General features: G+C 41.1%; 17 protein-coding genes across 27 annotated transcripts; 8 read left to right on the top strand and 9 right to left on the bottom strand.

The window, feature by feature from the left end:
- Window positions 1-1,681: 1,681 nt before the first annotated feature.
- trim37 (tripartite motif containing 37) lies at window positions 1,682-24,747 on the top strand. The gene is made up of 25 exons (XM_084374038.1): window positions 1,682-1,928; window positions 3,032-3,106; window positions 4,057-4,158; window positions 4,678-4,718; window positions 4,910-5,026; window positions 6,423-6,510; window positions 6,661-6,783; window positions 7,290-7,413; window positions 8,739-8,806; window positions 10,164-10,288; window positions 10,778-10,828; window positions 11,475-11,556; window positions 11,989-12,065; window positions 12,834-13,013; window positions 13,153-13,267; window positions 14,502-14,693; window positions 15,066-15,199; window positions 15,294-15,376; window positions 17,282-17,506; window positions 19,515-19,823; window positions 20,580-20,732; window positions 22,577-22,784; window positions 22,895-22,986; window positions 23,789-23,899; window positions 23,991-24,747. Exons 2-25 carry the CDS (start codon window positions 3,086-3,088, stop codon window positions 24,035-24,037), a joined length of 2,868 nt encoding a protein of 955 aa, XP_084230164.1. The 5' UTR covers window positions 1,682-1,928; window positions 3,032-3,085; the 3' UTR covers window positions 24,038-24,747.
- Window positions 24,748-30,714: 5,967 nt separating this feature from the next.
- ppm1e (protein phosphatase, Mg2+/Mn2+ dependent, 1E) lies at window positions 30,715-74,511 on the bottom strand. Of its 3 annotated transcripts, none has more exons than XM_084373942.1 (8): window positions 74,399-74,511; window positions 73,261-73,504; window positions 44,874-44,995; window positions 41,554-41,753; window positions 40,851-41,039; window positions 40,023-40,166; window positions 38,730-38,823; window positions 30,715-38,584 (listed from the first exon to the last, which is right to left on the bottom strand). In XM_084373942.1, the coding sequence occupies exons 2-8, from the start codon at window positions 73,443-73,445 to the stop codon at window positions 37,641-37,643; spliced, it is 1,878 nt and encodes a 625-aa protein (XP_084230068.1). In that variant the 5' UTR covers window positions 73,446-73,504; window positions 74,399-74,511; the 3' UTR covers window positions 30,715-37,640. The 3 variants fall into 3 exon arrangements, with proteins under 3 accessions (XP_084230068.1, XP_084230069.1, XP_084230067.1); XM_084373943.1 differs by having other exon boundaries at window positions 73,261-73,454; XM_084373941.1 differs by lacking the exon at window positions 74,399-74,511 and adding an exon at window positions 73,572-73,819 and having other exon boundaries at window positions 73,261-73,454.
- A 5,604-nt stretch (window positions 74,512-80,115) lies between these two features.
- Window positions 80,116-86,820, top strand: smg8 (SMG8 nonsense mediated mRNA decay factor). Its single transcript, XM_084374063.1, has 5 exons — window positions 80,116-80,814; window positions 81,265-82,165; window positions 82,452-82,597; window positions 83,445-84,332; window positions 85,558-86,820. Exons 1-5 carry the CDS (start codon window positions 80,188-80,190, stop codon window positions 85,768-85,770), a joined length of 2,775 nt encoding a protein of 924 aa, XP_084230189.1. The 5' UTR covers window positions 80,116-80,187; the 3' UTR covers window positions 85,771-86,820.
- Window positions 86,821-89,394: 2,574 nt separating this feature from the next.
- Window positions 89,395-92,059, top strand: kcnj15 (potassium inwardly rectifying channel subfamily J member 15). Its single transcript, XM_084372846.1, has 2 exons — window positions 89,395-89,489; window positions 90,827-92,059. The coding sequence occupies exon 2, from the start codon at window positions 90,896-90,898 to the stop codon at window positions 91,916-91,918; it is 1,023 nt and encodes a 340-aa protein (XP_084228972.1). The 5' UTR covers window positions 89,395-89,489; window positions 90,827-90,895; the 3' UTR covers window positions 91,919-92,059.
- Window positions 92,060-93,598: 1,539 nt separating this feature from the next.
- vps26c (VPS26 endosomal protein sorting factor C) lies at window positions 93,599-97,337 on the top strand. Its single transcript, XM_084373269.1, has 8 exons — window positions 93,599-93,811; window positions 95,021-95,164; window positions 95,493-95,642; window positions 96,026-96,106; window positions 96,290-96,364; window positions 96,448-96,598; window positions 96,676-96,828; window positions 96,915-97,337. Exons 1-8 carry the CDS (start codon window positions 93,755-93,757, stop codon window positions 96,995-96,997), a joined length of 894 nt encoding a protein of 297 aa, XP_084229395.1. The 5' UTR covers window positions 93,599-93,754; the 3' UTR covers window positions 96,998-97,337.
- A 1,338-nt stretch (window positions 97,338-98,675) lies between these two features.
- Window positions 98,676-120,099, bottom strand: ttc3 (tetratricopeptide repeat domain 3). 2 transcript variants are annotated; one of them, XM_084373264.1, is made up of 46 exons: window positions 119,978-120,097; window positions 117,899-117,963; window positions 117,766-117,817; window positions 116,165-116,324; window positions 115,963-116,038; window positions 115,253-115,306; window positions 114,881-115,019; window positions 114,558-114,643; window positions 113,289-113,383; window positions 112,883-112,945; window positions 112,267-112,321; window positions 111,933-112,095; window positions 111,502-111,526; window positions 110,947-111,046; window positions 110,207-110,237; window positions 109,930-109,990; window positions 109,730-109,814; window positions 109,402-109,545; window positions 108,958-109,038; window positions 108,614-108,723; window positions 108,391-108,517; window positions 108,118-108,240; window positions 107,924-108,025; window positions 107,718-107,810; window positions 107,554-107,618; window positions 107,323-107,459; window positions 106,196-106,516; window positions 105,714-105,989; window positions 105,567-105,610; window positions 105,221-105,271; window positions 105,049-105,128; window positions 104,806-104,961; window positions 104,098-104,710; window positions 103,920-103,988; window positions 102,924-103,073; window positions 102,696-102,835; window positions 102,494-102,562; window positions 102,311-102,407; window positions 101,357-101,460; window positions 101,190-101,274; window positions 100,873-100,974; window positions 100,382-100,590; window positions 99,827-99,941; window positions 99,548-99,673; window positions 99,086-99,178; window positions 98,676-98,951 (listed from the first exon to the last, which is right to left on the bottom strand). In XM_084373264.1, the coding sequence occupies exons 2-46, from the start codon at window positions 117,950-117,952 to the stop codon at window positions 98,841-98,843; spliced, it is 5,292 nt and encodes a 1,763-aa protein (XP_084229390.1). In that variant the 5' UTR covers window positions 117,953-117,963; window positions 119,978-120,097; the 3' UTR covers window positions 98,676-98,840. The 2 variants fall into 2 exon arrangements, with proteins under 2 accessions (XP_084229390.1, XP_084229391.1); XM_084373265.1 differs by lacking the exon at window positions 117,899-117,963 and having other exon boundaries at window positions 119,978-120,099.
- A 1,032-nt stretch (window positions 120,100-121,131) lies between these two features.
- On the bottom strand, window positions 121,132-124,483 carry LOC311269231 (uncharacterized protein). Its single transcript, XM_084373268.1, has 4 exons — window positions 124,459-124,483; window positions 122,555-122,829; window positions 122,169-122,471; window positions 121,132-122,016 (listed from the first exon to the last, which is right to left on the bottom strand). The coding sequence occupies exons 2-4, from the start codon at window positions 122,687-122,689 to the stop codon at window positions 121,372-121,374; spliced, it is 1,083 nt and encodes a 360-aa protein (XP_084229394.1). The 5' UTR covers window positions 122,690-122,829; window positions 124,459-124,483; the 3' UTR covers window positions 121,132-121,371.
- Window positions 124,484-124,664: 181 nt separating this feature from the next.
- Window positions 124,665-132,796, top strand: rabgef1 (RAB guanine nucleotide exchange factor (GEF) 1). The gene is made up of 9 exons (XM_084373266.1): window positions 124,665-124,826; window positions 127,251-127,442; window positions 127,629-127,840; window positions 128,224-128,390; window positions 128,485-128,566; window positions 129,038-129,170; window positions 129,495-129,586; window positions 129,786-130,042; window positions 130,168-132,796. Exons 2-9 carry the CDS (start codon window positions 127,264-127,266, stop codon window positions 130,579-130,581), a joined length of 1,536 nt encoding a protein of 511 aa, XP_084229392.1. The 5' UTR covers window positions 124,665-124,826; window positions 127,251-127,263; the 3' UTR covers window positions 130,582-132,796.
- A 472-nt stretch (window positions 132,797-133,268) lies between these two features.
- Window positions 133,269-148,816, bottom strand: kcnj6 (potassium inwardly rectifying channel subfamily J member 6). The gene is made up of 3 exons (XM_084373267.1): window positions 148,590-148,816; window positions 137,607-138,527; window positions 133,269-134,470 (listed from the first exon to the last, which is right to left on the bottom strand). The coding sequence occupies exons 2-3, from the start codon at window positions 138,502-138,504 to the stop codon at window positions 134,118-134,120; spliced, it is 1,251 nt and encodes a 416-aa protein (XP_084229393.1). The 5' UTR covers window positions 138,505-138,527; window positions 148,590-148,816; the 3' UTR covers window positions 133,269-134,117.
- Window positions 148,817-150,570: 1,754 nt separating this feature from the next.
- Window positions 150,571-160,146, bottom strand: kctd7 (potassium channel tetramerization domain containing 7). Of its 2 annotated transcripts, none has more exons than XM_084373346.1 (4): window positions 159,483-160,146; window positions 156,944-157,113; window positions 154,117-154,316; window positions 150,571-153,483 (listed from the first exon to the last, which is right to left on the bottom strand). In XM_084373346.1, the coding sequence occupies exons 1-4, from the start codon at window positions 159,789-159,791 to the stop codon at window positions 153,107-153,109; spliced, it is 1,056 nt and encodes a 351-aa protein (XP_084229472.1). In that variant the 5' UTR covers window positions 159,792-160,146; the 3' UTR covers window positions 150,571-153,106. The 2 variants fall into 2 exon arrangements, with proteins under 2 accessions (XP_084229472.1, XP_084229473.1); XM_084373347.1 differs by having other exon boundaries at window positions 154,117-154,295; window positions 159,483-160,144.
- A 1,909-nt stretch (window positions 160,147-162,055) lies between these two features.
- On the top strand, window positions 162,056-165,898 carry myl10 (myosin, light chain 10, regulatory). Its single transcript, XM_084372947.1, has 7 exons — window positions 162,056-162,119; window positions 163,149-163,238; window positions 163,734-163,809; window positions 164,020-164,124; window positions 164,213-164,291; window positions 164,725-164,773; window positions 165,678-165,898. The coding sequence occupies exons 1-7, from the start codon at window positions 162,117-162,119 to the stop codon at window positions 165,780-165,782; spliced, it is 507 nt and encodes a 168-aa protein (XP_084229073.1). The 5' UTR covers window positions 162,056-162,116; the 3' UTR covers window positions 165,783-165,898.
- A 1,419-nt stretch (window positions 165,899-167,317) lies between these two features.
- Window positions 167,318-175,501, top strand: LOC311269304 (uncharacterized protein). Of its 2 annotated transcripts, none has more exons than XM_084373378.1 (12): window positions 167,318-167,464; window positions 170,248-170,352; window positions 171,010-171,052; window positions 171,909-171,952; window positions 172,057-172,090; window positions 173,246-173,271; window positions 174,032-174,070; window positions 174,193-174,223; window positions 174,381-174,439; window positions 174,541-174,588; window positions 174,706-174,750; window positions 174,996-175,501. In XM_084373378.1, exons 2-12 carry the CDS (start codon window positions 170,250-170,252, stop codon window positions 175,031-175,033), a joined length of 510 nt encoding a protein of 169 aa, XP_084229504.1. In that variant the 5' UTR covers window positions 167,318-167,464; window positions 170,248-170,249; the 3' UTR covers window positions 175,034-175,501. The 2 variants fall into 2 exon arrangements, with proteins under 2 accessions (XP_084229504.1, XP_084229505.1); XM_084373379.1 differs by lacking the exon at window positions 167,318-167,464 and adding an exon at window positions 170,025-170,105.
- A 244-nt stretch (window positions 175,502-175,745) lies between these two features.
- On the bottom strand, window positions 175,746-188,257 carry pgk1 (phosphoglycerate kinase 1). Its single transcript, XM_084374231.1, has 11 exons — window positions 188,098-188,257; window positions 185,177-185,227; window positions 184,838-184,993; window positions 184,388-184,532; window positions 183,047-183,150; window positions 182,778-182,897; window positions 180,412-180,526; window positions 178,064-178,243; window positions 177,780-177,957; window positions 176,547-176,645; window positions 175,746-176,445 (listed from the first exon to the last, which is right to left on the bottom strand). The coding sequence occupies exons 1-11, from the start codon at window positions 188,160-188,162 to the stop codon at window positions 176,405-176,407; spliced, it is 1,254 nt and encodes a 417-aa protein (XP_084230357.1). The 5' UTR covers window positions 188,163-188,257; the 3' UTR covers window positions 175,746-176,404.
- Window positions 188,258-189,002: 745 nt separating this feature from the next.
- cox7b (cytochrome c oxidase subunit 7B) lies at window positions 189,003-191,187 on the bottom strand. The gene is made up of 3 exons (XM_084372800.1): window positions 191,064-191,187; window positions 189,893-190,008; window positions 189,003-189,239 (listed from the first exon to the last, which is right to left on the bottom strand). Exons 1-3 carry the CDS (start codon window positions 191,098-191,100, stop codon window positions 189,150-189,152), a joined length of 243 nt encoding a protein of 80 aa, XP_084228926.1. The 5' UTR covers window positions 191,101-191,187; the 3' UTR covers window positions 189,003-189,149.
- A 1,492-nt stretch (window positions 191,188-192,679) lies between these two features.
- Window positions 192,680-197,783, bottom strand: pgrmc1 (progesterone receptor membrane component 1). Its single transcript, XM_084373834.1, has 3 exons — window positions 197,454-197,783; window positions 194,641-194,796; window positions 192,680-194,393 (listed from the first exon to the last, which is right to left on the bottom strand). Exons 1-3 carry the CDS (start codon window positions 197,746-197,748, stop codon window positions 194,299-194,301), a joined length of 546 nt encoding a protein of 181 aa, XP_084229960.1. The 5' UTR covers window positions 197,749-197,783; the 3' UTR covers window positions 192,680-194,298.
- Window positions 197,784-199,270: 1,487 nt separating this feature from the next.
- Window positions 199,271-210,188, top strand: rab24 (RAB24, member RAS oncogene family). Of its 2 annotated transcripts, none has more exons than XM_084374027.1 (9): window positions 199,271-199,679; window positions 201,030-201,233; window positions 201,830-201,898; window positions 202,325-202,403; window positions 204,362-204,429; window positions 204,892-204,991; window positions 206,274-206,324; window positions 207,589-207,648; window positions 207,754-210,188. In XM_084374027.1, the coding sequence occupies exons 2-9, from the start codon at window positions 201,117-201,119 to the stop codon at window positions 207,819-207,821; spliced, it is 612 nt and encodes a 203-aa protein (XP_084230153.1). In that variant the 5' UTR covers window positions 199,271-199,679; window positions 201,030-201,116; the 3' UTR covers window positions 207,822-210,188. The 2 variants fall into 2 exon arrangements, with proteins under 2 accessions (XP_084230153.1, XP_084230152.1); XM_084374026.1 differs by having other exon boundaries at window positions 207,751-210,188.
- Window positions 210,189-211,506: 1,318 nt separating this feature from the next.
- Window positions 211,507-236,076, bottom strand: nsd1b (nuclear receptor binding SET domain protein 1b). 5 transcript variants are annotated; one of them, XM_084374024.1, is made up of 24 exons: window positions 235,972-236,076; window positions 233,053-233,933; window positions 229,866-230,004; window positions 228,650-228,822; window positions 225,351-228,402; window positions 222,959-223,071; window positions 222,572-222,827; window positions 222,093-222,193; window positions 221,837-221,879; window positions 221,290-221,549; window positions 220,226-220,363; window positions 219,725-219,848; window positions 219,253-219,453; window positions 218,979-219,158; window positions 218,745-218,901; window positions 218,344-218,549; window positions 217,423-217,535; window positions 217,037-217,183; window positions 216,813-216,935; window positions 216,608-216,724; window positions 215,424-215,565; window positions 215,204-215,310; window positions 214,908-215,109; window positions 211,507-214,716 (listed from the first exon to the last, which is right to left on the bottom strand). In XM_084374024.1, exons 2-24 carry the CDS (start codon window positions 233,914-233,916, stop codon window positions 213,995-213,997), a joined length of 7,680 nt encoding a protein of 2,559 aa, XP_084230150.1. In that variant the 5' UTR covers window positions 233,917-233,933; window positions 235,972-236,076; the 3' UTR covers window positions 211,507-213,994. The 5 variants fall into 5 exon arrangements, with proteins under 5 accessions (XP_084230150.1, XP_084230148.1, XP_084230147.1 ...); XM_084374022.1 differs by lacking the exon at window positions 235,972-236,076 and adding an exon at window positions 234,954-235,070; XM_084374021.1 differs by lacking the exon at window positions 235,972-236,076 and adding an exon at window positions 234,730-234,777.
- Window positions 236,077-254,615: the final 18,539 nt, after the last annotated feature.

The raw sequence follows: 254,615 nt of genomic DNA, 5'->3' as shown, positions 1-254,615 counted from the left end.
TTCTGAGTAAATAAGCCTAAATCTGTCATAAATCTACATTTTGACTTTCTAGCTTGAATTCTTTGAACTACTACCTCATAATTAAGACTTATTTTTATCATTTGTTTATTGACCATACAGCATTATTACAGGTTCATGAAGATGATCAGTAAAAACACTGAATTATTTTGCTGTCACGCTTAAACACCTTGACAAATTGACCACAGAATTTAAAATAGCCAAAAATAAATTCAAACACAGCAAACTTTTAAAATCAATAATAATATCTCAAATCACAAATCTGAAATCTGATATCATTTAAAAGTCTGCATTTATAGGGGTTGGTGATCCTCCTGTATGTCTCAGTTAGACTTCTTTAGATGGTCAGTTTGTTTGAGTTCCTTGTCTGATGACCTGTGAGCTCGCCCCTGAGGGCAGGTAGCCAGTTGGCTATCTACGGAAGCCCTAATGGGCCATGCATTCATACATTTTATCTCCTCCGTTTTCCTGTGATAACGAGTTAATTTCATTTGTTTTCTCGGGATCTCGAGTTATTATCTCGAAATAACAACTGCCATTTTCCCGAGATAATTAATTCGAGATCTCGAGATAATGACTGTGATATGATAGGCCTGAGATTATGGAGACACACTAATGTGTATATCATCTGTAATAGCAAGGCATAATGCTATTTCAGCCTGTGCCAGGCCTTGATCGAAAAGATATGTGACACAGTGATCGATATGCTCCTGCTCCTCTGACATTGCTACACTGAATGATGTTTCCTGCAATGATTTAATATATTACACTCTTGTTTTGTTTTCTCAAGATCTCAAATTAATTATCCCGTTATCTTGGGAAAACGGCAGTTGTTATTTCTTATTATAGCATATATCTTACTTTTTACTCGACTACATTAATTTAACAGTTGTAGTTACTAGCTACTTATTATTCAGCAGCCCTCACTGGGTCAGATGCTTGGTACACAGACACAAAAGTTGAAATACTACAATGTAGAATACCCTGTTACAAGAAGTCTTGCATTCAGAAATTAAATAAAAGTACAGAAGTATTATCAGTTAAAGTATAACAGATAATAGCAGTCATTATGCAGAATGATCCCACTGCAGGGCAGCTTAAGAAAATCTGGGAAAATGAGGATCTTCTGCTCATTTTATCATTCACATTGGGCATTGGGCCTGTTTTTTAAAGTAGTTTAAAGCAAATTATCAAATTCTATGTACTATTCTCCATATTGACATACTGTCATCAAGGTAATATAGAGGGTGTGACTGGCAAACTAACCTATTCTTCTGTAGGCCTATAACTTTTTTTTAATCTCATTATCATGATTGTTTCTTATATTCTTGTATTTTACTATTTTTTCTTGTACTTATCTGATTTTATTGATCTTAAAGGCATCAATCACTGTATTTTATTGTTTATTTTTGTGTAAAGTGTGTCAGAAATGCAGCAAAGCACAATAATAAATCTTGATCCATTCACTACATTCATATTTATTCCATTATTTAATCATTTATGTCCCTAGAAGACTGCAACAACAGCAGCTTTAGCGGTCTGTGATTCTATGACCAGTCCGGTAGGTGGCGGTAACGACCCTTAAACTATCTGACACACGCGAAACAATAAAATCAAGCGAAGAAGAAAAAGGAGCCATCTGATTGGTTATTGCTAGGGGACAGCCAGCCTCAGAACAAGCGCTACTGCTACATCTTCAATTTAGGGCAAAAAAGCGGCCGTTTTCATCCCTTTTGGGAATTAACGTAACTTCTGTCTTTACACACCTGCAGCTGGACGTATTTTGGCATTTAATGGCAGTCAGACCAGCGGAGACGAGGCCTGCCGCGCGCTAGAATAGATGATGTAGTTTAACGTTTTTCCAGCCGTTTGTTTATCAGGTGTGACAGACGAAGCCGAGTCTCTGGAAGGTAAGTGAGCCACCCTGCTAATACCAGCAAGCTAGCTAGCTTCACAGTTCTGAATGAATATTATCTGTTTTCCGGTTGGGACCGCTAATGTGTGCTAATAGGCGTAGTCTCACCACTAAAGTTAGCTCTTGTCTGGCTGCCACCGGACAGGTTAGCTGTCAGTGTGTCTGCTGATGCTGGGCCTGTTATGGTGGTTGGTAGTGTGGCACTGACTACAAGCTAGCCGTGATGGCAACACCTTTTGAGGAGGAACTCTGTATTTTGTAGCTCTTGTGTAGCTTTATCTATGCTTTACTTGAAGGATAGGCCAACATATTAATGACTTTTTACAACAAATGATGCATAACGTTACTTCCCATGACTGTCTGTCAGCCTTATTTCTGAGCATGCTACATTATTGTGTTGGGGCTGATAATAATTTCATTTGTACAGTACTTTTAGTTAGAGTTATCAATATACTTGAAGGTCCACTATGTAGCTAAGAGAAAAATCTTCTAAGTAGCCACCTTTCAAGCTTCAAACAGCTTCAAGGGACGGCTTGTTCATGTGGAAATATATCAAATGACTATTCCTAAGTCTGTATTACCTCTTTAACATTGTAAATATTAACCTTGTAAGTTTTAAGTGATCATCATATGGAAATTAGGGCTGCACAATATGGTACAATATAAGATTTGTATTGCGATTATTTTGACAGATATTGCAATCTACTTTACAATTGGTAGAAATAATCATTTCTGCACAGTCTTCATTTTTTGTGAACAAACCGTTGAAGTCATGGTAATGTGACACTTTTTTGGAGTATGTCTATTGTTTATTGTTTATTAAGGATCCCCATTAGCCGACACACAAACGCCAGGCTAGTCTTCCTGGGGTCCTTAAATGTACAAAACAAAGATGTTTTCTTACTTCTGGAGAACAAAATTGGTTTTGTCACACATTTTTCCTTTATCAAAAAATTGCAGCTTCCTGAGATTTGGATAATATTTTGATAAATTGTGCAGCCATAACAGAAATGCTGCAGAGTGAGGATTGATTTGAAACATCTGCATTATTAAAGCACAATTTTAGGCAGATACTTTAACATTCCTTTTTCTTCTCAGACTCGTGGCTACGACTTGATTTGTTCCTGACGTCTAGCACTCAAACTGGCTGACATGGATGAACAAAGTGTTGAGGTTTGTATCACACACGTCAGACTACTGAAGATGAAGCTGAAAATGCTTTATCACTCACCCTCACTTACCTCACCTCGTTTACCACAAATGCAGCTGGAAGGTGGGGCAGTGTATCAGGTTGAAAACAGTGAGTCAGTTGGGCCCATGGAGCAGGCAAACAGCAGGATGTGTGATGGAGTGCTGTGTCTACTGTAGAGGCAGGAACAGAGATAATGGTACTGAAAAGTAAAGTAATTCATGATGATAAATCTGACACTGATTGTCTTTTGTGATTATTTATGAGTGAGTTGTCCATTGACAATCCCATGATGCCTCAGGCCGAGTCTGTTGACTAATCAGATGCTGCGTATCTGACTGTGTGGCAGCTCTGATCTCACTGCACTGTGTATAGGCAGGAGTTGGAGGAGCTCAGCTTGTCAAAAATAGAGCTTCTTGAGGCTGTTGCTTGTAAAATACACACACATAGCGAGTCGCAGGTTATCAGTGAAAACAGTTTCAAAAAGAAAATTAATATGATAGTAGCCAGCTGGATTTTAATGAGTAGTCTCCGGTTATGGAGTGCACAGATTATATGTACAGATGGATGATTTAAGATAGAATTATGAGTTCTTGAGAAATAATACACACTTTTTCTTATGAACATTCAGTGGAGATGTCTGAAGATTGTTAAAGGCAGAATGTAATCTGGAAATGGCTTATGTTGGAAAAGAGTCATGTTCATGCAAAATCGTATCTTATGCATAAAATGTGACATTATGGGTCTGTTTACTCTAAACTTACTAAGTGCAAATAAACAATACAGTCCAGTAAAACAGTTTTACAATAAACCTGCTAACCTTTGTAAGAACATATGATGCTCAGTTTTTGTTGACACTGTTTGATTTAACTCTGAGGCGATTCTTGTGGCTGTAGTTCGTGTCAAACTAACTCTCTCTTCTGTCCCTGTGCAGAGCATCGCTGAGGTGTTTCGCTGCTTCATCTGCATGGAGAAACTGAGGGATGCTCGTCTCTGCCCGCACTGCTCCAAGCTCTGCTGCTTCAGCTGCATACGAGTAAGTCTGTTTGCTCCAGGCAGGGACCACAAAATGTTCACCTCCCTGCGTCACTCTGTTTTCAGCTGTTAGAGGTAAAGTCTGGTATTGTGCACAGAAAATGGTTTAATTATGCATACATTTTGATGGCCTGTATTTCTCAATTTCTCAAAGAATAGAGTAAGTTTGAAAGGTTAAAGGAAAGTTGCATGCACAGTTGTGTAGCCTGAACAGGAGCCAAAGTCATTATTATAGAGGTTTGTTAAAGAGAAAAGAATAGTATGGTAAAATATTTAGTCTGTACTGTGAGGTAAGCTCCAAAAACACTGTATTCTACATTTCCCATAATGCAGCACAACAGTGTTGTTTCATTAGACTCTTTTATATGTTACTCAAACAGGGTGAACAGAGCATTTACTAGGGACTATTTTCAGCAGTGGATTAGTACAGATCTAATGCTTGAGTAAGCTATGGAAACATGTTTGCACTGGTTGTAATTGAGATGCAATTATCATTAAACTGGAATCTCTTGTTTGACAGCGGTGGTTGACGGAGCAGAGAGCCCAGTGTCCGCACTGTCGGTAAGCACCTGCTAATACACATCTGCAACCCTTCATACTGTCAAAATGTGCAACTTTAAACAAAACACGACACCTTTAAATCATTTTCATGTGTCCCATCACATTCAGTTGAATCTTTCTAGATGCAACACTTCATAGCCATTTCATCATATTTAATAAGGATTTGTGTGTGTGTGTTCTTCAATGCACAGGGCTCCACTCCAGCTGAGGGAGCTGGTCAACTGTCGCTGGGCAGAGGAGGTCACCCAGCAGCTGGACACCCTGCAGCTCTGCAGCCTCACCAAGCATGAGGACAATGACAAGGACAAGTGAGAACTCCCTGTTGCTCTTCTACTCCCTGTCCTGTTCTCATTAGTATTAGTAATAATAGTATTATCACAGAACTTGCTGCTTAAAAGTAAATCAGATCATAACCAGATTTCAATCTCCAATTTAATCATTTACAGTTTTGTTTAAATGGACATTTCAAACTGCATTAGTTAAATTGTACAGCAAATGTTCTCAGAATCAGGTTTATTTTCAAGTAGGTGTCCACATACAAGGAATTTGCTTCTGTGTTTTGGTGCATAAAAACAAACATAGCGAGGAAAAAAATACATGGAAAGATAAAAAGCAAGTCATGAAGTATAACTGGGGGAAAAAAACCTGGCAATTAAATAAGAGCAAAATTATGAGAAGAATTGTGAAAGAAAAACACTCAAAAGACAAAACTCAGAATGCATAAAAGGTTTTTGGAAAAATTATGAAAATTGTGGCTTTTGCATGCCCTGCATCTTTTATGGAACCATCTCTGTTCCTAATGTAGAAACAGGCAACTTTGCAAATTTCCCTCCTTCTAGCGCTTCCCTGTGGGTGCTGTTGTCAGCTGTTAGCAACCTGGTTAAGCAAAACCATAAGAATCCCAATTTGGCTTAGACCTAGTGAAATTGAGTTGTATAGGGAGGCAATTTATACACAGATGGTGACATTTTTCTACATTGTGCAGTCAGTATTTTCTTGACAATAATAATTCAGTGCAACAAAGTTGTCTTTTTTTGCCTGTTTAAAGATAAGTCTGCAGAGATAAGTCTGACGTCCAGATGTTGTTCTGTATAATCTGTATAGCCTTTAATTAAGGATTGGCTTTCTTGCTTACTTTTATTTGGCATGAGATCTGTTTTGGTTATGTAAGATCTTGAAAAGTGTTAAAGTTGGCAGTCTTCAAGACAATATTTGAACACACAGCTGGTCTATAAGCTGCACACTAAACCTGCAGCTCAAAAGATGATCTAGTTAAGGAACCAAAACTAATTTTGAAGTTGCATCTATCTACAGGATGACAGAGAAGGCGTCTTTATTTCAGTACATTGTCCTCAGTACGCAAACACACATACGCATACTAAAAAAGCCTGGCTTCCTGCGGGAAAAGGCAGATTTTGGCAAATTTCACAGGAAATACCAGGATCCCAATTCCCACTACTCAACCATAGTGTCATGCTGCTTGTTTGTGTCCTGCATCTCCTCCACATGTTCTTCTTAATCCTGCGTTTTCATTATCTTCTGTCTCCTGTGTTTATAAACTTTGTGAGTTTCCATAAACTTTTGACCAACACTGAAGTAAAACAGGCTGACATTTTTGAGTGATGATGAGTTTAGAAGTTTCCAAAAAAAACTTTTTCTCTCTGTGACCTGTTGGTTTCCTGTCATTCGTTTGTTCCTTTTCAGATGTGAGAACCACCATGAGAAGCTGAGTGTTTTCTGTTGGACCTGTAAGAAATGCATCTGTCACCAGTGTGCTCTGTGGGGAGGCATGGTAATGTATCACAGTACTTTTGTTACGCAAGCTTTCTTTGTCTGACCAACAATCCAAAACCACAAAATATTAAACTCATATGGCGCATATTGAAGAAACTGGAATTAGAAATTGGAACCAGTGAAAGATTGTTGTTTTTGTTGTGTCCAGCATGGCGGCCACACCTTCAAGCCTCTGGTGGAGATCTACGAGCAGCATGTGACCAAAGTGAAGGAGGAGGTTGCCAAGCTGCGCCGCCGCCTCATGGAGCTCATCAGTCTGGTGCAGGAAGTGGTGAGGAATGCTTGTCACTTTTATACAAGAAATACCAAAATCTAAAGGACCTCTTAGAGGCTGAAACCTATGGATTTTGGACACTGTAAGCTTTTTTGTAGCGTCACCCTCTAGCCAAATTGCAGAAACTGGTCGTAAATTGCATATTTTAACTCACTGAGTTACCTTTCTTTTCTGATTTAAAACATGTTTGTAGTCTGTAAAGAAGAAAATGTATTTAAAAAAAGTCAGGAAAAGAAAAACCCAGAGAAACCTCTGTGAAGAGCTTAAAGTACAGTCGATGCTGACGACTGACAGTCATTCAACTACCACTTCAGCATAAAAATGAACTTTAAGATATTAATTCTATAGAAATATTGTACAGAAATGTGTAAAGTTCTGCTGACATCCACTAGATGGCACTAACATGTTGATATTTAAGCTAAGAACTAACGTCTGTTAGAAGAAACTGTATTGAAATGGCACCTGTTGGTCAGCTTGTGTGCGTGTTTGATGTGATGGGTCAGGAGAGGAATGTGGAGGCTGTCAGGGGAGCGAAGGACGAGAGGGTCAGAGAGATCCGAAACGCTGTGGAAATGATGATCGCCCGTCTCGACAACCAGCTGAAAAACAAACTCATCACCCTGATGGGTAAGACTCCTGAACACATCACGGTCACAATACAGCTGTGTTGATTCTGGGCTCATGAGACACTCCGAAAAGCTGGAAAGTGTCTTACATGCAGTGATCGTTTTATTCAGCAGTAATTTTTCTGCCAGTGATAAATGATTTGGCCCTCTGCGCTAAATTTTAATACATTGTTGTGATTCTTCTCATCCGAGAAACTGAAAGGATGATTTGCAACATGTATTCATTTAAATAATTGTTGCAGAATGTTTACAGTAATCAAATTACCGTCAAGAAATATTTTTTTACCCTCACCATGAATCTTTCATTCTCAAAAAAATGAATATCTCAGCTAGTCGTTACTTTCTTGCAACCAAATTTTGATTCTGTGTAGCATTAATATAGTTCTGTATTATAGTAATATAATTTTTTTAATAGTTTTTCAGAAAAACTGTTGTCCTGTAAACGGGGCCTTACAGGTTGGTCTCATGTCTGAACAAGTGTCTGTAATTTCTGAACATAGCACCGGTCTGAATTGAAGGCTGCAGCAGCTTAACAAACAGAGACAATAACTCTGCATCTTATTAGATCAATGGCAATCAATGTAATGAATTTCTCACGTTGAGTATCATCTCTTATGCTCAAGGATAATAATATCAGTTTGTTAAACGAGGTAACACTGCGAGACATTTTACAGTTGATGTCACTGTGTGGGCAAAAAAAGGTTGCATCCATGCCAGTTGCATGTAAAATGCTTTATATACAGCATGGGAGTGAATTAGGTTTACAAAGTCCTGTATTAAAGTCTTCTCACTGTTTTCCTTTGCTCTGTTAATCTTTAAAAAATAGACAGAATTCTTTACCCAATAAATGATGAAATGCTTATAAATTAAGGCTTTAACTGAAATGTAGGTTTGGAAATGTATCCCAGTTGCCACATATTGTGTAAATGCATTGCTGCTTTTTAATGATGTCATGTTTGAATAAAGCAAAAGAGACATTCATGTAAAAGTCACCTATGTGTGAATAACAAAAAGCCGTCCCTTTAACAGCAATGTTACATAATCCGTGTCCGGAAAGCCCTCGTTAATGCACCCTAACCGGAACTACAATGTGTCTAAAGGTTGAGACATTAACCTAACAAAATATACAGACTCCCTGCTGAAAGAGGCACTTTTTATAGCCACGGGTAATACACATATGAAATATTTATCTGGACTGAGTGGATGGATGCATTCAGCGCCCACTTACACAACCTGCACAGGCAGCCACTCACCCTCTGCAGCCTCCATCAGGGCTGACATTCAGCACAAGTACACTGAAAATAGAAATGTGCTCCTCCCCACCAGGCCAGAAGACGTCCTTGACCCAGGAGACGGAGCTGCTGGAGTCTCTCCTGCAGGAAGTGGAGCACCAGGTTGGTCGCCTACAGCAATTCAAGGCCTCCATTCATTTAACTGTACTGCATACTGTTGTGTTGTTAGTGGTGTGAAACCGTGGTGAATTTTCAGGCTGCAGTGTGATGCGCTGCAGTGGATTGTAAAGGTGTATCTTAAATCCCCTCCCATTATCAAAAAAAAAAAAACGATCAACATAGTCTATATTTTAATATTTAAACTGCTGTGTTGTGACTATTTAAATGTTTATGGGATCAGAAGAAGCACAATCTCAGCACAAAGTCAAGAGTTTTGAAAGTTTGAGGTGCCAAGGGGCTGGATTTTTACATTCCCTCTAGGATTTTTTCAAATGTATTTTGCATTGTTTATTAATTTTCACAATTGAAAAAGAAACATTATAAATACAAAAGTGCAGCGGGAACAAAATGCACCTTTTCAATAGAAGTAGGTTGCCTGCCAGCCTGGATTAAAGCTTTTTTAATGAAATACTTATTTTTGTGCTTTGCAACAGACATAATTAACAAATGGACTAATTAGCCTATTAACAAAATGATCAAAGGTCGGAATGAGGTTATTAAAGGGCCGCTAGATGAAGAGGTCTGGATTCAGCGCTGAAATATTAGCTACTTATCAAGTTGACATTGCTCATATATTAGCAAACAGCTGCTTGACATCCAGCAGACATGGATTATCATTCCTTTAAGCTCATGTTTGTGTCCAGCTGATTCATTTAAGTCCAATATCAACTTATCTTTTAGCCTTGCTTTGCATCCTGCTTCGGTGCAGGTTTGATTGTGTACAGTGGTATTATCACAGCTTGTTTGCCAACAGCTGCCTGCTACTGTGCAATTAATAACGGTAATGAGCCATAAACTAAAGCTGTAAGCTGTGAGATAGAAAAAAATGAGAAGAGTTGTGTTGCGCTGCAGAGTTGGTGAGAGCTCTTTGTAGGTTCTTCATTAGAGCTGTACTGATCAATCGGCCAGTATTCAGCACAACTGGCCCAAAATGAATAAGAGTAAATACATATATTTGCTCCTGTTTGTGTAAAGTTTGCTCAAAACTATGGTGACCAGCTGGAATCATTACCTTCGCCGAGAAGGTTATGTGTTTACCCTCGTTTTTTGTTTGTATGTAAGTTGGTTTGTTTGTTGGTTGGTTCGTCGGCAGGATTACACAAAAACTTGCAGATGCAGAAAAAGGAATGGATCCAAGACTTTTAAACAAGATGTTAACACTGATTTGTTTCCTCCATTACCGGAGTAGCTAAACCTGCAGCTGGGATTTTATAAACAAAAAAGATTCCTTCCTTCACCCAGATCAAAAACAACGCGCCTTGATTGATGTTTTGTTTTGCTGTTTGTGTGTGTTGTACAGCTTCACTCGTGCAGTAAGAGTGAACTGATCTCCAAGAGCCCAGAAATCCTACTCATGTTCCAGCAGGTCCATCGAAAACCCATGCAGTCCTTCGTCACCACGCCGGTCCCTCCGGACTTCACCAGGTAATCCGCTGAGCTGTAGGAAAGGTTGTGTTAAGTCTCTTGGCCCAACAGGAGTCCAACAGAATATCATGGCTACGGCTGAGGCAGTTAATCTTTCGCTTTTATTTATTTAATGAATAATTTAGACTATATTATCTTATAAAATAGCTAAAAATGCTAATTATTCCAAAACCCAAAGATATTTACACACATGAAGGCAGCATACGTCCACATTTGAATTTGTGTGCATTTTGGATGAGGTTGAAAACTGATTGATATCAAAACCATCCTATCAAAGGATGCATCTGTATCCCACAAACGAGCTGCATTCAGATGCATTTTGAAGTGAATTTTACAGTGAACATAACTAAATCCATTTCTTTCATATAGAAGTTTTATACTTCATGTTGAATTTATTTAAGTATGTGTGTCTATGGAGGACTGACAGTGCCAATGTAAACTAGAGCTTTATTCAGTGTGTGTAATCAGCCTTCCTCTGTGTGCTTTCAGTGAGCTGGTTCCTGCCTACGACTCCAGCACTTTTGTTCTGGTCAACTTCAGGTAACTTCATCTCTTTGGTCTGAATTGTCCTAAAGTCACGTCAGTCATATCAACAGTTTTATCAGCTGTGTGTGTAAAATAATCAAAAATAAGGTTTTTTCTGTTGCAGCCAATTTGATTGAAATTTTGCAGATAATATTCTTCCACACTGCTCCATTAGCTGAACCTTGCATTACTAATTTAACAGCATCGCTTGCCGTTAGTTTGCCACACAGAGTAGCCAGCGGCGGCTTTACTTACTGTGGCTGTTTACATTCAAAACTTTTGCAGGTTAAACAAATCTTTTTATTCAAAGCTCTGTATCCGAATTGAACAAACTCAATCACTGGAGAAATAACTGTGAGTAAAGTCAGTGGGGTTTTGGTGGTTGTTGACAAAGAGGATGAGGAGAGCTTTGAAGCAGCTCCACCCACAGCTGAATGCATTTTTAAGAGCTTTTTCCACTTGAAATTTGACTTAAACCTGGAGGGCCACAGCAGTGCCCCAAAATGAGCAATATCACCGGAGAGAGACGATATAACTAACAGACAGCTTCAAATAGAAATACGCTGTCATGGCAGCCTGATGTTGATACAGTTGCTAAGTTGTCTCCGCAAGGTTCGATATGAGTGTGTTTTGATATATGTGAGCTTTTGTGTGTTTATAGCACCCTGAGGCAGCGGGCTGACCCGGTCTACAGCCCGCCTCTGCAGATATCTGGTCTCTGCTGGAGACTCAAAGTCTACCCAGTGAGTGTGATTTTACTGATGCTTTCCATTAAAGCCTGGCTACACTGCTCAGAATGAGCTCTAGCTTTGGTCATAATTCATTTCTGTAGTCCAAATGAGTTTAATGCGTTTCAGGCAATACTTGAGTTTGAAAACACATTTTCTGTCTTACTAGAATGCTCCTCGGTTGTGATCACCATGTGGTCATGGCATTTTATGTTTTGTCTTATAACTCATGAATCATTGGGAGCAGTAGAACGATTTTTGAACAGTGTGTTTCTTGGATCAAACTGATTAGACTGATATAGGCCACGTCCATTTGGACATGGACATTTTCTGCCTTTATTTACGCATATTTCATCCAATCTTCGCCAAATTTGGTACTTACCATATTTAGATCATGCATTTGGTGCATGTGTCTCTGTTAGTGAGTCTTGTAATGTGTTTCCTCAGGATGGTAACGGTGTGGTCCGTGGAAACTACCTGTCTGTCTTCTTGGAGCTGTCTGCTGGACTCCCCGAAACATCAAAGTATGAATAGTTTCTTAATAATCCTCCTTTCTTTCTCTAAAAACATTTTCTTTACGTTCAGGCTTTAGGTGAGGTCAGATTTAAAATCTCTTAACTGTGGCTTTCACAGTTTGAGCCTTTTCCATAACAGTAAATATATTTTAATTATTGTGAAGAAATTTCATGAAACAACCACATTTAACAGCTGAGCCGACTATCAAGTGTTGTCTGTGTGTATATGTTTAATCATTACCATGAAAGCTCATTCTGTAGTTACTGCTGAAAATACTTCAGAGAGCATCAAATGTGTATTAATCCGCAGCTGAAAATAGTCCCAACAAATTGGCTATTTACTCCTGTTTGAGTGACGTGTGTTTAAAAACTGCAGTGACCAGCAGTTTCAGTTAATTATTAGCCTTTTTAAAAAAATGAAAGTTACATATTGGGACTGAAAGCCACAGACAGACTATAGAAATTATGAGAAAAGGACAAACATGTTGTTGTTTTGGCCTTTCTAAGATTTAAGATGCAGCATGTCTTGCCTGCGTTTAAGGTGACATAGAAGTAGGAAAATATTTGTAACCCTCAAGAAAGGTTCAGTTACATCTATGGACAGGAATTCATCTTTTTTTAGTTGATCCTTGCTTTAGTTGAACTGTGCTTTCACAGGCTTGTCCCTCTGGGAGAACTCAAACATGAACAGTTCGCTGTTTGTTGTTATTCACACTCCTCTTCTCACTTCCTGTCTTGTATTTCCCTCTGTAGTAATGCTGTCTTGGTTCTGTGTAGGTATGAGTACCGTGTGGAGATGGTCCATCAGGCCTCCAGTGACCCGACCAAAAACATCATTCGGGAGTTTGCCTCTGACTTTGAGGTTGGGGAATGTTGGGGCTACAACCGCTTCTTCAGACTGGATCTTCTGGCCAGCGAGGGCTACCTGAACATGCAGACCGACACACTGGTCCTCCGGTGGGCTCACACACACACACACACACACACATCATTCTATAGAGCATTGTCACCTGCACTACTTTGATATTAGATAAAGAGGCAGTAAAGCAGCTGTGTTGTCACTGGCTAACAGTGTTTTCATGTGTGTGCTGCACAGCTACCAGGTTCGCTCACCTACCTTCTTCCAGAAGTGCAGAGATCAGTACTGGTACATCAGCCAGCTGGAGTCGGCCCAGAGCGGCTACATCCAGCAGATCAACAACCTCAAAGAGGTACTCTGTGTGTGTCAGTGTGTGTTATTGTGTTTTTGTTTTTGTTAGAATCCATTTGAGTTTTAAGATCTTCAAAGTCTGCGCAGCTTTGTGAATGTGGCGCATCTGGATTGGTTGTTAAATCTCTGAAACCTCTCTGACCTGCTGGTGCATCTGTCATTTCAAACTGTTGTTGTGCAACCAAACATTGTTCAAACACCATAATGTTAGTTTGTTTCAGGATAAAAAAAGTTGATTGTGTGCTTTTGTATAAAGAGCAGATCACATAGGGCTGCATTATTTTCTTTTTTAATTAAACAAAGGGATATTTTTTAAATTAATGTTTGGGATGGGCCTTCCTTTTTTTTGCAATTTTCTGATGAAGGTTAGATGCAGATGATGTTTCACACAGTCCAAGGTGACATCTTTACGCCTTGTTTTGACCAATCAACAGTCTAAATCCCAAAGAAATACAATTTAATTACATTTAAGACAAACAACAACTTGTCACATTTGAGAAGCTAGAGCTAGAAATGACAATTAATTGATCATGAAAATAGTTGACTGCCAGTTGATTAATTGATTAACTAATTGATGCATCTGTAAAACAAGATTTTTTATAAGATTACTTGTGAGACAACAAAGTGCTACACTGAGGCTTGTAAAGGAGAGGCAGGAGGAGCAGACGGAAAGCATGCAGGGAGAGATCAGGTTTTGTTTAGACTTTTATTGATCCTGTTAAAAGCTTTATCAGCTGCTGAAAAAAACATTAGGGCAGATTCAATCACAAACACTAACATTCGATTACCTGCACCGTTTCCAGTGAATCCCTAGTGTGTTCGTGAAGGCAATTTGAATCTTGTTCGGGAAACTAAATTCAAAAATATAAAATACGTAAATTCATTAAATTGCCTGAGAAATGCTGACTGTAAATTTGACTTAAGTTTGATTAGATGAAAATGTTATGGATTATAACATTAAAGGTGATCCTAGAAGTGTAGGTAGAAGAAGGTAATGCGTGTAAGTCAACAAAAGAACAGCAAGATTGGTGTAGTTTTTTATTTTTCATTTTACTTTACTTATTTTTCGAGTGCAACATATTTGTAAGAAGCTTATGAATGAATAAGGATAATTCCTTTTTAAAAACGTTTGGGATTGTTGGCGTTGGTGGTTTTGCTCATTATGATTATTAAACTAACATCCAGCTGTGACATCTCGATCAATCTCCTGGACTGATCCATATTTTTCATCTCAGAGGTTGGCCATCGAGCTGTTTCGCCGTCAGACGTCGCGCAGCTCCTCGCCCCCCGACCTGAGGCTCGCTGCAGGCACCACGACCTCTGAAAGAGACCCCCGCTCGGTGAAGAGTGACGACGACATCCAGACCACTTTGAGCAACACTAAAAAATGTGAAGAAGAAGAGAGGACCCAGCACGATGACTCTAATGTAAGGGTGGGATTTATTGTGCCAGACTGAGGAAGCAGCTACTGTTATTTGACTGGGACTGCCTGGTTGACTGAAGTTGTGCCTATGGGGCAGGCAAAGAAGAAAACATGAATTATTCTGTCTTATTCATATTCTGCCTAGAGACAAAGTGGTTATCAGAACTTGCCCTCTGACCACAGCCACAGCTACCTGGTCTGTTGTAATTGTAAGCACTCCTAACTGTGATGTAGGTTGACGCTACATCACTGCTGCACAGGTTGTGGAAAGCCTGTTGCATTATAAGCCTGGGTGAAGTTACTCTAGAAGAAATGAGGATATCATTACCACACAGCAGAGATCTTGGTGTGATCATGTTGTCACTGTGTTGTTCAGGAGCTGTCAGACGGTGACTTGGAGGTTGACTGTCTGACAGAGGAGGAGGTGAACCCGCTGGACGGCAGCAGCACCTCAGGGAGCTCAACAGCCACCAGCAACACCGAGGAGAACGACATCGATGAGGAAACCATGTGAGGGGAATATCACATAATGTAATAATAAAACTCAAACTCCTTAGTTTCCTGCTTTTACTGAATACATTACTGTTTGTGTATATTTATACAGGTCTGGAGAGAATGATGTAGACTTCATTGGGAATCTGGAGACAGAAGAAGGAGAGCTTCCTGATGACTTGGCTGGAGCCACAGGTAGAATTCAGACACCAATATAAAGTTATTTTTTAATTATATATGAAAGCAGTGGGTTTTGTTGCTTACCCCCTGCAGAGGAGATCTGTCTTTTCTGTTCTGTACCTCAAACTTGTCAACAGAATTCAGTGAAACTTGGTAAAAAGTTAATCTATGGGTCAAGGAATAAAGTCCACATTATACTTCCCATATCCGCACGTACATTTTGTATTCCTAGACAGTCCGCAGACTCTGAACGCCTGAAAATTTATGATCTCATTGTGACTGCACACGCGCGAACACATTGGCCTGGAGTGGAGTATAAACAGAAGTCTGTCTGTGTCCGCTGTTCTCGTCCTTGTCCTGAAGTATATCAGGTGTTAATTGAACTGTTTTGGTGCCAACATGTGATGATTTATTAAGAGAGCTCCACGTTGTGGTTTATTAATCTTGAAAAATCTTGTGAAAGCAGAATTATTGTTTCGTGGATCCCAAAGTTCAAGCAGATTTACAGCATGCACTTGTTTTTTTCCAACTATTTTGATAATCAGTTAATCAGTTTAAGGTATTTTGTACATAAAAAGGTCAACCCTTTTTGATTCCAACTTCTTTAATGGGAATACTTTGTTTTCTTTACTCCTCTGTGACGGTAAACTACATATATTTGGGTTTTTGACAAAACAAGGACGTCAGGAGTTGTGCAAGTGAGGTGACCTAGAGAGGAGGGAGGGATTACTAACTGCAGAACGGACAGGAAGTTAGCTAAAATGACACAGCAGCATTAGAGATTTTTATACTGTTTAATCTGCTGATAAATAATTTGGTCTATAAAATCAGAAAATGTTAAAACGAAACATCCATCAACATTTCAGCCCAAGGTGACTTCTTCTAAAGATGTTGCAACATCCAAAGACATCCAGACTACGACGGGCAACCAATCTTTACATTTATGCGGCCATAACCATAAAATATTAAATGTCCTGCCTCATATCAAGGCTTGCTTTCTCTTCAGCTGAGGCAAATAAAAGCTTCAGCAACTATCTGAGAATTTAAAAAATCAAATGGACTTGTGGTGTTTGACACTACACAGGCAGAACATAGTGATACAATGGTGGGCCTCAAAGCAGCTCCTTCAGTGTGTTTGACTGTGTTGGTGTTGAAGAGGATGATTCACTGTTAGTTCACTGTACCCCTTGTAGTGTGCCGATATAGAAACACTCGGTGTCTGTATGTGTACATGTGTGGGGGTTGTGTGTGTATGAGATTTCAGAGTCGAGCTCAGCAAAATATTGCTGCACATTCTAGGAGTATTTTCTTTGTATATAATTAAGTTTTTCTGTGGGTAAAACCAGACAAATAAAAAAATATATCTCTATAATTTTTCTTTTCCGTTAATATTGATATTAACATCATATCATTCATATTTCTGTTATGCTGAAATATTCTATATATATAATATAACTTGAAGCTGTGATGAGTGTGTCATTGTTAGCGATCCCCTCCCTCCTGTGTCACCACACTTGCGTACGACACCTTTCTTTCGTTGCAAGGCAGCTCTCTTTGCCTCTTTCTTTTCTTTCTACTTCTCAAACTAATGTGGACAGGATTAAAATTAAGTCTGGTGGGAAAAGAAACTACAATGATATCTGAAAAAGAGTGAAAGTACCACAAAATCGTTCAAAAATCAGTGATCTAAAAATAAATCAAGTTTTAAGAACATTGGCCGAGAGAGAATTGAAAACATTTCTCAGAAAAGAGGAAATGGAGCAGTAATTATCAGTGGATACCATACGTGATGAAGTTTGTTTTTATCAAACAATAATGTACTGAATGAAATATAACATTAGTCAAAGCCATAACACTGGCTGCTCTTAAAGTACAACCTTATGTGAACCATATAACATCAGTCTTCTGCCTGTTCTGCAGGTGGATCCAGTGTGCGTTCCTTACATCGCAGTACTGCTGTTGGTCGCAGTGTCAGTGGTAGCGGAGCTGCTGCTACTGGTGGTGCTGTTGGTCCGGGCAACAACAGCCTCCTGGAGATCGACCCGGTCATCCTGATCCAGCTGCTGGATCTGAAGGAGCGCAGCAGCGTGGAGTCTCTGTGGGGTCTTCAGCCTCGGCCTCCGGTGTCTCTCCTGCACAGCCAAGGTCTGTTAACACACTCAACCCACTAACAACAAATCGTTGCAGCTAACCTGAGAATCAATACTCAAACTCACACACAGGGTTCATCCAAAACAAAAATCCTTTTGGATACAGCAGCTATAGTTGACAGAGGTTTGTCTTTTTAAGGGACACATTGACAATGAGAGAAAACTACTTGCATTAAATATTTCTCCAGTGACTGAGACAGTCTCTGATATCAGTGATATTATTTGATCCTCCCTAAACCACGAGCAGCTAGGGAGGGTTTATTTGAATATGAGGACTAGTGTTGCAGAGATGGAGCTACAGCTTCAGTGTGGACAGGACCAACATAACACATAAAACAAAAATGGATGGTAACAAATGTGACAAAATCAAACAAGCCAAAGTACAGTAACTTGCCTCTCTAATTAAAATCAACTGAGGAAACAATATTAAAATTACTTTCCTGGGCACCGTGGAGACATGTTTTTATTCAAGAGTCCCAGTTTTGTTTGTGGCTCATGCACGTGCACGTGGGCGACACGGTACACATTCCTGCCAAAATCTCCACACTGATCAACAAGTGGTGGTAATACACAGAGGAACTCAGCAATGTGCTTACAAAGAGCAGGACCCCGCCTATAAGAGGGGAAAAGGGCAACGTTTTCTGCAGTCCATGGAGACCAGTAATAATCATGTTCATCCTAAATATAAGCAACGATCCTTAAGAACCAAAAACTCACTAATGAAACAACAAAATAAAACAGTTTATTAATTGTTGTATTAGTAAAATATCAAGAAGCCTCTTTCACAATGAAAACCCACTCATGAAAATGGTGTGAGTCATTTATTTTGTACGCAAGGTCAAAACATCAAAAGTACACCGTAGGCGGCTGGCCACATGATCTGAAAGATTTGCTAATCTAAACTAACTACTAGCTAATGTTGGAGTGAATTTTCTTGCCATGCCAGGACCTGCACATATTTCAGGATGCCAGAAAAGAAAGGAGATGAAAAAGATGGAGCTGGGAAGGCAATGACTAATTTATTTTCAGTCAGCTCAGAAAGCTGTTCCCAGCCAGGCTGAAGAGGCAAACGATAGTCGGGAGGCTAACGTAACTAGCCAAGAGCTAGCTAGTGTCTGTGCAGGAGCCACCACCACCTGTGAAAGAGAGGACCATGTTGATATTTAACGAAGACGCTGGGATGTGTTCATATGGGAGAGAGGGCCCAGTCGATGTAGGTTTAAAAATTAAAAAAGGATTCGGCCTCAAGGATAAATGAATGACTGTTGAGTAACACTGAGTGTGAGCAGAAAATGTGTTTGTTTGCAATAAAACTCCACGGGGTACCTTTAACATACCGGGCAGCCAAATGATATCATTATCAGCATGGCAGAGTGAATGTTGTACAAATCACAATACACACAATGAGAAATGTTCATATTCAGTGAATGCTGTCATCAGGCAGGAGTAATTCACCTGCTGTGCAACTCAGAATATATGAATGGGGAGTTATTGAGGCTTGAACTAAAGGTGCATGTTGATAAGGGTTGTGGTGGACAGAGCTGCAACGATTAGTTGAGTAAAAACATTAGTTGACAACTATTTTGATGATAATCAATTCATTGTTTCGGTCATTTTTCAAGCAAAACGTTAAACATTTGCTTCCTAAATTTAAGTATTTGCTGCTTTTCTTGATAAATGAAGAGTCTTTGGGCTTTAGATTGCTGGTTGGGCTAAAGAAGCAATTTGAAGAGGCTCTGGGAAATGGTGATGAGCATTATACATATAAAGTATGTTTATGTAATCTTGATCATACTGTAGCTGTGAGGCAGCATGATTCAGTCGTTAGAGAATCTATTTTGTAACCAAATGCTGACAGATTGGATCTTCGCCTTTTATGACATTTGATGTACTTTGAGCTAAATTTATAAACCAAATGTCTCCAGGCAGTTTAACTGAGAATGAATGGGAGAGAGGTCTTGAAAGGTTTTATTTTCTTCTGTTTCACTCCTCGTCTCCTCCAGCTCATCCTCACTCCAGGAAAGAACGAGAGCGGCGGCCTCAGGTGGTGCGACGATCAGCTCCAGACTCGGGGGTCCTGATCCGCCTCAAGGCACAGATGGCAGAGGTCCGCAGCAAGATGTCTGATGTGAAGAGTCAAGTGATGGAGGCCCGGGGGACTGGAGAGCCCAGGCCTGGCCCATCGGGGAGCTTCAGCGTGGAGGAGGTGCCCTCTCACCACACTGACTCAGAGCTGTCAGCTTGTCGTAAGCCCGGCGAGCTGGACCTGCTGGGGAGAGCAGCTGCGGCTCGGTCCAGGCCCTGCCGCCCTGGTGAGGACTGCTACTGTGTTCAGTGTTACTCAATGAAGTGAATATAGATTGGAAACTAGTAGTAGTGTCTTAAATTCTCATAATCTAAAGCTAAAAGACCATCTACCCTTTCTTGTGGACTCTCTGGTACGACCACTCCTTCAGAAATCTACAAAAAGTCACTTTAACTTGTAGTCAGCCGCATAGTCGTGTGTCAGAAGTCACTAAAATCAAACTCAACACTAAGTGAAAATTAACGCTTGTTGCACCTGAAGTGAGGTAATTGCCAGATCTTCTGTTCCTACATAATGAGTATCTTTTACATCAAAGCAGACAGTTAAGTTTTTCTTGCTCCAACCAACCTGACACCGTTACCATCAGCCGCGTATGAGAAGGCAGCTCTCAGTTAAATTCCTGAATATTGCTCTAATTATCATAATCATCGTCATAATCATCATTATCCACGTATGATTTTCTGCTGCCACTTTGGATCGTCAGTGGAAGATTTCCAGAGTCATTTCTCACCGTGTGGAAATGAGCCTACAGTGGCTGCTGAGGCTTGTTTAGAGCACTTCATCTATTCTGTACTTGGGTTTAAGTGATACAGATTAGTGTTTTTGGCATAGCTTCACCCGGAGTTATCTCAATGAGTCTGAGGTACTAAAGCAGTGACTGGCTGTATTTAGACTAAAAACAACCTGTGTGAGTGTAGTTCTAAATGTCTTGGGCCCACAGATCTGAGATAATCTTGCATTTGTGTTTGTTTTTTTTGTGCAGCAAGGAAATCTCTGTCCCCGGTCCTGGACAGTAGCGGCTCTCTGGTGATGAAGAGAAGGAGTCCAGAGGAGATGGAGAAGGACCTGAGAGGAGCAGACGTGGTCTCAGAGATCAGCCTGCCTCATCTTAAAGAGGGGCTGGGATGTGCAGAGGGTCAGTGGTTTTTCTAACTTTACACATTTTTATATTTCTATGTGGTTAGAAAACAGTTTCCTATTGACTCATCCTACCAATCCACAGCTGCTCTAGCTTTCATTTGGAGTTGTGTTGCTGAGGGAATCATCTAGCTCCTTTTCTCACTATGTTCATTAGTTGGTTGCTAAATGTTTAAATCACCAGTTTCATCTCAGTTTGGTTGAATCTTCGGACAACGATGCAAACAATGCTGTTAAGACTTTCTCCGAAATCCAAAATATTCCTGCACTGCTGGTTTATTCCTGAGAAGGGAGTAAATATCCATCCTCATTGTATTTTTCCTGGCTGCTTGCCATTGTCTGCCTGGCACCAGCACTGTTTGAAGGGGGAAGGTTCAGTAAGGCAGTGAGCTTGAACAGAAAAGGTGATATAGATCAATGTTTTCACTTCACATCGATGATATTGGATTGAAGTGTCTGTCTGCTGTTTGGTGCTGAGACGGTCGTGTCTGGTTCGTTTTTAAGAGCTGTCTTTTTTGCTGAAAACTCGCAATGCTGATAAGAGTGTTGAGGGTGAACCAGAGCAATTAAGTTTGGGGGGGATTAAAAATAAAACAAAGAGCTTCAACAAGTTAAAAAAAGCCCTGGAGAGTTGAAGAGAACTGCAGAGTTGTGATATCTTTAAGATAAAAATATTGATTATTAGAGCAGCCTTAATAGACGGTTCCTTATATTGTGTGTCCTTGAAAAGTTTTAAAATTTCTAAAATCCAATTATCTGAATTGGTGGCGTCAATGTTATTTTTATCTGACATGAGTTAGTGCAAGTTCAGTGAGATCTGGCTGAGAACAGTGCAGTTAGTGCTTGATTAAATCCTGTTGAAAATAACTCATTTAAAGCTGCTGCACCTGTGCAAGAAAGCATTCAAATTAGAAACTTTGGCTATCAAGCATAGAGTGTCATGGGAACTAGGACAAACACAAGGCCACCAGCAAACACCTGCCATCTCCAAATAGTGTTCTGTATTCACATCGGGAGTCTCGCCAAAGTCAAGTCCTGCAACTCTGGTGACCTCTGGTGAGGGTTAGGGCTTCATTTTTCCCAGGATGTTCTTGAAAATACAAAACATAACGGTCTTAAAATAGTCTTAAACCTTCAGAAACCCTGCACCCAGTGTTGCAAAACATCCACCATGAGCATGGTGGACGTTTTGGTGCTGAGTGACCTGACTTAACTCGGGTATCGAGGTTGATGAATCTTGAAGTATCTCCTTGGTGGAGTTGAAAATATACTCGTCCAAATACTCTCTGCTCTCTCTGCTTTACCTGCTCTCACTCTCCTCTGCTTCAGGAACTTAAAATAGTTCTGGTGGCTGATCTCTGATAAACTGTCGGATGTTTTAGCACTCCATACTCCTCCTCACTAAAATTTTAGTGTGTCAATATTTCAAACAGTGTTTACACTGTTCCAGACATCGACTGTCCCGGTGAACAAACACTGACTGACTGAAAGGTTTCTTATCATTGACTGCTAGCTGCAAACATCCAAACAATTGTATCTATGTCCTCAATAAAGTCCAGTTTTCTGAGTAGCTAACTGGAAACTTTACAGCTGTCCCTTTTTCTTGATGGTCGTGCTCTAAAGAAAGTTTTACAATGTGTTTGTTAAGATTTGACCAACTTCTCTGAGTCTGATAAGCCTTCAGACTCGTGGTTCTACAGCATTACCCCACCTGGCCTCAGTGGATTGGATTTCATCATCTCACCAAGTTGAACTAATTTGCCTGGATTGAACTGAAAAATTTAAAACAAAACAATAACTATGTTTTTCCATCGTGTTGCTTTGCTCCTGTTTTCGCTCCAGGAGTGCTGAAGGCTGATGGTACCCAGAGCCCCCTCGTGTCTCTCAGCAGCTCCTCATCTGAGCACGCCTCCACCTCCAAGCAGCAGTACTCAGTGGTGGAGCAGCAGCAGCAGCTGTATGGGGCCTCAGGGTCCAGGGACGACATCTTCTCCTTGGGAGGACCAAGCTATATGACTGCAAGCAAGAACTGTGGCAGCAGGAGCCTAGGGTGCGACACTCATTTAGCCATTTAGCTACCACAGATTGTGTTACTGATACTCCAACAGTAAACTCTTCTTGCCTGCCTCTCACAAACACTTCCATTTCTTCCTACTGCAGGTCAGCCATGTTGGACTGTGAATCTGAGAGCTCAGGAAACTCCCATCAGTCCTTGCTGGATGGATCCTCTGCACAGCCACAGTCAAATGAAGGTTGGTTCACCCTCTGGAGTTCAGGGTGGGGTGAGCCATTCTTGAAAAAAATAATTGATTGCCGAGTTTCATTTACAGATCGTCAAATGCTTACTGGCAACCAGGGAACGAGACTCGGCAATCAATAATTTCTCTCTAGAGTCGCTCAGCCCAATTTAAACGGCTGTTTAGTTAGCTTATCATACACAGTGGACACATCGGGGAAACAGCACTTGTAAATCAGGTGTTAAGTGCTGGACTATTTCTTGGCTGGGACCAGAAACATCCTGGAGTCTCTGCAGGAAATATCCCTGCACAGATTCAACAAATAAATATGTGTTAATTAGTGAGCTTTATACGCACCTACCTCTATCCTTCATGCTAAGCTAAGTTAATCAGCTGCTTGCTGTGGTGTAATGGACAGGCATGAGGGAGGTGTTGATCTTCTCATCAAACAATGCGCTTCATCAGCTCTTCCTGCTCTACAGACGTTCCTAACAACTAATTTCCCTGATGTTTAATTGGTAGTTTAATCTACTAATAATTTAATTTAGTCAACTCGTCTAAAAGCAATAAAACACTTCATCAGACAAAGTATACACTTGATATGTTTTTAATAGGGTAAAATTATAAAAGTTGAAGGTTCAGTTTGGGTCCAGTGAGGGCGCTGCCAAACCGTTTTTTATCTAAAGTTATTTTGATTGTAAATCCGTGCTTTATTTTCTTTTGTCCTTTAAACTTTCATCGCCAAATAAAGTTCATTGAAAAAAATGTTTGTAGAGGTCTGACGGTCTCATCCAGTCTTGTGTTGTCCCGTCTGTAGATCAGTCGCCATGTGTTCTGGTGGCAGCAACAAGCAGCGACAGCGACACCGAGGACGAGGCTCTGCAGAGCAACAACTCTCGCTACGACAACCAGACTCCTCCCTGCGCAGGTACACAATACGCACAGTGTCTACGATGACACGCACACACAAGGAAGGAACATGGCTGCGGATGAGTTATTTCTCCTCTTCCTTCTTCCAGGAGAGCAGCTTCTGTCTGATGACATGAGTCTACCCGCTGACAGGTGATTCCCTCCGAGTCTGACAAAACCCGGAAAAACCCTCTGCTTTAATCCTCAACGGCCACACAGCGATGCAATAACGGCCGGAGACGACGCACACGCTAGTTACACAGATCTGTAGATTAGAAACTGCCTGTTATGCATGAAATGAAGATGATGTAACAGCTGCTCACCTGCTTGTCCAGAAACATTTCTCTTGGTGTCCTTACAGAAATAAGGATAATGACAGCCGGTTGGTCAGGTGGTCGTGGGTGGAGTTCAGGGAAATAAAACCTTATGAGATGACCACATGATATAAATATAAACTGCCCCTTTAAAAGAATCAACGTTTTAATATTTTCCAGTCTTTGACATGTTTTAAAACTGGACTTTCACCACTAACGTCCTCAGCAGGTTCAAGTCTTTACCCAGTCGGTTGTCATTTAACAGGGATTGACATACTTCCAGTTCTCTCATGGTCAGTTCAGTCAATGCACCCGGGGAAAACATGACGACCTCAGCGATGTTTAGGGCATAAAAACCTGTTGGCGGCATTACATTTCCTCTGGACTGCAGGGCATTTAGTCACTTTAATTAACTTTAAGTACAAAATGTGTTACCCTCTCAGTGTATAAACGCTTTTGTAAATCTGCCAAGTCTACAGCGTGTTTGCAAGAGTCTGAGGATAAACTGTACATAATCTGTAGCCTGTCAATAAGAGCTGAGTGTTTTATAATGGCTTGCTGTTGGTGTTTAATTCAGCCTGTCTGGGCTTTAGTCTCCACACCTACTCGACTTCCTTCACCCTGCAACTCCCAGCGTTGGTGCTAAAAAGACTTAATTCACTCCTCAAATGTTCAGTTTTAGTGACACTGCAGCTTGTTGCATAAAAGCAGTGCTTTTCTTCCTCGAGTTGAACATGTAGTGCTCAATTAACTTTTCTGGTAACTTTTATGTAAATGTCTTCGCTCTTAATGCCAGCAGCAGCAGCAGCAGCAGCCACCACAGTGTCTGTCTTTATGTGACATTTGAAAAGGCTAAATGATCACTGACTCACACGGATTATAAAACTGCTGCTGCACTGATGTCTGTGGGCTGAAACTTTGACGCATGCTGCAGACCTGACTTCCCCTCACAATGTCCGAGCTGGTGACATGCTTTGACACATGCGCGGATGTCACCCACTGCAGTTTTGCTTTCTGGTGGAGAGTAAAGCTCCGACCTACAGCTGGTCTGCTTAGCCTAGCTTAGCATAAAGACTGGAAACAGTGGGGAACGGCTAGCAAAGTTAACAAAAAGTTCCTCTGCTGACTTGTGCTGCTCTCGATGGGTGGAAACTCTGAGCTGTATTAGTGACATCACGGCAGCTGTTTCCCATCAGCTGTCAACACAAAATACCTGAAATAGACCCTCTTTTCCACAGCAGACATTTTGACTTATCATAGCAGGAAAGGCACAGGTGTTATTAATAGCATTAGCGATGGCTCTGTTCTGTTCAAGTGTCCCAGTAAGCCACGACTGAGCCATCACCAAACCGAAGCAGCTAAATGGAATGCAGCCTTAATACATACTATCAGTCACACCAGTGCTTTTCCTGCAGCGGCAACTCAAAATATCTGCCGTGTAACGAAGTAGATGCCTGAAACAAGTGTTTTTTCACACAAATTACAAAAGAAAATCTCAGTTCTCTATACTTCCATGTATTTGTGCTGCTAATTTTGTTTCATTTATGCACACCAGTAAAATAGACAGTATTTACACGGCGGCCATTTTCCTGTGAGGTCACGCTCAAGCTTAATCGCTTATATAGTCGGGAACATGGCAAATTTTTACCACTGCTTCCTGATCGATCGGCAACTGAAAGGATGATGGATAGTGAAAATCTGGAGGGGCATGGGGCCGTATTTCAAGGTTTAACTACGTATTTGTTAACTCATTAGCTAACGTTAGCATTCAGCCGCTATCCATGATCTTTTTAGTTGGTGATCTGTCAGGAGAAGGTGAAATGTCAACAATTTGTCAGATTTTTTCTTTAAAGGACTTGCAACCTGGAACACAGTCAGAGGAAGATGGCCGCCATGTAAATATTGTCTATAGAGGTGAATGCAGAGCTCAGCTGAGGATTGTTTTCATAGTTGATTTACCAGTTTTCTAAATGAATCGTTCGGTGTTCAAAATGTCAGCAAAGAATGAAAACTGTCCTTCACAATTTTCCGGAAACCCCAGCTGACATTTTCAAAATGTTTTGTTTGTGTTGTTTTTTGTCCAACCAGCTGTTTAAAATTCATAGGTACTTATTTAAATATCACAGAAAGGCAAGAAAACAGGAAAGTATTAATTTTTCAAATATGCTTTCCTACGCTGTGAGCTTTGATTGTATCGGCAAGCACGCAGACGTTTCTCCAAACCCGGACAAATAAAACAATAACTATCTGCAGGGTTATAAAGAGGAAAGTGAGAGATTTTGTTTTCTGTAATTTGGTTGAATGGACTCGTCAGGTTGAAATTGTGCTGCGTTGAGGGATCTCTTTAATTTTAATGTAACGTGACAGCAACGGTTTAAAAAAAATCTATGTAATTATGTAACATGTGCTCCGTGCTGCTCTGTTGGCTCGCTGCTTCACTGGCTTTTCTTCATGGATATCTTATTATTCACCTCACTACTCTTAACAAACATGGCAAACTCGTGTCAAAGGCTGCTGCGAAATGGTGCCCATTATTGGGAGAAACGCCACGTTCCCCTGCTGTGTTAAAAGCCGGCGAGGTTGAGAACAGAAGTACAACACAGTTTTTAGTTTAACAGACTTTTCTGCACTTTGACTCTGAAGCGGACCTTTTCCTCTTCATCGAGCCACGACTTAGACTGAAGGCCACTTAATCTTCGGATCGACTTCTTGAGTCGTTAGTTTACATTGTAAATATTTTGGCGCATATACAGTCGTGTCGCTTGCTGTACATGTGCCTGGAAGTGCATGGCTTTACTGGCAGGATTAGAGGAGAAGGGACGTCTTGTTTGCACCAAGTCGGACTGAAATCATCCACTATAGTGAAGTTATTTTTGAAATGTAGTCTCCTCGACAGCTGCGGTCCACTTCAACAAGCGAGTTTTCACTTTTCTTTTGTTACAGCTGCTTCACATGTTCACGTACATGACCGAGGTGCAGCCAGACTCACACCATTTATTAACATTTTCTCTTATTTGTGCTTGTTGTGTCAAAAGCTGCTTTTCTTTTGAATGTTCCCAGAATGCACTGCGCATTATTTGATGTGTACATTTCATTAATATGTAATAAATAAAATGTTTTAAGATCCAGGAAACGTTCTCGTGTCTTCTGTCTCTCATTACTTTGCATTTGGATCACAGATGATGCAGCATCACAGCGAGGTTATAACATTTGTACCTTTTAAAGATTAAAAGATAATTCTAGTTCATGTCAGGTAGTTTCTATTATACTCTCAGTAATGGATATTGACAAAGGTCATTTTGGAAATTAATGCATCCTGGAGATTTGGTTCAGACCTGATCATCTGACAGCTTCCTGCCCCATTAGATAATTTTTTTTTAATGTTGCTTCATTTCCCAGATCCCAGAATTTTAAAGTTGTGTCCTCATGAATCGACAACGAGCTGAAACAAGTGACGACTTATTTCAATATTACTATAAAATGTCCTTTTAATCCCGTTACCCTTGTTTATTATCCCCCTAGACCAGATAATCAGTCAGTTCGATCGTATATCCTGTCATTCGAGTTCTGAAAAGATTTGGAGATTCTTGTAATTGCTTACAAGGAATTACTGACCCTTTACACCACTGAACGGTCTCTTAGGTCGTCCAACCAGAACCAGAACTCTTGGTTATTCCACAATTTGATCTTAAAACCAAAGGCGACTGATCTTTTGTGGTCCTGGCACTCTGGACTCTTGAACGATCTCCCACCTCCAAACAGATCAGCTGTGGACTGTGGCTCTTCTCTTAAAGCAACAATGTGTCAATTTCTAAAGGAAGAGAGTTGATTGTTGAGGTGTGGGTCGTTGGCCCGGGTCAGATGCCAATCATGCCGACTTCATGCAGCGATTTTAGTTTGCTGTATTTACAGGCTCACCACAGTAGCCCAGACGTCCCAGGCCCTCGTCACATCCTTCAGCTCGTCTTGAAGAATCCCAAGATTTTACCTTGGGTATGTAATCCTTCCAGCATGATGTTAGTCTAACTCGGGGAGCTTTACCTACTTCCTCATTTGGTCCGGACTTTCGGACTTTTCAGTTCGATCCAAACCAAATGAACAGGTTTGAAACCTCACCTTGACCACAGTCCGTGCCAATCAGCCGAACCTGACTCGACTGAAAGGGGGATGGTCTCAATCCAAATCAAACTGAACTACAGTTTGTTACGTTTCTAGTGTGAAAACATTATTTTGGAAGGTTTAAACTTTCGGACCAATTACAGGCAGTTATGACGGTTTAAGGGAAAAACAAAGGACTCAAACAAAATGAGCTGTGGGAGCACATGGGGAGAGCATTTGACATTTGGTCCTAATTTCAAGTGTGAAAGTATCCTAATGTCTCCTTTCAGGAGGAATTAACCCTGCAAATCCCCTCAAAGGAGTTGTAGTTTTTTACTCCACGGTCCCTCTGGATGTCTGAGTTATTCACTCTGTCACTCTGTCTAGTTTTTGCAGTCTCAGTGGCGTCACTGAGGGGGAAGACGCTGTGCTAATGTAGAACCAAACCCCAGTAAGTCTCCAGAGGCTTGATGTCACCCAGCATTTACTATTCAGGAAGAAGCAAGATCGTCTGCGTCAGACTGTGAATAAGTCTGATAATAATTCAGGCTATTTGAGGAGGAAGCCTCATGTTCCCCCCCCTTCTTTCTGGATTTCATCCTCAAAGCCCAAACTGCCGGGATGGAGAGAATAAAGCCAGATTACGAGTGGGGTGAACTGATGAGTCTTTTTATAGAAAGAATGTGGAGGACTGCTCACTTTTGAAAAGCTGTTTATGTAACAGCAGACAGCACTGTTCCACATGAAAGCCCTGTTACAGCATCACATCGCTCCTCGCACTGTGTGGCTTCTGACATTTCACTCCGCTACATGAAAACAATTTGTTCAGGTTTCACATTATTCACTGCAAGCGGCTACGCTAAAAATGACTCGCTCTTGACCCTTCTAATGTGTGATTTTGATAACCCAGGAGGATTAATGGGTTTTAGCAGGCTAACCTTTGCTTCCTATTTCAGTTTCACACAGATGGCTCGCTCTTTTTTTGTTTTTTTTAACGACTGTAAGAAAAGCAAAGATGGAGCGTCTTTGACGTCACCCGCAGCTGTCTGAAGGGATGTTTTGACTGTTGCTGTTTGTCAGCTACTGAAGCCAGAAAATCTCAATTCGCTGCGGCTCAGAAGGGTGCCCAGTCAAATCTGAGAAGTTGTGAGATGAGTCATGTGAGAGGAAACTGTGTTAGTTATTTAAATAATTTCTCCTAGGCTTTGCTTTTTGTGAAATGTATTACAATTTCACCTCTTTGGGTGTTGAACGGTTATTTAAATCACATTTTTGAGACATTTGGACAGAAAAAACATCTGAAAGCAGTGAGAAAACGCTCCATATGGACACTGTTTAGAGGTTTAGAGACGTATGTGTGTAACCTCATCATGTCTTTTAATGTACAGTCTTAATTTAAAAAGTAACTAGGATTGGGTGCCGACCTTGGCAAGGAGGTACGATGGTACTACTGAGTACTGGTTCATGTTTAATCAGCTTGTGTCCGGTTATAGTACCTGGACGTACATCTAGATCTATAAGTATCTATATGTTGGGGTGCCACGGTAGCTCAGGTAGAGCGTGTCCTCCATGTACAGAGGCTGCGTCCTTGCTGCAGCAGCCCAGGGTTCAAGTCCGACCTGTGGCCCTTCGCTGCATGTCATCCCGCCTCTCTCTCATCATGTTTCCTGTCATATCTCAAGCTGTCCTATCAAATAAGGCTAAAAACTGGGCTTCTTCCACTTTCTTGCGTTACATTAGCTTTTTACTAGCGTTAACCAAACACATTTTAACAACGCTGGCTGAATCCGGAAAGTTTGGACTCACTTTTTACAACTTGCATGACCATTTTTGTTATTACAGCAAGTAAAACAACAAAAAAGTTTTGTTTCAAGCGTGAACAGCAACCAACCCTACTGGCAGCCTGACTGTCAGATAACTGCAGTGGCATAAAAAGTACAATATTTCTCTTTGAGATGTACTGGAGTAGCAATAAAAGTACGATAAAATGTAAATCCTGAAGTAAATAAGTATCTTAAAATGTGCTCGGCCAACTTGCTAGTTATCTACCAACCTCCAAACATGGATCAGTCAGGCTTATAAATGAATTCACTTGAGGCGGTAATAACAGTCTGGTTACCTTTTAAACCTTTTATTCTGTTAATGGGGAGATTTTATCTTTGTTTAAACAAAATTACTTACAAGGCATTCGTCACACAACTAGGACACGCTACAGAGATGGCACCTGGGAAACGTAGTCCCATAACATGTAAAGGTGTCAGGATAAAGTAACCGTTGACTTAATTTCCCAAAGCCCCACTTAGTTTAGTATTAGACCCGGTGTTGCGTTGACATCAGGGGCAGACGAGAGGCCACAGCCGTCCACATGAGGAGCAGAGACTTCAGACAATCACTCTTCAATAAAGAAAAGCCACCAGCCAAGTACTTGATCTAATCTTTATATACATGATAATTAGTCACCAGTTACAATACACATATTTATATACTACAGGAACATAGATAATACAGGTACTCAACATGTGTTTTACTGTTTTTTTATTATTTTTTTAACCTAACCTGCATGTTGAAGAAGAGCCAATCATGGGGTTTGTCTTCAAGCCTGGAGGACAAGAAGGACAGGGCTGCTGGTCTGGACCAATCACAGCCCTCAGTGATCTTACCCCCCCTCTCTCATTCAAAATGTACGCAAACTGCTGAGGAATGCCGATACAACAGAAATGTCCTGCCTCCTTTATCAACTTGTTTTTTTTAAAAGAAGAAAACTTCACAGTCATTTTTCCGTGGACATGCAGCTCATTTAACTTCAAGCACTTGAACTCAAAACTAGCTGTCTGCGGACGTCTTACAGGAGGTGTAGGAGTGTGTTAAGTGAGGCAGCAAATTATGACTCATAATCCTAATTCTCTACGGGGGAAAAATGAATGAGAAATTGACTTCAGGAACTCAGCATTTATGCTCCGTGACCTCTCGAGTATGGCTGACAGAACTACTATTTTGTTGCACCCTTCAGCAGAAGACAAACCCTCAGAGAGCCTTTTAATGCAACGTCATTATTGCTTACAGAGAAAAAAGAAAAAAGCTTTTTTTTGTGTACATAGACACACAGTGCAGATTCATGGAGGGCCCTATCATTAGACAGTGATTATGGGAGAGCAGAGCTGAACCTCTGCTTGCTTTCATCGTCAGGGGAGGGAAACATCCGACTCAGAGGAACCTTTAGTGCAAGCAGAGCATGAGTGAGGGAGGAAGTGTGGGTTTCTCCGGCGTAAGTAAGAGGATTCACCACAAGGAATCATGGCAAATGTTTTTATTGCTCATACAGTGATAACTTAATTTGCAATACGATGAGTAACACTGTATGACTCAGGGTTCTGGTGAACGCAACCGACGGATCCTCGTCACTGAACGCAGTTGTGATGCGTCTCTCCCTCCAGAGTGTGCAGAGCTTCGCATCAAAACACTCGACACCTGCAGTGAAGCTCCACCAGTGATTTTTTCAAAAAAATCGACAGTTTCAATCAACGTCACAGGAGGAAGACGACGACTACTGCTGCACTGCACAGCTGCTCTGAGGCGCGGCCACGAGTACAACTTGCTTTAGTCTGAACAGAGACGCACAGAAAAGGTCTTGTTATAATGACAAAGCATCTCGTCTTAAGAAAAAACAAAAAATCAACTGAGAAAGTTTTGTAACGACGTTATCTCCCACACAGGATGAATCACTTTGGGGACCCCCTGACTTTTTTCCTTTAGTGCTTCCATGAGGTTTGGATCTGTGGTTTTGAGTCAAGTTTCTATTAAAATTCATGTTCCCGTCAGGATGACTCAACTCTACCTAATGTTTTGTCCTCTTTAGCGAATGCTAACACATTTACGAGCTAACCCAGAGCCACAATAGTGCCATAAAGAGACCCGTTACGCAGGCTTTGCTTTATTTACACTACAGTGTCGGCGTCTAGTGTGGCCCCAGTCAAGCCAGCTCATCTTATTTTACACGTATATCAGACTCAGTTACTGCTGGATTAAGGGTTAAAAAAAAAAGGCTGTTAGGTGGTGACCCCTAGTGGCTGTAGTAATTATTACGGCAGCAAAGGAGAATGTCAGGTCCAACATTGCCACCTTGAAAAAGGGCTAAAGATGGTGCCACGGGAAAAGATCTTCTGGAATAAGTTTAAAGATGTTTTTATTTCGACTTGAGAAAACTTCGTCATTATAACAAGACCCTGAGAAAATCTGTCTCACTGTGGCAGTTCCGAGTTCACTGCCCTGTGTGACCCTGTAAAAGATCAGATCTGTTATCTAAGAGGTGCACAACATAGTGGATCTAAGTGAGGTCCAAACACCATTTTACCTAAACACCACAGCAGCTCAGTTCACTCAGGTGTTCCTCATCTCTAATCAACACCATGCTAATCATCTAACACCTGCAGAATCGGAATGAAAACCTACGAACTACTGATATAATCTGATTGGCAAGATGTTTCTTTTTTAAGGCTGGCACTGATAGACATTTTAAATCCAAGCTGCAGATTGGAGATAAAAGTATTTTAAGCCGATAATTTAGATCTTCATGTACGTTTTCCCCGGATTTTTTATTCTCGTCAGGGTAAGAAAGCAGGGTGAAACAGCAACTAGGCCACGATAGGACACTACAACTCTCCAGTGAAAGCCAGACTGGTTCAACACCTTTTATACTTCAGCGGCTTTTTGAAGGCAGAGGCAGGGTTTATCGAGTGTTGCCTCTCAAGCAGTTTAGTAACATCACATCCTCACCTCCACCTTCGTCTGGTGGTGGGAGATTTGGGGACGGGTAACCCAACAGTGGGGCCTCGTGAAGCATGGATTTAAACCACTGATTTACAAGACAGAATTATTGTATGTACACTCCTCCAGCACTTGCTCAACTCAACAGTTAGTACTTATAATATACACACGCATCAGTGCCTAGGTGAATTTTTAAAATGACCGTGATTTCCATTGTTTTTCCGTTTTCTTCACCCATTTTGTTCAGGTATCGACCAAACGCTTCTTCTGGAGACTGTAGTGATACTTCCAAGACGGGATCCAGTGGCTTCAGTTTGTTGAGTGTCTCGACAGTACATTCCTCATAGATAAGATAGATAGATTGCCCCCGGAAAGAAGAATCTCCCCAAAGAAACACCACCTCATGTTGACCCACTTCACTTCGAGTCTTTGAGGACGTTCTTGGACATGAGGTACATTCTGCTCCGCTGACAGTCCGATGCTCTTCGCTAGTCAGTCCACGGGATGGCGACAGGAGAGTGAAATGAAACAACGGAGCACTCAATTTAAACGAGAGTCCCCATCTACCAAAAAAAAACAAGACCACAAATGGGGAGGTGATGGCCCTCTGTGTGGAGGATGTTGTCTGCCAGGAAAATAGTGATGACCAGGTTCTGTAGATTGTTTCTCTAACATCCTGACGTTCTTAAATTCACTGCATCGACTAAACAATGGGGAATGACAATGTTACAATGTTGGGAATGTTAGGTAATGATAATTGATGTGTCCAAATGACTATTAGCTAAACCCCAACCCCAACAGCCACATGGACATCGAATCACGGTCCATGTGGTCGTATTAAGAGCGTACTTGGTGTATGTTTTGTTTTGTTTTTGTTTTATAGCCTTTACGAATCTATTCAGTGGTGTTTGCATGTGTGTGCCCTAACTAGCAAATTAACCTACTATCTTCGATAATAACGTTGACACAGCTTTACTTCCAAAGCTAACCATTAGCTATCTGCATTAGCCATCCCATACAGCTGCTAACGATAAGTTTAACGTTAGCTGCTAATGTTAAGTTTAACATTGGCAGCTCTGCTCTGATTTACTTCGAGGTTTACACTTTAAACTTTTTTTTTTTTTTTTTACCTAAAATAGTGTTATCAGTTGGTCCTCATCCTTAAACTTTTTTCCTTTGTAACATTAAAAATGACAACATGCTATGTGAAAAAAACACAGCAGTAGTCCAAAAACCCTCCGATCAAGCTAGCTAAGCTAAGCAGCCAGACTGGGTCACGTCAGAACAAAATTATTGTCTGATCTTACGTCTTCCGTTATCACATTGTTCTGTATGTAAAACTGTGTACAACAGGCTTTACGCTCAGGATAGGGTTAGGGTTAGCAGTCTTCTACGTTAGCTAAAGCTAATCATCAGCAGGTGAGGATGCTAACTTTTCCTGTAGAACTTGTAGCTTTAGCCACAGTCATTTAGCAATTATGTCACATACAGTACCTAGCCATCAAGGGGGGTTTCTAAATCAACTGGACAGCTAGCTCGGGGCGGGACTTAGAGAACAGTCATTTGGTGCCAAGGCAAATTAAATATGTAGCAGAAAGAGGCAACCAAAGTAGTTCAAGTGTGTTGACGTTGGGGTAATGTGAGTGAGGGCTAACCTATGATTTCATAGTTTAAATAGCAATTGTTTGATATGGTTAGTTCATAATCAGCAAGTTTGGTTAGATACAAGTGTTTTCGAAAGAAAGTTGCAAACTCTTTCCACAGATCGGTCTCACCAAGTTAACCGGGTATCGGGTGCTAATATATTTTCTCGTATAAATCAGCAGGATTAATATTTAATGATTACATAGTTGTTTGTTAATTACGATTATGAATTATCATTAAATAGGACCTCTACAGAATTGACTACCTACCATATTCGGTGTCAGATATATGAAAACAATGCATGTAGATGGAGTTTGAACATTCGTTTGACTTGCTAACATGACTAAAGTGCAGCACTGTCAGCAGAGTGTTAGACAGCAGAGAGGGGTCACTCTATTGAGGAATCTAGATCAGATCAGAGAAAAAGATCCAATTATAAAGGCGCTATGGGGCCATGGGAGCCAGCCTCAGTGCATTACACCGGCAGTGGGAGCTATCACGCAGTTGGTGATGAAGACTATGATGTTGCAGAGGGGCTGTTAACACCAAACTTTATTTAAAGATGGAAAACTATCTTACCTCAAGCTACTGAGGCACACACGTGCAGATTTGAAGGACTATAAATCGTAAGAGGACATTTTGGGAAATGTGCTTCCTGACTTTCTTCATGAAAAGTTTTACAACACTCTCATGTCTGTGTGATGAATATGAAGCTAGTGTACAGCCTTCAGCCGGTTAGCTTAGCTTAGCTTAGCTTAGCATAAAGGTCAGAAAGTTCAGTCTAAAGCTCATAATGAACAAAGCATATGTTGTTTGTTAAATTCACAGCCAACCAGAAAAGTATTAACTATAAATTGTTTTTACTTTTGGACAGAGCCAAGCTAGCAGTTTCACCCCCCTGCTCCAGTCTTTATGCTACGCTAGGCTAATCAGCTGCTGGCTGTAGCTTCATCTTACAGTTTAGTTTTTTTCAGTTTCTAAAATGTCGAACTAACCCTTTATAGTGGCACATAATATGTCACAAGAGTGCTGCAGGGAAAAAGGTTGGCATTTTTGCGCCTCTGGTACCCTCATCTCGAAGGCAACTGTTTTTTTATTTTAATGGATTTTGGGTTGAATGCCTGAAATAAGGTCCGTGGTTAACACAAGCTTAAGATATATTTTAAGTTAAGTTAATACCCCACATTTGAGGTTTAAAACGTTTACGTGTCTTGGAAAAAGCTGTTGCTAACAAGTGGCTAAATGATGTTAGCTTTTTTTCCTTCAGGCAATTGTATTTACACCTCAAAAATCAGAAAGTTATTATTATCGTCCTGAAAAAAACGCGCAAGTATGAAAAACTTGATTAAAAAAATCCAATAGGCTTTTTGTCGAGGGAACCAGGGGTGATGCTAACTTCCGTGTTAGCCTCCAAAAATACGTCCCTGCAGCGCTCTATGACACTATATGATACTTTACTGAAAGTGAAAGCCAGACTGGTTCTTGATGCTGATATTAACACATGAACTTTAGTAAATAATGAATACGTGTGTGAAGGGAATAGGCTTTAATACACACATGGAAGGCACGTGTTCTGCAGCTTTCAACTATCCTGGCCCGACATTAAATGGTTTGCACTTATCAAGCGTGCTGGAAAATACTTCTGTTCAATGGGTTTCAAGAGAAAACACGTCAATAGCTATGTGGCCCAACAACAACTACAACAAAACAAAAAAATACATTTTTTAAATAACCCCCCCCTCCCCTAAAAACAGCATTATCCAAGGAGTATATCCCCATCTGGAATACCGGACTACATGAAGCATTTATTCAGGTAAGTGACTGCTAATCTTTTATAATCCAGTGTTAAGTGCTTTTCTCTGGAGACAAATTGTGGCTGTATAATGACTGGGTCACTGACTGTATGGGAGGGGAAAGAACAGCATGTGCCTTCAGTCCGAGAGACCTGGAGCGACAATCGTTCCTGCCTCCGCTGTGAACTTTATTCATTTGCCACCAAAAGGATTGCTGAGGGGGACAGAGACTCCAGCTAGGCCATTAAAGCTCGATCTAATGCTCGGGTCGCTTGACGTTCTCGACAGCGAGACAAAAGATGATATGTCACCTGAAACCTGCATTTACACGCAACATTTAAGAGATGGAAAGAAAACGATGAGGCCGAGTGATGCCACAGTCAACCTCGTTCACTTAGCTTGTATGTGGTGTTGTCCTTTTGTCTTTGATGCACGGAAAAATGGAAGTGGAGGTAATGATACACAAAAGTATATTGGGCTGTTTTGTCCGGGCCCTTTAGTTCAGATGAAGTGGACTCTTAGTGCTACTGCGACACTAAAAATGAACTTTTATGTTTGTTGTGGTATATTGCTGTATTTCCTGTCCAAAATACATCATTTCTGTCTTAAGACGCTGTCGAGAGTGTTGAGCGGGAAAGCATATGAATTAAACTTAAACGTGTGTTTCGACTGAATGCAAGTCAACTGCGCTGAAGAGCTTTTTGTAGTCCAAAGCCGACTGAAGCTGATTTAGACACTGATTTCAAAATGTACCTGAAACCCTCTCCCTCATTATCCCTAAGATTCATTTCACATTCAGTCTGACCATATCTTATCAACCTGTATTTTCAGCTCTGGCTTCATGTTGACTGATCAATGGTCACTATGTAGAGGATACAGTTTTGCGCTTTACCTACAGCATTAAGGAGCAGGGCTTGTGTTTACTGGGCCAGCTTACATGTGGAAACATTTCGGCTTAGGACAGAGAGCACCACTCCTCCGACAGAGATTCAATAATCACGCAACGACTGCAGGAGCCACGACTACCTACTATCAAAGAAAGACTTGTTGTTGAAGGCAAAGATGGGTGGGTAGGTTGGTGGGTGGGCTTAGGGGCAGGGGGCAGGACTGAATAAATGAAGGGGATGGTTTGGTTTGGGTCATCTCTTCAGATGGTGGTACCGTGGGGCAGATGAGGCACTGCCACTCCAGGCCTCCGGTTGGAGTAGCTCTCCATGTGTGGCAACAAGTGGCCAGAGGGCATCAGGCCTAGCAGCTGCTTGGATGTGCCCGGCCACCTTCGGACCCACCGGCGACTACCATAACCGAGCCTGCGGCTTCGGCTCACTGCCTGGCCTAACAGCATGGCTGTCTGGGGCCACAGTGGGTCCGTGAAGCTAGAGATGCTGGGCTCCTGAAAGGGGATACTGGACCTGCGCCTCAGACGGCGTTCTTCTCGATAGATGTGGGCGGTTGTGAAGAGGTCAGGGCTAAAGTCGGAGCGGGGCTGCCATGAGCCCTGGGTCAGAGAGATACGGCCCTCCAGCGAAGGCCCCAGCAGGCTGAGGCTAGTTCTGTCCGTCAACGAGTCCGTTCGGTCTTCATAGCTGAGATCAGCGGGAGCTGAGCACTGTTGCAGGGGCCATCCTCCACGACTCTTGCCCCCTATGTCCGCAGTGCTGCCTCCCTCACCACCTTCTCGCTCTACCCTGACTGACTCATCTTCCTCCTCGTCCTCCTCTTCTTGTTGTTCCTCTTCCTCTTCCACCTCCGCTACCTCCCCCTCCTCAACCTCTCCCTCCACCACACCCTCCTCGTCCTCCTCTGCGCTGTTGGGCGGTGGGGAGCGTGGGTCCCGCAAGAAGACCACTATGACAGTGATGTTATCGCTAGACCCCGCGTCACGGGCTGAGGCCACCAGCTTGTGGGCTACCATGGTGGTGTCTCCAGTGTTCTCCTGGAGGTGGTCGCTGACAACCCGCACCGCCTCATCCGGACCTACTGTGTCCCAGAAGCCATCACAGGCCAGAATCAGGTAGTCTTCTGTGCCGTCCAATGGGAAGATACTATGGTCTGCATCACCACAGATGTAGGGCTTATGCTCCGAGTCGCCTGTCAACAAAGGGGCAGGTTATTCTGTTAGGGCTGCTCATACCAGTATCCCAGCAAATATCCCTCCCTATTTAACTGGTTTGAATGGAACAAGTAGATTCTTTTGGTTTAACAGCAATACATACTTATAATAGCTGATAGTTACCTATTGCTCTGGATACAGACAAACTGCCATTAACCCTCCATGTGCCAAACCAGATCACACAGCCTCCCAGAGCCTCGATCCTCTGCTTCTCATCCTGCAGAAAACACATGAAGCACAGTTGGCTTGAGGCGCAGTCGTAACGGTGACGACTGTCGCACGGCACATGGCAATCTCATCCTGCCATTCCCCCGCAGGAAATGACTCCGTGCAGTGCATTACCTGCCTCTGATGTGCACTTAAACATCCCACTCTTGGACAGCACAGACATCAGTACAGACTTTTGACAGAAAATGTACAGAGAGCACTGTGACGAAACATGAAGTGAAAAATAATGTTATCAAACACAAGTGTATAGATGAATATTTCTTGGAATAACTGAAACTTAACTGAAACAAGAACGCAGCAATAACAACAACAACAAGATATTTAAGGGCGTATGGTGATTAATTGTGGACATTAATGTCTGTACGCTTCAAATCAACAGCAACATTTTAGGAAATATTGCTCAGTCTTGTTCTGGCAGAGCCGGTTAGCTTAACTTCATATAAAAACTGTAAACAGCAGGAAATAGCCGGCCTGGCCCTGTCCAATCTACCAGCATCTCTTAAGATCACTAATTAACACATCTATCTAATTCCTAAGTGTAAATAAAGATAATTTGCCATTTTTATGATGACTTCTGAGTCAGACTGTTTTCTTGGCGGGGACCGGTAACTTCCTGGTTGAGCCGCTGGTTGCTTGGCAACTGCTCAGAGTGAAGAAACATTCAGGCATCAAATAAAACGGTGAATTGTGTTTTCTGCTTTGGTTTTTGTGCAGATTAAACAAGATATGACACGTTAGTTATTGTGATTAGGCGCTTTAGATGAGCTGGATTTTGTTACTTTTGTATAAAGCCATGTTAGCTGTTTCCTCTTGTTTCTATACTTTTTGGTTTTTGCCTTAAATGCATCATATCACTGATTTATCAGTGTTTGTTTGTCTTTTCTCTGATTCTAGTATTGTTGACAACAGTTTCTAAAAAATGTGTGATTATCTTGTCACTCACAAATTAGATTGCTGCTTGTGGATGAGGAAACTTTTCAATACCCAAAAATGATGAACAAACTGTGTGTGACACTAAAACAAGCATTTTTTGCTAATGCATGTTGTACATTTTGTAAATACGTGAATTAAGGACGGGACATACAGTTCAAGTTTGCAAACAGTGGAAGTGACAGATGTGCCCGATGGTGCGCGAGGATGTGTGTGAGGATGTGTGTGAGGATGTGTGTGCATCTGTGAGTGTTTTACCTCTCTGTCTGGTTTATGTGGCTTCATCAGCTCCACAACCTGTCCTCTCCTGACCAGAATCACCTGGGAGTCTCCCAGCCAGGCCACGTACAACGTCGAACCCCGCAGGAACGTCACCACGCCCGTTGTGCCACACCGCAGGTGCTGCCAAACACAGACACATGTTACAGTATTCAGCAACAGCACCACTAACTTCTTACAATAACTGCGTTCCCTGTTTTACACAATCAAGGTCACCAGATTACTAAATGGTCTTTTATCAAGACTAGCAAGAAAAATCCATATTTGTGTTTAGGAGTAAAATAAATGCACATGATTGCAACTTGGTGCAAGACTGATTAAAAGCATGTTTTATTTTTAGTTTTTAACAACAACCAATAGAATACCAGCTGTAGGCTGCAAAAGTGTGAATGGAAAAAAAGTAGAAAGAAAAAAGAAACACTCACATGCACTATATACAGTATATACTAAATATTTGGGACAGTAATATTATGATTGTAGTCGTGAAGCAGTGAAAACTGTTGTATGTGTGGTTGAATGTGCTGTGTTTGTAGTAACAGCGGCAGCAGTAAGAGTGGCAGTGGGAACATCAGGAGAAGCAGTAGTAGCTGTTACAGCAGGAAGAGTAGCAGTAGCTATAATAGTCGCAGTAATAGTAGCATTAGGTGTACTATGTATTACTGTGTACTATGTAGTGACGTAGCAGTATTAGCAGGAGTAGTAGTGGTAGTCGTAGCTGTAATCGTGGTGTTAGTAGCACTAGCTGTGGTCCTGCTGTGTGCTGTGTAGTGTACTGTACAGGATTAAAGTGGCAGTGGATGTGTTTACCTCTCGTCTCGCCTTCTTCACGAAGCCCTCATCAGTGACTTTGAAGGCTCTGCAGAGCGCGTCGATGGGGTCCTGGCCGAACGATTCCTGGTGAAATAAGTTGACGTGCAGGTGGTTGGCGGCGTAAATGGCAGCGTCCACGCCGCCGTGACCGTCAAACACGGCAAAGTAGGCCTGTTCTTCCTGATCCTAAGAGACAATACCAGTCATACAACACCATTAAGACTACTGGTTCAAAGGGTCAATAATAAATATGATGATGATATGATGGTCTTAAATGACAGAATTAAAGCTTTAGGCTAAATTTCTTTTGGCTTTAAATTCAATTGTTGTTACTCAGACTTAGACACTTTTTCTTCGCCCCCATGGTGTCCAACTCAAAAGAAAAACATCCTCACGATCAGAAAATTAGCAAAAATGTGAAATATCAAAAGCTGCAACAAATTTGGTGTCAATTTATTGGTGAGTGAATCAATTGGTAAAGCTGGAGTGTTTGACTACATCAAAGCTTTTGCAAAAACAAGTTCACACAATGCTGATTAAGCCTATCACCTCAATGCTTAATCATTATAGTGTGAACTCATCTGAATGTAACAGAGGTTCATTTATATGTAAAAGTCCGGGACTCCAGCTTTAATCACCAATACATTGTTCTAATGCCACCAGTAAAGTCTGCGATCATCACTGTGGAGGTTTTATTTACCTGAACATTGAAGAGTGAGTTGAAGTCGGGGATGATGACGTGCTTGTCCTCCATCTTGCGCCTCATGTTCTTGATGGCGTGGATGGAGGTTTCGTAGTACGGCTGTGGGCGACGGCGGTAGGGCAGCTCCTTCATCCAGAGGCAGCACATCTCAAACAGTCTATTAAACACCAGCCGGGCCAGCTTCACGGCCTCGATCTCTAACACACACACACACACAGACACACACACAGACACACAAATGTAATCAGTCAAAGAGCTTCTGTGTTATGTAGCTGGAGTCTGTTTGGATTCACATCAACGTCACAAACAATTTCATGTTCCTGTTCTATATCGACCAATTAAATAATGAATCAATAAAAAAAATTGTAACGGCAAAAAAAAAAAATTCAGGGAAACATTCATCACAGTTTCTCAGTGTCCGAGGTGACGTGTTCAAATGTGTCCGAGATGTGACGTATCAGATATATTCAGTTAAGTTATATAAATCAAAGAAAAATTGCAAATCCTCACATTTGAGGCTGAAATCAGAAAACGTTTGAATTTTTTGCTGAATTAATTACTTAAATTTTGTCTCGTTCACTGACTTCCCTGTCGTGGAAGTAATAGCGCCGACTTATTGAAACACACCATTAACTTGAGTGAACTCGTGGATATTTCGTTTGAACATCATTGGAACACAACTCAACAAAATATACAACAAAGGTCGAGTGGTTTTTAGACATTTCAATGCAGAATTCTTACATATTGTACTTGTAAGTGATCAAAACAGTTCCAGCCGATTGACTATTATTCAACTAATCGTTGCAGCTTTATGTTTTTCAAATGTCAATTACATGTATGTAGTTAACTCTTATTTAAAAGATCTTAATAGATACATTCAGACCTACTACTCTTTGATAAATGTAACATTTGCATCTATACTACAAAGAACACTTTTCTTTACTGCTTTGTCTTTGATTGATGTTGAATTCAGTAAAACATGAAGGGGAAGTGGAAGTTTTGGAAACTTTTGTCAGGCCTGATCACTGCCTGCAGATCTTCCCCCCTGACCAACAACCACTGATACGTACAGGCAGCCTGCATGACAGGTGAACAACTCTATGTACTCGCTGCTCCTGGGAAAGCTTAACTGCTGTGAGGTATAATAATTCAAGGTGACTGTCTTCGTTCATCTGGATTGTAGCAACCAGACAATCGGATGACGCTGTTTAGAGAGATTTTAGGGGGTAAATTAAGCTTTCTACGGTGTCAGAAAATAGAGTTTAGAGAACTCCCCATCCCCAGTAAAAATACATCTTCATGTCATTGAGGGATTGCACTGAGTTACAGATGTAAGTGGAGCAGAGGCAAGCCCACCATGGCTTCAGCTCTCTGTAATAACCAAAACAGGCTGTGTGTGTGCATGACCTACTAATGTTAGCTGCAGGTATAATAGTCTATCCCGTCTTTGCCATCGTCCTCTCTCGCTCTGCTCCATTAAATATGTTTTCAGTGAGATGGAGAGACAGTGAGAGAGGAAGAGAGAGAGAGACCAGCCCACACTGTGTCCCATTTCCTCCCTTCACCCTCACCCCCCTCCGCCTTCTGAAAGTACACGCATGTCAAACTGTGCCGCGATGCTAAACTTCACTTTGTGCTCAGCCCCTACCCTCCTCCTTCTCCTCCTCCTCCTCCACCACCAAATGAAGATGTCTCAGCACTGTGTCTGGCATCAAGGCTACACATAACACCTTGCAAACAGCTGAAGAAGGAAAAAAAAAGAAAAGTAGAGTGCAGCGAAGCAACATCAAACAGGACGTGATGGGCTGTTACACAACACAAGAAGCTCTTACTTTGAGAGACGACCACAGCAAGGTGCAGAACAGTTTGAGCTTTATTCACCGAGTGTTTTTGGCTATCTCTGCCCTGATTAAGGCGAGATAACAAGAAGTGTTTGGTGAAGAAAAAGAAGGACTGGCTCAATACTTTGTGACTTTGAAGCCCCTTTTCTGCCACATTATCTCTGGTTCTTGAACTGGTTCTGTTCAAGATTCTTGGAACGTTGGTGCTATCTGGCGAACCAGCCGGTACTTTTTCACCAGTTTTGAGCGTAGCCATTGTCATCAAGGGTGTGTCATCAACAGAGGGCGCTGCACAATGCACAACGGCCTGTCTAATATGCATTTTTGTATGTATTTGTATGTATGTGACAAAACAAGGCACAAAAACTTTTGTAAAAAATAAATAAATAAAAAGGCAATTTTCCTAAAACAGCTTGTCACTGTTGTTTTTAGAGGAAATGGTGCATTTGTTGGGGACTATTTTTAGCAGTGGATTAATACACATTTGGGAATATTTCCATCAGCAGGAATATGTAAGTGGGATTTACTGGTAATAAATTAGAGCTCATCACTATGAGTGACTATGAGTTTGATAAATTGTTAAAGGTGCACTGTGTACGTTTTGGAGATTTTTTTTATGCCTAAACAAACTAAATAGATAAACTATTTGTTTTCATGACTGAATAAACTCAATAAACAAACTGACCTTAAAGGAAAAAAATGTCATACTGTTTTACTTTGTTTATATGTGGCGGACCCTGCCACCTTTCTGGACCTTATTTTCCTCTGAGAACAGCTTGTTTATTCAGTTATGGAAAAGATAAATATTTCTGAGTTTGTATTTTTTACCTCATTTATATTGTAAATATTAAAATTCAGATTTTGAATTTCTTCTCCAAAACTACATAGTGTCCCTTAATATAAAAATGCTGATTAGTGAAGCTTATGTGTTGTTGAATAAGTACCTGTTTTGGACCCTCAGCATAGATGTTGAGTTTAAGATGCTTCCATCAGGGTGGAGCTTTAACAGCACCAACAGACACAGATTGACCTTTGCTCCATCTACTATTGGCTTTTTAAACAAACTATAACCTTCGTGACCTCTGGTGGATCAGTGTGGGTGACTTGGATCTTGTGCTGTGTTTGCGTATGACGATGTGTTTGTGTTTGACTACCGTCCACACAGGGACATTACAGTTTCACTCCACTCAATTTGCATTTTGTATGTTCTCTAATAAAAGCTGCAAATTCAATATTATCTAAGCCTCAAGTCTATACGCTCAAACTGAATCAGTCGACCCATGTCGGCTTGGAGTCGACTTTCTGCCCTCTAGTGGTCAAATACCACTTAATGCAGCTTTGCGAGGGAGAATTGGGACAAAGCCCTGGTGGTTACATGCCAGTGTATGTGTGTGGGATGAAGTGAGAGAGAGACCTAATTTGTCTGAGAGACAGAGAGAGAGAGAGAGCAGTCTCGTGGGCTCCCCAGGGACTCACGTGGTAATGGGTCAGCTCCATCTTCTACAGTCTTATTGAGGTGGTGGATGGAGAGGTCAGTCTGCAGGAGGCTGTCTGCTGTGGCTCTGGCCAGGGCTGCAGCCAGGGAGCACGGACAGTTACTGTGGAGACGAGAGGAGAGACACAGTTATGAATCGGTCAGGATCGCAATAATGCTCTTCTATCATTTTTAGCCAGTTTGACTGACAGTAAAATATTAAGTTTAATATATGTATGTATGGATATACAAGAGAGACACGGTGCACGGAGCAAACAGCCTCCTGATGGTTTTGTTATTCTTAGAGCCTTAACAGATGTAGCTTTTTCTTTCCAATACAGAACAGACTGAGACGTTGACATGACAGATATCATCAGCTGATTCTAGCTCATCACTGATATTGTTATCAGCACATACATCTGCTGATAAGTAATTAGTGTTGCACAATACCTTTGAAATTAAACCATGATTTATGATTAAATCGATTTATTGATACTCTTACTTACTTTTCAAATAATCTGAATCAATATGTATCTATCTGAGCATGTGAGTGGAGCCAACAGGGAATGCAAGCGGGAGGATTTTGGATGGAGTGCAGAGCGTCTTGGAAAAAAACACACAAAAAAACTGGGGTGTCGCCTTATCTTTAGCTCAATCCCGCTCCAATTACGCTCCAGTACCGTTCAAGCATGCCGAAGCATGCCCGACCCAGAATGCATCTTAAGTGTATGTCTCATCATGCCTGTTTGGAAAATGTGGTTTTGGACTCTCAGTTATTTTGGATGCCAGGCTACAGTTGAAGCTAAAACTGAAATACAACGCTGATTTTTCTTTCTTTCTTTGGCGCACGCGATTTGATTGTCTGGAAGCCATTAAATCGTGCACAAAATTCTGAGACATTTCAATGAATAAGTGGAAACTCTGACCAGCTGTTGGTCCTAAATAAAAAAATCAGAGGATCCTCAAAGTTAGTGGGCTTCATTTTCTGCCTAGACCAAATTTCATGACAACCGATAGAAAACGTTTCAGTCTGGATCAAAGTGGCGGATTGACATTTTTAACAGAAAAACCTTCAAGACTGATATAAAATGCGCCGGATCCATCAAGTAAAGAACACTGAATGATGAAACATTCAAAATAAGCTCTCTAATCACTGAATATCACATTTTCAAGGTTTTTAATTTAGTCAGCTGGAGCGAGCTGGTGCCAGTAAAACGCTACAATGATATAACAGCTCTGTTTGAGTGCAGCGGTACATCACTACAGCTGGCCAGAGCTGTGCTGGAGGAGGAGGAGGTGCGTCTATTCTCGAGGTTAACGAGAGTGTTGGGGAGGAGGAGGAGGAAGAAGAAGAGAAGAAGAAGAAGGGGTCGTTTGAAGGACTGAGGGCTTGCTGAACATGAGTCACCAAGATAACTAGGTCACCTCCAGATGCAGGTAACCATGCCAACCCAACTTCTGGATGCTCTTCCTCACGCTCAAATTGAGGTGAAATTAAACCTGAGCTGAACTGATGTTAGCTTCCTGATGAAGGGGCGGGGGCCACAGCTCGTTGTGAGAGAGTGTTATTAACTGTAAGATGATTTCTTCATGTCTGCACTGAGCCTGAGCAGGTCATACTCAAGTTTCAAAATCAGGAGAGAACACCTGAGTGTGACCTTTTTATGTATCAATTTGCGGGTATGTCTTGATTGGTTAATTAGGACAACAGCTTCCTTAAAGAGTAACTTCACTGCACCCAGAGTGCATCCCAAGATTTACCCACTGAGCACAACACTAGTGTTTTCTTATGCGGGTTCATATTAGGTTGAAATGTAGCAGCTGTGTGGCAGCTGAATCCTCAAATCTACAGTATACTCAACGACAGCTAGTCTGATGTTGCATACTTGAAACCGCACTGTATTTAATTTACTCAAACAAATTAACTGCGGCTGGCTGAGTACAACACAGGGACAGTATCTACAATTAAATGCTGTGAATTAAGTGGGAAAGGGCCTCTGTGGCTCTTTCGTAATATGCCATGGGTTTAATCAATGAAGCCCGAAGCCGACAGGAGCCAGCTTCAACATCTTTAATGAATTCAGCTCTGCTCTCGCTAACTAAGACGGCTACGAGGGGTCGTTTTCTTGGATGATTCAAATTCTAGTTTCACGTTTGATTCTGCAACGTTATGATCAGATCTCAATATGCAAAGCAGGCAGACTTGTCAGAAAACACGGGACAGGTCGAGGGAAGCGATCCAGAAACTCTCGAGGGGCCACTACGACGTGCAAGGTGATGGTCATCTGACAGACTGACACGGTCTCGGTTGGCGGCGCCTGAGTGCCGGTTCAGTTCACAAGAACTGGCATCCTGTCACGTCTGCAGCCTTGTATTCCGCATGCATAGAGATGTGTAGTACCACTGGAGGCCTCAACAACCACTTCACCTTAAACACCTGCAGTTTTGCAGAGATTAATCTTACTGCAGGCGCTACAGCCACTGCCCTTCATCAGGTTTGTCAATCATCATTCTGTGCCGTGTGGTGTAGCCTGTTGGATATCTGCTGCAAAGTAGCTCTACAGTTAGAAAAACAGGGATGATCCTGTATATTGTTCAATATATTGTGGTTATTCTTGTTAAAAGTGTCAGAAATGGCATCAGAAAAAGGTCATCTGGACCAGAGGTATGTGTATTCAGTCTTGTAATTCCTCTCCTCCCTTAGAAACTTATTATTCATCAGGTCCTTGATTTTGTTCTCAAACTAGGTCAAGGGCTAGAAACTCCAGGAACAGAGGAAAGCATGCCCCCTTAAGGCTATAACCACTGAAAGCTCGTGGGGAAACCTCTCCTTGAAAATGTAAATGTGGCAGCTGGATTGGTGACATATGCTGTGCTCCTTCTTATCATTCTGGAGTAAATACTGATTGCACAGTGTAATGGCTATAGAAAAAGGACACCATCCACATATAGATTGGTTCCCTTTAAAACCTTGCTTTCATTACGCTGGCCCGCCTGCAACTGGGCTCGAGTTTTCCTAGAAATATTAAGCACAAATGAGGGCACAAAGGAAGCGTGTGTGCCATTGAGCAATGAAAACAGGAAGAGGCATTGTTTTCACCAGTGGACGGTGGAACAACTGGAATAACTGTGCAGACGACTCTGTTCCCCTGCTGGTACCGTATGTGTTCCTCTTCACCAACAGGGCCTCAGACAATTTCATACCAGCATTCGTTCTACTTAGTGGAATCTTTTCTGCTTTTATTTTGAAGTTTTAAGAAGATTTTGGATCATTATCAGGATAATGTCACAAATCATAGTCAATCGTCAAATAATATGAAAAATAATATATCGATTCTGAATATTTGAAATGGTTTCAATACTCATTTTCTGCAGCGTCGATACACCTGTACCATCCGCTCTTTCTGCCAACACACATTATTTTCGAAGGCTACAGAAAAAAATAAACGTTTCTAAAAAAAAAGTGTAATATTTGATGTTGATATTGCAGTTTTTCTGCCGTTCTCTGCTACTAGCCAAGATAAAATTATAATATTTGCAATGACCAGCCTTGTTATATTTATGTTTACATAGAAATCTAAAATGTTATGCCTTCAGTGTTGTGTCAATTTCCCTGTGGTATCAAAAGGGTATCGAATATCTATATTTTTCAAGTATTGAAAGTAGAATTTCCAGTATTGTGACAACACTAGTAAATATTCTCCTCAATCCCATTTGAACATTTCTTTAGGTACTCGAAAAAAATGTATGCCGTGACCTCTGCAGTAGTCTAGTCAGAATAAGCAGTATAAGAGTGAGAGTGCAGTCCATCAAAGAGGATGTAAAGTTAGATTTAAAGGAGACCGAGAGATGAGGGGCGGGGAGGGGCGAACTCTCAGTATTTGGGTTTGCTCATCACAAGTGTCCTCTCCTCCATGTTTCCATTCATAGAAACATTCTCCTCTCTCTCTCTCTCCCGCTCCTCTCCTCCTCACTCGTTCCACCACTGGCTGCCCTGTGGGGGTGGATGCTGAGCCGAGGAGCTCTGATTGGCTGCAGGTCACACAGGAGAACACTTGGTGCACCAATGACAGTTCCCTGTGGCTCGTGCATCACAGTGAGGTCATGTGGAGCGGAGGAGGATTAAAGGGAAGCTTAATCTCAGTTCACACCATCACGCTGCAACAACACGACTGACTAGATAAAAGACCAGCACTGGTTCATTTGGTCATCAAAACATACATTCGTCTTCCTGCCTCTACAATTTGTTCTAAAGGCTTTTTCTTCTGGCTGTCTAGAAATGTGAGCCGTGTTTCAACGTGAGCATTTGAACACAAAGAACACATATGGTGAAGACGCATGCACACCCATAAACACAGCTCGCATAATCCAATACAGCAAAACAACAAGAGGAGACTATTGTCTGACAATGTCAACAGAAACGGAGCAATAATGGCTCCGATAGTGTAAAATTCACCTTGAGGCTACTGCTTTGGACTGGAGTGTCTCGCACAGGTGTTCCTGTTATTGTGTCCATCCCTGTATGCTTTATACAATTTGTAAAGGACTGGTTTTATATGCTGTATGCACTAGGCTATATAAAGGGGATGCCACCCCCCTTGTAAGCAAAAAGCAAAATGACGTAAATGCAAAGAAGCAGACGGATTTGTAATTGAGCGTTTTTACTGTCAGTCCCGTCCTACTGCAGGTTGTCTTGGATCAGTCATATCCTTTATACAGTATACTACTTACAAATACTCAGTTCTTTAAAATATTGTAGCTTTTATACTCTACAGAGTAGTTTCACCTTCATGATCAAAGTGGAAAGTAGCAACGTGCGGTCGCAGAAGAGCGAGAGGATCATAGAGACGCACTGCCGCCTGTAGTTTTTCTGTAATATTTCAATGATCGTACAGTCGCGTCAGTGGAGGATCATAGAGACACACTGCCGCCTGTGGTGTTCCTAGAATAATACGATAATATTTCTATGATCATTCAGTCTATGCTGCTTAAAATACACCCCAAGACCATGGCCCGTCTGTAACGACATAATTCAGAAGAGACATGACAAGAACATGAACATGAACAAGTGCTGAGTATTATAGCAACATCTACAGGCTGAAGAAGTATCAGCTTCTGCAGTTTTCTGTCAGTTTCATCTGGATTCTAGATTCTAGATTCTAACTATTTACTAAAAATACTTTATTCTATACTAAATTGTAAACCTTCATGACAACTAGCAACATTCAGTCGCAGAAGAGGAGGATCATAGAGACACACTGCTGCCTGTAGTGTTCCCATAATATTCCTATTATATTTCTATCATCATGTTTGGACACTGCAAGTATTACGTGTTAAACATGCAGTTCTCTTTATGTTCAATACTTGACATTTTACACCTGTGATGTAAAAGTTTGGTCAACTGGAGCTTTCGTTCTGCCGAGGGTCACTGTGTGTCCTCCTGTTTACTCTTGCGAGGAGACCAGATGCTTCCTGACTAGATTTTATTCGGCCAAAATAAAATAAGAAAAAAGAAAATGAGAATTTGTTGTTTTATTCTCTAGTTAAAATGCCAGACTGCCCACTCATCAGTACGAAACAAACAAGATACTGAAAGAGTCTTTTGCATCTCTTAGGAGGTAGTGGTGCGGGCCATGGACTATTCAAATTGAACAGTATATGTTTAGCCAGTATTTGACTTCACACCTTTCGTTTCATGGAGTCAGATCAGAGAGAAGGGAGACGAGGGGCAGAGAATCAACCTGCTAAGAATAACTGCTCAGTACTTGTAACTGCCTCGACTGCAACTAATGATTAACGTCATTATCCATTAATCTGCCAGTAATTTTCTTGATTGACGGACTCATTGTTAATGAAAAATGAACCAAAAGATGTTCAGTTTCCAACAGAACATCCTCACATTGGAGAAACTGACACCAGAGGATAATTGGCTTATTTGCTTAAAAACTGTGTTGTTTTTTTTTGTAAATAATGAGAAAAGCTGATGATTTATTTCCTTGATTAATCGACCACTTGTTACATTTTCCTTTTATTCTCACAACACAACCCCCCACACCCACACAGTTTTACATTTTCCCTGGCTTCAGCGTTTGACGGTCGATAACATTCGGAGTTGAATATAGCGATACGCTTGAGTCAGAGGTGATTACTGTCTTCTCCCGTGGTCTTTACCACAGTCTGGTGTTGCTTTTGTTCTCTCGTGTGGTCTCTGCGGCGGCTGTGTTTAGCTACAATCGTGCAGGGAGCTCTGACAGGCTGCTCGCAGTGAGAAAACTGGAGAGCTCTGAGTGTATGTGTTAGCAGATGACTCATGCATGCAGCCATGTTTTTTTTTTTTTTTGTTGTTTGTTTTTTTTCTTCATACCGTTCCTTTCTACAAGCTCCTTCCTTTCTACAGAATTAGCCCCGGAGTGGAGCAACAAGGTTGTTTCCACAGCAACACTGAGAGCGAGTGACTGACAGCCAATGGTGTCAGTCGTCCTGTTGCCAAACCCACAGATCGAGCTCCCACTTCATTATTCTAAATATTGAGGCTTTTCTGTGCCAAGTGGAGGTGAGAGTGTAGATCCACTGGAACTCACACAGCACTATTGATATGTTGTGGTTTTTGGGCAGCGATCCCTTCTACCAGGCATTCCTCATATTAACACAGCAGAGCCTTTTTTCTCCGAGCAGAGTAGAGAGAAAATCCTCTGGCTATTTCCAGCTTTGCATTTATTGGTGGTCAAAGGAAAACATTTGAATTCAGTGTGTTTCTAGCAACTACTGTTATGTGAACACAGTATTCTCAAGAGGGCATAACAGGATTACATAACGCAAAGAGCGCCAGTAACCCTTAAATCATAGCGTTTTTACTGCCGCTTCTCCCTCAAGATGGCTTTCAAGTGACTTTGATGAATTAATTTGTCTCCTCTGTCCACACACACCATGTGGCGCTTTAGTCTGTCGCTTGGCTCTCTGGCATCTCATGGTGAGTGGCAGGGATTCACCGATGCTGCGTCTAAACTGCCGGAAATCCAAAAACGTGTCTTTATTACATCTTTAGGGAAAAATCCTGCAGTCCTTTCTTTTCCATTCAGGCTTTTTTGTGCATTAAAATAAAATTCCTGTGGATAAAAATGTATTGAACCTTCAGCTGCTGCCCCACAGTAATGTTTTAAGGCACAATAATTATATTTTCATCCACATTTTCCTTCTGTAAACCTACATTTTACTCAAAACAGCCATTCAGTTTTTAGACTTCAACCATATCGACATATAACTAAATGTTAAAGCCATTTTACAATATTTTCGCTACTGTTTGAAGGATAAATCTGTTGTTATTATATATTTGTCTAAATAAATCCTTTAAAAACAACTATAACAAGCCCACTGGTTCCTCCTGAAGATATAAATCTACAGGCAGAGTTCATTTTTACGAGATGCTACATAATTTCCTAAAACAACCGGGCTTAGATAATGCTGCGTTTATGAGGACTATTTCCAGCAGGGGATTAAGGAGCATTTTGTGCTCTAGTAACGAGTATTTACAGCTGCATAGCCGAGGCATGATCTATTACAATACGTACATACATAAACGTGCACCTCACACATACTTCAGACCGGTACACACATGCTTTTTCTGGAGCAATCCAAGGGCGATACGAGGGTAATAATATGTGTTTGCTGATCTGCGTCACAAATAGCAGGATGACATTCTTTCAACAGAAATAAATCAGTGTTATGATGTGACAACACTCTGGTTTAGGGGGGTTCAGTAAGGAGACTCGCTTTGGAGCAACTTTCACAAGCTTATTTAAAAAAGATTTGTATAAATCCTAATAGAAAAGATGGTCGGGGCAGATAAGTCTGGAACAAAACTAAATATATGTTGTCTTTCTATTTGCAGGTCAACGACTCGTTCGAGCGGTACAGAAGTAAGACAGGTAAGAGAAATTATGGTGTGGTGTTTATAAGGAGTGGTTCGTCCGAGTTAGACTGAGATGTTCAGTAACAAAAGGCCCAGACATTTCTACAATACATGTCATATCACGTCCACGTTACACGTTTATGACCTGATTTTCGTATCAGGAGGTGGAGGGGATGTTGGTGTTGTTACAGGCGAGAAGGCTGCCAAGCCAGCGACTGCAGTTTGAAACCTTGTTTCAACATTTTTAATGTGAAAACTCTCAATATTTTTGAGGAGGGACCACAGCATTTGAAAATCTGTTGGCATGACACCATCAGACAATTTAAGGATACCGCTGGAAAATTTCCAGCCATGTTTGTGGCGACCAAAACAGGTATTTTGAGACGAAACATGATGTTTTCCTGACCCTAACCGAGTCGTTTTTGTGCCTAATCCTAACCAGATCATAAGCGCAACATAACATAGAAAATTGAAGCTAAGGAAACATAGTTACAACATAAAGAAATGAAAAAAATCAACATATATGTTTTATATTCTATATAGCCTCAATTCTGTAACATCAACAGTCTAATTGAGCATCAAAAAAGAGGCGTAGACTCTGGTCATCAATAAGAAAAACACAGATTATCATGAGACTTTAATAACAACACCTCTACTGTAGCCTCAGTAGAGATGCTATCAAAATGACCGTTGTTATATAAACACTACAACACTGTACTTGAGCATGAAATAAGCCATGACTTGTATTGCATGACTGTGAAACAAACAGCACAGATGTGTTGTCTCACTGACCATATCGTACGAAGAGCCCGTCCACAGTAAACAGTGAAAATCTGCAGAGCGCGGTGAGCCGACAGCTGAAGACAACAGCAGCTGTCAACAGAAAGTGTGTGCGGTGGTTCGCCCTCTCAGCAGTTCCACCTCATAACCTAAGTACACCTCTGGATGTTTCCTCTGCTGATGTGACACACTTCAAACAGTGTGGAAATGATGGAGCGCCTGTGACTGCGGACGTCACTGCAGAGTGCTGCTCCGTGCATTCGCGATGCCATGTTCCACTTACGATGAAGTGCACAATGTCGGCTGCAGGGAGGCGTGTCTAATCCGTCATAAAATTAGAAAAAAACCCTCCACAGCCTGCGAAACTCCCGTAACAACCTTCCGTACAGCTGGGACTGTTGTGTAGGCAGCGAATGTGCTACTCAAACAAGACACGACAGTAAGTGGAGAGGTGACACGCGGCAGGGAGAATGAGGCGTAAAGCTCTGCATGTGTCATGTATTTGAAATGGTTGTGTGTCGCTAAGTGAAGTCAGTTTCCAGATAAGCCTCCGGCCTCCGCTCGGGCCTCCACAGATAGAGTGAGGAACTTGCATGTTATTCCCTGTGAGGTTTTTGAGCAGGCCCAGTGCTGCTCTGCACAAAGCCTTAAGGCAGTATTATGTAATCTACCAGCTGGATCATTGGTGGATTGGTGAGAGCCTATAGGGGAGCCACATCATGTCCTGACCTGAACTGTCTCTGGAGGCTCCTTTAATTCAGCCAGTTTCACACAAACAATAGTGTCGTCTGTGAGGCGGGGAGACATGAGTGTGCTGACTGCCATAAAAACTATCCCTTCACACAAAATAAAATCTAATTAAGGAATAAAGGAATCTATAATAAATAGAAGATGTTGATAAATATTGATGATGCACTCATTTATGTATGTATGTATGTGTACTGCTAATATCTGTCTTATGGTTCTTGTATAGTCTCTATTTTATTCTGTTATTATTTCATACACATTTAAAGGTGCACCGCGTAGTTTTGGGGAAGAAATTGTAATCAGAAGAGAAAGATCTTCATTGACTTGATTTTTTCTAAACAAACTAAATAAACAAACTCTCTTCGTTTTCATGACTGAATAAACTAAAGAAACAAGGACAACACAATTTCATACTGTTTTACTTTGTTTATATCTGGCGGACCCTGCCACCTTTCTAGCTTCAAATAGTGTTCTGGACCTTATTTTCCTCTGAGAACAGCTTGTTCTTGAGTTTGTCTTATAACCTGATTAATGTTTTCTTTTCCAAAACAACAGATTAAGTGTATTATTTTTCTCATTAGTTAGTGAGTTGTAGCATTGTTATTGTTATTATTATTAAGTTATGACCACAACTCTTAATGTGAAACTAATAATAAACATTCCTGGCAAATAAATGCTATGTTAAGGTTGAACAGCTTGTTTATTCAGTTATGGAAAGTTTGAATTTCTTCCCCAAAACTGCACAGTGCCCCTTTAATTTTTCTCCTTAACTTTATTTGTTCATGTATTTGTCATACCCTCCTATAACTGGGAGAGTTTAGGCTTGTTTGCACTGGGAGAATGTACTGTAGGTAAGTAAAGACTCCAGTCCATCACATTTCAGAGTCTCCTGTTCACCACAGCTGTGGGAGGAAGGCAGAGCACCCAGAAGGAAACCATGCAAATACAGGGAGAACATGCAAACTCCACACAGACATGACTTCAAACTAGAGCCCTGTTTTCATAGTACAAACCATTATCCTGCTTCAATAAGTTGAATGTAACACATCTTACAGCTCAAAGGGATTTAACATCACGAGCTGCCTGTTAAAACATTTTTGTAATGTGTTCTCTGGCTCGGGACGAGCTTCGTCAAGTCTGACAAAATAAATGTCAGCAGGGTTGTCTTGTAGCGGGAGAGATTTTTAACAGGAAATCTGTGAGAGAGCTCTCTGTTCTGCTACCTTCTGTAACTCAATCTGAAGTGGTGAAGCATGTTTCTGGGGTTTACTTCTCTCTAGTTTACAGTGTTGGTTCGTGGTCTGTAACTCCGTCACACCGGGCTGTAAAGAATCGAGAATCACCAGTCTTTCCAGCAGTGGCTCACACTGATGTCTCTAAAACAGGCGCCTTAATTAATGTCAGCTCTGGAGAGGCCCCATTTTTGGAAGTGCAATGACCTTCAAAAGTGTGCAGTGTCCTCCTTTCCCTCCTACAGCATCACAGATAGACACTTCTGCTGAAGCTTTTCCAGCCTGCTGCTGCTGCTGCGCCACAGCGCCGGGCTTTCGTTGTTCACACAAGGTGCCCATAATTCAAATGATGAGTCATATGTTTGTGGCAGATGAACTGAATGCAAAGCAGTTCAGCTCACGTTATACTCCACAATCCTACACCACCGTGTGACCTTGAAAAAAATGTATCTGAAAGCCGCTGAAGAGGGGAGAGAGAAGCAAGTTGAGCCTTTGGGTGACACAGAATAATTAATTTATCTCAACCTAAATGAGCACCTGGAGAGAAGGACAACACAACAAGGTCAAAAAGAGCGATTATACTGGAGGATTTCATCACGATGAAGACTTTATGTTTATCTGACTGGATTTAAATGCATTTTGGGCTTCATTGTATATTTATGTGAGGCTGTGTAAGGAAGAATATTAAAGGTGCACTACGTAGTTTTGGGGAAGACATTTTAATCAGAAGAGAGAGATCTTCAATGACCGATTTTTTAAGCCTAAACAAACTAAATAAACAAACTCTCTTCGTTTTCATGGCTTAAACTGAATAGTGCCCCTTTAATGTCATAAATGCCGTTGGAGCTAAACTGCTGTGAATGATCATATCAGCCCACCATTTTATCAAAATAATGGCTGTGCAGTTAAGTGTTGCTGTCTCCTGGGGTTTGTTGTGCAAATACAAACCTCACATATTTTCAATTTTTCTTTTAGGTGACAAAATTAACAACATACTGATGACTGATGAGTTAAATCTGTCGTGTCGTAGAGGTACAACTCGTGATTATATTTATTTTCAGTTATACCCCTTGTTACACTGGGCAAAACATCCACTAATACCCACTTTACATGATGAAAAAACCCAAATATAAGCACTAACTTTGTGTAAAATGATAATAACCTGACAAATATTGTTGCTTTTAATAAATGTTTGGTTTGGTTTTTGAGTTATCAGAGCCAAAGATGGTATTTTGACCTGAGCGGGGCATAAGAGGAAGGCATATATCCTCTGGTGAGCATTCATTTACATTTAATAGTCATCTGTGTTTGATATCACATGTATTCAAGTGGGAATTTTGGGCAGATGACGCCACCAAATACGTGAGGATTGATTCATTGTGGACTGTGAACTGAGATGGAAAATGAGACTTAAACGTCCACTGATGAAAACTAGACTGAAACTAACAGTGATCAAATAACTAAAATGAGTAAAAGAGTAAACTAAATCAAAATCAACACCAATCCGAGGCTTCTAAAATTCAGCATCTTGATATTTTTGTTCTGAAGCTGCTTCAGTGCTGTGCTTCTCTAAAATCCTGAAAACACTGCACCAGAAATGAGCTGCTTACAATTTTCTATCATTTGAATTACAAAGTAGGGATTTAAATTTAAGTTGAGTTTTTTTTTTTTAAGTATTAGGGGGTCGTGGAGGTCGCTTTTATTTAGGAGGCGTTTCACAACAGCTGTTTTCTGAGCCGTGACGGGACTCAGGGAGCGCTTCACAATCACCGGCATTTCATCCTCAAAGCAGTTTAATACTCTGTTAAAACAGATGTTGACGAGTAGGATCGAGACAGCACGTTGAGGCTTGAAGTGCCATTTCTTTTTGCAATAAAGAGCTACCTTTTGACAGCCTTGAAGGAAACCTTGAGTGCTCGGTGTTGTCATTGATGCCAAGGTGTAATAAATGATGAATGAGGCAATTACAGAGAAAATGGCGGAACGTTTTTCCAACATGGCGGCAGCGGAGAGGATGAACAGGCCGAGCGAGCGCCGGAGAAATTCCTGTTGTTTGTTCCTCGGATGTACTTCGTCGTAGATCTCCATATACCATTCTGCTGTCATAACTAAAAATATGAGTGCATCAAATCTCCGCTGAAAATAGTCCCCAACAAAAACACCTCCCCTGGTACTGGACATAAAAATCACATTAATTCTTCCCACCACAGACAATGTACGGTGACTCACAGTCGGAGTTATGAATAAATAACTCGTCCCTGCTCTGCGTCATTGCTGGTAGTATATCTGGACAATGTATTTGTTCTCCATCAGCTTGAGTTTGCTCGTTCACTGTATGTTGAGAGGAGCCAAACACCCGACACTCGAAGACTCAATCCCATTTCCAATTTTCTACCGCTGCCCCTCGTTTTCAAGTGTCACCTCGCCCCTCAGACCAGAGTTAGTCTTTGAAATCAAAGAAACAACCCTTCAAGACCCTCAGATCATGTCATCAGTTGTTGCTGATGCCGTTTATCTAAACAGACACGACACGAATATTGCTAGCTATACTCGTACTTCTGTACTTTTGGGTCTCGTCCTCAGTGAGTGAGAGACGGACAGGGTACTGGAGACGAGAAAGACGTTTCCCATTTCTCACAGGAAGTTTTAAAGGAAAGGGTCGCGCATTTTATAAAATCTTCCGCGTTGATTTTTCTGTCGATCACGAGTGTCGCAATAACGTCAATCACCATCGAGAGGCTGATAAAAACAGTGGCGTCGACATACTCTGGAGGGAAAAAAACAGATTCACTCAAGTTGATGCCAGAGGGGTGAATTATTAGCATATTCTGCATAATTCAAAGTAAAAAAAAAATAAAAAATTAAATGCTGTCGCAGTGTACTTATTTATATATATTTTTTGGTTATTCTCATTGTTTATAAGTTGACTTTAAATTAACTAATCAAGTATTCATATTAGTACATACATAGCAGTATACTTAGAGTTTAAAAAGTATACTTGACGTTCCACCTTAGCACGTAAAAGTACACTACATACACTTCAAATTGTGTCTTTCTACAATTTAATTACAACTAAAAAATACTAAGTACAAAATTAGTCGTTCTAAAATAACAACCTTTAAGGTAACTAATCATCAGCATACTTGTTGTGATGAGTTGTCAGTAGTCAAATATGCTCAGCCTTGCTAGTATTTAGTATATTTATACATTTATATTTTGAGAGCCACGTGAAGTAATTCATCCAATCATGGCAATGTAGTTGACTACATCAGTCTTTTGGTGCATGTAGCACAGAGCTGCTAGTCAAAGAGGGAGAAGTAAGAGGACATTGAGGACGCCCTCATGATCTCCAGTCGTCAAGGTAATATTAGCAATTAAGGACAGTTATATGTGTTGTCCTTCATTACAGTTAGCCTGACTGCTACTACTACTTCATAAATAAAATCAACATAATCTTCTGACATCAAGAGAAAACTAGTTCTATTATTCTGATGGTTTCAAAGCACATGACAAAGTGTTCATCGCTGTGGGGCAAGGTCACATTATTACATACTGTTTACCATAACTGTTTCATGCATGTACACATTGGTGACTGTTGTGTAAATCAAATACTGCAGGCTCAACAATTGCCAGTGGTGGTGGAGGGCAGTAACTGAGGCTTGCACTCGGTGGTAATCCCAGCGAGACACTCTGATTAAAGGATTACTGCTGAAACTAATTTCAAAGGCTGGGATAGCCCAGACTGGAGCTAGGAGGCGAAAAGAGGAGAGGAAGTCGAAGTGGATGACTGGACTGAGAAAAAGCTGCCAAAACAAGCAGGAGGATGGATGGAGTTAAAACACAGAAAACGTGTTGACGATGAGCACTGATCAGTCTCACAATGAGTCCGGCACTGATTTTCTTTTATATGCATTACAAGGCCAATTTTATTTTTAAAGACAGGATGCCTCAAAGTCACAGAAAAACCCCTTTAGAAAGGAACAAACGGAGGCTCAGACAGCTTCAGTATTCAGAGGTGCTCTAGAAAGCCTTACAGTTACTTCCCAGAAGCCTCAGAGGATGTATATCTCCCGGGGGGGACCAAATCTCCTGGCTTCATATTGCTCTGATTAAACAGTGAAAAGCCAGTGGACAGACAGATGGTAGCGTGGAAAACTGGGACTTTCAAAAAACTCCATGTTCCGCGTTGGACCGTATGTTGACTTTCATTTAAAGCTCAGAGACAGTGATGCTTTCTCACAGGAAGAGGCAGCGATCAGACGAGTGGCGGACGTGTCTGATGTTGTTTTATATACACTGAGTGTGATGAGGGCTGTGTTCATCGTCTCCTCTGAAACTAGTTCAGTGCAAAAAGGAGGTCACTTAATTCTGAGACAGTACATGTGGGACTTCAGTGGATGGTCTGATTTGTCTGCTGTGAAGTGACAGAAGTGTCTAATGTTTGCTCGCTGCAGATAAATCCACTTTGAGCTCTGGACTGCAGCTTTATTCTGAATCTATGAGTGAATTCCTCCACAGCATGGTAATACACATGATACGTTCCTCTATGGCGGTGCAGTACCTTACCATTGAGGCATCTGCTGTGTCCGGTCTAGCAGTGACCTTTTGATCTTCTAATTAAAGCAGAAAAGGAGAACATAATGTCGGAAATGCTCAAGAGCTTGCTCCATGAATACAGCTTCATTCTGCTGGTTGACGGCTAATGGACCTCTTTCAATAAATGAAAAGCTCGGGGGGCGACCTACTATTAACTACGATGTTAGAGACACTTCACTGCACGTCGTTCCCTCTGTCATGTTTCCACTGGGAATGCAAGAAAAACGTTCAACATTCAGGATTGAATTTTTTTTCCATTGCAAGTCATTTTCTCTTCTCTTTGGGAAGATCCCTGAAAGTCACACTACACACCTTCAGCAGTCTTCCTATTAGCAACTTTCCCAACTGACAAGATGATTTGTGATCAATTTCACTTCAGTGTTCTCCCGTATAAGTCCGTTTGTTGTCGCAACAGAATCATAAATAATGACAGAGTGGTGCCGAAGTCCGACATTGGACAAGATTAATATTCAAAGGAGATGCGAGCGTAGAAACTTGTTCCTCTGTAGCTATAAGGCAAGTTAGCTGGCTCCAAATTACAGAGATGGTTCAGTCCCCAGCCGACTACTGTATGTTTATTCTTTTACTACAAAGCCTGCCTGCCTTGACGTAACCTTAATTATTGCAGAGCAAATACCAACAAGTGTGCTAAATAAAACGGTAGGTATTTCTGGCTGTGATTATGGGGCAGAAGGACAAGTGGAGGATTAAAATCACTACGTGGTGCACATACAATGGTAAAATCATGGAGAAATAAATCCCTATCATCCTTATTCATTTTCCATCCATGATTATGTATTTCATCATTAAATCAGCATCAGCTTCGTACAGAATGTTCTTGTTTGTCACCAGATTTAATGCTATTTTAAGTGCTCTAAAATGTATTAAATGCTCCTTAATTTGTCTGTATTGTGCACAGATTGCTGTGTGGTACTACAGATGAAATGGTCACTCGTTCTGAAATGCACCAGCTCCGTGTGAACACAGCCCCTGGAGTGTAGGAGTGATAAGAGTGTGTGGGCAGGTGGATATTAATGCTGCTACACACTCCTGTATTGGCAGTATTTCCTCTCTCTACTGTGCAGCATCCTACTTCTGCTCGATGGCCTGAGGGAAGTCCTCATTAATAAAGCCCTAGAGGGGTTTTGCTTGTTCCAAACAAAACGAGCCCGACCTTGAACTGGAGGACATGACTAATAATGTGGTTGATCATCTTAGTAAAGACAGTGCAGCAGCAGGGTGAAGTTGGGGAGGTTTACACAGCTGAACGGGTGCTTAAAGTGCCACTAAAAATCACAAAAATCACCTGTTTATGCAGTCAAACATGCGTGTCATGGTGAAGCTACTACACTTCACACCTGGGCACCACTTGTATACAGTAATGTAATAACTGTACAATGTGTTGAGGCCTACCTGCTGTTTCCAACCAGTTCCATTGAAAAGACACTGCTAAATTTCCTCTCAAAACTCAATACATTTTTAGAGATATCACTGTCTCAATAGCTACTGTAAACTAATTTAGGGACGATATACAATTCCTAAAAAATAACACCGCGACCATAAGGCCATCGTGGTTATTTACGCCAGCAAAGACAAACTAGTATCGACAGTGCTACAGCTAAAGATGGCTGCCTCTAAATAATCAGCTTTCAGTGTCCGGCAACCCTAACATTAGCTATGGTTGGGCCAATGGACGATGTTATCGCCCAGTCGATGGCTGACAGTCGTTCCACAGAGCCCTGACAGTCACAACATCACGATTTTGTGGGAGAGAAAAGTTTGTTCCAGCTCAATGCATGAATATTGGTCTCCATGTCCTGTTTATTAATTTCTTATTGAAGCAACCTTCCTTAGTATAACTAGCCAACTAACTTTGTTTCAAGCTTCTGAGGCTGGACACAAGTTGCAGACATGTGGTGCAAAGACGGTGAACTTTTCAAACCCAGCATGAGGATGTCTGTCCTTGTTGACAGGAGACAGTTTTCTTGGCCGAGCTAGAGGAGGAAGTCTTTGTCCGGATATCCGTCATCTGTTATCTGAATATCCACTGGCTAGAACTGCAACCCCTGAAATGTTGGCTGGTGCCCCCAAAGACTTAATCTTTGTCGGACGATGGTTGATCCGTTCCAAGACTGTAACGCTAATTAGCAACAGGATACAGTGTACAATCTGCTGATACTTGGAACTGTAAAAAATTAGACACCTTAACGTTACCCTCTTTGAAAGCAGCAACAACAATATATTGAATATAACATTTACCTGAACATAAAATACTCTGTAGAGCTTCAACTAACTTGATTTACTATGAATTATTTATTCAATTATTATATATAAACTACCTCCTGTAACAGGTGTTGTTTTTGTGCTACGTCTGTCATGTTGTCATACTGTACTGTACGTGTTCACAGCACTCCATCAGTACAACAACAGTCTGTGGTTTATCCTTTAATAAATCCGTCACCAGCAGCTCCACTAACACCACCTACTCTTCTAATTGTGTGTGTGTGTGTGTGTGTGTGTGTGTGTGTGTGTGTGTGTGTGTGTGTGTGTGTGTACATACTTGAGTGTGTCATGTGTGCCGGAGGAAGCCGGATCTACCCCCTAGTTCTTTACAGCTGCGGGAGACATTTCTGTTTAATGAGGTCTAGAAAGGCTCTCCCTTCAATTACTATCTATCAGCTCTCAGTGTGTGTGTGTTTGTGTGTGTGTGTGTGTGTGTGTGTGTGTGTGTGTGTCATGGGTCATTTAACTCCCCCTCTTACTCCTCTTCAAGTCATCATCAATTCATCAGCAGTCAGTACAAACAGACAGTGACGTCAGAGTGCCGAGAGGTTTTTTTAAAATTCTGGATGGACAAAACTGTGCATCAGATTAGTATAGTATAGTATATTTAATTTTAATTCAATACAATAAAGAATTAGGAGATCAGTCTATTGGGGGCTGATACTGATCGCCAATTAAATGTCATGGCTCACCTAAAGCCAATTGAATTTAGACTTAAACAAGGGTCGTTACAATTAAATGGTCAAGCATGTCATACCTCTACACCACCAGGACACCTGCTGTTACATAAACTTAAAGTTTTATTCAGTCGGTGGTAGTAATGAACACGAGGGAGCTGTTTGACGAAGAGCTGCTCCTCCAACTTCTCAATGAGCTAACCAACTCCTTTTCCCTCCCTTTGCATTGGGTTCAAATCCCAAAATACTGCCAAAAAGGGGAAACTTTTACACCTTAAATAGGTGCAGGGACAACAAATCCTCCACCATCATCTCGTCAGTTTAAGGTCAGTAATCCTTACATTATAAGGGAAATGTGACTCCTGTGACTCTGCTGCTGGCCCCGCTGCTGCACTTAGCAGACCTATGCAACATTTTGTAATTGTAGCGTCCATCTTCTGACTAAATATTGATTCTTTAAATAAAGAAAATGAGGAAAGGGGCTGTGGGCAAGTAATGTAATCGGTGTAAACTCGCTTTTACCTTCATTGTACACAAAAAACCATTGGGAAATCAGTTTTGTCTCAAAAGAGTCTGAAGGAAAATAAAAGCAGCACAACACAATTTCTTTAACTTCAGTGTAACCATGCAGAGGCCATGGGTAACATTGTATTTCTTGTCATTGAAGGTAAAGTGCATTGATGAAAAATAACGTTTAGTATCTTTTAAAAAGTACCCCAGATTTTTCCCTTGGTAACATCTAATAGAATCTAAACCACTGTTGTGCTAATTTATCAGCGCTAAAAGCTCCTGACGGAAAGAAATTCAGCCTTAAAACAACAATAAAAAACCCACAAGGCCTTTTGCACACAGTAGGTTTGCCAGCTAAAAAAGAACAATTACTTCTAATTGTCCTCTGGGCCTTTTAGAGGTGTTAAGAAATTTTGAAATGACTTCAAAGCGAAAGCCAGTTTTACCCTCTCAAGCTCTGCACCGAGTGGTACTCAACACCGACAGTGAAAACAGAAATGTTGGGGTAATAATGGTCAGCAGTCCAACACATGAACGTAGTCTGTGTCAGTGTGGAGGTTATTCAATCTCAAAGCACTAATCTGAAACTGGTTGATGTATGTAACCAACAGTTTAAGCGAGATGCAAACACAGGACAAGAGGAAGAAGTTGTAAAAATGGCAGAACTTTTTGAGGAGAGGTTATGCGAGTTAGTGGGAAGTTTTAAACATCTGCATGATGTTACCTTACCCAGGCACAGAGACTAACAGTTACTACAGAACAGGTGGGAGGAGTTTGGACGCTGGCGAAGGAAAAGTGGAGGTACGTGCGAGACCGATTTGACTCTGAGCAGCGCCCTCTATTCTTTAATTGTTTGAGATTCAGAGCCAACGAGAAGGACGCCTGGAAGTATGAAGCCAGTGACGGTTATAGGGTTTTAATCTATTTTCGTATGTAAAAGGAGCATAAAGGAGCCTTAAGCATGGCTTGTCGACTCCTGCCTACAACCCGCATTCATCTATACTTGTTCTATTCACACAGCGGCATGATTTAAGTCACACTTGAAGCAAACCCTCCACACACACACACTCCAAATCAGTGTTCAGAGGGAGTACACTGCATCCTCTTCTTTTCAGATGTGACTCCCAGCTGCCTGGAGGAAAAACGGATTAAAACCTAACTAGCGTCACTTTAACGCACACATACACACTCATTCCACACCCCCAGACTCGTTCTAGCACACCAAGTGCTTCACCCGCCCCTTATTAACACACACACTCTCACACAGAGGGGATCTCTCTTCTTGCAGAAGTCTATTATTAGCTGTTCAACCCAGAGACAAACTAATGACACGTTGGGATGAATCACCAGAGCTGCTGCCTCCAACTATCATTACACTCACGGCGCGGCTACAGTAGACAGCCATGTAGGATGCTGGACACGCCACACAAACACATGCACACACTCATCATGCCATCAGTCTCCTTGAGAACTGCAGAGAAAGTTCTCGTCGTGAACCCAAAGGGCCCACGTGTCTGAGGGGTTTCATTCCAACACGAACAGCACCTGCTTCACAGAACACCCCTCAGCACCAGGATAAAATGTTGGCAGTTAACGTTTCTGCAAACGACTGGTACATTTGTATGTGTCACGGGCCTACGAATCATTTCGACGTTTCTACAAAACCTGTCCTATCACAATAAAAGTAAATGTTTATGACCGGGGTTTCATATCAGGAGGTGGATGTGATGATGGTGGAGCTACAGACGGGAAGGCTGCCAAGCTAGTGACAACAGTTCAGCCCTTTGTCTCAACATTTGTCAGCGGGCAACCACAGGATATTTTTAAGGAGACTTCAGGACAATTTCAAGCTCCCGTTCATGGCAACAAAACCGGGTATTTTAAGCCAAGATGATGTTTTCCAGAACCTGACCAAGCGATTTTTGTGCCTAAACTTAATAACCAGAGGATAAGCACAGCGTTGTCACAGGATAAATTCGAGAACTGAACCTAAAGAGATGTAACCTTTATCTGACAACCAGAAATCCCAAAGTCTGTCAACATCAGTGTATTGAGTGAGGATTTAACATCAATACTTTATTGTCACTGGATATCGGGTCAGATGCATTAGCTTGTTTACTCAGTCTTTGCTCTGATGGCTGCACAAATAATTGTTTTTATATTAACATGTGAAAGCTATTGCTGACAGAGACTCTGCGATTCCCATCAGCTTTACAGTCGCTCATTCAGCTCATTGTTTTGGTTTTGCTTGCTCGGTTGTTTTGCTTTTGTCTCACTCATCAACCCCGTTTCCAGCGGGGGATGCATCTTCCTGACCTTGTTTAGAGGATCAGGTATCATCCAGATAGGAACATTCCACACTCAGTATACAAATACTTTGTTGATGTTATTATAAAAATCAGTGTTTCGGCTTTCAGTTACATTCATTTCAGTCACAGCAGGCCTCAATTACCTAAAATGGTCCCAGTTAGCTCCAGGAAGAGAGGTTACACACAGGAAAAGACACCAGTAGTTTCAGTACTCTTTATTAGCAGATAACACAAGTGAAACAGCTCTAAACTGACCCACACAGTTTATAACTCACTGCAACTAAACATAGTGGAGCATTTAGCAGCTGAGGAGCCAGATGTTTCCCTCAGGAGTTGGTAGAGACGGAGTTGATATTGGTTGGCCACAGATATATCGGTATCTGTGTCTATGTTGTCCGATATGTGCAGATATGAAAACTATAAAGTTAATTGTTAAACTGTAAATATATGTTCGTTATGTATGTATTCATTCTAAATAGGAATATGGGCCAATGCATCATTATTGAAATGTTTTTACTCCCCGATAATGATTTCGGCACAGGCCCAGAAAGTCTATTATCCGTCGAGCTCTAGTAAATAAGCAACTATTTGATTACGTATAATATGTTAATGTAGCACTCCTGTCCAAGAGTGACCAAATATCTATTTACTACTTTGAGTCAATTGTTTTGCCAGATTTGACATTTTTTATTTAATTTTCAGTCTCTTTCAGCTCATTGTTTTGGTCTTCCGACCTGAAATATTACTGTTTTGGCTCACTCACGATATAGTCAGGCATTCATGTGGGTCATTAGTGCTCGGTAGGTCCAGGTGTGACTGGTTGTTGAGCTGTCTGGGGAGGGAACTGCAGGTGGTTGATAAGTAGTGTCGTAGGCCACCTCCTCTGTTTAACGACAGTCTTTCCAGTTTGACGTAGATGGATTCTTTCACGCCTCTTTCAAACCACCTGTCTTCTCTGGGCCAAGATGTGTACAGCACTGTCCTCAAAGGACGGCAATTAAAGAGGTGTGAAAGGATCCAACTGAAACAAGTCCAGTTGTCTACAATTTAGCACTCATAATTACCATGACTGACAATCTTCACCAGCACGTCCTCAATGTTGTGTCAAAATTTCCCTATGGTATCGCACATGGTATCGATTGTGAATATTTTTCAAGGTATTGTCTGGAAGTAAGAAATGCTAGTATCGTGACAAGACTAACAGCCACAGCACAGCAGGCAGCTGGAAAAAAAGCCCGGATAAACGTTGTAAGGCTTTAAATCCGGCAGGTGACCTTTGCTGCATGTCACTCCCTGTCATCTCTCCACTGTGTCTCTCCAACAAAGACAAAAAAAAGGGGGGTGGTGGTTGCTTGTTTGCTTATTTTTTTAAGGAAGGTATCAAAAAAGGTCCGCACCGAAATGTGGATATCACATCTGCACTAATATTTTAACATTTTTAATGATACCCAGCCAAATGTTTGACACGAGTCCTTCACAAACCTAAGAAGACATTAAAGGAATATTTACAACAGTATAAACAGTAGGGCAAAATATCTAATACACATTTAAACAATCTCACAGCACTTATTGCCACATTTCCCAACTGTATTAAGCAGAAGTAGGAAGCAAAATAACACGTAAAACCCAAAGAACTTGGTGTTCTGCTTGCGTTCGCTCTGCTGCTGTCTAAAGCACTGTTATCAAACTGCCAGTCGGACTGAAACATGGCTAGCCTGCTGCCTGCTGTATTCACACTGACTACAAAACACCATTATTACTCTGTGCAAGGACGCCCGGGTTGTTGTTACTATGACAACTGACGTATATGATGCAAATGAACGCCAGCTCAGACCTTGTCACATGTACATTTCACTGCAGACTGTGAGCACAGAGAGCAGCTTTAACTGGCAGCAGGCGACGTTAATGGGAGCATAAGTGATACATTAGATCGAGTGTCGGCTCTGAATGAGAGCTGATACATGATCTGTGTTCCCTGTAGCTCCTGTATCAGGCGAGGAGTCTGCACGTTTGACTCCGACCACAACAATGTAGTGGCTCGTTTTACTCATTAAAACACTTTAGCGATGAAATCTGTGAGATCAGGAGCTGAAGCGATGGAAACAAATCCTGCTGCAAGTGTGTGTTTGTGGGTTCAATTTTGAAGTCCAGTGTAAGGTATCTCCACCAGATTGGCCAGACATGACTTGAGATGTGTTGTAAAAATTCCAACCTGTCCAATTTTCAGTCTTAGCTCCGTTTTTGGTCTCTACCAACTCCTGAAGGAAATATCTGTCTCTTCGGCTGCTAAACGCTCCACTATGTTCACCAGCTCGTTGCTAACTCTGTCTACTGTTTGATGTGGAGTTTTTAGAGCCTCTTCACTGAAAACAGCTGCCTGCTGCGGCCAGAAATGACAATGTGTGGGTTGTGTTAAAATATCGATATATCGTTTATGAATATTTGAATCTTTTTCAGTACTCATTTTCTGCAGCATACATAACCCATTACCAACTGTGCCTTCCTATCCTCTCCTTTCTCTGACATGTTGTCCCCTTAAAGGCATTATCCTGCATCTTTGACCTGACTTTTGTTCATTATCTATATTATTTTGTCTTGTATTATTTCTGTTTTTTCAAGGCAGCAACTGTTAAAAACAAAAGCCAACAAAGAAATGTTGTGGGGAAGAAAAAACAATAAAAGCTCTAATTAAAAATGCTCTTGTGATTTCATACATACGTAGTGTTGTGAAACAAACTGATGCATTATAACGTGAATCAATAACAAAGTGAAACTGGGAATTTCTGTCCACTATAATCGTACCTTTTTATATTAATGACTGTTAAGGTTCGCTAACAGTCGTAGTCAAGATAAAATAAGCCAACGTTGATGAACTGCGATCCTTTGTGTTAAAGTAAGACGCTTTGTTAACCGGCCTATTCACCCCCGACCTCTCCACACATCCAACCCTCTGCAGACTCTAATAATGTCACACTACTTCCTCCTTTGCTCCCGACAGACAAGAGTCATAATTACAACGGCTGTGTCGTTTTTGGCCATTTGCTGAAATGACTGACGCTTTTTCTGGGTTTCTGGGACAGTGTGGGATATTCATGATCCTCAGAAGATGATTCCTCATGATTTTTGTGGACGTCTGACCAGCCCTGTCGCAAAACCTCTGGCAGCTGTGCTCATAAAACAGAAAAAACGAGTGTCCCTCTTGACCTTGTGAGCAGCTGGAAGAGCTGGCTTCTGGAAGGGTCTCTTCAGATAAAATGTTTGATGGAGAGACGCCAAAGAGTGATTCATAGAGTCCAACGAGCCAACTTTACTGTATAAGATGAAAGCTCGGCCAGAGAAGAGAGACAGAAGTCTTTTTCACAAAGCGAGTTAGGCGGTGAGCTGCAGTTATTTTTGCTAATAACCGTTTCACAAAGCCAGATTGGAGAGACTCCATTTAAATGAGTGTGCACACTGCAGCTTTCAGCCAAACGCTGACATTAGGGATCACACACCGATCTCATTCGTGTGCTTTGGAGAGCTGTGCACTAAAAAAATTACAACAGCCAGTCATCATGTAATCACATGTTGCTGCCTTGTTTCTGCTTTTGTTCGACATCAAAAGGCTTGTAGTTGTCAGGAAGCCCAGAGAGTTGTTAAAAAACCTATTTTTGATTTATTTTTTTCTAGTAGTGAAACAAGAACTCAGAACCTTTAATTAAGTGAAAGTAGAAATGCAGCAATGTAAAATATACTCCATTACAAGTAAAAGTACTGCATAAAATGTGAATGTGTTATCAGCAAAATGTATTGAAAGTATCAAAAATTATATATTTAAAATATTTTCTTGATGGATTTTTATTTTATCCATTAATAAACATGTTAAATAAACAAATGTAGAGGAGTAAAAGTACAATATTTGACTCAAAAATATGGAGTGTCAGTTTGATATAGCAGAAAATGTAAATACTCAAGTAAAATACAAGTATGTCACTATTGTACTTAAATACAGTACTTGAGTAAATCTACTTAGTTACATTCCATCACTCTTTTATTATTTTTTTTTTTTTCATAAAAGGTACAATATGTAGGAATTGGCCACCTCTTGAATTCATACTCCAAACAAATAAGGGTTAGCATATCACTAGAGTCACTGCTTATTGCTGCTAACTGTAGCTGCCATTAGCTAGTTAGCTTTGTTAGCAGTGCAGCTAGCAGTCAGGACTGGGAGTTTGGTGAACCGGAGGAGTATTGGTGCACAGAAGCTTTAGACTGGGATGGGATGTGGCTAGTCTGTTAGCATGCTACCTTCGCTATATACCATTACAACACAGTATGTAGAAGTCATAACATCAGAACTGTTAATCACTTTTTGTTGATTATTTTATTTAATTTTTTAATGTTTTCGGCTAAAATTCCTACATATTGCACCTTTAATCTAAATGTGAGCAGCTCCTCTTTAATATTCAATAACTAAAGCTCCCATGTCTTAAAGGGGAGGCTGGGGCTAGCTGCCTCGCATGCTAACTTCAGTATATATCTCTGCAATACAATACATAGATATAATGTCAAAACTGTTCATTTTTATATTTTTTAACTAAAATTCCTGCACACTGCACCTTTAATGAATACTGTTTTATTGTAAATGTATTTAGTCAGAACTATTTGCACAGTACAGGGAGGAAAAAGGATGAAATCTTCTATGACAAACAGTCGTTTATATCATGATAGCCTTTTCTGGAAACAGATTATAGATAAAATAACCACTGGAAAATGTCTGTTTTGGCTTCTGCTGCGAGTCAAACGCCTGACATATCTGCCTAATAGATCCAAAGATATACAAATGCTGTAGAAAATGTCATCTCACAGTAAAAATCATTGTGTAGGCTCAAGATTCAAACTCTTGGATTGGTTCTTCACTTTCTGCTTTCCTCGATTAGTCCACGGCAAGAGGCGCCAGGTGGTGAGGGGGGGACACTCACACTCACCCAGCTGACTAAAGCTTAAACAAATTTCTAACTCGCACTTCTCTGTGAGAGTGGGCGGAAGATTGAATCCAGTCTGTGCTTGAAGTACAGACTGGATTCAGGTCGTGTTTGGATGTGGCGGGCGGGTTAGCCCTGCTTCCTGTGACTTTAGGGGGATAAGCAGCTAGACTGGCTGTGTCTGCTTCCTTGGCAGAAAGAAACAGCCGGGTGCAGTGACTGTGTGACAGCTTTCTGAAATGTTGTGGTTGCCAGGTTTGAGAGACGTATACAAATTTATCTGGCAACCTGCACTATAGCCCAAGACACGGAAGTACTGCGCTGATTTACTAACTGGTGTTTGTCAGGAAACAGTAGCAGTCTTTTTTTTGTCTGTACATTTTTCTTTGTGTACTGATTAAAGGAACAGTTCACAGGGAAAAAAGAAAAGCTGTTTCACCCTGTCTTCATGCTAAGCTAAGCTAACCGTGGAATATTTTCACTTATTTAATGAAATAAGGATTAATTTCGACCTGAAATGTGACCTGATTTTCGGAAAAACTTTGTACGGTAGTGAACGGAGAGAGATAAATCATGTTTTGATCCCGCTTGAGTTGTGCCGTGAATTATACGTATGATATTTGACAATTAAAAAGATCATTTTTCAATTTGAGAAAGTCGCTGTTTGTCTTAAACTAATGAAATATGACATTATGAAGACTATACAGCCAACAGTCGCGTTAGTGACATCATCTCGTTGAACGGTCACCAAAACCCGTAACCTCAGTTGTCAGTATGAGCAGATTTATTGTGTTTTTTAGTACCTTTTCTGTGCCGAGCTGGCGGCCATGTTGGTGTTGGTGACGTGTGTTGAGCAAGACGAGTTCACAGAGCGGTTTAACACAAAACTTGATTGATATTTTACTTTATTTACCACAAACTGTGACTTTCTTGTCTTGGAAAATTCATTTTTTTAAATCCCCAAACATCATATGTGTGGGTCATGGCACAATTCAAAACAGACAAACAAATTATTTGTCTCTCTCGATTCACTAACGTACAGATTCTTATTAAAATAAGGTCCCATATGCTCCACCAGAAGCTGGCGTGACTTCAGCTCTCCATCTAAAACATTAATTTAAACAAAGATGGATGCACCAAACCAAATCTATTCAAATTTCTCCATCAATAGTCGGCAGACATGTGTGTGAGCATGCTGTCAGACGAGGATGGGGGGGGAAGGGATGGGAGAGTAAAGCTGTGCAAGATGTCGAGTGCTGATCTTATATTCTATCAAGCCTGGACATGAATGTGTAGCTCTGCTCCGACAGGTTCAAACACGTGAACCGCCCTCCAGTGGAAACACCTGACAGCTCTCTCTACTGTCTGCATGTGATCCCTCCTGCCACCAACATATGCTCTCCATCTCCATCGCTGCTGGAGATAATGTGCCTATAGAGAGGGTCTGCCTGCAAAAGTCTTTTTTTTTCTTTCTGAGACATACATGCAGGCAGCAGCAGCAGCAGCAGTCCCCTTGCTACTCGTTGCCCTAGATGAGTCCGTCCACCCTGTTTCTCCCCAGCACAGTTTTTGCACCTATTTTGGATTCAAAACCAGGCCAGGCAGCAGAGTCTCGGGGCAGAGCGCTCCTCTCTTCAGTCTGACTCATTTTTTTTTATCAAGTTATCAAGCTGTCAAATTTTAAACCTCTCAGAGACATGTCATATTTCACCTTCACATTTAGGATGCAAAAAAAAACACAAAAAAAACCGCTTAAAAATGTCATGAAGCAAGCTTTTTAAATGGTTTCCCCTCCAGTCTGCGTCTGGGTAACGATCAGACTAACGACTGAGGCTAATAACGTAACCGGTGGGGTTATTTTTAGCCTGCACGAAGATGCGCTCAGCAGTGATGGCGATGGCTTCCTCCACCACCACCCCCCCCTCCTACACCATGATGACGTCGAGCTGTTACGCAAATCCAGGGGTTCACCTTTTGTGGACCTTCCAGCAGCTCTGGCGTCAATGTGTGCAATTAGGAGGCGCATATTTAAAAAAAACAACACAAAAAAAAAACGAGCCTGCAGAGAGTTAAAGCACGACACCGTGTGAGGCAGTGGCGAGGTTTTAACTTCTGCTTTAGCTGTAATTCCTCTCGTCCTCTCAGTAAACACACTTGTCTAAACTTGGCGTCGGACACACCCAGCAGCACGGCGGGTAGCCTGGCATCCTTTTGCGAGAGGCATCCCGGCTTGTCTGTGACCCAAGCCGGGGGGTCCGCTCACCTCCTCCTCCTCCTCCACCACATAATGTCAAAACACGGATATTTAGCAGCTACACACATACACACGGAAATAAAAAATAAAAAAAACAACATGCCATGACAGAAAAGTGGACACTTAACTATTTGTAGAGGTGTTGGAGACACAGGTCGAGGCATTCCCCCTCCACCTCGTCCTCAGTCACCAGGTCCGACAAGGGGCGCATCGGCACCGGGTCGCTCTCCTGCAGAGGCATTCTCATCTCCCGAAGAAAGAGCTCCAGGAACCGTCGGAAGGTTTTCTCCTCTGCTGCAGAGCCGGCCATCATTTCTCATTCCTGGGACAGACAGAGACAGCTCCGCCCGTCAGAACACTTCACTCGCCGGGCTGAAGAAGAGAAGAGTCAGTACACTAGCCGAACTAGTTGGGACTGTCAGTGCGCGGGTTGGACTACCTGAAGAAATGACTGTGTGGTACCGGAGGAGCAGAGCCGTTGACTACCGGTGTGTGTGTGTGTGTGCGTGTGTGTGTGTGCGTGTATGTGTGTGTGTGTAAAAACAGCGGACCGGACCGGACGAGCAGGACCGCGGCGTCTACGATTAAAAGCTACTACTGGACTGGCTGTCAGAAGCTGGACTGAGCCCCCATTCAGAGGTGCGAGCGTGAGCGCGCGTCGCGTTATCGGGGATTTCGGTTAGCGGAGGGCGGTGACGTCAGAGAGACGCAACGGTTTACGAATGGGACGTGAACGCGCACGCAGTGGTGACGTCTGAGACCTTTTTGGAAACGTTACAGAGAAGGTGGCCTGTTTACTGATGTCACATAATAACTGTCCTATATGATGTTTTTATTGTGTTTCATCAGCAACATGTCACACTGACAAAAGAATAATTTATAACAAAAAACTTTATTTAAAAACAACAACAACAACAACAACAACAACAGTACAATGTTGGAATGTAACCAGGTACTTTTACTTTAGTAATGTACTTCATCTTAACCCCTTTTGTCTTATAGCTTGTATAATGTTTTTATTTTATTTTATTAGCAACTTGTCACATTGACAAAAGAATAATGTATAACAAAAAACTTTATTTAAAAACAACAACAACAACAACAACAACAGTACAATGTTGGAATGTACCTACATTTACTCTAGTAATGTACTTTATCTTAACTCCTTTTGAACACACACATATATATACAGTATAATATAGCTATATAATGTACATTAAAGGATAAGTTCACCCAAAAATGACAGTTCAGTCAGTATCTACTCACCCCATGCTGATGGAAAGTCGAGTAAAGTTTCTCAGTGTGCAGAACATTTCTGGAGCTTCACAACAAAACATGTCAAATGTTTGAGTTACAGTTTTATATCAAAAGTGACATTTACACTGCATCATACATTTAATTCCCATGAAATTATATTTTATTTAAAAAGTAAATATATTTAATTGTTCACAATAAGTTTAGAGTCCCCATCTACTGCAGTTGTTTAGAAGAATGCTGCAACACTGTTTTGTTATGAAGCGAAATGTTTTGTGAGCTAGGAAACTTCAACCGAGATTCTACCGACATGGGGGTGAGTAGATAATGACTGAACTTTTAATTTTTAGGTGAACTCGTCCCTTAAGTAGGCCTACAATTTCAAGGTAAATCAGCATTTCCAAAAGTCCAAAGTGATGTCTTTAAATGTCTTGTTTTGTCGAGAAAAGCAACAAATCCTCACATTTGAGAAGCTGGAACCATATACATTTTGGTATTTTTCCTTGATAAATGAATTAAATGATTATTAAAAAGAATAAATTGTTTTCTCTCACTTGATTAACATGCAATGTTTCAACATTACTGCACAGTGAAGGTCAAACATCAAAGTACGTTAACAATAAGCAGAACATATCTTTGAGTGAAGGAAGACAACAGAAATAGACATGTATGTGTCAGAGTGAAGAAAAGGCACAGACATCCAAACATTTTCCAGACGTGTGAGCAGACAAGTGGAAAATAAATAAATAAAAATACAGCAGCAAGTCCACCACATCCACATTCTACATGAGACATTTCATCAAGCCGTCGTGCTCTTCATTAGTTATTCAAGACCTTCAATGCTGCAGCTAAAAGCCTTTGAGACAGGTCACATGATCACTTACAGTCCTATATATATCAGCCTGCTATAATGACGGAAACTCATTTGTTAAAACCCAGAATCCACCTGGAGGCTTCAAACACTGGCTAGTCATAGCTCCAGTTTACAACAGAATTTTGACTGATATTGTAAAATAATCAAGAATCCTAAAACGTCATGAATTAAATATACTATATCTATATTAGTAGCTATATTAACAGCAAAGTCTTTTGTTTTGTTTTGGAGGAACCATGTATCTCCAAAAAGTCAACTTTTCATGAGATCAGAAAAACAGCCTGTTTTCAGCCTACTGAGAAGAGGGTTTCAATTAAAAGAAAAAGATTGATGCATTAATTGTTAATGAAAATAATCCCTAGCTGAAGCCCTAATGTCGCAGAATTCAACTCAAGTCTTTTTTATAGCAGTATTTGTGACATCACAACTATTTTGGAGACCCCTGAATGCAAAGTGTAGACGTCACTTTAGGTTTATAGATTCAATCAATCAATCAATCAACTTTATTTATATGGCACTTTTCATACTGTACGGTAACACAAAGTGCCTCACAGAGGTTAAAAACAAAACAGAACAAAACAGAACAAAACAATACAAAACACCATGAAGACCACAAACCTCCCACCCCCACAAACATACACACAGATACACATTTACATACACACTCACACACATACACAGACATATGGACAGACATACACACCCACACACAAACATACACACACCCACACACATACACTAGCTGTTGCTAAGGAGACATGGCTGGGCACCGAAATCACAGGTGAGGAAGAAGCTACCTTTGGGGGCCATGCACACCGAGAGGAATCATGGTCCATGACTGCAGGGGCGCCACCACATAGACCCCCCGAGCCCAGGCAGACAGGAGGCTCCACACCAAGGTGTAGAGCTCTCTAGCCACCCGGGCCAGGGCCATCCACGGGACAGCACCCCCATCGGTGGACCAGAAGCAACTCCCGGTGTGGTAGGCCCCCAGGAGGAAACACTGGAAGATCGAGGGGCTAAAACAGTAAAATAAGATAAAAGGTATAGGAGCTAAAACTGAGGGAATAAAACAATAGAATGTATAAAATAGACCATAAGTAACGACTAAAACATTGAAATAAAACATTGAAGTAAAACAATAAAGTAATGAAACAGGATAAACTAAGCTAAAAATAAAAATATAATAATAATAATAATAATAATAATAATAATAATAATAAATAAATATGTAAATAAATAAATAAATAATAATAAATAAATAAGGATAGTAATAAATAATAATAAAAAATGTAAGAACTTAGAAAGTTAAATGAGTTTAGTTAAAAGCCTGATTAAAAAGATGGGTCTTGAGCCTCTTTTTAAAAACATCAACATTCTCTGCGGCCCTGAGGTTCTCTGGGAGGCTGTTCCACAATCGGGGGCCATAATAACTGAATGCCGCCTCCCCGTGTGTTCTAGTTCTAACTTGTGGTATCGTTAAAAGGCCAGCACCAGAGGACCTCAGGGTCCGCAAGGGTTGATAGGGTAAAAGTAATGCAGATAGATAAGAAGGACCAAGACCGTTAAGACACTTAAAAACTAGTAGAAGAACCTTAAAATCAATCCTGAAGCGCACAGGGAGCCAATGCAGCGATTTTAAAACAGGTGTAATATGCTCCCGCCCTCTGGTCCTCGTCAGCACTCGTGCAGCTGAGTTTTGTAATAATTGTAAGTTATGCATGCTCTTTTTGGGAAGACCAGAGAGCAGGGCATTACAATAATCTAAACGACAAGAGATAAAAGCATGCATCAGCACCTCCGTGCTGGCCTGAGAGAGAAACGGGCGGACTCTGGCTATATTCTTAAGATGGTAAAAACCTATCTTTGTTATGTTTTTGATGTGTGGAATAAAAGTGAGCTCAGAGTCAAAAATCACGCCGAGATTTTTAACTGATTTTGAGGGTTTAAAATCCTGTAACTTTGGTAAAAGTTTCTCTCTCTGGCCTTCAGGACCAATGACTAAAACCTCTGTTTTGTCCTGGTTGAGCTGTAGGAAGTTTGCTGCCATCCATGACTTAATGTCTAAAATACAGTTAAAAAGGACATCAATTGGCCCTGTGTCATCAGGCGACACGGCGATGTACAGTTGCGTATCGTCAGCGTAGCTATGAAAGCTGATGCCATGCCTCCTGATGACGTCCCCAAGGGGCAGCATGTAAAGATTAAAAAGAGTTGGACCTAAAATTGACCCTTGGGGAACCCCACACTTTATCTTATGGGTTCCTGAGGAACATGTATCCATACTTACAAAGAAACTTCGATCAGTGAGGTAGGATGTGAACCAGTTAAAAACAGTACCAGAGAGGCCGACCAGGTTCCTCAGTCTATTTAATAAAATGTGATGGTCTACTGTATCGAAGGCGGCGGTTAGATCCAGTAGTACCAAGACGGTGAGTTTGTTGTTATCCAAATTATACCTGATGTCATTTAAAATCTTTAAGAGTGCTGTCTCTGTACTGTGGTTCATCCTAAAACCAGACTGGTGAGTCTCTAAAATATGTTTTGAGTTTAAAAATTCGTTTACTTGATTAAAAACAAGTTTTTCTAAAATTTTACTTAAAAATGTTAAGTTGGATACAGGCCGGTAGTTATTTAAAACATGTGGGTCTAAATCACTCTTCTTCAGAAGGGGCTTCACCACCGCTGTTTTAAAGGAGGTGGGGAAGACACCCGTCTGAAGAGAGCAATTCACCAAATACAGCAGCTGTTCCTCAAAGAATCCATAGAGTGTTTTAAAAAACGGTGTGGGAATGGGATCTAAAAGGCAGGTTGTGGGTTTTACCTGGGTGAAAACTCGACCAAGTGTCCTCGCATCAACCAGGGCAAAACTCTCCAGTGTTTCCTCGGGTAAAAGCAATGATCCAGGTGTTAAAAGCTGTTGGGATAAAAGACTTGATCTGATGTCATTGATTTTTCTTCTGAAGTGGTCTGCAAAATCCTCGCAAAGGGCGTTATCTGGTGTCTTGGAGGATTTTTTAAAATTTTTGTTTGTTAAAAGATCGATTGTGGAGAATAAGAATTTGGGGTTGTTTTTATGGTCATGGATTAGGTTTTGGAAGTGGGAGATTCTTGCCTGTTTGACTGTGTTATTGTAAATTTTGAGGTGTTGACGTAGTATGTCATGGTGAACTGTCAACTTTGATTTTCTCCATCTCCTTTCAGCACTCCTGCATTCCCTTTTGAGTTTTTTAATTTCCTCAGTTCTCCACGGGGGTGTAGGTCTTGTTTTAATCGTTTTGATAAGAAGTGGAGCCACTGAGTCGAGTGTTGACTTTATTTTATTGTTAAAGTTGTCAGTAATAAAATCGCAGGGTGCTGGTAGAATTTCGGCAGGAGTGCTCTGTAAGATCTGGATAAAATTTGCAGCCACTTCAGAAGTTAGGTAGCGTTTCCTCACTGTTCTCACAGGGGCCTCCCGCTGATTAAAACTGGTGATTGTAAAAAACACACAAAAGTGGTCAGACACAGCCAGGTCCACAACAGAGGGCGCACCAACGGACAGACCATAAGATATAACCAGGTCCAAGGTGCGTCCCCTGCTGTGGGTCGGCTGCGTGACGTGCTGCTTAAAATCGAGGCAGTGTAAAAGGTTTAAAAATTCTCTGGACATGAAGTCTGAGGAGATGTCGACGTGTAAATTAAAATCACCGGTTATTAAAATTCTGTTAAAAGAGGTATGAATAATTGTAGATTGAATTATCAATCATGAAAATATTGCAGATTAATACAAACATCATAAAAACATATGAAACACAAATAAGCATTCAATTAATGAATTATTTATAAACCATAAAACACGTCTGGGTGAGCTCTTTAACTAAATTTGCCTTTTTATTAAAGGTTTGTCAGGTGTATGTGGCCAGAAGAGATCCTGTGACTATATTATGTGTGTGTACTTTACTTTCTTCAGGAACTTGGAGCTTTTGGAGGTGACACTGCCCCGATTCCTTCAGTTCATCTTATCTAACCTGGTTTTTTGTTTTCTGCTGCCAAAAACTAAACTGAGTTATACTTCAAGGTACTGTATGTTTTATTCTCTGTATAAGGAGGCTCCTGGGTTCTGAGACCCCAACGTGTTAAAGCACTATAAATAAAGAAAGAAGACATTATATAAATGATGAATAACATAACAATAACAATGACATTTTGGCCTTTCAAACCAAAGGCAGCAGCTAAACACATAACTCGTTTCACCTCGTTTCCTGTGATTAGACAGATCAAGATCCAAGATGTTGTGATGAAAAACTGTTCTGAAAGAAATGTAGTTTCAATAATGTGGATGGCATGTAATACTGTGGGTCTCTGTGTGTGTGTGTGTGTGTGTGTGTGTGTGTGTGTGTGTGTGTGTAGGAGTGCATGTGAAGTGTATGTTAAAGTTGGGCTAATGATGCAAATGATTTAACATGATGAGCTAAAACAATAGAATTACTTTATTGATCCCAGACTGGGAAATTATTTAAAAACATGATACATTGTTATGAATAATATTTTCCAGCAGTATATACATTTCTTAAAATTAGCTCCACATTGACACATTGAACAACTAGAAGTAAAATGATATTACCTTTGACTGCATCACAATAAAAAACAATAATAATCAAATAGAATATATATTATAGTTTAATACTGAGTCCTTTACTTTTTATACTTAGGCTACATTTAGCTAATAATACTGATCATGCTTAATGCGGGACATAGCCTTGTAATTTGGCATTTCTACAAAGTGTAATTATTCCACTTAATTTACTAAATATACTTATTTCACCAGGAAAAACACATGCGGACAAAAGAGGAACGGTTCAGCAAGTGTTGTACCTACTCGGACATTTTAGTTTACGAACCCGGAAATGAGTGCGTCGTTGTTTTCATACCCCCGAGTTCCAGCATGAAGGAAGCAAACATGTCGCTCCCTGTGAGTATGGGGTCTCTGCTTCAGGCAGCCCTGGAGGAGGACGCTGCTCACCGGGACGACGGCCTGTGTGTCGTCGGTATTTTCGGTAAAAGCAACATGCAGTCCGGCCCGCCGAAAGAGTCTCTCATCAACACTCTGGCGGACAAACACATCTTCTCTCTGTTCGGCGTACCGGAGGACGACGGCGGCGCCGCGGACAGCCACATCCAGGCTTTCTACAACCAGGAGAGCCGGGTGCTGTACCTGCTGCTCTCCTCCGTGTCCGACAGCCGGCAGCTTCTGCGGGCGTGCCAGTCTCTGAGCGCCGGTATCGGCCACTCAGACGCCCACGACTTCTGGAAAGGCCTGGACAGACAGCACTGCCTCCACCTGCTCTACATGTTCTCCGTGTGCCACGTCCTCCTGCTCGTCCACCCGAACCAGACCTTCGACGTGTCCTACGACCGGCTCTTCAGAGCCCTGGACGCCCTGCGGCAGAAGGTCCTGCCTCTGATCCGGGCTGCCATCAAAGACTGTCCGGTGTCCAAAGAGTGGAAGGTGAACTGTCGGCCCTGCCCTCCGCGCCTGCTCTTCGTCTTCCAGATGAACGGCTCTCTCAAGGTCTGCTGTCTGATAAAGTCCTTTTTACTGACAGGCACGCTGCTCATAAACTTCACTAAAACGTTTGATTTGTTTAAGATGGTCTCCCTTTATTCTTGTATAATAACCTGATGAAATTGCGCAGGAGTTTTATGTTCTGGTTTGAGATTCAAATGTGATTTTTTTTTTCTTTCTTGGTGTTTTGGTGATAGTAAACTGAATATGTTATGGGATTAAGACAGTCAGGCCTATTTGGACAAAACAAGCAATTTAAAGTAAAGTTTATATTTGAATTTATTTCTCTTGCTTGACATATAATAATGTAAATTATAAAATGTATAAGAAAATCTGCAAGAAAGTGAGCAAGCATATTTCCCAAAATGTCAAACTACGTTTATTAAAGTTTGTTGAACTCTAGTGAGCTATTAAACCCCAAGAGTTTTTAATGAATTACATTTTTTTTTTACAAAGGTCTCTGCAAACGGTTCAGAGTCTGGAAACCCTGACAAGCCCAAGAAGCACTCTCCCCGGAGGAGGCTGCAACACGCCCTGGAGGACCAAATTTATCGCATCTTCCGTAAAAGCAGAGTCCTGACCAATCAGAGCAGCAACTGCTTGTTCACTGTGCCCGCCAACCAGGCGTTTGTGTACGTGATACCGACAGTAGAAGAAGACCCTGTGGGCGCCCTGCTGGGTCAGCTGCGCTCCAGCTGCATCTTGTGTGAACAAGACTCCACCCCTTTGGTGTCGGGCCCGAGGCGCTACCAGCAGATGAGACGTTCAGTTCGGCAGCCTGGCTTTGGCGGAGACTCGTGCGGCATGTCGATGGGCGGTCAGCCGGTGGACTGCAGCTTAAAGGAGTTCCTGTGGCAGCACGTAGAGCTGGTGCTGACCAAGAAGGGCTTTGACGACAGCGTTGGCCGCAACCCGCAGCCTTCACACTTTGAGCTGCCCACCTACTCCAAGTGGATCCAGGTCGCCTCCAGACTCCACCAGGTCCTTATAAGCAACACAGAGGAAGAAACAGCTGAACTAGCCACAAAAGTGCAAGGCCAGCTGAAGGTTTTGGAGGGTTTCCTCGATGCTGACACAAAGTTCTCTGAGAACAGATGTCAGAAAGCTCTGCCGCTCGCTCACAGCGCGTACCAGTCCAACCTGCCCCATAACTACACCACCACGGTGCACAAGAACCAGCTGGCTCAGGCTCTGCGGGTGTACAGCCAGCATGCCCGAGGCGTGGCTTTCCAGCGCTACGCTCTGCAGCTTCACGAGGACTGCTACAAGTTCTGGAGCAACGGCCACCAGCTGTGTGAGGAGCGAAGCCTGACAGACCAACACTGTGTTCACAAGTTCCACCTGCTGCCTCAGCCAGGTGAACACTCTACTCTCTCTACCTCTGCTGTGCTGCGTCAGGGCTAATGAGGACAGAAACCTGCTGAATGTAGCGTACCGGGTGTATAATATAGCACACTGAAGCCTTTCATGTAGTTTTTATTAACAGGAACATTTCAATAAGCCTCAAACAAACATGTACTGAGTGTAAGAATTAGTAGTGGAAGACATAAAACATTTTAAACACTTAGGAAAGAAGATCTAAATGTATTCATGAACATGCATGTTTAAGATTTAACCACTTAATCTGACATTAACCTCTGTAGGAGAGAAGCCGGACATGGACCGCAACCCACCCATCCTGAACCACAACAGCCGGGGCCGCTCCACCAGCTCCTGTAACTGTGGCAGGAAACAGGCTCCTCGTGAGGATCCGTTTGACATCCAGGCTGCTAATTATGACTTCTACCAGGTCAGGAGTCACACTTCACTCCTTCACAGCAGCACACACAGCTCTGACAGTGATAGTACGACACTCATCATCTAGTCTGTGGGCATTTTTTGGTGCCACGTTCTGAATGTTTGTGGAGGTGGCACTTTTTTCTTTGTCTTTCAAGAGCCAGCACGTTTTAATTCCACAAATAAATCTAAAAGATCCAGATTTGTATCTTGCTCCGTGTCAAATTGTTCTCACTCATCGTTGCCGGGCATCTAAATAAGTCTGACTTTTTTAACCGAGATCGATGCATCCATACAACATCTGGGCTGAGACCCATCCTCCAAATCCATGCAGTTTTTGTGTAATCCTGCTGACAAACAAACGGACATGGGTGAAAACATAACCTCCTTGGTGAAGGAGAAGTATCTGACTCATAGGTGCTAAATACTCTAAACTATGTTCTATGTTATGAACTATGTTCACCAGCTGGTTGTTAACTTTGTGTGTCTGGTGTTTGGTGATATTCTGTAAGTGGAAAGTGGGTTTATGAGAGCTACCTGTCTAAAAACAGCTGCCTGCTGTGGCCGGAAACTACTATGAGAGCAGAGAGAGTGCACCAAAACAGTAAAGTAGTGAGCCGGGCAGCTGAGCGATGAGCTGAAATGCACTGTAAAGCTCTGTAAGGTGAAGGGAAGCTGCAGATTTAGATGATAATTGACTGTGGGAACCTACAGAGAATTTTTCATTTGATACATTGCTATTATAGGACCATTAATTATAGCTGCTTTAAATAAAATCTGAAACATTGTCCAACTCTGCCTCAAATCCAAGTTTTTCCTCGTCTCTGTTGCACCTCAGTAACGTTGCTCTTCCTGAATAGATGCTGGACGAGAAATGCTGCGGGAAGCTGGAGAGGATCGACTTTCCCGTGTTCCAGCCCAGCACTCCTGACCCTGCACCAGCCAGCAACCAGCCTGCTCAGAGAGTCCCGTGTGAGGCCTCAGCGTCTGGTGAAGCAGAGAGGCTGAAGGAGACGACCACAGCGCAGAGCCACACACCTGGAGATACCAGCCTGAGCCTGGCTCTCAGTCTGGGCCAGTCCACGGACAGTCTGGGGCCTTACGCGGACGGAGAAGGAACCGAAACCCAAGTTCAGCAAAAGAGGCCGAGCCTTGTTGACCGCCAGCCCTCCACTGTGGAGTACCTCCCGGGTATGATGCACTCTGGCTGCCCCAAAGGTCTGCTGCCCAAGTTCTCCAGCTGGTCGCTGGTCAAACTGGGACCAGCCAAGTCATACAACTGCCACACCGGTCTGGAACAGCCAGGCTTCCTCCCCGGCTCTTCCTTCCTGTTGCCGTGGGACTTGGTGATTCGCTCACGGTCGGAGGAGGACGCAGGACTGACGGAGCCTTTGGATGGAAACACCTCCTCGTGGCCAGCCCCCAACAAGACCCTGGTGGGGAAGCGAGGGAGCACCGGAGGGCTCGGTAGGAGTCGCAGGAGGGACGATATGGCTCGTGTCTTTGTGGGCTTTGAGTATGAAGACAGCAGGGGGAGGCGCTTCATCAGCTGCGGGCCTGATAAAATAGTGAAGGTTCTGGGGCCAGGGGGCGCCAAAGATCCCGCCACCAGGGTGCTAAACACCGACATGCCGCTGTACATCCCATCACCTTCACAGGGCCGCGGCCTGAAGCCTCACTTCGCCCAGCTGGCTCGCCTTTATATTGTGGTACCTGACGCCCCGCTGGAGGTGACACTCAACCCACAGGTAAACTGTTTAAACCACTAATAAACGGTAGATTAATCGTTAGTGAAAAGAAACTTGCAGCACCAGTGATATCAAAAGGGTTTTTTAAACGTCCCAAATTTAACTTGAACCTGCAGAAACCCTGGATTTAACTGAGCTGTCAAAACGTCGTGGGAACATTTATTTTGCGTCCGTCTTCAGTGCTTCGTGCTACTTTTCTCAGTACGACACTTTCCAAAGATCACTGTTCGGTCAAACGCAGATCTTTTATAAACACTCCTCCAGCTCAGGCTTTTGGCTCAGGTCTGGGGATTTAAACGCACTTGTTTGTTAGAGACAGAGATGCTGTGGGCCACTTCCATCATTAAAAATCATCACATTTTCTGGAAGCCGAGCGCAGTTTGGAAGCTCAGTTGTTTACTGTCACCAAAACAAAGAAGTGGCACATTTCAGATTTAGGTGTTAAAGTCGCTAGATTTATAGTTTATCTAACAAATTAGTCTTAATATTTATTCTTCATATATATCTTAACTAACCCAGTCTAGTACTGTGGTATCTTTACAATAGATAGATGTGTTAATTTTGGATGAAGAAGCTGATACAGTGAAGTGTTTCTCCAAATTTTAGCTCTGTAGAGGACCGTCTCTTCAAAATATTGGTTTTTCACTGCCTGTGCTTCATACTTGGGTCTTTTCCTTGTATCAAACAAATATTTCTTAGCTCAAGTTTGGCTTCTTCCAAGTCCAATAATCATTATTACTGTTATGTAATCGAGAGGTGAAAAGACTTGAAGCTTGGAAATCATAGGAAAAGAGAGTCTCCTTATAATAGCAGAACTTGCTTGAAATTATAGCGTTTTTAAGTTTTCTTCAGTATCAAAGTGATCCAGTATTAGCTGTCTGTACATACAGGGGTACAGTGCAGACACAAAGTGCTATAGGCTAATTTGGCGTGCTTTTATTTGTGTTAATTAACAAAATGTAAACAAATATAGGCTAAATGAACAAGGCTCATGTTGTAGCTCATTGCAGGAGGAGGCAGTGAGTTTGCTAAGTTATACTTCCTCGCTCTGGGGAGGCACAGTTTGATCTAATCGATTGGAGAAAAAGATATTTACACTTGAGGGTAATTGTTCAGATGTCTGATAACAAAACATGTAGTTTTAATAGAGATGTATGAAAGTATTTTTTAATTCAAATATGACATTAATCCTGACAATACTGTGTTTTTTCCGATGTGTTTCCAGGTGCAGCCCGGTCCTCCTCCCTGCCCAGTTTTCCATCCAGAGCAGACAGATTTAGTGTTGCCGCCTGACGGTCTCTGGGTCTTGCGGTTCCCTTATTCCTTCTCGACAGAACGCGGCCCCTGTTACCCCCCGAAAGAGAACCAACCGCTCAACAACTACAAGGTGCTGCGAGGCATCCTGAAGGCCACCACTGCTAACCCTCCACCACAGTGAACTTTGTGAACAACTTCACCTTCCTTGACCCAGTTTTATTTATTTACATCTCTCTCAGGTCAAAATCTGGCCATGACGAACACTTTGGTTGACAAGGGTGTTGGGTTTTCCAAGAAATGTGCTGTTGATATTCACACCCCATAGATTGAATCCTATTGATTTAGATTTTTGCTTTAAAGCACAATTTAAATAAATGTTGGGACACTTTCAGGCTCCAAAGAGGAAGAAGCCTCTCTGTAGTGCTATCCAAACATTGAACTTTCCATTTTTAGCTCTTTAAATAATCAGTAATGCACTTGCTCTAACACTTTTGGGGGTATTGCAGCCTCTATCAGCCAGAAACAGGGCTTTCATCTGTCAGTATGCTTCATTATCAGTGCTTCTCGGATGGTCGAACAGCTTCGGATACCCCCCCTCTCCCTACACCTTTCTGATGACGGATTGAAGTGTCGCTATATCCGACAGTTTCTTTAACTTTCTGGTCTATAACCAAAACCAAAAAACTGACATTCACACTCTTCACGCCGTGATTGGCCAGCTGTGCGGAGGCGAGAAAAACAAGCAGGATGTAAACTACGACTATTTCTGTCACTTTTCATTGGAACAAACAAGTAAAACACTGTGGACGTCTTCCCAGAGACTGTCTGGAAATGTGTCCTGATCATAATAACAAGACTGAACTGATGTTTATTAAGCAGCAAACTACTTTCCTCCGATTAAGCATTTATAAGCAGTATGCAAACATTTCATAAATGGTCCAGAACACACTATAATGTCGTTAATTCCTCCTGTATGCACCCATAAGTGGTGATAATATAAATTATGTTTTAAAAAAAGTTTAAAATAAACAAATAAATATCTGCATACAACTACACATAAAGTGTGTTATAAGCCTTTAATTAAATGTTTGATTGCTGCGCAGAAATGCAAAATATGAGGACTTACAGTAAAATGTAAACCTACCGAGACAAACATGCCTCATAGACCAGGAACTGGGGAGGAAGATGTTCATGTTTTTCTGTAAATAAAAATAACTGTTATTCTGTGTCAGATGTCTTTGACAAGGCAACTTTATTTGTGTGGAACAAAGTCATAAAGAAATACAGTAAAGGTAAAAGATTTACAATAAAAGTGCAAACGTACAGACATAATATAAAACACTGGAAAAACATAAACAGTTAGAATGAAGGCTAATTTAAAGCTACGCTGCAAAAAGCTAGTAATTAAAACATTAATTTCCAACGAAGACTAACGGCAGCATAGAAGAGAAAATCCTCCAGGCAGGTTTTTAAGTCATATGCATTACACTGTTTGTCCACTGGAGGGAGGTAGACTCCTTTTATCTCTGTTAAACCACCTCAACATCCATTGGTGGAGACAAATTCCTTCTTTTAAAGCGTCTACCAAAATTAAATTAATAAATAGATGTCCCTTGTTGGACTGTTTTATAGCCCGATACATGTTTTTACATCAAACTACAGAACTGTTCTGCTGTTATAAAAATAAAACTCAACAGTGTTTTCATATAATCTTGGTGCTGGCTTCATTACACTGACTTCCTGCCAGATTTAGGATTTAAATCAGAATCCTTCAAATTAATCTAATGGCTTAAATTAATTTGGCTTAATGTCTGAAAGCTCCCTCCAGAGCCCCAGAAGACTTTATACAGCTGTGTGAGCAGTTCAGGCCTGTCAAGTGATAATATAAGTTTACACACCGCTGCTGTCATCTGTCTTATATTATTTGTTTTAAGCAGTTAACCAAATTGTCGACCAAAAGCATAAAGGGCTGGAACGAGATCAGATAAGACAGATATTTATGTACACTTCATTACACGGGAGTCAAAGAAAAAACAACTGTAATCAGTGTTTATTTCCTGTAAGCAGATCTCCAATTTCATCCAGTAATTTTTCACACCTCTATTTCTGTAGACGGAGAGCTGAGAGTCATCTTGATAGTCGACAGAGCCCATAAAAAGGAAACCAAAAAAAACCTACAGCAGGTAGATATCAGTGTCACGAAAGCTTTAAATAAAACATGAAATGTATAAGATGCAAATAGAATAAATGATGAGGCCACTGCCATCTTCGCAGTGCCTTCAGTCCCAGAAAGAAACGGAAGCTTCTGCATCCAGTTTGGTAAAACTCACCTTCTTCTGGTGCTTCATTTTGTCATTTGTGATGTGGAGATAACTTTACTGCTTGAAAACTACAGGAAGGAAGGAAGAAGGACACGAGTGACTACATACCTTACGCTCACAGACGAGCTTCAGGAATGTGGGTAATAACAATTAGGTTAATAACAAAGCCAACAAGTGTTATTCTCCGTCATAAAAGTTGAGCAACCGCCGGTTCAAGATTTAAAGAAACATTCAGCGTAAACTGTGATAGTTAAAAGTTGTTCGCTGTGGGACTCTGACACAGTTTCAGTGACAGTTACAGACACACTGCTGCTTGCTACGGTGGCCCTGAGGGTCAAAACACAACATGTCTTTGTGTTTTCTAAAAACGTTGTCATCTGTTGTGAAATGTTGTGTTTTGACCCCCCCGGGCCACCGTAGGCTTTCAGCTCTCACCCTTCATCTGACCTTTCACAGCACTTGCACTTCAGTCAACACTTCAACTCCTTTCACTACATCTTGAAATAACGTGTATGTTTTTTTTTTTTTATGATTTTTATATTTATTGTTGTGATGTGTTCTTTTTCAGAAAGAAACTGACAGATTTACTTCAAGTGACACTTCACCTGCTTTCAGTGTTTACACGTATTTACTCTTTTCAAGACTTCAGTTCAACAGACATCTTCAGCTCCTTTTACACTTCGACTGACATTACGTCTGTCAGTGTTTGAACTTCAACTAACTCGTCAACTTCACTGTGATCTTACTTATTTAAACTAATAAATAAAAGCCAATCGGTACAAAAACAACCAGAGACAGACATTAATTGTCTCCATACATCCTGTTCAGTATAATCCAATTCTCTGTAGCCCCTTGAGACCCCAAAATTGATTGAGAATACATTACTTATTTATTTATTTACACAATTTATAAGCCACTTAACTTGTTTCTGCGATTTTTGTTGTTTTGTGGGCTACGAAACTTTACTCGACAAAGACTGAACTTTCATTTTTGGGTGAACTTACCCTTTAAACTAATGTATAAATGTCTTTCGGCACATACTTCTACGTAATACTTTTAATAAAGTACGTCAACTTCTCTCAGCGCCTCTTTGTTTTAACTATCACCTCAACTTCTTTTCAGTTTTTCACTTTGACTCCACCTGTTGTCGCTGTCACACAGACACATTTCCATCGTCAGACCACTTTTTTTTTATTTGTATTGACACCAAGAGTTTCCCAACAACTCATAATGCCCTTCAGAGAACAATCAGGTACTGGAAGCAGTAAATCTGGGTGTGTGTGTGTAGAGCAAAACAACCATAAAAGACGCAAAACAAACCCGAGGTGTTCAGTGTCTCACCTGTGGACAGGTAAGGGGAGGCGGAGGAACAACAGCCAACCCACATGCAGATCTGAGTTTACAGCTCGGCTTTGTGTCTCATTTCTGTTCCAGCCTGAAACGACTGTGCCAAAGTTCAGCGCTCGCAGCTCGGGACAATAGGAGAAAGAAGACACTGGACTAGATGTTCTCTGTGTGACCCTGAAGACAAGTGACAGCAAAACACCTGAGACTATTCAACGAGGCAGCGCAGCAGGATGTGAGTATACTACACATTGTCAGATTTATCAGGTAATCAATGATTATTTAACGGTACGGTAAAGTGTCCCCGGGGCTCCTGTAATGGTTCACTAGGAGGTTAACTTATAACGTTGTTTAAACCGAGAGAGGAAGCAGCAGTTTGTCCTGTAGACAGTCTGGTTTATGGTGCGTTTGAAAGATTTTATCAATTAAATCTCATTTTGTTGTGTTGAATCGTCCGCTGTGACTTTGTCCCCTTCAGAGGACAAATGTTGATCAACTTTAGAGGAACGTACCAAAGTTTTTTGCCTCATGAGAATAACAGTGCAGTACTTTAGTATTTTAATTTGTACATTAAAGATGTTTTTACTTGTTACTCTGTAAGGACAATCCCACCTCCAGTTAGTTAGAGCTGAAGAAGCCTCTTGGATCGGAGGTGAAACGTCCTCAAGAAACTGAAACAAGTCCAGTTGGCTACAATACAGCACTTAATATTACCACGACCTTGCTGACTGAGAACCGTCATCAACATGTTACTCTGTATTTAACAGCTGTTGAAACAAAATTTTAGTTTTTACATTCGATGTGACACAAAAAACACCTTTGTTTTTCTTTTCTGATGATGGATGATCTATCTTTCACAATGATTACTGCTAAAATCTGTGAACATTCGATTGTTAATACTTCACGAAAGGAAAAGCAGCGTTGTAAAAACTGCCCAAAAGTCATAAAGTGAATAAAAGTAAAATGTTAATTTTGGTAAAAATGAAAATGTAGCAAAATGTAGCACAGTTGAAGTATAAAGTAGCAGAAAATGGAAATACTCTGAATTTATCATACTCGATAAAGTAGAAGTACCCTTAAAAACTGTACTCTGTATTTTCCAGTACTGGTATTTAGCTTTTTCTACCTTCCAGGCAGCCACTGGTGTTCAATTTATTTTCATGGTTTAACAAACAACTTTTGGAGACTTGAAATTTAGGTTCAGTTTAGACGATCAATCACAGTTAACATCAGTATCTGTTATTTTGTTATCTACTTTCCTCAGCACTGTCACCACTACTAAAGATGAAACATTTACACTGTGTTGAATAATTTGCCCAAAGGAAGTTTTAATATCTTAATCTAAGTCTGTTTTCTTAGACAAATGAGATTAATCTAAAGAACTGGACGTCCAGGAGGCAAGAAAATCTAAAACATCTGCTTTTTGTTTATCCGCCCCGAACAGCCAATGTCCAGTCGTTTCGACTGGACAGACATTAGCTTTAAGCTAGCTGGCATTAAATGATATCTTGGTGATATGATATGCTTAATGTTGAGATATTACTCATATATTTCTTGGTTTTCTTTGGTCAGTCCTTCGACTGGGATTGCTGAACTGAAACCTGAGGAGTCACCATCAGTTTTAATTGACCCTCGAGCATCATGGCCGCCAGGAAGGCCGAGGTCCAGCGAAGGATCGTGTCCAAGGACGGCCACAACAACGTGCGGATCGACAACGTGGAGGGCATGGTCAAACTGTACCTGCACGACATCTGGACCACTGTGGTGGACATGAAATGGCGCTACAAACTCACTCTGTTTGCCTCCACCTTCGTCATGACCTGGTTCATCTTCGGGGTCATCTTTTACTTCATCGGCATGGGCAACGGAGACTTCGAGGCTGGTTTGAGTTCAAACCACACGCGGTGCGTGATCAACGTGGAGACGCTCACCGGAGCCTTCCTGTTCTCTCTGGAGTCACAGACCACCATCGGCTACGGTTTTCGTTATATCTCGGAGGAATGTCCTCTGGCTATCTTCACTCTGGTGGCTCAGCTTGTCATCACCGGCCTGGCCGAGATCTTCGTCACCGGCGCCTTTCTCGCCAAACTGGCTCGACCCAAGAAGCGAGCGGAGACCATCAAGTTCAGCCAGTCGGCGGTAGTGTGCCGCCGCCAGGGAAAGCTGTGTCTGATGGTGAGAGTGGCGAACATGAGAAAGAGTCTTCTGATCCAGTGTCAGCTCACAGGAAAGCTCCTCCACTCCAACGTGACGGAGGAGGGCGAGAAGACACAAATCCACCAGAGCGCTGTGGAGTTCAACATGGACTCCAGTAGCGAGTGCCCCTTCCTCATCCTCCCGCTCACCTTCTACCACGTTCTGGACGAGCACAGCCCGCTGGCAGGACTCAACGCTGAAAACCTGCGCACTCGTGACTTCGAGCTGCTGATCACCCTCAACGCCACCATGGAGTCGACGGCGGCCACGTGCCAGAGTCGCACCTCCTACGTTCCTCAGGAGATCCTCTGGGGCTACGAGTTCAAGCCGGTGCTGTTCAGCACCACAGGTGGACGCTATGTGGCAGATTTCAACTTTTTTGACAAGGTGCAAGCGAGCAACGATGCAGCTTTCATCAGTAACAACACGGAGAAGCTCAAACTGGAGGAGGATTATAAGAGAGAATAGAGGACACACGTCGTCTCTACTGATGTAACTGTGATATGTTAGTAAAGCCTCAACGTGTTTGTATAATATTGTATAAAAAGTGATTTGGTCCAAGTTTTCATTAAAAAGGACTCTTAGATGTTCCAGATTGGAAAATCTGACATGCAATGAAATTACATTTTTTTCCCTGCATTTTATTTATTAGCCTAGTTAAATCATCATAATCATCATTTATATTTAATTAATATAAATTCTCAAGTTTTAATTCACCTGTACCTGAATGCTTCTCAGTAGAGTTGATAACCCCAAATTAAATGCATTAGTCTGGGTTTCAGTTGAGAGCTTTAGCGTCCACAAATGTTAAATGCTTTTAAGGCATTTGAAGAAGAATTTATGTTTTTTTTAGATCCCTCAGTTTGACATTGTGATAGTCCTTTTTTTGATAGATCTCATTTAAGCTAAAAATGAAGCTAAAGCTAACAGACAATTGGTTTGCTAAAAACTAGCAACACCTAGCCTGGCTGTGTTAGAAGAAAACCAACTCTGCCAAGCATAACAGCCTAACCGCTAACATGTTGTGGCCTATCTTGTTTGATTAATTTGCCAAAAAAAAAAGGTAAAAAAAAAAAATAGATACAAATTAGAGGTTATGGTTTTCGAAGTAAGCTAGCTAGGATGAGTCAACAGGTTTAGCCTAAGATAGCTTAGCAGGACAAGACAGAAGCAGGACTTTTGATGATGCTAGCGGTCACTTTCTTCAGTGGATGTTGGTCAAGAAACATTTAAATAACAAAGATTTATTTGTTATAAATCAGACAACTTTGAAGTTAATGGATGGAAGTTGATGTTGATGTTTGACAGCTAGCAGTTTCCCTCTGTTCCCAGTCTGTGTGCTAAGCTAAGCTAACACATACTATCTCTGGTCTGAACAGAAATTCACATGACGTGATTCACAGACACAAATGTCAGCTATGTTTGTTTTATTATTAGGATAGACAAATAAATTATGAGCTATAATAATACTCTGGTTGGTACAAAAGATTATATGATGTAGACTTGAACAAATTGTTTTGTAAATAGAGGCTTCTTTATTAGTAAAAATAAAATGAAATGTCTTGTTAATTTTGTGCAAATAGATGATTAATACCCCCCAGTGCATGTTGGGATAGTCTCCAGTTACCAATGACCCTGAATAGAAATAAGTGCTAATAGAGAATGAATGGAAAGATAATTGGATGAAGCTGTTTGAAGGACAGAACTGGTTCAGCCACCAGCTCCAGTTTGTCTTTTGTTGTGGCAACACTGAAGAGCAGCCAGAACGAGCTACGAGTTGTATCTGGTCCAAACAACCTTACAGTCCAAAACACAACTGATCTTTTACTGTCGGAGAGGAAACATTTTGATCAACAAGATTGTCTATAAAGGTTATCGTCAGGCAGATTTCATTCAAGTGAGAACTATTCACAGTGAGGTCTGTGGAAAAGGGGGACTCATTTTCCTGTTAAAAAAAGTCAATATATTTTAATGCTTTGCAAACTATACATTAATTTCTATAGATTGGAAATCTCAAGAACAGAGGAAACACAAAACTACAACTATTTTTATGTCCAGACTCCATCACGCTTTTACTTTGAAGGACACAGGCAGGGGGAAGCCTTTTCGAGGAACACACCGCTGAGACGCTGGTTTTATTCTGAAGGATGTGAACCGGAAGTTGAATTGTTGTCGCAGCAGAGCGGAAGTCAAACTAGAAGAGGAGCTACATGTAGATAAAAACAACACAAAGTGTGTTTTTTATAACAATAAATAGCCATTAATCAGTTCATTAAATGTGTGTCTGACGTCTGATTGTCAGAGATGAGCGTCACTTTGGATATACGACTGAAAAGAGCCAACAAAGTTTACCATGAAGGGGTGAGTACGTTAACCAGCTAACAAGCTGCTCTGTGGCTGGTTTAGCTAACTTATATCTGTCTGTCTTGGTGTTTAACTGAGCTGTAACTCTCAGTGACATACCGGTAGTATATTTTATAAACACATGAGCTAGCTAGCTAGCTAGCTGGGAGGCGTTGTCCTCACATGACCAGCAGCTGATTAGCGGGGGGTGTTACGACAACATCTGTCACCCTGTCAGATTCTGTGCGGGGGAAACACATGTGAAGTATTACTGCAGTACAGACAGACCTCAACACTGCTGGCTACCAGGTACTGATACTACTATCAAGATGTCAGTCTATCAGAAATCTATCAAAACTAATGATGCTTCTTCCATAACAACAACAACAACAACAACAACAACAACAACTGCTTTAACTGATACTGATAATATGATTTGTCAAAACAGTATTTAGATTTCAGAAATAAGGTTGTCAGGTTCATAACCTGTAAACACTGAATAATCTGACTCTGCAAAGTAACTAGTAACTAAAAGTATCTAATAAATGTAGTTGCAGAAAATATAAAGTACCTCAAAGAGTGTACTTAACAACAGTACTTGATCAAATTGTACTTAATTTCATCAGTGGTTGTTTTAAATTTTGACACAAAGATTAAAAGTTTTACTGCAAATGAATATCGGTTCCAAAAAACAGTTTTTAGATTGATTGATTGATTGATTTCTAACCATCGGTATCGGCCCTGAAAAAGCCCTATCGGTCGAGCCCCACTAAGAAAACATATCACATGATCATGATGTCATTGTTTTCTTCTGTGAAAATAAAAAATTGTACTGAAAATGTAATCATCAGTAATCATGTCTCAATATCTGTCAAAATAATCCTGCAGCCTTGTCTGTATGTTATTGAAAACATAACAAAAAAAGCTGAGCACAGAAATGTAAAACTAGTTTAAAAAGAACGATTCAGTGAAAATATAATTTGAATTTCTGATTGGGTCACAGAATCTGGTGTATACCGGTACAGATGCTGGTGCAGGTGTGGTGTTTTAATTGCAGACTGTGCTCTGATCAATACGGGGCGACAATAAGTGTGACACATTATTTGGTCATGTCTAATCCTGCAGCTAAGATCAGAGATGAAGATATTAAAATGGACTTTTCACTATCAAAGTCTTCAAAGCAGTAAGACGGTGGTCAGGACCTCTGTGGTGTTGTTCTGTGTGCAGGAAGTGGTGGCAGGCGTCATTCTGCTGGTGTGTAAGGAGGCGCTGCAGCACCACGGCATCTCCTTGAACATGGAGGGGCTGGTGAACCTGCAGCTGAGCTCCAAGAGCGTCGGCGTCTTCGAGGCTTTCTACAACTCTGTCAAGGTGAAGTATGAGCTGAATCATTTAAATCAGCCAAACTGCCGCTAGTCAGACAAAAGCCTGGTAAAAAAAAGAGTCCCTCCTCAACTTGGATGCTTATGTGATCATGATAATGCTATTTGATCTCATAGACTCAACAATTGAGGCAAGATAGCCTTTGAAGTTTGAAAACCTGTCATTTAAATAGTCAGACAGTCTAAAATGATGCCTAATGATCAGATCAAACCTCACGGATCTCACATAGAAACTAGATTAATCAGTATAAAGACAAAATAGCAAATCAAAAGTTCTCTGTTTTCAACTTCTCTAATGTGATGGTTTGATGTCGCAGCCCATCCAGCTGATCAGCAGCAATGTCGAGGTGGCCAAGGCGGGAAAAGTCCCGGCAGGAAAGACCGAGATCCCCTTCGAGTTTCCTCTGAACACGAAAGGCAACAAAGTTTTGTACGAGACCTACCACGGTGTCTTCGTCAACATTCAGGTGAGTCAGAGACACAAAGCTGCGTTCAAACTGTAGCAGCTGCAGCTTCATATCTGTGATGTTGACATTTGGCGTGGAGGTGAAGTGTTTTGAGGTCGGGTGCTTATGAAAGTGTGGACGGCTGCTCGTACGCGGTCGCAGCTATTGTGAATTCGTACTCGTTTATTTGTTTGCACATTGAAAATGACATTATGACCTGAACACAAAGACACTTAGACAGTATACAAACACATCTTTACCTACATACACTGAATAAAGATCTAAAGTTAACAAGGAGAAGTAGGACAGTGACAGTTTACGCAAAGACGTCGTCTAAAAATGCTCGGAAAGACAAACAAATGACAGAATTTTAAATTCAGTTCGTCCTGTTGTCTCCTCCTCAGTACACCCTCCGCTGTGACATGAAGCGCTCCCTGCTGGCCAAAGACCTGAGCAGGAACTGTGAGTTCATTGTGCACTGTCAGGTGAGTGAACAATACACAACATTTAGATAAACTATTGTGATGATGAGGATTTGGGGAATATATACAGCTGTGATCACACCTCATCCCACACTGTCACAGGGTTTAATGCAGTGAAGTCAAACAGTCAGATTGAAAAATGTTATCATTATTTTTACTCATTCTGTGAATCTGTTTGACTTCCAGCCCCAGAAAGCGAAAGTCGTCCCGACTCCGGTGAACTTCACCATCACTCCAGACACCCTGCAGAACACCCGCGAGGTGAGAAACACCAGAGATTCACTTCATTGCTTCTGTTTAAATTAAAGCTGTGCTGACAGGAGGAACTTCCTTTCTGTCTCCAGAGGACGTCACTGCCAAAGTTTCTAATCAGAGGCCATTTAGACGCCACCAACTGCGTCATCAGCCAGCCGCTGACCGGAGAGGTGGTGGTGGAGAACTCGGACGTTCCCATAAAGAGTATCGAACTGCAGCTCGTGCGAGTAGAAACCTGTGGTGAGTACGAGCTGTGAAATGATGATCAGATGAATATTTTCTGAGTTGCTGTCTTTCTAAACGTCTGCTGTGTTCAGGTTGCGCTGAAGGTTACGCCAGAGACGCCACAGAGATCCAGAACATCCAGATAGCTGAAGGTGACGTCTGCCACAGCCTCTCCATTCCCATCTACATGGTGTTCCCCCGGCTGTTCACCTGCCCCACGCTGGAGACCACCAACTTTAAAGTCGGTCAGTAAATCCCTCCACGCCGTCCGATGTTCTTCTGAAGCGCTTCTGTTCTCCTGATGTGACGATGTTGTTTTCCGTCTTTGTAGAGTTTGAAGTCAACATCGTCATCGTGCTTCACGACGATCATCTGATCACAGAGAACTTCCCTCTGAAGCTGTGCAGAGTCTGAACCCTGAGGTCACAGTTCACTGCGGACCTTCTGGACTCCCTGATGCTCCCTTCAACACAGAGCTGTGCTTCGTCAAACCAGAGTGGACATGATGATCCTGCTCCCTGTGCCGTGTCCTTGTGGAGATCTCAACTGATTTTCTGAATAATGCAACAGTTGCTCTTAAACTGGGGAAAAAAACATAAAACTCACTAACCCCCAGTGGCTCCAGGCTTACTTGCCTTAAACTAAACCTGATTTTCTTTCATAAACAGATGAATGTGACCAAAAGTGTTTCAATAATGATTTTTTTTAATTATTATTATTTCAGTTTAATAAATGTCTAATTACTGAAAGTGAACTTTGGCATTTTTATTTTTGCAGAGAATGATTATGAGGTCATTATCTGACATTCAAAAAACAAATCTTCAAACCAAACTATGAATATCCCTGTTGTCACTCCCATTCAGGCACTTTGACAAAACATTTGCAAAGTATACTTTAAAGCTCTTTTCCTCTTTCAGGTAATAATCCCACAATGCAATGCTGCGTTTAATAGATGCGAGTTTGTTGATGAAAATGTTGTGTCCAGAATCAGTCTCTAGTGTCCAAATAAGTGAATGAGTCGGTGATTTCAGACACATCCGGTCTTCATCAGCAGATGGAGTCTGCTCAGTTGTCATGGAGATAAAATGATGAAAGTAAAATGGCCAGTTTGCATGTTTCATCTTTGAAATGACTGCAGACTCAATCAGCTGATGGAAAATGTGTGATCCAGCTGAAAGCACCGGGAAGTTAGGATCGTTTTCTTCAACTATTTCCTCCAACTTAAGGTTAAAAATTAACTTTAATGCTTCAAGGAAAAGTTTGTGATCTGAAAGTTAGATTATTAGATTGATACTGGCCTATGTAAATTTTGCATAGTGATAAATAGAAAATTGGATTCAATGTTCTGAAATTATATTTATCATTCATCAGATCACTGTGTGTATAATGAAACATTAGGAGTCTGATTTTTTTATTTGAACTGATGAGCGTTACATGGACTGATAACACTTTGACGAATATGTACAAATACAAGGCTACAGCTGCCAGCAGCCTGTTAGCTTAGCATAAAGACTGGAAGCACAAGGAAACAGCTAGCTCACCTGTCCAAAAATGACATAATCCACCTACTAATTAGCATGTTGTGTCTTGTTTATTGTGTCGAAAAACAAAAGAGTAAAAACTACTTTTATTTGGCCGGTTGAAATTGCTCACTCGCTCACTCAGGAAGCTAAGAGACGATCGGAAAGCTAATGATTCTCCCAGAAGAGAAACTCCCAGGAGTCTTGTCACGGTTGAGACTCCATGAAGTGGCCGGGAAGCGTATTTTCCGAAATCAATGACAAACTATCCCTTTAATTAAACTTTGCCCTTTAATTTGAGCATTTACTATCACCTCGGGCAGCTGTGGGTGTTGCAATTTATAAAATGCAGAAAAAACACGTTAATCATTAGTAATTAGGCAGAAATGATTTGCTGATACACTACAAAGTTTAATGAGCAGTAGGGTAAATTATTAATTCTATTACACTAAAAGCATCATGTTTTGTAGACTGTATGCAGCCATATAAGTTAAAACCGTTAACACTTTATGGCATTAAGAGCCGCGTTTGCCTTCAGAAACTCCGACAGATAAACATCCAACAGAGACGAGTTCAAACACAACTAATTTGTTTATTCAGAGTACAAACTGGTCTCTGTGCATGCCTCAACATTTAAATGATATAAAACACTCCATGCTCTTTTGAGATTTTAATGAAACAAAGCCGTAAAAAATAAAAGGATAAAAGAAATGTGTTAATGAAGGGTCTTGTTAACATCACGGGGCTTGGCGCCTCCTCCCAGACAGCACGGGGAAGTCGTCAGGCAGCAGAGCGTGATCTCTGCAGGTGGGACAGGTACTCTGCTCCCTCAGCCACGACCTGATACACTGAACACAATCAAAACAGAGACTCGACATTAAAACTGGAAACAAGTCGGAGGAGATTGATCCAACCAGACCTCACACTAAAAAAACAGTGGGATCTTGCGTCCATTTCTTTGACAAACAGCAGTATGGCTCACCTCTTTATGGAAGCTGTGTCTGCACTCCAGCACGCAGATGTCGTCCGGAGTCATGTCATCGTGACAGATGATGCACGGATCCTCAACATTCAGCTGCAATCCAGACAAAGACACAGTCAGCAACTGACAGTGTGGTCGAACACTTCTGTTCCCCTCAGGGTGATTTGGAGTAACTGTAGTGATCTGCTAACTTCTCATCTAACAGCATGACATTAAAACGGTCATTTGTCCACCCACCCAGTTGTTGTTTGTTTTATTCTGCATATTATTATTCTTTTTGTCGTTGCCCTGTTTCTTGTGTTTAATGTCTAAACGCACTGTTCTCTGATATTATTAAGGTGGACTGTTGAAACATTTTTCTTCTTCTCTATAAAATCTGTGAAGCAACATTTCTGCTGCTTCAAGTCAAACTCTTGGACTAATGTGAGAGCAGTTCACACGACGGGATGATTCTGGACTTACTGCGTTTGAGTGTGTGGCTCTCTGTGGTCCAAGTGACTGCCAGACTGGGGGCACCAGAGGGGGAGTAGCACTCTTAGCTGGACTCCCACGTCCCATGGCGTTCATCTTGGCAGCATTAAGCTTCTCCTGAGAAGAAAATTGATGTCACATGAGAAATAAGAAATACCCAGCAATCGATGGGAATGTAGTATAGGCATACTGTTGACTTTGTTTACACTGTCTTTAATGTGTATATTTATTGTATTATGTGATGAATACTACTACTAATCCGATCACTACCTGATGGTCCAGGATCAGCTGGGTCACTCCACCGACCATGTCCTGCAGCGCCATGCTGTTCAGGCTTCCACCGCTGGTTGAACGCAACTCACGAACGAACCTCATCAAGTCCGGCCTGAACACACGCAAACAAAGTAAATGTATTAATATTGCCTACATTTGAAGATTAAATGTATGTATCATTATACAACACAGGATTAAAAACAGAATTCCCAGATTATATTGAATTAAAGGATTTTATATGATTTCAAGCATTTCCTAACCGTGAAAACAGTTCAAATTTTACATTTTGCAAACTTCCAAGATTTAATGAGCCCTGTACACAGACACCAATATCTCTTTGATTAGCTAATGTTAGCCAATTTAGCTGTAATAGAGTGGACTAAAATCTATAAACACAAAGCCGACCATCTGACAGGCTGAACTGCCAAGACGGCAGCCATCTGTTAATAATCTGGTTACAAAATATGGGAAAGAAAAAGAAAATAAATTAACGTGATTCAGAGTTCACTTGCGTGCAATGGAAAGGAGTATACAAGTTGGTATCAGCGTTACCTTGTGTAGTCGGGGAACATGGTGGCCAGGCGCTCCATGCCTTTATCAAACACACACTGTGTGTGTGGAGGCTCCACAATCCTGGCTGGAGGTTTGTGCAGCGTCTGAGGCGGAGCAGCCGGCGCCTCAGCTGCAGGCTGCGGGAGGAGCGGAGGAGAGCTGTGGGAGGCTGCAGACGCAGGGACAAACTCTTTGGCTGCTCCAGACAGCTGCAACATCAACAGAACACAGGAGAGAGTTTATATTTTTCAGTCATTCATTACTCGTAGATTACAATTGGTTTTGCTACTGTATATAATTTCTGATGGACATATTCTACTATTAGAGATACACAAGGTATTCCTGTGCCTATTTGTGTGGAAGGTTTTTGTTTTTTTAACCATTTATCTCTAGATGGATATCTTCCAAATATATCTAGTAATGGAATTCAAAAATGAAAAACGGTATTTAATAAATTGTACTGGTTTGGTTGAGCTGGTGAAATGTCTTACTGGTGCCGCTGGGGGTTCAGGATGGTTGTTGATGTTGACTGAAAGCAGCTCGCTGACTCTTCTGCCGTTCTTCACTTGATCCATCTGCTCCTGGAACTGTGTCTGAGCAACATACAGAGACGAGTCTTAGTAAACAACACACATCATGAGTCATCCAACCCAACATGGATCTTTATCACTGCGAGTCCTGGACACCAGCGATGCTAGATTCTCGATTAAACAATACATTTCTTTTGGAAAATAGTGAAAACTGCCTCTTAAGTTGATTAATTCAAATATCTTGTCGTCTTTTGCTTTCCAACGGTTTCATCCTTTACCTCTGCAGTGGAGATTTTCTTCTCAATCTCTTGAATGCTGGTTCTCACGCCGTTTCTGGTGATATCCAGGTCTGGGTTATGGAATCTGGAAAAGATGAAGGTCATCAGACTTAAAACTGACTCAGGCTGTTCTCTTTAGATTAAAGCTGTGCTTTCACTCCTCTTACCTGTGTGCTGTTTCGTCCAGTTTGGTCAGCAGAGCTTTGGCGCTTGCCTGCTCTCTGTGGAGGTCGTATAAGCCCTGATCGCGGTTGCTCTCCACCACCCACAACTGGAGGAGAAAAACAACTCATTAACTGAAGCGGACAGTGATTGTTTTAACAATTTGCACACAGAAAAGCTGAAAAGAAGAGTGAAACAAGTGAATCTTAATGATCAGATCCATTGTAGCCTTTTAGTCTGCTTTCCAGTTCACACCGGGACCGGGAGGACATTTAATTGTTTCCAACACTTAAAGTCTACTTGGGTGGTCTACCCAGGTATATTAATGGCAGCCCAAGTATATTTGGTGACGCATTTTATATTCAAATATTTTTTTCATCCGTCCAAGAGAACGCCGCCATCTGCGTCGATTTACCAATAGACAATCTGCCCTTGCTCTTCCCCCTCCCGTCTAATCACACCTGCTCTGCAGGCAGTGTGAGAGAGACGCTCTGTGGTTTTACTTCCCTCCTGTAACCACATCGACTCTGATGCAACCTCTCCTATTTAAAGTAGGCCTATGTCGTTGTTTTGTACAGACATGTAGCCTGAGTGCACCTGGTTGTTGTGATGTCGCTCTGTGTTCACGTTGGGTTTGATCGGCTGAATAATTAACAACAAGCTTCATCCACACGCGGCTCACCTGCTGTTATTACAACGGAATCGCAGGTAAAAAAAAAATCCATAAAAGTTTCCTTTGTGGGAGAACAGTTGTATTGGATTGCATTAGATCGTAGATGTGTACCTAAAAAAGAAGCCACAGTCTGAATGCCACTAATTATGGAGCATGTGTCATTTCCTGTTTCCTTCCTCTTTCTTCTCATCTTTAAAAATAAACTGGCACTCTGCTTTTCTGGTGTTTTCCTGGACCAACTCACTCAATTTAAATTGTCTGATTAGGGTTTAAGATTTGGACCAACCTGTGCCGTGTTAGACCTCCTGGTGGCCACGGTAAACGAGACCTTACAGCGCTTGATCTCATCCTCCAGACTCATCTTCTCAGCTGCTGACTGATTGCTGAAGGAACAGGAAGAAAAGAGTTTTAAAAAAAAGAAAATCAGAGGATTTTTTAGTTTAATCTTCACCTGTCGCTCATCACTCACCTCAACTCGAGGAAATCACTCAACTTTGCGTCATAGTCGGCTCTCTTTTCGCGGATGGTTCTGGCGAGTCTTTGCATTGGAAAAAAAACAACACAAATGTACAAAAATAATCAGTCATCACATCATCAGTAATCATATGGCGTACATTAATAAGAGATATAATTCATGCAGTACTGATCCAGCTGATCGTATTCAGTCTTACCTGTTGTGTTCCTCCACAATCTCTTCTGTCTCCACTTTGAGGGACCTCAGTGTTTCCTGGTTGGCTTTCTTCTCCTTCTGGTCCTTCTTCACCTCCTCTTCCAGCTTCTGCTGGAACAGTGCCAGCTCTTTATTGGTCACCTACACAAGAGAAAACAACCAAAAATAGACAGTTTAGTCATTCAGATGCAGCTCATCACTTATAAAATCAACGGGTATTGGGACGTACTTGTATATTGACAGTGATCTTCTGTACTTCTTCCTCCAGGTGAGCAACGTCTTCTTTGTGCCTGAGGTTGACTTTGTCACAGCTGTTCGCCATTTTCTTGATCTGCTCCTCCAAGTCCTTGTTACTCTTTAGCTTTTTGTTGATGTCACCCTGGAAGAAGAAAGAAGGCAACAACAAAACTCAGATAACAACTAAAGCGATTAGTCAGCCAAGAGGATGTTGGCCAATGTTTGGTATCTGTGTATATGTCGGCCAATGAGCGACAAGGAATTGCAGGACTGAAATGCTCAACTCGGTTTGAGGTAATCTGGAAACAACAGACAAGTTTCTGTCTAAATTCAGCACAAATTTTCAAGTTTACAGAAAATCAGCACCAGAAAATGTAAACTAATGCACCAACTGATGTTAGTTCATTGAGGTTAACAGCTGGTAATGCTAATTTCCTGGCCTGGTGGCATTTCATCATTGAATAAGAAGAAGAAGCACGCTTTCTGTTTACCTCAGAGTAGCAACTACTAACAACTCAGGACAATATGTGAGTTTAGTCATTCAGTCTATAATAAAGACATGAAAGCAGATAGAAATTGTGCCAGCCCGACTGGATCGCAGGTCAGTCCTCATTTTCCCGGGAGATTTCGGGCTCAGTGGCAAACTGAATTGCAAAATTGTAAAGCGGGTAGCCTTTACAGAGTGCCCTCAATTTACTTAATAACAATGTGTTCAAGCAAAAGTTGTCTAGTGGCAGTTTAAAGGGGCACTATGTAGTTTTGCAGAAGAAATTCAAACTCAGAATTGTAGTATTTACCATATTAATGAGGCAATAATACAAACTGAATAAACAAGCTGTTCCTCAGAGGAAAATAAGGTCCCCAGGACACTGTTTGAAGCTAGAAAAGGTGGCAGTTTGTCGACTCTGTTACTACTCTCTTGGATTCACTTGGGTTTGGATAGTTGCACTCTTTTTACAGATAATGCGGTGAGCTACATGTAACTCACCGGGCTGGTCTCGAAACACTCATGAGGCTCAGTGTTCACTGCTACACTCCTCATGGTCTCCTGACACGTCTAAGAAAAAGATAAAAAAAGAGCATTTCTCACACAATTCAACCTGCATTTATGTATTTACATATTCCACATAGGTTATTTAAAAAGCAGGTGAGAAGTTGGTTTTAACCTGTGATGCTGCATGTTTCTTCAAAAGGCTTTCTTCTGTCATCACGGGAGCGCCTCCGTCTGATGAATGATCAGTCTCTGAAAGTCCACCATCAGCTTCACTGGAATAGAGATCCAGCTCCGGGTAGAAAAAGTTAGGGGCTTCATATTGACTGTCACCACTAGCCCAGTGTGAGTTGGGATCAATCCCAGGGAAAGTGACTTCATGAGCCAACAGTGGAGGAGGAGGAACAAAGCCAAAAACATAAGGATTTGGGAGGTGGGGACAGACATCAGGCTGTGCAGATGAATAACTGTCCACATAGTTTGTGAAAGCAGGGTCATGCAAATCAAGAAGTTGAGAGTCTGTGTCAGAATCCACGATTATGTCCAGGTCGTCCAGGTCATCCAGGCTGGCTCCGTTTCTGGCCTGCTGCAGGGAGACGGCGTGCTTCGCCAGGCCGATAGACCTCCCCATCTTTATGAAGCGAAGAGACTCCAGCAGGAAGTGCTCGAAGCCGCCCGCCTCCTGGATCTTCAGCTGAGCTACAGGAGGGAAATTTTCCAGTTCTCCCACCAGCAGAGGGTCCTCAGCAACCAGGGGACCGTGCTCCTCCAAGATCTGAGCAAAGTAGCTGCAGGAGAACAGAAACATCAAAATATTCAAATCAGAAGGAACAATATACATGAAGAATATCATATCTACAAGGTATTGAATCATTTCACTTACTCATACAAACTCTCTTTGGTTGGGTCGGGGTTGTTGTCCAAAATCTTTTTATAGTGACTTGTGTGTCTGGTGCAGTTGTACTGGTCCTCGAAATTGGCCACTTGCTCTCGAAGATGACTGGGTACACTGAACGGATCACCGGGGTCAAGGAATGATCTGTTGACAGAAAAGTCTCAACGTCAAAAACACTTATAATCACAGTTACAACACAACACTGTGGTCCAAGTGGATTGTCCAACTTACAATGACTCATCTTCAAAAAAGTCTTGGTCCCACTCGTCTCTTGAAGTTACGCCTCTCGTCCCAGGCCAAACAATAACACCCTGAGAGGAAGATGAGAGGAAACACTTCAGAACGATGCCTACGCAGCCAGATTATCATCGTGAGAAAACAAACTACCAATCAGACGTCTGACCTTCGGCTCTTTCTGTTTCTTTTTCCGGCCTCGAGTCTTCATAGGAGAATTCTGAAATGAGAAGATAATGAATAAGAATTAAACTTTAAAACAAATTTATGACATCTGCTGAATGCTTTGTTGAATGCTAGCCATTTCTATTAGTTTCCAGTCTTTACGCTAAGCTACGCTAACTGCCTGTCAGCGGAAGCTTTATATTTACAGTACAGACCTGGTGTACATCTTCTAACTCTCAGCAAGAAAACAAATACGTATATTTCCCAAAACGTAAAGCTATTTGTTCCAGTTTTTTCAGTTAATCATCGATCCAGGAAGACAGACAGCTATTAAGTTTTTAAAGACTTACATTTTGATTTTCATCAGACTTTTTTAGGACTGAACAATGGCCATCTGAAAAACAAAGAATGGAAGTTACATCGTGGTGTTGGAGGAGAAGACAGCAACAAATGAACAAGTCTTCAAATCAAATGTTAGTCAAGTTAAATTTACGTACCCATCATATCAAAATATTCATCCAGTATAGTGTGGCAGGAGACATACTCATCTCTATGCTCCTCCAGAGTCCAGATAAAGAGTCTCATGTCATGTGGTGGGGCCTGTTTTAGGTATTCAGTCACAGTCAGGCCAATGCTCGAAAACAGCTCCGGTCTAGTACCGAGCTTTTCTATAATCACCTCCTGCAGGGGAGCAAAGTTGAGCAAAAAAGCCAAATCAAGCTCCTCCAAGTGTCCTGAGTAGCGCTCGATGAAGGATTTCGCAGCATTCAGACCTTAAGGAAGCAGAAAGTAGTTGGTCAGATAAATTGGTACTGATGTCCACCATTTTTACATGACTTCTGTATGCAAACTAATTTGTTTCACTGCCGTCCCAAGAAATGTTGTTTATTCTTTATCATCTATCATTCATTACCATCTAAAAAGGTAAGCGTTCAAAGTATTTTCACCTCCAAACTGTACTTAAGTCTATTTTATCTACCTGCATTGTTGAGCTGGCACGCCCAGTTGTTGAGTTTAGGATTTATATCCAGACAGCTGCTGAGTAGTTGGACGAGGACACGAGCCCAAACCCGGTTCTTCCTCTCCAGCAGCAGCTCAATAACCTGACCAAGAGTCTCCAGCTGCTCCTGCTGCCAGTTCAGTATCCTCCCAGCGATCTGGTTCCCCTTCGACGAGTCCAGCTCCAGCCAGGGCTTCAGACTGCTCATCACGTCCGACACCTGCAGGCCTTTCTCCTCTCTCAGAAGCTCCAGGTTCTGGCTGATCTGCAGAAGTACTCGATCTCTGTAAAACAGCCAGGCTGAAAACAAGGTGGAAACATGACAGAAAGTGAGTCATCAACACTTGTTTGTTTGACTTAAACTAAGATAAAAGCAGCTTTGATAAGCGTAGCTGCCTGTGTCCAAATGTGTTGCCCAAGAGCTGGTTCAGCAAATTTAAAAGCAAGAGGAAGTTAATTAAAAAAAGGAAGAAAAAGCCAAATTGTAAGATAAACTTTCCTAGAACAAAAGTCTGACAAGCCTTCGAGTTTAAATGATTCAGCTGGGAAAACATAGGATGCATCGGCACGGCTGATATTATTTGTTCACTTCAGCTTTTCACAGATATTTGTTGGCTAAGTAAAAAGAAACTGCAGTACAGAAAACGCTGAAGATAATTTATCAACTGCAAAATGTCCCACTTTGTACAAGTCTTGGTCACAATTCCTTAATAACAAAATTAAAAATCTTCTGCATATTACAGACTTGGGTACTTGTGAGTTGTATGAATGTGGACTGCTGAGACGTCTCTTTCTTGCGTTTTGCTTTTTCTCTTTAACGTATGAATTATAGCCTGTTTCATAGTAGTCGATGATAACGTTTTTCTTAACCGTAAAAAAAGGGACCCTTGTCTAAAAAGTTCAGTATTGAGTATCTCTGAATTCTGCAAACTTATCACAAATATCTATTATGAACACAATATATGTATTAAATCAGAAATATCATACTTTAGGTTCTCCTGACAGTACACAGAAGGTTGAGCAGTGCAATTATAAAAATGACCTCTTCAATAATGAGTGCAGTCAGTGAAACAGTTCAGACATTGTGATGATTTCAGCAGTAGTACCTTTCTGTTGAATCTGTGTCGCTGAGTCCTCTTTCTTCTGCAGAATCTCATCGTTGATCGCCTGCTTTTCTTGAAATGACTGCTTATGCTGCTTCCTCTTGAGCCGGCGCTCTTCCTTTGATTTTAATTTCTTCAGACTGAAAAGTAAAAAAAAGGGCAAAATTGGTTTGTTAGAAACCACTGGAGCTACACTCAGTCAGCAGTATGATCTGTACTTGGCTGCAGCCTCACCTTGTACATTTCTGATTCACTTTCAGCTTCTTTGCCGTATACAGTTTCGGGATGGTGGCTTCGAACTGCAGAGAGAAGGAAATCAGATTAAAGTCACACTCATCCCTTAACTCATGAGCACAGCGACTCTAAAATCTCACTCCACCTGCAGAGCATCAGCTTACCTTACACTTCACCAGGCCTGTTGGACCAAAGATTTTGATACTACAGATTCGCCCGACACAGTCTGGAGTCATACAGGGCTCTTGCAGGAAGTCCTGCAACACAACAATGGACTTAGACTTGAAACCGGTAGACTTAAAATCTTAAAAGACTTAAAAACGGTCGGCAAAATGTTCAAAAGAAATGCTGCTCTGAAATCTAAATGTACCTTTTCATTCTTTTCAGAGAAGGATGACGCTTTGAGGGTCTTCCAACAGGTCATGTGATATTCAATGATGCAGCTCTGACAGCAGCAAATCTGAATGAAGCCCTACATGAAGCATATACATTTAAAGTTGATCAGTTCTTTTTATTTTTGAATTAAAAAAAACTGTCTGGCTGTGTTTTATGGCTGACATCTACCTTAAAATCCGGGTCTGTGAAGTAGATTTCAGCTTTCAAATGGCCATTGCACTTCTCGAGTCGACAAATGGCATCAGGAATAGGAGGAAATTTGCACAAGTCAATAGCACTGTCCAGAATTTCCTAAAAAGAGAAAATACAAGTAAGATGAGCCCAGTGTGTAAACAAAATATGTATTGTTTGGCACACAAAATATGAAGTGAAATGAAATTACGTAATATATTTATTTAAAACAGTTTGTCACATATAAACAAACCTTCAATGACAACATACCTTGAAATAGTCTGGCTGCGTTTCTTTGACAATCTCTTTTGTTAAAGGCCAGGTGAGTTTACCCGGAGTTATTTGATTCTTGACCATCTGCAGGGAGTCTGAAAACTGCTGCAGAGCAACTGCAAACCTGTCCAAAGAAAACACGCATGTTGTAGTTAGAAACAGCAAAAAGGACAAAAAAAACAAACAAACAAAAAACTGGTTCGATCAGAAGCTTCTGTACCTGTTCTCTCTGACATACACCCTGCCGATTGCATAGAAAACCAGACACTGAAACGTCCTCTCCTCAAATGATTTGATCTTCTCCAGAAGTCTTTGTGCTTCTCCGAGTTCCTGTATTTAACAAAGCAAACGCACATAATGTCACGTATAATTTCAATCCTCAAATTATCCTGGCCATGCAAATCCACCTCGACTTGAAGCTGGAAAAACTTTCAATTTTATGAAATATATCAGGCTTATTAAGCTTCAGGGAAAGCACAATGCGGAGCTGGATCTCACAGAAATGGCCACATATTTAATGAGTGAGGACATTGTTTACAACATAATCTAGTAAACTACACCAACCTCAGGCTGGCCGATCTCGGTCAGGGCTGATGCTCGGCCAAACAGCAACAACAGCAAATCCAGCGTGGAAAGTCCAAGTTCCTGAGAAAGAAAAAGGAAAATCAGTCTATCATCATGTAAAATTAAATGTACAGGTTTTGGACATTTGTTTGCCTGTATTTAACTGTCGACGGTGGAGACTGACAGGAAACACTGGGAGAGAGGGCATGACTTGCAACAAATACTTTTGTTGTCTGGATGGTGCAGAGCAGCCAGACTTAAAGACGCAGCAACAAAAATACTGCAGTTAAAGATAGACTGATTTGCTCTTAAAGCTCAACTTCATTGCACAAACTACCAAAAGTAAGTACCGTCATGTCCTGTGCACACACTATACAGCATTTTTTTTTTTTGCAACAGTGTTAAGAGCTACAATTCTGGTTTGCAAATCTGTAATATGATCACCTTGGGTGTGCTGGTTTCCAGTAAGGCCAGTGCCTGGCTGAAGGCCTGCTCTGCATTGCGGCTGCGGAGGTCGGCCAGAGCAGTGTGGGCATCCTGCACCATAGATCTCAACTCTTTAACCACACTGTCATCCATCTTCAGGGTCTGAAACGCAAACACATAACAGCAGGTCAGAAGTTTCGATTAATGAGACTTGTATGACTAAAAAGCTTAAGTTAAGATGCTACACTGTACTGGAAAAGCTTTACAAGTCTCATAACTGAAGATACATCTCCACATGGTTAAATTACAGTTGTCTTACATGCAAAGTAAGTAAGAACAGCTTTACCTGCTCTTCAGATGGACTTTTGCTCTTTGGTTTCTTCTTTGCTTCAGTGTTGGACTCCGCTTTCACATCCTTTGAAGAAATCTCACTGGAAGCACATCATTTTCAGTCAGTCTGAATCACAACAACACCATATTCTGCTGCACCACAATAATGTAACTGATAACATCAGCATTAATATCAGTCTAAGAACTTCCATTAACCTTTTTGATGTTTTGGAGTCTTTAGTGCTGCCCTGTGCCTGTGCCGTCTTTTCATTTTTCCCTGGAGAGAGAAAAATCAGTCATGAAGTCATTAAATGCCATCGGAACGGAGATTATTCTCTCTTGATATGATCAAATTAGATATTTGTGTAAAATTAGCGTATGATTGCTTGAGTTCTGACGATCAACAAATCACTTAATTGTTTCAGCTTCACAAATATTAAGAGAAACCGTTGATGGAAATACTTTCTTGTCGTCAGGTGTGCCAGTGACTCACCTGGCTTCTTGTCCATTTTATTCTGTGAGACCTGTCGACACACGAGTCATTGATTAACACTGAACGACAAAGACACTGTACAGACAATTGTGCTTGCTGCCTTCAACATCCCGGTTATATTCTAAAAGCTGGCTGACAAAACTACAGGTGCAACTCACAATGTTTTTTGTTATCAATTAATATGCATAATGTTCTTGATTTAAGCAACATCATGTAAATTTGTAACCTTTAAACAACAGCTTCAACATCATTTTGATGGTACAGTGTCTTGTAATAGGGTGAATGGTGTCTGTCACAGCGACTCCGCCCTGCATCACTTGTTTCTGCACTTTGTAACAGGCTGGCCACACTGGTTGTGTGAGCCGTGCATGGCACAGCGTCTTGCTTTTCATTTCAGCGTCCATGTAAAACAGGTTAGTATGGCCACAATTACTGCGCGAGTCGCGCTTCTCACATGTGTGTCAAACAAGGCTGCAGTGATGAGTCATCTAGAGATTCTGAGTTTGGCCTATTTTTCTCAGCTAAAATAAGCCTTCTTTTAACGGTCACCTGTTTCACACAGACCAGCTTCCCTAATTGAACTGTCTCACGTTGAGCATAAATCTTTAATACTGACCTCACCTGATTACATATCACTTATCTTTCTTTCACTGACCAATTTCTTTTTATGTTGGCAAACATATGGTAGGGACGGTTTGGGTGTAAACACAATAATATCCATTTATCCAAGATTGACTCACCTTACTCTGCAGAGCAGCGTTTGTTGCTGGATCAGTCTTAACAGCTTTAACAGTCTGTGGTCGCGTGTCCAGTACATGTGCTCGGTTAGTGCTGTCCGGTCTGTAGGGAAAAAAACCCAAGAAATACAACCGATTGCCCATAAGTGATAGGGGAGATTCTGAAGACCCAGGAATCAAGAGATACACAGAAATTGACCGACACTTAATTACTGTCAATACTAGGTGTTTCAGCGCTGGGAGACACAACACAACCTGCTGATTGCAGTCTCTCTCAGAGAGGTCCAGATGAAGACTATAGAGAGATTTGTAACCAAAGGAACATCTGGAGAAGATTAACTGGCTAGTTCAGGCCCCCCCGCTCTGAGCCTATAACACCGGTCACTATGTTGTCTATTTTCAACCCTCCATACATTAACAGAAATGTAAAACAGACAGTTGCTACATACCAAGAAAGAAATACAATCCAACAATAACATAAGATAGCAGAACAGATGATCTATTCCATCAATAAGTAATCATGTTTGATCAATGTGTTTAAAGGTGGTACACACATACCTTTTACTTTTCTTCATCTTGAAAACTGAAAGCAAAGTACAGAAACAGTTTCAGTTATAAATGTCAGTTTCAATTAAAAAATGTCAAAACTCTTGAATCGCAATTTCCTCTCTTAATTAACCTCTCTCTTTTTTTTTTTAAATACAGTCCGGAAGAATTTTGTTCATAACTCAAAAAACATATTTACAACACTAACTGTAAAGTTTCTTGTTAGTTTTCTGCTCTTGAGTCTTGACCTTACATTTTTGAGCTGTGTATAAAAGTAAAGTACAGATACTGTTTGCTGTCACCAGTGTTAATCTGTCTGGGTTGAGGCATTTCTCTACGAGGAAATCTTGACTTCCACTCTGTTTCAGAAAGATTTTTTAAAAAAAGCAAATATGATCTAAAATGCTGCTGTGACCAACATCACATCAGAACAGTGAAAATACATTTGGGTTCTGGCATTTCAGTGATGAATTTCAGGTGTTGTTGTTCCAGGTCCTTGATCCCCTCTTGGTCATCTTTACACAGACTCCGGGCTGAATTGTTGGCTTCGATGGCCATATCGATCTCTCCCATGGAGTACAAAGCCTCACAGTACCGGTAGTGACCCTGTGTTTAGAGTAAATGTTAGCAAGGATGGTGGGAAAGACAGTTTTCTAAGTACGAAGCACAAAAAGGGTGTTTGAATGACATTTAAATTTTAGTCTCCTAGAAACTCATTAAGCCTCTGTTGCTTGTCTGCACAACATTACTGTGACAAATCGTAAAAGACAGAAGTACCTTTGCCCAGAGCGGTTTTATCAGAGTAGCACGTTTTCCATCACCGACAGCTTTTCTGTAAAATAATAAATTCATGTTTGGGTAAAAACATTTCTTAAGCCTTGTTAATACACTGTTAAAATTAGTTAGAGTTACATAGTGTCTCCATCTTTGTCTGGACAGGTAAACAGCTTTTGACCGCTGAAGCAGCTTGTTGTTGCAAATCTCGCTCGTGTTCTTGATCTTGGACTTTGACTCATCAGACATGGTAAAGTTTATCAGCACGTCAGTTAGGTCAATCCTGACGCATTGCCTCAGGGGCTTCATGTATTGGCTTAGCCTCTACATATATGATTATGAAAGCTGATAAGAAAGCCTTTATTTCCCGTCCTAAAAGTGGGACCAAAACTGCATCACTGAGGAATTTCGGCCAGTTAGAAATTATTTCCTACTTTGAGCCACTTGATGAATAAGAGGATAATTTCATATATGAAAATATGACATAAGCTCGCTTCTTCCTTTTTTCCCCCCCTACCTCCAAATATTAAACCAACTCATAACTTCTGATCTGAATGGGTCAAACAACTTTCCTACCGATACTTCAAATGAAAAGTGCTCTGGAAGAAGTGATACTTACAGATATTTCTCACTTCGGATATAGCACAGGGCTCTGTTTCCATAAATTATGTGGTTGTCAGGACTGGATGGAGAAAAAATACATTTCCATTACAAAATTATCAAAATAACAGTTATACCCAAACAATATATATCCCATCTTTGTGAAACTTGTGTACAAATATTTGTTGACAGAGTCAGAGAGGTGTTCAATCTGCCCTCTTTAGACGTAATTTGATGTGTCTTGTATTACACTGTCCCCTCTAAAAGGTTCACAACGATGAGGATAACTTGCAGGACTATTACATGTTATTGTATTATTGTAAATGTGTATCAAATATATATATTTAAATACCAATACAATACAGATTAATGTTTCATGTCAGCAAAAGAGACACTTTTCAAGATAATATAAAATAACTACTTACAAATATTTGATGGCTTTGGAATAAAACTGCACAGCGTCTTCATACTGCTTTTTCTGAAAGTTCTCATTTCCTTTCTTCTTCATTTCTTCACTTTTCTGGATGAGGAACATAAAAACACAAAGGATAGTCATGGTTATGACTGCCACTTTTTATTTGACGTGTAATCCGTCATTCGAACATGGGATGAAATGAATAAAACATTCAACCTGTAATAATGTGTCAGCAGTGTGAGAGCGCCACAGGGCGTGACTTCTACTCCGACTTGTTAAAATGTGTGTCACCGATCGACTGCACGCTCTGTTGCATGTTATACGAAGCTATTGTTGTTGTTGTTATATGAAAAACTGAGAAATTGGACACTGGCTAGCTGTACTCAACAGGTAATCATGACACCAAAGCATCTAGGAAACACTGTGAGGAAACATTTAGAATATGACACCACAGATGAAAAAAATTAAATAAAAGGTGAGGCTGTTCACCGCCTTTAAAAAATGCATTATTATTGTAACTGTCATAAATCTGTGATACCACTATGAAGAGCTTCCCAGCTTGGAAATTATGATGGTCTTTAAATTCACTGCAGTATTTTTTACATCGTTAAAGACGCAGTAAAATAAAAAGTATACATTTCCCAGGTTCTAGTCTTGTATCCCCGTGTTAAAGGTGCATGAAGGAACATTTTTTTTCGGTCTGTAACAGACAGAGCTCTAAATGCAAGGAACAGCACCTTGTAAGAGCTGACATGAGTTAAAGAAGTAGGCTTGAAACTTCCAAAGAAGGTAGTTGAGGTATTTAATTTCATCGTTATCCTCCTCCTGATCCAAAATGGTGAGTGGAGGCCAACAGTCTCAGTATTTCACTACAACTCTGCATTACAATCCAATCAGAGTCCAATCAAATCTGATGGATATAACTTGAATATACTTCACATAACTGAAGCTGAAGACATTCTGCCATTTTACTGTGTCTTCAAGTATCATTGCATTTAGAGACGTAAGATGTTATGTATACCACTTGAGGTACAGCAAATCTAAAATTAAAGTAGGTGTGTTGTTACAAGCTAATGGGAATCTACAGAGTAACGTAACACTTAATTACTTTATTTTCAAACCACCTGCAGTTACTCTCTCAATAAGGCTGCTCAGGTTATTTCGTAGTAAACATGGAGTAGTGTCTGAACTCAAACACAAGTACAAGTTTCAGAAAGGACAACCAGGTGCCTGTTAAAGCAAACAGAGACAGCCTGCAGATCGTGTTGTCTCGTCTTACCTCCAGTTGGTAGTCCGATGGTCGAGCCATCAGTGACCTCATCGTTTTCTCCTTGTTTCTACCCATGTCCTGAATATACTTGGCAACTGAAAGCAAAAAGAGGAGTGTGTGTATGTGTTAACGAACTACATACAGGTCGTCCAGACTAAAGTGTTTGCACAGTTTGGAAAAAGACAACACACTGAATTCCAGCAACTGCCCGAGCTAGTAAGGTTTTCCTCTTTAAATGAATCACCAGAAATGTCTTGTGACCAAGTTGTGTAAATGTCAGCGGTGCGTTACTGGATGTTTTTGTAGCAGAGCTGTCTGTGAATGTGTCTTACACTCTGTGAAGATTAGATGCAGGGCTGTGAAGCAGGTATTTATATGGCCGAGATCCAATATGCGATGGCGAATACCAGGTTCTCCTGTTCGCTCCAACCAGTGAAAAGCTTCATCCACAACCTCTACAGACCTGCCAACCTTGAAGAAATGGTATGAGTAAAATTGTATGAGTACATTTTCTCTCCTGATACCTTATCTCTATCCTGGCTTTTATTATATTTGACTACAAGTTTGATTTCGTGTTATTTAATCTTATTTTATGCTTTACTTACTAAAATTCTACTTCACTCAAAGTTAGACAGGGCAGCTACACTTCACACCAATTAATAATCTTACACATTCAATGCACACGATAACTTTTTCAGACTTACCCGGTTGAACATGTTGCTTATCCAGAAAACATGCTTTGTTTCGTCCTTTCTCAACTGGAACAGAGAACAAATAAGCAGTTTAAATCAAAAGCTTTTTGTTAAAACTTTTACGCATTCGCACTGAAAGAAAGACATGTTTTAAGCTGTGAGGGAAAGGGGCTTTATAGGCCGTTTCCACCACAGGAACTTTCCACAGAAACCAGGTTCCAAAATTAGCACCAGCTACTCAAATACAGATAAAAATCTAGGTTGACGAATTAAATAAATGAGGTCAGCTGACATTAGTTGGTGGCTGAAATAGGCCTTTCTTCACTTTCAGCTCTCATCACTGCAACACATTGATTGGCCAGATTTGTTTTGCGACTCCTACACAGTCTTTGTTTTGTCCAACAAATGGTACAACACTCAAAAATTAAGAATAAATGAGCAAATCCTCACATTTGTGAAGTAAATCATTTCAGTTTACTAGTCAGATGGACCAAAAAGTTCATTTTGGACCCTGCCAGGAACCAAGAAGCTTTTTATGAACTCAGGAACTACATTTGCATTTTAACTTGAGGATCCAGACAATAAAGTTGGGTCCAGTTCGATAGATCGATGTGCTAAAAAGAGCCCTACTCCAGGCAGTCTTAATGTTTAAGTTTATTTGGTTCCATAGTTCCTGTTTGAGGAAAAAGAGCTCTTACTTAACTACTACATAGTGAACTTACAGTCCCATTCTCCAAGGCTCTGAGGACCGCTTCCAGCGTTTCTATCTTGCGAATTTGCCTCAGACTCAGATCCTCACTATAACAAGAAGGAGGACAGTTAAACACTCACAAGACAAACAGACTGACTATTACAGATCAAAAGTGTTATCATTTGGTGGTTTACATTTTGTTTTTTGCAGATACCATTCATAATTGTACTTACTTTAAGTCAATTAGACCGATTTGTAAAGCCCAGGTGAGAGTCGGGCTGGACTCATCACGCTGCAGCAAAATGGGAAGCCAGAAGGCACAAAGTTTCATCTTTTCTGTAGAGGCCCTTCTTGTATCAGGAGGAAGATGACTCCATTTCTCAAGAATCTCATCTAAAAACAAAAAACATGCCAACTTAGTTCCACCTAGTGAAGAACAGCATAGAGAATTTACCTATCTATGTTAGTTTTGAGATAATAAACAGCAAGATGCTCTACATTCAGGGCCCATTATTTTCTCCTTATATTCTTCAAAAGGTGTAGGTAAAAACTATTTACTGGATTTTGATGTGAAATCTAGTCCTGGCTTTACAACACTTGTCACATTCACCCATTCAGACACCGATGACAGAGGCAATGTGCCAACTGCTCATCAGGAGCAGTTTGGGGTTCAGTATCTTGCTTAAGCATACTTCGACATGCAGCTGGGGGGGCCGTGGAGATCCGAACCAGCGACCTTCAGATTACAAGACGACCCGCTCTACCTCGACCTCCTGAGCTACAGTTGCCCCATGTGCTATCATAATCAAGTCCATGTCAAATAAAACAGCTTTACCAATTTACATCAGCAACTCTGAAAAGAATACCAAAACTTAATGACATATTATCATCATCATCTCTGGGCATGAAATGGCATTTTGAAATATGTAAAAAAAATAATAAAAAAAACTGAGGCCACAGTGACTAACAATAACATGTACTGCGCACAGAAGAAGTCATAACTTCAACTTGAGTCATCGAACTTCATGAAAACATTTCTATGTTCACAAGAAGTGTGTGTTTATACAACTTCATGTTCACCTTATTATTGTGAAGTAGCTACAGAAGTAAAGTCTCAAGTTATGGTCAAACCACATTCCCTGTAAATGAACATTCGCTCCGTCTATCATTCCTTTCATTCAGGGACAATGCACATTGATTAACGTCACTACAAATGCACCAGTGTTAGCCAAAAGCCATATTTTCAAGTGTTGTCCCTTGTCCAGGTCTGTTGAAGCCAAAACAGATAGATTCAAGCATATGTCTCCAGCAGGCTCTGACAGAGCTCAGGTCAGAGTTCACCTCTGTTAAACTCTAGGCAGATGTGCCAATACAGAAAACAGGAACACTGCTGCACTGCCTTTAGTACATTATCACTCTATCAGACTACTGAGTGTAGCAGCACTCTCACACACTTAACAGTTTATGATTGCTCTTTTTTTAGGGTGAAGTGTAGGAAAAGTTTGTTGAAAATATAATCTGTTTGTTTAGTCTTCAAAGAAGCTGATTATCTCTGTCCATCTTAGACATAGACAATTTTCTAAGCTTTAACTGTCAGCAGATCTGGAAAATATGCAAACATATGGAAAACTGAACCGCCAAGTAAACAAATGTGCAGATATTTGAAGTTACACATTCTGCATTGAGCTCAGTAAATACTTCATTCAATACTTGAGTAAAAACTTACATGATAGGAGATGCACATCATCCAGACATGTCTTAAAATGACTGAGCTACAGCACTGTAGCCCAGAATATTAACAGTAATGGTGTAATAAGACTTCAATGTCCCTTACCTGATGGATTGAGGGTTATCATTAAATTATTTCTTTGAGCAGCCATGAGTTTCTGAAGGGGAAAAAACAAACAAACAGTTTTTCATTGACATACAAAATACAACACTTTGGTTGAATGCGGTTAACAACTCACAGCCATCTCTCTGATGTCTTCACCAAAGTCCGAATCAGAGTCTGAATCCGACATTTTGTACAATGCTGTAAGAAGATTTGCATAAATCATTCAAATCCACTGAATGAAAATCAACATGCACATTTTCACTGTGGCAGATTTCCTGACAAACAGGTTTCAAGTCTCTACAAGTTCATATTTCAACTGGAAAGAAACTGAAAAAGTGGCCTCCTGAAAGCTTAACAAAACACATACAGACTCCGGCATATTTTTATCAGCATTAGACAAGACTAGTTAATGTTGTTTTTTTCTATTTATTTTCTATTTAACTTTATGCATATTTTTCTGATTCTTTTCCCTGTACTGTTGCATCTCGAGCTGTAGAAACAAGTGAATTTCCCCATTGTGGGATAAATAAAGCCAATCTTAATCTTAATCTATCCTATTACTCAATTAACTGATGGAATAATGAGTAGACTACTTGATTACGAAAATAAACGACAGCTGCGGCCTTATTTTACATCATTTTGAGCTGAATATCGTTGGGAACTATTGGTCGGACAGAACAAGCATCATGAAGGTGTCATCTTGGGCCCTGTAAAATTGTGATGGGCACATTTTCACTTTTTTGGACATTTTGTTTTTTGACATTAAATAATGATTCAAGAAAATAACACAATGAATAGGTTGTAAAAAATAATAGACGTAGCTGAACTTATAACACACCAAAACTCTTAAGTGGTTTGTTAAACTATGAGTCAGGATTTCACAAGAAATGAAACTTATCATGGCATTTAAATGATTGCAAAGTAAACAACAGAAATACAGCATGCTTGTTTTGAAATAGTAACGCACAGGCAAAGTTACAAAACTAAAACACTACTTTTGCATGACTTTAGCTGTTGATATGGTGAGATCTGTTGTGATTTTGACCTTTTTTTTCATACTTTTTCTGTGCCGGTGACGCCGAAAGGGGCAGGACTTCCCCTCTTTTCATACAACAGGAATATGAGCCCTGTCATGCCCACAAAAGGCCTCAATGTAATGAATCTGGCTGCTTTTCCACACAGTACTAACATCTGTCTGATCACCGCCTGAGAGCAGGGTCAAACTAATCTCCATCTCCACCCTCAACTAAGCTGTTGGAAGCCACATAGACCATTTGTTGAGCAGTAATTGTCCTCTTCCCACCATGGGCCAGATGTATACCATGTGTATGCAGCATAAACATGAAAACACCCATAAAAGCCAACATTTATTTGAATGTTTATAACAAAATGGGCACTGAAAATATAGTTATTCATACGTCTGGGCCAGAGGTGACACCCCGTTATAAATCAGGTCCATGGGCATCTGTGCACCTCTCTGTTAAAGCTGGTCAACGAGATGTAAACAAGAAGATGAGTGATGACATTTGGCAGGATGAAAAGTGTGTGGTGGGAATAAAGGGGAAATTAAACTGTAACATTAACCAACTATGTGTGGGCGTGGTTAATTTGAAACGCCTACAGCCAGTTTGACTTCATTTAAGAGCTATTACTCATGTTTCTGTGTTGGGCAGCGTTAGCTAACATGTACCTGAGAGTCATCTAATGTGTTGTTAGCTACCTACCACCTAGCTGTAATATGATAACATCAGTCAATTGTGAAGGACCGTGCCATCAAACATCGTACATTTTGGTATAACTTGGTGTAGTCACACAACAAAAAGCCGAGAAAAAACGAAGCCCGTCAAATCAAAAATCTCTCGAAAAATGAGCTAACTTTGCTAACGCCCCTCCTGACTCCTCATCATGGTGTTAGCATTTTAGCATATGGCTAACCTACGTAGTAGTTAATTCCGGTCGGTAATTCGCTTACAATGCGAAGTTGACCGCTGGATAAACATATTAAAGCGTTATATTGTTAATTGAGCGGCCTAAACACAGCCATCTTCTCATGACGTGGTTTGACGCCAACATTATTAACGCCACGACACTTTTTTTCCTAGTTTGTTTCAGCGTGACGAGCCGTGAACCAAACAAGGACGTGTTTAGCTCGTAAGTTGAGCTACGAAGATTTACACTGAGTTCATTAAGCTATTAACCTGAAAACTCTTACCTTAAGATAAGTATTGAGTGGACGCCTAACAGCAGTCTCAGCTCGTCCTGTTCATGTTATTGTGCGGAAGTTAAAACTGTGGCGCTGTCACGCAGCGCCGCGTGTCGTCAACACGGTGGTTCAAAACTCCGTCTTCTTCTACGGCTGAATTTGTGGCGGCGCGTTGGCGCGGTGCACCCACATCCGGTACATCTCGTGCAGCGTTTCCGGTCCAATTTAAAGTCCCTCCGCCAACTATTTAAAGGGTATTATTTAAAGTTGTACCACACAAAGCAGCATTTTGTGTGTTTGACGGTAATGTAGACGAGATTTAAAATGCCACACAGAAACTGTGTAAAGAGGCATTTGGGTTCGTACTTGAATATTTATGTTTTATAGAGTTTTCTGCACATTTCTGCACTTCCGGTTCTCTCCTCTCAAAGTCAGCTGTTTTTTTAATGGGTTTTCGGTTATATGCCAAAAAAAGGTCTGGCTTGAGATATTTACGTTTTGTTATATGACATAAAAAAACCTTGTTAAATGTCCTCTAATTGAATTACAAAGCGCTTACTTGTCTTAAAAACAGCGGTTGCCTACAAGAGGCTAATTGAGACTACAGAGTTGTCAGGAACATCTTAATTTGCAAACTCTTCCAACTTTAACTTTACAACTTATTGATTGATCAATATTATATACTGACTCTGATAGTGGAAACACTTCCAACTTATCCACAGGGGCCTCCAAAATCAACACAATATCAAAGTTCCCTGTAGTAGCTTTAAATATTTCTATTTTTCTACTTTCTACTACTTTAAGTACAAGTGGTTGAAATTAGCTCCACCTCAATTAGCTAAAGCTTGCTCTGAGTATTTTGCCAAAAGCACTGCACTTACGTAAAATTTTAAATGTATGACTTGTATGCAGGTTGTTGTGAAGTATTTCTAAACTGAGACATTTCAGGGATTGAAAACTGATAGTAGATCTACAGTGTACGTAGGGCATTTACATATGACTGCTACACTTTTTCTACCACTAGATGGTGATGTTTTGTCAAAGAGACAAGAACAAGGGAACTACTCATCAATATTTATTACATTTTAAGTGAGATATTAAACATCGAGATGTCAAACATTTTTTTAATTAAAAATGTAAAGAAAATCGAATATTTAAAGACAATGGTATGCTGTATTTGTTATAACATTCATTAAAATAAATCCTTACATTTTCTATGAGATATTATTCTGCACAAATCTACTTGATTCGTTTCTGCTAACACCTCAACATTTTATAAAGAAAGATGAATAAAGTGACTGATGGTATGATAGTTTCTTGAGGAGAACCTCACAAAGTTAAGGTTCATTTGAGGGACTGTACATGATCAATTAATTATTTAATCTCACACCATTCATATCTGTCTAATTTATCTTCAGCTCAAAGCCGTCCCTCTGTCTTACAAAGCTGCGAAAGATTCTGTCCTGGTACCGGAAAAAGTTTCTGTTCCTCTCCAGGTCCTGAGCATCCATAATACGAGTCACTAAAGCTTGCTGTATGGCCAAGGACTGACAGGGGTGATGCTGCACACTGTGGCTCACATTCCTCAATGGCTCGATAACTAACAGACCCAGAACTTCCTCATCCCGTTTAAATCCAGAAGAATTGTTTCTGTTTTCCATGCCTACAGTGGTTTCATCACTTCTGATTGGCACATTGAGTCCAAAGTCTTCACTGGATCCGTTTGTTCTACAAATCCTGTTAATGTCAGCAGTTGCATTGGGTGTGGACGTCCCATTGAATTTACCAGATGAGATAGTTGGACTAACCTGGCTGTCATTAAAAAGGTGATTACCCGAGCAGATCATATTAGTTATGCTCAATGTGTTAGTTTGTCTTGGTCTTCCCCTGGTTCTGTGTTTTCGTGGTCCTTGAGTTCCTGATGGTCCAGTCTCCTGAATATTTCTGCGTAGATAGGCTGTGTAGTCCTGATGCAGGCGACCTAACCCTGACTTATAAGCCCGACGCAGTGACTCAACTGTTCCTAAAGGCACCGAGTTCAGACGAACCTGTTGGAACAAGAACAAAGGAGATTTCATGTCAGCCCAGCACAGTCACCAGGATAAAACACTGGATCAGCACTAGATACAACTAAATCCTTCACAACGAGACCTTTTCACTATCATACAATTGGCTACTGATTGGTTGATTGTGTCATGACCTGGTGAATTCTCATGTGTAGATGAAATGCAGCTCCCACCAACCACTGCTGCATGGACACTGAACTCATTCTCTTCTTCGTGGTCATCCTCTCATAATGGTCAAGCAGCTCAAGTTTCAGCAAGTTGTCATAGATCTCTGTAGTCTCTGCCATCTTCTCCTGGTTGTTGGCAATGCCGGGGATCAGGCCGAGGTAGCTGTAGATAATCCAGCCGATTCTTGAAGAACTGCTGATGCCAAAAATCCTCTTATCCCCGGATCCCTGAGTAGATAAGTCCCCTTCTGTTGATCCTTGTGCTCGGACCTGGTGAGATGACAGAAAATCTGTAATTCTGAATTTTAATTCTGTTTTAGCATCTTGCATTGTGAAGAAAAAGCTTTACCCACTTGTTGGGCAACCTGGTCAAAAAGCATGGACAGAGCCAGAGCAACGACCCCTACTCCTCCATAGGTGACCCTGCTGACACCTCCCAGCTCTCCAGTCAGGTTGAGGCTGAAAGCAGACTGCTGCTCCCTGCTCATGCCCCTCTGTAAGAAGGTATACTGATGCTGCAGCGCTGCTGAGGAGTCCAGCGAAAGAAAGGTGGTGAGCACAGGATCCAGGGAGATATCCGGGATGATGTTGGCATCTCGAGCCACAAAAAACAGCTCCTGGACGGTGGCTGGAGAGGGAAGACACAAACTGCGACCCGTCAGGATCATGGCTATATCTGTCTGTCTAGACAGTGCGTGTTGGTATGACTGCTTGTTATCTGTGTGTCTGACCCTCGGTGTGTTTATTCACCCCAGTCAGGATGATGTTATCAGCATGACCCGTCCACAAAAGCACTCGTGAGCAAAAATACAACTTCATTAACCAGTTGCTCAACTAAAACAAGGCTTATAGTCACATATGCAGTAGTTACAGGAATATCAACCTTATTTTCTTCCTATTATGGTCCTCCTCATTCTCTGCTTGTGCCAACGGTTGGCACAGCTGAGACTGGTGGTGGTGGTGCAGTGCAACTTTGGTGCCTTTAAAGAGGAACTGTGTGTTTCACTTCCGTCTCTGATTAAAGCCTGTTTCACTTCAGATGTACTTCAGATGCTCTGTTGCATCTGTAACCACACCTAAAGCTTAATGTATATATAATACTTTTCCATGTGTGCAGGGTGCATTAATTGCTCTAATGTCCCAAGATCTAATCTACAGAGTGAAACAAGACCCTTTACAGAGACTTATCTCTCTCCGTCTGTCGCACGCTTTCTTTGTCATTCTCATCACATTTCTGTATCTCCTGCTAAAGGTTGAAAGTGCAGGATTTATCTGTGTGTGTTGTTCATCAGCATAAAATGCTGTCCCATGAAAAAGTGTGACAGTGTTCCTCTTGATGTTTTGAAAGCTTTTGAAATGTTAAATTAATGTCGCTACCAGACCAAGCTTGCAACAGCCATCTGTTTCAGAATCAGCATAGCAGATACAGGAAACTGAAATTACAGAATTGTTTGCAATCAGATTGGCATTCAGACCGAACCGCTGAACATTAACCTTTAAGTCAACAAGGAAGCAGTCAGCTAGCTGTGACTTCAGCTCAAGTAAGAGCCAAAAAAGGTATTTAGATGTTAGGTGATGTTCACAGATACCTTTAGAGCCTCTGGCTGTCTACAGATCAACTGTAGCTCCCTTTTTTAACCACACGTTTGTACAGATGTGTTATTGTTACATGTTAATGACTGAGGTTTAGATGTGCTGGTGGTTGGAGCCAGGCTAGCTGTTCCCCCTTGTTAACAATCTTTATGCTAAGCTAGGCTAACAGTCTCCTGGCACCTGCATCATAGCCTATTTAACAGGAAAATGTGAGAGTGTTATCAATCCTCTCATCTGAGAAAGAAAATAAAACGATTCCCCAGATTTCAAACTATTTTCCTGAATAAACATTCGCTAATAGCTGTTGCTCCTCCGGGTCACTGGGAGTTAGGAAAGGTTGTAGGAATAAAGAGGCAGAAAAAGTTAGCTAGACTTTAGCTAGAGTGTTGGATTTATTGTTCGGTGTTAGCCAACCTTTAGCTTTTTTAAGCCCTCGCAGATGAAAACTAGAAAATGTAAAATTGTAGCCCTACATAATAAAATTTAATAAACTACAGATTATAGATAATATAATGTGATTTTATGACCCCTTAGTCAATAATAACAACAATAATAAAAATAATAATAATAATAATAAGTATAATAATAATGTCAGTGGATAGTTTTACGATTAATTAATAAATAAATAAATAAATAAATAAATAAATAAATAAATGCTCCCCACCTTGCTCGCTCGTCGTGTCACATGACGCTCGCCTTTACATGTCCGGTTACACGTGACGTCACGTACCAATCCTTGAAGATTTGTCCCTGATGCGGAAGTAAATAGACTACTCAATTGAACTAGCTATTCGTGGACAAAACGATCACGTACGTTTGAAATAGCGGTGGAAACAACTACTCTGGTCCCACGTTGAGATAATAAATCAGAGACATGTTTCTAATCTCAGTAAAGTCACGTCGTCGCTGGACTTCCGTGAAGGTCGTGGATGAAACGTCACTGTCTCGACCCTGCGGACTGTGGTCGCCTCACACCGCGGCGACGAAGAGGAGGAGGTCTGCTGCTGCTTGTGATCGCTGAAAACATTACGGGTGAGTACCAACGCAGCGCAGCGAGTACGAGACGTGGTTAAAGTTAAACATAACCGATAAGACTTTGTGAATACTTGACTCGGCTAACTTCATCTGTGTGCTAGCTAAGTACAACACTGCAACATGTTTAGCTAACTGACCAACAGACGTGTGACAAATTAAAGGAAACCCCTGAAAAATGAGTGGGGACACAACCAAAGGTGCTTTCAGGGTCAGATGCCTTCAGACAGAGCAGAAGGACTAACTGAGTAGTATGATTATTAAATGAATTATTGGCTATGCATAGGCCTTCACAGGCACCAGATCAAAACTAGCCTACCTTGAACAACCTATGGTAGATGTTTGGCTCCTCATCACCAGCATCAACACACAAAATGAGGGATTATCTTCTGTTTATCCTTCCAGTGGAGATTTTAGAGACTTAACAAGGAGATTAAGGTGCAAGAACAGCTTACTAACTACATCCTTACTAACACACTTCATGGTCTATAAACTATCCTGTCCAGGGCGCCAGATGAGGTACCTGGAAGTCATTAACAGGCTCTAACAGAGTCACTGTCAATCAAGGCTGGACCAGATCCACTCACACCTGTCTGTTTGGCATTTATATTACTAGTTAATTACTTGTTTGGTAATAACTCAGAGGTAGACCAATTATCAGGGCCGATATTCAGCACTTTTCCATTTATCCTCATCTGTCAGGTTGCTGATAAATCTCCACCCTCAGGACTTGCGGACTCGGCCCCTCTTGAGTCATACGTACCATGACGTGTTCACTGTCAAGTCTGCGAGTGCGTGAGACCGCAAGGCAAATATAAGTCGCTGATAGACAGCCGTAAAGACTACAGTAATAAAATAAATTGGACTACAGCTAGAACTTTTACTTGCATATTTCTGTATCACGATGTGGTTATTGAAGTAACGTTTCAACCTCACGTCTGTATCGCCGTGAATTGTGGATAAGTAAATCAGTGAAGTTCGGTGAAGTCTCTCTTGAGAGCCCTTGTGGACTGGAAACATTGTGTGTTTGGACAGCCCTTAAAACTCATTGACTTCCCGCAAACGCACCCAAAAAATGAAGTCCAGGTATTTGGATGCAGCCTAACTAAATGTATCAAATAACTGCAGTGGAGAGGAAGAAGAAGTAGCAGAAAATGCCATTACTCAAGTAGAAGAGTACTTGAGTAAATTGTACTTTACTGTCACTGGTTGTTCGAAATTTTGACACAAAGATTCGGTCCCAAATATCAGTCGACCCCTAGTAATTAACTACTGAGGTGGCTACTTCCTAGTATTGACACACTGCGTTATAGGGGGTCGCTATGTGAACATGTGGTTTAACCACCTTAAACCTGCAATAACTGAGTTATTTGTGAACACACCACTGACGTATCATCAACTTGTGAGGTGATATGTTGAACTTAACAGATTAACATCACATTTTGTTTGGAGTCGTGTTTTCTGGCCACCTGGTGAATGTCAGTTCAATGTTTACTCTCTTTTAGCTTGATTATGGATCCGCCAACTGGAGATTTATTACATTTCTGTACATGTATAGATAGATATCTACACATTCACCTTATCCCTGCTGTCTTATATTTTTATTATATTTTAAATCTTCTATTTATTTATTATTGTATTATTATGATATACATTTTATTTCCTAGTTACTATTTACCATTTCTGCAGTGGAGTCTCTAAGCAAAAGATTTTCACACGAGTGTACCGGTACAATCTGGATGACAATAAACATCTTACTTTTTTTTTGCTGAATATCAGTGGTTATAAACCAATTTCACTTCACTGGCACACTATTTGATAAGGTTAGATAAACTGGCCAATAATATCATCAGACAGGCACTAATACCTTGTGTTTTCTTTTTGTATAGACAGGATACTGACTTGAGACTTGGACTAAAATGACCTCAGTCACATGTCTGCCACCAACTCAGAAATATCTGTCTCTTTAGCTGCTAAATGTGTTCACTAGCTCGTTGCTAACTTTGTCTGTGAGCTGTTTGGTGCTGAGCAGGTGGTGTATATGAGGTCTTTTAGAGCTTCTTCACTGAAATCAGCCGCCTGCTGCTGCTGAAAATAATCTCACCGTTGAGAGTGAGCCAAAATCAAAAAGGCTGCGAGCCAGACGGTAAAATAATGAGCTGAGACTCAACTTTAAGGAGTAACTGTGACTAACATGTTTGCAAAAGCTTCGTTTCCTGCAAACATTTTAGCATTCACCTGGTGCTGCGTGTCTTAATACCTGATCAACATGATTGGCTATGCTGTTTTTGTACAAAGTGTGAGCCCTGTGCCTCAGACACAGTGTCTATAAACTGTAATAATCTGAGATTGTGTCATAAACACACGATGCAGGCAGCACAAACAACTCCACCAATAAATTACATTATGAATTTCTCACTCCAGGTCGTCCAGCATCATGAGTCAGCGGACGGAGCGACGAGGGATCCATGTGGACCAGTCGGACCTGCTGTGCAAGAAAGGATGTGGTTACTATGGTAACGCAGCATGGCAGGGCCTGTGCTCCAAGTGCTGGCGGGAGGAGTACCAGCGGGTACGGCAAAAACAGATCCAGGACGACTGGGCCTTGGCAGAAAAGTAAGACGTTGCGCTGCATCGTGACCAACACCTTCGCTTCAAATCACCCTTGTTGTGTATCGCAGTATGTTAATTAGATTGGAAGTTTTCCTCTGTCAAATAAGTGCAGCTTGTTATGTTACTCCAGATCATCATAATTTCGCTCTGATTACTGGCATTTGCTCTGTCAAACGTCCCTGGCAACAGGCTGCAGCGGGAGGAGGAGGCAGCGTATGCCAGCAGTCATGGAGCGCAGACACAGTCCCACTCCCAGTCCACAGCGCCACAGCCTCACCCGGGACACGCCTCTCTGGGACCCTTCTCCAAGTTTGAGGAGAAGAAGACCAACGAGAAGACACGGAAAGTGACCACCGTGAAGAAGTTCTTCAGCCCTTCCTCACGCACTGCTCCCAAGAAAGGTATGACATTAAAGGGCAAATTTACAAAGCACTATGGACCATTTCAAGGTCCAATTCATGAAAGATAACGTGCTAGTGATACGACAGCTCGGACACGCTCACAAACAACGGGCAACACAAGCTGCACTAAATGCTTCTGATATTTGTTATCTTGTGGACATTTATTTAGTTTTCTTGTGTAGAGTTTAATTTGTTTTCATGCCAATAAAGCTTATTTTGAAATCTTGATTAACTACCACCAACTGCTGAGGCTCACTAATTAACATTTTACATCTTGTCTTGTTGTCTGGCAAAGTTGGCTCCGTGTAGAAGCAGATTGCGGAGGAGGAAAGGCAGGCAGCCAAAAGTATGGCTTTTTATAAATGTGGCTTCTTCCTCACCAGAAACCCAAGAGGGTAAGACCCCCAGTCCGTCCATCAGCCGCCACGCCAGCTTCGAAACAGACCAGGTGTCCAAGGACTTTGTGGACTTCTTGAAAAACCTCCAGAAGCCCGGACGGGAGATCCATAAGCAGTGCCGAGCCTTCATTGTCAACATGTCGAGCAAAAAGGTCTGATTTGACGTCTAGTGTAGCCTTTATAATACAAAAGTGTGTGCTGATGCTCTGATCGGCGCTGTGAGCTTCTAACTTCTGTTCGTTTCAGGACCTGAGTGCTGACGAGCTGTCGGAGTGCGTTCAGGATTTCTACCAGAACATGGCTGACCGCTTGATGAGTCACTTTAAAGGTTGGTTCTGCAATCATTCAACAATCACTTCCATTAAAGGGGAATTCCGGTATTTTTATATATTTATCGGGTTGTTATGACATTTTATATCCAAAAGTCAGAGATCAGCTTCACTGTGACATCATAATATTCTGGGAAAAATTTTCTGGCCACCACAGCTTAGAAATAACAACTCGACCGGTGCGTGGAGGCAAAAAACTACGAGCAAGTAACTCTAATTAAACCGATGGCCAATGTTTACATGTTGGGGTGCCATCAGCTGGCGTCAACCAGCTCATTCCAAAACCTTTGGTAAGTTTGAATCATTTACAAACCCAAACATGTAAATATGGTGCCCAGGTTTTAAAAATACCTGAACTCCCCTTCAAAACGTTCCTATAAATCTGAGTTTGTAGCGACCACTTGATGGCAGCAGACTTTTTTCCACCTAGCTCCAGCTCTGATGTGTTGTGACTAATCTTTGTTTACCAGGCTCTTCAGAGTCTGTGGAGCAGGTGATGGACCAAGTGGAAAAGTACATAATGACTCGTCTGTATAAGAGCGTGTTCTGTCCTGAAACCACCGACGACGAGAAGAAGGACTTGGCCACGCAGAAGAGGATCAGGTATAATAGCAGATGTAATGGTAGTAATGATAATGACATATTTTGTTTTCGAGGAGAGTTTGCTGGTTTCAGTGTGACGTGTTGTGAGTTCATGTGCTTTTTAAAATTTGCTACATATTCCTTTAGAAAGCATCAATGCTCGTCTTTAATCTTCAGCAGCGTGTGAAAACATCCGTCTGAGTGCAGTCCTGCATAGTTGATAACACAGAATACATTGTTATTTCCATGTTCTTCTTACATGTGAATGATCAGTCGCAGCTGCTCACAAGTGAATTTAACAAATGTGTTTCAAGCTTTAGCCGTCCTCTGTTCTCTGATGTGCAGGGCCTTACACTGGGTGACCATCCAGATGCTGTGTGTGTCGTTCGATGAAGAAATCCCTGAAGTCTCTGAGAACGTGGTCAAAGCAATTACAGGTCGGAGTGTGTGCTTCTGCTACATACATGCCAATTAATATTTACGTCTTAAACAGCAGAAACCAGTAATCTTTCTGCCTCTTTGAGTTAAAAATTATGTAAACAATGAATCAATTATCAAAAAAAGTGGCCGACTGATTGTCTGATGACTAATTTCCAGCTCTCGCGGTGTTTTTGTGTCTGTCTTTGTCTTTTCCAGATGTCATTGAGATGGACTCGAAGAGGGTTCCTCGGGACAAACTCGGGTGCATCACACGCTGCAGTAAACACATCTTCAGTGCCATCAGGATCACCAAGAACGAGCCGGCCTCAGCCGACGACTTCCTCCCGGCGCTCATTTACATCGTGCTCAAGGCCAACCCTCCACGACTTCAGTCCAACATCCAGTACATCACCCGCTTCTGTAACCCCAGCAGGCTGATGACCGGGGAGGATGGATACTACTTCACCAACCTGGTCTGTTTCCACCCGTTTCCAGTCTTTATGCTAAGCTAAGCTTAACATTGCGGTCATGTGATCTTGCTATCAGACTCTCAGCCATCTTTTCAGCTGCTGTGTCTCCTGTGTTTTGTTTTTTCCAGTGCTGTGCGGCGGCCTTTATCGAGAAGTTGGACGCTCAATCTCTCAACCTTTCCCCAGAGGAATTTGAGCGCTACATGTCGGGCCAAGCTTCACCGCGATTCAACAGCTCAGAGGTCGACTGGGCCCAAAGCGGCCCGGCACCTGCTGCGACCAACCCCGTCTTGGCTCAGCTCAATCACAACCTGGAGCTGCTGTCGGGGCTCAGCAGCCGGCAGGAGTCGCTGATGGAGGCCGCTCAGAGCCTGCAGGCCGACCTCCTCTCCTGGCCCGAGGGTGTGAAGCGGGAGGTGAACGACATCCTGGAGAAATACCCACTAGAGATTCTGCCTCGTGAAGTTTCTGCGATTGATGCCAACAACATGGACAATGACAACCTGCCACCACCTCTAACGCCCCAGGTGTTCGCTGGGTAGTGGCGCCTGCAAAGGGAAAAAAAAAAGATTTGGTTTCAGCGAAGGTACTCCCGCTTTTAAATGTCAGCTCATTGCCTGTGTTTTGAGTTTGATGGTAGCTTCTTCTGCACCTTAAACACCCCATCACTCCAGTATTTATAAAATCAAAATCAGTTAATTCAATGGAATAGCAGGGAGGCAAAATAACATTAATAACAACAATTTCCTCTTGATGTAAAAAATTCATGGCATTAAGGAAGTTGTCTAGACAGGGCTTACCTTCGAGGGAACGGAGAGCCGCAGAGTTCAAAATGGACGCTCGGTAGTTGTGTGGCAACATCTATTTTTATTCAAATTTCTTTGTCAGAGTTAAAACTCTTGTTTTTTTAGACAGTAATGAGACAACAGCTGATGCAAATAATGTTTCTTGAATAAACAGTGGGAACTTCCCAATAGTGAACAAAGCAAACTTGCTAATTGAAAGTTAGCAAGCTAGTTAGCATGGAATCCTTATTTTCCCTTCTTCAGTAACTCTTGTGGTGAAAATAAAACACTGTACAATCTTGATAACAAAATGTCACAAGGGATTAATTGGCACAGTATATAAAAGAAAGAAAGAGAGATATTAAAACTGAAGCTAGCAAAGCCTGTTAGCAAGTTAGCAGCTAGTAGTTCACCAAAGGGGCTAACTAACTGTACATATTTGTGGTTTGAAAACTAGCCTAATATTCTCTCTTACAGTGTGTTAGGTGTGAAAAAAACGGTGCTAAATTACTTTAAAAAAACAACCTGCTAGACACATGAAGAACAGCTTTAGCTTGTTTGAGAAGCTAACATTTATGCTAGCTCCATATATCCTCTGGAGTTAACTGACAGCATGAACCTCTCTTGTTCTTTTTAGCTTTTTTTTTGCTCCTTTCACCTCAAAATAAAACATAATGATGTGGTTACTTCATTGATAAACACAAAGCCATCATGCACAGCAGGCAAATTATCAACAGCACGTTGGCTGACCAACGTTAAATGTTAGCACTAAGTTGGATTTCACTCCTTGCTAATGTTAAAATGCTAATGACAGGTACAAACATCTTTATGGAAAGACTGAGGAAGTTATATCTGCCAGGGAGAAGCCTAAATAATATATTTCACTCCTTGTGTGGCTTTCTTGTATTTTTATTTCACTTTAATTTTATACAGGGGTTGCAGTACTGTAAACAGGCCTCTGGTGTGGTGTTGAGGGGGCCTTCATGATGATCATCGTGCTCTTTCATCGCAGTGCTAAATGTCACTGTTTCCACTTTTAGCAATATTTTACATAAAGTATAAACTTGTGTTTTATGTGTTGTGCTGATTTTCGGTCTGAGGCCAGTGTGACTTGTTAAAACATAATCCCATTTCTCTGAGCTGAGCTGTTTATGTGTCCGTTACGGAGCTCGGTGAAGTGAAAACCGCTCTGGATCAAGATCACATTTTCTCATTACTGTCAAGCATCAAATTAACCTGAAGAGGTCCTTCAGTTTTTTTTTTTTTTTTTATAAACACACCATTTTTTAACGTCGTACTGTGGTTTTAGAGCTAACTATATTTTGGCAGGCGTTCTGCATGTTCACCTCAAAACACTCTGAATAATGTATTTTCAAAATGTTGTTTTATTTTGTCATTTGGTGATGTACTGTATAATATTGGGTGTTGTCTGATTGCCTGTTGAAACACTGCTGTCGTACCACTGACTTTGTTGTTGATCTTCTTAGTGTGACCGAGCAGAACAACATCACTTTTAATTCAACGACTAGCATTGAGTTAAAAGCTCATACAAGCCTGTAAAATGCTTGATCACAGAAAATTACACACTAACTCAACTGCAGAGAGGGCGCTGCTTGGCATGTGTGGCTTTAACTAACTGAGACTAACATGATATTAGCAAGCTGAAATGAAACTGTTCAGTCTTAAAGATAACTTGGTTCTGTAACACCTATTGTTGGATTGATTTGTCTTTAAGATTTAAGCTGATCTGACAGACCAGAGGGCTCTTATTTTGAAATAATGGCCCCATGTTTACCAAGTTGAGTAGTCTGGTGATGGTTTGTATTTTTCTTATTGTCAACAAATCTCTTGAAAATACTAAAACCAACAATGACTTGATCAACTAACATGTATTGTTGCCATATCTTCTTCCTCTGTCCCGTAACGCTCCATTGTTGTCCAAAAACAATTAAAAACACATCAGTGAGCCTCACTGTTGCCCTGAGTGACGTGTTCCTTCACAACCTCGAACTCTCAAACTTTTTTTTAGTTGTTGTTTTTTTGAAATCATTCTATTACTATATGTGTTTTCTATAAATTGATCAACCTACAAGTTGTAAAGTTAGAATAGAAGACATTTTTAAGACACGTAAGCACTTTATATAACTCAATCGTGGGACATTTAATGATGTTTTTTTGTTCTTGTGAAACAAAACATGTAAATATCTTCAGCCTGTAGTAACCAGAGACCTTATTTCAAGCATTTAACCAAAACACAATTCAAAAAACTCATTGACTTTTGGACTACAGCACTTTTTATGAGATTACATGCAGCTTCCTCCGGAGAGACAAAAGGCTTTATACTACTGTAAAGAGACCTGTGAACACACTTTAATGTCTAAAATGGTGGAGTTACCCTTTAAGTAAAGGATCCCAGTAAAATCAACACGTAGAAAGAGAAAAAGTCAAGTAACACAATTTGCAATTTACTGTTTATTATTTCTGATACTGTTAGGTGACATGTGAGGGATTCCTGGAGACTAAAACAGCGACTAACCTCCACCAGAGGCCTCCAATGTGCAAAAGTGACGAGATGCAGTTTTAAAGGGCCATTGTCTGAAGTCACTCGGCTGCAAACAGCAAGTCATGGCTTCACGAGGAGTTGTACTGTAGACGTGTCGACGTACTACCTTCAACAGACATTTATCATTCGGGGAAGTATTCGTCATTGGTTTCAACTAGTTTGCATCCATTGAGATGTACGTGTTCCTTATAGCATTATCATCATACAGTATATATACACAATACAAGATAAATTAACTGCTGATAATGTTTATACATGCTAATATATTTCTGAAAAAAACAATAATGAAAGCTTTATACATACAGTAAGGCGTAGAATATATACAGAACTAACCTAAAGGTATTATTAGTATCAAACATCTGTCAAATATTCACACCGCAACAAAACAAAGAATTCAAAACGTTTCATAGTATATACAAAAATACTTATGCAAATGCCCCTAGGAATATCTTAATAGAAAAAATAATAGGAATCTCATCAGGAGGACATCACATTATATTTGAAACATGCACTTGCCGCAGAGGGTTATCAGTTCAGCGGTGGGTCACATGTCTACATAGATGTTGTTTTTGGGGTTAATCACTGAGAAAAAGCGGTTCTTGGTGCAGGGATACTTGGTCTACTGTGCTCGTTTTGTCCTCGTTTAGTACTTCAAAAGTCTCACCGCAGGCTCGTGCGGCGAGACGTACAGTACGCAATAATCTCATATGGACCTCAAACGTGCTGTCTCTCACACTTTGGACTCGCTCTCGATGTTGGCAATGTCCCCGTTCCTCTCGGTCTGCTGGCTCTTCCCCTGCTCGTCCAGGCTGGTCTTGGTCTCCTGACCCTCCTGCTCGGACTCTGGCAGTCCCTGCTGGCTCAGCTTGCTGGCCATCGACCAGGTGAGGGGCAGGCGGCTGCGGTTGGCCATGTCAGAGAGCTCTTTGGCACTTTGAGAGGGTGTGTTGGTTTCGTAGATGTCGTGGAAGCTGTTGTAGTCCACCTCGTAGAAGCCGTCCTCCAGCGTCAGGACCGGGGTGAAGCGGTAGCCCCACTTGATCTCGCTGCTGACGTAGGAGCTCCTCGCCTGGCACGTCATGCCTGGAGACACAATGCAACAATGATGATTAAAAGTGGGGTGCATACAGCGGATTTATGGGGAAGTCAAGTTTGAGCAACCTTAGAGGGTCAGTTTATTCAAATTACAACAAAAAAACAAACATTTTTCCACTTTTCTCTGATGGTTCTGCTTGTTTTGTTCAGGTTTTGAGATATTTGTCTCTCAAATTTCTGCCTACTCCCTAAAATGTTGGTTTGAATGTTTTATTTTTAACATTTCTGTTACAGATGTGCTTTTTATGAGTATCATCCGAGTACAATGTGTCAATATCTGTTCTGTGAATACTTTTCTAATAAATAAATATAGCAACTACAGCACTTTCAGGCTTAAATGTACATGTTATGTTAGCCCTGCCCATTCAGAGTACAGCTGGGGATATAGATAATTTAGTTAATGATCAGAAACAGATACAGATAATGATGTACTTGCTCATCCCAATAAGTATATGCATACAAGTATAGTGTTGCCATGGATTCACAGTGCTGAGATGCTACAACTTGTACCACGTTTTTCTTTATTTGAGCGTATAATCGTTGACATTTTGGCGAATTGGTTCAGTAAAAGTATGCTGAATTACCTTTAAGCAGCTCTTGTTTGTGATGCATCTATAAATGTACAGACAACTATCATTGTTTTCATTTGATAGTGATGAAAACTTAAAAATATAAGGATTCTAAGGCAAGTTCTGCAGTTAGGGGGAGCGTCCTTTCTCTACGATTACTCTTTGTACATTTACTCAAGTACTATACTTAGGTTCAATCTTGAGGTACTTTACTTGAGTATTTCCATGTCCTATACTTCCACTCTAAATACATGTAGGCTAAAATAAAACAAGTTGTAGCATCAAAGCTATGATTACTTGTGGATTTATTTGTGCTGGACATGGAAATATGGACATGTAAGTCAGACTAAATCAAAAAAATATGTTTAATGTGAGTTATGAGGGACGAAGGAGCACGAATTTTGAAGCAAACTAACTTCATGTTTCTGTAAAACACCTGTCCTCCTCCTCACCTCATGCAGTATTGTTGCCTCACACCTCTCCCTTCAGCTGTCTCATGAAAACCTCAGCTCTAAATAATCCACAGACCAGCTTTTGTTTTCAAGAAGTGAAGGTTTCTTGTCTCTACTGTCGGCATTGTTGGTTGTTTGTTTGCCGTTTCGAACATGTCTGCTTTTCACTGTCACACAGCCTGAAAGTTTTGAACCTGACCGATAAGATGATTTTATCATTGCACATATGTTTTATTCAGTCTTGGAGATCTGAACTCTATCATCCATTCCTTCACAGTTAACCAGACAGATAACCTCCCTCTCTCTGTGTCTCAGAGGCCAGTGTCTTTTAATCACTGTCAGATATCATTTACTTGTGTTTGGAGACATGAATCAGTGTCCTGTTTGGCTCGGCTGTCAGCAGGAAAGTCCTCTGTGAGCCTCCAGCAGCAGCTGCTTGAAGCCACACTACTCAGACATTATGTAATTGGTTTCATTTTCTTATGACTGTTAGTGAGAAGAATGATTACATACCATTTCCTAACAGATATCAGGCATCTTAACAACATCTTAGCCAACTTATTATTAAACTTTTAAGTTGAGATGTTGGGCGAAGCTATTGGGGGAGCTCACGGCTCTAGTTTCTGCCTACATCTGTCTTTCTATACATATTTCAGTTAATGTTGACAGGCAGTTGACGAGTAATGGGCATCAGTGTGCTGGTTGTCACACAGTGGTTTAGATCTGACAGCAGCAAAGACAGAATGAAGTCTTCTATAGATCTGTACGTCAGACACAATCATGTACACTGTGAACGGGGAGATTTGAAGTTGTATTGTGAGACCTATACATGCAAAGAATGGTTCGAGTTGACAGTAATGATGAGATATAAAGTCTCAAATTCAGTTAAACTGAGTATAAGCATGGGGCTAGGAACATGGGGATGGGATACGCAGGTCTTGGAGACTGTGTGCGCTGCATCACTGCATTGCTGTTGAAAAGTTGCAAATGGCACTGGAGAAGAGGTGGGGTCGAGACATAAGGAAAAACTTCACTGAATGAGAGAAATCATGGATACTGTAGCGACAGGCTCGAGGGATTTTCACTGTTCTTTTCCCCATTTCTCTTCTCGTGCATTGATTCGCTTAGCTGATCAGCCAATCAGAGTGATTTCTCTCACCGACAAGGGCCACAGGCGCTCACTGACAGGGCTAGAGATGCAGCGATATATCGGTTTAAAGGTAAGAAAATTGACAATTATCGTACCGTGTGCATTTGCTTGTCTACGATATTGAATTCTACAATATAAGTGTTTATTAAAGTACATATATTTCAAGGTTATATCAAATGTCATGTGTGTCAGGACATACTATCTTATGAAATTCTAATAAAGTGCCTTTTCAACAAAAAAATTGCAACTGATAATAATACCATTTGTGATACTGCACATCATAAAACTGATGTTTTCTAAGATGGTTATCATACGGTGAAAATCTCATACCGTTGCAACCCCTAACATTAGCCCGCTCCACATGAGAACATGCTGGTGTTTAGCAGGTAAGGTTCACACTATACTCACCAGCATATTTTAGTGTGTTAGCATGCTAACATTGGCTAATTAGCTCAAAACACAAGTACAGCGGAGGCTGTTTTGCAGGTATTTAGTCATAAACTGAAGGATGTTGGATGATCGAAAACTTTGACCTGATAGATGAGACATTTTACTCAAGCAACAAAAGTCAGTACTGTAGGATTCATTGTCAACTTCATGGTGATCCATCAAAGAGTAAATGGACCAACTGACAGACCAATATTAAGCCATACCCCTGCCGTGGATTAAAATCTGTTGTTGCATTGTTTGTTAAACTGAATGAAACTAATAAAGAACATTTTTAAAAAGATAATATCGCTTATTGAACTGCATTGTACTCATGAAACAGGTCTGTGCTCAATAAAAAAGAGGTAACTCCTTAAATCTGAGGTAATGAAACACAATAATCATGTATTTTCTAAAATAACATGCGGGATAAAAGGAACAATTAATGTACACTTTGTTGTGATCTATGCACAATATCATCCGATATTCAGCATCTAATTGTGTCCAGAAAACGTCTGAAAACTCACCTGTGGCCTCCACCATCCCCTCCAGAATCACAACAATCTCCAGGTCTTCCTTGGCCAGGTATGCTTGTGAGATATCCCAGAAGGGGCTGTGCTGGTTTATCTCATGGCAGATGATGAGCGGCGACACGAGGAACAGCCTGTCATCTCCCGTGTTGTAGCCCACATTTATGTCCGTCTGGTTCAAAGGGATGAACTCCCCTTCCTTGGTCTGCTTAGACTTGATGAGCTTGGCCCTGATTGACGCCTCCACGATGTGCGAGTTTCGGAGGTCTCCAACTCTGAACATCAGGCACAGCCGTCCATCTCTCATCGAGATGACCGCATTGGTGGAAAACACTAGTGTCTCAGCTCGCTTCTTGGGCTGTGAGATCTTAACAAACATGCAGCCCACCATGAAGGCATTCACGATAGATCCCAGCACCGACTGAATTAAAAGCAGAAGTATCCCCTCGGGGCATTTGTCCGTGATGACTCTGTATCCATAACCAATGGTGGTCTCTGTCTCAATGGAGAACAGAAAAGCTGATACAAACCCATTGAGGTTATTGACACATGGAGTCCACTTGTTGTCTGCTAAATGCTCCAGATCGCCCCGGAGGTATGCAATAAGCCACCACATGAAGCCAAAGAAGAGCCACGTCACTGTGTACACCAGCACGAAGATGAAGAGGTTGAACCTCCATTTGAGGTCTACCAGCGTGGTGAAAATGTCCGTCAGGTAGCGGTACGTCTCCCGGACGTTTCCATGATGGACGTTGCACTTCCCGTCTTTCTGGACGTACCGCTGGACCTTCTTTCTTCTGGCTACCTCTGTAAGCCGTTTAGGCAGGTCCTCACGGGCCTGCTTTGGCAACTTGGGCTGTCTGATGATGGCCGGGCTCTCCACATCCTGCTCCATGGGGTTTCTAGGTCGATTCAAGCCTGTTAGAGAGGAAAAATGTGGTAATTGGTTGTAATTAGCAAGTGCAAGAAGCTTTTTTCTGCTTTCATTCAGAGCAAATGCACATGAGACTTTCTGTGGTGGAAAGAGACAAACTACCCTTACAACAAAAACTAAAATTCTGAAGTACTTTCAGTTTTCAGTTTTAAAATATTTTTACTGCACTACTTTTTACAGCTTTAGCTAGTAGTTACTTTGAATATTAAAGGACAAGTTCATACAAAACTTTACACCCATGACACAAGGTCCAGCTCACGCACCCATATCAGACAGAGTGCACGCTAATGCTTTAAGCTGAGCAGCTACAGTGAAGATTTTGGCTTTATAAAGGCTTTAAATAACATCTTTTCAAAACAATTTGGGATCTCAGGGCTTCGGAAGACTTGGACGAGCTGTATGGAGACATTGTATGTTTTTGGATTTTTAAAACAAGTCTACAAAATGTCACCTGACTTTCCATCGACATGAGGGTGAGTATATAATGACTCTTAATGAATTTTCACTTTTGGGTGAACTTATCCTTTAAGTTATCATAACATGGTCAGGTAATAAAAAAAACACATCAAAATTAGGAGACATTGTTAAAAATGTCTTTACCTCAATCTGCTGAAACTTTAGAGGAGCATTAAAATGCACAATACATCAGAACTAATACACCATTCTGTCACCGAGGAGTACCTCTGATACTTATTTCTGCCACTAGGGGTCTCTATCAAAACAAAACAACAGGCGTTTGCCGAGCCCTCCACACGGCAGGGTGTAGCCACAGCTCTGCCAGACCTTCTGGAGGAATCAACACCCAGATTCTGCTCTGAGACACGGCTTATTAACTTTTGGTATTAAAAGTGTATTTATCTTCACTCCTGTTTATCAACCTGACTGCAGCAGGGATCCAGGGAGCTGACCTCCATTGTCGGGTGTTTATGTAATGTAACGTTGACGACAGACTGGAGCTGGAGGGGAAATGTACTTTACTTCATGAACATAACGTGACAGACAGGAGAGGGGAAAAAGAAGAGAGAGAACCAGAGTCTCTGGTGAGTGCTGAGTGTTGTGAGAGTTGACCTGAATTTAAACACACACGCAAATAAACATGAATAACCAGTCAGTCAATCTCACTTCCCTGGTAGTGAACACACCAAATAAGAATCACCAGTGCTGATAAAAAATCTTTCTGATGTGAGTCAGCCACAAATGTGAAAAGGTATGCTTTAAAGTTTTATTAACGTTAAGTTTCCCTATCCTGGAAGTACAAGAAAACTTTGTATCTGAGCAAGTCTATTCATGGCTGCGGCAATGACTGCGCTCTATAATTAGCCCTGTTAATGTTTAAAAATGTGTAATCACAGAAAAAGTTCGAGATGTTATCAACTTTGCTGACACACAGCTCCTGCCTGACTGGTCTTCACACATACGGTTATTCTGCCAAGTGACAGCCCGTTAATGAGATTTATGCACTCTGGAGGCTGTTTTGGAGGAAGCAATACGCTGTTTCAGTCAGAAAACAGACTTCAGAAAGACTTAATGTGGACGTACTCTCAGAATGATTGGCAGCAACACAAACAAGGCAAGCATGCAGATGATATCATTAACAATAGACCTCCTACTCTGCCATTGTTTTCCAGTACCACCACCACATGAGTTGAGACCAGTGTGCTGATTTGCCGGTAGTACTAAATCGTCTCAGCGCGAAAACTGCAACTACAGTGAGGCCGAGAGAAAACGTGTCACCACCCACACTGCAAAAAGCAAGCCTCACTTTGTCACAGTAGCTCCTGCAGTAAAGAGTGAGTGTGTAACCTGGTTGTAATGCTTTGTGGGTGTTCGGGAGCTCCTCAGCACCCACAAGGAAACCAGACTGTGAGGTGACCATATATGAAAAATAGGATAATTATCCACTGAAGATATATAAAGGTTTAGAAACAGGGTCAGAGCAGAGTTTTAACTGTGACCTAAACTGTGCCCATGTCTATATTTACATTCCTGACAGGCGTCTGACCTAACTGGCTCGAATAAGCGCTTGTCAAAAACATTTTTAGCACGAGGTGGAGGTCAACCAGTGCAACTAAACATCCAGAGCTCCTCCACCTGTGCAGGTGACAGAAAACACAGAACCTCAAATCACCTTTTCACTGTTACCTGTGGTGTGATTTGAAGGTGGCTGGGAAAATCATTTATTCAATTATTAAAGAGTAGTAAGGTAACATTTTATAATAATAAGTCAATAAGTTGGTACATTTAGAGTTAACTGGAATGGCACTCAGTAGAGAGCATACCTCCTCCAAGGCCCAACAGTCCCTTTTAATACATAAAGCCTAATTCAATATCAAGCTTGATAGCCCTGGATCACCATATATCCTAAACCAACCGTAACATCTTGCAATGTTACAGAAAGTGAGAAAAACAACAACCAACAAACAACCAAACAACAACCAAACAACTAAGCAACCGACAATCAAAAAACCAACAAACAAACAACCTACCAACCAACCAACCAACCAACCAACCAAAATATAAAACAACCAAACAACCAAACAACCAAAATATAAAACAACCAAACAACAACCAACCAACCAACCAACCAAAATATAAAACAACCAAACAACAACCAACCAACCAACCGAAAAAAACAACAAGCAGCCACCAAAAATAACAAAAAACAAGTAAAATCAGTTGTGATATATTTACATAATTAACTGTAATTTGACCATTTATTAATGGTGGCTATTATAAAGTGATACCAAGAGTAACTTTCAACATGAATTAATTATGACACAGTAAATGCACACACACACACACATTTTAAATCTTTCATAGACCAGCTGCTGGTAAAACAGATGAAGAAAAATCTGTTGAGTGTTCCCCAAAGGTTTGCACGAGTTAGTGCGTGACTGAATCAAACGTAACATAAGTTTTATGGCGCATTCACGATATGATTTACAACATCGTGCTGCTCTGCTCCGTTCTGGAGCTAATCTGACCTCCACCGAGGGGGAAATAAATCCGGCGCCTGCGAAGTACAATGTGATTGTTATGTGATCCCTCTGATGTGGCTGACACATACACAGTTTTTTTTTTTTTTTTTTTCCTGCCGTGCTGCGTGTGGACAGATTCTCTTTACTTTGCACATTGCCTAAGCCACCATCAGTGTTTTTACCACTGGAACAAATGGCCGTGCTGAAGCCGTTCTGCTCTCCATTCACGGGGGAATATTATGAGCTTGAGCAGCAACTGGTTTCCATGGCAACGCCACAGCTCAGTCTACCAAGTGCTCACAATATAGCAGGAATGTACTGGATGGATGAGGCCACACGGCATTGGGTAACATTTGTCTGTTTCATCTCGTTTCAGAGGGCCTGAGGAATAACAATGTACCGAATGTATCTGCTTTGTGCATACAGGTGTCATTCATGTAACAGCTGGTAGTGTTTTTTTTGTTGTTTTTTTTCTGTAACAGATGAATATCGGTGAATAGAAACATTATTATGCGGGCTTGTTGTTTGGAGCACGTTTGATGTGATGGAGCTGACAGTAAAGAATAAAATCAAATATAATCAACAGTGGTTTTAATTGTTGCTGATGTTGTAGTTTACCCTCGGGATGTAGGGAAGATTTTGATTAAAGCTGCTGTAGTTGACATTTTTATATTACAGTGGACCGAGTGACTATGTGGACAAGGGATGTTAATGGTTAATCGATTCATTGATTATGCGTTGTTAAGAATTTAATCAATGTATCAACCAACAAACAGAGATGGGCACAAATACATCAAGAAGTATCTTGTTCAAATTACAAATACTCAAGTAAGGGTGCCCCGATCAGGATCACTGATTGGTGGAAGCAGTATCGGCCAATACAGATCACCAATCTAAAGGACATTTCTTTACGCCATTGTCGTCTGTAGTTGTGAGTTATTAGTGGCATTAAAACACATCATTAAAATGTTGAAGAAAATAGAAGTAGTTAAGAACAAAATGAAAGTCATAAGTAAACTGTCAAATACAGGGTTGAGACAAAATAAATAGGACTCAGAATTTAGTTATCAGTTTTCTGGGTCTTTGTACGGAGGTACCATGACTCCACCACCTGGTCACTGCTCATATCTGGTTACTTATGTTTGGTAAAATGTACACAGATGTAAAGTGACTCAAACTAAACTAAACCTCCAAACTGTAGTGAGTGAAAGTACTTCAGTAGTGTAAACTTGTTGTGTTGTGACATTAAACTTCACTGTTTAACACCTCTGAACAGAAACTCTCAGTCCTGTTGTGTATTAGCCTAAGCAATTAGCTCTGTTAGCTTTTAGCTCCCACAGCAGGACTCTGCTGCTCGCTGGCTGCTAACAGCTAACTAGCCACATGTCAACATGTTTCGCAATGTCCTGCCAGCAAGCCCTTTGTGACTGAGGGGATAGATAGACTGGTATCACGGAGCATTTCTCGTGACGTTAGCTGTTGTGCTGAGTAGCCTCTCAGTGATTGTAAAAAGGGCCGACAGAGCGCTGTGGAGAGAGAGAAAACCATGGTAACAGCATGAAAAGAGGCGCTCTACTGTAGTAAGCAAAGACAGCGTCTGTCACTTCAGTTTGTCCATTTGCTAATCGACTAGAGTAAGAAAGGGAACGTCGGGTGCAGAGCCAGGTCTTCTGGAGAAGGCTGGAGAGCTCAGAGATTACTTTTAATCCTTTGAAATAAAAAGTGGATTTATCTTCACTCCCATTTATCAACCTGACTGCAGCAGTGATCCACGGAGGTGAGCTCCATTGTTGACTGCCGACTAGAGAGGGGAAAGTTACATTACTTCATGAATGAGTGCTGAATTTAGTCAGAGGTTGATGTGAATGTAAACACATTCGGGGCAAATAAACACTGTCGCCAAGAAACGTGAAGAAACACAAACGAATTATCGAATGTGACTCAGTCATAAATGTTCATGGACAAGGAAATGTTTCAGTTTTTTTCACGTCACGTTAAGTCTCATTCGCTGACTTACTTCCTCAGTCTATCCTGAAAATTATAGCGACAGGTGACCCAATGAAATGCACCAAAACTCAAGAAAACATAAGAAAAGGTCATTTCTAGATGTTTAAATTCAGAATTCTTATATCTTTAAATATAACTTGAAAGGCTTCAAAAATAAAACAAACCCTTCAAACTCTCTTATGCAATGACTGGATGATAACTGATGGGAGGAAGGGTTTAGCAAACGGTTAATTAGATTGGTTAAGCAGGTGTAATGGAGAACCAGCAGCCACTCATGAAGTTACTTATGGACTAAATCGAATCACCGGAGTTTATGGCATACAAGATGGTTTGTTCCACTAATGGTTATAGGGAGCCTATGCTGAAGACATGCAGCAGGATGTGCTGTATCGGATCAACCTTATAACTCAATGAAAAGTGTCTCGGGACGCATGAACATATCAGCAGACTCTCATTGTAATCATGATCAGCTCCTTTTTTTCATTATCTCCACTGTGTGGTGTAAATTTCAACCAGGTAGCTCGATCCAGATGTGGCCGTAATTGAGCTGAGGCCACGAGGGGACATGAGCTATTTTTAAACAGCTGAACACAGGCAGTATGGATGCCACACAAAAATAATTTTCATATCTTACCACAGTTTATCGCTGTCTTTTTAGATCTCAGGCAACAATGGTGTTCAGTGGATGAAAACTAGCCTCATTTAACAAGGGATTTGCAAAAATACAGCAAAAAAAAGTCATTGTTGTCTACGGAGACGACTCATCAGTGCGGTGCATGGGACCCAATTACATAAGATCATGCAGGCTGGTAGACCAGTTCACGGATCAGTTCACTAAAATTGCCCAAAAATAAAATAAAAAGGAGAATGATAGGCTTAAAGTGCTTTATTTATATATTATTGATAAATAGACGTTTGAGGGGAATGAACTGTAAAGCATGAAGCCCCAGCCAGCGTTTTACTGTTGCAATCCATCAACGTTTAGCATTAATATGACAAGGTAAGAAATGGATTACCAGATACAAATTTTACCTTTTTTGCAGCCCAGTCACCAGAATAAAATGTTGGTATTTTACATTTCTGAAAACAACAGGTACAGTTGTGTTTGAGCTTCATGTCAGCAGGTGCAGGGGGTGATGGTGGCATAATAGCTGGGCAGATATTTCTTAACGAGGGAAAACTCCTGGAGACATTCTGACATTTGAAAGTGTGAAACCGTGGGACACATTTAATGAGACGTCGTGGTATGTTTCAGCCCTGTCTGTGGAAACAAAACTGAATAATTCAAACAAGACAATAAATTGTTTATTGTTGAACTGCAAAATGTCCTGACTCCAGCGTTCGATAAGCAGATTTTAGGGATTGTTGCAAAAAATGCCTGTGATATACACACGTTTTTATATCGATATCTGAATTATTTACTACTTTATATTCGTATCGGCATCAGCCCCAAAAATCGCATATCTGTCGCACATTACAAAAGATGATCATATCCGAACCCTGACCAAGACTTATTTGTGCCAAATCCTAAACAGCCCATGAACACAGCGTTGTTACAACATAAAACTGGAAATTGAACCTAAAGAAATGTAAATCGTATGTAATCGTATATCGTAATATCTTTTTATGAGAATATGTAATAAGTGAAGTAAGAAATACTGGGGCTGGGTGATACGATCTTAAAATAATATCACAATTAAACAAACAAACACACAAAGCTATATCAGGATACACGATATGTATTATGATATTTTGAAATCTCCTCAAATCTCCTCCATGAATGTCCATGATTGGGCAACAAAATCAAATATTAAAATATTTTTGATCGAAAAGATTAATCCATCCATCCAAGTCATAATAATGAGATAAAAGTAAAAACTGTGAGATAAAAATTCAGATATTATGAGATAAAAGTAAAAACTGTGAGATATCAAGTCGATATTATGAGATGAAAGTCAAAATAATGAGACAAAAAGTCAAAATTATCGGATAGAAAGTCAAATTTATGAGATAAAAGAGTGGAAAAAATGAGATATCAAGGTGATATTAAGAGAAAAAAGTCAGAATTATGCTACAAAATCACATCATATTATTGACCAAATACCTCAATATCGAGTTTTGGAAAGAATTAACACAATAAGATGTTTTATTAATTACCATCAGTAATGTGGATACAATGACTAAGTGGTTAAAGGTCAGTATTAGAATAAGTAGAACAGTCTGGAAAGTTCAGGTCACTTCACTGTAATGCAGCCGTTAAAACCAAGAAAAGACATCACTTGTGTCATATCAGAATATAACGTTATATTGCCCAGCCCTCAGAAATATTAACAGAAAAGCTGTCAGTGTTTTGTGTGTCTGCAGGTGTTCCTTTCTTTCTGCATTCAGCCCCCACCAACCTTCACCAATAAGCTGCTGTAGGACAGACTGTATTTTTGCCCGGAGGTGCATAACATGTCCACCAAGCTGCTGCGGAGCTCATTGCTTTGAGCTTTGAGAGTGAAGGCACTCATTAAACACACGACTTCATCAACAGATCCTCTCTCATCTGGACTACAGCGTCTGGACAAGCGAGCGAACAGAGCGCCGGAGAGAGTCGTTGGCGAGAAAATGTTAAAGTGAGGGGGGCCAAAAATAGGATTTTGAAAAGTAATTTCCATCCTCGGTGGAAATTACAGCCTCCCAGCCATCAGACAGAAAGCCCACTGTCTCATTATTAACAGAGGGTTCAGCTCAACCTCTCAGTTTGTCGCAGGGAGAAGCAGAACATCCTCTTCACGTTCTCAAGCAAACCTCTAAACTGACACAGCTCTGAATCATCACGTTACCAGATACCGTGTTACTACCAGGATCCATCCTTCAGAGATACACTCCACTACAACGACTGTCAGGAACAACAGCTTTCTGCTCTGCTGCGGCTGCAGAGCAGGTGGTACTCTTAGCTGGATCGTAGCACGAACTGAAAGATCCTTTTGTTTGGAGGAGGAAGCTTCTGTGGGAATTTATTAAAGATGAAACGATTGTAGTGGGTAAACATCCAGCACGCTTTTATTAGACTATGACTAAGATTTATTATGAAATCTAGTCATCAGACATCTCGTTAAATTGTAGAATGATTCACTTCGTGTTTGTTAGAGTCGATTAGAGATTAAGAGCCTACAGATTAACTGGATTGATTTGAAATTATATGGTTTTAATAGTGATTAAATTAACATTGTGCAACATTAAAGGGATCTCTCTCACATTAATTAGCAAGAAATGATCAGTTATTGTGAGCTGTTAGTGCTTCATGGTGTTAATATATGATATTTGAATTATCTCAGGGTATTTACCCACAAAGCTCTGATGTTTAAGCTTCCACATTACCTCACATCTCTTCTCTTATTCGACAATATATGATCAAATAACTACGTATCCTTGAAATCCCATATGGTTACTGTTTAAATGGTATGAACTGCAAACTGCCCTGAACCTTTATTTGCTCTTTATTCTAATTAATTATATGTCAGTTAAGGTTGTCTGGTCTTATTTGTGTTGTGTTGTTGGTGGGCTGGTTGTCAGTCTCAACTACCTAATTAAATAAAGTAAATAAATGTAATAAATAACTGTAATTTGTCCCTGTCACGACCTAATAGTCATTTAGGTATGTTGAGCTGTAATTCTTGCAAACACGGGTGTAATACACATGTATGATCTGTAATAATGTTCAGATGAAAGACAGAGAGGAAGAAATTGTGATTTTCCAGCTATATGAAGCTGTTTACTGCTTCTGTCTTTAACATCTAGAGAACAAACATGAATTAGCTAATTAGCAGATGACTGGCTCCACTTTATTAGCTTGTAGTCGGTTAATTGAGATCACTTGTATGTAAGCCCATTGTCACCAGTTGAAGAAAAACATTAATCCATCCCATGGTAAGTCATAATGAGATGAGATCAAAAGTCTATTTTATGAGATTTAAAGTCATAATTGTGAGACAAAAGTGAAAATTATGAGACAAAAAGTCAAAAATCTGAGAGAAAAGTCAGATTTATGAGAAATCATCATAGAGACATCATATCATATCATACATGTCAAAATTATGGGATAAAAGACACAATAATGGGATATAAAGTTAAAATTATTTGATGTTAAGACTATATTTTGAGATAACAAGTCAAAATTATGAGACATCACATCCAAATAATGTGCTAAAAGTCACGATAATGAGACAAAAAGTCACAAATAATAGGATAGAAAGTCGGAATTATGAGATATTAAGTTGATACTTAGAGAGAAAATGACAAAATTATGAGACAAAATGACCAAATTATGAGATAAAGTCAGAATTTGGGGACATAAAGTCGAAAATAAGAGATAAAAGTCATAATTATGAGATAAAAATCTAAATTACGGGATATAAAGTCCCAAAACTATGAGACAAAAAGTCCATGTTTAATCTCATAATTGTTGTTTTTCCAGTGGAATATTTTTTCTCAGTTATTATGCATTATTTCATGTGTAAGTGGCAGAGGTGATCCTCCATACCAGCTGTGTGAGTCCTGAGATAAAGCCCAGGAACAGGCTGAGTTTATGGCAGCAGGCTGGGCTCCATGATGTTTGGTGGCTGGGGATCAGGTGCAGGAAGCAAAGCGAGCAAAAACCAACAGGCTGGGACATTTCCCGTTGCCGTGGAGATGGCGGCTGGATCCAGCCCATAATAATAAGGACAGCCTGCTAATCTCGGGTTGTTTTCACCGGTGTGTGGCTCGTTTATTAGCCCGGGGGTCCAAGCGGCGATGTGAGGCCCGCGGGCCTGCGGGAACATTTCTCCCCCTTCAAACACCTTCCAGTCTTTCCTCCATCTAACCAGGCTCCTCCATCATGTCACAGCGGGGGGGGGATGAGCCTCACATCTACACCCAGCTGCCTCCACCACTGCTCATTATTCTCTTAATTAATCTCTGATTCGTCTTCCACTGTTATGTAACTCTACCACCACCCCCCCCCCCCCCATATATAACAGATGATTACATTTTCAAGCAGCTGTGATCAGGAGCTGGAAAAAGGTGCTCGCCTACCTGGTGCAGCAGATACACGGTGGTCACTCCCCGGGTCATTTTAAGCCGTTTTGTTCCCATCAAAATTGCTCCAGCTTGAGGGGGGAGATGCGCTGTGATTATCAAGCCGCTGTCTGCGAGGAAACCGACTGAAGGATGGCTACTAATTCCCTCTTTCCTCCATCCCTCTCTCCACTGGAAAAAGACATCGGCCGTCAGCCTCCACCCCTCAGCTGGGAGAGAGACATAGGTGAAGACTGGGGAGAGAGAGAGAGAGAGAGAGAGAGGGAGAGAGAGGCACTGAGGAGGAGGAGGATGAGGAGGAGGAGGAGAGAGAGGGGGAGGGAGGCGGAGAAATTAGCCTAGTAGTGATACAACAGTGTACTGCATGTTGAAGATGATACAGCTCGTTACATCATAAAACGTGTTTCTTCATCAAGTTAAAGGAGCGATATGTGAGATTTGTGAGATTAAAGGAGCAGTTTACTCAAAAATGAAAGATTCGGTTGAGTCCATAAAATGTTTCTGGAGCGTCACAGCGATTTTGCATCGTCCTAGACACCTGAAATAGAAGTGGACTTATTTAAAAATGTAAAATAAATAGATAAATAAATTAAAGGCTCCGCACAGCTCATCTGGCTCGGTTTCACTCGGCGCAGCAGCCCGTTGCGGAAAAGGAGCGGCGTTTCCACCACACCAGGGCTACCGGCTCGACGGTGTGTCTTAAACGTGCTTGTCTCAGTACTATCGAAGAATCACGGCTAACAAAAGTGGCTCTGCAAATTCAGTTAACATGTTTCATTTCCTGTAACTTCTCCACAATAAAAGCCCCCCTGTTATTTAGCCATTAAAAAGCTTTTATTTTGAAGCAGCATCACAGGAAATGGTGTGTTTTCCACCAACATGACTCCTGAAACAGCTGAAGGCGAACACGATGAGACAGTAAAACACAGCAGCAGAACAAACAGGACGAGAGAAACTTAAGAGACTCCGGTAGAAGCTACAATAGTACTGAGAGCTGAACACAGTTTTTTTAAAAACATCTTTCTATCAGGTTTCCTACTCCGGAGCAGGTCCATTGCAGGCGTGGCTCTGCTCAACTCAGCGCAGTAACACTGGTGATGGGAAAGCAGATCGGCGTGGCTTGGTTGAAGGAGTAAATATTGTCTTTTTTGGGTGAACTTAAACTTTATTTGTACTTGTATTCTGTATATTCTCTGAATCAAAAGCAGAAAGAAACAGACTTCCGAACCTTGAGAAAATAATATGACTAATTTTCAATGTAATTTCAAAAATGACCCAACCCAGGCCTGCGAGCTGCAGGGCTAACTGAGCTAACTAGCTAAGGGCAACTGCAATTGGCTGCAGTTAGCGGTTACTCTGGTGATACGCTGCCCCCTACTTTTTTGGAGTATGAATTCAAAAAGGTGACCGACTCTTACGTACTGCACCTTTAAATAAGCACATTCATGAGTAAAGACTTAGAAGTATTTTGCACAATGCCATATGATCAATAATGACATACAAAAACATGAAATATTTCCTAATTTACAACATCTATTCACATATTTTATCCAGTTTGTGGCAAAGTGAAGGATTACTTACAATACTTTTCCACTTTTGGTCAAACATCAGGTCAGGAGACAATAAAAAGAAAAAAAAAATGGTTATAATCTTTCATTATGCAAACAAAAGCAGCACAGTGGACCGAACCTATTAACACTTTGATTTGGATTTATGATTTCCCCAATTTGTGACTTAGCAGACAAACCATCTACAGGTCAGCATCTATCAGGACCGTGTGCCTCGGAGCTCTCCATGGTGCTGATCTCTTGTACACACCGGTGGGAAACTTCTAATGACGCTCAGACGACGGCCATCTTCAAACGCGGACTTCATTTTGATAAATTTTATTCACTTTGGTATCTATACAGTACTGATACTTATCTATACTCTCATAATACTAATACATATTTTAATAAATAAATGGACACATTGTGAAAGCATTTAAATTATTTTTAATTTTACCATAAATAATAAAAAAAATGACACATCTCTTTTTCACTACAAACAAACGCAAACAGAACTACAGCTTCCTAGAAGCTAACAGAAACAGATAAATAACAATATAAAACCATTTAAAACTTTGCAAACATAACGGTGTAAATCAACATTAGTAGGAAGAATGTAGCGTCTCTCCTGCACGATTTGTTCAAAGTGCAACAAAAATAAGCATGTCGGCTTTCTTAGTGAAGCTAAATGAACTGTTGCTTTCTAGTTTATAACTAAGGAGTTTATCAGATACTTTCACTTGAGGTAAAAATATATATATATATATTAGTTACAATCACAAGGTGCTCAGACTTCATCATTAACAGTAGGAAATAACATGTATCTTAGCTCTGACTCTAAACCAAAACGTCACTGAATTTCATAATGTCGTAATATTGAAAACGGATGAACGGAAGTTAAAGTGACATCTGAAAGTTTGCATTAGCGTGCGACAAACTTGGCTACTTTCAATCCCCTGTAACCTGGTGACATAAAGCAACCGAGTTAAACATGAAGCTGACTAAATGGACATCACCCAAGCTTTCTCAAGTCTTTAAAAACACACTCCTCAGGAGGTTGCATAATTAAAATATACTCTGTTTATCCAAAAGGAACAGGCTCACAATTATTCTGCACCCTGAAACAAAACTTAGTCCTAAAAAATACAGATTTGACTTCAGTTTACTTACTTACAATATTCAATATTTACTACAAGGTCATTTCTCTGAGTTCTGGAAATGTGGCGAGACACTTCTGAACCCGATCACAAATCAATCCACTGATGAATCAGTTAATGTAATAAATAATGACATAAATAATAATACTTTTAGGATATGACCGAACAATTGACAATGTTTTTAAATGAGCTCCACGGTCATGTCACTCACTTTTACAGCGACATCATGTCAGACTTCAGATTTATTTGCACATTTTTGCTTCAGTCACTTTAGTTTCACACACACAAGCTGGAACACAACAGACAGGCGAAGTCATGTCCCCTCTGGTGAAACACCATGTGACCTTATTTCAGAGTAAAATATGTGTGGAAGTGAACGGCAAGAGACAAATAAGTTTTTGATCACATCCATCTGTGCTAAGGTGACGTGTTAATTTTGGTGATGTGCAGTATATTGAGCGAGAAAATGTAGTTCACTGTCATGGTTTGGGTTTTTGGTTCAGTCATTTCCTGTTTTATTTTTGTAGGTTTTCTCTTCATGTGTCATGTTTTGCTTTACACTTCCTGTCTTTGTCTTTTTCCTGCCCTTTTTGTCCTGTTCACCTGTGTTTCATTAGGGACTTCATTAGGGTCTGCATTTTCTACTCGAGTGTCCTCTGTGTTATAGCTTTTGATCCGTGTGGCTTTATGTTTTTATTTCTTTCTCTTTAGCCTGGTTTTGTTGCCTGACTTTTTGTAAAACTTAACCTAATTTGTACTATTAAAATTGTTTAAGAGAATCCGAGGACAAATGAAGAGCAGGCGATCCGACAAAGAGTGAAGGAAAACCACCTACTTAAATACACAAGGACTAATTAACTAATGAAACAGGTGAACAGGAAAAAAGGGCAGGAAAAAGACAAAGACAGGAAATGTAAAGCAAAACATGACAGTTTTACACAACACTAACTGATATTTTACCATCTTTACAACAAATTATGATTGTCTTTACTTGGAAAATTAGCTTTTTAGATTGACAGTCATCTTATGTGTAATTTATGGCACAATTCAGACACGATTAAAAATGTATTTGTCTCTCCACATTGACATTGTTTTTTCTCAAATAAGGTCACATGGAGCACACCGGTAGGGGCGGGACTTCACCTCTCTAAAGATTTGAAGCCTTAAAAGACACTTCAGGTCAGGACTTTTAAAAGAGTAAATGCTATGTTTTTTCTGATAAATGAAAAATTGAGTGCATAAGCAAAATACGCACCATATTTTAATAATTCAATAAACTCGGGGATTTGGCAGCTACAGACATACTTGGTCTGGTTTGATCCGTAAATTTGTTGGCAGATGTTAGCAAATATTGGCTATATCCAGACTACTGTATAGCTGACATCAGTTGGCCAAATCAGTAGCGATGCAATGACTAATTGATTTAGTATTTTTAATAACCAGGAGCTAAAATCATACCAATATCCCATTTATCTCTTTATAGCCATTTGAACCACAAATCTCTGAAACCATTTTGGAAATCAGTGGCAATATCCAGCTCTAAGTAAAAGTGCTTTTCATTCGCCTGAATTTCACTGGAAAGTGTTGGTCTTAAATTGATTATCTTGTCTTTTTCATTATGATGTAAAAAAAATAAATAAATAAAAATATTTGGGGAAACACATGACGAGGATGATTTAAAGGGTCACATTTTAAGACATCAGCACAAAATATTGGCATATTCAATACAAAAACCAATATCTGCCGACTTATCGTAAAAATCCAACATCCATCCTTTTTCTTTTTGGTCCACGACTGCCTCCCTCCAGCTTCACCACCATGTGATCTTAAACTCATAGATGGGCCTCTTGCAGTAGTAATGGTTGATAAGGTGCTTGTCACACACACCGATGCACTGCTGCTCGGCAGTGATGCCGCGCTCGGACAGATCACTGACGATGCAGTGCAGCAGGTCGTAAACGTCTGCCACCGCCTCCCAAGGTCCAAAGGAAACGTCCACCTCGCAGTGATGCTCAAAGAGCTTTGCCTCGCTGTCCGAGCGCTCGAAGCGGAGAGAGTTAAAAAGAGGACGCTCGTATGGCGTGATCGGCATCTCCTCCTTGTAGACGCAGATCTTCAACTTGGCAAACCGCGCCTTTTTCTGCATGGCTCTCAGTTTGGCGATCTCCACGATTCGCTCCAGATTCTCTGAAATGAAAACAGTTGTTAACAAGATGTTAATTACATCAATAAATATACTTATCCATGTTTTTTGTACAAAACAAAACTATCTAATCTAGTTTTATTTCTTCTGACCTGAAATAAAATGGTCCAGATATATAAAACAACTCCTAAACTGAGGAGTCAGGTCTGTTTGTGCCATGTACTGTAAGGATGACCCATCCACACCCTACCAAGCTCTGTGTTTGCACGTCCTGTATGAAGCTCTCCTATTCACCTCACGTCAGTGTGAGACTGAACAGGTTGTGAACATTAATTAAGCTGTCACTTAACACTGTTTCTCCCTTCTGAGCAAACAAGAACTCACTTTAATCTTTGAGTTTGAGCTATTTTTACCTTTGGCTACAAATGCTGAAAGCTGATTCAAGTTCAATAAAAACACAGCGCTTGATTCACAAATCTTTGCCCATTGTATAATTTATCAGGGAAACCCAACAGGATATCAAAGGCTCCTGCAGTTTGGCTCACCGTGTACGTTTGGTTCAGAAGCCAAGGCATGTACCGAACCAAATACACCATGTACCGTAGAAAGTATTGTGAAACAGTGTGAATCAAATCTTCTGAGGACATCATAATCTCTAGTAATCCAGCTGCAGTTACCTCTATAGTAGGGCAGCAGATCGAGGAAGGCTTGTCGAACTTTCTCCCCTGTGAGTGGCTGAGTGTCCTCCAGGCTGTCCAGCAGCGGGCCGATGGCGTAGTACTGAGCCTCTCTGTGCACCGCTCGCACCCGGTCCCTGTGAGGGAGCTCACCTTCTCGCAGGAAGTTCAGGATGTCCCTTTGGATGGAAACAGAATCACTGGAACAAATCCACAAAAAAAATATATTCCTACCTGATGAATCCTACCTTAAAAACTTGGCGTCGATGTAAATCAAATAAGTGATTAAAATTTCAATGGTAAATTATGCTCTTATTGTTTCTCTATGACATGATTTACAAGACACATAATCTGGATTATTATCTAGAAAAAAGGTTTCGTATCGCCACATATTGGACGACATTTACGCTGATATAAATATATCTGTGAGAGGCCAATATCAGCCGATAATACACTTTAACTTCCCCTCGATTCAGATTGGAAAAGATAAAATCTGTTTAGTGGTGATTATCAAACTAATTTCAACCTCCAGCTTTTTCCTCACACATTCCCACCTGATGTGACTGAGCCAGCTTTCCTTCTTCTACTTTTGTTCTCAGCACTGTGTGAAAGTACACAGAGAACCACAGACAGCTGGACTTGTTTGTATCAACACACTTGGCCAGGAAAAGTTTTGTTCTGCTTCTCTGCAGCAGAACCTGCAAGGCTTGTGAACACTGAGGATTAAAATGAATGCAGAGAAACACAGAGAAGTCCTTGAGGAAAAGCTGCTGCAGTGAATAACACAACGGAAACCTGGAGGAAGATTTATCTTTCAGCAAGACAATAGTCTCAGAAACAGAAGGTTGGCTAAAAACAAGACAGTATTAATGCTCCCAATGAAAAGGCTGAGTACACCTGCAGCTGACCCGCCTCCTCCATTTTCCTTTTCAATTTAATTATATAGTTAGACATCTTCCATCTCTCGTTCTGTCTGTTCCCTTTTAAATCTTTAATGCACACCTCCTCACACATACAGACACAGAGGCATTCATACAGCGCTGACCTTACCGACGTTCCACTTCTTACATAAGTCCTACATCTTCACTCTGCTTGTTTTCACATTCATATTTAAAGCAATTTGCTTTTGCTTTTTAACCACGACAGCAGCGTGGCTCCGGGGATGCTAACGTTGGACGGTCGGTCCACCACTTAAATATCTTTCAAGGTTCATGGTCCCCAGAGGACACAGCAGAGGATGTGGTTTTGAGTGAAATGTCTCAACAAATAGTATTGGTATGAAATTTGGTCCAAACATTAATTTCCCCCTCAGGATGAACTGTATTAGTGATCAAGTCAAGATTTCACCCTGTCCAACAACCAAATTATTATAACCAAATACCTGCTAAATTAATGGCATTTCCTTCAGCCTCAGCTGTACTTTGTATTTAGCTCTACTGTTACAGTTACGACTTAAATATACACCGAAATAAACAAGTTTGCCACTTTCACATATCTCTGACGTCACAGTGTTTTCGTCTCGAGATACAACATTTGTCATTGTGAGCATTGAGAGCATGTTAGCATGCTGATGTTAGCATCAGAGTCTCAGACAATTACAACTGAACCCCACTTAAAGTCAAAATCCTTCTTTCAAACTTGGGGCGAATCCCTCTACTCTGACTTAATGCATCTGTAGATACCAGTATGTGTATTAGGCAGGTGAATGGAGTAATTACATATGTTTCCAGGTATAAAAATGCTGTAAAATAAAATGTATAATGGCGTCTGTTACCTCAGTTATCGCTTTCCCTCCTCTATTTTCCTCATTTATAAATGCAAGCAGGCTGCACTGCTGAGGGTTCACTCCTGTGTACACTTGCCAAAGAGATATAATTTTGCTATGGTCAGCTAAGTCTTTTGTTCACCTTCGGCTTTGTGCAGCTGGAACATTTGAGGTCCAAAAAACATTTCAACTAGGAAATTACGACCTCAGACTGTGACTGGAACGCAGCATAAGACCGTAGTCTTGTTATTTTGCTAGTTTAGGCTGTCAATTACAGTTAATTTAAAATTAAAAGTAATATTATACATTATTGTATTGTAGACTTTAGGCTGGAGGCAGCGGTGAACATACCTTCTTACAGATCTCAGGGAAGTTCTGTTCAGCTCTGATGAGGTTCATGATACAGAGACAACCCACACAGCTCATTATTTGTAATTACCTAATTACCTTTTCACTCAGTTTCCTCTGACTTTGCTCATGACTTTCCACTTGCCCTTTCCACTCCTCCACAATGCAGAGCGACACCGCCGTGTAACTAAAGGTTCATTGTGTAATTGTGGAAATGCAGACTGTTTTGGCAGCTATATACATCGACCAATTCTACCTTACTAAATATTTATATGGACAGATATATGTCAGCAGAAGTAACAAGTAAGAAAAGTGCAGCAGCACAGAAATAGATATGCAAATATGTTTACAGCACTGGCAGACGGCAGCCAGACTAATTTGTGTCAAAGAATGCCTGACTCACGGATACCTGTCAGATTATAATGAGTTGCCATCAGCAGATTTAAAACCACCTTGAGACTGCAGTGTGAGCTTTTTAAGAGGCTAAATATCTGTTTCCATTCACACACACTTTCTACTTACACATAACCCTCCTCTCCCAAGTGTTTCTGTCATACTCACAAGAAGATATTACTTCAGTCACTCCACAGAAAAACAACAACCATGTTAAATGATTGCGATAATAATGATGTTGTCTTCTTTTGTATGACTAATGAATCAATAGTAAATATATTGTTAATATTTGATATATTTAACAAAAGCGCTACTACTCACCCAAAATACGATCCATCCCGATCGATGAAGTAGCGTCCCTCGGCGTCCCGTGGGATGTAATGACGCCCGCTGAACATGGCGGCCAACATGGTGTCCTCGAATCGCCGCAGCGTGGACAGGCGAGTGGTGAAGTACGTGCCCCCGACATTCAGAGAGATGACCTCTGGAAACTTTACAATGAGAATAGAAAATAACATTATGAATTTCAGTGTTCAAATCTTCTTCTCATGCTTTTATTATTGCTCTTGTTTGCTTGACAAGATGCACACAAAGTCTGAAAGTAGCCTAGTTTTTGTTATGTGTTCTTGTAATTTTCTGTTGCCAGTCTACCCATTTGGTTCCTTCCTGTACATTGAATTGTTATATTCAATGGTATGCACCCACCTCCAGGGCAGGAGTTTATCTTTTAACCTTGTTTGTTTTACAATTGGAAGACCTAATTGACCTTAATTTGAATGGATGCCAGGGAGATGCTGCTGGCGCCCTCTGTTTGGTGGCTGTTACACGGGCTATATTTATATATACACACATTATAAGGGTACTGTTTGTCTACATTAATTTTACCTGATAATGGTCTGAGGACTGAAACTTTGTTATATATATGTAAGTCCACATGTTCTATAGTGTGCAGGATCTCCTCACAAATTATAGGACGTGAAGGGCAATTTACTATGTAACCACTAGGATGCACTGTACTATAATCTATCTATAACCATGCTAGTTGTTGGAGAGGTAGTTAACAGTGAATTTAACCATCCTAACAGTAGTTTTGCAGTGCTGTTATTTAACTACAATTAATAACAGATGTTAAATGAAGTGGTACAACTTCCTGACTCCCAATTTTCCAGGGAGACTATGGTTTTTCATTGCTCTCTTCCTGTTTACTCTCAGGGTCACAATAATAACACGTTTTCAAATCTTTTTCCTCTTTTAGTTATCATATCCTGTTTCTGCTACTGTACAGCGAGCCCTCGTCCTCCTCAGTAAGTTAGAGAGGGACAAAGAAAGGTAGGGAGAAAGAAATACAACATTCAGACACCCTTGAAAGAAGTATTTCTGTTTCTTAGAGAAAAAAGGGGCGACGATTCTTTCTGATGATCACGGGGGTCGCACCGATGTCAATCACCACTGAGAAAAACAGGGCGGTGGTGCACACAGACTATCTTAGAGGCGTAATGGATGAATAAATCAAAAAATGAGAATTTAGTTCAAGCCAGAGCTTCTAATTATTCTGCATTCTTCCCTGAGAATTTACACTAAAATTTGAGGTATTCAACATGAATTTGACATTTAAAATCACCAGAATGAAGGCGACAAAGACTCTGCAACTCTAACGTCTCTGGGGGAGGACACCCAGACCTCTATTCTTGACATCTCATGGTTGGTAAGTATGTCAGGTTGTTGTAGCTTACGTGAGAGACTGAACGTGCTGCTCTGAATCTCTCGACAGCCACCAATTCACTGTCTGACCACAGAAGTAAGAGGATTATTCTGCGGTGGACCTGTAGATCCATCAGCAGGCTGGAGTCACATGGTTGCTCATTAACTTAAGTCATGTGACAGCCAATCATGACAGGTCCCTGCTGGATTAACCGACTGACAGATATCTGTATAAATAGAAATATACAGATACAAAGACACAGCAATGTAGTGTAGTGTAATAATTTGGTAGTAATGTTATATATTGGTCACTATGGTCATAATTATGATTGTTTATGGAAACTTGAAGGTGCAATGTGTAGTGTTTTTTATGCCTAAACAAACTTAATAAATAATCTCTCTTCATTTTCATGGCTGAATAAACTGAATAAACAAACTGATTGTGAAGGACAACACAGACTTCCATTTTACTTTGTTTATATTTGGCGGACCCCGCCACCTTTCTAGATTCAAACAGTCCTCTGAGAACAGCTTGTTTATTAGTTAGTTATGGAAAAAATAAATATTCCTGAGTTTGTGCAATTACCTCATTAATATGATCTGAATCTGAAATCATTAGAAAATAAAATGTGTTAAAACATTCCTCCTATGTCGTTATGGTGAAGAAAATATAATCAGAAGAGAAAGATCTTCACTGACTGATGTTTTTGTACCTAAACAAACTGAATAAACAAACTGTTTGTTGTCATGACTGAATAAACTGAATGAACAAACTGACCTTAAAGGACAACACAACATCATACTGTTTTCCTGTGTTTATATGTGGCGTACCCTGCCACCCTGCTAGCTTTTCCTCTGAGAACAGCTTGTTTATTCAGTTATGGAAAAGATAAATATTTCTGAGTTTGTATTTTTACTTTATTTATATTGTAAGTTTGAATTTCTTCTCCAAAACTACATTGTGCCTCGTCACTGAATGTGACAGTGACTCAATATACTATCTGTGTATTTGTACTTTGTTTAGAGTACTTTCTGCTGTCACTGGGTAATAAATCGTTTGTGTACGTGGGGATGTGAAGTATTAGTGCCTCTTTATGTTTGAAGCTAAAGTGTTTGCTAGCTTGTGAGCTGCTTTAACGTGACTTTAAAGGGGGCCTACCTCCTGCTCCTGTGTGCTCAGCGCGGAGCGGAGCGGCTTGCTCAGGGTGAAGCTCGGGGTCGGGGAGGCCGGCTTTCGGAACTCGTCCTCCGCAGAGTCCGAGCTGGACATGGCATCGCCCGGTTTCTCGGTGTCACCTGCGGCCGAGAATACCACCATCACTCTGGGTAGAGGCAGCGTCCGTCTCTCCTGAATGAACCTCCTCACCCTCGTCGTGGCGCCGGGCAGCGGGCTGAAGGACAGCGCCTGGCGATCCCTGCCGCTGCAGCCCTCGGAACCGTTGGAACCGCTCGAGCCATTCTGCTGCATGCGCGCGGCGAGCCAACCGTCGGCACAGACCAGGGGAGGATAGCACGAGCCACAGCGCGCGACTGTACCGACAACAACAATGCGGGAGCAGGGCGGTGGGGCGCGAGCAGCCGCAGGGACACACCTCGCTCTCAGAGCGAAAGCGGAAGTGGGAAATGTCCGCCTTCAGTGGGACAAACTTCGGAACCACAGGTCCGCTGAATGTTTTATCCCGAACGTTAGCCGTCCGCTCTGGGCCCGAGCTGTCCTCGCTCATACGTGCTGTGACGTGAGGTCCACACCGTCATCACGTCAAGGACAAGGAGCGCTCTCAGCCGCGAGGGAGTGAAGTCAGACAGACTCCGCTGTGAGATGAAACAACAAATAAAGTTGTTTAAAAGTAATCTGATTACATCAACGTTTCTTATTTATGTCATAAATTGTTTCTTATAAATTGAAAATAAAGAAAAAATAAACACAGATTTGATGATTTCATTTCAAACACCTTTATTGTCAAAATGTTACGTTATATTCTGATGTGAAAAACAGAACAGTTTTAAAAAGATAAGTGAGTCCAACATTTTAATTTCAGTTTTTTTAAATAACATTACCATGACACAACACGACTGAGACACTTAAAATATTTGATAAAAACTAGTTTTGCTAAAATTAGAAAACCATTCATAGGTCTGTAGTGACATTAGTAGCCTAATTTAAACATTTCAACATTTTACACAGTTTATATTCATTTCATTCCTGACTTAAAGGAGAACAAGGAGAAGACAATAGCTATGAACTGCTATGGTCATGTTCTAGCTAGCTAGCTTAAACACAGCTGTCATAGCTTGTTGTAGCTTATCTTCCCATATTTAATAAAATGATATCGGATCCAGTTAATAAAATGGATTTAATTCAAGACAGCATGTATTTTGTTATTGGCAAAATAGGACTCCTTATCAAAAGTCTTCAGAGCAAAGTATAAGCATTGTTTTAGGGTTATTTTATGTATTCCTTGATTACTTGATATTCATTGCAAAACTTAACTGTCCCAATTAAGTAGATGTCTCAAAATATCTGATCTGATATTAAAGGTAGGCAAAGTATTAAAAATAATTTTCCGGCAGTAAATGTTGGCCTAGTGGAGTATCAAAAGTAGGCTACAAGGAAAAGTTATTCATAAGACATGTATAGTACCTGCTGATTACCTGCGTGGTCCAATATAGGAATCTTTTTTTTTTTTTTTATCGAATTACCATATAATAAATACATTTGTAAGTAAAAAGACATAAAATGAAAATACACTTCTTTGGCTCTGAAATTATCAAATGAATGTAGTAAAAAGACATTTGTCTCCAAAATGAAATGTTCTTGGTTGGTGCGTTGACTCTCTGACTTCACCCAAAGGTTCAACCCAGAAATCTCTCGCTGTGAGGCGGCAGTACAGCGTTATGTGTGTTAAATTGAAAGAATTTCACAAATGACCCCAAATAGTTTTTTCTCATTTTGCTCTCCTTCTTCATTTGTCGCGTGTTTGTCCATCTCAGCAATCACAGACTGACCAAGTCCCATTTAATCAACGTACACAGCTGTGTGCACACATGCGCACTTGTGCACACAGTCCATGCAAACACTATAAATGGACATAAAAATATACACCTGCTTTAGATGACATGGCCGTAGTCCAGATCATGCGTCTACCCAAAAGTTTCAAGGTTGTCTGGTCACGAGTTAGAGGTACAGCTGTGTGACAGAGTCACACTGTGGACGCTTACAAAAGATGAATCTCAGCACTTTTCCAAAAACTCAAGGTTCAGCACAAGCTTTTTTTTCACACTATAGAGTAATTCAAGTCAAATTAACCTGCTCTCCTTCTGTCCTGAGCTGCTCTGTGATTCACACTGAAAATTGATTCATTAACAGGAAGACTCAAACAAAGCTGGGGCCATAAAATCAAATCGTTTATTTACCCTGCAAAGGTCTCTATAATTCTTAAAGCCTCATCTAACCCTCAGGGGGGTTTTTATTTTATTGTCGAGCTAATGTGAATGCTACTGTGAGCTAAGATTAGCTTGGATAAAGCTTCAGGTATGAGCATTTGTCCGTGGCCCATATCTACCCTGTGATGACAGCTCCCCCCTTCAATACAATGGACAACAATAGAAGTTTTATGGATGATAAAGATGGTTGTGAAGTGTTTGTCTCTATAAGGCAGGAATACCTGGAATATTGATCCACCCACAGTTTTCTAAACTTAGCCCAGGTGGCTGATGTGGTCCAACTATATAACTGCAGAGAGAGACAGAAAAATTATCTCTCAAGTCAAGAAGTGCAGAGAAACTCGTCACCATGGTAAGGCTGTCCTCCTTCTCCTTCTTCTTCACATCCTCCTTTGTCTGTCTGCTCTCCTCACCTTTGTTTGTTCAGGTCTCTTCTCTTGGATCCGTCATCCGAGGACTCTGGAAGAACATCCAGTTTATACCTGACAGTTAAAGTATGGATAAGATTAGATATTCAAAGGTTGCCGTCATGGTTAAATCACATAAATGTTAAGATGCACTCTAGATAAATGGGAAAATGTGCTTTTGTTGCTCTCCGAGGGATTTCAACATATGTTAAATCAGTTGGCAATCTCAGGATGTTTGAGAGGCGTGGGTGATAAATATAAAAAGGGAACCAGCTCTTTGCGGCGGGGCATCAGTGCACAGACAGTCGTGATACATTTATAGTGAACAGAGGGAACTTCACCATGTTTTGTCCATTGGAAGGGCACCCTGAGGAGCTTGAGTTCACCAGTGGGTGACAATACTTCCAGCCTATATGCCTACAACGCTGACTTTAAGTATTTTGATTACATGTGAATGTATCATCTAATATTATGAGGTTTAGTGTCACATTTAATCCAGAGTTTTCCAACTTGTTGAGTTGATGTGGATACATTCAATACGTCAGTCTGATTAAATTAAATCAACACAGACTAATACTGTACATAAACCTGAGGTGTTTAGTCAATTATCATACATAAAGTCAAGGAGGAACATGTTTTTCAACTGTTTATTATTTAAGTATTAAACATAGAAGTAATGCATCTCAAATGTGTATTTCTGTCTCCTGTAATAAGTCGCACATCTAGCTATTTGATTCATACACATTGACTCAACATGACAAAAAAATTTGCATTAGGTCGAAATGTAACCCTTTACATTGAACATATGTAGGCGAATAAAATAAAAAAATTAAATTATGTCATTAAAATACAGCTTCTGAAGAACTGACGAACTCAAGAAGCCTCTTGGATGAAACGAGTCCACTTGCCGACGATATAGACATTATTTGCAAGAAGGCTAACCTCAAGCAACCTCTCTTAAATCCTCCCATCAGGCACCGAAGAAGGCGAAGAAGAAGACGGCCGAGTCGGGCTCCAATGTGTTCAGCATGTTTGAGCAGTCACAGATCCAGGAGTTCAAGGAGGTGACGTGACATCTACAATCTTTACAAGTCTTGTATCATAAATAATTTTGTCGGAGCATAAGAGACTAAAGTAAAGTAGACTTCTGCTTTAAGTTTGTTCCACCAGCTGTAAGATACTTGATTTATCATGAAAGAAACACTTTCCCGTGTTGAAGGGTGAGCATCATTGCAGTTGGCAGTATTTTTCTACTCGATTCAAAAAACAACAGACACGTGGCTTGTGCTGGAAAATACTTGTTAAATCTGCCTCTGGTCTTTATGCTAAGCTAGGCTAACAACATCCAGACTGTACTTAATGCACAGACACAAGATTGAGATCAATCTCCTCAGCTCACTCTTACAAAAACATATTAATGTAGGCCTATTTAAAATCAGCTCCATCACCAACTAGAGTATTTAAATGAAGATGTGAAGTGAAGATGCTTTAATGTCACAAAATGAAAAATGATCATACAACTTCAGAAAAATGAAATCTCTGTGTGTCTTTGGCTGCAGGCCTTCACCATCATGGACCAGAACAGGGATGGTTTCATTGACAAGGGAGACCTGAGAGACACGTATGCTGCCCTGGGTGAGCCGCCTCTTACTGTAGGCTAAAAAAAATCAGGTTTTAGAGGCCCGGGTCCCAAATAGAAAGGCTCTACCAACATCAGTCAAAGTATAATAAGTATTTCCTCTTGCTAAGAAATCTTTATATTTTATCTTTGGTGTTTGTTCGTTGTTGTGTGTCTCGCCTACGTGTAGTGGTGTGAATTTTTGATTGACAGCGTTGTTTGTTCAGGTCGTCTGAATGTTGGCAACGATGAGCTGGATGAGATGATGAAGGAGGCTCCTGGCCCCATCAACTTTACCATCTTCCTGGCTATGTTTGGCGAGAAGCTCAAAGGTTGGTCAGGATTTCTGTGAACTACAGCTGGATTCTTCAATGACACAACGAAACATACATGAAACATCTTTTATTTGTTATTGTTCAGGAACCGACCCAGAGGAAACCATTCTCAACGCATTCAAGATCTTTGACCCTGAAGGAACAGGCGTCCTACGAGGAGAGGAGTGTGTATTTTTCTTTATTTACAGTACTTTACGACAAGACAACAAGACATTGTCATAATGATAATGCTACCATGTTGATGTTTAGCATGTTTACCATCTTAGCTTTGCATGTTAGTATTTACCGATTAGCACAAAGCACCAAGTACAGACAAAGTATGCTAAAGGGTATTTTTAAAGATAATTAAATGTCGCACTTTTAAAACCTTTCAATCAAATGTACGTGATGGAGAGACAATTAGAGTTTTAGTCATATTTACACATAGTTTTGTGACGATAGCTTTATTTTATGGATAAATCGATCTCTATGTATTGTTGAAGATATAGCATACCATCATCAGCAAAGTAGTTGCAAAAAAAAACTTTATTAGAGTCTCATTTGCTCAAATTATAAGGGGAAAAAGTAACATGCAGTGTGATCGTTTTCCTTTCACAGCATCAAATACCACCTTATGTCTCAGGCCGACAAGTTCACAGAAGATGAGGTAATGCATGTCCGCCATCTGTTTTTTGCTTTTTTTTTTTTTTTACCTCTGACAGGACGATACAGGGATCCCAGCATAATGAAAGGGTTACATATCAGTGATACATACTGTACGTACTGTCCTGCCAGGTGTGTTGTAATTGTGACACAAACCAAAGCAGAGCTTGCATACCATGCCGTGTTGTGGTAAACCATAGATCAAGTGTTGCGGGAACCTGCTCACTTGGTGGAATTTTTTGAAAGTTGTGAAAATGTGAAGCAAAAGCAGGAATTGTTGAGTTTCAGTAATATCGTATCTGATACACCTAAAAGTGATACCTGAAAGTGTGAACAGGAACGTAGGCAGTGAAACTGAATCCCAAACCACGGAGAATTAGTTTCCAAAATACAAAATCACTGAGGGCTGAACGCAAAGCGGTTTCACTCTAGTTGCCAGCTCGGTCACACGCGCTGATGCTGCATTTATGTCATATCATTTAAACCACGATCAACAACTGAGTCGGAAAATACATCAGCCTTTGTCTTGCAAGTCAGAGCCGAAGATATCTGGAATTTCTAACGGCAACAACAGCAAGGAGATGAAGAGGGAGAGAAAGTCCCCAGACTCCATTATAAATTCACTTAATTTTGTGAGTCGTTGAGTTAGAAGAAACTTTATGAACTTTTTGAAACGCTGTCAGTGACAAATTCTTAATTATTTGGGCCTTCTTGTAAATTCGGCATAAGTTGTAGCCTCATTTTTAGGGAATGCCACACCCCCCTTGGCACCCCTAGTTCCCACAACTATGGCAACGATATCTCCCGCTGTAGTAAAAGTGTAAGTTAAGTAAGTAAGTTCATTTCAAAGCAGCCTCCTTGAACATAAATCTGACTTTTTACTCTTATTCCACCTCCCTTCCTTTAAGGTAAACCAGATGTTCACAAACTTTCCCCTGGATGTTGCTGGAAACCTGGATTACAAGAACCTGTGTTACGTCATCACCCACGGAGAGGACAAGGAGCAGGAGTGAAACAGCCCCTAACAAACCCTCAAATCACCTGTCAATCATCTGTCATCTGAACATCCTCACATTGATTCTGTCTTGTTTCACCCACAATAAACGATAAATGTTTCCTGTGTTCATTGCTCCTGAATGAGCTGGTCCGTTAATACTGGGTATCTCGCTTATATTTACCTAAATGTTGATTAAATATGTATCTAACACATTTAGGTAACACAGCTGGTGCCATTAAATACGTAACTCTTATTTTTACTTTCATATGCAGTGAAACACAGAGGTCACCTGTCATTAAAGACATTCATTAACCTGTTTTTTTATTAAACTAAATTAACTAAAATGTTCAATGTATGACTGTACTAATAAGAAAACCCTTGAAATCCGGTTGATTTGCACTGAAAGGCAGGTCTTAGTTTTTCTACCACACTTGCAGATATATCAGACCATATCATCTTCAAAAGTGAGTGAACATCGACCACACATGTGACTCATGATCTACAACAGCGAGATCTGAAACCTTATATTTTAATTTGCAACGCTAAATTAATATCTGCACCGGCTGACACATCTTCCTCTTTCAGCTACAGACCCAAAGATAAAAAGTAATGCTAGACTGTAATTATCAAAAAAAAACATTTGTCCTGGTAGGCTATCCAAAACAGTGCCACCTTTTTCATCAATCAATCAATCAATCAATCAATCAATCAATCAATCAATCATTTTTTATCTGTATAGCACCAGTTCACAACAAACAAACAAACAAACATCTAATGACACTTTCCACTTGGAGCAGGTCTAGACTCTTTATGTTTTAGCTAGCCTACTATTTATATTGTGTGACAAACCTAATAAAGAGCTACTTAAATAAGTCCATGATTAATTAAATACATTAACGTATGTGATTTAAAGTAGTTCAACCACATTAAATTATCTAAATTCCACTGATTAGATACTAGCCTACTCCGCTAATGTTTAGCAAGTTAGCTTATAGAAACACAAGCTAGTTTTGTTGTTCCCCCTCCCCCCATTATAATTTAGTGTTTAGTTTTAGCTACTGTTGTATTTGTACTGTGTGACAAACTCAATAAAGAGCTACTTAAATAAATCAGTGATTAATTAAATACATTAACGTATGTGATTAAAAGGTAGTTCAACCACATGAAATCATCTAAACTCCACTGGTTGGATGCTAGCCTACTCCGGTAATATTTAGCGAGTTAGCTTATAGAAACATTAGCTAGTTTTGTTTATCCCCTTCCCCCATTTTGATTTAAAATTTCAGCTAGGAGTATTTAAATTTGATTTTACAATTCCACAATACAAGAACAAGTGGGTTAATTGTGTTACACTAAATGTCACCAACTTGCTCAAACTAGCTTTAGTCTAACTCTGTCAGAAAGCCTATGTCATCTACTGCATTTTGTCTTTAAAGATCAGAAAAGTGACATACAACAACATATACTGTTCACTTTATAACACCACTAAACATCTTGTGTCTTAAATGAAAATACTAAACATCATAAGCATTGCATTAGCGTGATGTTTCTGTGTCCACTTCAAACCACACGGAGACTGTGCTTCAGGGAGGTCTTGAATGGTGACGGATGTGGTGAGGTGTTGAAAGAGGAAACACAGCTTGTTCTGCTGCTGCCATCTGATACTGTAGAAGAATGAAGGCAGCCGGACCACTGAAGGTAAAACAGAACAAAAGATATTCTGGTAGTGAATTAAAGCTTTGCATTGTGGATGTTATAGACAAATTTACACGTGATCAGTGACATTGTGATGATTTTAGAGGATGTTACGGACAATATCAGTTTCCTGTAAAGGACTTACCATATACTTATAAATGTTTCTGTAGAAGTTTGAATAATATTATGTATTTTTGTACTGTGTCCTCAGATAAAATATTTCGTTTGGGTCATAAAAAACCTCGAACAAAGGTAAATTAAATTACTTCAAAACAATTTTTAGGTATTCTACTTTACTTAAGACTCTTGATTTTACTAGCCTACATCTAAGAGCGCCATAAACCTTTTACTCTACTACATTTATGTGTTAGTTGTATTAGTTGCTTAGAAGATGACGATTTTTAAAACGACATGACCATTTTTTATAGATTAACCTCACCACCTAAATTAAAATATCAGAAAAATATTGAAATGCACTTTATTTAATGCACATGTAATAATAGTGCAATGCTATAACAATATGCTGTACACTGTCGTACTATACTTAAAATCATGAATGCAGAGCTTTAACTGGTATTTTCATAGCGCTGTATTGCTGTTTTCGTCCAATGACATTTAAATAGTGCTGAGTCGAACAGGTCAATAAATATATGTGTATACTGGCAGGTAAGGAAGGAAGTAAAAGGTTGTTATAAACTGTGCTATTAGGACATGCCACTAAAAATATGCCACAAGTACTTTTTCAGTTACCCATCGAGTGGTTACAGTCTACACTGTACAGACATGAGGCTGACATGAAGTGAAATGTGGGAGAAACTAATGAAGCAGTTTTAGTATTTAACTTTAACATTACAGTATTTATTTTCATTGAAAAACCTTTTATATTAATGATGATGTGACATTTGTTGGAGTCCGTATGAAACAAACATGTTTTCTTACATCTGGAGAACAATATTTATAGTTTGTGACATCTCTGCAGCACTACTACAGTACTTCATGCTGTTTTCTCACATTTTTACCTTTTTAGCTTCTGAAGCTTCTGTGATTTGGGATATTGTACTCGGGCCATATTGTGATTTTCGATTATATTTTGATTTATTGTGCAGCTCCAGTTATAATAACAGTACAAATAAAATCAAAGCGAGCTACGAGCACCAGTGCCACTTGCGAATATACCCTCTCTGATTTTTTTTTTTGTCAGGAGCAGGAAAAAATAAGAATATATAATATTGCGTTGATGATTTTAGTTGTGCTCCTATGTTTTGTGCTGGTGCTCCTCACATTCTCGGGAGGAAGCACCAGTGCTACTAGTAGAAAAGGTCAGTCTGGAGCCCTGAATGTGTGTATTTGCTCATTGTTTAGGTCGGCTGTGCAACTTTTCAGTACATGAAAAAGAAATGTTTTGAGATTTTCCTAAATTGCCAGTTTATTAATTCTACCTGGCTGAAAATAATGCAGTCGAATTATACTTTTTTAACAGTAATCGTGCTGAAGGAGGCGTCAATTCAACTTTACGGCCATTTTTATTTAGTGAGTGTAGCAATAGGGCCTGTAATTGTTGAATCAGTACTGTGTAATTAAACAAACACACTGGTAATAAAGTGTAAATCAAGCCCTTAAGCACAGCATCCCCCGCCATGAAGAGTGAGATGAGAGTAACGTGAGTGAAGGAAAATGTGATGCAGTCAGACAGCAGAGAGGTGTAAACATGGAAAGATTTACTTTCCACGACTACAAACCACACAGAGCTTCAAAACAATGAGCTTAATGTTCCAGTCCTCCGAATAAAATGTGCCAGAGAAAATACAACGAGGTTGAACAGACAACATCTGTGTATCTCCATCCAAAATAATAAAATAACTGTATTAGATCCAAGTGGCTCATTAATTCAGGTGTCAAAATGTTTTTTTGTACAGAATTTATTAATTTGAGACTACAAATAATAATTAATTTGCACAAGTTCATTTTTTCCCCACGGGGGGTTGGACATTAAATGGTTTATAAAAGAAGAAAAGAGGAAAAACTTCAGCGTTCAGAAGCATAAAGCTGATCTATCCAGATAGATTCAGTGTTGCTTAGTTAGAAACCTTAGTTAGTGTTGGTTAGCTGCTAAATTAGAGCCAACCAAAGAAAAATGTCTAAAAGGACTTTCACTAAACCGCTAACAACCACAATAACAATAACTAGCCGGGCTAGCAGCAGCAGTGAATCACTGAAGGTCTCTGGACATAAATTCAGTCAGTTTCCTCTTTTAAAACGTGCTGACTGAGAAGCTGCTTGACAAAGAAATGATACGTAATGGGAGAGAAAGCGGATCAACACATGTACAAAATCACTTTAGAGACACAGCTCTGAGTTTGGGTGTTGTTTTTTTCTACTAAAACTGGACTCGGCCCAGTTCACCTTCCTGAACCCGGCCCCTCGACTGCTAAATGAAAAAAATTTGTTAACTGGGGGTTTGTGATTCTTCTAAATGTCAGTGCATGTAGGTGTAGCCCTGTGAACAGAAGACAAAACTGTGTTTCAGTTTTGTTTTGGCCAACCACATCCTGTGGTTCACTCTGTTGCGCTAACAGGAAAAACAGCAGCTACTTCAACCATGAAAGAGTGAAGAACTGCTGATTGTTGACCAGTTAACCCTGCGGTAATGTCATCTTAACAACCCTCTCTTACTGACTTGAAAAGTAACTTCTAACGTTTGAGCTGGCTGACAGTTATTCAGATGTAACGGTCCACTCTCGGGTCACATCTCGTCGTTCATGTCTTTCTTCTCTGTGTCTTTTAAGGTATGATAGGAAACTCCAGTCTGCTGGCTGCAGTCCTGACGGTGGTGTCGGTGGTGTCGCTGAATCTGCTGCTTCTCTACTGTCTGCGATGCAAAAGGAAATCCAGTAAGTGCATCATATCTATATCTATATCTATATATCTATATATATCTATCTATATACACACACATATATATGTATATATATATATATATATATATATATATACATATACTGAAAAATACAATGTAATATATGAAAAAACTAACTTTAATATATGGAAAGCGTCCCCATGTATTTGACAATATACGCCAGTATATTGCTTAAAGACTGATATGTATTTAAAAACCTGTCACTTCAAATATATTCTGCATATATTATTAGAAAATATCTGGTCATTTGTTTTACAAAATATGAAAAACAGCAATAACTGGTATATTTGTCAATATAAAATAATGTCATGTCAGGGAATAATAACAATTTGGACACATTATTATTACTGAGCATGAAGCTGGAGGTCTGGAGGAAGCGTAGATCATGAGTTCTGTATCAGTTAGCCAATAATCTGTGATGATATACGTCAAGATAACAGAAAGAAAGAGAAGAGGCTGACTTGATATATATATATATAAATACTAACATATTTATTCCTGATTCTTTACAGCGTATACACACACGTCTGTGCTGAAACTATTTATTTGGCAGCGTAGTTCAAAGTGATGAGTATCACTGCAGGTTAAAAGGATCTCATGCCACCATTTCACTGCTCTGTGTTTCTTGCAGAGATCATTCACGAGGAGCATCAGATATACAACCCGCAGACATTGTGAGTGTTAAGTTTTTGTTTTACGTTCTCACGCCATGTTGGCAGGTAGCTGTGTCCGTTGTGTACATCGATTACAGATATTGTGATTGGTTTATGATTCCTGACTCCTGGGGATGATCATGTTTTTTCATCACAATTTTAATTTTCACAGAAAATAAATATTAACACCACGATGACGTGACCTTTGTTTGAAGTCCGTACCAGAAAAACACGTTTTCGTACATCTAGAGAACAAGATTTGTAGGCCGGGACATTTTGTTACACTTACATTGACTTTATCAAAACTATCACACAAAAAAACTTGATTTTGATTAATTGTTCAACTCTAGTTATTATGACGTAGTACGTAGTACAAAAAAGTAGACCCGACCTATTCACCTGGCGGCCCGTGCGACAAATACGGCCCTTTTACAATCTTATTGCGGCCCTTTGATCCTTTTGTTTGGAGGCTAACTAGCACATTTAATAGTTTTAGTCGAGGGAATTTAAGAGAATCAAACGGACAACCTGCTTCTTTACTACCTTTTCCTCTACTTTTGTAAATATGTTTCTTGTTTCAATTGTCAAAACTCATAAATAAAGCAGAGAGAAAAAAAAGTGTAATGTTTTAACACATTTAAATTCTGAGCTTTACAGGTCAGATGTAGTGAAAGTTGCCGCCTGACACTTCACGAGCGCGTCACAAGTGTTTGAATAAGCGTGAAACAGACCGATGAGTCACGAAACACATGATTTCACAGACAGATTGTGAAATAACCCCCTCGGGTCAAGCCAAACATACTTGAAAGAGAAAATAAAGATGTAGAATTAAGTTTTGTGAAAGTGTTGACATTAAGATGCTATCTTATCTCGACAGCCAACGCGAGGGAAGCATGTTTGCTGTGACGCGATCAAAAACAGGTAAATAAACGCGTCGCCGCAGCCTCAGATAACGTGTCTGATGATGAGTGATAATTTTGTTCCGTCTGTCTTCTCATCCTCAAACTTTGACTTGTGTTTTTCAGTCACCAGAGAGAATCAGATACCTACAACCACAATGTATGTATATTACAATACACACCATCTAATCTAATTTTATCACGACGCTGCTCGTCTGTGACACAACGTCTAAAATGAAGAAACAGTCGTGCTAGTATAATATAAATTTAGATCCAGCCTCAGTGATGTCTTTGTTGAAAAGCACAATAACGAACGAAACGAAAGGCTAACGAACATCTAAAGATACACCAGTGTACCGCGCTACGTGGCTAACTGATGAATCTTAGTTGATGAAGGTTCTCAGTCATCCAGGTCATGGTAAATCTAGGTGCTGTACCGTAGGCAACTGGACTTCGGTTTCTTGAAGACGTTTCATCCAAGGGGCTTCTTCAGTTCTAACTAACTGGAGGGGAGCTGCAGGCTTTTAAACAGAGTTGTTAAGCTTAACAACCATTCACACCTGGGCTCACCTAGCCTTAGAAAACCCTGCATGAAGGCCGGTTTGACCAGCGACCCACACGTGTCCTTAACGACTCTGTGAGGACACTCCCACACAGAGTTTAAAACCCTGCAGCTCCTCTCCAGTTAGTTAGAACTGAAGAAGTCTCTTGGATGAGAGGTGACACGAGTCCAGTTGCCTACGATACAGCACCTAGATTTAATGAATCTTAGCTTTGATTGATGGTTTGACGTTACGACATTACCGGTTAAAATTGATTGGATCAAGTCTACAGTATGTAACCGCACGTCATATTTTGTTTTTACAGGAAGAAAACATGATATACATACAATTATTTTGTATTTTTTTGGCATATTTTATTAGAAAAGTTCACAATACGATCAGGGATGTGATCTAAAAGGGCTGAAGAGCAACTTTGACGCGTGTCAGGCTGAAATCTCATTTCGAAACTCTTGCAGAACTGAACTTTAACACAACTCTATGGAGCAACGCACTGTATTGGCTAATCAGACAAATGTAACAGTTATTCCAGTTAGAATATTCTGCTAAACTTCAGTTTATTTAAAAACAACAATTAACCAATCCGCTCACCCATCGTCACTGCGCTTGGCTGCTGTTTGTCAAGAAATAGTTCCAGCACATAACTCACAAATTGTAGTTGTGTATCAATTAGATAAAATGTGTTAATTAAAGAGCTTTTAATGTGTTTTTTTCTACCACTCTAACACTAATTAATCTGTTTGTTTGTTTTTTAGTGAAACTCGTGATGAATCTTCACCAGGTGAGCTCACTGTGTCTTTTTTTGAAGGTTTAAAACAAAGATTTTGAGTTTATTGTGATGTAATCTAAGATTTCAACACCAACTACAGTATTGGCTTTCATGCTACATACATTTGAGGTCATCTGATAACATTCACATTACATAAAAAGCTGACTTTCATGTCAAGAGGTCAAGGTGACGGTGGTGGCGGTGGTACACCTTGGCCAGAAGGCTGCTGAGCTCAGTGACCGCCGTTCAAGAATAGCTTTGAGAAACCACGTCAGGACTTCTTCAGCTGGGTTAGTGGCGACCAAGTGGTTTTTGAGCCCAAACATGAGGAGACCTTAAGCACAGCATTGTCAAAATTATAAAAATGGAGCCTGAAGAAACATAAAGATGCAACATAAAGAAAGTTTGAACCTATCTGCGGTTTGCAGAAACATTTGCTCTGGCGATCGGGTTGTGATGATCCATCACAAGAGTTTTAAGAATCAGAATCAGAATTACCTTTATTGCCAATTAAGTTTTCTCATACGAGGAATTTGCTGTGGTCTGTAGGAGCAAATACAACAAACAGTACTAAAAATAATTAAAAAAAAATACTAAAAATATAAATAGAAATGAAAAATGGAGATTTTAAATAGGTGTAAGAAAAACCAGATTTATACAGTAGTGGAAAAGTTCTGACCTGGATTGTGAAGGTCACAGTAGAGATGGATTTTACTGTGTAACAAATAAAATAACTTACATTAATGTCACGTTGAATCACTTTGTATTACAGCTGCAACTGACCAGTCAAGCTATGGAAACATTGGAGATGGTAAGTTTACACTTGATACACAATAAACACATTGAATTAACATTTATTTTCATGTATTTATCATTATATAAATACATCACTGCCGGGCCCTCGTTATGATCTGTTTCACTCTGTTGTTGCAGCTCACACAGGAAGTCTGGAACACACATATGTGTGAGTATTTAAGCTCCTTTCATCTAATTTAACTAACAATTTATGTTTTGTCATAGGTTTAGAGCCACATCAGTGCATACAATAGTCAAGATTAGGTTTAAACTTTACCAGCTAATCATCTGTTTATAAAAAGTTTAATATTTTTGTTTTTGTTCAGAGATCCACTCCCGATGTCACTGTATGAAAATGAAGAACAGAATAAAAAGAGGATATCTGGTGAGCATTGTTCCATGTTCTTCTGTATTGTACCCTTAAATAAAAACGACATAAAATGAATTCAAAGATTATTTCTTTTTGCCCTCTGCATGTTTTTATAGATCCTGATGAAAGTCCCGGTGTGTATGCAAACCTCCCGTCACCAGATGGTGAGCTCAGTCATTGTGTCTGATTAAAAATAAGAGGTTTAATGGTCACACTGCAGGCTGAGTCGCAGGAATGTGAAAGATAATAACCGACATTAAACTTGTTGTTTCATCACACAGACGAGGACGACTACGAGAACTCTGACTTCCTGAAGCAGCAGGAGGGTGAGTGTCACAAACAGCATTTTTTTGAAAACTATATTTTATGTTTTTTTGATATAACGTTTGATAAAATGTGAAGATTTGCTGTTGTAATATATTTAAAAACTGTTGCCAATGAAATGTAAGACTTTTAAATACCTTCTCAGGAGTTTTAGGAGAATAAATTCAATGACTTTTAAGACTTTTCCAGGCCTGCAGATTACCAGACAGTAAAATATGAACCATTATTTTTTTTTTTTTTGCAATAGACGAGCCTGATTATGTGAATGAAAACGGAGAGTGCTGATGACGACGCGACAGGAAATGGCAGACAACAACTTGCTCTCTTCAACTTTGTTTTTTGAACTAACTGTAAAAGTGTGTTTTTTTAATTTCTGCTATGTTTGATGTACAGCTGTGGGAATAAAATGCTCATGGACCCTGATTGTGATGGAAACTGAGGCTGCCATCTAGTGGTGATAAACCCATAGACATATACAATACAAAAGCATACAAATGAGATAAAGAAGAGCTTATAGAGTCAAAATGTAAAGTATTAAAGAACTGGTGAGCTTTATATTTTAAGGAGGATAACTGAATGGCTTCCTCCACATTATATCAGATTATCTGACAGTAATGTTACTGACCTGTGCCAACTTTTTACTCCAACTGTGGAAGAAATACCATAATGTAAAATACACTCTGCCACAAATATACTGAATATACTAAATATATATACACGTTAATGTTCTGTATTCAAAATGCTACTTGAAGCGACTATAGATGTATCAAATGTTTTTTTGTTGTTGTTAGCCAACAGTAAAAAAACAAAAAACAAAGACTAATAATAAAAAGAGAGAGAAAAGTTTTTTGTGGACTATGAGAGGAATGATTATTTTCAGTCAGGCAGTCACAGAGGACATCCATGGGTCAGTACAGTCAGGTACGCTGGGCTAATGTGTTATGACACCACTGTACTGTTGATTCAGAGCCTTTGAGAAAGAAGAATCAGTCAGAGAAAAGTTTTTACACAGAGACGGTTTTTATTATCCTGAACAGATCAGTCAGAACAACCAGAGAAGACGGATGACCAGAGCCGATGGCGATAGTTAGTGTGGACAGACAGAAAATATAACGTCTAGGTACACACGCACACATCACATGAACCGTTTCAATATATATATATATATACTGTATGAGGGTGGTGCGGTGACGTTACCAGGGTGGCTATGCAAAAGTGACGTAGCAACACACACATTCACACACAGTAGTGTCTCAGCAGGAAAAGTCAGCATCCGAGCAAAATAACCAGCTTCCACCTCAACGAGCCATTTGATCCGTTTCTGTCTTCGTTAGCCGTCACGTGACTTGTAATCCCAGCAGTTTGACTTGATGAGTTTCATCAGCGTGTTTAAAGTAAGGCAGAAGAAGGCTCTTCTTGTTACAGACAGCGGGTGAAAGAAAACAATCCTCCTGTGAGTCACAGCTTCGAAACAAAGACTGAACATGAGATTAAATGGCAGGTGAGGCAGGTGTGGCCGTTTCTGCACACTGAGGAGGTTTCAGGAGTAAACAGCAGTCTGGCTGAGTAGCGACACAGCTCTCTCACACATACACGCAAGGTACATACACACTTCCACACACGCAAAAACACACACCAGCAGGCTGATGGGGAGGTTTAGACGCTGCTCAGTGCGTCCACGCCGGGCAGGACTTTACCTGAGGGACACAGAGAGAGACACACACAGTCAGCGTCATCGTCAAGCTTCAGGACACAAACATGAAATGATGCGAGTTGATCTGTTTTTTGTGCCGCTCACCCTCCAGCAGCTCCAGGCTGGCGCCGCCTCCTGTGCTCACATGGCTGACCTTGTCTTCTGTGTTCCACTTGGCGCAGCAGGTGGCAGTGTCGCCCCCACCTGGACACAAGCAAACATACGGGATTTAAAGGTTAAATATGTGACATTTTCAGTATAATAAAAGCAGCAAACAACTGTTTGCTGCATAAAAATATAGCGGAGTCATGAAGTCACACCTCCTCTGTGTGAGCTTTACAGTGCTTTTTTCCCCTTTCCCTTTTCAACACGGCGGCCTGGTGAGAAACTGTCGCCGGAAATGTTTTTGAAAACATTTGAGGTGAGAAATAGGCTATGCAGTAACAGAATCTTGATTCATGATGATCAGCGTTGAGCATTTGGACAGTTTGATCTGGTTTTGGTTGCCAGTGTGTGTTTAGATCCTCCTTTCCTTTCCTTTCCTTTTCTTTCCTTTCCTTTCCTTTCCTTGTCCTATGTTTCACCTTTAAGGGTTATTACGACATCTTAAAAGACCTGTGCAAGGCGGCAGGGCAGTTCAAGTTATATTTGTTTTGACAGTTGTGACACGATAGCCAAGCATTTTGTTTAATGTCGACAAAAGGTACGGAGGTTTGAGTTCATTAAATGCTTCAGAGAGTTTTGGACTCTGTTTAAAACAAAAGCTTCCTCGTAAGAAAGAGTTTGTGGTGGAGACACGACCTGTTAAAGTACAATGCAGTAAAATAAACGACAGCAGCCAGTTTGAAAAATTCTATCAGTAACTTTTCTAGCTTTAAAAAAAAAGGTACAATTGTTAAAGGATAAGGACTGAAACTATTCTACAGCTCTTTATTTGCAAAAAAATAACAAAAACATCAATAAAAATATCACCACTTTTAAGATTTTCCTCCTTTAAAATCTGTCATTTACGTTCACTAGCCACAGCTCTAGTAGTTTTTATTGTTCGTAACGGAGCCCGCCGTTCTCTCACGGGATTCAAATGACCTACTGTACCTACGCACAAGAGATTCACAGGTAATCACTTTAAACATTAAAAGTATGTCACAATCTGACAACAGGATGGCTTTCATTGTAAAACAACAGTTTCTGTGGTTTTCAGCATCGAACAGTTTTAAATATTGTGTCAGCAAATCTGGTCATAGTGGAAAAAAACCTGTTTATGTGACGACTTCTTTATTAAAACAAAGAAATACGACTGAGACAAAGATACAGAAGCTTCCCTGTTGTTTTTCTTACCGATAATTGTGACGCAGCCTTTGCCGGTCACCTCAACCACTTTGTCCATCAGGTTCTTTGTCCCTTTGGCGAAGTGTTCCCACTCAAACACACCGACTGGGCCGTTCCACACGATCTGCTTGGCCCTCAACACGGCTTCTGCGTAGGCCTTGGAGCTCTCTGGTCCACAGTCCAAACCCTGCAGAGAACATTACCAACAGAGTGAGATTTCAACTTGAATGCGTTCTGTCTGGATGAATGAAGGACCATCTGTCAGCGCCAGCGATCCAGATAAATCTTCTCACCATCCAGCCGGCGGGGATGCCAGCAGCGACGGTTGCAGTGCCGGTTTTGGCGTGCTCGTCGAACTTGTCAGCGGTGACGAAGTCGACGGGCAGCGTGATCTTGACGCCGTTCTTCTCTGCTTTGGCCATCAGCTCCTTGACAATGCCGGCGCCCTCGTCGTCGTACAGGGAGTTACCGATCTGACGGGAGAGAAAAGTAACATTAAGTACACGCAGCAGACGTATTTAAGAGTTAGGAGGTGGTTTGTGATGTGTTGCACAATGACAAATAACAGACAAGATACCAGCAGGTCACAAAAGACGTGAAATTATCTTGTCAGAGCCAAAATTAAGAACATATGTGCAGAAGTTTCCCCCATAAGTCCCAATTTTATTTTACAAATAAACACGTACATCGTGCTGTGGTTGATTCAGGAGTTTCTTTCGATAATTCACCATAAATTTAAAATGTTTATAGGTTTAAATTAGCCTTCTCAACACCACCAGAAGTTGTCTGTGTTTTAAAAATCAAGCTGAGAAAAAACAGACAAACCCACCAGTCAGGATCTTTCTTTGATTAGTTACTAGGTAAGAAAGTTCTGTGATTGGTGGTATTTTCTACAAGACCTAAGTTAAACAAGGCTATGTACATTCTTGTGTGACATTAAAGATTATCAATACAATTTCACCAAAATAAAAGACGTGTTAGCTTTTGGAAATCTGGAGTATTGAACGTTGGTGGTGTTCAAACAGAGTTTTGAAACCGCTTTGTTTCGTCCGTGTCACAGAAGAGACTCAGAATCATGCTGATAACACACATTTGACTTCTCACAAAAAGATTTGAATCAACTACTGTAGTCTTTGTCTAAAGGGTCAGTTCACCCAAATTACAAAAGAACAGATTTCCACACTGCAACGGTATCTGGCCATGCAGATATTTGTGCACGTTTTAAGTTATCAGTCTCTGAGATTCCCACCTCCACTACAACACAACACAGGTGAATGAAACTGAGGGTGGTTTTCACAGGACAGAAAAAAGAAATCAGCAGAATCTCTCCAGACTGCTCTTTTAAGGACTTTATTGGAGCTCCTTTTTACTACAGAAAGAGTGGATTATCCAGATCCCATTCTGAGCCTCAGAAATACCAAAAAATGTTTTAGTGCAACCTTAAAAAAGGTTTATATTTATGCGTTTAGTCACTTCTATTATTGTTTTTCGTTGTACTTCTGTTTGGTAGATAAACACGCTCCAAGAGGGTTGTTCCAACTTAATTTTAACTATAATTTTACCCTGGAGCCTTTATTTATAATCGCCACCATTAAAAGTATGTCAAATTACCTGTTAGGCGCTCCTGTTTGCAAACAACACATGAATGTACCAACGACTATCACTGAATTAAAGAAAACTTCATGATTTCAGATATGATGATATTTCCTGGAGGAGTATGATTCTTGACACTACAATCGGGCGTGTATTAAAGTACCTACATTACCTCTATGAGCCGTTTGTCATGGATACTGCTGCTGTTTCAACTGCTGACCATCATGCCAAACAATAACTAACTTAAAAGATCGGCATGTACCTGTCCCTTTCACCTCACACGTATCTTTGTTTGAGAAATTAGGAAACTATGTAGTTTGAGTGAACTGACCCTTTAAACAAAAAGCTTATCTTCTCTAATCTTCCTGTCAGAAGTCAGACTCGGGTCGTGAACGTGACTCTCAGTCTCTTCTGTCGAACAAAGCAATAAGATTTCACAGGTTTGTTCGAACACCACTAACGTTCAACAGCGAGTCCAGCAGCTCGATTACGAGAGCAGGTTGGCTGAGTGGTGAAGACACGGACATTGTGAAACACCTGAAATATAATATGGATTTACTTTTCTTTGCCTGACATGGGTTCATTGTAAATACCTTAAAATACCCGTAAAATGTCTAATTTACACTGGCTATTTAGAGGTAAATAGAAAAATAACTGTCTTTCCAATATTCACTCTCTTAAAGCTCTGTTTTTGGTCTGGACGCAAGTCTAACATCTAAGTCCTGAGGAGAAAATGTGGCTCTCCAGCTGCTAAATGCTCCACTATGTTCACCAGCTGGTCGCTACCTCTCTCTGTCAGCTGTTTGGTGCTGAGCAGGTCATGTACGGTGTGTATTTACAGCTTTTTTAGTGAAAAAAACTTGCCTGCTGTGGCCTAGAAAACCAAAACACAGACCTTTCAAATATACGTAGTCATGTGATCTCACGTAAATGTTGATTAAACCACATTGGATTACAAGGTACGGTTCATGTGTATTTGAGAGATATAAAGTGATTTTACGCTGGATTTAAATGTTCTGTCAGTGATACTCTGTGTCGTCGTCCTCACCTCCATGTTGTTGAGGACTTTGAGGAAGGTGAAGGCCATGCCGCCGCCAATGATCATCTCATTGACCTTATCCAACATGTTGTTGATCAGCTGGATCTTATCTTTCACCTTCGCTCTGAAACAGACAGAGAGAGGCAGAACACATCAGTATAGATAAGACACACACATATAGAGAGAAAAAACAAGATGGATGTACATTCAGTGATTTTGGGTTGTACAACAGACCAAAACCCAGAGTTTACTTTCATATAAGACAAAGAAAAGCACTAAAAATTAACAATTAACAAGCTAGAACTAGTCATTTATTTGACATTTTTGCTTGAAAAATGATTAAAACATAGAGATTAAATTCATGTTGATTAATAATAGCAATAAACTTTATTTAAACAGCGCTTTACATGGTTGAACCAGGATTTAAACATTTCAGGACCGCAATGACACAAAAAACAAAAACAATCTGACATTTAAATTAAAACAAATGTAAAACCCTTCTGAGAAATTATTTAAAAGATGTCACTAACAGCCTCAGATCATAATTCTTTGTATAATCGATCGATTGATTAATTGTTGAAGCTTTAAAGCATTAACTCCACAACTGTCACAATGAAAGATAAAACAGTTGCCGACATCATAACTTTCCAGAGTGGTAAAACTGACTCATAGTATAATAAACTGTTGTGTAGTGTTTTGGCCTCTGATAACTGTTCAAAAGCATTAATCGGTTACTCAAACTGAACTTCCAGGATCTTTTTAACAGCACCTGATTGGCTCCTGCAGCAACACACCCCCACTGACCCAGCCCCTTCATCTGAACTCACTCACACTAATTATGTCGGTCAGTAACGACAGTTTGTACACACACACAAACACACACACCAAAAATCAGTATTCATAAAATAAGATCATCAACTTACTAATGAAAAACAGTCGTCAAACACACGATTTCTCTGCTCTTTCACTGCTGTCTAATCATTACACACTAACGGTCGCCATCCTCTTGTTTGTGAACCGGAGGATGGGGATTGGCTGCGCCGCTCGATGCTGAGCGGAGGTGACGGTTGCACAATGGACTCAGGCTAAAATGGACTCTGACACGAGGCCAAGTCCCACATGTGGCCGCTGGCAGCTCGGTTAAACCGAGCGTCTGTTACAGCAGCTTCAGCCAGTGTCTCCTCTGTGTTCATTCAGCTGTGACGCCACAACACAAGAAACTATAAAACCACCTGCAGCACCCCAGAGACAAGGAACCACAGGAAGCAGCGCTCTGCCAGCTCATGATGAAAACACTAATTAAGTTGGGAGCGTTTGATGCGATTATTATGTTAAAACTTTTGTCTTCACCGTCTTCATACACTGTGACCACTTCAGTCCTGCCTGTAGTTTTATGTCTTGTATACATGATCTCTGTATTTTCAGAAGAAACAGAGTTACCCTTCACTGTCTAAACACAGTTTGAATGCTTTGATGCTCACATGGGAAAACAAGTTATTGCTGTTATCACTGAACATGATTTAACTTTAAACTTCATAGGCCAAACAACCCTAAAACTATTTCTGAGGTAATAATGCTGGGAAAGAGCTTTAATAAATAAAGAAAAATATAACTGTTTATCTAACATGCTAACACTGTGTGTGATCTCTCATCTCTGCCCGCTCTCTATCTGAGCACTAACAGCTGAGCAGTGAGTGTCTTGAAGAAGGAGTGTACAGTGACACCACAGATTACATAATGAGCTTACAGTCTCTATTCCTGGATGGTCACCTGGGTATTTTAAAAAGAAGCTGCTGTGTGATGATACCTGAACCGCAGGAGAGGGAGAAGACACTGAACATAGATTTATTTTCAAATCAAATGTAACTACAGTTAAAATTGGTATCATTTTGTGCTGTAAAGCAGATTTTAGTCCCACGCCAACCGGGTACACAATGTAAAACACAGTGTAGGAGGTAAAATATTAATGTTCTGCTGGGGTTCAATCGTTCTGGCAAAGGTGAGTTCTGACGGACTTTAGTCCTGCATGAAAAAAAAACTGAGGTTTGTCCAGAAAAAAGGCCAAACTAGGCTCAACTTCCAACAAAACGGCTGGTAAATGACTGTAATGTAAATATTGTATTTCCACTGTTTACTTCACAATCATCACTCTAGTTTTCATTGTGTTAACTTCCCAGAGACATAAAATCCTGTGTCAGTAGTTCTGTGGATTGGTTTAACACCAAAATCTGTTATTTAAACTCAACTTTCCTGGATTGTACAGTATTTCCTTCCCTACACGTCACCACAAATGCAGTTCCTGGCATTGTTTTGACGTCGTTTGTTTACTGTTTGAAGTTCAAACTTGATGAATTGTGGAAATGAACAGTTCTCACCCTCCGAGGATGGCCAGGAAGGGCTTCTGTGGCTTCTCCAGCGCCATGGCGAAGTAGTCGAGCTCCTTCTTCATCAGGAAACCAGCCGCCTTCTGAGGAAGATTCACTCCCACCATGGAGCTGGGAGAGAGAAGGAGAAAGAGCAGAGGAAAGAGGAGCAGAGGAAGAGGATGAAAGAAAATCCAGTCAAAAACCAGCAGATATTTCTGATATATCATCACAGATGCTGTCCTCCATTAATCTCCACTGTATCCAGACAGCTGGCTCACCTGTGGGCCCTGTGAGCCGTGCCGAAAGCATCGTTGACGTAAATGTCTCCGAGTTTGGACAGAGACGCCCTGAAAGAGTCGATCTGCTCCTGGGAGGCCTTAGTCTGAGGGACAGAAAGACACAGGAAAGAGTTTAAAGAAGAGAGGAGGACGGAGACGAACAGAAAGAAAGAAGTAGTGTGTCTCTGTGAGGTTTGTATCTCACAAGAGATCAGTTATCATTTGAGGAACTACTGGTAAGCAGATGAAAACAATTCGACTTTCTAAGCGAGGGACTCTCTTTATTATTCTTTTTAAAGTCCTCAAAGTGTTCAGTATTTATTAATAAAAAGCCATATTTCCATTTTATTTCAACAGCAGTGTCGGTTTCATTATCTTTCTATAAAAAAAGATTCAAAGCATGTTTCAGTGTGTTTTTTGTCACTAAATTAAGGTGTTTCTGCTCCTTTTCTGGGGTCCTTTAGGTGCATCTGTTCAAGTATGTGTGTCCGTACGACCAGTCAGTCATTGTGGATCAGGTTCCTGCTGCACTTTAACAGGCGGAGGTCAAGACTGTGTGACTGAAGGGCAGAAAAAGGTTAAGAGAGCTCTTCAGTGTCGCTCAAATGTCAGAGGAGTGCTGCACGCTTCGTTACTGCCTCCTACATTTTCCCCTCAGTCCTCATGACAGATACAGTTAGAGAGTAAAACCTGCTGTGTTAGAAAGGATACTTGTATTTGTTATGGTGCCTCTTTTATACTTATGGAGCTGGGACAAACTTACTAAGTTCTGTTTGACTGAACCAGTGAGATTATTTAAACTCTGTCACTGAGAAATGTTCATATAATGAACTAAAAATAGAGTTTCCTGTCTGATACAGTAGAGCGGTACAGTAGAAACCAGCCCACCAGGCCACATACCAGTCAGGCCTCTCAGGACAGGAAAAGTAACACGTCCAGCCAGGACAACCCGCTGACCTTCAGGATAAATGTCAGCAGGTCAAAGCTGCAGAGTCCCTCCAGGACCAACAGTCATACAGTGTCTGAGGAGCCGAGTCTGGATCTGTAGCTATATCAGACCATCTGTAGTAGCATAATGAAGGAGAAACTCAGGCTGAAACTCTGAGGTGATTTCAGACACAACCAGCCTCTGCACCACTCCTGACTATGACATCATCAGACGGTGACGCAGCTATTTCAGAGGGACACTGCAGCTGGAGTGACTGTGCGTTTTCCTTCAGGTGACCGAGAAAATTCTGCTGGACAGAGACTCGAGGCAGAGTCCGCTGCTCTCTCTCTGACAGCCAGAGCAGACAGACTTGACGCTTGACTTGACCAGATAAAAACTGCAGGCAGCCTCACCTTATTTCCAGAAGCGTCCTTGCCTTTTCCCTCCTCGGCGACGTGGAAGCGGAGGTTCTCCAGCAGGATGACGGATCCGGCGGCGGGGTTAGCGCAAGCAGCTTCCACCTCAGCACCCACACAGTCCTTCAGGAAGGTGACATCCCTGCAGGGTCACAGAGGACCAGTGAGGATGTGTGCGCAGTGATTTCTTACAGGCTCGGCAGAATAAAGTCAATGAGAAGAGACACTGACGGAGACAATCATGAAATAATTATCCCAAGAAACACTGATATGATTTATTCCTTTACATCATAGCAGTAATTTAGGTTGGATCGAACTAGAAAGCCAAATGGTAGCTCATACAAATACATATAAATATTTAAAGTTTATTACTTGATTTCTATTCTTTAAGAAGTAAACCGAACGTGTTAAAAGAAGAGAATCCAGTTATTCAGTCCATCAACTCACTTTCCCAGCAGGGTCTTGAGCTCGGCGGCAACGGGCTCAAGAGAGTATTTCTCAGGCACAAAGTTTCCGTCAGGACGGCCCAGATGGCTCATCAGCACGACGGATTTGGCCCCTTTGTCCAGGCAGTGTTTGATGCTGGGAACGGCCGCCTTGACCCTAAAAATGAAACCCAAAAGTAAATCCATCAATCCTTACACCTTTTATCTAACCGACTAAAAAACATGATGGTTATTTCGTTTGTGAAAGGATAACGTTTATTTCATTTAAGACGTTCATAGTTTTCTTAATAATTTGAACTTTAAGAACAGAAAGCGTGCTTCAGAATTAGATGGACTTTACCTCTGGTTGTTTGTGATATGCTTGTCTTTCATTGGGACATTGAAGTCAACCCTGAAAGAGAAAAAACTTAATTACCAGAAAGAAATAGACCAAGAGATGTTCAATGCATTACAGAAGCTTTTTTGTGACTTCCCACATTTCTGCAGTTATTCAGCTATAAACTGAACATGTAGTCTGACATTACCAATGTAGAATGAGCTTTGTTTTTTTTTGTTTTAATATGCAGGGTTCGAGTAATTAAGTGTTTCTCCATTCAACTACTTTAATGACTCCTAAACTGTATGATTTGCAGTTCCTGATCACAATCCAAAGACAGGAGAAGAAACCTTTTTAATAGGAGGAGAGAGAAGTTTTTACGTTGGAAGATCCGCACAAAAATAAATTGTAATAAATTGAGAAAATATTACTTTATCAATGCTAAAAATATCCACCCCTCACTTGTTGCTGCAGTGCTTTGTTTTACATGTAGGATTATTGGCATCCATACAAAATACAGTCAGACACGTTCAGACACTTCGCTGGCAGCATCAGTGCCTATACGCTGCCCCTCCCACTGAGCTGGATGCATACGCAGCCATGCAGCGCTGCACGAGAACATGCTGCATCCCTCGTACTCCAGGCTGTTACATAACCACCTCCCTCCTCTCCGTCTGAGGACCTGATGTACTGAGACACATGATCAGCCTGCACACACACACACACACGCTGCACCCACTGCAATTATAACAGCGATCCATTGTCTGAGCCTGAAACCCCACTGTCAGCAATTCAGTGGCTCAACAGCTCCCATATAGAGAGAATCATCTAACAACTGCAGTAGTTTTCCGCTCTTATGTCGCTCCATCTGTTGCATGTGGATCTGCAAGTCACTGAACAAAAGAAACTGGACTGAGGCTTTTCTCATGAGGTGGAGCTGCTCTTTAGGCTCATTGGATGAATTAAACCTTGATGATTGAAGATAACTGATCATTTCACATTTTTTTAATTTTAAAAATAAGTTAATTAGCAAGGCTACCATGTTGTGAGGAATGATGGATGATTTAACAGCCTGGAACTCTAATAACATTTATTTTAGACTCCTTCCTGAACCTGTTTTGCAAATTGCAAAAAGTGTTGTCTTCTTCTGAATCTGTAAAAAATGTCCACACTGGTGAAGACGTATTTGACCCAAGTGCAGCAACTTGACATTCTTCTTCTCCTCTGCATTTTTTGGCAGATCAGACACCAACTATAAAGGTTCATACCTCCTGAATCTTGTATCAGAGTGTGTAGATGCTGCACTTGTTCGTGTTATTGGCTCTATTTATCTGCTCTAATTTCATTATCGATTGATAGAAATACCACCAATTTATTGTAATTAGTAGCAGGATGGTAGTGGCAGGATTTAAAACGCTATTTTACACTTTTCTTGTCATTTGTTGGAGCTTCTTTGGCTCCATTTTTTGAGTTTAACTCAACCAATGAGACAGTAGCTTGTGCTGAATAAACTGCACATTTAACGATGCTACTGTGAACTATATGATAAGAAGAGGAGCAAGCATGTGCAATGGCTCTCTAGGAAGTCAGTTCTTGGCCTCTGCTGGATTTGGCTGCTGAACAGATTTCTGTCAGGTACTGCCGGGTCTCTACAGCAACGTCCCACTTTCCTGCTTTTTAATTCTGGACCAGCACCTCTCACATTCACGGGACTAGCACAAACTTCTGCACCCTGTATGGCTAATGATCCTAGCTCCCCTTCCGGTCAAATGATCCTGCACACAATGCACTCTGTCTGAAGCTGGAAGATCATAAAACAAACACAACAAGCTATGACAGGCCCAGGGTGTGAGGTGCGGTGACTTATCATCTCATTGTTAGTCTCTGCACAGAGAAAAACTTAACATAGAGTGAATGTGACCTTTTAACACTGAGCAGGGCGAGCTGGGGGGCTGCTGCCGCCGGTGAACCTTGTCCTATGCCGCCTGTCATTGCATCACCAGGCTGAGCAAACTAAAATGGCCCTTTGACATTTTCTACAGAGGGTGTCGGTTTCAAGTGCACTTTCATCCATGACCAGAAGAAATATCAAGCGAGCAGAGGAAAGAAATGACCTGACAGTGCTGCATTTCTGATAAGTTAAGCAGCTTTTTATTCATAAAAACTAATTTAGGTTGTTGAGCCAGGCAGCACGACATCCTTCCAGGTAAAGAGATTGTACTTGGACTACATAGGAAGGGATTAAAACCTATGTGGACGGCACTGCCTTCGAGCAAGGCACTAAATCAGATTAGTGCTGAATCAGTCCATTAACACTAGAGTAATAATTTCCTCTTTTGATGAGCAACCAATTATTAACTGTTTAAGTAGTTGAGCAAGAGATATGACCCAGTTTTCGGTGTTTCCTGCTTCCACTTCCTGCAATTTGAAGACATCACTTAGGGCCATGTGGATTGTGAATTTGCCATTAATTTGAAGCTTTTGCACTCAAAATAATCAAAATATAATACCTGGGTGATTGATGAGCTTCCCTATATTATCACAAATAATCTCACGTATGTATTAAATTTCATAACAGCATAAAATGTTGGATTACTGCAGTGATAATGCATTTTAATGTTAAGGTCTGACTCTGACTACATCTCGGATGCGGTGGGTTGCATCCATGCAGCATCTCCTCTCGGGCACGTAACATGGATGGAAAACGTGACAAACCAACCAAGTTCACTTCCTGTCCTCTGCCCGTTGGTCTGAACTGACTCACCATCACCGTCACTTTTAACATCTTCACATAAAGTCTGCGGGAGTGTAAAGCAGTCTGTGTCCACACGAAGGGTTTGGTTTGTGGACCAGAACATCTCTCAAAATGCCAGTTAGCTACCTAGCTAACTGTCAAATTAAGCCTTTTCACGAATAGCAGCGTTAGCTAGGTAATAAACGCTCACCTCATAATGACCCGCTTCCCCTTGACGTCCACCTTGTCCAGGGTGAGTTTGTTAGACAGAGACATGTTGGTTGTGTTGCTGGTTCTTGCCTGCACCTTCCTTGCCGGGTCTCCTCCGCTTCCTTCGGCTGTTCAGTTACCGAATGGCAGCGATGACCTTAGCGCAGCGCGGAGGAACAGTGGCGGGGCGGGACGGAGCACACCCCCCTGCTGCTGATTGGCTACAGCAGGAGGAAAGCCTTGCATTCCATTGGATATGGCTCCTGTCTGTTCTCTGACGTACACACCTCTCTGATTACTTCACTCAACTTCAAAGTACATTTACTCAAGTAGCCTTCTGTACTCGAGTACAATCTGAAAACTATTGATCTGTCTATCAATCTGTATTTTATTGAAAGTAGTTAATATTAGCCCCACCTAAACAAACTTCAACAATAAAATGGTTGAGGATTTTGAATGCAGAACTGTAGAAATGTAATTTTACACTACTGTATTTGTACTTCTACTTAAAGGATATTGTAATTATTCTTCCAGCACCAACGTCAACCAAGGCATAAATTGAGCACTGCTTACATGCTAATGCATAAAAAAATTAAGAACCAATAATGTAATAATCAGATCCAAACAATTAAAACTGTAAGAGAAGTGTTCACCAACAAAAGGGTATAAAAAATGGATGGTAAACAGATAAAAAAACAACAAAAAAAAAAAAAACAGCTTTTCAGTTTCCATTAACTTGCTGTGGTAAATATGTGTATTCATAAATATAATGAGATGTCATTTTTTTCATGACTTTCAATAATATGCCAACTTGGGGAGCCAGAAACACACTGGCAGCTTGAGGGACAGCTGTGGTATTAAATGGTACAGCAGAGAAATCACACAGCTCATAAGAAGAAACAGAGGTCAGTAGAATCACAATTAATTTATTTGAACAAAGTAACATGTTGGAATAAACACAGGTATTCACTGTCTGAACACTCAGATATTCATTATTCATCTGTACAACCAGAAGGTCTATTAGGTGGGATGCAGTTCTGTCATGGTGGCCCTTCACTCCTCGGACTCGGGCTCTCTCCACTCTTTGGGCATGATCTTCCCAACAGGTGACAAATTCCAGGTGATGCCAGTCTGAGTCAGCACCTGCACAAAGACAGAAAACAACTTTTTGAAGAGCAATGGCACACTCTTTCTTCTAATATAAAGACTGTAAAACAAGAAAGAAATTATTCGGTGTATAATCCAATGTCACACCAGAGTTAAGCCAAAGATTTAAGAGTCCACAGTATCTGTATCAAAGTTTGAAACTGAATGACAGAAAATACATATAAAAACTCATTTTAAGACCTTAAGTTGTGATAAAAACTTAAAAACAGTCTCAGACTTGTATGACATGTCAAAAACCATGCACAGTTCGCCCCCCAGTGGTTAGTAGATGTGTTCAGGGACAAAAGTGTCAAACATCATTTGATAAATAATGCCTGTTGTCTAATGCAACTGAATAAAGAATGACAAAAGTATAAGCACACACTTAAATCACACAATCACTTTCGGTTGAAGAGCAGAGTTCAAAGTGTCATTTAATCATCTTTCTGTACACGTATTACAGGCCTTAGTATATCTAGTCCATTTTATACATTTGTGTACTAGGTTGTGATCAGCGTGCCCAGAAAGAAACTTCAATTTTTTTGCAATTTTCCAGCCACTTTACTTAAGTTGAAGGTTTTCTGTATAGACTGTGTTTGTCTGTTCAGGTCATACTTATAAATGAATTTAATGTGGAAGAAACTACTTACGTATGACCACACAGACACGCAGAAGACAGCTCCACTGATCATCACACCAGTGCCGTACTTGGTGTGGAAGTTAGGTTGGGCAGTAGATCCATGCCTCACCTGCCTCCCGGCCTGACCTGGACAACAACAAAACAGTCTTCATGGTTATGACTGGCATTTATGTAATACATTAATACTAACTTCACTTCTGTGTCACTTTGCCGTTTGTGGCCTTTTGCAGTACTGTTTATACAAACTAAACAACAATATAACTGAAAACAGTTACACAGTTATGGTGCAGGTGGAAGAGGGATATTCTGATTCAAATTGTCATTATAAGTCACATAATAAATTAAATTGATCCCTTTATTATGGGCCTTTTTTAAATGAACCACCTACTGTAAAAGAAACCAACAACTGTTCAAAGGCTGAAGTAAATTATCTCTAAAACCACCAGGTTTAATGGTTTGAGATATACTGGGTATGCAAGTTATTGCATTGTTTGTCACCAATAAAGTAACATTACCAGTTTAGGACAATAAAAACGCCCTATTATTATCACTGATCATGTCAGACCATTAACTGAAATTGTAAATACTTATACTCAAGTGTTGTCTGCAAACAGGACAAGGTAACTACTGAGTCCACATCTCTTCAAAATGGTTTCTAAAACAGTTCGTCAGATGAGAAGCCTGACCACATTTGCCCTTACTTTATCGGTCAAATTTCACTTACATCAGCTAGACTGTTATACGAAGTCTATTATTTTTTGATAACTAATAATCCATCTACCCATAACTACTCAGAAAGGAAAAACATACAAAAGCGTTAATATTAGCTCACCATTATCTTTAGCTAGTTACACAGGTCGGTGACTCGGACAATGTCACCTCGATAAATATTAAAAGGCTACGTAGAGTAGTTGCTTTGTTGCTCAACAAAGTAGGTAAACTTAAAGAAGATATTTCAGGGCATTTAATAGCACAAATAACATAATTTTGAGACGTATCACGACACTAACAGGAGTTGCTAATGTTAGCAGGCTAGCAGTAAGCTGTTGATGATAGCACGCTTACCGCGGTCACAGACCAAAGACAAGGCGGTCCAACGTATAGCTGACTGATATTAACCTTACTTTTGCCTTGAATACAACCAAACAACTAGTATTTTTAAGAGTATCCCGTTTCCTTACCGGTGAGGTTGACTGCAGCTTTAGCGAACCTGAACATGTTGACTAGCCCGGTGCCTTCAGATACCCTTGAAGAACGGAAGTGTAATATGGCCGCCGCACGTACACACAGCAGCGGAAGTTACGGTTGCCGATGTGAGCATGCGCACACGCAAACCAGACGTTGAAAAGTATGAAAATGGGAGAGAAATACACAGTTTCTGACTTCAGCAAAGTAAAACACGCACATAGCTATCACAAGATATCTATGTTACTAATACGGCACCTATAAAACCACTGACTTAAATTATAATATTCATGATAAAAGTGCAATTAGTTACCTTACCGAGCACCGTGTCAGGATGGCCGAGTGGTCTAAGGCGCCAGACTCAAGGATTATCTCCTTCCGATGAAACGGGACTTCTGGTCTCCGAATGGAGGCGTGGGTTCGAATCCCACTTCTGACACAAACTTTTTATTTTTTCTTTCCTGAGAGAGACACTTTGTAGTTTTGAAGAAGAAATACCAACTTAGAATTTGAATGTTTTAAAATATTTATCTTATAAACAATCTGTTCTCAGAGGAAAATAAGGTCCCCAGAACTCTGTTTGAAACTAGAAAAGGTGGCAGGGTCCGCCAAAGATAAACAAAGTAAAACAATATGAAACTTTGTCGTCCTTTAACATCTGATTGTTAATCAAGTTTATTCAGTCATTGAATGAAATTAAAGAAAGTTTGTTTGTTTAGTTAGTTTAGGCGTAAAAAAAAAAAAAGGTCAATGAAGATCTTTCTATCTTGATTATAATGTATTCCCCAAAACTACATAGTGCACCTTTAATGGTCTAACACATTTACCATACAGAAGGTATCAATCTGAAGTCATCCAAATACTAAATCTCAAGCTAAGTGTACTAAATATGTTGCTTTAAGTGGGCACCAGGGTTTTTTATTGTTGAAATTGTGAAGAAAACAACAAACAAAATAAAATAAAAATCTGAAACTTTTAAATTAATAATACTTTAACTATTCACCACCGAATCAACATTTAATTAAGGATGTTGATGATGTTTTTCATGTTTTTACTGTGTTGGTTTTAATCTCTGATGACATCTTTTTTCTTTTTTATAAAATTTCTTCTTAATGTGTAATTTCGATTTATAATGTGACCATGTAAAATGTCTTTGAACATATGAAAAGCGCTATATGAATAAATTGTAACATTGTCGAGGATAATGTCCTGTAAGAGTAGGCAAATCATACATTTTTTTATTTTAAATCTAATTATTACAGATAACACGAATAGATGTCACTCCACAAACATATTTTATTATTTTTGTCTGCTGCAATGCTTTCAATCCAACATGCTGGCAAGAAAACTATAAATAGAGGTCAAACAAGGAATGAAAGTGTTTCATAAAAAGGTACTGAATAGGATCATTAAGTTAAAAATAGTTCAAGATTGATTGATTTCAGCAGAAAGTAGACTATATGTCTCCTTTTTATGCTAAATGTATTGCATGTCAATCCAGTCATGATATAATATTGTGTTAATAAGTGAACATGTCATGTGATTTCATTCATTTTCAGTACAGTCAATACAATAGTATAAAAGTTAATGACATAAACAGCCCATCAAGTCGTATTTTTTGTAATTTTCTTTATTAAATCAAAATATCATTTTAAGGATTATAACAGTATTATGACATTTAGTTTATGTTTGTATAGGCATACAAAGCTTCCCTCATTGAATCTGTTTTTTACAGAAAGCAGCTGATCTCTCCAGTTTTTACAGGGACGACGGTGGCAAAGAAAAATATGATGAACAGACCATTTAGCATATTTCTTTAAAACAGCGAGTCCTTGGAATTAGTGTCAAAAATAATGTAAACAAAACATCTTAGCTGAACGGGGTTTAAATTAAATTATTTTTTCTTCTGTGAGTTTGAAAATCACCTTCGCTAAAATTGCAAACAGGAGTTAACTGGCAGCAGCTTGGACTTTATAGTGTTTTCAGTGAAGCTATTTGATTTACTTTGAACTTTCTGACACATTTCCTCTGCACCATGTCATGAACAGTTGTGAACACTAACAATATGACTGCCTACAAACACCTACAGTCCAAAAACTACAGGAAATCTAAAGAGAGGAACATCATCATAACTGAGAAGCTTCTGTTTTTGCAAAGTTTATGCATTCATGCAAGATAAACTGCTTTTAAAATTGGTGTCGATCGAATTTCTATCACTTCGCTTTTCATGACGTCACCACGCACACTGGACCACTGAGACGTCCTCTGGAGAAAACACAGCAGCCTCTGCAACCTGGATTGTCACTGAGAGTTTAACAAAGTTACGATGGCAGAAAATCTGTGAACGCTGCACAATATCAGGATTAGTTAAAGTGTAATGGCTTCCTACAGAAATCAACCCCGGAAATCAGAACAAGACAGCTCAGATCGGCAGATACATTTGATGGGTTTGAAGATTAAACATCTGTACGTCATCATCCTCTTAGAGTTTAAAGAGAAGACACACACCTTGCAGAAGTATTTTTTAGTTTTTTCAGTGCACTGATGTCATTTTAGACATTAAAGTTCATTGTTGGGCAGTAAAATATCCTGTATCAGCTACATATCTTTGCCACGAGTGATTGATAACCACATTTGAGTCTTTCACTCCCTAATATCGATATTGGCCCCTGTAATTAATCAGTCATGCTCTTGTAATTTTACTTCAAATCTGCCTGCTGCGTCAGACATATTTTTTATAATCTTGACCGAAACTACTTCCTGAGGTGATTTCTTTCAATGCTAGCGTGGCCGAACCTCGGATGAAAGGAATGTGTACAACCTGCGATAGATCTGCAGCGATATTAACAGAGTATACAAAAGAGCTCGCAGCCACACTGATGCGACGTAGCTGATCAAAACTGATCTCCTTCTTTAGACTCCTATGGGACACACAACCGCCAGTAGCTTCATGAAACGTTTGAGCTGGTCCGATCCATTTTCAGGTTTACGGTAACTGATCTAAACTCTAAGAACACTACGCAGCTCTACATCACAATGCAGTATATTTAACCGTTAATGCCATCCAACCTTCAAACAAGAGTAACGGAGATAAATGGAATTCAGTCGGTGTATAAAATCCAGGATTGCGATGGACCAAAAAAAATACTAGGATGCCAAACGGGCACCAGGCATCAAAATTACAAACATTAAGGCATCCATCATTTCCCCCTCGTGGTCGCTTTTTGTTTTCTAGTCCGCTTTTTTGTCTTTTCCCTCCTCGTCGTCTGTGTACTCTGTGGGCTCCTCTCCTGGTTTCAGCAGCTTGCCGATGTAGTCGTACTTAACTGTGATGTGAGAAGAGAAAGAGTCAATTATTTACAGCCTCAATGAAAATGAATTCCCAGACAGAGATTCAGGGACAAGCACGACTCCTACGTCCAGAAGAGACAGCCAAGGTCTTTTCAAGGTTGCCAGGTTTGATAAAATCTAAGTCATTTTACAACATTTCAGCTCTGACAGTATTTTCAGTGATATTTTTTAACTACAAGGAAGTGTAGTTTGAAAGTTTGACGCCGTCACATCTCTACTCACAGGTGAACTGAGTCTCCCACTCGGAGAGGCTCTCCTGCTGCATGGCGTTCAGGTCGGACAGGTCGTCGTGTTCGTCCTTCAGGGCCTCCTTCTCAAGGCAGAACGTAGCCAGACCTCTGGATGCATCTCTGCCTGCAAACACTCCATACGGCCCCTCTGCGAGAAGTTAAAGACACGCAGAGCACATGGTGAGGTGGATGCAAAGCAACGACAGCAGAAATAACAGCTTTTTTTCCCACTCCAGTATTCTGATTTTGAACTCGGCATCCATGTTTCCTAACAATACAAACCCAGACAAAGACCTTTGACAAACCAAGAAGGTCATTTAAAGCCTCTTGATATTCCAGATCTGAACCAAAAATGAATTTCTCTCTCTAAAAATAGTGTCTGTTTAGCCAAAGACAAACAAACAAAAAAAAACAAAAACCACATCAGTGAGCCACAGGAACTTATCGTGTTATTCATCACCATGAACCTGGCCTCATTACCCAAACTCGCTGCCTGTGGATGCATTTTAAATCAGCTAAATCATTTTTATAAAACATGCAGGGATTTCAGCTTTAGGGCTGGTTGTTCAGTGCACTGCAAAAAGTTTGCATGACAGTGAGCAATCATGTTGGCCAGAGGTTACACGCAACAGAGGTTACAATCTGAGATAAGATAAAAACTGAGAGGTCTAACTCTGCATATGTTTCCAGGAAACAGAAATGAGGCATGACGGAGCAGATTCCTGTCTAAGAGAAGAGGAGGTGTCTGAGTTACTGACTGAACTCTGTACAGTTTTCAGATCAATTTTACTTTTTCATAAAACTCAGTTGTTGTTAATCCTGATTCTTCCTGACTGGGAACTGAGATTCGGCTGAACACCACCGCAAGTCAGAACAACAATTTGGAGACGGCAAAAACTTTGGATAACAACTTGCTAAAAATATGTTCTTTGTAGCGTCCAAATTGTCCCCACATTATGAATTTAAAGCCCATGAACTCATCGAAGTTGGACATCTTCCCAACTTGGGGAATGAGACCATCCAAGCAGGGTTATTTAAGAGATTGGAAACAAAATGTGTTGTTATTTTCACATTGACCGGATTTGTGCTTGTTGAGCTTGTACTGTTTTTAAGTCTGTTTCTACAAATATTAGTCGATCAACAACAAAAAGCTTGGGAACTAAATTATTTTGATAATTGATTCATTGTTTCAATCCTTTGTTGAGCACAAATGCCCCCAAAAAATCATTCCAGCTTCTCAAATTTGAAAAATTGTAGTATCCTCTAATAGATTTTGAAGTGTTGGCAGGACAAATCAATACATTTGCTCAATTTGACTGTGATGGTCATTTTCTACAGTTTTCTGATATTTTGCCAAGACCAAGTTATTAATCGTGAAAATTCAGTAGATTAAACTGTTTTGAAAATAATTTTTCGTTCCAGGCTGCAGCCCTGATGTCATTTCACCCAAAGTTCACCCAAGAATGAAAATTCACCATCATTCAATCATCATCTACTCGACCAGAAACAAAGAAGAAATGTGGGATGCATCTATCAAAGGACGCAGTGTTGGAGGTGGCGCTCCGTTCATTCCTATAAAAAGCTGCTCAGTGATGTTTTGAATCCAAAAAAGCTCGACCTCCCGGCTATGAAAATACCTGGATCGCCGACCGGCTAACTTCTGGTTTAGTGCCCGGCTAACATGAACGGGATTACAATTATTTAATTGTGCGGCTCTTCTGGACTTTCCAAATATTATTGGACTGAATGGCTCAAATTATGATAGTGAGCGAGACATTTCGTGGGGGTTGTGACTCTCAAAAGAATTTATCAAGTGTTTTACAGACGCTTCTTTCACAATGGGTCTATTGTTGTTTTCTCTTCTGTTACAACTGTTTCCTGCACATTTGTGATGTGAAACATGACGTCATTGAGGCACAACGCAATGCTTCGGATAAAAATCATAGCCGGGCTTCCTTGCCTGCAGGAAGTGGGGATGGGGTTTAAAAAACCCATGTAGACCTGCTAATGTTGGTGGAAAAGCAGTATTATTCTATAAAGGGGCACTATGAAGTTTGGAGAAGAGATTCAAACTTGAACTCAACAATATTAATGAGGTAATAACACATTTTTTTCCCCCAATACTAAATAAACAAGCTGTTCTCAGCGGAAAATAAGGTCCAGAACACTGTTTGAAGCTAGAAAGGTGGCAGGGTCTGCCACATATAAACAAAGTAAATCTGTATGAAATTGTGTTTTCCTTTAAGGTCAGTTTGTGTCGTCATGAAAACAAACAGACTTTGTTTAGATAAAAAAGTCAATAAAGGTCTTTCTCCTTAAAATCCCATCCCCAAAACTGCATAGTGCTCCTTTAACCTAATAACGTTGACATCTTCTCTACACAGGTCTGTGTTGATTAAAAACTTGATTCCTCTGCGTCAAATCAAATGTCATCAAAGCCATCATTAAAACCAAAACACTGATTTATTGAGTAGAAGAAAAAAAAACATGGCGGCTGCAAAGTTTTGCTGCGGAGTAACTCAACTTATTTCATAGACGATCTCTGGTTTCAAGGCTACAGCAGCTCCTCTGTTGTGAAATGAGATCTCAGCTGCTAGCTAAACTGGAGGGGGTGTGGCGTTAGCTCACAGTTGCAAAACTCCACTTAAACAAACACCAAACGACCAACTGCTAATAAAACCACTTAACTACCGTCACTCAACTAAATTTCACTGCTAACTATCGGCCACTTCGCGCTAGCTGCCGTCGTAGTGGTTACGTCAGAAACAGGTCGTTCAACACCTGGGTCAGCTCGGCTAACGTTACCTGGCCCGTAAAACTTCTTCCCCCGGGTCACGTCGAACACTTTCCCGTTGACAGCCATGAGGATCCTCGGGTCCTGCAGTCCATCGTAGGGCTTCAGATCTGCGATGGTGAAGTCCCTCTTTTTCAGTTTAGGCAGCGGTTTTTCCACCTCGCCCAGCTCTGGGGGTTTGTCTCCGCGGAAGATCTTGTAGAGGAGGAACAGACAGAGGCTGAGCAGGGTCAGGTTCAGCGGGGAGGTGAAGATCTCCTGAAAAATCCCTCCAGAAGTTAACTCGCTTCCCTCTGCTTCAGCCATGTTGGGTTCTCTCTGTGCCGCTGTGTGTGTGCGTGTGTTTGGAACGGGGTTGGGTGGGACTGGTGGGGCTCATGAGCCAATCACAGTCGCAGTCGAGGGATGACGTAATTCTGTATGCTAACCCGGAAGTTAGCATCACCCTTGACAAAAATCCTATGGGATTTTTTAATTGGATTTTGGATTATCGCCGAGAATAAACTATGCGACAAACACACGTTTATGATAGTTACATAATTTCTTCAGGAAGATAATCTGCACAGGTGAACACCACTTTTATGATTTTCGAAGCATAAATTAAATCGCTAGAAGTAAAAAGCTAATGTTTGGCTATAAACAGACTACAGTGCGGTCGTGTGACTTAAACGTCACCACCACTAAGCGTCTTACTACACAGATACTACAAATTTTCTACATATTGATCAATCTACAAGTTGTAAAGTTATGATGATAATACTACTGATGATAATAAATATATAAATAATAGTAATCAACTTTATTTACATAGCAAAACAGAGTTTACAAAGTGCTTTGACAATCAAGCAAAAGCAGGAAACTCAGGAAGACAATATTACAGAATAAACACTCAACAGTCAATCAGTTGAGTTGAAGCAAGAAGGCAGAACTGAAAATATAGGAACACAAAAAGTCAATATGATTAACTCCAGTAAAAAGAATAAAAGCAATAAAACAGGTAAGATCACAGAAAACCAAAGAGAGAGAAAAAAGTTACACAAGAATAGAAATAAATAAAAGATTATAATCAATAAAGGCTGATAGCTAGAATAGTTTGTAACTAAAGTCGGCCCGTAAAGACGGACTAGTGAGTAGATGAGGCTCCGTGTTCGATGTGATGACGTTTAATGTCACCGAAAACTTCTGTACTTGTATCTGGCCACTTGTTAGCAACCACCATTTTTAAGAAACGTAAGTGCTTTAGAATTAAATTGTGGGAAATGTAATGATATGATAATGATAAGATATTTTATGTCGTATAACAAAATATGTAAATATCTAAAGCCTGTGGTAACCAATGACCTTATTTCAGGCATTTAACCAAAACCCATTCAAAAAACCCATTGAGTCTGAGACGGGAACCGGTTGTGCAAAAATGCTAAGTGATTTTTGGGTTTTAGGACTTTAGGATTTGCAAGTAAAAGGATCAAATTGATGATGTAGTATTGTTTTGGTAGAGAAGATCTTATTTCCCAATGAAAGCCATTTCATTTTGTGGATGTAAATTGCTAAAATAATAATTAGATGAATTATGTACATTCGATCTGGGGAAAAGTTGGACTTATTAAAAATTAGTAAAATATCAATCTTTGTTAAGAATGACGTTTTTTTCAAGCATTGCTGAAAGATATCTCTGTAAACCAAACCAAAAGGCAGTAGTGTGGAAACTATCTGTAAAAATGTTCAACAGTTTAAAACGTTCACTTCTGAGAGCTGAAATGTTATTGGTCCCCTACATCCGGTGATTGTCTCGCGTAATTCGGTCACTTCCGTGTTCTGGGAACGGACGCCGACACCTCTTTGGTTCCCACCCAAACAAACAAAGCTCAGATGGAGATTTTCTCCCCTCATAAAAACGAGCTGGGCTTATTTTCAGAAAACAAAGCTCCCGTCATCTAGAAACGATGTCGGCCGGTTACTGTCTCTTCCTGTAATTTTATCTAGCTCAACTGACGGCTGGCGCTTTTATTTGCAGGCATTGCGCAACAGTGTTGGTAACGTTGCCGCAGCTAGCTGCCACTCAGTGTCCAAACAGCAGCCGGTGCTTAGCAAGGCAGGGCAGAGATGACAAGCGCTTTGGCTGAGACAGTCTGTACTTTAAAACGGGTTCTGTAGGCACGCATGACAGCTCAGTTTGGTCTACTGCTCGGAGAAGATCAGATGTCGGGAGGTGTTTTTTGAGTCGAGCTAGCTACCAGGTGAGTTTTGGGTCTTTGTATATGGTGCTGAAGTTAGCTAGGTTAGCTGAGATCTCAAACCCTGATTAGCTCCTGTTCGGCTGCTGTTTTAGCTCTGTCATGTTTGTCCCAGTGAAGTAACTGAACCACGTATGGCTGATTTTTTAGAAAACGTTTATTTTGTTTTTTAGAGGTAGTTTTTTTCTTTTTTTTTAAAGATAAAGTACAACAATTTTCGGGGTCAACAACACTTAAATGTAGCTTCATCTTGTAAAAGTTGAACCTTGAGGTGCGACAAGTGAAACTCGAGTCAGACAGATTTTATTTTTATGCTTTCTGTTTTATATTTTAGTCTCCCATTTACATTATCATCGTCATCGTTTTGATTACAGTATTTTAGTAGTCATTAGCAAGCAGTGATGGAGTATAACTAAGTGCATTTACTCAAGAAAGGTACTTTACTTGAGTATTTCCATTTTCTGCTGCTTTATAATCTAGTCCACTACATTTTGGAGGCACATTTTTGTATATCTGTTATGCCTAGACAAACAAAATAAACATTCTCTTTGTTTTTCTAACTGAATAAACAAACTGACCTCAAAGGACAACACAGTCTCATGCTGTCTTACTTTGTTTATATTTGGCGGACCCTGCCACCTTCAGTGTTCTGGACCTTGTTTTCCTCTGAGAACAGTTTGTTTATTCAGTTTTGGAAGAGATTAATATTGGGTCTCTGTGGGTCGACCCATGTTATACAGTATAAACATACATAAATAAATATATGTATACTTAGCTTTGACTTGTGCTTTTGTTTTTGTGCATTTGATATTGGATATTTATAGACTTTTACTCAGGTACTATTTGTATGAGTCACGTTTAAGTAAAAAACAACAACAAAATAAGTCATATTTACCACAATATCTTTACTTTTACTCAAGTATGACTTTGGGTACTTTTAACAACACTGTTATCAAGGCAGGGGCAGTATTATTTGAGTCATTTGTTAGTAAAACATTGGGTCTTTGGACTGTTGGTCAGAAACTAGATATTTAAGACTTAACTGGATGTATTGGGCGCTACAGTGCTTTTAGTTTTGGCATACTCTTCCGTGGCAGAGTATATTGGTATTTATAGTTTGAAAAGAAAGACTTAGTTGTGGCTGAAGTGTAGAAATACATGAGTTTTCTGTAGACACAACAGATATTACAGATACAGACAAGAGGAAGTGAAAAGATTTGTAAGCAATCCCAGAAAAGTTTAGAGTGTGGTAAGGTATAACTTTCAGTTTCTCAAAGAGGAGAAATTATATTTATGAATTCAGTCATGCGCCCTCTCATTTGTTGTGTATCCTGTCCTCTTCTTTCCACACAGCACACTGAGCATCCCTGTAAATTAACCTCCCCCCCTCCTCCTGTTTGCTCTGCTGCGGTCTCGTGGGCTTCTCCGAACCCACTTACTATGAGTGCAATGCGTGTTGATGCCAAAGTGGTGATGCTGGGAAAGGAGAGTGTGGGCAAGACCAGCCTGGTGGAGAGATACGTTCATCATCGCTTCTTGGTGGGCCCGTACCAGAACGTGAGTGTCATCTGTTCTGCTTTCGATTTCCATATCAGCCCGTTGCTGATTTCCTTCGCGCCTGCTGCCTGGATGAAAGGCATTACTTGTATATTTAGCCGCGGGGAGGTTGTGCTAATAAGGCTTGACTCTGTGTTCATCTTAAAGCATAAAAGCACTGATAGAAACACGGGATGCAGTAATGTTTCGGTACGTTTCTTTAAGCAGATGCTGCATTAGACAAGCATTTTTGTTAGAACTGTACATATTAATGTTGAAGCTGTTCAGACATGCCTCTCTTGTGTCCAGATAAAGAATGATACACCATGATATCTTAATAACTTCACAGTTGCATGAAGTAAGTATGAGTGGAGATCAGCTTTGGAGCAATTTCTCACGTGTTTTATTCCCTGTGATTTTAATACTTCAACCAAATAAAACTGCATGATGTGTCGCGATACATTTGTTGCTTTTGTGTGCAATATCAGTTGCAGTTCAGGATCTCAGCAGAAGCTCCATGTTAGCATAGGACAACATAAAGGAACAATATTCAGACTGAGATTCTCCACAGTCTACCAGGTCTGATGCCTTCCTGCGCTTGTTTCTCTTCCTCGCAGACTATCGGTGCTGCATTTGTTGCCAAACCAATCCAGGTGGGAGAGAAAGTGATCACCCTGGGAATATGGGTGAGTTGGATGTGAATTTGAGTGTGTGCGCTGCAGAGAGATCTGAAAATGTGCCTGATATCCAGTCACATCACATCAGCGCCTGCCATCCACATCTACACGCCTTTCAAAAGCAGCAAACGGTTGAATGAGCCGACAGCAGAGTGCAGGATGGTTTATCTGGAGATAACTCTTCTTCTCCAGGAAGCAAAAATCTACCCAAAGATGAATATACAGCAGTATAATGAAGGATACAGTCGACCAAAAATGAAAGACTTAGAAATAGAAGATAAACATTGAGTGTAAATTTGAGTAAACTTTGAAGCAGTGAGGAGAAACTGGAGCAGGAAGCAGTTAGCATTGTGGTTTCATCTGTCTTTCATTATTTCACCCTGTCTGCTTTCACTGTCGATGGACCTCAGTTGTTCTTTCCTCTGTCTCTCTCAGGACACAGCTGGATCAGAGCGCTATGAAGCCATGAGCCGAATCTACTACAGAGGAGCACGGGCAGCCATCGTCTGCTACGGTAAATCTACATTGTTCCTGATCATCTTGTCAGAGAGCTTTGCGGTGTTGTGAACAGCTGGATGATTTATCGTTGATTTTGCACATCATACTGCAATTTGCATTTGCAAGCTTAAAATGGCTTTTTACTTTTGTTTGCTTGCTCTGTTCTTTATACCATATGGTTCGTTGATGTACTGCTGCCGCTGTGAATTTCATCCTGTGATAAATAACTTTAAATGAAGGACTTTAGCTCGTACAGAACTGAATGCACAAATGCAAAGGTTACTTTTTGGGCTGTTTTCAACGGGGAGCTGAACATCGTGCCACTGATCTGCATCAGTGAATTTGTTTTATAGATGCTGTCAACTTGTTAGTGAGCTACCAACAGCGTCCGGTTTTGGCTTTGAGTTATATTTTAGCTGACTTTTCTCAAGCTCTCCTCGTCCCGCTGTAGTCCTGCGCTCTGTCGGCTCAGAACAAGGTCCGCCGTCGAGTGCAACAGCTTGATCCGGGCTGTTGTGGTGGAGACAGGTCTCTGTGGGCACGTGTTGTTTGGCCAGCCTGTTTCCCATTTCGTCCATTTTCCTTTTCCTCTGACTGGGCATTAGCCAGGCAGCCTTTAACCAAGCTGGATTAGCACGTCTCTTATTCTGACTCTCTTCCTCCCCAGAGCGGTCCAGCCGGTCAGGTTGGATAGTCGAAAGATGCCGAGGCCTGTGATGGTAGCAAAATACGCTGCACTTAATCCAAAACACTCACTGGTGAACACACAGGCTTCAGGTTAAAGATGTAACTCAGGGGTTACAGTGGCTACATGGAGACCTGGCTGCTTGTTTTTGTCCTTCATGTGGTGCTGGTAGAAATTGCTGATAGTGAAGACAAATTGAAGCAAGTTGCCCCTTTCCAGTAACAGTCATCTGGCAAAAACAGCTCCACTGTAAACACAAGAATGTAAACACGACAAGGCGAACCTTCCCATTGTCGCCCTTTATCACAGCGTCAACAAAAGAATGTAAACACAGTTACTGTTGGGGACTAAAATGAAATCACGCATGATACATTATATAACTCCGGGACAGTTTACTGCGAGAAAGTAACCTTAGTTTTTAAAGAAATCTACAATAAGTTAGTTGTACTTGTACCTCAGGGGGTACCTCTCTGTTTGCCAGGGGGAGACGTTGAAAGATTGTTCAGTAGCTCAGGGAGTAGGAAAAACAGATGTTATTGTTTTTACACACATGTCGATTATTTCCATAATTCATTGATTAGTTGTTTGAGCTATAACATGTCAGAAAATGGAAAATATGTTCGAGATGACGACTCAAGAAGCGGGAAGTTAAAGGCGAGCTCAGTCCCTGTGAAAATGGATAAGCATCAGAAACGAGAGTTAAGATAAGATGAACATTTTGATCCCAGAGAGGACGAGAATGTTCAGAGCAGCAGCAGCAGCAGGAGGAAACTGATGAAGGATATGAAAACGATCACAGTATGATTGGACTGAGAGCCTCTTCATAACTTTGAACACGGAGCACTTTCTGCTCAGTGAACAGATCTGGTCCTGATCCTCAGACAGGTTAAGGCTTGCTGTGTGCAGACTTTTCTGAATGGTTCTCACGTCTCTGTTTCTTTGTTCCACATTGAGGAACTTTGTCTCTGAGGAAAAAGCTGATGGCATTTCCCAGTGGATTACTCACACTGCTGTCATGTTTTATTCAAGTCAGCAGGGCCATTTTCTTCTTTACCCTCCATCTTTATTGTTTGTGTGTTTTCTTGCACAAAGCAGCGATTCAATGGGTTATTTGTGAAAATTTACTGAGATAGTAAGAGCTGATAGTTTGATGTTGTGTCTGTTTTACTCTTCTTGTGCTCTGAATGCAGGGTTGTGTTTATGAATATATCCAAAGGAGAATATGGAAATGTTTGAATACTTATACGTACACACAGTCACTTAAAGTGTTTCTCATTCATGTCTTTCAGATCTGACTGACAGCAGCAGCTTCCAGCGAGCTCGTTTCTGGGTGAAGGAGCTGCAGAACTGCGAGGAAGTGAGATAACTTTTATAATTTAATGTTCACACGATCATTATATAGCTTCTTCACAGTTAAAGGTGCGATATGTAGGAATTGTTGTTCAAAAGAATAAAAAAACCATTATCGACAGAACGTGAACTTTGAACTTTCGTAGTGTAAACATCAACACTCCCTCTGGTGTTTCCAAGCTTCCAGTCTGGCCAGACTTCAGTCAGCTTATAGTACCGCTGGCTGCACTGCTAATTGAGCTAACTAGCTTGCAGCAGCAACAGTTATCAGCAGTTGGCGGTTACTGCGGCGATGTGATGCCTCATATTTGTTTGGCCAATTCTTACATAATGCACCCTTTTTAAAGAAGCTGAAGTATAGAGTTCGATCTAAGTGGACTCAGTTTGCTAATTGAAATGACAAAATTCAAAGTTACATGTTGAGCTTGTGCTGTTTTTTTGTTTTTGTGTGTCTGCGTCGTGTATCCAGCACTGTAAGATCTACCTGTGCGGCACCAAGAACGACCTGGTCGAAGCAGATCGGAGCGTGCGCCAAATCGACTACCACGACGCTCAGGACTTCGCTGAAGGTAATGAGTGCGTCTCACTGATGTAAATCTGCCTTTCTAGCGCTGTTCATGACCGGTATGTGTGTGTGTAAATATAATCGCCCCCCTTGTAATATGCTGATGTGCTACAGAGGCTTGTTTGATGGAAAAAGTCAGCTGTTACTAATGTACAGCACAGCGTGTAACTGATGCTGGAAATTACTGTCATGCAGACTTCATTAAGATGTCTGAATTATCACGGGATTATTTTCTTTGTCCAGCAGATTGGAACTAATGACTAACTAGACTAACTAACTTAAAAGTTGTGTAAACAAATCAATCACCAAGATAGCTGCTTATTACCTTTCAGTCAATCAACTAACCAATTGACTGACTTGTCCTTTCAGCTCTAAACTTCAATATCTTACTCACATAGTGGATAAACAGGGTCTGTAGCGGGCACATCAGGCGAGTGTAGCTGTTTGTTTACTCTGACAGTCGTAGTGCCACAGGTTGTGGTGTAATGGGAGTCAGCTGATGGCCGTCTGCACGTCAACTGCTGTGTTTTGATGTGAGACAGTTCACCGACAGCGTATGTCACCCCATCATCTGGGAATTTTTTTCTGACAAGATGATTAAACTACAGCTGAAAACAGAGCTGAGTGTCTGAGTCATTTTCTCTTACCGTGCGTACGTGCGTGCTTTCAGATATTGTTCGGCTGCGTTTTGTTTAGTTTATCCAGTGACACTTTGAGCTCCTGAGTATCTTTGCGCATCTTTGCATGTAAAACAACTTTAACGGAGTCTACAAGTCTTTAAAAACTTGAATGAGTTCAGTTTACTCAAGAAAAGGCTTCAGACGGTTTGTAGAAGAAGTTGTTTAAACTCTTGAGAAAGGCCAAATCATCCTGACTGGGTTTCCATCATGAAACAGGAATACAATTGCATCCTGTGTCACACTGAGAAGGATTAAGAAGTTAAGAACTTGCAGAAACCCTATTAAAGAAACCAGTTTAAGGCTTTTCATTGGTTTCACTAGCAAAGTTGAGAGCTGTTAATCCTTCAACCTGAAAAAAAAGTTAAAGGATTAACATGGACATTTCTGAGATTACGTCTCTGCTCTCACTGTGTAATACTTAGATCAACAAAGTTCTTGTAAGCGTCTTGAAAATGGTTAAACGATATTAACAAACCGCTGACCTCATCTGACCGATCACTCTCTGAATGAGATTTGCAGGAATTGCAACACGGACTGAAGTTATCGTGTCTTTCTTTGCGTCCGCCTGACTGACATTTAACCTGACTGTTTTGATTTGCTTCACAGAGATTGGTGCGCAGCATTTTGAGACCTCCAGTAAAACAGGAAACAATGTGGGTGAGTCACACCTTCAGTCATCTGCAGAACAGATTTAACCCGGGTGGTTGGCTGCTATCACAGCTGCACAGCTGTATCATTCATGGTCTGCCAAAAGAGGAAGTGTGTTTACCTCAGGGTACTGATAATGAAAAATCTAGACGGATTTAAATGATTTAACTCATTCAAGTATTATTGATTACTGAAAATAAAAGTATGTTTCAGTAGAAGAGAGCTCAGGAATCCAACGTAGAGACAGTCAGTTCTTCAGGAGAGACACCGATGAATTAAAATATGTAAAAACTTTACCTGAAATGAGAAAATCCGTAATAATAATGAACTAAATTGAAAAAGTGGAAAGTCCACATTAAGCAGGTTTACCTCGTTTAAGTTCAGCTCAATGTGAGCCAGAGGCTCGTCACTCAGATGCGAGCTTGGGTCGAACTTGTTGCCAACTCCACGGATCACCCTCTTCACTGTAATCAGCTGGAGGCAAGTGAGACACAGGAGCTTGGCTTGAATTTTCAGGAGTATTTATTCACCGACAAATAGCTTAAACTGTTCACGTCTATAACGTTACTGCTACCCACTCTCTTACTCTCCTTCGCTCTCTACTGCACACTCACTAATGTTACACAAACAACCTACCTATTCCTAGATATTCCTGAAAGAAATACCTACTTCAATAACACATTTTAGTTTAAAAAAAAAAAAATGCTCAGGCCTGGCAGGGAGTCAACTTTGGCCTGTTGGGCTGCCAGTCTTGCAATACACAGGTGGAAATCCTGTCCTGTGACTGAATGAATGATTGTGAAAAAGGAAACTGGGCAAAAATGTACGACATGTGTCAAGTTGAGACATAGAAGACTTTTGACCTCTTCTAGAAAAGACAGGAAGTCAAAGCGATTGCAGAAAGGTCTGTCCTCACTCAAAGCCCACGATGTGCTCGTAACTAGAAGAGACAATCGAACAAAGTGAATTAAGAGAACGATGTCATTATAACCTCAGTGTGGACTCTTCAGCCAGCAGCAGGAGCTTGTAATCACAGCACTCGCAGCTTTTGCTCGGAGGTGACCAGTGTGTATTTTTACCTACTGAGAGTCTGCCCCTCATTTCACTTCTCTTTAGAGTTCATCTCCTTCTGATTACATCTCCGATCGACAAAACTTAACACCCTGTCATAGCCTTGATGAGAACATTTCAAGCTTCAGTAGTTGGAGCGTGTTGTGAACCAGGTATTTTCCTGTATGAATGAACTGACAGGCCTCCTCCTTCCTCTCAACAGACGAGTTGTTCCAGAAAATTGCTGAGGATTACAACAGCACCGCCTTCCAGTACATGACGGGTAAATGCACCAAGTGATGTCATGAAGCTTGTAGAGCATTTACCTCCTGAACTGATCCCAAAGCTGCCAAATACATTTTTAAAGTCTCTTTCTGTGTTTCAGCAGAAGAAACAGGCGTCGACTTGGGCCAGAAGAAGGACTCGTATTTCTACTCCTGTTGCCATAACAACTGATGTCGAGCGACAGGATGGGGAAACGGACGCGGTCGCCTTCCCTCGGCTGGAGTAAAACCTGGATATGCTGGATGTGTGTCAGAGAACTCAGCTGGGATCCAAGAAAAGAAATCAGGCAGAACTGTTTATACCTTGTTAGATATGTTTATTTCTTTTGTGCCATAAAGAACTGAGGGCTGCGAGACTTTAAACGAAGAGGATCTGCTTCTGCTGTTGCTGGGAGGAGAGGGATTTACAAACCAACACTCACACTTTTCACCCAGTTATATCCCGTGTTTTATCCTCTCACGAGCCGGTCCCTGTTCCTCTGGACCATGGAAGTAAACATATCCGTAAAAGCTGCGGTGTCAAACAATCTGAAGCTGTGCTGTGGTGAGAAGACGACCTGTGTCGACGAGAAGGATCCCACTGAACACGGACTGGCAGACGAAACTTGATTGAGGCTATTTATCGTTGTAGCAGCTGCAGTGCTTCAGGAGGGTGAATGGTTTGTTTACAGAAGTTGATTTTTGTTTACCTCCAACTCTATTTAACCTTGTCGTGGAAACCCGTCTGTTAGTCCTGCACGTCCTCCGTGAAGCCTGCGCGAATGGAGCGACGCCTAATCGGGTGTGATCCGTCAAACAAAACACTCCCCCGTTAAATTGAAGTGAATTCTTGTTAAAAGGAAACATAAATGAAATGATACCAATGATCTTTAAAAAGGCCTTATACCCGCAGTAGAAACAGCAGGACTGTGTGCCTCTTCAGCGTTTTTACCAAGACACACCACGACTTTTGCCAAGTGACAGCCACGGATGTATTAACAGAGCTGGATACTGCACCGACCAGTTTCCCCCAGTGGCCACACCTGGCACTGCGACGAGCATTTCCCCTTAGACCACAGAGGTTTCAGATTTGTAAAACCTACTTTTTATGTCCGTTACACCATCCTGATCGTGAGCTAAGTGGAAACACGTGATCGGGGCCAGCAGGAGAAACACTAATGAGCGCGGGGCAGCGGGCGACACAACGTGGAAGTGAACACAGAGGCTGGATAGAGAGGCGAAGCCCCGTTCCGACCACCATAGACCATCTTCACATGGCGGCCATTTTCCTCAGGGTGGGAAGCTTAAATGCCGTACTGCTTTGTGTTTCAGGTTTTAAGTCGTATAAACGTAGGAAATCTGACAAATTGTTACTATTTAACCACCTCTTGATTGACCAGCAACTTAATAAACAATGGATAATGACAATTCAGAGGGATATCTGGCTGTGTGTCAAGGTAGAACGACATATTTGATCCCGTTAACATCCAACATTCAACCACTTCCTGGCTAACATTATGGTTTTATAATGTGATATGACATGAAAGCTGTAAATTAACATTTAAATGTCAATGCACACCTTGTACTCATTTATTTAACGTTAGCCAACTTATGCTAACGGTAGCTAATGGGTTATGAAATCTGTTGTTTTACCTTGAAATATGGCCCGATGTTCCCCCAGATGTTCCCTTTCTTTTGTCTTATCGGTTGCTGATTAATTAGGGAACTATGAAATAATAATTTGTCAGATTTGCTGCAAACGACATCATCCTTTTGATTTGATTATTTGAGCTTCCCGCCGTGTGATAATGGTCTAAGGGGGCACAGCCTTGCTATCTCTTTTCGGGCTGATACACTCGGTGAGCCTTACTAGGATCCAGTATCCAGTTCTTGTAATACATCCATAGTGACGGGACGTACGACACATATCGGAGACGTTATCTTTTGCTGCATAAGCTATGTTTCTGTTGAAAGAGAATAAAATAAGCTGATTTAAAGGTGGCGGTTACCAAAATGCCAACATGTGTGTGTAAATTAAATTTCATGGCCTCGGCTGACTGAAAGAAAAACTTAAAGACGGCCATTTTCTAAATTTTGACTCCAAATTTTCTATTTTGTAATTACAAATGCAAAGTACACATGTAGAAATACGACTGTTAAATTGTCTTTCAGTCTTCACTTCAGCAGCTCTTTCGAAGACACAAAGATGATCAAAGAGCAAAGTTCCCCTTCACCGTGTTGAGAAACTGCAGATTTCACCAACACAGGAAGAAAACCTGAATGTTGTAACATGGTACAAACTGTCCTCTCAATGTTCTCAAGACAATATTTACATCTGTATTTAACTGACGACTCGAGTCACTAATTTATTGCCTTTTAAGTTCGTGACGTGGAGAAATAAAAAGGACACAATCTCCATGTTGCTGCTTCGACGTGTTGATGTTTCATGTGTTGATATTTTGATGCACAATATTTTTTAATCGAGGGATGTTTAAAGACAGACCGGTGTAAAGTACAAACATGTTCTGTAAGATTAAAAGAATGTTTCAAAGCTCTGACAGACCTGAAGTTTTATAGTGTTTTTTTGTTTTTGCCCTCGTGTATTATATCTGAGCTTTCGTTTTGCATTTGAGTGAGAAAACTGGCAATATAAATAAAATTGTAAAGTGTATTGTAAATCATCACAAACTTTGTGGCATACTGAAAAACTTGCATTTCTTTTTTCTTCCACTTGCAGCTAACTTTTACTGGTTTCAAGTTTCTCATCTCAGTACTATCATTTCTTGCCGTCTGCCTCCACCTGGAAAGAAATCTTAAAACTAGAGCTTGTATCTCTATAAGGGACGTCCCCATAAACCAAATAAAATAACTTGAAACCAGTGAAACTGTTGCTGTAAGTGACCGTCAGTTGAATCGTCTGTGCTTTATATTGTAAACCACTTTCAACATAGCACCTGTGTCACAGGCTTCCTTCACTTCTGGCCTTGGTGTTTATTTATGGACACTGAGCATGATGAGCTACGCCGCTGGAAAATCGTTACATACCACATAAAATCAACAATCAATCATATTAGAGGGTATCCGCATGTCCTGTTAAGTCTTAAAATCACTGCATTCAGATCTTAAAGTACTTTCTCTGGCCTGCTACATGTGTTTATGGGCGGTTAGGTACAGAAGTGTATTGCTGTCACCAGAAAAAGAAAAACAGATCATCAATGTTGTTATTTCGAGATATTTTCACGGTCTTAGGACATACAAACTTATCACAGGACAAGAAACTTTTGTTATAAAAATATATCTATATTGTCATAACGTGAAAAAAAACCTTGATATAACAATTTTCATTTTTTAACCGGTCGGTTTTTCTTTTTCTGGTGGCAGCAGCAGCTTCTCCAGCTGGGAAACATCACTCACCTATAAGCTAAACATGGGATTGTCACGACCTGCTGGAGGCTTTTTAATCTTTTTACGTGAAGCTTCAGTTGCACCATCAGACCTTCAACAAACATAACTACTCCTAGCTACAGTCTTGTAATCAATTTAAGCAAAAACTTATATGAACTTTGATAAATGTTATTTTTTAATTGGCCAATCTATCCATCAATCTGCTGCTAATCAGGGTCGAGGACAATTTAACAAACTCATTTTAATGCTACAAAATGATTGTTAGAAATGGGAAGTGATGACAAAAATGTGAGATGAATGCCAATGAATTCATGTACTTAATAGTAAATAATAAAATAATTGTAGCCAAACTGTCCCTACAGCTTTTCCATCAAGTGTTTGACTGGTATGACCATGAAGAGGGCAAGCTAAGCCTTCCAACACCACTGATAGGGGTATTTTTAACATGTGTTGGATAAAGTGGGAAATTAATATATTTTGATGTAGGAAAACCTTTTTCCTCACCGTCTTCACCTGATGCAGCTGCAAACAAATCCATCACGTCATTAACAACAAATGAAATGTGAAGGAGAACATTCTTAGTTTTGGTGCGATGTGAAGAAAAGTTCACTACCAGAGCCGATTTACAACAATCTTTACAGGTGACGGGAGTCAAATAACGTGTTAGGATGACATTATTACTGTGTGCTCTGTATTTCTGGATGTTCAACCTTCCTCTGTGAATGTATTGCTACATGTTTACATTCATTCTGACAGTCTGGCTTGTGACTGTTGATATATTTTCTACTCAAGTTGAGTTATTTTCTGTTTGTGTGTGTTAGCTTTGTATCACTTAATGTAAATCTATAAACATACATTGACATTTTTGTGTCTCCTACGCTTTTTTTTTCTCTCTTGGCTGAATCTAAAAGGCTTCGTTCTGTCTCTGGCTTTAGCTGTGAAACGTGAAAAATAAAGTTTACCACAGCATCTTCACATTTTGTTGTTGTTGTTTCATTATCAGCTGATTTATTCCTATTCTTATTCATTCTGTTAATGCTAAGCTAACGTACAGGACAGTAAAATGTGAACATCAACCAAGAAAGACGACGGTTTTGTTGGCATTCAGCTACCACATATCTCCCGGCTATAGCTACGTGGCTTTACTGGTTAGGATTTCACGTAAGAAGTGACAAGAGCTAAACTCCTAACGTTGGCTAGCGTCTGCTCCGTTAGCGTCGATAACCCATCTACGTTTTCTCTGCAGCTAAATGGTGGGCCAAGAAACGAAATAAAGAATGAGGCGGGTACAAAGCTTATTTCATAACTTCTTTTTCTTATATATTTATATAGCAGTTGTTTTATGGTCAATGGTTGAGATCTAACAGGTCATAATTACACTGGAATGAGACATTGCTTGTTGGGCAACTGTAAAAAGGCATTAGTAGGGACACTTGGCTCTCACAGGTGCCAAACCATTCCTTAAAAATATCTCCAAAGAAATACACTCTAAGGCATTGGCAGATAACACACGGACGATATAAAGCTTGAAGACAGAGCGAAACAAGAACACATACTGCAAGTGCAAGCATCATGACAGGAGTCCGTCGTTTCAAGCGTCTCGCGTCCTATCCAAGTCTTTTGTTTGAGTCGAGATGAAGAGGGAACCTCCCTCGTCATCGTTTGTGCGTCACAGAACTGTATATAAATAATAACTACAGAGCACAGCATACACACGGGGACAAACTTAGTGCTATCTCTGCATTCAGACCTCCATCGACCACGAGGGCAAGACTGACTTTCTGTTTTGCCCCGTGTTAGATGGAGGACATTTGCTTCAAGAGTGTCAAACCTGCAGTCCAACCCGTCTCCTTCTACGAGACAGCTGTAGTGTCAGCTTCAGTGAATCCTTGTCGAATGAAATCCTTCTTTTTTGGCATGAAATGGTAGAATCTAGAGCAAGTTTCTTCTTGATACTGGCAGCTTAAATCCCAAAACTATCTGAATCTTCTTATAAACAAAATTTAACTCCTTTCGACGGCATCGCACTTCAACAGTCTCGACGAGCTGCAGTGGCGGTTTTCTCGCATGTCTTGTGAACTCATCGTGAGGCTACACCAGGCAGCCAATCATCTGGCACTTTGACATTTTCAAAGAAGATCTGATCGTGAAGCACTCGGCCGTTGAAGCACCATCCAGGAGTCGAGAGGAACCCGAGAGTAAATGGAAGCAACGACGTCTGTGTCCAGTAAAATCCCAATTTATTGAACTGATTCAATCCAAAAATGTAACTTAAACTGGTATATTCACGGATAAATTAATGTTTTTTTGTGGTACTTGTGTACACGAGCCACCACGAAACTTCATAGATGCAACCGGGCCACCGTTTGATTGAAACGTGACCAAATCAAACCCCATTCTTCGTGGTGCTCGTCCGACCTCGACAGGAAGCTTGACGGGAACATACAACGACCGTCTCCAACTACTGACATACACGACACTTTAAATACGACTGAAAACAAACCAGAAGGTGAAATCGGTCAAAATGTGCGAAAACAAGTATATCGGAGTGAAATATGTTTTATACAAAACCCAAAGTTCTATGTAGCAGTTTTCTTTGCTTTTGATTTCATGTGTCTTGATCTCATATCAAGGTGCAGTCAGCACCAGCGTGTGCAAAGTCACTGTTTTTCTTCAGCAAGTTTGTACCGAAGTCCGGGAAAACGGAGCGATGGCGAGGACAAAACTAAATAAATACTAAATAAATAATATCTGTCTATGTATATATGACTCTATACAGTAGTAATATTTATTTATTAATTTATGAAGTTCATTTATTTATGTGTCGATTTAGTTTTGTCCTAAAAGTTCCTCCGTGAATCCAACATGGATTCAAACAGTGACAGACTGGGCTACTTGTGTAATGTGATTGGTTAATTGTCACCTGCCTCCTCTCTATAGTAATTTATAATCCACTGTGTGTTACTCCTCTTCTTCCTCTTCCTCCTCTTCTTCTTCTTCCTCTTCTTCTTCCTCCTCCTCTTCTTCTTCCTCCTCCTCCTCTTCTTCTTCAAGGTAGTCCACTCCCTCCTCCTCCTCCTCCTCCTCCTCCTCCTCCACCGCCTCTCCGTCCTCATCATGACCATCTGATTTCTGATCCTCTTCCACCGACTCCTCCTCCACTTCCTCCAGCAGCTCCTCCTCCTCATCCCTCTCCTCCTCGTACGAGGAGATGGGTGAGTATTGCGGGAGGTCAAACACGTGCGGGCTGCTGGGAGCGTCAGAGCTGCTGGGCGGAGGCGAGGCGGCAGGCGCCGCGACAGGAATAGTGATGGGTACCGGGATGGAAAAAGCAGGAAGTGACTCGGAAGCACACGTGCCAGCGCCGGCGCTGATGTCCTGGACCCTCCTGGTGGACTTGTTCACACTGGTGGTAGTGTTAGAGGCAACAGAGGGGATGACGGCCATCCCCAAACCTGAGGTCAGTGATCTGGATTGGGGCGTGTATTCCCGGATCTCCCCTGGTTCCAGCGGATCAGGCCCACAAGGGTCGTGTTCACTGCAGCACAGCTTGCCGTCCAGCTTGGAGATGAAGAGCAGGCCGTCGCGGTGCTGGTTGCAGTAGGAGCTGGGGCACATCTCGCAGAAGGACGCCGCATCCTTACCACATATATCACACTGGTGCCACGGACATTCCCAGCGACCTACGATGGATATACAAACAGGAATGTCAGAGAAAAAAACAAAAGCTAGTGTGACAGACCTTCTGGAGGAATAAACACCCAGAGTCACATCAGATTCTGCTCTGATCTGAAACTGTTTACCAACAAAAAACTTTTCGTCAGGTGTTTCCTGACATAAGAAAAGGTTACTGTGTCGATGCAAAGCCACCGACCTGCTGGCCTCTTGGTGAGGTTGAGACAGTCGGCGTGGTAAACTTTGGGACAGCCAGGCCTCTTACAGGAAACCATCTGTCCGCCGTCTCCGCAGCTGAAACACTCGTCCTCTCGTTCTTTGGTCACCACGACCTTCTTCTTCCTCTTGCCGTGGCCCCTCCTCTTCAACTTACGACCTTTGTCCTCAGATGGAGGGTTGTTCTGGTTTGGAGAGGAGGAAAGTGATTTAGTGAAGACCTGTTCTGATCTAACTCGTACCTCAGATGTTTAACGATACATGTGTCACTCCCCTCACCTTTGGCCGGACACCGAGGAAGCCGCTGCAGTTTGATGCTCCACATTTACAGACCGTTTTCCCGTTCCCCAAACACTCCAGGTTGTAGTTGAAGGTGAGCTCTGTGCCTGAACACACACATGCAAACACACAACTGAAAGGAGGCAGCAACACTGGAACACACACACACACACACTTTTCTTTGAAGTAATTCAGTCTCGTTTTTTGCGAAGCAGCGTACCTGCAGCGACGTCAACCAGAGCGAACAGTCCCACCCGGGTGTCTCCGCTCACCGTCCACTTCTGCGTCTCACAGTTCGGCTGACAGCAGTGGTTCATGAAGCGAGCCTCGTTCCCCTTCGGCCCGGCATCGATGATTCGATCCTAACACACAAACTCGCTCCGATAAGAAATGCTGGTGGTTCAACCTGTGGACACTTGAGTTTGATGCGCGTTTGATAATTTCATGCCCAGTGTGGCATGAAAGGGGCTGAGGGGAGTTTTATTCAAATGAGCCAGGAGATGGAAATTGTTGGAGGTATTTTGGTGGATGGCTCAAAATCAAGTCTGGTTCTCGAGAAAAGTCACTCAGCTGGCTAATTGGTGATTCTTTTCTCAAGTACTTTGTGGGCATTTTTGTGCTTTTATTTCCAAGCAGTAGAGAGACGACAGGAAACGAGGGATGTAACAAAACTCCAGAGACTCTTACTGGCGGCCTTGAAATTCATGGTCGGTACCTTAACCGTTAAGCCAGAGGCAGTGGTCTCAGACTTTTTCTGGCATTTCCTCCTTTGGATCCCATCGTATCATATCGTATCATATCATAAATCTCACATATCATAGAATATTCTATCGCATCATATTGTATTATATCATATCATATGTCTATCGTACTGTATCGTGCTATATCGTATCCTATCATATCATATCGTATTATATCATATCGTATCATATGGTATTATATTGTATCATATCGTCTGAGTGCGCGCATGTAACATACGGAAACCCAAAAACATAATGACTCAAGCCACGACAGAGGTTTCCACAGGTCCTGATCAGGACCAAAACTCCATTATTACCCACTAAAGCATATTCAGATTATGTTACATATTTTTTTATTGCTCTAAAGAAACTCAAGTCTGATCGTTTTGGAAGTTATTTTTGCTGTCCAGATAATTAATTACTTGATTGAATGGGTAAAACATGATCATCGACTTCTGTGAATCTTGTTTTGAAAGTACATTTATTTCCAAAGAATGAATAATGCATGTATTTTTTCGTATCCTCAATGCCATGATATTGTAATACCAATATGAGTTTTTAGTATCAGTACAAACTGCAGTATGGACCTGGGACACAGTTGCTCTTGGAAACACACACACACACACACACACACACACACACACAAACACGCTCTGAGCTGTACCTTGTCCAGAGTCAGCATGTAGAAGTTACAGATGTCGTTCTCCTGGGCGTGTCTGATCCTCGACCTGCACTCCTCTTCATCGATCACCTCCCCAACGTACTCGCTCACAAACTGACCCTGAGAAGAAAAACATTAATTATTCAGCCTGATCGCTGAACACCAAACCACACAGCAGTCAGTAACACTGTCGAAGCAGCGTCGCTACCTTCTTGATGTCGTGGACACAGCGGAGCCCCCAGCCTCGAGACAGCGTCCTGAAGATCTCCACCTGGCTGTACTGACGCTTGGTGAACGCCTGGTTGAGGCACCGCTCACCCGCCGGGCAAACCTGCAGGTTCACAGGATCACAGTCGAGTTGTAGGTGACAACAGCAAATCTATTATCAATCTACAAAAACATTTTGTGAGTGTGATGGAGGTATTTCTGTACCTGCGGGTGACATTCGTACAGCAGCATGCGGTTGATGCACTCCGAGTCCATCCCACACGGGCTCTCGTCTGTCGCCTTACAGTTACAGCGCGGGATCTCTGATAGGTCGGCCGTGAAGATCTGAACCTTTCCTATTGGTCGATTCACCTGGATGAGTCAGAAAGGTGGAATGAAACATGAACTCTCCTCCACAATGTTTAGTGTTGATTTGGCTGATTGTTTGATGATGAAGATAGAGCGGAGTGTCGTCAGTGTGGCGGTGGTAGGAGGATGGAGCCTTGTGGGACAGCTCAAGGCAGTGCCACTGACACCAAACTAAATTCAATTCGAAAGATACAATTTCGTAACTAAAGCAATCAAACAAAGCCACGACTCTTCTCCCTCACCTTTATGTGTTTGTATGGAGGAGGCTTCCTGTCGTTCTTCCTGTCCTCTTGAAGCTGCCGAAGCTCCTTCTCTGCCTGCAGTTCACGAAATCGAACAGCCGCCTCCTCCAAAGCTGAAGACGGAGATCAACAGTGGCAAAACTCAGCAATGGCAAGTCATCAAAGCAGTTAGAAACTGAAGACACGGCCAACAAAGAAACTCCAATTGACAGCTGTCACTTTGAGGATCTGTTGAAGAAAGAGCTGTCACATTTTCCTCAGCTGCTTTGCACAAAGCTTCGGTGTCATGATTGTCAACTTAGGACTTTCAACTTCGCCTGCCAGTGTTTTTGTTTCAAACAACTCGAGTTTTATCAAATATCATTTCTTAAAACAGTTCAAACCTTACATTGAGATCTTTGAATGAATCGTCCGATGTCTGATGTCGTATTTTACGACAGAATCACCAGCAAAAAATGAAACGAATCAAAGTAAAAACCCACAAACAAAATCCTGATTTTGAATACAGTGATTCAGTGAGTCTTTTTTAAATGAAATAAACCCGTTAATGACTGTTACTAAACTCAAGTGGTGATTTCTTCAACATCTCCCTTTGTAGCAGGACGTTCTTTAAGCTGCAGTGAGGTTGTTTTCTCTGAAAGGCCAATAAATATGGACTGAAGCAGCATATTGCAAAAAACACATGGAAATTGTTACATCTATCTTTTCTTTCAGTAGATGTTGACTTTTGGATTTTCTAGCCCTCTAGAGTTATTGGAAATGTTTAGATTACATGAGTCAGAGACAATCCTACAGAGCCGCCACTAGAATATAATTCTACAAATACTGTAATACAAGTAATATTGATACAGCATAAGATTTATCTGCAACTGTGCAGAAATAGGGTGTTTGAACAGAATGAATAGACATTTTGCTGGATACCTTTCTTGTAGGTGGCATCAACACCTTTCCCCATCTTTTCTTTGCTGTTGGCGTCCACGTCCATGTAAGGGAAGACTCTGGCCTGGTAGGTCCACAGGTAGTCGTTGGAGCCAAAGAAGTGAACGGGGAACTCCCCGACATCGTGCCTCATCCGCTGGATGTTCTCTGGGATCGTTTTGGGATGGCTGACCTCTGCGGGCCACCACCTTTACAGAGGAGAGGGACACAACAGCAAAGGTAAACTGTACAACGAAGTGTCTGGGGAGGGATCAGGTATCTTGTGTCTGTGTTGGAGGTTTGGAAAAGTTTGTAAAGTTATTGGAAGAGACTAATTATCTGTTTAGTCCATACAAAACATCTATAGCATATGTCATATCATTCATGATATGACGGCCACTGACCTGTAGCGCCCAACCTTCACCCACAGGATGTCCTTGAAGCGAGGCTTCTTCCCAGCCTTGCAGTCGTTGCAGTACCAGCTGCCTTTTGGCATTTCGATGTTAAGACACTCGCGGTGGAACGCAGCAGGACAGGACTCGCAGCACAGCAGGCTGCCCCCTGGAGCACAGGAGGAGGAACAGCATGTTAGTGACTGCATGTGGAGGATGGCCGGCTCGTGGTCCCTAAAGTCGTACCTTCAGTGCAGACGAAGCACCAGCTGACGTTGACGTGTTCGTGGTTCTTGACGCCGCGGCGTGGAGTGAAGTGGTTGGGACAGATGATGCTGTTGTTGGAGAGAACAACACATCCTGCTGCCATGCACAGGTCCGTAGCGTGATAGGCAACCGGGCAGCGCACACATCGTACCAGACGACCTGCAGTCAGCGCAAAACAACAGCTGCACAGTTAGAACGAGGGTGGTGCACAGAAGTAATCACAGTAAATGATCCGAGTATCCTCTGGTTTTACCTTTAGAGATGTTGGAGCCGTTGGGGTTGGCGATGAAGCAGGTGAGACAGACGTGGATGGAGCAGCGGAAGCCTCGGTTCACAGGCGCCGTCGGGGCGAAGTTGGCGATACACTCGCCGTGGTAAAACTTCCCACATACAGGAATCATACAGCGCCGCACGTCCTCACTGCGCTTTTTACATACGAAGCAGGTGTGGATGCCTGAGAGACAAGGTACAAATCATCACCTGTTGTACCTGTAATTCTGTTTAGATCGAGAGTAATAAATTCAATAATAATAAATAAGATGAAGTTCAACAGCATCATAAATATAACATGTTTTTGGTTGTAAAAAGTAAAAAGTGTTGAAATGAAAAAAGAAAATATTAAACAGACTTTGGACCTTTGGGCCACAATTGGCATCGATCAACTTTATGTATTTATTTATTAAATTAAATTAAATTATTTTCACTCTGCAGATTAACAGACGTACCTGATTTGCACTCAGGACAGACAAACTTCCCTTTAGGCGCCTCGGCCAGAGAGATGCAGGGCAGGTGAAAAGCTCCACAGCACTGACCCTCACAGAGCAGCAGCTCCCCCGTCTTCTCACACACCTGGAACAAACAAACACAACCTGCTTTAAAAAACATGATATGATGATGACACGATTAATAATAATAACAACACAAGCAAAGTAAGAATTACGACAAACCCAATGAAAACAAAATAAACGACCAATTCAGGAGAAAGCCATTCTGGAAAATGTGTTTTAATACTTCTAATATTACATAAACAAATAACAGTCTGGCTGTTTCCAACGTTCCCATGAGGAGTTAAATCATTAACAAACCCACAGTGTCACCAGCAGTCCAGCATCCTAAAGATAAACTTCCTGCTAGATCACTGCTAAAGTTATCTTGAAAGCTCAGAAAGCTTCTGAAAGTAAAAAACCTTTCTCTGACTGTAAACTGGACCTTCCAGTGGAGCTCACCTGACATATGTTCTCCTTCATGGAGGCAGGGCCTCCTCGGTCCCCGATGATCTTCCTCGAAGGTAAAAGTAGGTCATCACACAGCGACAAGTCGTCTTTCATGGAGGAGAAGCTTTGATCCAGGCTGGACTGGTCGCCCTGAAGAGACGAAGGAAGAAGTCATGATGAAATAAGTAAACAGACCTGTGCCTGTGCTTATCAAGCGTCCCCAGTGTAACCTAAAACACTCCCTCAGAGAAGACTGAGAGTAATGAAGGAGCCTTCTGTAGTTTTCTGACAACTGCTGCTTCAGATATTATACAAACAAAATCAATTTCTCTGTTTGAGTAACTTTTTGGAAAGGAAAGCATGTTCAGATTTATTTGCTTCCAGCTTCTTAAATGTGAATATTTTCTGTAGCTTTTACTCCTCTGAGACAGTAAATTGAATATTTTTGCAGTGTGGACAAAACAAGTCATTTGCAGATGTCATCTTGGGCTTTGGGAAACACTGATCAAACACTAATTTCATCATTTCGGACAATTTATTGACCAAACAACTAATTATTCAATCAAGAATAGAATCGACAATAAAAATAATGGTAAATAACAGCCGTGCTGGAGAGATACTTGTGGCTTTAACCATAAATAGATTCAGCTGTGTGACCATCCACGGTGTGTCTTCAATATAGCTCCACAATTGGTGATTTCATACAAGCTTGTTTATTTGCAGTTTTCCATAATGACCTCCAGGGCTGCAGGACCCCTCTTAGTTTGATTATTGATGAAAAAGCTATTGGTTGTAAAGGAATCATCGCTGTTTCAAATCAGCATCGTCCCTGACACTGTTTGTGTCATAAAAATTATCTTTTAATAAGCTCATTAGTCATCAACATGTCTTTTCTTGTACACTATCTTTGTTTGAACGCCATCTTCTGGTGACTCCTGACAGGTTTGGACACAAATATTGGCTGATGGAGGACTAATTTCCAAAGTTATGGCCAGTTAGAGACTGATTTCCTCTTCGGATAGGGCTGATAAATATGGGTCTATACAGAATGAACAGAAAAAGCAAAGATGGCTGACCTCTGAATCTGCTGCGTCCTTTTTGACCTCTTCAGATTTATTGTTCTCGGCTTCAGGAGCTTCTTTGTCTGCTGATGGTGTCTCCACTTGCTCGGGTTCGGGTGGGGCGGGCGTAGGACTGGAGGCTGCAGGAGAGCTGGGAGGAGGATCTGTCTGGACGGGGGGCGCTGGGGCAGCGGTGGAAATCTCTGTTGTTGTCGGTGTGGAGCTGGATGCTGTGAGCTGCTTACTCTTTGATTTTAAAGGCGGTGCAGCAGAATCTGTGAATAAGAAAGACGTTGGAATAAAACCCCAGGCAAAAAAGTGAAGTCTCAGCACTGCATGAAAGTCTAAATTATTTAATTCTCTTCGATTCTGGGTCATTTTAACTCATATTTTTTCACAATCATTTTTCTGACTGCAAATCCAACTGAATTTTTCTTTAATTTTCTAAAATCAGGACGCAGGACTTTAGTTTTACATGTCACAAAGAAATAAAAGTGCAGCACACGATCACAATGAATTACTCAACAGTATAATAAACGCTGCTGTAAGATGATTCACCAACCTGATTGAGGAGCAGGATTTGAATTGTTCTTCAGTGTTTTGACCTGTGGCAAGAGAAACATAATCAAAAACTGTTCATGTCAAACTGATGTCAGTGGTGGCGACTTGTCTGTACAACAAGCCATCCTGTCCTGCAGCTTGCATGTTATTGAACGTTGTTGCAGACTTGAAGTACATTATGTTTTGTTTTGCTCGTTAGTTAAATGCAAACCTCTCTTCCCTAAAGGATGATTCAATCACAGAACACCATGTCGTACCTTCTTCTTGGGACCAGTTGAAGCCTCTGCCTCCAGACAATACTCCAAGATCTTCTGAGTGGGTTTCCGCTTCCTCTTCCTCCCCAGCACAGGAGCGTTTCCTGTGAATCAAACATCACATAAAATAACGCAAAATGTTAAATAAGTTTTATGCCGCTTGCTTGAATCAACACAAAAGGAAAAGATGAGTGTGAAAGCTCATTTTTGATTGGGCAGTAGGCTGGTAATCAATCATTTTGTTTATCTTCATTCGATTTGCCTGTTATTGAATTCATTTTAGTAAATTTCTTGATGGAAAAGTTTTTTTTTTTTAACTCTTCCCAGGAGAGTACAGACTGTTATGTTCACATAAAGATGTATTGTTCTGGTGTCCACATACTTTTGGACATTTACTCTACTGACGCTTATCAAGAAGACTAACATTTTTTATCTGTGAATGCTGTTAAGCTGCAAAGAAAGATACGCAAACACGTCCTTACCGGTGTCTTTGACGAGGCCTTCTGACAGCGAAGGATCGGCTTCGGGGGGAGGCGTTAGCGTGTCGATGGAAAGCACAGGTGCATCTTGGGGGGATGTGTTTTCAGTGCTGGGAATTTGTAGTTCAGAGGGCGTCGTTGCAGCGATTTCCTCAGGAGGCGGCGTCTGTATTTCAGGAAGCAAGTTCAAGGACGGGTGCTCATGCGTGTCCTTGTCCGATCCCGGGGGCTCAGACACGAGGGTAACGGGCTGAGTGACCTGAGAAAACAAATGACGTCAGTTCACTGCCAATCCCAAAATACAAGGTTTAAAAAAAAGTGACACTGAATGCTTAATGCCATAGTATCATGCAAAAAGTTGGAACAGATCTTACATTGTATCATTTTTACCTTTCCAATCAACTGGAGAGGCTTTTTGTTTTTCTTCCTCGTGGAGAAAATCTGATCGTACTCTTCAGTCCATTCAATCAGCCTCTTGCTTGGTTTTCTTATTCGCTTATGTGCTGAAAAACACGTGTAAGAAAATACTAGCTTTTTAAAATTTCTGTTGTTTATAGTTGTAGCACACAATTTCTAGCGTCTTTCCACACAGGTTTACTCACTAGTCTGAACTACACAGCCCTTTGTCAAATAACTTTTATCTGCGAGTACATTGCACTGATGACACGACTACAGAGGCGAACGAGTGATGCTCAAACTGTTTGATTTTCAGATTTATTACTGGCTGTGATGTAGTCTATGTTCATAACCAACATTCATAGTGATTAAACCAGTCAGCGCTTCGACCCTGCTTCCCTTTTATGCGCTAGGTTTTACCACATGACAATCTGCTGTTAATCTGTATACAACCACGGTGCTATTGTTGTTACAATAACCTCAGAAATATGAGTCAGAGCTGGGAATGACTTTATACCCGAGTTGACTGCATTCCAGTAGCCACTGTTAGCCACTGTTAGCAATACCAGTTGATACCAGTAAAATGCACATAGAAACACAGAAGCAACATGTCCACAGTTGAACAGTACTGTGTGTAAGACTAATTTAATAACACAAAAACAAGATTGAAGAGCTAAAAAACAGTATATTGTGCTTTAAAAGCTGCTGATCAGCTAGCAGCTGTCTTTGAGGTCGGAGCTGTTGAGATGCATCCGGCTATCCAAGCCGTAAATATGACTTCTTAGCTTGGATCAGGTCCACTAACAGAAATGGCTGGGCTTCTGAGGAGGTCAAGTGAATGGGCCCAGATCTGCTTTAGTTATGTCAACACATGTTTATGTCTCTCCCTTAGATAAACATCTTGGCTATAATCAGCATCACAGGTGGTGGCAGCTCCTGCACGGACTCATGGCTTGTAACATTAGCCGTAATGTTAGCCTCCTGGATACTGCTGTCTCTTCAGCCTCTATCAGTAAATTTCGCAGGGTTGTGTGACCAGCTGACCACAGCGCACTTTTGACATTTTAATGCCATTTTCAGGAGAGGTGGTTTTCATTATAACACAGGCTACATTTTATTAAAGCAACAATAAATACATTATCTTTTTTGTATTCATTTTAAAGAGTAAAGGTTAGTATTTTGGTTCTAAATAAAATGTGCTTGTCATTGCTTATATTAGCAGATGCATTAGCATATATTAGCATTTCTTGGGCCTGCAAAGCAGCTGTGCCCAGGAAAGCTTTCCCTTCTCCCTGCCACTTCCCTTGCTTAGATTAGTCATCGGCCAAAATACAGCTGGTTAAAGTATTCCAGAGTGTGACTTGGTTTTTGTTCAACTTTGCGAGCCAAGAGTCATGTTGGGTGAAATATGCTTAATATTTAATCTAGTAAGAATGAGGTAATGGTAATGCTGAACAGCAAAACTCTTAGCAGATGGAAGCAACATTTCTCATTTGTGTAAAGAAAAACCTGTTACCAAGAGTAGAAGAAGCATGCCAAAGCCCTCAATTTCGTTATTTGCACTGAGGGCTCAAAAGTGTCTCCAGCAAACCAATGCCCTCTGCTCTTTCCAGTCATCACACTGCTATCGTTCCAGATTTATCTACAGCGTGGGTTTTCAAAATCTGACACCAAGTCGAATTCTTCATCAGCAGTTTCTGTTTGCCATGTATCCATGGATGTACACGTCTATTACCAAATTATGTTGCTTCGGATAAGGATAACTTGTTATAAGGAGCATCTTTTTTCTTTTCTAAGCGGATTCATTGACATTTATTAATCCAATGGACATCACAGATGATAGTATCCTCGGAAGTCGCAAGTAACTTAAAAATATATGTATTACGTCTGTGTTTAAAAGGTCCAGTGTGAAGGATTAAGGGGGATTCAGGAGGATCCACTGGCAGAAATGGAATATAATATTCATATCTATGTTTTTATCAGTGTACATTCACCTGAAATCACGAAACATTGTGTTTTAGTTAAATACCTTAAATGAGACCTTTATTTCTAGAGGAGGAAGCGGGTCCTCTTCCACTGAGTCCGCCATGTTGTACCGCCATGTTTCTACAGCAGCCCAGAATGTACAAACCAAACAATGGCTCTAGAGAGGGCCTTTCGCATATTTAGCAGCCACCGTAGGGAGGGCGAGGCAAGGGGTATTTCGTTGGTTGGTTAATCCTACGTACTTGAATGATTGGTATGCTGTACGTGTACAAAATATGATCAACTTGAAAGTTTGGCATTTTCAGCTGGTCTTTGTGCATGTTTTATATATAATTTTGGGGGATCTGGACCAGACTGTGCATCACTATTTAGGGCAGACTCTAAACTAGACTGTTCTTACCTGTTGCAGCCTTGTCGCCTTCTCCAGCACTCCGCATCAAGCTTGTGTTAACCTCAGTGCAGTCTGCAACAAGGCCGTTCGGCTGTTCCTGGCGCAGCGTAGTGTTGAATCCCCTCTGCTCCAAAGGCACCATGTTCTGTAGATTCTCATTTACTCTGCTCCACCTCCGATCCTTCCTCTCGCCAATCACTCCTTCACTACCTCCTCCTGCCTGCCTCTCCCAGCCGCTGGTCTGTATCTCCAACAGGGACTGGACACTGGAATCCAATCCTGATGAAGAGTCTGTTGCTGGCAAGGATTCCAGTCCTGGAAAACCAGGTCCAGACCTAGCAGGACGACAAGGCACTTTGCGGTTGGCTTTCTTTTTGAACCCAGTGGAGCTGCCCCTTCTGTGGTAGGGCCTCTTGGTTATTCGACTTGTGCTGACTCCACTGTGTGCGATTGTGATTTTGTCTGGACTTGAATTTGAATTGTTTTTAATATGTTCAATTTGTTGATCTTGGCTAGCAGTTGTAGCTTCCCCAGGCATCACTAAGGGTTCCTCCTTAACATGTGCACTGGGTGGCCCAATTTCCAGTTCTAAGGGAGTCCCATCCCGCTCTCTAGTGTCATGCAAGTCCTTCAGCATCATGAGAAAAGTGCTGAACTTGTAGTTGGTGTCTGCTTTGAAAGAGACGGGTTTACCATCACCCTCATTTGTCAGGGACTGGAAGGATACCTCCTCCACGTTTTTAAAGGCATTCATAAAAGAAAATGGCGAGGAAGGTGATGATGAGGAGCATACGTCAGAGGAGTGATCTTCATTCTTTGCTTTTACCCGAGAAGTGAGGGGTATGAAGTCCATTGGTGGGGTTGAGGATATCGAGAGGTCTTCATCTTCGCTCTTGACTTCAGCCTCAAAGTCAGCGGAATCAGAAAATACCAAGGGAGAGGTGCTACAGCTAGAAGAAGTGTCCTGATCATACTTGCCATTGTCTTTACAGGGAGATTTAAGAGATTTTGTTTTAGTGCAACTTTCCCGTTTGGCCTCAGGATTCCAAGTGGAGTTACGTGCATTGTTGCACGCAAGGTTCTCAGCTTTTCTGTGCGGATTCACGAGTTCTTTCTGTTCAGCCTCCTTTCGCACTCTTTCACGCTTCTTCTGATCTGCCTCCTGCATGGCCTTCAAGGCTCTGGTCATCAACCGATTGCTGGCTGGGAGGTGGGCAGGCTGCTCGGGTAGTCGGATTTTACTCACTTTATCTGGAACTTGCTTTGATTTGTGGAGAACTTTCTTGGATTTCTCAGAAGACAGGCCTTCGGGTACATGCGCCTTCCTACATTCTGAATTCCCATGCCGGTGAGAAGGCGAAGGAGTCGTATTAAAAACTGTACTAGTGGTAATTTTTTGCTGTGAGCTACCAAACTGATCAGAAGAAATGCTTGCTACTTTGGAGTCAGGAGTCGTCTTACCTTCTGGCTGGTCTGATTGGTTAGAGGATGAGTTAGCCACCTTGCTTGGGTTCACATTTAAAACAGGTATCCTTTCTGATTCCAGGTTACCCAACTCACTGGAGGCAACGATGGTTTTCCCTTGTGATGATTCTGACGAGAGACGAAGAATACCAGCCCCACCACTTGCTTTTAACTTCTTGACGGAGAGCTTTATGGGTTCTGAACTGGCTTCTTTATCTATGGAGACACGTGTCTTGCTGTCCAAGCAATCCAATTGTTTAGAGGACATTTTAGAAGCATTAGTATCCTGGGTTTTTTCATTCTTTGTAGATCCAGGTTGGTCAGTGGTACTGGAGTTTAGGAACTTCTTTCCCTTTATGTCCTTGCGTATTAATTTGACAAAGGGCAGCCTACACTTAGGGACAACACTTGTTTGCTTTTCCGGCCTTGCTAATTGGTCAGTAGTGGATGCTAGATACTTACTTTCTTTTTTTTCTGCTTTGTCCGGAATCCTGTCAATTACATCAACCTTTTTATTAGCTCTCATGTCAGAATTTTCCTTTCGACTGACATTCTCTGAAAACCTGGATTGGTCATTGAAGTTGACTGTCATGCTGGGCTCTAAAGCCTTTTTAACATCTGAGCTACCTAACTGGTCAGACGCTGTGCCCTTCACAGTGTCAGTTGTGTCGCTGATTGTATGTCTACTTTTTGAATACCCACACCTGTCAGAGGGCACAGCCGCCTCAACAGAGACCAGGGACTTCTGCTTGTCTGACGATCCTGACTGGCCAGTGGGACAGCCAGTTGTACCAAAAGACCTATTAGCAACTGAGCTGTTTTTACACTTCAAATGTCCCGACTCTTCAGATGCCAGAACTGTTTCAGCAGGTACCAGAGTCTTATGTTTGTCTGACAACCCTGACTGGTCACTGGGCCCACCACTAGAGGATGAGGCACCAGGAACCAGTGTCTTCTTACTTACTACAGACGAGTTCTTCTTCTTACAGGACACCTTACTAAAGAGAGTGCGGTCTGGCATCGGACTGGTTGTTTTAGGTCGTCTGTCTTTGCCTGATTTACTGAACCAAAGACCAGTCTGAATCTCTGGCTGCTTCTTCACCTCTTTGACAACTGTGACGGATGGCTGAGTTGTTACTACCTTGGACTGACGTTCCAGCGCTTTAGGACACAAAATCTTCGGGACTGAGTCGAGGTCAGAATATGGGCACTCTCCATTGTCTCTATCAGACTGATCAGGGCTACTATGCAAAGTATTTTTAGAGTGTTTACTATTCACGTCCTTTGACGATTTACTTGGTTTCTTCTTGCCAGATGATTTCTTTAAAGTGCTTGGCTTTGCTGGAGTTGTTATTGGTGATAACACTTCAGGGGATGAAATGGATCCATTTGTCAAGTGTGGTGTTTCAGGACAGGTTGGTGAAGAAGGAGGAGGGAAGATTGGATCAGCCTTGTTTACTCTCTCCGGTGTGGAATTGCCGTGGAAGGCATCATCTATGGATGATGGAATGAAGGAAGCCATTTTGGATCTCTCTGGGAGAAGAGATTCAGCTTCTGCCACGCTGGATTTCCAAGAGATCTGAAAGCGCTTTGGAATCTGCAGAAAAAGACAAATTTATTAGTTTACCGACAAATTTGCTCAAAATCACCATCGTAACTTCAGTAATTGCTGAACAAGGATGTTTTAAAGAGAAAGAACTACATTTTGTTGTTGTTGTTGCGTGCAAACTTTCTTTTATTGTCCAACATGATGATCACCCAACAATGATGATTTCACTTTTTATTAAGGCATGCAAGTAGCAACTCAGAAAATTCTCAAAAAACTCTTAAAATATGGTAATTACAGTGTATTTGTGGTTCTGCTCCTTTTGCTTCCCCCTCCGGCGCAGCAGGGGGAGCTGTTCGAATTCAAACCCTCCATGAAAAGTGTGAGTGGATTTTTCTTCCACCCAGGTTTGCTCCACAGGCTCCCCAAAGGTCCTGACATGGTAGAGCCGACCGGGCCGCTCACTGGGCTCTAAGACAACAACAGACATCAGCCTCAATCTCATGTGATACAAATTAAAACCACATCATCCTGCACAGGAAGTACAGGAAACCATCAACTCAGCCAGAGTTTAATATGCCAGAAAACAGAACTTTCTGACTGCATCACTGCTAATCATCAGCTGATAAGAGGACTGTACAGTGCATTTGTTCTTACAGTGAATGTATATATGATTTAATAGTGGCAGAAAATCTGCAAAACTGAAACTTAAAGGGTAACTCCACCAATTTTACACATTAAAGTGTTTACAGGTCTAGAGGAGTACCACTGCATAGGTGAAAAAATAGTATAGAGCCTTTTGTGGCTCCAGAGGATGCTGCATGTGATCTGGTAAATTACTACTAGTGATGTCACTCAGTAGTTGAATTGTGATATCTCTGGTTCTGCTATATCAATTTTGATCATTTGTTTTTAAACAGTTCACAATGAGTCCACCACTGCCAGACCAGTGGACTGCTTTTCAAAACCTGGCACCTACATTACCCACAAGGCAATTTGAAAAAGGGGTTTATACTACTTTTTTCACATATGCAGTAGTACTCCCCAAGACCTGTAAACACATGATAGTTGCCCTTTAAATTCACAATACCAACACTTTTAACTCAACCTGCTGAGACACAAGGATAATCCTATTATCTCTAAAAAAAATAAAACTATTATCTCATTTGCTTACGTTTTGTAAACTTTTCTGTTATGATGGTTCTCTCCACTTGGTAAACTGACCTAAAGCAGTATACGTCATGTCAGTAATGGCATGTTTTACTAAATGAAACAGTTTACAACATAATAACTACACATTTTTACAGTTCTTTTCTCAACATGCTATCTTACGTCCCAATTCATTTTCTCAAACACTGTTTTAATCAGCTTCTTAATGTACTGTTAATCAAAATTTATGATACAACGCAGCTCTGCCATTATCATTTGGGGATGTCAATTAACTGATGACCAAAATAATCCTTTTGAGCACATCTCACTGCTGAAAGCAACAGGTAAGTCAGTTCCAGTCCCACCTTTCACTCTGTGATAGATTCCCTCTACGGGGTCAACGATCACCTCGCAGGGCCACCATGGTCTTCGGTTGAACTTTGCCCAAATAACTTCACCCTCTGAAAACTTCACAGGCGGCAAAGACTTTTTCTTGAGGCTGTTCTGTTGTTGACAACATAACAATGGAGAAAAAAGCTGCAATGAGACGTATGAAAATGAGTGGTAAGACGACGTCTGACTCCAATGTAACAAGCATTTCTTCTGATCAGCTCAGTGGATTTGTTTTACCCTGCTTGACCTGCCTAGGCTACGCTTAGTGTTTGCCTGAGCTATTATGGCAGGAAATGTGAACCTGTGATTAAAATTCAATCAGTATCTCCTCACCCCCATGCCCGTGGAAATTTTGGTGAAGTTTCGTAGTCCACAAAGCATTTCTGGAGCTTCACAGCAAAACAGCACTTCAGCTTTCTCCTAAACAAGTGAAGTAGTTAGGGACTACAAAAACATTAAATGGCTCCCGACAGCTTTTCCAGCATAATCCAAGTCTCTAGAAATCCCAAGTTCCCAAATTGATTCGACAAGTTGTTACCGAGTCCAGTTTTAAAGCTGAAATCTTCGCTGTAGCTGCTAAGCTAAAAGCGTTAGTGTGCAGCCCGTCTGAAGCCAGGGCACAACTTTTTCCGTGCATCAAGTGCGTTTATGATAATGTCTTTTCAAATCTATTTGAGATCTCAGCACTTACGGACACTTAGGACAAGCTTTATGGAGCCATTTAAGGTTTTTATTGTTGTTTTTTTACACAAGTCCCCATCTACTTCAGTTGTTTAGGAGAATGCTGCAACTCTGTTTTGCTGTGAAGCTCCAGAAATGTTTTATTGACTACAAAACTTCACTTGACTTTCCATCAGCATTGGGCTGAGTAGATAATGACTGAATTTCCTTTAATAGCTTTCTGCATTCAGTGCTGAACACTGTGATTGAAAGCAATTTAGATTGTCTTTTGAAATGAAAATTCACGCTCTGATACTTTGGCTTGCTTTTCATCACAAAGTTTTACTTGACTGAACAGAACAAAGACAAAATGTGAACCGTTGTTTGCTTAAAATCATCTGCTCTAGGTATTCCTAAATTGAATCTTTTATCACATTTGTGGGTGCGCAGTTTATTCACACATATAAAACTGCGTGAAAATGAAAAGGCCTGTCGCTTTTTATGCTCTGTCCATAATGACTCAAAGCCTTCAGTTTCTGACCGACAATGTTCTCTTGGGTCTTTTTATAAGCTCTAATTTTAGCTCGTCTTCTCTTGATCCAGAACAGGATTCCAGCCACAACACAAATCACTGCAAAAAAAAAAAATATCACAACTCGGCACCACTACCATATCCTTTGTGTAAATGGGAGTAACGGCTCACAGCAGGTTGAGTGGACTGGTGGGATACATGAGCAGGCCTGAGTTATGACTGGCATGTAGCAGGAACAGCCAGAGGGGTGACACTGGCTGTTAGCTATGATGTAACCCATGCTGGAGCATTTTACAGGAATAGTTCAACATTGGGATATGTTTATTTGTAAATGTTCGGTCTTATGTCTGTCTGTTGAATATGAAGCAACAGTTAATAGTCAATTAGCTCATCTTAGTATTAAAACAGGAAGCAGGAAACAAGGAGAATCATGCTAAATATTCAAGTACTACAGTCCCCATGATTTCTGGAGGGATGTAAACAGGTATAATTTTGCCATGGAGTCAGTTAGCTGTGGCTACAACATCAGCCCCTATTCATTATCCTATATCTGTTTAAAGTATGTCCAATTATCTATTAGCAGTTCCTGTTTGCATTGTACCCATGGACGTACAGACACCAATCACTGGATTACTGAGACACTGAGAAACCTTAAAATTGGGACGATTCTCAAGCCAGTTCTGGAGTTATAGGCGCATGTCTTTCTACTATTTCTAATAAGATTAATGGACATTTATTAGCAATGGACATTTGATAATATAATATCATCAGGAAGTGTAGATTACACTGAACCTACAATCATGTGTATCATGTCTGTGTACTCAGATTTGACAGTTATGGCTCGGAGTACTTGTTGATTTTTGACGCAAATTGTGGCAAATGTTTTTTCTGTACATGAAAAGGTATAATTTGTAGAATCTGGCCAGAAGTAGCTCCAAAAACATAGGGGCATCGTATCACCATAGTAACTGACAACTGCTGCTCTTTGCTAGACGTCCTTGGTTGTAGCTAGCTACCGTTAGCTAATTAGCTCATGGCTCAGTTAGCCACGGAGCCAGCGGACCAAGAGTTTGTCTAGACTGGTATCTCAGATCACGCGGGACGTCATCAATGGGAGGTGGGGCCCAGCTCAACTGGGGTCAGCAGCCTGAGAGTGAACGTGGTTGGACACCAGACTGGGGCTGAACACAGCCAGTCTGAAGACAGGGGATACAACACAGAGGTGATTGACCGTGGATCTGGACTATGACTTCGGGGACGAGGAGACACGGCAGGTAGGGACACGAGAGGCGTGCATTGGTAGAGGAGTATCGGGCATCAGCAGCCAGAATATCTTCACATCTTACTCTGTGAATTGGGGATTTATTTCAACCAAACCACTCGTTTATGTCGAGTTTGTGTGTGTTTCTGAGTTAACACGGCAATTAAACTCATCTTAGTTTGGTTAAACAGAGAAATTTGAATTTTTAAAGTTAAATTCTGGCCATATCTTACAAATTGCTCCTTTAAGGGTTTCCATGAGCAGCCAGTGCTACATCTGCAACTGCTGACCATGAAGACGAGCAGGCCGAATCCTGCAAATCCACAATAATTAACTTCCTGACAGTCTGAAACCCTCTGGAGTAGGTGAACCTTGTCCACTTTGAAAACAGAAGACAGTCAAGTTTTATCAACGACAGAGTTTACAGTCGTGGAGCTGTGTCTTGTGTGCGCCCATCCATTATTTACAATGACCGCCGTTCTGTAATGACAGGTGAGAGTGAGGTGTTGTATGAGTTGTATGAGGAGGTATTCCAGCACCACAACAAATACTTTCTAATCAGGTGAGTGTCGGTCCTCCTTTAAGGCCAATTTTTGAATTTTACTATTACGTCTCTCTAGACCAGAAAATAAAGCTGTTGCTATTGTTGAAAAACTGAAAAGCCTCTTGTGGCAAGTTAACTGAGGGTAATAAGGGTAAAACTTGCCATTGAATGCTTTAAGGAACTATCCCCGAGCAGGAACAGCTCGGTGTCGCTGTCCCACTCGTCGTCTGAGCCATCCCAGTATCTCCTGCGCTGACCCGAGGACTGGGACCGGGTGACCACCTTTGCTGACGACAGAGTGGCCTTTGAGTCCGAGTTTAAGTCTCCAGGAGTGGACTGAAGAACGTTCCTGGTCGCCTCGTCTTTGTCCTGCAAGCCTCCGGCAGGTGAGACGGTCTCCCGGTCTTCATCGTCGTCCTCAAACAAAGAGGATTCAAAGTGGAGGAAGCCGTTAGCGAAGGGGCTGTTGCTGTCGAGAGAGAAGGCCGGGCTAGGCGGTCCTGAGAAACAACTTTCCGTCTTTTTCTCTGAGACGACAGGATCGCTCCGATTGGTTGTCGGCGCGTCTCGACTTCTAGCTAGTTTTTGTCCGGCAGGAGATTTACCAAAACTCTCCTCCCTGCTTGTGTTCTTGGTGCCGGAGTAATCACTGCTAGTGCAATCAGCCCAGGAGTCCCTCTCCCTCTCCGTCTCCTTCCCCCTCTCCTTCTTATTCACCCCCCACTCCCAGCTCCTCTCTGGCTCCCTCAGAGGCAGCACCAGGTCGGGCTGGCTCACCATGGTGGTGAGATGTTGCAGCCTCCTGAGAGGACTGTAGGAGGACGAAGAGGAGGAAGAGGAGTGGTCCGTTTGTGCAAATCCGTAGACAGATGCATGCTTGTAGGTGGAGGCGGCAGACATGGTTAGGCCGATCCTGTGGTCATTGTGTCTGGAGGAGCAGGAGTGAGTGGAGAGGTCACGGCCGGGGGTCAAAGGGCAGCTGGACTGATGAGTCTCCCTGCCGGGGCCTGTGTAAGGCCCACTCATGCTGGCATGATTCCTCCCTGAAACATGAGCAGAAAATGATCAGTGTGGAGCCAAAATAATTTGAGATCAGAACATCAAAGTTTGGATTATTATAAAACACAAAAATGCACATTTTCCTACATTACGCCGTTATAATACGCCTGTGGGTCTGCAGAGGTCAGCCGTGATTTTATTATTTATTCTATCATCCTACCATATCAATGCTGTGAGGAATTACACGTTGTTGTTTTTGGTTTTTTGCATTGCATCGTCCCACAATCGGTCACAACAGTGCTGCAGCTTATCTAAAGTTGTCCCGGGCAGCTGGTAATGAGGTATTTTTTCAACGTGTCGAGGCGAAAGGCGAAGCTCAGGCATCAAATCCGTGCACACAACAACAATCCATCTTCGCATGATGTCAAATAAAACGTAAACAGACTCACGGATGTCGAGCGGATCGACCTAATGTGACATGTTTTTTTTGGGGGGGGGGGGAGAGAGAAAGAGACTCTGCGCAAACACCGCAGCCTCGCTGTAAAGCCTCTGGTGAAAGATTATCGCGATATGATGAAAATGACATCAAGTACGATAAGGTCAGCCGCCTGTAAACTCACACACATGCATGCAGCACACACGCACATTAAAGCCGGAGAGATGATTACAGCGCGTCACGTCAAAATCCACCGGATGGAAACACGCCGGCGCTGTGACCACCAACTGGAATTAAAATGGACCCGCTCGTGCGCGCGCGTGTGCATGGGGTGCGTGTGTATGTAGGTGTGTGCAACTGCATGTGTGTGTGTGTGTGTGTCGCTTCTTTTTTTCTTTTCTTACAGTGGCTCCGTGATTTGCACGAAAAACGCATGAACCGCAACACAACACGAGACGGCGACGCAAAAAACAAGTTCACCTCCACACACTGACACGCACACGGACGCACACACACACACACTTCCAACAGGCTTCCCTTCCCCGACGGATGCCAGGCTATGTGCATCAAACAGCAAAAATCACGCACAAAACGCACAATGACACGGGATCTGTCGCGAGAATCTTACCATTCCGGTGTCGGCCACCGCGAACGTGACCCTCAACCCGCTCATTTTGGCGTTTAAATGTGCCAATTTCCAATTTTTTGAAAGCGGATGAGGAGAGTCCCAGCGGCAATACTACTAGGCCTGGATCCTGTGAAACGTACTCACTCACTCACTCCCCCCCTCCTCCCTCTCCTCCTCCCTCCTCCTCCCTCCTCTCTACATGCGCTAAAGCCTGGTCCAGCGGCCCCTGGAACAGATATTCAGGCGTGTTGTGCTCCTCCAGCGACACTCCCCCTTTTTGCTTTGTGATAACTGCAACTTTATAATTCGTCGTCTTTGGATTTCTGCTCTGTTTCCTGCCTGCAGACTCTCTTGCCTGCCCCCTTTGAAAGTCTCTCTCTCTCTCTCTCTCCCTTTGCCTGCTTGCTGTGCGCACTGCCAGTCGTCACCACCACTGCCTCCCTCCCCAGCCCGGTCCACAGCGTGGAGCACAGAAGGGGCCGTAAATCTCCTTCCTCAAGAAAAAAAAATTAAATAATGTATCTTTAGGTGACAGCCTCAAAAAAAAAAAACAGAAAAAGGAAAAGGAGAAAACGACCTACACGACACCTCCAGAGAATCGCCCCGCCCCTCTCCTTAATTACAAGCATCAATTATTAACCTAAACCTGGGCTGCCATCACCAGTGACATGTCACATGCCAAACTTGTGCCAACATCTCCTCCACCAAACACCCTCCCACCCCGACACGCACTTGCGCCTGGAGATGATGAGACGAGAATAAACAAAACAAATGAAGTCATTCAGAAAAATGTCCACCACGCCTGAGAAGAAATGGTGCAGCAGCAGCAGCAGCAGCAGCAGTAGAAGAAGGCTACCCGGAAAAAACACAGATGGGTTTCCTTTTTCCCTGAGACGAGTTGCTGCTCTGTAGTCTCTGGCTGCACACCCGGTCCCTTCAAAATGGAGTCCTCCAGCCTTAGAGGAGGAAAAAAAAAAAAAAAAAAAAAAAAAACAGGCCACAAAGTGTTAATACATACTCGATATAAAGTTCACCCAGCCACGGAGAAACTGAGCCTCAAAGCGCACCTCTGCTGGGCTCTGGATGTGCTTCTGGAGGCTGCTCTGAGTCTTGAATCAGCCATGCCACGACAGGAACATTTCTCTTGACATGCTATGCCTCCCAAAGTCACTGTCTTATGAGCGTTTTTCTGCCACGACAGGGGGGAGACCGAGGCACAGTTGTGTGCGTTGTGTGTGCGTTGTTGTGTGTGCCCCCCCAAAAAACGCGTCTTGACAGCAGAAAACATTTTAATGGCACTCAAAGCGTCGTTTGGTTACTGTTTGGGGGGGGGGGAACAAAGACGGTCAGCTTTTGTCTGTTTTTCCAGAAACGAAGGGGTGAGAGGGAAAAACAACTGCAGCTCTCGGCCGCGAGCTGAAGGCTGAGGCGAGATTTCAGCCTTTTTGTTGGTGGGGTTTTGATTTTTTATGGGTGCAGATTTGGTGTGTGGGGACATGGAGGGCGGATATGGGGACATGGGGGGGTTGTTTCAGGTGTAAAAATACCCCCTCTGCTCAACACACACTCCTCTCTTGTCACCGGGAGGCGATGTGGAATCGGTCGCTGATGATCGACACGGTCGCCACCCTCCTCCTCCTCCTCCTCCTCCTTCCTCCTTTCCTCTTCCTCTGTGAAGATTTAACAACGAATAAGTAGAAATAAGAAAGCAGCAAGCATGAAGCACGATTTGTGTCACTGGTGCTCCCACAGAAACGGACGAGCCTCTGCAGGATTGTTTTAATGTGAGTGTGTTGGGTTTTTAATGCGCTCGGTGAGTCCACTTCCCCTCCGGTGTTTCCTTTTTTCCCCCCCTCCACCATCTCAGCTGAGACGGAAACACGGAGGGTTTGAGGTGAATTTTTCTGCCTTTCAGACAAGCGTTTGGTGAGAAAACGAGAGAGAGAGACACTTGTGGAGACAGACAGGAAGGAGAGAGAGAGCGAGAGACGGGCAGACAGGACAGGGCCTGCTGCGGGTCTGTGTGCTGCGCAGAACAGCGCCGCGGACAGGCAGCACTGCGCATGTCCCGGTGTCATTACCAGCTATTAATGTGGTCTCAAGTCTCATTTGAGCCGGTTAGTCAGCAGCAGTTTCCACTTATCGGACTTTCCATTGCCGCGTCAAAGCAGGTTTTGGTTTTGACGAAGCACCGCGGCTGTTTTTAAAACGAGTTTCAGCTCTGATAACACGTCGGTAAGTCCCCGGAGAGATGTGACAGATGTGACACCGCAGCAAAACACAAGTAGTAGGCCCGAGGGGGACGTCAGTGCCATTTTCAGACTCTAAGTCCAGAGAAAGTGTTAAAAAAACAGCCTATAATACAAACAAGGCACAACAAAAACATAAAATATATACTACTAGGTTATTAATAGTGATATTGGCCTCCTAACCAACAACTTCCGGTTATGAAACAGCTGCGTCACGTCCGGTTTTAATGTAACGTCCTTCGTGCTATAGCCTAGCTTACATACTCTCAACTTTTTCACGTTATTTCAAGGTATGTACATCTAATTCATCGATAATACACGTTTGATTCTTTCATATCTTGTTAATTACAAAACTTTGAAGACCTAAAAGAGTGGTGACATAGTTTTGTTGGCTAACCCGGAAGTTAGCATCACCCTGGTTCCCCTCCACAAAAGGTCGATGAGATTTTTTAATTGGATTTTTGAAAATCGTTGAAAATAAGCTCTGTGGCAAACACAAGATTATGATAATTACACGTTTTATTCAGCAAGATAATCTTCACAGATGAACACCACTTTTATGATTAAAACTACAAACTACACCTCTCCATCTTCCTTTTAGAAAACTGCTGCATCACGCCCTAGCCTAGCTTACATATAACTAAACTTTGTTTTCTCATGATGTTATTTCAAAATGTGTACATCTAATTCATCTCAAATACAAGTTTGATTCTTTCATATCTTGTTAATAACAAATCTTTGAAGACCTAATAGTGTGGTAGTGTAGGGATGATGAATTTTTGTAGGCTAACCCAGAAGTTAGCTTCGACTACAGAGGTCTGTAGTCTCATTAAGCCACTTGTTGGCAACTGGCATTTTTAAGACACGTAAGCGCTTTATAATTAAATTGTAGGACATTTAATGATGTATTTTATGTCGTAGAAAAACATGTAAATATCTTAAGCCTGTGGTAACCAGAAACTTTATTTCTGGCATTTAACGGAGAACAAATAAAAAAACTCAAAAATACTACATTTCTGGGTTTTAGGACTGCAAACTACACCACTGTATTAAAGTACATTATACTTTGAGATGTTTCTAATAAATTGTCCATCCCATTTATATGAATAAGAATCGACACTATATTGGAAACACCTCTCAGTGTAAAGCGATGCAGATCAACTGCATTGTAAACTACAGCCTCCTTTCTTAACTGTTTAAATAAAAACTGAACGTTTTAGCCTTCAGGATGGGATGATTTATTTCAGTACTGAAGAATGCATTAGTTTTAGCCAGATGTACATAATAAACTGCCAACAGAAGAAGCATTCAGAGTCAAAAAATTCTCCATTTACAAATAAAGTTCAAAGTTTCACTTAAAATACAGAAAATGGCAAAATAAAAGTATCAGTAAAGTTATGTAGAGTAGAAGTTATGTAGAAATACTCCTTTCAGAATGAGATATTATTATCAATTATGTATTGTTTTATTTATTTACATAACATACACAACATATCCTCACAAAAACAGTCACTGATTCATTTTATCAAATACCTGTTCATTTAAAAAAGGAAAAATCCATTTGACAGGTGTAGAGCATTTTCTACTCCACTTTCACCACACCAATGAAGTGTTGAGTGCACTTCTACAGTATAAAATTGTCAGATTCACGATGGACAGGCTCACTAAAAAGTATCAAAATCAGTACAGCAGAACCAAAGACGTCCACTTTTATTCCATACTGTCTTTTTCTTCGTCAAAACCTGGTGCCGACATTACCGACAATGGAACCAGGCAGCTTTCCACAAGCAGAGATCAGTACTGGGCTGGTAGTTAAAACTAGCTTCACCTCAATAGCAACAGTAAAATGCTACTTACACATTGATGAATCAGCAACCACGATCTGATGACGTAATGTCAGCCACGGGGGGACATTTTTCTGTTACTTTAAGAGTAGAGTAAAAGTTTTAAGCTCCAGTATAGGGTTGGGAGAGTCCCTCCTCAGGTTGGTTCAAGCTGTCAGTGTGTAAAATATGCAAAAATAATAACAAATGATGAGCGATTTATGTTCCTAAAGCTACGCAGAGCATTAATGACTCTACCACAAACATGACTCAGCTGAGAGAAGTGATGGTATCTGTTCTGGTAATATGAGACTAAGAGAGCTCACAGTCATTGCAGTCCAGGAGTGACATTTTCATTAATGGTTTCTAAACCTACTTTCACCTACTTTTACATCTGTTAACTCTTAAGTAGCTCAAGGAACCGATTTTGAACCTGTGTAATGTTAAAATACATAGTTCGGCTGGTTCATGGCTTCTGGACTGGTCGTGTGAGGGATTCTTGAAACACTGCTGGAAGCTAGAAATATCTTTGAATGTAGGTATGTTGCATGTATCTAATGGGCGATGCAGATAATCTATAACGGAGTAAGAAAAAATGTGTTGGACAATCTTTTGGGGAAATATGCTTATTTAGATTCTTGCTCAGACCTAGTTGAAAAGACAATACCAGTCTCCTGTCTGTATGCTAAATGTTATTTTCAAACCCAGAGAAATCCACAATTTACTCATGGTAAGGGTGCGTTTCATTTGGTCTCCTGTCGCTACTTCTGCGATAGGAAAGATGGCAAAAGAGACTTAACGTAAATACAATTTTAAAACATTTATGACTGAGTCACGTCAGATAGAATTTCATCAGCAGTTGTGGTCGTTTAATGCCGTATTCACCACCAGTGAAGCAAGTCTGACCACAGGATCATTTGTGTTTATTCGCCCAAAACTGCCAGATTACTTAACTGCACATCAGCTGTAAACTAGCAAGCAATGGCCCAACGAGAGTGTGTGTGTCTGTTTAAATCAGCACTCACCACAGACTCAGACTCTCTCTCTTCCTTTCCTCTTTCCTCTCTGTACTTTCTTCATGAAGTAAAGTACATTTCCCCTTCAGCTCCAGTCAACAGTCAACATTACAGAACATAAACACCCGACAATTGTGGTCACATTCACGGATCACTGCTGCAGTTTGATAAACAGAAGTGAAGAGAAATCCAATTTTCAATCCCCCAAATTTTAAAAGTAATCTCTGACTTCTTTTTCTGTTGAATCAGAGCAGAATCCAATGTGACTCTGGGTGTTTATTCCTCCTGAAGTTCTGGTTCTGCACCTGAGTTTCTCCTCCAGAACTAGGTGGCTCTTAGTAGCTGTAGCAGCTCTGTAGTAGTAGTAATAGTCCAGAACATGAACCTCATAAAACCACAAATTGGTGTTTTACATTTTGGTTTTGTACCAAGATGCAACATGAAAATTAGTCAGCTTTAAAGGTGCTGGTAGACAGATTTGTCTGAACAGAGCCAGGCTAGCTGCTTCCCCCTGTTTGCAGTCTTTCTGCTGAGCTAAGCTATCTCAGCTGGCTGTCACTTCATACTAGCTTATAATTATGGGAGTATTCTGACCGGCCCTGTCACCAGAATAAAATGTTGGCAGATAACATTTCTTTGTCATACCTCAGCTTACATTTTTACAATACATGACATATCACGTTCACATTACGTGTTTATGACCTGACTTCCAAAATAGGAAGACAGAGGGGATGTTGGTGGAGTTAAGGAGCCGAGGCTGCCAAGCCAGTGACCGCAGTTCAAGACTGTGTTTCAACATTTGTAAGGGTGAAACCTACGGATATTTTTCAAGGAGACCTGGCAACAAGAAATGCATATCTTTGGCAGAGAAGTCGTGACATCTCCAGCTGTGTCTGTGGCGACCAAAACAGGTATTTTAAGCCACAACGTGATCTTTTTCTAACCCTAACCAAGTGGTTTTTTGTGGCTAAACCTAACCAGTTGCAACAAAGATAAGTTTTAATGTATCAGTGGTTTGCAGAAGTGTACATTGCCAACATTTATTCTGGTGATTGGGTTGAGTATTTCTCAAAATTTCAAACCTTTCCTTTTAAACTTGAAGGAAGTCACTGGGACTATTCATTCAGTAAAAGGACAGACGAACATTAGTCATTAGTAGAAGACCTGCCAGCGTTTGTCAGCTCTCCGTTCTGTTGAGTGATTCAGAGACGACATCTCTGCTTTCTGGCTCATGATGTAACGTGCAGCTTGTCGGCAGGTTGTGTTTGTGTTAAGATACTAAACAAAGACATAATCCTTCAGGCACAAGGCTTCACTCTCCCTGTCGAAGGCTGGAGAGGAACAGAGAGCACAGGGATGGAGAACGGAGGGAGGGAGGGAGTTTTCTGGTAGAAGTCGGGCTGTTCCAGGCGTGTGCAGCCTCCCTCCTCCCCTCTCTGACATTTCTCATGAAGCTGACAGCTCATTGGCTCAGGTGCAGTATGTCACCAGAGGCTCTTTTAGGTCATTTGGAAGGATGTACAGGTATTTTTTTATTTAATATCAACTGGCATAACACCAACTGCTCAACACTTTGTGTGAAAACCACAGGACCAGACATGACCGGTTGTTTCTGTAAAGTTTTAGAAGATTCATACAGGATTCAAACCGTCTATAAGCAGCTCCATCTCAACCAGCTACAACAGTCAAATGCTGCCTCAACATTGATGCATCAGTGTTTACAACACAGTAATTTGTCATACATGCTGATAACATGTCTGTACTTTTACTTTCCATTGTAAGGACTTGTCATGTCCACTAGAGGGCAGCAAAGCACCTGCTGTAATATGTTCACAACATGACTGAAGACTGTCAGCTCGAGCTGGGACATCTTCATTTACATACATACAATCTGTGGTCATATATTTTAATAAATGCACAAATCAAAGTTAAAATGAGTAAAGGGGCTGAACAAAAATAAAGAACATCATTGGTATGATTCACTTTTGCATACGCTTCTTTTAAGAAAATAAATCAATACAAATTAGTCTACTGCTGTCTTATCAAGTTGATAAAGACCTTAGTGTGATTGTTAGGGTTAATGAGGCCAGATTACTCTATGCAAGCTAAATTGAACTCCCTCCACAGAACAGTACTCAGCTTTATGAAGCCTGAACTGCATTTATACTTTGAGAGTCTAATGCCTGCCTTCTTCTATGTGTGTAATAGTTATGCTCTCTCTGCTAAACACTGTTAATCATTTAATTCAACCATAAAGGACTGGTTCCACTGGGGGTTGAACCCAGGACCTTCTGCGTGTAAAGCAGACGTGATGACCACTACACTATGGAACCATGTCCTAATGATGGAAGTTCTTTCAGTATTGAGATTTTGAACATCTATTGAAATATCTCATCAACTATTGGATGCACTGCTGGGATTTCTTTTCCCAGGAATTAAAAATCCTCCAATGACCAGCCAAAATGACAAAATGGCCAATGCTCTCAACTATTTTTTTTTGTTGGGCAGAATACAATCTAATGGAAATATCTATATTTCTTAAAAAAAGTTTTGTATCAACTTTGAGTTAACAACCTGAAGTCTGTAGTGGAGTGGTTAGCATGTTTGCTCAACACACAGAAGATCCTTTGTTCATTTACCAGAGGAAACTCTGCATTATGGTTAGTCAGTACATTAGTTAAGTCATTCACAGAGTGTCAGACACTTTGTAGAGACTCACTGTCTAAAAAGGTAATGTGGTGTATTCTGGATAAGCAGAGCTGAATGTTGCATTTTGTTCCCAGTTCATCAAAAGCTGAGATTTTTGGTTGATCTAAGCCACAACGACAATAACATCCAACAAGTCATTCATGCTCCACAGAGCTCCCCTGACTTTTCAAACACAACCACTACTGGTCACATGTCGGCTAATGTTGAGTCTGTCAGTGTCTGTGGCCCTAGTTGTTGTGGTGTGTCCTGCACAAAAAAAATTGCTTTATGACAGCAGCGGGTTGTATATCCACAGTCCTGAGTCGTCTGGTGGTACGGAGAGTTTACTTCTCTCTCTCAGGAGCATAACGTAGGAGCCAGTTGGCTGTAGTCTTTGCGGTGCGTTCAAGTGCAGCCTTTTGGTCGAGACACAGGCGACGTGAGGCGACACCACAATCAGCTTTCGTCACCACTAGTTTTTTGATGTAGGCTTGGTGTGTCTGGGCCCTGTTGGCTTTATGCACCAATGGCTGACTGGCTCCTACGTTCTGCTCCTGAGAGAGAGGAATAAACTCTCCATACCACCAAACACCAGACGACTCAGGACTGTGGATATAAAACCTGTTGCTGTCATAAAGCATTTTTTTTTATTGTGCAGGACACACCAAAACAATTGGGGACACAGACACTCCCTGGCAGACTCAACATTGGCCGACATCTGACCAATGTTGGAGCCATAATATTGATCTTCTTTTTTTGAGTATAATTTTTATTTAAGTCAATCAAATTCCCCAGTTATGATCTTTTTCTGTGTGGTTCCATGGTGTAGTGGTCAGCACGTCTGCTTTACACGCAGAAGATCCTGGGTTCAATCCCCAGTGGAACCATTGTCCTGTGGTTAATCAATACATTAGTTTGGTCACAGAGTTTCAGGCACTTTGTAGAGATGAGAACTATACTCTCACCGTCTAAAAAGGTGATGTGGTCTATTCTGGACAAGGATAGCTCAATGTTCAGCTTTGTTTCCCAGGTTGTCAAATCTGCCATTTTTGGTTGAGCAACATGTTTTTCCAGACGGCCATACTGACTTACAAAATGTAAGATGAGGGCCACTGAATCGAAGCGTTAAACACATAATAAGTCCATGGTTCCACTGGGGATTGAACCCAGGACCTTCTGCGTGTAAAGCAGACGTGATGACTACTACACTACGGAACCACACAGGAGAAGAACATCAGCTGATGTAACATAATGTGTGCTAGACGAGTCTTAGTCTTAAAAAAAATACAAATAATATAAAAAAGATCAATTTTACGGGCTCTGACATTGGCTGACGGTCAGATGTCGGCTAATGTTGAGTCTGTCAGTGTCTGCGGCCCTAATTGTTGTGGTGTGACCTGCACAAAAAAAACCCTTTATGACAGCAGCGGGTTGTATATCCACAGTCCTGAGTCGTCTGGTGGTATGGAGAGTTTTTTCCTCTCCCTCAGGAGCAGAACGTTGGCCGTTGGCTGTAGTCTTTGCGGTGCATTCAAGTGCAGCTTTTTGGTCGAGACACAGGTGACATGAGGCGACTCCACAGTCAGCTTTCGTCACCACTAGTTCTCTGATGTAGGTTTGGTGTGTCTGGGCCCTGTTGGCCTTTTTGATCCCATAATTTTTGCTCTCGCGCCACCTATACTGTTTTGTTTTTGAAAGATTTACAGTGAAATTTGGTGTAGATGTGCACAATCACAATATGAAGGCTGATTTGTGTCTTGAATGTGAGTCTAATCCTCAACTTTACAAAGTGAGTATTCAGACTCTCTGTTAAACCCTTTATTCAACCATAAAGCAGTGGTTTCACTGGGGATTGAACCCAGGACCTTCTGCGTGTAAAGCAGACGTGATAACCACTACACTATGAAACCTCTGTAAGGGAAAAAGGACAATGTAAAATCGAAGGTGGAGATCTTGTTTTTATGCAACCTACTTCCAGAATGTAATGTATAGCAGGTTACTAGTAACTAACATTTAAAAGTAATAAGTAACTTCACAGTATTACTGTCTGTGTATAGTCCCAGAAAATGGCATTATGAATTGTGTGAACTATTTTCCCGAAGAACTTTTTTTTTTTAAATAACAGAAAATCTGAAGGGTTGATTTATTTATAATATTATAGATGACGTCTTTGTGGTGTAGTGGTCAGCACGTCTGCTTTACACGCAGTAGGTCCTGGATTCAATCCCCATTGATGTATGTTTGTTTGAAATGTGGATAAAGAGATGACGTGAAACAAAACTCCCCTGCAGGAAAAACAGTTTGGGAATATGTGTTATGCATCTCTCAAAGGAAAAATTCACCCAAAAAATGAAAATGCAGTCATTATCTACTCGCCCGCCTCCTCTAACCACTGTAGGCCACCAGGCTTCAGACCTAAAACAGACTGTTTACCTTACTGGCGGTTTGTTCTTTTATGCTAACAATATCCCCACTTTAGTACAATCTTGTCACTGCCAAGGTCTTAAACTTGAATAGATAGCAGCATGTAAGAGCAGACGCACACACACACACACACACACACACACACACATACACACAGTGAAAGCTCCTGGATCAGATGCGTGGGAGGAAGCGTTCACACCACACACTGATGAAGTTTTAGTCAACTGTCTGTCACACGAGAGAGAGTCCCAGAGGCCCACGCTCGTCTCCTCTTCCGGAGGTGTGTGTTTGTGTGTGTGTGTGTGTGTGTGTGTGTGTGTGTGTGTGTGTGTGTGTGTCTTCCTGTTGTTTTAGATTCCTCTTCACTCCCCCACTGCTGCCAATCCATGACCTCTGACCCCGGCTGAACCCAGCTGTCAGCTGTCCTGGCCTGTATGGGACAACTCTCTCTCTCTCTATCGACTTCTTTCTTTGTGTCTCAGTTTCACTCCTCCTCTCTCCTCCGCCGCAGCGACACTGAAGTGCTTTCTCTTTCACGTTTATTGTTTCAGACAGTGGTGGAAAGTAACTAAGTACAATTTTGAGGTACTTGTACGCGAGTATTTCCATTTTCTGCTAATTCACACTTTAACTTCACATTTCAGAGGGAAATATGAGAGTTAGATTTCACTTTAAAAACGTAAACACACTGCTTAAGATTAACCCTCCAGTTCCCTCTTTTTTTCTTTACTGATTTTTTTTTACTTGTGACTTCTTATAAGAGAACAAAACGCTTCTTTGTTTTACACAACAAGGCCATCTTGATTCAGAAACTAAACAAAGTGACATTTCTTGCAAAAACAACCCAATCGGGAGATGTACATTTATGCAAACCACACATATGTTGCAACTCTATGTTTCTGGGTCATTTAATGCATCAACTTGCCCAAAATCCAGAACTTTTCCCACCTGGATTTTCTTGAAAAAAATTCATGTTGAAACTTTGATTACTGTAGCCATTCAGCAACAACTGTTTAAATGAAAACATGTTGCAAAGTTTCCTCAGGGTCTCTGAGATGTTCAGGACAAATTTCAACGCAATCCAGTGAGAAATAAGCGATTAGTGAGACTTTGAATACACATACACAAGAATCACAAAAATGCTGAAATTTAACTCAGATGGCCAAACTTCAAAACCTCATCAGTTATTTGGAGTTCAGCTACAAGTCCCATGAATTTAATAGAGGTTTCAACACGATTTTTTTCAAGAAAAAATCAGAAAATCCCTAGGTGAGTTGGCATGTAATGACCCTTCTTTAGTTTCAGTTTTTAATGGTATGTTACAACAAGACTGTACTTATGGTCTGGTTAGATTTAGGCACAAAACTCACTTGGTTACGGTGAGGAAAACATGCTATAGATATAAAAAGTTATAAAATATCCGGTTTTGTCACACAAACATGGCTGGAAATCGTCCCAAGGTCTTTCTCTTTAAAATATTCAGTGGTTTCACACTTACAAATGTTGAAACGCTGTCCTGAACTGTGGTCACTGGCTTGCTTCTGGCCTGTAACTCCCCCACCATCACGTCCACCTCCTGATATGAAAGTCAGGTCATAAACATGTAATGTGAACTATATATGACATGTTTTGTTTTATCCTGGCGACTGAGCTGGCAGCAACAAATGACAGTCACATAAATGATTCACATGACTGAAATAAAGTAGGTTTAAGGCACTGCAGCGTTGGCGATCAGATCCAGAAGCTCCGTCCATATTTGATACATTTTTCATACATTTATAAAATATAAACTGTGTTAGACTTCATGGTACTGCACTTTGTAGCTACCTGGTATTTAAAACAATTCTTATAATTAGTTCTCCTTTCCTCTACTCCCGTGTTCCCCATAATCTTGTGACTAAAAATATTTTTGGGGAAAATGGTGTTAAAACCAGCGCTGTTAATATTTTACACATCATCAAAAGCAGCAACAAAACGAGGACAGGCCACCAGAGGAAACACATTTTTCGGGGTTAGTGTCAGCACCTGGAGTTGAGTCACTGCTGACCAACAACTGCACATGCTGAATCATCTCATCACCATGGAGACAGCAAGCAGCCCTTTGAGGTCGTCACCCTGGACGTCCATCATCTGATCCACAGCGGCGTTTCACATGGTCGCTGCGAGTGAGAGAAACACATGGAGCCGCTCTCCTGCCGGACGCGTTGACAGAGTCGTGGTAATGAGTCGAGGCCGAGCGTCTCGACGTGGACTCTGCAGTGACCGGAGGAGGAGTGGACGTACACATCAGTCATTCACCTGCAACTCAACAAAACCTCAATTTTCCATCTGGTGCAAATGTCATTGAACAAAAAAACTTCTGTTTTCCTCTGCGTTCTGGACAGCACACAGAGGAAAACCAAGTAAAACAAAAGACGGAAGTCAAACACCAGAGAGGAAAAGGAAAACAGAGTGAAGATACAATAATAATAATAATAATAATAATAATAATAAAACACCTACATTTTCATCACATATGACATTTGTGCAGCTTTCGAGCAACTTTAGCCCTGAAAGAAAGAAAAAAAGAAAGAAAGAAAGAAAGAAAGACAATAATTACTTGCATTTCAAGACGGTCCTTGCACCGTTGGGAAATAAAATAAAGTTTCCATCATATTGTAACAGCAACACCAGTAATGACAGCACTGGGCTGGCAAAGAATTAGGTACAATGATATAGTTTTATTATAATTATTATACGTTTTTTGTTTTTTGATACCAAATAAAGATAATAGAGCTAAAATAAAGTTATGAGGGACTTCAACAAGAAGAAGAGTGAAGAATAAATACAGAATTCATGAATAAACAAACTAACCTTAAAGGACAACACAACTTCATACTGTTTTACTGTGTTTATATTTGGCGGACCCTGCCACCTTTCTACAGTGTTCTGGACCTTATTTTCCTCTGAGAACAGCTTGTTTATTATGGGGAAAATGAATATTTCTGTGTTTGTATTATTACATTATTGATACTGTAAATATTAAAATTCTGAGTTTGAATCTCATCTCCAAAACTAAATAGTGCCCCATTAAAGATAAAATTGTTGATAAAAGTATTTAAAGACCTTTGATAAGAAGTATCCAGGAGATGTGTTGGTGTGATGAAGTCAGTCAGTGTTGTTGTAGCAGCAGCTCTTCTCCACACAGGGGAGGTAACAGCTTCTCTTTAACAGGAAACACACAAACAGGGTGACTTGTCTCTTCTCTTCTACATTTTTTCCATCTAAAATAATCACTGTCCTGCCGTCATATGTTTTGTCCTTTTTTAGTATTTTGTTTATATATTCTCAGTAAAATATGAGGATGAACTGACTTCAAGACAAAACCAGGAGAAGTCAGCAGCATCTGATGACTCGCTGAGATGTTTTGAAATCTAACACTAAATATCCTCTCTACTCTCATCAAAACTCATTACCTCTCCTCATATACATAATCCTCATTAATCCTCCTTGTACTCGTGAACAACGTGTGAAAAAAGAAGAAAAAAACACTCTTTGAAATGAGAGTCCGCTTCAGTCCAGCTTTGGCGCCTCCAGACAAAAATATCTCAGGATACCATTAAAAAATGTCAAATTCAATTATGCCTTTCTCTCTTTTGGTCTTATTAGACATCACACACACACACACACACACACACACACACACACACACACACACTTATGTAAAATCTGAATGAAAGGAAGAGGAAGTCCTGAGGGCTTTGAAAGCATGATTGGGAGAAAGCTCTTGTGCTGGTGAGAAAGGAGAAGGTGAATAACAGGCCCTGGTAGCCGGCAGCCAGCACAAAGTGGAGTGGAGAGCTCCATTCTCCCTGCCAGAGAGGGAGACCCCTCACGGGGGGTGGGTGAGGGCCCAGAGGGCCCTCGGCAGCCCGGGACCCTCGCTTAATGAGAAATTCCTGGGGATTTAGAGGGGCGCAGAGGTCTTCATTTTCTCACTGCGCCCACGGGCCCCCGGTAGCCGGGTGGTGAGGCTTCTCTTTCAGCCCTGAAACGTCCCCAGAGGAAGGGAGAGTCCCCCCATTCAACAAGAGCAGGGGCCCGCCTGCCTGCTGGATTATGTATATGAGATGTGGGTTGTAGGATCACAACCTGCCACCTTCTGCACACTGCAAAAAATGTCAAGTCATTTAAAGCTGCACCTGCCTTCACAAAGTGGGACTTGAGCAGGGAGGAGCATCCCATCCCCTCTAATTAAGATGCTTTACATTCACACTGATGAGTGTCAGGCACCAACATCAGCGAGAAAATGTCCCCACACAGGAACTACAGAGAAAAACACACTTCACGTGCCAACGCTCAGATTCTCCGGGCCAAAACCAGCGTAATATGTAAACAGCTTTTAAAATTCGAACAGAATGAGAACTTTTTCCAGGAGCGCTGTTACAGACGAGGAATATGCTTATACAGAGAGAAGAGCTAATGTACAAGATGTAAACACAGACACATGTAAACAAACACAAGCAAATAATACTTAAACACAAGTGAAAATACGGCAGCTTTTCTTTCATTTTAAAGGTTAAAACGAATCAGGTAAAACAAAAATGATAAATGTAAACTCTCCTCTATCTCTCGATGTTGCTCGTCAGTGCTCATGATATAATTTTTATGACATTTTTACAAAAGGATTTTTCAACAATATCTTTTTTTGGCAGCTACAATGTGCTTTTATGGTCAAGGTCAGGAACACACTGTGGTGGTCGTGGTTAAAAAAGTTGCTCACCATGTTTGTCCACACTGCAGCATCTTCACATATGAGCATGAGCTCTAGGACACTGGGCTGGTCCACCTCAGGTTTTAAGCTTTGTAAACAAACCACAGGTTAATGAATGTCCTACTGAATGCAATAATTATTGTTAATTGTCTTCTCATGATAATGGTATCAAATTATCACGTGAAAACAAACGACCAATTTCTCCGATATAGAGCGGCGTAGTCTGTAGTCCTAAAACCCAGAAATCAGTTCGCATTTCTGCACATCTGGCTCCCTTTCGGCCTGATGTCATGTAGTCCAAACCTTTCATTAGACCAACTTGATCAGACGATTCAACAAATAGAAAATGCTGCTTAACGATATGAAAAAATCACTTAAACTGGACTCCACCTGAGCTGCTCAAACCACAGAGAATAAAGAGGGAGACGCTCTTGTTCTTTCAGTGAAATGTTCGATTTGAAAACTAATGAAGTGAACACTTTATTTCCAGTCCTCTCTCCGCTGGCTGCAGGGGAGTGGACGCTCATCTTACCCTTGCGGGAGTTAATTCTCCAAATGTCTAATTAGAAGAATGAGGCGGACGTTGAGGGGCCGCTGGGTTTCAGCTGCCCCTGTCAGAGCCTCCCAGCACCAGGCCTTTTGGACCCGCTCAGGCCCCCGGGCCCCCGGCTGAGCGGCTCTTACAGCCGGCCCCCTCGGCCGAGCTTCAGAGCTACGGGGTCGGGGCGTCGGACATTGTGTTGAGAGAGCTCTTGCTGAGGATCGACTCAGCTGCCGACACAAACAAACCCCAGTCGTCCGTTTGACGGCTTCACAGGTAGAGAGACGGCGTCCTCTCGCCAGGACTCAACTCCTCAGGAAGCCGGTATTCATGACGGAGCGTCAGGGGAGCGGAGCAGCTCAGAGGACGCTTCGCCATTTATGTCTGCATTCACATCTTTAGTGTTAAACTGACAATCACGCCCACGGCTTAGCTTCAGCCTGGGTTGACCCGGCCAAGACAAAACATGGAGTAGATTCCTGTGTGCGGGGGTACTTCAGAGTGATTCAACTTTTAGATGGTCGGTATTAGGGTTAAGGTTATCGTATTTACAGATTTCAGAAAATAGTTTAGAAAGTATTTTTCAATCTTTCATATCTTGTGAGAAAATGAGTCAGTCCACAGACAGATAGGAGCACAGCTGGACTGAAAAAGACACAGTATGGCTTGTTTTATCTCTCTTTGTGGTAGTTTTATGTCTCTTTGTGGTAGTCTTGTGTCTTTTGTTGTAGTTGTACGTCTGTTTGTGGTACTTTCTTTCCTCTTCGTGGTAGCTTCACATCTTTTTTTGGTACTTTTGTGTCTCTTTATGGTAGTTTTACATCTCTTTGTGGTACTTTCTTGTCTCTTTGTAGTAGTTTCATATCCCTTTCTGCTACTTTCTTGTGTCTTTGTGGTACTTTTATGTCTCTTTCTGGTAGTTTTTTCTCTCTTTGTGGTAGTTTTACATCTGTGTGTGTTAGTTTAACGCCTCTTAGTAGTAGTTTTAAATCTCTTTGTGCCACATTAATAGATGATTTAATAATAATTACCATGAAACCTTAAACACCTGAATAAGGATTGGAGTAGCTTTGAGACACACACACAGACTTGGCTCTGAGCTGGACTGTGTTGGTCAGTGCCACTGCTCAGACAAACAACCCTCCTTTTTAAACCCAAAGCACAGCCGGAGGCTTTGGCAAAAAAAAAAGATCTCCAGTCGAGCTCTCAGCGTGAGCAGCAGACTCTCTGTGGACACGGCCGCAGAATCGCTTGGGATCATTATGCATCTATTCTGGTGAAAGAAAACCAGGCTTTCATTTAACCATTAAGCAGAGATGGCTGCACTTCACCCCCATCTCACCACTGTTAGGATTAAATCTTAAGAAGCTGTTGTTTGACTTTCCATCAGACTTATGTGATGTTTTAACAGAGAGTCACTACACTACAGACATTAACAGTAAAATGCAAAGATGAAAATATATCATATGCTGTTTTACGTGAAGCTCAAAACAAAAACACTAAGCAGCAGTTTTTAAAAAGGCTAATAACAAGTAATATCTGCCAAACATGACACAAGAATCGGGTCTCATTAAAATCTGTGCACCACTGTCCGACTCTGGCCGTCTGAATGTGAAGCCGAACAACAACCACCAGGTTTTATTTCTGTTCTGTGGACACAGTGACCATCAAATCACAGGCTTCAAACCCCTCTGAACACGCCACTCGGAGATCCTTCGAGGACCGAATCCAGAACACACAAGAGAGAAAAAGCTGGAGAAGCACTGCTTTCTCCCTCCGGCTAAAAACTCAACATCCGAGAGCCGCTTGTTCACTATTTAGCACAAGTGTAAAGAAGTCGTCTTTGCGGGAGAAATGTCCAGCTAATTGGTTTGTTAAGACGAGAGAGGGTGTGAGGGGAGAGACAGGGAGAGAAATTTCCCTTTTCTTTCAGTCCAGACAGGTTAAATGTGCAGTTAGGCCCGGACAATGGAGCCGTCCTTTCACATGCAAAGATGAGGTATATGGAGCGAGCCGGGTTTTGTGGCCGGTGTTCAGACTTCAATTGAGAGGCACCAAAGCGTGACGGTATCCCCTCCCCTCCCTCCCACTTTCCCTCCTTTGCTCACTCCATCCCTTCCTCGGCTCCTTCTTTCATTCTCCTCTTTCCCTCCATCCTTTTGCCTCCCAGTCAATTTCAGCCCAGTATCCCCAAATCTTATATTCACACCGGACACTTCTGCACCTGAAGATTTAGCAAAGTGGAAGGTTACAGTGCGGCGGTGGACGGGTGGATAGCATCTATGATTTTGTGATAGGATGTAAAACTTCGATCGCTTATATCAGAAATTAATTTGACTTACTATTAACCATAACTGCAAACGTTCCCCAATCTGTACCGCACAAAGTCAAGAGCTTCTGATAATCACAAACATGGCGAAGGTTGAGGAGGTTATCGTAATGTACTTGTTAAAAAAGAGGCTGTAGATGCTGGTGATCTGCGAGGCCGTTAAAAACATTGTGACATGTGGACGAAGAATCATCTTCACTAATACGACCGATGAGAGAAACTGACATCATTTCCAGCACTTTCAGATGTCGGCCATTGTTCAAACTTCTTCGTCCTGTCCTGTGGTCGTCTCACTTCAACTATTGGCCCCCAAAGTTGTCGGTGTTACTGGTCCATTTCATCCGCACCTGTAAGCTTCCAGATAACGTGCACAAATATGGATGTATCACAGAAAGATAGGCAGATCTTAGGAAAATGGATAATAATATAGACATACTCAAGTATTCACTTTTAAAGTTTTTACAATGTAATTTGAGACTTCTTTTTAACTTCACGGACGGTCACAGACGTCTCGATTATCCAGCCTTGAAATATTTGCCTTCTTGATGAAGGTTAGGAAAACCAAAACATGGTACGTAATAAAGCTGATAAATATCTCACCTGGTAAAGTACGTGTCTCATTTAGACTACAGACGTTGAGATCAGGGCTCAAATCCTCCCTGAAGCTTTTGTTGCATGGAGTAGTAATCGTGGTAATCTTAAAACAGAATATAACTATATTTAATGTCTTACCTCATCATCTTGATTGATTTTTTTTTTTTTTGATTCATTGATTTTAACAAATATCTGCTTATTCTGAATTTGATGCCAACAACATGTTTCTTACTAGTTGAGACAGGGGCAACAAAAGACTGGGAAAGTTGTGAAATGCTCCAAAAACACCTCCACAGGTAAACAAGGTAATTGGTAACAGGTGATAGTATCATGAGCTGGTATGAAAGGGCCATCCTCAACAGGCTCAGTTGTTCACAAGCAAGGTTGTCGGTGATCACGGCTCCTTTGCAAATGATGAGTTTCTGTTTTCATTTCGCTTTTTAAACAGCGTTCCAACTTTTTTGGAATCAAGATTGTAGTAGAAGATTTATCCAAAAATCTCAGCGGGGTAGCTCAGAGACAAAAACCTCTCTGGCGATGGATGGAAACATACTTAACTGCTATGTTTTTCCTGTTACTGGCTGTTTCACTCATTATAACTGAAGCTGTTACGTCCCATCTCAAAGAGACCGGACAGTAATAAGACAGGGAGGGGTTGTGTAAAGAAAGAAGTGGAGAGAAAAACAGAGTTAGGGGTTTGTATCAGGGGGGGATGTTGGGTGGTGTCATACAAAGACTGAAGCCGTGAAATGGTGCTTGTAAAAGCCCAGCGCTGGTCGACTCATTGAGTTGTCAATCTGCCCGGCAGGTCCCCTGTATGATGAGACCTGTCAGAGAGCCACGGGGACAGAGCAGGAGGGGTGGGGATGACCTAATGCTAAATCACCTCCCTCCCTTTTCTCCTCTGAGGGGTTTGAGTGACACCCCCACTGGCCCACAATACGACCCCCTGTGGCGCCATGGCAGCAGACGGACCGGACCAATCAGGACACTGGACGCCGGTCAGTGGGGGAGACTAAACACGAGGAGACACTCTTTGGAGATACAGGTGGTAGAGAAGGTAATATCAGCTTCTCATAGAATAAAGGACACTTCTAAAATACTGGTGCATATTTTGAACAACCATTTGCAAAGTACGCACATCATCTAGCAATCAATTAAACGTGCAAATGCTCATTCTTGGGTCACACAGCTACCGGTATTGAAAAGATGCAGTTTTGATATTGTATTCGTTTCTACTTGCAT

Source organism: Pagrus pagrus, assembly GCF_965226575.1.
Source record: "Pagrus pagrus genome assembly, chromosome: 14".
NCBI lineage: Eukaryota > Metazoa > Chordata > Actinopteri > Spariformes > Sparidae > Pagrus > Pagrus pagrus.
This window is presented reverse-complemented; position numbering and strand designations above follow the sequence as displayed.

Bases quoted from the DNA above. Each gene is read 5' to 3' on its own strand.
- trim37 (XM_084374038.1), top strand. From the start codon at position 3,086: ATGGATGAACAAAGTGTTGAG. The intron at 5,027-6,422 runs GTGAGAACTCCC...GTTCCTTTTCAG, and splicing joins GAGGACAATGACAAGGACAA to ATGTGAGAACCACCATGAGA. The intron at 22,987-23,788 runs GTTGGTTCACCC...TCCCGTCTGTAG, and splicing joins ACAGCCACAGTCAAATGAAG to ATCAGTCGCCATGTGTTCTG.
- ppm1e (XM_084373942.1), bottom strand. From the start codon at position 73,445: ATGATGGCCGGCTCTGCAGCAGAGGAGAAAACCTTCCGACGGTTCCTG. The intron at 41,754-44,873 runs GTGAGTCCCTGG...TGTGTGTGTTAG, and splicing joins TGGAGCTGACCCATTACCAC to AGATCGAGGCCGTGAAGCTG. The intron at 41,040-41,553 runs GTAAATAAAACC...ATTGTCTCTTAG, and splicing joins ACTCACTCTTCAATGTTCAG to GATCAGGAAGAACAGGCCTA.
- smg8 (XM_084374063.1), top strand. From the start codon at position 80,188: ATGAAGGAAGCAAACATGTCGCTCCCTGTGAGTATGGGGTCTCTGCTT. The intron at 80,815-81,264 runs GTCTGCTGTCTG...TTTTTTACAAAG, and splicing joins AGATGAACGGCTCTCTCAAG to GTCTCTGCAAACGGTTCAGA. The intron at 82,598-83,444 runs GTCAGGAGTCAC...CTTCCTGAATAG, and splicing joins CTAATTATGACTTCTACCAG to ATGCTGGACGAGAAATGCTG.
- kcnj15 (XM_084372846.1), top strand. From the start codon at position 90,896: ATGGCCGCCAGGAAGGCCGAGGTCCAGCGAAGGATCGTGTCCAAGGAC.
- vps26c (XM_084373269.1), top strand. From the start codon at position 93,755: ATGAGCGTCACTTTGGATATACGACTGAAAAGAGCCAACAAAGTTTAC. The intron at 93,812-95,020 runs GTGAGTACGTTA...TTCTGTGTGCAG, and splicing joins ACAAAGTTTACCATGAAGGG to GAAGTGGTGGCAGGCGTCAT. The intron at 96,365-96,447 runs GTGAGAAACACC...TTCTGTCTCCAG, and splicing joins CCCTGCAGAACACCCGCGAG to AGGACGTCACTGCCAAAGTT.
- ttc3 (XM_084373264.1), bottom strand. From the start codon at position 117,952: ATGTCGGATTCAGACTCTGATTCGGACTTTGGTGAAGACATCAGAGAG. The intron at 108,724-108,957 runs GTTGGTGTAGTT...TGTTAAATACAG, and splicing joins CCGAGATCGGCCAGCCTGAG to GAACTCGGAGAAGCACAAAG. The intron at 101,275-101,356 runs GTAAGAGGAGTG...CATCTTTTCCAG, and splicing joins CTGGACGAAACAGCACACAG to ATTCCATAACCCAGACCTGG.
- LOC311269231 (XM_084373268.1), bottom strand. From the start codon at position 122,689: ATGAGCAGGGAGCAGCAGTCTGCTTTCAGCCTCAACCTGACTGGAGAG. The intron at 122,472-122,554 runs GTGGGTAAAGCT...TCATCTCACCAG, and splicing joins TTGACCAGGTTGCCCAACAA to GTCCGAGCACAAGGATCAAC. The intron at 122,017-122,168 runs GTCATGACACAA...TTGTTCCAACAG, and splicing joins TACACATGAGAATTCACCAG to GTTCGTCTGAACTCGGTGCC.
- rabgef1 (XM_084373266.1), top strand. From the start codon at position 127,264: ATGAGTCAGCGGACGGAGCGACGAGGGATCCATGTGGACCAGTCGGAC. The intron at 127,443-127,628 runs GTAAGACGTTGC...CCCTGGCAACAG, and splicing joins GACTGGGCCTTGGCAGAAAA to GCTGCAGCGGGAGGAGGAGG. The intron at 129,587-129,785 runs GTCGGAGTGTGT...TGTCTTTTCCAG, and splicing joins CGTGGTCAAAGCAATTACAG to ATGTCATTGAGATGGACTCG.
- kcnj6 (XM_084373267.1), bottom strand. From the start codon at position 138,504: ATGGAGCAGGATGTGGAGAGCCCGGCCATCATCAGACAGCCCAAGTTG. The intron at 134,471-137,606 runs GTGAGTTTTCAG...TTGTGTCTCCAG, and splicing joins GGGGATGGTGGAGGCCACAG to GCATGACGTGCCAGGCGAGG.
- kctd7 (XM_084373346.1), bottom strand. From the start codon at position 159,791: ATGCAGCAGAATGGCTCGAGCGGTTCCAACGGTTCCGAGGGCTGCAGC. The intron at 157,114-159,482 runs GTAGGCCCCCTT...CTCATTGTAAAG, and splicing joins TGAGCACACAGGAGCAGGAG to TTTCCAGAGGTCATCTCTCT. The intron at 154,317-156,943 runs GTGAGTAGTAGC...GATTTGTTCCAG, and splicing joins CGGGATGGATCGTATTTTGG to TGATTCTGTTTCCATCCAAA.
- myl10 (XM_084372947.1), top strand. The intron at 163,239-163,733 runs GTGACGTGACAT...CTTTGGCTGCAG, and splicing joins AGATCCAGGAGTTCAAGGAG to GCCTTCACCATCATGGACCA. The intron at 164,125-164,212 runs GTTGGTCAGGAT...GTTATTGTTCAG, and splicing joins GTTTGGCGAGAAGCTCAAAG to GAACCGACCCAGAGGAAACC.
- LOC311269304 (XM_084373378.1), top strand. From the start codon at position 170,250: ATGATAGGAAACTCCAGTCTGCTGGCTGCAGTCCTGACGGTGGTGTCG. The intron at 172,091-173,245 runs GTATGTATATTA...TTTGTTTTTTAG, and splicing joins CAGATACCTACAACCACAAT to TGAAACTCGTGATGAATCTT. The intron at 173,272-174,031 runs GTGAGCTCACTG...TTTGTATTACAG, and splicing joins TCGTGATGAATCTTCACCAG to CTGCAACTGACCAGTCAAGC.
- pgk1 (XM_084374231.1), bottom strand. From the start codon at position 188,162: ATGTCTCTGTCTAACAAACTCACCCTGGACAAGGTGGACGTCAAGGGG. The intron at 184,533-184,837 runs GTGAGTTGATGG...GTGACCCTGCAG, and splicing joins CTCAAGACCCTGCTGGGAAA to GGATGTCACCTTCCTGAAGG. The intron at 180,527-182,777 runs GTGAGAACTGTT...TGTCTGTTTCAG, and splicing joins TTCCTGGCCATCCTCGGAGG to AGCGAAGGTGAAAGATAAGA.
- cox7b (XM_084372800.1), bottom strand. From the start codon at position 191,100: ATGTTCAGGTTCGCTAAAGCTGCAGTCAACCTCACCG. The intron at 190,009-191,063 runs GTAAGGAAACGG...GTTGTTGTCCAG, and splicing joins AGCTGCAGTCAACCTCACCG to GTCAGGCCGGGAGGCAGGTG. The intron at 189,240-189,892 runs GTAAGTAGTTTC...GTCTTTGTGCAG, and splicing joins GCGTGTCTGTGTGGTCATAC to GTGCTGACTCAGACTGGCAT.
- pgrmc1 (XM_084373834.1), bottom strand. From the start codon at position 197,748: ATGGCTGAAGCAGAGGGAAGCGAGTTAACTTCTGGAGGGATTTTTCAG. The intron at 194,797-197,453 runs GTAACGTTAGCC...AACTTCTCGCAG, and splicing joins GAAGAAGTTTTACGGGCCAG to AGGGGCCGTATGGAGTGTTT. The intron at 194,394-194,640 runs GTGAGTAGAGAT...CTCACATCACAG, and splicing joins GTGGGAGACTCAGTTCACCT to TTAAGTACGACTACATCGGC.
- rab24 (XM_084374026.1), top strand. From the start codon at position 201,117: ATGAGTGCAATGCGTGTTGATGCCAAAGTGGTGATGCTGGGAAAGGAG. The intron at 202,404-204,361 runs GTAAATCTACAT...CATGTCTTTCAG, and splicing joins GGCAGCCATCGTCTGCTACG to ATCTGACTGACAGCAGCAGC. The intron at 204,992-206,273 runs GTAATGAGTGCG...TTTGCTTCACAG, and splicing joins CGCTCAGGACTTCGCTGAAG to AGATTGGTGCGCAGCATTTT.
- nsd1b (XM_084374021.1), bottom strand. From the start codon at position 234,760: ATGCGTTTTTCGTGCAAATCACGGAGCCACT. The intron at 221,550-221,836 runs GTTGGTGAATCA...TCTTATTCACAG, and splicing joins AAATCCTGCTCCTCAATCAG to ATTCTGCTGCACCGCCTTTA. The intron at 219,849-220,225 runs GTGAGCTCCACT...TGTTTGTTCCAG, and splicing joins TGAAGGAGAACATATGTCAG to GTGTGTGAGAAGACGGGGGA.